Source organism: Oncorhynchus nerka, linkage group LG16, assembly GCF_034236695.1.
Source record: "Oncorhynchus nerka isolate Pitt River linkage group LG16, Oner_Uvic_2.0, whole genome shotgun sequence".
Lineage (NCBI taxonomy): Eukaryota > Metazoa > Chordata > Actinopteri > Salmoniformes > Salmonidae > Oncorhynchus > Oncorhynchus nerka.
Window position 1 is genome coordinate 14,182,285 of NC_088411.1, and position 281,037 is coordinate 14,463,321.

At 44.1% G+C, this 281,037-nt stretch overlaps 10 protein-coding genes and 6 long non-coding RNA genes across 28 annotated transcripts; 9 read left to right on the forward strand and 7 right to left on the reverse strand.

Moving 5' to 3' along the window:
* Positions 1 to 11,953: 11,953 nt before the first annotated feature.
* Positions 11,954 to 27,058, reverse strand: LOC115121800 (uncharacterized). Of its 2 annotated transcripts, none has more exons than XM_065002451.1 (6): positions 26,870 to 27,058; positions 26,668 to 26,730; positions 26,283 to 26,396; positions 12,519 to 12,569; positions 12,355 to 12,417; positions 11,954 to 12,234 (listed from the first exon to the last, which is right to left on the reverse strand). In XM_065002451.1, exons 1-6 carry the CDS (start codon positions 27,056 to 27,058, stop codon positions 12,043 to 12,045), a joined length of 672 nt encoding a protein of 223 aa, XP_064858523.1. In that variant the 3' UTR covers positions 11,954 to 12,042. The 2 variants fall into 2 exon arrangements, with proteins under 2 accessions (XP_064858523.1, XP_064858524.1); XM_065002452.1 differs by having other exon boundaries at positions 12,519 to 12,586.
* A 264-nt stretch (positions 27,059 to 27,322) lies between these two features.
* Positions 27,323 to 28,525, forward strand: LOC135561213 (uncharacterized). The gene is made up of 2 exons (XR_010459302.1): positions 27,323 to 27,410; positions 27,557 to 28,525. It is a non-coding gene; the product is annotated as an uncharacterized LOC135561213 (long non-coding RNA).
* A 4,971-nt stretch (positions 28,526 to 33,496) lies between these two features.
* On the reverse strand, positions 33,497 to 38,142 carry LOC135561210 (glutamate dehydrogenase, mitochondrial-like). Its single transcript, XM_065002453.1, has 4 exons — positions 37,954 to 38,142; positions 37,748 to 37,810; positions 37,363 to 37,476; positions 33,497 to 33,809 (listed from the first exon to the last, which is right to left on the reverse strand). Exons 1-4 carry the CDS (start codon positions 38,140 to 38,142, stop codon positions 33,768 to 33,770), a joined length of 408 nt encoding a protein of 135 aa, XP_064858525.1. The 3' UTR covers positions 33,497 to 33,767.
* A 264-nt stretch (positions 38,143 to 38,406) lies between these two features.
* On the forward strand, positions 38,407 to 39,611 carry LOC115116626 (uncharacterized). Its single transcript, XR_003861562.2, has 2 exons — positions 38,407 to 38,494; positions 38,641 to 39,611. It is a non-coding gene; the product is annotated as an uncharacterized LOC115116626 (long non-coding RNA).
* A 5,123-nt stretch (positions 39,612 to 44,734) lies between these two features.
* On the reverse strand, positions 44,735 to 49,220 carry LOC135561211 (glutamate dehydrogenase, mitochondrial-like). Its single transcript, XM_065002454.1, has 4 exons — positions 49,032 to 49,220; positions 48,831 to 48,893; positions 48,446 to 48,559; positions 44,735 to 44,892 (listed from the first exon to the last, which is right to left on the reverse strand). Exons 1-4 carry the CDS (start codon positions 49,218 to 49,220, stop codon positions 44,851 to 44,853), a joined length of 408 nt encoding a protein of 135 aa, XP_064858526.1. The 3' UTR covers positions 44,735 to 44,850.
* A 264-nt stretch (positions 49,221 to 49,484) lies between these two features.
* Positions 49,485 to 50,685, forward strand: LOC135561215 (uncharacterized). The gene is made up of 2 exons (XR_010459304.1): positions 49,485 to 49,572; positions 49,719 to 50,685. It is a non-coding gene; the product is annotated as an uncharacterized LOC135561215 (long non-coding RNA).
* A 4,980-nt stretch (positions 50,686 to 55,665) lies between these two features.
* LOC135561212 (glutamate dehydrogenase, mitochondrial-like) lies at positions 55,666 to 60,303 on the reverse strand. Its single transcript, XM_065002455.1, has 4 exons — positions 60,115 to 60,303; positions 59,916 to 59,978; positions 59,531 to 59,644; positions 55,666 to 55,978 (listed from the first exon to the last, which is right to left on the reverse strand). Exons 1-4 carry the CDS (start codon positions 60,301 to 60,303, stop codon positions 55,937 to 55,939), a joined length of 408 nt encoding a protein of 135 aa, XP_064858527.1. The 3' UTR covers positions 55,666 to 55,936.
* Positions 60,304 to 60,567: 264 nt separating this feature from the next.
* Positions 60,568 to 61,769, forward strand: LOC135561214 (uncharacterized). The gene is made up of 2 exons (XR_010459303.1): positions 60,568 to 60,655; positions 60,802 to 61,769. It is a non-coding gene; the product is annotated as an uncharacterized LOC135561214 (long non-coding RNA).
* A 12,499-nt stretch (positions 61,770 to 74,268) lies between these two features.
* On the reverse strand, positions 74,269 to 100,746 carry LOC135561216 (glutamate dehydrogenase, mitochondrial-like). Of its 6 annotated transcripts, none has more exons than XM_065002457.1 (9): positions 100,658 to 100,746; positions 100,351 to 100,428; positions 100,199 to 100,261; positions 98,390 to 99,279; positions 97,853 to 97,898; positions 97,205 to 97,392; positions 74,993 to 75,071; positions 74,821 to 74,883; positions 74,269 to 74,549 (listed from the first exon to the last, which is right to left on the reverse strand). In XM_065002457.1, exons 6-9 carry the CDS (start codon positions 97,207 to 97,209, stop codon positions 74,358 to 74,360), a joined length of 339 nt encoding a protein of 112 aa, XP_064858529.1. In that variant the 5' UTR covers positions 97,210 to 97,392; positions 97,853 to 97,898; positions 98,390 to 99,279; positions 100,199 to 100,261; positions 100,351 to 100,428; positions 100,658 to 100,746; the 3' UTR covers positions 74,269 to 74,357. The 6 variants fall into 6 exon arrangements, 1 of the variants encoding a protein (XP_064858529.1); XR_010459310.1 differs by lacking the exon at positions 74,269 to 74,549 and having other exon boundaries at positions 74,865 to 74,883; positions 74,993 to 76,987; positions 98,390 to 99,083; positions 99,166 to 99,279; XR_010459308.1 differs by lacking the exon at positions 74,269 to 74,549 and having other exon boundaries at positions 74,865 to 74,883; positions 74,993 to 76,987; positions 98,390 to 99,083.
* A 47-nt stretch (positions 100,747 to 100,793) lies between these two features.
* Positions 100,794 to 101,984, forward strand: LOC115115829 (uncharacterized). The gene is made up of 2 exons (XR_003861455.2): positions 100,794 to 100,881; positions 101,024 to 101,984. It is a non-coding gene; the product is annotated as an uncharacterized LOC115115829 (long non-coding RNA).
* LOC115115830 (uncharacterized) lies at positions 101,978 to 110,306 on the reverse strand. 3 transcript variants are annotated; one of them, XR_010459311.1, is made up of 7 exons: positions 110,218 to 110,306; positions 109,909 to 109,986; positions 109,755 to 109,817; positions 107,944 to 108,833; positions 107,406 to 107,451; positions 106,756 to 106,943; positions 101,978 to 102,341 (listed from the first exon to the last, which is right to left on the reverse strand). It is a non-coding gene; the product is annotated as an uncharacterized LOC115115830 (long non-coding RNA). The 3 variants fall into 3 exon arrangements; XR_010459313.1 differs by lacking the exon at positions 110,218 to 110,306 and having other exon boundaries at positions 107,944 to 108,637; positions 108,720 to 108,833; XR_010459312.1 differs by lacking the exon at positions 110,218 to 110,306 and having other exon boundaries at positions 107,944 to 108,637.
* A 47-nt stretch (positions 110,307 to 110,353) lies between these two features.
* On the forward strand, positions 110,354 to 137,448 carry LOC115144080 (melanopsin-A-like). 2 transcript variants are annotated; one of them, XR_010459305.1, is made up of 7 exons: positions 110,354 to 110,441; positions 110,584 to 117,921; positions 126,880 to 127,013; positions 134,344 to 134,512; positions 134,918 to 135,098; positions 135,536 to 135,604; positions 135,823 to 137,448. XR_010459305.1 is itself a non-coding variant. In XM_065002456.1 (6 exons), exons 3-6 carry the CDS (start codon positions 134,372 to 134,374, stop codon positions 135,931 to 135,933), a joined length of 435 nt encoding a protein of 144 aa, XP_064858528.1. In that variant the 5' UTR covers positions 111,538 to 117,921; positions 126,880 to 127,013; positions 134,344 to 134,371; the 3' UTR covers positions 135,934 to 137,448. The 2 variants fall into 2 exon arrangements, 1 of the variants encoding a protein (XP_064858528.1); XM_065002456.1 differs by lacking the exon at positions 110,354 to 110,441 and having other exon boundaries at positions 111,538 to 117,921; positions 134,918 to 135,031.
* Positions 137,449 to 138,828: 1,380 nt separating this feature from the next.
* Positions 138,829 to 162,664, forward strand: LOC115144081 (LIM domain-binding protein 3-like). 3 transcript variants are annotated; one of them, XM_029684780.2, is made up of 10 exons: positions 138,830 to 138,930; positions 139,120 to 139,394; positions 154,018 to 154,169; positions 154,356 to 154,431; positions 158,161 to 158,183; positions 160,105 to 160,302; positions 160,621 to 160,650; positions 161,742 to 161,911; positions 162,108 to 162,144; positions 162,235 to 162,664. In XM_029684780.2, the coding sequence occupies exons 2-10, from the start codon at positions 139,299 to 139,301 to the stop codon at positions 162,338 to 162,340; spliced, it is 888 nt and encodes a 295-aa protein (XP_029540640.1). In that variant the 5' UTR covers positions 138,830 to 138,930; positions 139,120 to 139,298; the 3' UTR covers positions 162,341 to 162,664. The 3 variants fall into 3 exon arrangements, with proteins under 3 accessions (XP_029540638.1, XP_029540640.1, XP_064858530.1); XM_029684778.2 differs by lacking the exons at positions 158,161 to 158,183; positions 160,105 to 160,302; positions 160,621 to 160,650 and adding an exon at positions 156,074 to 156,384 and having other exon boundaries at positions 138,829 to 138,930; XM_065002458.1 differs by lacking the exons at positions 158,161 to 158,183; positions 160,105 to 160,302; positions 160,621 to 160,650 and adding an exon at positions 156,074 to 156,384 and having other exon boundaries at positions 138,876 to 138,930; positions 139,055 to 139,394.
* A 3,215-nt stretch (positions 162,665 to 165,879) lies between these two features.
* LOC115144082 (alpha-synuclein-like) lies at positions 165,880 to 174,680 on the forward strand. Of its 2 annotated transcripts, none has more exons than XM_029684782.2 (5): positions 165,880 to 166,369; positions 170,486 to 170,527; positions 170,599 to 170,690; positions 172,314 to 172,352; positions 172,464 to 174,680. In XM_029684782.2, exons 1-5 carry the CDS (start codon positions 166,249 to 166,251, stop codon positions 172,482 to 172,484), a joined length of 315 nt encoding a protein of 104 aa, XP_029540642.1. In that variant the 5' UTR covers positions 165,880 to 166,248; the 3' UTR covers positions 172,485 to 174,680. The 2 variants fall into 2 exon arrangements, with proteins under 2 accessions (XP_029540642.1, XP_064858531.1); XM_065002459.1 differs by lacking the exon at positions 165,880 to 166,369 and adding an exon at positions 168,414 to 168,518.
* A 13,016-nt stretch (positions 174,681 to 187,696) lies between these two features.
* LOC115144084 (glutamate dehydrogenase, mitochondrial) lies at positions 187,697 to 228,605 on the reverse strand. The gene is made up of 13 exons (XM_029684783.2): positions 227,982 to 228,605; positions 222,649 to 222,729; positions 222,417 to 222,472; positions 212,232 to 212,295; positions 208,660 to 208,754; positions 206,216 to 206,395; positions 193,487 to 193,624; positions 193,188 to 193,325; positions 192,982 to 193,062; positions 192,682 to 192,805; positions 190,745 to 190,836; positions 190,583 to 190,645; positions 187,697 to 190,311 (listed from the first exon to the last, which is right to left on the reverse strand). Exons 1-13 carry the CDS (start codon positions 228,367 to 228,369, stop codon positions 190,192 to 190,194), a joined length of 1,620 nt encoding a protein of 539 aa, XP_029540643.1. The 5' UTR covers positions 228,370 to 228,605; the 3' UTR covers positions 187,697 to 190,191.
* A 20,828-nt stretch (positions 228,606 to 249,433) lies between these two features.
* Positions 249,434 to 255,488, forward strand: ptcd1 (pentatricopeptide repeat domain 1). The gene is made up of 8 exons (XM_029684784.2): positions 249,434 to 250,235; positions 251,365 to 251,505; positions 251,870 to 252,088; positions 252,279 to 252,380; positions 252,455 to 253,210; positions 254,106 to 254,222; positions 254,610 to 254,792; positions 254,938 to 255,488. The coding sequence occupies exons 1-8, from the start codon at positions 249,744 to 249,746 to the stop codon at positions 255,121 to 255,123; spliced, it is 2,196 nt and encodes a 731-aa protein (XP_029540644.1). The 5' UTR covers positions 249,434 to 249,743; the 3' UTR covers positions 255,124 to 255,488.
* The last annotated feature ends 25,549 nt before the right edge of the window (positions 255,489 to 281,037 follow it).

Here is a 281,037-nt window from a genome sequence, read left to right on the forward strand (position 1 = left end):
GAACACGGTTCTATAAAAACCCCTTTAAGTTTGTCAAAGATCTCTTCGCAAAGGAAAAGTGCGGAATCCTAAAAACTCCAAAGCCTGAATTGGAAGAACATCTGGAAAAGGTCCACCAGGACATGAAAAGGCATGAGCAGATAGTCATCCCACATGACATCCCACCTATTCAACCACCAGAATTCAATCTGGACACTGACCCTCCAAAATGGAGGGAAGTAGAGAACGTTGTCCGAAGAGCAAGAGCGGCCTCTGCTCCTGGGCCTAATGGAGTACCATACAAGCTCTACAAGAACGCCCCGGATGTTCTACGCTTTCTTTGGAGGCTCACGAGGATAGTGTGGCAGAAGGAAATAATACCAAAGGCATGGCGAAGGGCTGGTGGTGTGCTAATCCCGAAAGAGAAGGATGCGACAGACATCAGTCAATTCCGACCAATCTCCCTTCTCAACGTCGAAGGGAAGATCTTTTTCAGTATAATAGCACAGAGGCTGTCCACTTATCTGGAAAGGAACAAGTACATTGATACATCTGTACAGAAAGCAGGCATTCCTGGTTTCTCTGGTTGCCTGGAACATACTAGTATGATTTGGCACCAGATCCAAACAGCTAAGAAGGACAAGAGAGACCTCTATGTCATCTTCCTCGACCTGGCCAATGCCTTTGGCTCAGTTCCCCATGAACTCCTCTGGGAATCCTTCAACATTTTCCACGTACCAGAACCCATCACTACACTGGTAAAGGCCTATTTCCAAGACCTGCAATTGTGTTTCACAACACCTGACTTCACAACAACATGGCAGCGCTTGGAAGTAGGCATAATGGCAGGCTGTACAATTTCTCCTCTGGCCTTCACTATGGCCATGGAAGTCATCATCAGGGCATCGAGATGGGTGGTCGGCGGTGAGAGAACTAAGGAAGGGCTCCGTCTCCCACCTATCCGAGCATACATGGATGACATGACTATACTGACCACCACTGCAGCATGCACCAGGCGGCTACTTGCAAAACTGCAGGATAACATCAAGTGGGCCCGGATGAAAATCAAGCCAAGCAAATCTCAAAGCATCTCCATAGTCAAGGGACAGCTTAAAGATGTGAGGTTCTGCATTGGAGATGACCCGATACCAACGGTGTCTGAGCAACCCATCAAGAGCCTGGGTAGATGGTACAACGAAAGCCTCCGGGATAAAGATCAAGTGCAGCAAGTAAGGCAGGACATCGCCGACGGTCTTGAGAACATCAACAAGACCCTACTGCCTGGGAGGCTCAAGCTTTGGTGCCTACAGTTTGGACTTCTCCCCCGGGTAATGTGGCCACTCACCGTCTATGAGGTCCCAATAACAACAGTGGAGAAGATGGAGCGAACCATTACCTCATACGTGAAGAAATGGCTGGGTGTCCCACGATGCCTGAGTAACATCGGCCTGTATGGCAAAGGGGTCCTTGAACTACCTCTTACAAGTCTAACGGAGGAGTACAAGTGCTCTAAAGTAAGACTTCAGATGACATTGAAGGACTCCAAAGACCAGACCATTAGCAAGGCTGCACCTCTCCTACAAACTGGACGGAAATGTACATCATCCAAGGCTGTGCAGCAAGCAACATCAGCCCTGAGACACCAAGACATTGTGGGGAATATCCAGCATGGAAGAGGAGGCTTTGGCCTGGCAGCAAGCAAACCGTTCCATAAGGCAACAACATCTGAACGCAGGAAGCTGGTGGTCGAGGAGGTGCGCAGACAGGAGGAGACTGCAAGAAGTGCAAAGGCTGTCTCTCTTGCTAAACAAGAGCAATGGACGCGGTGGGAAGGCCTGGAGAGGAGAAAGATCAACTGGAGTGAGCTTTGGCAAATGGAGGCAAGCAACATAAGCTTCATCATAAGAGCTGTTTATGATGTGCTTCCATCACCAAAAAATCTACATCAATGGTATGGCGAGGACTCGACCTGCCCCCTCTGCCCAGCTCCAGCGACTCTCAGGCATATAATGACAGGTTGCAAGACCAGCCTCTCACAAGGCCGCTACACCTGGAGGCACAATCAGGTCCTCAAGAGCCTGGCTGCAGCACTTGAGACCAAGAGGAGTGCAACCAATTCATTACCTCCAAAAACAAGCAATCCCGTCAAAACAACAACATTCATCCGGGAGGGACAGAAAAGGCCCAAGTATCCTCCTACAAAGCCAGAAACTGGACACCTAGCCATGGCCCGGGACTGGAAGATGCTTGTCGATATTGGCCAGCAACTCATTTTTCCACCAGAGATTGCTTCTACCAACCTTAGGCCAGACATGGTACTCTGGTCCCCTTCACGAAAGGCTGTGTACATCATAGAGCTCACAGTCCCGTGGGAAAACTCTGTTGAAGAGGCCTACGAGCGTAAGAAACTGCGTTACACAGAGTTGGCAGCAGACGCAACTCAGCGTGGCTGGAATGCAAAGGTCTGGCCAGTTGAAGTGGGATGCAGAGGATTCGTGGCTTCTTCCATCATCAGGTTGCTGAAAGAACTTGGAATCCATGGACAGGCTCTGCGGCAGACCGTCAGAGCAGTTTCTCAAGCAGCTGAAAGAGGCAGCCAGTGGATCTGGATCAAACGGAAGGACCCTTGCTGGGCTATAACTTCATGACCACCCACCCCCACCTGAGAACCCAATTCAGATCCCTCCAACTTGAGGAGGGCATATGAGGTATGCGGTCAGCTGTATGGCTGGCTCAGGGAAGAGGACGCCCCTGCCTTGCATAGTCCCGTGGGACATCTTAATTGGGCATGGGACACAAGCTAAGGCTTGATTACCCTTTAGCTGGCCACCTTTGATGAGGGTGTTTAGTGATTAAAGGCCGAAACACCCACTGATTCGAAGGCACACTACTGAGGATGTGTCCCAAAATTGACATCTTACCCCAGTCTAAGAAATAAACCTCCCATGCCACTCTGTCAACATCACAGCAAATCTCATGTGAGTGCATTCCATCTATTGGCACAATGGACAGTTTTTAACATCTCGTCCCGTGTTTTATGATTCTGTCTATGGGGTCATATTGCACTTCCTAAGGCTTCCACTAGATGTCAACAGTCTTTAGAATCTTGTTTGAGGTTTCTACTGTGAAGGAGGGAGGAATGATAGCTGATTGAGTCAGGGTTCTGCCAGAGTGGCATGAGCTGATCACGTGCGCTCACGTGAGAGTGACCTGCGTTCCATTGCATTTCTGAAGAGAAAGGAATTCTCCGGTTGGAACATTATTAAAGATGTATGTTAAAAACATCCTAAAGATTGATTCTATACATCGTTTGACATGTTTCTACGGACTGTAACGGAACTTTTTGACTTTTCGTCTGGACCTAGTGATCGCGCCTCAGGAATTTGGATTACTGGGCTAAACATGTGAACAAAAAGGAGGTATTTGGACATAAATGATAGACTTTATCGGACAAAACAAACATTTATTGTGGAACTGGGATTCCTGGGAGTGCATTCTGAGGAAGATCATCAAAGGTAAGTGAATATTTATAATGCTATTTCTGACTTCTGTTGACTCCACAACATTGCGGATATCTGCATGGCTTGTTTTTGTGTCTGAGCGCTGTACTCAGATTATTGCATGGTGTGCTTTTTCCCGTAAAGGTTTTTTGAAATCGGACACAGCGGTTGCATTAAGGAGAAGTGGATCTAAAATTCCATGCATAACACTTGCATCTTTTAGCAATGTTTATTTTGAGTGTTTCTGTAAATTGATGTGGCTCTCTGCAAAATCACCAGATGTTTAGGAACTACTGAACATAACGCGCCAATGTAAACTGAGATTATTGGATATAAATATGAACTTTTTCGAACAAAACATACATGTATTGTGTAACATGAAGTCCTATGTGTGTCATCTGATGAAGATCATCATAGGTTAGTGATTAATTTTATTGTCACGCCCTTACCTTAGTTATCTCTGTTTTCTTTATTATTTTGGGTAGGTCAGGGTGTGACTAGGCTGGGTATGTTAGTTTTGTTGAGGGGTTTTGTACGTCTAGGTTTATTGCATGTCTATTGTGGCCTGAATTGGTTCCCAATCAGAGGCAGCTGTTTATCGTTGTCTCTGATTGGGGACCATATTTAGGTAGCCATTTTGCCTAGGGTATTTGTGGGTTCATGTTCTATGTTTAGTTGCACTGTACATATTAGCTTCACGGTTTGTTTTGTTAGTTTGTTCAGTGTTCTTTCTTTATTAAAGAAGTATGGACGCATATCACGCTGCACCTTGGTCTCCTCCTTACGACGGACGTGACATTTATGTGTTTTTCTGTGACTAGGTGCTTACCTAACATAATCGTTTGGTGTGCTTTTGTCGTAAAGCCTGTTTGAAATCGGACACTGTGGCTGGATTTACAACAAGTTTATCTTTAAAATGATGTAAAATACTTGTATGATTTTTAATTTTGTGCCAATAATGTTTTCTTTTGTAAGTGTATACTGCTCAACTCAACTCAATCTAAAACACTGAGAAATATTTACATTTCATCAATTACAAATTATATGACTCTACTCTGGCCTGGATTTAAAAAGAACTAAACCCTACCCTTGACTGAAATTGAAAAAGCATGACCCTCCCCCATTTTCCTCCTGGTAACCATTCAGTAAATTTCGATCCTGCAAAAGCAGCCTGCCAAGGGCTTATAGTGGTCCTATGAGTGGGGGCTACCCGCCAGAGATGCAAAGCATGTCTTGAATGGAAAACTCCACTCGCCCGCTGGCGGTAGGAATCTATAGCTTTGGATGTAGGGAAAGTAGAAAATAGAAAGCGGGAGCATTTTCTGCTTTGGGGTAGTCATGAGACTAACTAACAGCACATGTGGAAGAGGGTGAACATCACAACAGAGAGAAAAAAAACATATCCCCTGATGTTACTGTCCACCACTTGCCCTTTGTTTTTCATCTTCCAGTCCTCTCCATCCATTATCTTCCAGTCCTCTCCATCCATTATCTTCCAGTCATCTCCATCCATTATCTTCCAGTCCTCTCCATCCATTATCTTCCAGTCCTCTCCATCCATTATCTTCCAGTCCTCTCCATCCATTATCTTCCAGTCCTCTTCATCCATTATCTTCCAGTCCTCTCCATCCATTATCTTCCAGTCATCTCCATCCATTATCTTCCAGTCCTCTCCATCCATTATCTTCATCCCTCTCACACTTTGTTCTCTCATATAAGCACGTGCCACATGCACAGGCACGCCCGTACACACATACACACAGTCTACACTCACAAAAAAGGCTATAATTTAGTATAATGGTACATTTCTGTTGATTGGGTTCAACTCCAGGTTCTGGCTGGGCCACTCAAGGACATTCAGAGACTTGTCCCGAAGCTACTACTGCGTTGTCATGGCTGTGGGCTTAGGGTTATTGTCCTGTTGGAAGGTGAAACTTCGCCCCAGTCAGGTCCCGAGTGCTCTGGAGAAGGTTTTCATTAAAGGATCTCTCTGTACTTGGCGTTGTTCATATTTGCCTCGATCCTGACTAGTCTCCTAGTTCATGCTGCTGAAAAATATCCCCGCAGCGTGAGGTGTCCTCCAGACTGTAACGCTTGGCATTCAGGCCAAAGAGTTCAATCTTGGTATCATCAGACCAGAGAATCTTGTTTCTCATGGTGAGAGTCTGTAGTTGCCTTTTGGCAAACTCCAAGCAGCTGTCATGTGCTTTTTACTGATGAGTGGCTTCTGTCTGGCCACTTTACCATAAAAGCCTGATTGGTGGAGTGCTGCAGAGATGGTTGTCCTTCTGGAAGGTTCAAACATCTCCACAGAGGAACTTTGGAGCTCTGTCAGAGTGAGTGACAATCTCCCTGACCAAGGCCCTCAGTTTGGCTGGCCGGCCAGCTCTAGAAAAAGTATTGGTGTTTCCAAACTTCTTCCATTTAGGAATGATGGAGGCCACTGTGTTCTTGGGGACCTTCAATGCAGCAGAAATGTTTTGGAACCCTTCCCCAGATCTGTGCCTTGACACAATCCTGTCTCGGAGGTCTGCAGACAATTCCTTCGACCTCATGTTTTGGTTTGTGCTCTGACATGCACTGTCAACTGTGGGACCTTCATATAGACAGGTGTGTGCCTTTCCAAATCATGTCCAATCAATGGAATTTACCACAGGTGGACTCCAATCAAGTTGTAGAACCATCTCAAGGATGACCAATGGAAACAGGATGCACCCGAGCTACATTTTGAGTCTCAAAGCAAATGGGTCTAAATGCTTATGTAAATAAGATATGTTTTTTTATATTTGTAATTCTAAAAACCTGTTTTCACTCTGTCATTATAGGGTATTGTGTGAAGATTGCTGAGTATTGTTTATATTTAATCCATTTTAGAATAAGCCTGTAACATAAAAAAAATTGGAAAAAGTCAAGGGGTCTGAATACTTTTCGAAGGCACTGTATTATTTTGCAAGCCAGCATAATGTGACTTGCCTGATATGGCCTGCAAACCAGGAGTTTCAGACCACTGTGTTAGTTTAAAACTAGGCTGTTAAAGTATGGCTCTTAACCACTAGGCTACCTGCCACCCACACTTGCTGAAGGCTACAGGATTGGAAGCCATTGAATGTAACTACCATGTCTCTGTCACTAGCAAACACGGGTGGTACTGGTAACTCTAAAATTCACTTGACAGGCTCTCTGGGAAATATCTAAATAAGGCTTTTACACCTTAGTGTTAAAACAACACCCCCAAAACTTTTCAAGGAACATTTCTGCCACTTAAAAAGAGCAGACTAAAGGTACTCTTTTGTACCTGTACTATCTTGTCCCCCAGGGTACACTTGCCTCTTTTTTTTAAGACGTCATGACCTACTTGGATAACCTGTTGAGGTGTGCCATTTGATAGGTAAATCAGGTGTTAAATGAGGTGAAAAGGAGACTTAAGGTACGAACTGCAAGGGTACAATAATGTACCTATAATTTAAAGTACAAAGAACGTACCTTACATGGTACCACTACAGTGACAAGCATTAAGCATGTGACAAGCATGTAAGAACACATCTAAACCTTTATTTCCGAGAGTGTAGCACATTTTATGAACAGAGACACAGAGCTATCTCTTTTCCCCAATGTATCTCCCTGAACCAGCCACTCTTCTCTTATGTCCAGGGTGATTTATGGTGAATGGATGGAGGAAAAGGTTAGTGTCTGAATTATTTCTGTGGCTTTCAATGTGTAACACACACACACTAGTAGAACAGCTCAGAGGGTCAGACAAGCAACAGAACATCTAGCAGAAATCCCTCTGAGCCTATAGAGTGGTGAAGAGACAGGTCCCCTCAATTCTCCACGGCTCTCCTCCCTTCCCCCTTTCTCCTCCTTACATCTCCAATCACCTTTCTCCCTTCTTCATCCCTTCCTCCTCCCTCTACTCCCGGTTAGAATCCAGCCGGTCCAACTCACTTCATGCTCAAACACGTTCTGTTACGTTGAAATAGAGTGAAATCAATCTCATACAGCATATTACATATAATCCAAATGGCAAGTCTACTGGCTCAAATTCATGCATGACTGTGTCTCAATCACTTGTACACACACACACACACACACACACACACACACACACACACACACACACACACACAGGTTATCTCCCTGCCTGATATATCATGGAGGGTGGCCCTCATTCTCTTAAGATTCATGTTCACACACCATGCCAACCTCTGTACAGAGCCAACCCTTGTACACCTGTGTACACCAGCTGGGCAACTCATCTACAGAGTTTGGATCCAGCAGGAAGGACAGGCACTAACAGCCATCTTGGCTGACTGTTGGTAGCAGTCCTTCTCTGTACCAACCCACAGCATGTGATCCAGACATACAGGTAACTGCCAAAATGAAGGAAACTCCAACATGAAGTGTCTTAATAGGTCATTGGGCCACCACGAGCCAAAACAATACAGTGAATACTACAGTAATGTCTGCAAAAACACTACAGTGAATACTATTACACTGTCGTATTTGTTCATGCGTGGTGTTGGCACTATGGAACATTCTGAAGGTAGAAATGTTGTCCAGTTGGTCTGTTCAGTGACGGTAAATTATAAACTGATTTGATGTTTGGGTAGCTAACAGTCAGACCCTTTGGGTGATGTTTGGGTAGCTAACAGTCAGACCCTTTGGGTGATGTTTGGGAAGCTAACAGTCAGACCCTTTGGGTGATGTTTGGGTAGCTAACAGTCAGACCCTTTGGGTGATGTTTGGGTAGCTAACAGTCAGACCCTTTGGGTGATGTTTGGGTAGCTAACAGTCAGACCCTTTGGGTGATGTTTGGGTAGCTAACAGTCAGACCCTTTGGGTGATGTTTGGGTAGCTAACAGTCAGACCCTTTGGGTGGTGTGTGGGTAGCTAACAGTCAGACCCTTTGGGTGATGTTTGGGTAGCTAACAGTCAGACCCTTTGGGTGATGTTTGGGTAGCTAACAGTCAGACCCTTTGGGTGATGTTTGGGCAGCTAACAGTCAGACCTTTTGGGTGATGTTTGGGCAGCTAACAGTCAGACCCTTTGGGTGATGTTTGTGTAGCTAACAGTCAGACCCTTTGGGTGATGTTTGGGTAGCTAACAGTCAGGCCCTTTGGGATGTGACAGAACTTGGTTGGTCCTCACATTCACACTCCCTCTGTGCCCAGCTTAATCAGAATGAAACTGGTCTGACAGGATTTCAACTGCATGACGTCCCCTATGACTGGCGAACCCATCTCTCAGGTACTGTACACCATTTGATTGTGAGCCAAATGACAAGGTAGCAGCCAGACGACTGGTTATTCTACACAAAGCCCCATTCTGCACTAACTGTTCTTTTAATTCAGTTATTTGGAACAACACAAATAAATATTAACATTTAAAACTATAGAAATATATATATACAAAGACTCATCAATATAAAAAAAGTAACAAAGCCAAATATAAATAAATTGTAGTATATAAATGCAAATAAAGAGTATCAAATTATTACACTATTGCCCTATTGCTGACAAACACACAAATACAACTAAATTGCACAAATCCTATATCACACAAATAGAATAACACACTTATAAAGAAGAAACTATTGCACTTCAAACAAAAAACACACAAACTAAATTGCACAACTAATTGCATTACTAATTGCATTAGCACTGTGCAAAGTTAGAGCTGCTCTATTTAATAGATTCCCCCGCTCCCCCTACCTCGGGCTTCCAGTGGGGAGACCTGAGGTCAACCTACCCCCTCCCCATATTGTAGTTCTGAGTGGGAGACCTTCCCAGGCAGTAGCCTGTCTAGCTCACAAACTAGAATCAGGGCATCCACTCCGAAAAACGATCACGCAAATGTCACCATTCGGAATACCATTCACACTACTTCTCAAAAGCGCATCGCCTGTTTTTCCAAACAGTGAGTGTAGAAGGGGCACTGGCACTCTGGATCAGATCAAATCAAATTATAGTTGTCACATGTGCCGACAAAAAAACAGTTGTAGACTTTAGAGTGAAACGTTTACTTACAAGCTGGGAAACCATTTGATTAAAGAGTGACTGTCCCTGTAAAGCAAGTAACTCTTTGAAAATGGCTTATGTGGCATCGATATGAGCCAAACATTATTCTAATGTCAAAATTGATCCCGGGAGACCAACTACATCCCATAGCTACTTATTTGCACAATTGGCCCAGCATCGTCTGGGTTAGGGGAGGATTTGGCCGGCCGTAATGTTCTTCTCCCATCACACTCTAGCGACTCCTTGTGGCAGGCTCCTTGCACACTGACTTGTGTTGCCAGTTGTACGGTGTTTCCTCAGACACATTGGTGCGGCTGGCTTCCGGGTTAAGTGAGCAGTGTGTCAAGAAGTAGTGTGGCTTGGCAGGGTCGTGTTTCAGAGGATGCATGGCTCTCGACATTCGCCTCTCCCGAGTCCGTACGGGAGTTGCGGCGATGGGACAAGACTAACTAACAATTGGGGGTAAAAAGTACTAATAATAAAAAATACAAATGTAAATGGAAACGTTTTGGTCATGAAGTCAGTCTCGTCTAAAACTGAGTTTAGAACCTCAGCGTGTCACAAAGAGTAAATTAAAGTGGGGTTTGGATTACAATTATGTCAACAAATCATGCCCCCTTTTGCCAAGCTCCACGTGCAAATCACCCCTTCGCCCACTTCGCTTCCCTTCATTGAATGGGGCTCCATTGTTTCATAGCCCCCAAAGCATTCAAAGGATCACGGGCCCTATACAGATTGATCATGCATCCACAGCCAAAGTTCTATGGTTGACATGCTCTGCTGAAGGACCCCAGCTAGTATGCAGAATAGGTGCTTGGAGTTCGTCGTCTCCCAATTATGCAGCAGTAACGCCTGCTTGGTCTGCAACGACCGGTAGTGGTCAGTATAACCAGAGATACTGAAATATAATGACTTCTGGTATAACTTAGCTAACGCCGTTAAATAACGTTATTGCTGGTTATGGAGGTAACCATATTATTTTATAAAACGAGGCAGGCTAGCTAATGTTAGCCTACAAGGCAGATTTGCATGTTAGTTCGTTGAGCATACAAGTGTTTTCTTTATCTTTTAGTGCAAAACTAAATAATGGATGCAGCTATGGTGGTAGCTAACTTATGTCTGAGTCTGACTGATACAGTGAACTAGGAGCAACAACCCGTAATGGTGTCACCAGCCTGAATCTGATCTAATCTGGATCTACATTCAGTCTACATCTGTAAAGCATAGACTTCTTTTTTCCATTAGTTACTACACTTATGAAGTTTTGTCAATCTTAAAAATGTATGAAAACAAAAATGTGCTTTTTGGTCTTAAATGAAGGTCAGGCATTAGGTTAGCAGTGTGTTTTAAGATTAGGGTTAGGTTTAAAATCACATTTTATGAAGTGAAATTGTAGGAATAGACAGGCTTTATGACTTTGTGGCTGTGGTTACTAGTGACGTCCTAGAATTAGCTTGACCCTAGTTACTGCCCTGATTACACAGATGGCTTCATCAACAACGGTAATGTATGTTATGCCCGGTATGATAAACGAGTAGGTTAATTACACAGCCTAACAGATACAAGCAGTAGTCATTTTGGTTGTGAAGTGCATTATCAAAAAGCTTTGTCCTTTCTTTATAACAGAATGCAGTTCATCACTTGGCTGTCTAGTATATCACCCTGTCACAGTCAACCCCAGCTCATGAGATGAGGAAGTACATTGTTTACAAGGATTGCCTGCTGTAATTGTTTCGGAGATGTCCAGTTTGCAGCCTTACATGCAACATAGAGAAGACCAGCAAGAGGACCCTCAGCATCACAGACATGCCCTCTCTGTGAGCATTCCTAGAAATGGACAGGGAGGACACATGAATCAGGTTGGTGACATTTGACATGGTAAAAGGTCAAAACAGTTTCGAGTTTTGTCCCAATTTACCTTCATAATCGAGCCTGGTGGAACCAGCCTGATTGCTACGTTTCCCATTTTATTTTATTCCACTTCACATATCATGATATCTGAAGTGAAATAGAAAGGTGAACGCATAGATCAGGTTGGTTCCACCATGAAGTTGGTCCCTCTCTGTTCGGACGGCGTTCGGCAGTCGAAATCACCGACCTTCTAGCCATCGCAGATCCACTTTTCATTTTCTATTGGGCTTGTCTTGTTTTCCATCACACCTGGTTCCAATTCCATCAATTCCATGTTGTGTATTTAACCCTCTGTTCCCCCCCATGTCCTTGTCCGTAATTGTTTCTTGTAGTGCTTGTGCAACGGTATGCTGGTATTACCGGGTTTTGTTTTGTTTTGTTTTGTATTTACCATTTATTGTATTGTTCTGTTGACGGTGGTTCATGGATATTAAACGACACCGTTGTAAATCAGTTTTTGCTCTCCTGCGCCTAACTTCTCTACCTCCAGTACGCACCTCACTACATATCTAGCTGTTCTGGTGAAAAAAAACTGCACTCCAGTAGTAAAGTTAGCAGGGCAAATTTAAATAAATGGCCCTAATGCTGTAAGAGAAAATGTAGTTCTGAAACCAAGAAAACAATATATAATCTGCCTACTCTGTCTCCTGTACATTGAAGAAACTCATTTGAATTGAATAATATCGTAAAGAGGCTAAAAAATAACTATTCACTATCTCAATGCCGGCCTCGTTGTAGACCTTGAACACCTTCTCGATGGCGTTGACGTACGCAGCCGTCCGCAGGTCCAGACCCAGGATGAACTTAGTGGCCGTATGCATGATTTGCTGCAGGGGGACAAAAACACACAAACACTAGTTAGATACCAGTTACACTGGCAAAACCAGTCACACACGCAGACACACACGCACACAGACACACACGTGTACGCACGCTCACACTCTTACCCTGGCAGATCTCTCCATGGTGTAGGCCAGCCCAGAGTGAACAATGTCCTTCTCAGAAGCACTCTGGAGTGGAGAGAGGAAGGAAAGATGTGTTATCAAACTGCCAACACATTACATCATTTCCATACCACATAGGTTGTGTGTGTGTGTGTGTGTGTGCTCACAGCGACTCTGGTCTGGAGGTCAGCGGTGGGAACAACAGGGATCGGTCCTCCCTGCTTTCCAAACTCTCCTGAATGGACACAGAGACAGCGAGGGATCGAGAGATAAATAGTTAGATGGCAATGTAGCAATGTAACCTGATCATTGGCAACCATCGTATTTTCAAGTATATCTAGTCGATCAACATTCATCCCTGAAGTTTCATCTGGGTTCACTCACACATTTCAGATTAGCATTGTTTTCTTTTATTCAAAACCTGAACGTCAGAAAGGCGTATCTGTCTATCTGGCACGTCACCTTAACCTCCGTTATATACGAGAGTGGCCAGCGGAAATATCACCAGTGTAAAGAAATGCTATTTCTTATGCAGGTGACCAGCATACTGCTATTACATTGCTATTGCATTGTTATAACTGAGACAACACATAGCAACGTATTTTCACAGTAAAGCCTGTTGGGTCCCCTACAGGATAGCTCCCACATTACACACTTCCTCCAAACCGGCGCAAACGCATAATCTCCTTTCTAGCCGAACATTGTGTGACCAAGAACAGACAGGCCCGAAGAGGATTCTACGATGACGGACAGACAACTGAGCCAATGGCGGAAGACTACAGACTACACCCCAGCCTGAACCAATCCAAAGATCCGATCTTCTAGAATCAACCTACTTTCTGTTCCACATATAAGGACTGTGTAAATTGTAAACTCTCTCTTTTCCTGCTGTTCTGTGCGAGCTAACGGAAGAGCCGTAATTACGCTGTACCAGATATCTTCACTCTGAATAAACTGTCGCTTGTCATACAATTTACCACTTTGTCTGAATCGTTCCTTGACCGGCTCACCCTTCTACATATCTAATTACTGACAGAACTTGGTAAGCAGAGGATAGTTAACTAACGGTCCAGTCGAAGTGAGCTGATTGGGTGTGAGAGAGGGGGTGAGTTGGTGGAAGGACGATTCACGAAGGACGAGTGAAGACTTTTTGGGGGTGGACAACAATTCTGCTCAACTCGGGAAACTGATCTAAAGGTGCACCATAAATAAGGTAAGCAAAACCTGTTAAATCAAACTTAGCATATTGTCGTATAGTCTGTCTAAATTTTTATCAGTATTTCCGAGTAAGTATGAATTCTTGTGTAAATTTATCATTTGCTGACGAGTCGAAAGAACAGTGAAGTGAACATATGTAGTAACAATCCGGCGACGGCCGGAGTGATATAAATCATTGATGAGATATCAGTAAGGGGATAGTTAATTACTATTCATTGAATCTGGCGCCGAGGCGATAAATTGTAATTTTGTCCCGCGACCCGGTCAGCACAGTCTGATAGCTTTCAATTGATGAGAGATCACTTTAAGGCCTGGATAGTTCCGATAGGGGTCAGGAATAGAGATCAGTGAGGGGATAGCTAATTACTATTCATTAAACCTGGCGCCGAGGGGATAAATTGTAATTTTGTCCCGCGACCCGGTCGAGGCCAGTCTGATAGAGGTTCACTGATAGGGGTCGGACATGTGTAATAATTCTGATAGGGGTCAGCTCGATAAGGGTCAGGAATAGAGATCAGTAAGGGGATAGTTAACTACTATTCATTAAACCTGGCGCCGAGGGGAGAAATTGTAATTTTGTCCCGTGACCCGGTCGAGGCCAGTCTGATAGAGGTTCCCTGATAGGGGTCGGCTTTCAGGGGTCAGAGATATAACGTGTTGTTTTGTCTTGTTTTGTCTATTTGTAACTGTTTATATTAAAATGCAATGTGGTTGTAATTGTTTCCATTAAGATTGTTGGTGGTTAGATAGAGAGAGAGAGATAGAATTATAATAAGGGTTATTGGATAAATCCGAAACTTCTATGTTGTATGTACCTATGACTTCTGTGTTAAATGTATAATCAGGAACAAAATGACTGATGTATAATTGAAATAATATCTGAATATAATATTTAAATATTGAGACTAAATAGTCGAATAGATCCCTTGGTTGTGCGCTCCACAAATGCTATACCAACCCATTCGTTTTTCTCGAACTAAAACATACTAAGGAGAAGCTCAGAGATAAGACAGAGCACGAGCAGCAGTGTCTCCTCGAATACATCGTGGGTATTAATCAACGTCGGGCGAAGTATATGCTAACTATATTCAGATAGCCTGAGAGAATTCCGATTAAAACTACGATTAAATTCCGATTGAATTAAATTGAATGACGATTAAAGCAAATTCACAATGGCGACCCCCAATACTCCAAAGCTGAAGTTTAATGAGTTCCTAGACAAAAAAAATTGAATATAGATCAGGGGGAAAGGAACAAAGGAAGTCTATAAAGAAGGTTTGAGAGGGGTTAAGGTTAAAATGGGCACAGGCAGGTTATCTAGGAGGGGGAAAAGAACAGTGGAAGTACCCCCACGTGATCTGGTAAAAGTACATCGCTGGACATTGGTGTGCCAGCCGATTGGCCAGTACTGTCGTCGGACGGTGTGTCTCACAAATCCTGACCGGTCAACTAAAAAGGGTAAGCAGACACCTGTTGTGAAAAACTAAAGTTCTGCACATTGGAGTTATCCAAATTTAGTTTTGTGAGACACCTGTTTGATGTAAGTTACTAAATTTAAACTACAATGATGTGTGAGATTGGAAAATAGTTGAGAAAGTAATATCTCCATTGGCAACTGCAATTTTATTATTGATCAACCATACTTAATGGTGCATTGTGTATGGGATGTACTAGTATGCCTGGCTGGTAGGTGGTAACAGAGAACACTTACTACATGTATGAATGATGGGTAACGGGTGGCCACCAAAGCTTGAATGGATAGTCTGGGACTACATGTATGAGTGGTGGGTAACGAGTGATCACCAAAGTGCGAATAGAGAGCCATATGATGCGAACGTGATGTATTAGGCAGGGCCAAGTGTGAATGACGGATATTTAAATTGATTACTCGGACTTGAGACCGATTTAGCCTTCGGGAAAGGGTCTCTCTTAAGGTCCTAACAAAGCATAGGTGTGTGTGAAGTACATGGGGTAGTGAAGTAAAGGGGATAATCCGGGGGACACTAGACTTCTTAATACCCTAGGGGACCCACAGTGCATAATTGAGTTCTTACTTTAGACATAATTGGGGGCCGATTTGGCCGTAGGGTAAGGGTACCACTTGGGTTTTAGTAAAGGCGTGGGTTGTTGGCAGTATTGTACTGTACATGGAATGTCGTTGGAAATGGAAAAGGTGTTGAGAACGCTGAAGTCCACTCTAGAATTGAATGAAGGCAGAGAGGGAAAGGAGTGGAAGGGACGGGGTGAGAAGCTGTACAGAGAATGGACAGAAGGTGGGGCCATTGCATCTCCTACTGGTCTGCTTGCTGGGGAGAATGAAGATTTGTGTGTGTAATGTAAATTGAAGTTTACTGGCGTAAATGAAGATTTGTGAGACTCAAATCGTGTGCATGAAATACGCTTGATATTCAGTCGGGGACTAATATCGGTATGAATGAGGTCGGGGACCAAGCGAGTGTATACACTAGGTACAGGGCGACGGGTGTGGTCGATGTAAGACGGGAGTGGTGTTCTAACCAAGTGCTGAGAAATAAGGTAGATTTATTTTGTTCTTTTAATTAATTTACACAAGTTCTTCCCGGTTATTGATTTTGACTTGATTGTTCAGATAACACCACTGAAATTAAACAGGAGGTTAAGGTATACTAACATTAGAATCTGTTTTCATAATGGGGAACAATGAAAGGCCCGCAGAGGGGATTGCAGGCTGAGGTTTTTATGTTAAAGGGACAGTGCACGTTTATCACAGTTGTGTGTGTGTCTAATGGCTGGGTATTTAAGAAGTATTTTTGGGGAGACAATTTGGAGAAACACGAATAAAACATGAAACATCGAGACAAATTATTTGAGTTTGAGGGGATTATCATAATTATTAGGTTTTGTTTTTGTAGTAAACGTTTGGGTTAAGGGGATTTCCACGTTCCCAGAGACATGGTATTTTACAGATAGGGGAAAAGGCAGACGGAGAGGCCCTCCCCCGCACTGCAGAGACCTTGAAAGTTGGAGAGAAGAGAGGAGAGTTTTGAAAGGGGGGCCAGGATAGGCAAAGATAGCAGTTGCTGAGTGGAGACAGGGGAGAGAGTTGGACATGTGGAAAATGAAGGGGGCGCTCCTTCATGATGATGTCAGACAGAAGGATAATATACTAATCTTACCTAAGTCATTATTTAGAGTAGGTAAGGTTGATACCTGGGCAGAGCCAGGTATCAAAAGGGGGATTGGGTAAATTGTGGTCTAGGATAGGATGGGGCCTATTGGATAAGAAACTAATAATAAAAAAAATGTAGCTAACAAATGGGCATAGAAGTTAAAGATATAATCAGATAAAACATATGAGAAATTGTTTGTTAACCAAGCCTGTATGTCCAGGATTTTATGCATTACAGGTGAACTACAGGTGAAGTCACTCAATCCAGTCCCAGAGGCTTGGGGACCATAGAAGACCCCTGGTGACAGCTAGCTGAAAGAGCTACCCAGATTCATATCGCACGGCGGGAGGGTAAGACACTTTTTCACTGTCAGACAATAAACAGTGTTCGGGAGAAGAACTGGAATTAACAGAATTCCGGGGGCCATCTCTCGAATGAAGTAACCCTCCCTGTCCTGTCACCCCTGTTTTTGTTCATAGAAGTGAAGATGTGTCTGGCTCTGGCTAAGTGATGTGTATTTTGTTCCAAAATAAGCATAAGAGATCCCTAGATCTGGGTAGACAGGAAGTTAGAGTAGAGATTACATGATAACCGACTTCGGACAGTTCTAGGATTGGAGAAGAGGGTATCCTTATAGCATGGGGGATCCCACAAAGGTGGATAGGTTTTCCATGATATGGGGAAACCTGGGAGCAATGTTGAACTTTGTAAAGGTGATGAAATCCTACTAACCATCAAAACTATTAAGCTCTCTGATGCAGGCACTCACACCCTCGGACTACAAAGGACGAGGACAGACATGATGGGTGTGTTTTCTATTAAGGTACTGCCAAGACCAGAGGTAACCGGACACACTCCTCTACCACCACTGTGTTAAAAATACCATTAAGGTAATTAATTAATTAATGTACTAGACTATTCGGCTATGGATCAATTAGGCACTGAGACTGGTTTTGATGGTAGGGACAATTTGTGGCTGTCTTATATGAGATACACAGCTAAAACCCTGAGAAGAAAGGACTGCATTATTTGTAGTCATGCTAGACCTGTTCTGGCTACACACCCATTTGCTGTAGGAGAAGGAGAGGGTGGTTGTGTATTCTGAGAAGTTTTTACCAGGTTAAGCCCAATTCAACCCTCTGTTCCTCTTTGAGCCTTGTGTTTCCTGCAGTACCTCCTCATCGGGCCTCTTGGGGTGTTGAGGCATATGGGGGCATTTACGAGTGCATCACGGGTACAGGTAATGGCATTGATTATGGGAGATTGCCTGAAGCTGATTGCAGTAGTAACATAACCATTAATTCCACTTGGCCAGTTACAGGCCTAAACCAAACTAGTGGTCTGGCTGATGTGTGGTGGATGTGTGGAGCCAAAAGAGTGCTGAGACCCATTCTTAGAGGAGAATGGCAAGGTACGTGTGGTCTGACCAGTTTGATAATTCCACTGACCATTGTTGATGTTGCTGCTGAACAGCTGTTGGGTTCTGTATCCAGGGGACCTGAAAACATTCCATCCCATGGGAGACATAGATGTAGTGCTCCATGGACAGAGGATGTAGTCGACATACACACTAACCTGTTGGGAGTGCCAGTGGGGATTCCTCATGAGTTTCAGGCCTTGGGTAGGAATGATGGACTCTGGCACTTACTACCTACTATGGGTCCAGCCATAGGGGATGCTAGACAGACTGCATGGATTAATTATATCTACTATAATCAACAGCGTTTTGTGAATTACTCCCGTGATGCACTCACTGGTATGTCTGAACAGCTTGAGGCCACATTTGGGGTTTCCAGACAGAATAGACTTGCCTTGGATATGCTTCTTGCCAGTCAGGGGGACGTCTGCAAGATGTTCGGTAAACAATGTTGCACGTATATTCCTAATAATACCAGTCCAGATGGTAGTATATCTAAGGCGGGCTTGATGCACTATCTGCTAAGATGAGGTCCACGGGGGGGGTGGAGGAGTCTGTTCTCTTGGCCTGGTTTGGTAAGTACACTGGTATGATGGTTACTGGATTTCTGACCCTAATTCTTGTATTATTTGTTATTGATGTGATGTGCTGCTTGCATCATACCGTGTTTTAAGAAATCTGTTACAGATGTGGTGAAGGCTTCAGGCATGATGCCTTTGCTTGATGCTCCAGTTGGAGATGCCGATACTGAAGCATGCTTTCAGGGGAGGATGGGACTGACTAAGGATGACACATGGTATGCTGGGGGTGAGGTAGTAGAATAATTTTACACCACCACAGTTCCTTGTTATACATTTTTATGATAGGTTTTCTTTCCAGTATGTTTGTTCTCCCTGTTGTGAAGGTTTATAGTCCCTGGGTGGCAAGGAGCCCACCTGGTACAGGATAGGAGTAGCTGAGAGGACCAGATGGTTTCTAATAATTCTTTACTCTGTTTTCCATGACCAAAGTTTTATCCTACATCTTACATGTCAATAACAATAAAGTTTTATCCTGTTTTTGATAAGTGACACCCTTGTGGGTGACAAAAGGGGGAAACAAAAGCATATAACAAAAGCATATATCACTTGTTATTAATAATAAACGTTTTATTATTTTCATGAAATGCTATGACTGCTGAAATAAAGGATAATGAGTGACACCCTAGCGGGTGTCAAAAGGGGGACTTAAATTTCACACCATTTTCTTTTGTTCTGTTTTTGAATGAGCTGTTGTCCTCTTTTGACATAAGGGTTGTAAGTTCCTAGGTGGCTGGTAGCCAATCTAGTACATAGTGGGATCAAATGGAGGACATGAAGGTATTCTAAACTTTGTAACTGTTATATGATTCATTGCTGAATTTTTGTTCACACCCTTGGGGTTATTTACATTATAGCCATTACCATATATATGATTGAATATTATCTGCTGTCACCTTGTGTGGATGTATGTATGTGTTATGCTACCTAGCTGATTTGAAACATTATTAAAAGTATCAGGGCCATGGAACTTTCTCATGCTGAAAAAATACAGAAGGGAGGGCACATTCAGAGCGTGGGGTTGCGAGAACAAGCGGTCTTTTGTTAGATAACAGGAGCCAGGTGCGAGATAACGGTATGGAGCATGAGACCCATCTTTCAGTTTTTGCAGCCATTTTGGGAGGGGGATCCAGTTGCTTTTTTTGATTAAGCTTCTCCATTGTATGTCGTGTCCCATCTGGGATGGGAGGAGGGGGCAATTATTTTTCTTTGTGGGCCATTTCCGTATAGACTTACCTAGTTTAGGCTATTTTTCCTTTTTGGATTATGTTTTCGTTTTTGCTTGGAGTAATGTATCTGGACTATATCACATCTCTTAGGAGATGTGAAGAGAGGGAATCACAAAACTTTTCCCTTTGGGAGAAGTTTCTCTTTGTGTCTGGATCTAGTTAGGTTGTGTCACGTCTCTGGTGAGATGTGAAGAGAGGGTTTTGTAAAGAAATGCTATTTCTTATGCAGGTGACCAGCATACTGCTATTACATTGCTATTGCATTGTTATAACTGAGACAACACATAGCAACGTATTTTCACAGTAAAGCCTGTTGGGTCCCCTACAGGATAGCTCCCACATTACACACTAACTGCCAAACCGGCGCACACACATAATCTCCTTTCTAGCCGAACATTGTGTGACCAAGAACAGACAGGCCCGAAGAGGATTCTACGATGACGGACAGACAACTGAGCCAATGGCGGAAGACTACAGACTACACCCCAGCCTGAACCAATCCAAAGATCCGATCTTCTAGAATCAACCTACTTTCTGTTCCACATATAAGGACTGTGTAAATTGTAAACTCTCTCTTTTCCTGCTGTTCTGTGCGAGCTAACGGAAGAGCCGTAATTACGCTGTACCAGATATCTTCACTCTGAATAAACTGTCGCTTGTCGTACAATTTACCACTTTGTCTGAATCGTTCCTTGACCGGCTCACCCTTCTACATATCTAATTACTAACACCAGTTACACTTCTTTCACGGTCATCTTTTCAGTTGTCCTTACAACTCTGAAAACACGGCGACAATTTCCAAGAGGGGACACAGGCCTTGTATCTCCTGCTACACCGAGGTTGTTAAAGAAGAGGAAAAGGCGTTTCAGAACTCGAACACAGATCTTCTACAGACTTGACATCACTTTGTCAGAAACGGACACACAGCTCCAGAGTGAGTACAGATTAAAGACTTCCAATATTAGTCAAGGAAAACAGGGCCCTGCTCCTAATATTTAATCTATTTTTGAAAGAGAATATGTTGTTAATGAGTGACCTAGATTAAATACATTAACATTCATCTTAATAGCCCCTTGTGTAGTATTGAAAAGGAAAAGAAAAATAAAAAAAACATTTTGAAGAAAGAAACTTTATATATCTTGATGGTCAAACAGTCTGACTCCGGATCCAGCTTCAGTTGCACATCTAGAAATGGCAGAGGAAAAACAACTGAAAACCTTCCCATCCCCATCCTGAGTGGGATCTTCAGTTTGAAAAGGAAAAGTAAAAAATTTAAAAAACATTTTGAAGTCACCGCACATTCTGAGACTTTATTTCTTTGATGAAACAAAAATGCTCGTGCGGCTTCATTTTCTACACAACAAATGTTATTCTTCATGGGAAGAGGAAATACTGAAACTTCTTCCTGAGGGAAAACAGTGGAGAAAAAATTCAAGATGGCAAACAACTGAAAACGAAGGCAGGTTCCTTAAATGCACTCTGATTTTACTGGGAAGTCTTGTATTTCAGTAGCCATCTTTAAAAAGTTATTTGTGCTTCTCCAGCATGTTAGTGAGTGTAGCCTGACTCACTGGTTTGTCATTTCTCAGACTGAAGATTTCTCCCCAGTTCAACTGGCAGAGCTATTGATCTTTGTATCCAGTTTCTGCCTAGAAAGGCTGATTTTTCTCCTTTAACAATGAGAGAGAGCGTCCACTCCTTCCCCTAAAACCGGACTGGTACCTGGATCTGCCCTAACACAGGAATAGTGTCACCAGTGTATGAAGAAAGAGCGGATGGACGGAGGCTGAAGAGGAAGCACTCTTTCAGTTTTCTTTGTAGAGTCTCTCTGGAACCAGGGATACAGACGCTCCGGTGTCCAGCTGCATTTTTACTGGTTTTCCCCTAACTCCATGTTGAGATAGATTCCATTTTAGTTGTTGAGCTGTGTACACTTGAACAGTTCCACTACTTTTTCAGTTGTACCTGAAAAATCTTCTTGTGCTCACCTGACATTATCTTGCTCTTGCTGTATAGTTTCACTTTACACACTCTCTGTAAATGTCCAACCTTTCCACAATTGTGGCACTTTTCCTTTTGGAATCCACATTCACTGTGCTGATGATTATCTCCCCCACATCTGTAGCAACTTGGCTTAGACCTTTGAGATGTGGGCTGCTTTGTTACATTTTACATTTACATTTAAGTCATTTAGCAGAACGCTCTTATCCAAGCGACTTACAAATTGGTGCATTCACCTTATGACATCCAGTGGAACAAAGTAGTGCATCTAAATCTTTTAAAGCAACTAGAGGAAAATTACAATTTATCCTAATCCTAGGTATTCCTTAAAGAGGTGGGGTTTCAGGTGTCTCCGGAAGGTGTGATTGACTCCGCTGTCCTGGCGTCGTGAGGGAGGGAGTTTGTTCCACCATTGGGGGCCAGAAACACGAACAGTTTTGACTGGGCTGATGGCGGGAAGTCTTCCTCAGTGGTGGGAGGCGAGCAGGCCAGAGGTGGATGACACCAGTGCCCTTGTTTGGGTGTAGGGCCTGATCAGAGCCTGGAGGTACTGAGGTGCGTTCCTTGTTCTTGTGTAACCTTGAGGACGGGACTGAAAAAAGTGTGACTTTTGTGAGCTTTTTTCACCACGTGCATCACTGACCTTGTGAACACCTTTCTGACGTTCTGCATGTCCCGATAGCTCAATAGTATCCCTGTGGGCAAGCTCATGACAAGTGCTATATCACAGGCTTTCTTAAAGGTCAGGTCCTTCTCTGACAGGAGCCTTCTGTGATATGCTTCACCTGTGAGAACACATACAAACTTGTCTATGGAGAGCATCATCAAGAAATCGTGCAAACTCACATGTACTTGCCAGCCTTTTCAAAGCAAGGATGTAGTCAGCCACGGTTTCCCTTGACTCTGGTGACGTTGGTAAAATCAACAAAAACGTTCTGCAATGGGAATTGGCTTAGGCTTGAAATACCTTGAAAGAGTTTCAGTCAGTTCTGCATAGTTCAACTCCACTGCTTTCATTGGTTCAATGAGACTTTCAGCAATCCATACTCAGTTGGACCCAAAACACTGAGAAATATGTCTGCTTTCTTTCCATCTTTGATTTAATTTGCAGCCAGCCAACGCTCAAAACGCTCCAAATAGGAATCAAAATCCTCTTTGTAGCCTCAAACTCTGGTACTCGACAAATGGTTGCCATTTTCACAGTTAATTGTTCAGTTTCCTTATATTCCTTAATTTTCTGAATATTCATCTACTTCTTCACTTCAGAAGTTTCTGCAATTACTTCATTCACTGCACTCATTTGTATTAATGTACACACCGTGTTACGTCCCTTCTTCCTTTTTTTTTTCTTTGACAATATTTCTCCACTGAGATCGCCTAATTTCAATGGGTTCAATGACAGTTTCTTTTATTTAACCACCAGAGGGCAGTGTCGCTATTCTGGACTCCAATAGTCTTGCTACTTGGCAGCTCCTGAATACAACTAGCAGTGCTAGCAGTGGTTAGCCTACTCTACTGGCGAAAGAAAATAAAAAATAACTGACGAATTACATATTGTTTTTAGTTTTTTTGTTTGTTTCATTACTCACGCAACATTCTTCCCTTCAAGCAATGTCCGTTTATGTAGTTTAATCCCATCCTCGTCGCCACTGTAATATTTGTGTTGTGGAGAAATGACCAGGCAGGAGACGGGAGTACAGTTAGTTGTCGTTTAGTCAAAAACCCCTCGTGCTCTACAATTCCCGGCATTCCAGTGCGCATGTGCATTTCCTACTAGGTGTAGTAACGTAACACTGCCGTAATGCATTACTGCTTAGTAACAGCACAGTAACTAATATAAACAGATGTAGATCCCAGATACTACAGTATTACTTAGCTAACAAAAAATACATAGTAAACAATCGGTGACTCATTGTTATATTTATCCTGATACCAGATTCGAATTTACGCAACTCTAACAGTATTCACTGTAGTGTTTCTGCAGACTCCAGTCCGCAAAAAACACTACGGTGAAATGGAGAACAGACAAAAATGAGTGTCCCTTTGCTGGAGAGGTGAGTCCCTGGATGACTCTTTTCCAGTCGCTAGTGAAAGTCTACACACACCTTGCACTGTCTGCACTGTCCTGCCTGAAGGAATTATCTGTGTAGGTCACACCTCTTCTCAAAAGCGCATCGCCTGTTTTTCCAAACAGTGAGTGTCTAAGGGGCACTGGCACTCTGGATCAGATCAAATGGTGGTTGTCACGTGCCGAAAAAACAGACTTTAGAGTGAAACGTTTACTTACAAGCTGGGAAACCATTTGATTAAAAAAGCAAGTAACTCTTTGAAAACAGCTTATGTGGCATCGATATGAGTCAGAAACCTTTTGACTACAAAGGGCCCTCCTGAGTGGCGCAATGGTGTAAGGCAGTGCATTACAGTGCTATAGGTGTCACTACAGACCCGGGTTCGATCCCGATCCAGCAGGAAGGACAGGCACTAACAACCATCTTGGCTAACTGTGGGTGACAGTCCTTCTCTGTACCACCCACATTATTTAGGTATGATTAGGTGCCTGTTACTGCTGTAAACCCAGGTTTACCCTGTTAGTGCTGTTAGCTCTGAGATTACCCCTCAGCCTCTGCTGGGTACAGGACCATTGTTTCCCCTCCCAGAGCTCCGGCTGGTTATGGCCTGAGAGAGACCAACCAAGGACATCAATTTCAATCCCCAGAAACACCCACAGAGCAGATACAACACTCTGGAAAAACAACTGGGTCTGTTGGATGAAACACTCATCACTGATGATGAATAATCCCTACTGCGGTTTTACAACCCCTTATCATCTCCGTTTCTCACCGATGAGTTAAACAACCCTGGCTTTTGGCAGTAGGAGTCTGAAACAACTAAGTAGCTATGGGAACTGGAAGTAGTCTAACTCAAACAGTCAGTACACAGTAAACAAACACAGACCCCCTACAGAGGCTTACCCAATGATTTTTAGGGCAAGAGTGAATGACGCCTAAAGGAGAGAGAGGGGTATTGTCTCTCTAGACATATGACTCTTTCTCTGTCAGGTCAGTGCTACCCTGCAGCAGAACTATTTCCATCATAGGACCAACATGTGATCCAGACATACAGGTAACTGCCAAAATGAAGGAAACTCCAACATGAAGTGTCTTAATAGGTCATTGGGCCACCACGAGCCAGAACACTACAGTGAATACTACAGTAATGTCTGCAAAAACACCACAGTGAATACTATTACACTATCGTATTTTTTCATGTGTGGAGTTGGCACTCTGGAACATTCTGAGGGTAGAAATGTTGTCCAGTTGGTCTGTTCAGTGACGGTAAATGATAAACTGATTTGATGTTTGGGTAGCTAACAGTCAGACCCTTTGGGTGATGTTTGGGCAGCTAACAGTCAGACCCTTTGGGTGATGTTTGGGTACCTAACAGTCAGACCCTTTGGGTGATGTTTGGGTAGCTAACAGTCAGACCCTTTGGGGGATGTGACAGAACTTGGTTGGTCCTCAAAGTCACACTCCCTCTGTGCCCAGCTTAATCAGAATGAGACTGGTCTGACAGGATTTGAACTGCATGACGTCCCCTATGACTGGCGAACCCATCTCTCAGGTACTGTACATCATTTGATTGTGAGCCAAATGACAAGTTAGCAGCCAGACTGGTTATTCTACACAAAGCCCCATTCTGCACTAACTGTTCTTTTAATTCAGTTATTTGGAACAACACAAATACATATTATTGTTTAAAACTATAGAAATATATATACAAAGACTCATAAATATTTTAAAAAGTAACAAAGCCAAATATAAATAAATTGTAGTATATAAATGCAAATAAAGAGTATCAAATTATTACACTATTGCCCTATTGCTGACAAACACACAAATACAACTAAATTGCACAAATCCTATATCACACAAATAGAATAACACACTTATAAAGAAGAAACTATTGCACTTCAAACAAAAAACACACAAACTAAATTGCACAACTAATTGCATTACTAATTGTATTAGCACTGTACAAAGTTAGAGGTGCTCTCTTTAATAGATTCCCCCGCTCCCCCTAGTTTCCGCTCTCCTGCGCCTGACTTCTCTGCCTCCAGTACGCACCTCACAACATATCTAGCTGTTCTGGTGAAAAAAAACTGCACTCCAGTAGTAAAGTTAGCAGGGCAAATTTAAATAAATGGCCCTAATGCTGCAAAAGAAAATGTAGTTCTGAAACCAAGAAAACAATATATAATCTGCCTGCTCCGTCTCCTGTAGATTGAAGAAACTCATTTGAATTGAATAATATCGTAAAGAGGCTAAAAATAACTATTCACTTTCTCAATGCCGGCCTCGTTGTAGACCTTGAACACCTTCTCGATGGCGTTGACGTACGCAGCCGTCCGCAGGTCCAGACCCAGGTTGTACTTACTGGCCGTACGCATGATTTGCTGCAGGGGGACAAAAACACACAAACACTAGTTAGATACCAGTTACACTGGCAAAACCAGTCACACACACTGACACAAACATACACAGACACATGGTGGTGTGATTGAGATGTGCCCCAGGCCAGGGCGGGGGCATTGTCATTATCACAGTCTGTCTCATAGAGAACATATGATTAAATTCTAGGATCTGACTCATCGGCACGAACCTCACCAACACACGCAGACACACACGCACACAGACACACACGTGTACGCACGCTCACACTCTTACCCTGGCAGATCTCTCCATGGTATAGGCCAGCCCAGAGTGAACAATGTCCTTCTCAGAAGCACTCTGGAGTGGAGAGAGGAAGGAAAGATGTGTTATCAAACTGCCAACACATTACATCATTTCCATACCACATAGGTTGTGTGTGTGTGTGTGTGTGTGTGTGTGTGTGTGTGTGTGTGTGTGTGTGTGTGTGTGTGCTCACAGCGACTCTGGTCTGGAGGTCAGCGGTGGGAACAACAGGGATCGGTCCTCCCTGCTTTACAAACTCTCCAGAATGGACACAGAGACATCGAGGGATCGAGAGATAAATAGTTAAATGGCAATGTAGCAATGTAACCTGATCATTGGCAACCATCGTATTTTCAAGTATATCTAGTCGATCAACATTCATCCCTGAAGTTTCATCTGGGTTCACTCACACATTTCAGATTAGCATTGTTTTCTTTTATTCAAAACCTGAACGTCAGAAAGGCGTATCTGTCTATCTGGCACGTCACCTTAACCTCCTTTATATACGGGAGTGGCCAGCGGAAATATCACCAGTTACACTTCTTTCACGGTCATCTTTTCAGTTGTCCTTACAACTCTGAAAACACGGCGACAATTTCCAAGAGGGGACACAGTACTGTATCTCCTGCTACACCGAGGTTGTTAAAGGAAGAGGAAAAGGCTTCAGAACTGAACGAACACAGATCTTCTACAGACTGAGAGACGAGATCAGAAAGCGGACACACAGCTCCAGAGTGAGTACAGATTAAAGACTTCCAATATTAGTCAAGGAAATACAGGGCCCTGCTCCTAATATTTAACCTGGCTATTTTGTGAAAGAGAATATGTTGTTAATGAGTGACCTAGATAATAAATACATTAACATTCATCTTTATTACAGGTGGTAGTAAACAAACAGTCAAAGGAAATCTAGTTGCCACATCTAGAAATGGCAGAGGAAAAACAACCGAACATATTGCCCCCCCTCATCCCCTATCCTGAGGGGATGACAGATGAAAAGGAAAAGAAAAATTTAAAAAAAACATTTTGAAGGGAAATCCTGAGACTTTATATCGTGATGAAAGAAAAAATGCTCCGTGCGACTTCATTTTCTACACAACAAATGTTTCTACATGGGAAGAGGAAATACTGAAACACTATCCTGAGGGAAAACAGTGGAGAAAAATTCAAGATGGCAAACAACTGAAAACGAAGGCAGGCACTATAAATGTGTATGATACTGGGACAATCATGGTGCAGGGTAATAGTGAGACGTTAATGATATTCTCAAATGATTTCCCAGCCTTGAGAGAGAGAGTGAGACAGAGCGTCGGGACGACAGATGATGTCTTGAAGAAAATGGCAGAGCTAGACATTGAGGAAAGAGGAGAGCAGAGGAAAAGAGAGAGCGAGGACATAAAAGAGAAGACATAAAAGAGGAAGACATAAAAGAGGAAGAAATAAAAGAGGAAGACATAAAAGAGGAAGAGGTGGAAGGAGGTAACGGGAAGCACTGAACATTCCAGGGCAGATCAGAAGAGAAACATTATTTTACGGGATGTATAATTTGACGAACAGTTATAATAAAGCCTGCTGTTCCTCTCACCTTATTATTTGAATGTTGTATCTTTTACCTTTTAATGTTTGTTTTTTGAGCTTGTATGAAAAATGCATTCATAAGTGCTCACCATCATCATTATCTTGCTTTGGTTATAGTTTCACTTTCCCAATGATAAAGGTGCTTAAAGCAAAAAGGTGGTGGTCCCTGTGAATTTCCCCAGCAATATGTGTTTCATATTGTTTCAAAATGTGTGTTCTAAAATGTATCAAGATTTTAAACGCAATTCTAATAAAGTTTGATTTAACAAGTGTCAGGAGTCAGTGTCACGAACCGGCTCAAAGCCCGTAACAAAGGGAGACAACGTGGAGATAAGGATTAACAAAATATATATTTATTAACTAAAGCAACTAAGGAAAATATACAATGGTGTGTGTAATCAGTAGTGTAAGTGAGTGTTTTGCATGCATGAATGTGATAATGCAGGGTGTTGAAAGGTGCTGTCGCAAACAACCCAAAAACCACCAAGAAACACAACAAAATCCATAAAGGTGTCTGCATGGAGAGAGTCTCTTCCATGAATGTGGAAGAGGTCTATTTATCCTGGGAGACACCTGGCCCAGGTGTTTCCCATGAAGCTGACGACCCTCCCAACTCCGCCCCCCGGCATCCTAATAAGGAAACAAGAACAAAGACATAATACGGCAGACAGAATGGGAGGGTCGTCACATCAGGACGTACTATATGTACAGTACCCTGCCCCCATATCCCAATTTTTGCCACCTGTAAGTGAGAAACCTACATGACAAGTATTGACCATGTATTGTGTTCCCTATGGTTAAAGAACAGAGCAGAAGCGCTGAACTCTCTGTTCAGAACTCAGACCTACAGGTTATGGAACATTTGCTCTTTTAGTATTTCTGCAGTATGTTTCCTCAAGGAGAAGGCTTCCCACTTCTATGTCAAAGATAATGCAACAAAAACACTTTAGTGAATACTACAGTAATGTGCCCAAAAACACAACAGTAAACACTACAGGATACTAGTCTGCAATATATATATATATATATACACACACTACTCTTTTTTACACAGCATTTATACTATAGTATACTGCAGTAAATACTACCGTATTGTTGGATTCTGTGTTTTACATTATAGCCATTACCATATATATGATTGAATATTATCTGCTGTTGGCTTGTGTGTTTGTATGTGTTATGCAACATAGCTGACTTGAAACATTGTTAACAGTTTCAAGGCCATGGGCCTTTCACATGATGGAAAAATACAGAGTAGCATGAAGACAGGAACTGTGCAATGAGTTGGGGGGGGCACATTCAGAGCGGGTGTTGCGAGAACAAGCGGTCTTTTGTTAGATAACAGGAGCCAGGTACGAGATAACGGTATGGAACATGAGCGCATAGATATTCTTCACAGCAAGTTACATCTATCAACTGGAGCGCCCTGGGGCTGGTACCAGCTCGTACGACAACAATCAATAATAGGCTGGGTGAGTCTAAACCACGCACATTCTCTACGAACACTGCTTACATACATCTTGTCAGTTCTCTGTTCTGCCCTGCGTGTTATTACAGTGAGCCCGTATATATACCAAAGTTGCATTTCCCATGTATTTGTAATATTTGTGTTGTGGAGAAATGACCAGGCAGGAGACGGGAGTACAGTTAGTTGTCGTTTAGTCAAAAACCCCTCGTGCTCTACAATTCCCGGCATTCCAGTGCGCATGTGCATTTCCTATTAGGTGTAGTAACGTAACACTGCCGTAATGCATTACTGCTTAGTAACAGCACAGTAACTAATATAAACAGATGTAGATCCCAGATACTACACTCCTCCCCCATAGTGTTTAACTCCCAGAGAACAAGGTAAATATGTTAGGTAACTACTAATGCAATATCTGAACAATGCATTCTTAAACATTTTTCAACTACTGGGTTGAAGCAGACTTTTCAGAGCCCAGCACAAATCCAGGGGATTATTCTGCCCCGAAGATGGAGTTTGTGTCCTAATAACTAACCCAGGTAATGTCCTTTTTCTTTCCTTTTATCTAGGACATATTAAAGTGTTTGTTTTACTGTCCGTTACCTCCTTAACCAGCTCAACTCACAGGTCAAGCTTTTGAGGTGCCCTTCGCTGTCGAATAGGATATCTCCGCTCCTCCTGGGCTTCCTGTGGTGGGCCAGGTTCGGGTGGAAGGTCAGGCTCTGTCTCTCCCGTACATCCACAGTCAGGAGAATAGTCCTGGGGGTCGTTATAGTTCTTGTTCTCTCGGCATGTCTCTGCTGGGGCGTTGGACCGTAGCAGATGATCCACATGAACGTTGACCTGGCGATGACCAATTTGGACTTGGTAAGTCAAAGGTCCTCTGCGTTGCAAGATCACACCTGAGTTCCACAGGCGCTTGGGGTGTCTGAAATCATGTACCATCACCCTCTCTTCCTCTTTGAATTCTCTGACAGTCTTTGAGTGTCTGTCATGAGCTTTCTTCTGCTGTAGCTGGTGCTTTGCCACAGTGCTTGACAAGTCTGGTTTCAACAATGTCAGGCGGGTACGTGGTTGGCGTTTCAGAAACAGTTCAGCTGGTATACATTCCGTTACTGTGTGTGGGGTGTTACGGTAAGTAAACAGGAACCGGGAAGCCTTTGGTGGATGGGCACAGACTGAACCTCGAGTCTAGTCCAGGCCTTCTTAAAAGGTTTGCACGGCTCTCTCCGCTGCTCCGTTTGATGCCGGATGGTAAGGTGGTGACAGGATGTGCCTTACCCCATTGTTCTTGAGAAACATTTAAAAATCGTTTGACGTGAACGGAGGGCCATTGTCCGATACGAGCTCCTTGACTAGTCCAAAGGATGCAAACAGGTGTCTGAGAAGATTGATGGTCTTCTCAGCTGTGGTCAGTTGAGTAGGGAACACTTCCATCCACTTGGAATGGACATCGAAGACTGCTCTATCATCTTCACTGTCGGAGTCACTATTGCACGGTAGTCTCGATAGTGCATCGGCATTTGCGTGATCACTGGATCGTCTGTACTCAATCTCGTAGTCGTAGGCTAACAATATCAGAGCCCAACGTTGCATTCGAAGTGCCGCAAGGGTTGGTATAGCTGATTTTGGTCCAAGGATGGCCAACAGAGGCTTGTGATCTGTCAGCAGTTGGAACTTCCTTCCGTAGAGGTATTTGTGAAACTTCTTCACTCCGAATATTATGCTCAGGGCTTCCTTCTCAATTTGAGCATCATTTTTCTCACTTGGTGACAGAGTCCGTGATGCAAATGCAATAGGGTGTTCTTCACCTGACGGTAGAACATGTGAGATGACGGCTCCTACTCCGTATGGAGATGCATCACACGCGAGTATCAGCTTCATCTCTGTGTTATAGTGGGCAAGCCACTTGCTCTTTAGCAGACGCTGTTTGCAAGTCTTGAATGCTTCTTCGCATTGTGGGGACCAATTCCACTTTGTATCGGCCTGCAGCAGTTGGTGAAGCGGATGCAACAATGTGGACAAGTATGCCACAAACTTTCCGTAATAGTTCAGGAGCCCCAAAAATGACCTCAGCTCTGAGATATTTGTGGGTGCTGGAGCGTTTACGATTGCTTCCACCTTGCTGTTGGTTGGGTGCAGGCCTTGTGCATCAATCTTGTATCCGAGATACTCCACTGAGTCCTGGAGGAACTCACACTTGCTGCGTTTCATTCTCACTCCGTATTTCTCCAGTCTTGACATCACTTTGTCCAGCACTACAAGGTGCTCTCCAATGGTTGGTGCTGACACGAGGATGTCGTCCATGAAGCACACAACATGGTCTATACCGTCCAAGATCTGATCCATTGTTTGTTGGAATATCGCTGGAGCTGTCGAGATTCCATAGGCCAAGCGATTGAATCTGAATAGCCCCTTGTGTGTATTGATGGTCAGATACTGTTCTGACTCCGGATCCAGCTTCAGTTGCTGATAAGCGAATGCCAGGTCCAGCTTACTGAAAACCTTCCCACCAGCAAGAGTGGCAAACAGATCTTCAGCGTTTGGTAGTGGATATTCCTCTGGTAGTATGCAGCGATTTACTGTGACCTTGTAGTCACCGCACATTCTGACGGTCTTGTCTTTCTTTGGGACTACAACAATCGGAGCGGCCCAGTCGCTCCTCGCTACTTTCGTTATTATGTTATTCTTCTGTAGGCGGTCCAGTTCCTTCTCTACTTCTTCCTTAAGAGCATAGGGAACTGGACGTGGTTTGTGAAAGATAGGCTTGGTTCCTTCTTGCACTCTGACTTTTGCTGGGAAGTCTTGTATTTCACCGTAGCCATCTTTAAAAAGTTATTTGTGCTTCTCCAGCATGTTAGAGTGTAGCCTGACTCACTGGTTTGTCATTTCTCAGACTGAAGATTTCTCCCCAGTTCAACTTGATCTTTTGTATCCAGTTTCTGCCTAGCAAGGCTGATTTTTCTCCTTTAACAATGACAAGCGGTAGCGTCCACTCCTTCCCCTCATACCGGACTGGTACCTGGATCTGCCCTAACACAGGAATAGTGTCACCAGTGTATGAAGAAAGGCGGATGGACGCAGGCTGAAGAGGGCACTCTTTCAGTTTTTCTTTGTAGAGTCTCTCTGGAACCAGGGATACAGACGCTCCGGTGTCCAGCTGCATTTTTACTGGTTTTCCGCTAACTCCATGTTGAGATAGATTCCATCTTTTAGTTGTTGAGCTGTGTACACTGTGAACAGTTCCACTACTGTTTCAGTTGTACCTTCCTCTTCTTGTGCTGCGTCTGACACTTTGTGCGCTCTTGCTGTGCGTTTCGAGGCTTTACACACTCTCTGTAAATGTCCAACCTTTCCACAATTGTGGCACTTTTCCTTTTGGAATCGACATTCACTGTGCTGATGATTATCTCCCCCACATCTGTAGCAACTTGGCTTAGACCTTTGAGATGTGGGCTGCTTTGTTACATTTTACATTTACATTTAAGTCATTTAGCAGACGCTCTTATCCAGAGCGACTTACAAATTGGTGCATTCACCTTATGACATCCAGTGGAACAGTAGTGCATCTAAATCTTTTAAGGGGGGTGAGAGGGATTACTTTATCCTATCCTAGGTATTCCTTAAAGAGGTGGGGTTTCAGGTGTCTCCGGAAGGTGGTGATTGACTCCGCTGTCCTGGCGTCGTGAGGGAGGGAGTTTGTTCCACCATTGGGGGGCCAGAGCAGCGAACAGTTTTGACTGGGCTGAGCGGGAACTGTACTTCCTCAGTGGTAGGGAGGCGAGCAGGCCAGAGGTGGATGAACGCAGTGCCCTTGTTTGGGTGTAGGGCCTGATCAGAGCCTGGAGGTACTGAGGTGCCGTTCCCCTTGTTCTTGTGTAACCTTGAGGACGGGACTGAAAAAAGTGTGACTTTTGTGAGCTTTTTTCACCACGTGCATCACTGACCTTGTGAACACCTTTCTGACGTTCTGCATGTCCCGATAGCTCAATAGTATCCCTGTGGGCAAGCTCGAGTCCAAGTGCTATATCACAGGCTTTCTTAAAGGTCAGGTCCTTCTCTGACAGGAGCCTTCTGTGATATGCTTCACCTGTGAGAACACATACAAACTTGTCTCGGAGAGCATCATCAAGAAATCGTGCAAACTCACATGTACTTGCCAGCCTTTTCAAAGCAAGGATGTAGTCAGCCACGGTTTCCCCTTGACTCTGGTGACATTGGTAAAATCTGAAACGTTCTGCAATGGGAATTGGCTTAGGCTTGAAATACCTTGAAAGAGTTTCAGTCAGTTCTGCATAGTTCAACTCCACTGCTTTCATTGGTTCAATGAGACTTTCAGCAATCCATACTCAGTTGGACCCAAAACACTGAGAAATATGTCTGCTTTCTTTCCATCTTTGATTTAATTTGCAGCCAGCCAACGCTCAAAACGCTCCAAATAGGAATCAAAATCCTCTTTTGTAGCCTCAAACTCTGGTACTCGACAAATGGTTGCCATTTTCACAGTTAATTGTTCAGTTTCCTTATATTCCTTAATTTTCTGAATATTCATCTACTTCTTCACTTCAGAAGTTTCTGCAATTACTTCATTCACTGCACTCATTTGTATTAATGTACACACCGTGTTACGTCCCTTCTTCCTTTTTTTTTTCTTTGACAATATTTCTCCACTGAGATCGCCTAATTTCAATGGGTTCAATGACAGTTTCTTTTATTTAACCACCAGAGGGCAGTGTCGCTATTCTGGACTCCAATAGTCTTGCTACTTGGCAGCTCCTGAATACTGTACTAGCAGTGCTAGCAGTGGTTAGCCTACTCTACTGGCGAAAGAAAATAAAAAATAACTGACGAATTACATATTGTTTTTAGTTTTTTTGTTTGTTTCATTACTCACGCAACATTCTTCCCTTCAAGCAATGTCCGTTTATGTAGTTTAATCCCATCCTCGTCGCCACTGTAATATTTGTGTTGTGGAGAAATGACCAGGCAGGAGACGGGAGTACAGTTAGTTGTCGTTTAGTCAAAAACCCCTCGTGCTCTACAATTCCCGGCATTCCAGTGCGCATGTGCATTTCCTACTAGGTGTAGTAACGTAACACTGCCGTAATGCATTACTGCTTAGTAACAGCACAGTAACTAATATAAACAGATGTAGATCCCAGATACTACAGTATTACTTAGCTAACAAAAATACATAGTAAACAATCGGTGACTCATTGTTATATTTATCCTGATACCAGATTCGAATTTACGCAACTCTAACAGTATTCACTGTAGTGTTTCTGCAGACTCCAGTCCGCAAAAAACACTACGGTGAAATGGAGAACAGACAAAAATGAGTGTCCCTTTGCTGGAGAGGTGAGTCCCTGGATGACTCTTTTCCAGTCGCTAGTGAAAGTCTACACACACCTTGCACTGTCTGCACTGTCCTGCCTGAAGGAATTATCTGTGTAGGTCACACCTCTTCTCAAAAGCGCATCGCCTGTTTTTCCAAACAGTGAGTGTCTAAGGGGCACTGGCACTCTGGATCAGATCAAATGGTGGTTGTCACGTGCCGAAAAAACAGACTTTAGAGTGAAACGTTTACTTACAAGCTGGGAAACCATTTGATTAAAAAAGCAAGTAACTCTTTGAAAACAGCTTATGTGGCATCGATATGAGTCAGAAACCTTTTGACTACAAAGGGCCCTCCTGAGTGGCGCAATGGTGTAAGGCAGTGCATTACAGTGCTATAGGTGTCACTACAGACCCGGGTTCGATCCCGATCCAGCAGGAAGGACAGGCACTAACAACCATCTTGGCTAACTGTGGGTGACAGTCCTTCTCTGTACCACCCCACATTATTTAGGTATGATTAGGTGCCTGTTACTGCTGTAAACCCAGGTTTACCCTGTTAGTGCTGTTAGCTCTGAGATTACCCCTCAGCCTCTGCTGGGTAGGACCATTGTTTCCCCTCCCAGAGCTCCGGCTGGTTATGGCCTGAGAGAGACCAACCAAGGACATCAATTTCAATCCCCAGAAACACCCACAGAGCAGATACAACACTCTGGAAAAACAACTGGGTCTGTTGGATGAAACACTCATCACTGATGATGAATAATCCCTACTGCGGTTTTACAACCCCTTATCATCTCCGTTTCTCACCGATGAGTTAAACAACCCTGGCTTTTGGCAGTAGGAGTCTGAAACAACTAAGTAGCTATGGGAACTGGAAGTAGTCTAACTCAAACAGTCAGTACACAGTAAACAAACACAGACCCCCTACAGAGGCTTACCCAATGATTTTTAGGGCAAGAGTGAATGACGCCTAAAGGAGAGAGAGGGGTATTGTCTCTCTAGACATATGACTCTTTCTCTGTCAGGTCAGTGCTACCCTGCAGCAGAACTATTTCCATCATAGGACCAACATGTGATCCAGACATACAGGTAACTGCCAAAATGAAGGAAACTCCAACATGAAGTGTCTTAATAGGTCATTGGGCCACCACGAGCCAGAACACTACAGTGAATACTACAGTAATGTCTGCAAAAACACCACAGTGAATACTATTACACTATCGTATTTTTTCATGTGTGGAGTTGGCACTCTGGAACATTCTGAGGGTAGAAATGTTGTCCAGTTGGTCTGTTCAGTGACGGTAAATGATAAACTGATTTGATGTTTGGGTAGCTAACAGTCAGACCCTTTGGGTGATGTTTGGGCAGCTAACAGTCAGACCCTTTGGGTGATGTTTGGGTACCTAACAGTCAGACCCTTTGGGTGATGTTTGGGTAGCTAACAGTCAGACCCTTTGGGGGATGTGACAGAACTTGGTTGGTCCTCAAAGTCACACTCCCTCTGTGCCCAGCTTAATCAGAATGAGACTGGTCTGACAGGATTTGAACTGCATGACGTCCCCTATGACTGGCGAACCCATCTCTCAGGTACTGTACATCATTTGATTGTGAGCCAAATGACAAGTTAGCAGCCAGACTGGTTATTCTACACAAAGCCCCATTCTGCACTAACTGTTCTTTTAATTCAGTTATTTGGAACAACACAAATACATATTATTGTTTAAAACTATAGAAATATATATACAAAGACTCATAAATATTTTAAAAAGTAACAAAGCCAAATATAAATAAATTGTAGTATATAAATGCAAATAAAGAGTATCAAATTATTACACTATTGCCCTATTGCTGACAAACACACAAATACAACTAAATTGCACAAATCCTATATCACACAAATAGAATAACACACTTATAAAGAAGAAACTATTGCACTTCAAACAAAAAACACACAAACTAAATTGCACAACTAATTGCATTACTAATTGTATTAGCACTGTACAAAGTTAGAGGTGCTCTCTTTAATAGATTCCCCCGCTCCCCCTAGTTTCCGCTCTCCTGCGCCTGACTTCTCTGCCTCCAGTACGCACCTCACAACATATCTAGCTGTTCTGGTGAAAAAAAACTGCACTCCAGTAGTAAAGTTAGCAGGGCAAATTTAAATAAATGGCCCTAATGCTGCAAAAGAAAATGTAGTTCTGAAACCAAGAAAACAATATATAATCTGCCTGCTCCGTCTCCTGTAGATTGAAGAAACTCATTTGAATTGAATAATATCGTAAAGAGGCTAAAAAATAACTATTCACTTTCTCAATGCCGGCCTCGTTGTAGACCTTGAACACCTTCTCGATGGCGTTGACGTACGCAGCCGTCCGCAGGTCCAGACCCAGGTTGTACTTACTGGCCGTACGCATGATTTGCTGCAGGGGGACAAAAACACACAAACACTAGTTAGATACCAGTTACACTGGCAAAACCAGTCACACACACTGACACAAACATACACAGACACATGGTGGTGTGATTGAGATGTGCCCCAGGCCAGGGCGGGGGCATTGTCATTATCACAGTCTGTCTCATAGAGAACATATGATTAAATTCTAGGATCTGACTCATCGGCACGAACCTCACCAACACACGCAGACACACACGCACACAGACACACACGTGTACGCACGCTCACACTCTTACCCTGGCAGATCTCTCCATGGTATAGGCCAGCCCAGAGTGAACAATGTCCTTCTCAGAAGCACTCTGGAGTGGAGAGAGGAAGGAAAGATGTGTTATCAAACTGCCAACACATTACATCATTTCCATACCACATAGGTTGTGTGTGTGTGTGTGTGTGTGTGTGTGTGTGTGTGTGTGTGTGTGTGTGTGTGTGTGTGTGTGCTCACAGCGACTCTGGTCTGGAGGTCAGCGGTGGGAACAACAGGGATCGGTCCTCCCTGCTTTACAAACTCTCCAGAATGGACACAGAGACATCGAGGGATCGAGAGATAAATAGTTAAATGGCAATGTAGCAATGTAACCTGATCATTGGCAACCATCGTATTTTCAAGTATATCTAGTCGATCAACATTCATCCCTGAAGTTTCATCTGGGTTCACTCACACATTTCAGATTAGCATTGTTTTCTTTTATTCAAAACCTGAACGTCAGAAAGGCGTATCTGTCTATCTGGCACGTCACCTTAACCTCCTTTATATACGGGAGTGGCCAGCGGAAATATCACCAGTTACACTTCTTTCACGGTCATCTTTTCAGTTGTCCTTACAACTCTGAAAACACGGCGACAATTTCCAAGAGGGGACACAGTACTGTATCTCCTGCTACACCGAGGTTGTTAAAGGAAGAGGAAAAGGCTTCAGAACTGAACGAACACAGATCTTCTACAGACTGAGAGACGAGATCAGAAAGCGGACACACAGCTCCAGAGTGAGTACAGATTAAAGACTTCCAATATTAGTCAAGGAAATACAGGGCCCTGCTCCTAATATTTAACCTGGCTATTTTGTGAAAGAGAATATGTTGTTAATGAGTGACCTAGATAATAAATACATTAACATTCATCTTTATTACAGGTGGTAGTAAACAAACAGTCAAAGGAAATCTAGTTGCCACATCTAGAAATGGCAGAGGAAAAACAACCGAACATATTGCCCCCCCTCATCCCCTATCCTGAGGGGATGACAGATGAAAAGGAAAAGAAAAAATTTAAAAAAAACATTTTGAAGGGAAATCCTGAGACTTTATATCGTGATGAAAGAAAAAATGCTCCGTGCGACTTCATTTTCTACACAACAAATGTTTCTACATGGGAAGAGGAAATACTGAAACACTATCCTGAGGGAAAACAGTGGAGAAAAATTCAAGATGGCAAACAACTGAAAACGAAGGCAGGCACTATAAATGTGTATGATACTGGGACAATCATGGTGCAGGGTAATAGTGAGACGTTAATGATATTCTCAAATGATTTCCCAGCCTTGAGAGAGAGAGTGAGACAGAGCGTCGGGACGACAGATGATGTCTTGAAGAAAATGGCAGAGCTAGACATTGAGGAAAGAGGAGAGCAGAGGAAAAGAGAGAGCGAGGACATAAAAGAGGAAGACATAAAAGAGGAAGACATAAAAGAGGAAGAAATAAAAGAGGAAGACATAAAAGAGGAAGAGGTGGAAGGAGGTAACGGGAAGCACTGAACATTCCAGGGCAGATCAGAAGAGAAACATTATTTTACGGGATGTATAATTTGACGAACAGTTATAATAAAGCCTGCTGTTCCTCTCACCTTATTATTTGAATGTTGTATCTTTTACCTTTTAATGTTTGTTTTTTGAGCTTGTATGAAAAATGCATTCATAAGTGCTCACCATCATCATTATCTTGCTTTGGTTATAGTTTCACTTTCCCAATGATAAAGGTGCTTAAAGCAAAAAGGTGGTGGTCCCTGTGAATTTCCCCAGCAATATGTGTTTCATATTGTTTCAAAATGTGTGTTCTAAAATGTATCAAGATTTTAAACGCAATTCTAATAAAGTTTGATTTAACAAGTGTCAGGAGTCAGTGTCACGAACCGGCTCAAAGCCCGTAACAAAGGGAGACAACGTGGAGATAAGGATTAACAAAATATATATTTATTAACTAAAGCAACTAAGGAAAATATACAATGGTGTGTGTAATCAGTAGTGTAAGTGAGTGTTTTGCATGCATGAATGTGATAATGCAGGGTGTTGAAAGGTGCTGTCGCAAACAACCCAAAAACCACCAAGAAACACAACAAAATCCATAAAGGTGTCTGCATGGAGAGAGTCTCTTCCATGAATGTGGAAGAGGTCTATTTATCCTGGGAGACACCTGGCCCAGGTGTTTCCCATGAAGCTGACGACCCTCCCAACTCCGCCCCCCGGCATCCTAATAAGGAAACAAGAACAAAGACATAATACGGCAGACAGAATGGGAGGGTCGTCACATCAGGACGTACTATATGTACAGTACCCTGCCCCCATATCCCAATTTTTGCCACCTGTAAGTAGAAACCTACATGACAAGTATTGACCATGTATTGTGTTCCCTATGGTTAAAGAACAGAGCAGAAGCGCTGAACTCTCTGTTCAGAACTCAGACCTACAGGTTATGGAACATTTGCTCTTTTAGTATTTCTGCAGTATGTTTCCTCAAGGAGAAGGCTTCCCACTTCTATGTCAAAGATAATGCAACAAAAACACTTTAGTGAATACTACAGTAATGTGCCCAAAAACACAACAGTAAACACTACAGGATACTAGTCTGCAATATATATATATATATATACACACACTACTCTTTTACACAGCATTTATACTATAGTATACTGCAGTAAATACTACCGTATTGTTGGATTCTGTGTTTTACATTATAGCCATTACCATATATATGATTGAATATTATCTGCTGTTGGCTTGTGTGTTTGTATGTGTTATGCAACATAGCTGACTTGAAACATTGTTAACAGTTTCAAGGCCATGGGCCTTTCACATGATGGAAAAATACAGAGTAGCATGAAGACAGGAACTGTGCAATGAGTTGGGGGCACATTCAGAGCGGGTGTTGCGAGAACAAGCGGTCTTTTGTTAGATAACAGGAGCCAGGTACGAGATAACGGTATGGAACATGAGCGCATAGATATTCTTCACAGCAAGTTACATCTATCAACTGGAGCGCCCTGGGGCTGGTACCAGCTCGTACGACAACAATCAATAATAGGCTGGGTGAGTCTAAACCACGCACATTCTCTACGAACACTGCTTACATACATCTTGTCAGTTCTCTGTTCTGCCCTGCGTGTTATTACAGTGAGCCCGTATATATACCAAAGTTGCATTTCCCATGTATTTGTAATATTTGTGTTGTGGAGAAATGACCAGGCAGGAGACGGGAGTACAGTTAGTTGTCGTTTAGTCAAAAACCCCTCGTGCTCTACAATTCCCGGCATTCCAGTGCGCATGTGCATTTCCTATTAGGTGTAGTAACGTAACACTGCCGTAATGCATTACTGCTTAGTAACAGCACAGTAACTAATATAAACAGATGTAGATCCCAGATACTACACTCCTCCCCCATAGTGTTTAACTCCCAGAGAACAAGGTAAATATGTTAGGTAACTACTAATGCAATATCTGAACAATGCATTCTTAAACATTTTTCAACTACTGGGTTGAAGCAGACTTTTCAGAGCCCAGCACAAATCCAGGGGATTATTCTGCCCCGAAGATGGAGTTTGTGTCCTAATAACTAACCCAGGTAATGTCCTTTTTCTTTCCTTTTATCTAGGACATATTAAAGTGTTTGTTTTACTGTCCGTTACCTCCTTAACCAGCTCAACTCACAGGTCAAGCTTTTGAGGTGCCCTTCGCTGTCGAATAGGATATCTCCGCTCCTCCTGGGCTTCCTGTGGTGGGCCAGGTTCGGGTGGAAGGTCAGGCTCTGTCTCTCCCGTACATCCACAGTCAGGAGAATAGTCCTGGGGGTCGTTATAGTTCTTGTTCTCTCGGCATGTCTCTGCTGGGGCGTTGGACCGTAGCAGATGATCCACATGAACGTTGACCTGGCGATGACCAATTTGGACTTGGTAAGTCAAAGGTCCTCTGCGTTGCAAGATCACACCTGAGTTCCACAGGCGCTTGGGGTGTCTGAAATCATGTACCATCACCCTCTCTTCCTCTTTGAATTCTCTGACAGTCTTTGAGTGTCTGTCATGAGCTTTCTTCTGCTGTAGCTGGTGCTTTGCCACAGTGCTTGACAAGTCTGGTTTCAACAATGTCAGGCGGGTACGTGGTTGGCGTTTCAGAAACAGTTCAGCTGGTATACATTCCGTTACTGTGTGTGGGGTGTTACGGTAAGTAAACAGGAACCGGGGAAGCCTTTGGTGGATGGGCACAGACTGAACCTCGAGTCTAGTCCAGGCCTTCTTAAAAAGGTTTGCACGGCTCTCTCCGCTGCTCCGTTTGATGCCGGATGGTAAGGTGGTGACAGGATGTGCCTTACCCCATTGTTCTTGAGAAACATTTAAAAATCGTTTGACGTGAACGGAGGGCCATTGTCCGATACGAGCTCCTTGACTAGTCCAAAGGATGCAAACAGGTGTCTGAGAAGATTGATGGTCTTCTCAGCTGTGGTCAGTTGAGTAGGGAACACTTCCATCCACTTGGAATGGACATCGAAGACTGCTCTATCATCTTCACTGTCGGAGTCACTATTGCACGGTAGTCTCGATAGTGCATCGGCATTTGCGTGATCACTGGATCGTCTGTACTCAATCTCGTAGTCGTAGGCTAACAATATCAGAGCCCAACGTTGCATTCGAAGTGCCGCAAGGGTTGGTATAGCTGATTTTGGTCCAAGGATGGCCAACAGAGGCTTGTGATCTGTCAGCAGTTGGAACTTCCTTCCGTAGAGGTATTTGTGAAACTTCTTCACTCCGAATATTATGCTCAGGGCTTCCTTCTCAATTTGAGCATCATTTTTCTCACTTGGTGACAGAGTCCGTGATGCAAATGCAATAGGGTGTTCTTCACCTGACGGTAGAACATGTGAGATGACGGCTCCTACTCCGTATGGAGATGCATCACACGCGAGTCTCAGCTTCATCTCTGTGTTATAGTGGGCAAGCCACTTGCTCTTTAGCAGACGCTGTTTGCAAGTCTTGAATGCTTCTTCGCATTGTGGGGACCAATTCCACTTTGTATCGGCCTGCAGCAGTTGGTGAAGCGGATGCAACAATGTGGACAAGTTTGCCACAAACTTTCCGTAATAGTTCAGGAGCCCCAAAAATGACCTCAGCTCTGAGATATTTGTGGGTGCTGGAGCGTTTACGATTGCTTCCACCTTGCTGTTGGTTGGGTGCAGGCCTTGTGCATCAATCTTGTATCCGAGATACTCCACTGAGTCCTGGAGGAACTCACACTTGCTGCGTTTCATTCTCACTCCGTATTTCTCCAGTCTTGACATCACTTTGTCCAGCACTACAAGGTGCTCTCCAATGGTTGGTGCTGACACGAGGATGTCGTCCATGAAGCACACAACATGGTCTATACCGTCCAAGATCTGATCCATTGTTTGTTGGAATATCGCTGGAGCTGTCGAGATTCCATAGGCCAAGCGATTGAATCTGAATAGCCCCTTGTGTGTATTGATGGTCAGATACTGTTCTGACTCCGGATCCAGCTTCAGTTGCTGATAAGCGAATGCCAGGTCCAGCTTACTGAAAACCTTCCCACCAGCAAGAGTGGCAAACAGATCTTCAGCGTTTGGTAGTGGATATTCCTCTGGTAGTATGCAGCGATTTACTGTGACCTTGTAGTCACCGCACATTCTGACGGTCTTGTCTTTCTTTGGGACTACAACAATCGGAGCGGCCCAGTCGCTCCTCGCTACTTTCGTTATTATGTTATTCTTCTGTAGGCGGTCCAGTTCCTTCTCTACTTCTTCCTTAAGAGCATAGGGAACTGGACGTGGTTTGTGAAAGATAGGCTTGGTTCCTTCTTGCACTCTGACTTTTGCTGGGAAGTCTTGTATTTCACCGTAGCCATCTTTAAAAAGTTATTTGTGCTTCTCCAGCATGTTAGTGAGTGTAGCCTGACTCACTGGTTTGTCATTTCTCAGACTGAAGATTTCTCCCCAGTTCAACTTGATCTTTTGTATCCAGTTTCTGCCTAGCAAGGCTGATTTTTCTCCTTTAACAATGACAAGCGGTAGCGTCCACTCCTTCCCCTCATACCGGACTGGTACCTGGATCTGCCCTAACACAGGAATAGTGTCACCAGTGTATGAAGAAAGGCGGATGGACGCAGGCTGAAGAGGGCACTCTTTCAGTTTTTCTTTGTAGAGTCTCTCTGGAACCAGGGATACAGACGCTCCGGTGTCCAGCTGCATTTTTACTGGTTTTCCCGCTAACTCCATGTTGAGATAGATTCCATCTTTTAGTTGTTGAGCTGTGTACACTGTGAACAGTTCCACTACTGTTTCAGTTGTACCTTCCTCTTCTTGTGCTGCGTCTGACACTTTGTGCGCTCTTGCTGTGCGTTTCGAGGCTTTACACACTCTCTGTAAATGTCCAACCTTTCCACAATTGTGGCACTTTTCCTTTTGGAATCGACATTCACTGTGCTGATGATTATCTCCCCCACATCTGTAGCAACTTGGCTTAGACCTTTGAGATGTGGGCTGCTTTGTTACATTTTACATTTACATTTAAGTCATTTAGCAGACGCTCTTATCCAGAGCGACTTACAAATTGGTGCATTCACCTTATGACATCCAGTGGAACAGTAGTGCATCTAAATCTTTTAAGGGGGGTGAGAGGGATTACTTTATCCTATCCTAGGTATTCCTTAAAGAGGTGGGGTTTCAGGTGTCTCCGGAAGGTGGTGATTGACTCCGCTGTCCTGGCGTCGTGAGGGAGGGAGTTTGTTCCACCATTGGGGGGCCAGAGCAGCGAACAGTTTTGACTGGGCTGAGCGGGAACTGTACTTCCTCAGTGGTAGGGAGGCGAGCAGGCCAGAGGTGGATGAACGCAGTGCCCTTGTTTGGGTGTAGGGCCTGATCAGAGCCTGGAGGTACTGAGGTGCCGTTCCCCTTGTTCTTGTGTAACCTTGAGGACGGGACTGAAAAAGTGTGACTTTTGTGAGCTTTTTCACCACGTGCATCACTGACCTTGTGAACACCTTTCTGACGTTCTGCATGTCCCGATAGCTCAATAGTATCCCTGTGGGCAAGCTCGAGTCCAAGTGCTATATCACAGGCTTTCTTAAAGGTCAGGTCCTTCTCTGACAGGAGCCTTCTGTGATATGCTTCACCTGTGAGAACACATACAAACTTGTCTCGGAGAGCATCATCAAGAAATCGTGCAAACTCACATGTACTTGCCAGCCTTTTCAAAGCAAGGATGTAGTCAGCCACGGTTTCCCTTGACTCTGGTGACGTTGGTAAAATCTGAAACGTTCTGCAATGGGAATTGGCTTAGGCTTGAAATACCTTGAAAGAGTTTCAGTCAGTTCTGCATAGTTCAACTCCACTGCTTTCATTGGTTCAATGAGACTTTCAGCAATCCATACTCAGTTGGACCCAAAACACTGAGAAATATGTCTGCTTTCTTTCCATCTTTGATTTAATTTGCAGCCAGCCAACGCTCAAAACGCTCCAAATAGGAATCAAAATCCTCTTTTGTAGCCTCAAACTCTGGTACTCGACAAATGGTTGCCATTTTCACAGTTAATTGTTCAGTTTCCTTATATTCCTTAATTTTCTGAATATTCATCTACTTCTTCACTTCAGAAGTTTCTGCAATTACTTCATTCACTGCACTCATTTGTATTAATGTACACACCGTGTTACGTCCCTTCTTCCTTTTTTTTTTCTTTGACAATATTTCTCCACTGAGATCGCCTAATTTCAATGGGTTCAATGACAGTTTCTTTTATTTAACCACCAGAGGGCAGTGTCGCTATTCTGGACTCCAATAGTCTTGCTACTTGGCAGCTCCTGAATACTGTACTAGCAGTGCTAGCAGTGGTTAGCCTACTCTACTGGCGAAAGAAAATAAAAAATAACTGACGAATTACATATTGTTTTTAGTTTTTTTGTTTGTTTCATTACTCACGCAACATTCTTCCCTTCAAGCAATGTCCGTTTATGTAGTTTAATCCCATCCTCGTCGCCACTGTAATATTTGTGTTGTGGAGAAATGACCAGGCAGGAGACGGGAGTACAGTTAGTTGTCGTTTAGTCAAAAACCCCTCGTGCTCTACAATTCCCGGCATTCCAGTGCGCATGTGCATTTCCTACTAGGTGTAGTAACGTAACACTGCCGTAATGCATTACTGCTTAGTAACAGCACAGTAACTAATATAAACAGATGTAGATCCCAGATACTACAGTATTACTTAGCTAACAAAAAATACATAGTAAACAATCGGTGACTCATTGTTATATTTATCCTGATACCAGATTCGAATTTACGCAACTCTAACAGTATTCACTGTAGTGTTTCTGCAGACTCCAGTCTGCAAAAAACACTACGGTGAAATGGAGAACAGACAAAAATGAGTGTCCCTTTGCTGGAGAGGTGAGTCCCTGGATGACTCTTTTCCAGTCGCTAGTGAAAGTCTACACACACCTTGCACTGTCTGCACTGTCCTGCCTGAAGGAATTATCTGTGTAGGTCACACCTCTTCTCAAAAGCGCATCGCCTGTTTTTCCAAACAGTGAGTGTCTAAGGGGCACTGGCACTCTGGATCAGATCAAATGGTGGTTGTCACGTGCCGAAAAAACAGACTTTAGAGTGAAACGTTTACTTACAAGCTGGGAAACCATTTGATTAAAAAAGCAAGTAACTCTTTGAAAACAGCTTATGTGGCATCGATATGAGTCAGAAACCTTTTGACTACAAAGGGCCCTCCTGAGTGGCGCAATGGTGTAAGGCAGTGCATTACAGTGCTATAGGTGTCACTACAGACCCGGGTTCGATCCCGATCCAGCAGGAAGGACAGGCACTAACAACCATCTTGGCTAACTGTGGGTGACAGTCCTTCTCTGTACCACCCCACATTATTTAGGTATGATTAGGTGCCTGTTACTGCTGTAAACCCAGGTTTACCCTGTTAGTGCTGTTAGCTCTGAGATTACCCCTCAGCCTCTGCTGGGTAGGACCATTGTTTCCCCTCCCAGAGCTCCGGCTGGTTATGGCCTGAGAGAGACCAACCAAGGACATCAATTTCAATCCCCAGAAACACCCACAGAGCAGATACAACACTCTGGAAAAACAACTGGGTCTGTTGGATGAAACACTCATCACTGATGATGAATAATCCCTACTGCGGTTTTACAACCCCTTATCATCTCCGTTTCTCACCGATGAGTTAAACAACCCTGGCTTTTGGCAGTAGGAGTCTGAAACAACTAAGTAGCTATGGGAACTGGAAGTAGTCTAACTCAAACAGTCAGTACACAGTAAACAAACACAGACCCCCTACAGAGGCTTACCCAATGATTTTTAGGGCAAGAGTGAATGACGCCTAAAGGAGAGAGAGGGGTATTGTCTCTCTAGACATATGACTCTTTCTCTGTCAGGTCAGTGCTACCCTGCAGCAGAACTATTTCCATCATAGGACCAACATGTGATCCAGACATACAGGTAACTGCCAAAATGAAGGAAACTCCAACATGAAGTGTCTTAATAGGTCATTGGGCCACCACGAGCCAGAACACTACAGTGAATACTACAGTAATGTCTGCAAAAACACCACAGTGAATACTATTACACTATCGTATTTTTTCATGTGTGGAGTTGGCACTCTGGAACATTCTGAGGGTAGAAATGTTGTCCAGTTGGTCTGTTCAGTGACGGTAAATGATAAACTGATTTGATGTTTGGGTAGCTAACAGTCAGACCCTTTGGGTGATGTTTGGGCAGCTAACAGTCAGACCCTTTGGGTGATGTTTGGGTACCTAACAGTCAGACCCTTTGGGTGATGTTTGGGTAGCTAACAGTCAGACCCTTTGGGGGATGTGACAGAACTTGGTTGGTCCTCAAAGTCACACTCCCTCTGTGCCCAGCTTAATCAGAATGAGACTGGTCTGACAGGATTTGAACTGCATGACGTCCCCTATGACTGGCGAACCCATCTCTCAGGTACTGTACATCATTTGATTGTGAGCCAAATGACAAGTTAGCAGCCAGACTGGTTATTCTACACAAAGCCCCATTCTGCACTAACTGTTCTTTTAATTCAGTTATTTGGAACAACACAAATACATATTATTGTTTAAAACTATAGAAATATATATACAAAGACTCATAAATATTTTAAAAAGTAACAAAGCCAAATATAAATAAATTGTAGTATATAAATGCAAATAAAGAGTATCAAATTATTACACTATTGCCCTATTGCTGACAAACACACAAATACAACTAAATTGCACAAATCCTATATCACACAAATAGAATAACACACTTATAAAGAAGAAACTATTGCACTTCAAACAAAAAACACACAAACTAAATTGCACAACTAATTGCATTACTAATTGTATTAGCACTGTACAAAGTTAGAGGTGCTCTCTTTAATAGATTCCCCCGCTCCCCCTAGTTTCCGCTCTCCTGCGCCTGACTTCTCTGCCTCCAGTACGCACCTCACAACATATCTAGCTGTTCTGGTGAAAAAAAACTGCACTCCAGTAGTAAAGTTAGCAGGGCAAATTTAAATAAATGGCCCTAATGCTGCAAAAGAAAATGTAGTTCTGAAACCAAGAAAACAATATATAATCTGCCTGCTCCGTCTCCTGTAGATTGAAGAAACTCATTTGAATTGAATAATATCGTAAAGAGGCTAAAAAATAACTATTCACTTTCTCAATGCCGGCCTCGTTGTAGACCTTGAACACCTTCTCGATGGCGTTGACGTACGCAGCCGTCCGCAGGTCCAGACCCAGGTTGTACTTACTGGCCGTACGCATGATTTGCTGCAGGGGGACAAAAACACACAAACACTAGTTAGATACCAGTTACACTGGCAAAACCAGTCACACACACTGACACAAACATACACAGACACATGGTGGTGTGATTGAGATGTGCCCCAGGCCAGGGCGGGGGCATTGTCATTATCACAGTCTGTCTCATAGAGAACATATGATTAAATTCTAGGATCTGACTCATCGGCACGAACCTCACCAACACACGCAGACACACACGCACACAGACACACACGTGTACGCACGCTCACACTCTTACCCTGGCAGATCTCTCCATGGTATAGGCCAGCCCAGAGTGAACAATGTCCTTCTCAGAAGCACTCTGGAGTGGAGAGAGGAAGGAAAGATGTGTTATCAAACTGCCAACACATTACATCATTTCCATACCACATAGGTGTGTGTGTGTGTGTGTGTGTGTGTGTGTGTGTGTGTGTGTGTGTGTGTGTGTGTGTGTGCTCACAGCGACTCTGGTCTGGAGGTCAGCGGTGGGAACAACAGGGATCGGTCCTCCCTGCTTTACAAACTCTCCAGAATGGACACAGAGACATCGAGGGATCGAGAGATAAATAGTTAAATGGCAATGTAGCAATGTAACCTGATCATTGGCAACCATCGTATTTTCAAGTATATCTAGTCGATCAACATTCATCCCTGAAGTTTCATCTGGGTTCACTCACACATTTCAGATTAGCATTGTTTTCTTTTATTCAAAACCTGAACGTCAGAAAGGCGTATCTGTCTATCTGGCACGTCACCTTAACCTCCTTTATATACGGGAGTGGCCAGCGGAAATATCACCAGTTACACTTCTTTCACGGTCATCTTTTCAGTTGTCCTTACAACTCTGAAAACACGGCGACAATTTCCAAGAGGGGACACAGTACTGTATCTCCTGCTACACCGAGGTTGTTAAAGGAAGAGGAAAAGGCTTCAGAACTGAACGAACACAGATCTTCTACAGACTGAGAGACGAGATCAGAAAGCGGACACACAGCTCCAGAGTGAGTACAGATTAAAGACTTCCAATATTAGTCAAGGAAATACAGGGCCCTGCTCCTAATATTTAACCTGGCTATTTTGTGAAAGAGAATATGTTGTTAATGAGTGACCTAGATAATAAATACATTAACATTCATCTTTATTACAGGTGGTAGTAAACAAACAGTCAAAGGAAATCTAGTTGCCACATCTAGAAATGGCAGAGGAAAAACAACCGAACATATTGCCCCCTCATCCCCTATCCTGAGGGGATGACAGATGAAAAGGAAAAGAAAAAATTTAAAAAAACATTTTGAAGGGAAATCCTGAGACTTTATATCGTGATGAAAGAAAAATGCTCCGTGCGACTTCATTTTCTACACAACAAATGTTTCTACATGGGAAGAGGAAATACTGAAACACTATCCTGAGGGAAAACAGTGGAGAAAAATTCAAGATGGCAAACAACTGAAAACGAAGGCAGGCACTATAAATGTGTATGATACTGGGACAATCATGGTGCAGGGTAATAGTGAGACGTTAATGATATTCTCAAATGATTTCCCAGCCTTGAGAGAGAGAGTGAGACAGAGCGTCGGGACGACAGATGATGTCTTGAAGAAAATGGCAGAGCTAGACATTGAGGAAAGAGGAGAGCAGAGGAAAAGAGAGAGCGAGGACATAAAAGAGGAAGACATAAAAGAGGAAGACATAAAAGAGGAAGAAATAAAAGAGGAAGACATAAAAGAGGAAGAGGTGGAAGGAGGTAACGGGAAGCACTGAACATTCCAGGGCAGATCAGAAGAGAAACATTATTTTACGGGATGTATAATTTGACGAACAGTTATAATAAAGCCTGCTGTTCCTCTCACCTTATTATTTGAATGTTGTATCTTTTACCTTTTAATGTTTGTTTTTTGAGCTTGTATGAAAAATGCATTCATAAGTGCTCACCATCATCATTATCTTGCTTTGGTTATAGTTTCACTTTCCCAATGATAAAGGTGCTTAAAGCAAAAAGGTGGTGGTCCCTGTGAATTTCCCCAGCAATATGTGTTTCATATTGTTTCAAAATGTGTGTTCTAAAATGTATCAAGATTTTAAACGCAATTCTAATAAAGTTTGATTTAACAAGTGTCAGGAGTCAGTGTCACGAACCGGCTCAAAGCCCGTAACAAAGGGAGACAACGTGGAGATAAGGATTAACAAAATATATATTTATTAACTAAAGCAACTAAGGAAAATATACAATGGTGTGTGTAATCAGTAGTGTAAGTGAGTGTTTTGCATGCATGAATGTGATAATGCAGGGTGTTGAAAGGTGCTGTCGCAAACAACCCAAAAACCACCAAGAAACACAACAAAATCCATAAAGGTGTCTGCATGGAGAGAGTCTCTTCCATGAATGTGGAAGAGGTCTATTTATCCTGGGAGACACCTGGCCCAGGTGTTTCCCATGAAGCTGACGACCCTCCCAACTCCGCCCCCCCCGGCATCCTAATAAGGAAACAAGAACAAAGACATAATACGGCAGACAGAATGGGAGGGTCGTCACATCAGGACGTACTATATGTACAGTACCCTGCCCCCATATCCCAATTTTTGCCACCTGTAAGTGAGAAACCTACATGACAAGTATTGACCATGTATTGTGTTCCCTATGGTTAAAGAACAGAGCAGAAGCGCTGAACTCTCTGTTCAGAACTCAGACCTACAGGTTATGGAACATTTGCTCTTTTAGTATTTCTGCAGTATGTTTCCTCAAGGAGAAGGCTTCCCACTTCTATGTCAAAGATAATGCAACAAAAACACTTTAGTGAATACTACAGTAATGTGCCCAAAAACACAACAGTAAACACTACAGGATACTAGTCTGCAATATATATATATATATATACACACACTACTCTTTTTTACACAGCATTTATACTATAGTATACTGCAGTAAATACTACCGTATTGTTGGATTCTGTGTTTTACATTATAGCCATTACCATATATATGATTGAATATTATCTGCTGTTGGCTTGTGTGTTTGTATGTGTTATGCAACATAGCTGACTTGAAACATTGTTAACAGTTTCAAGGCCATGGGCCTTTCACATGATGGAAAAATACAGAGTAGCATGAAGACAGGAACTGTGCAATGAGTTGGGGGGGGGGGCACATTCAGAGCGGGTGTTGCGAGAACAAGCGGTCTTTTGTTAGATAACAGGAGCCAGGTACGAGATAACGGTATGGAACATGAGCGCATAGATATTCTTCACAGCAAGTTACATCTATCAACTGGAGCGCCCTGGGGCTGGTACCAGCTCGTACGACAACAATCAATAATAGGCTGGGTGAGTCTAAACCACGCACATTCTCTACGAACACTGCTTACATACATCTTGTCAGTTCTCTGTTCTGCCCTGCGTGTTATTACAGTGAGCCCGTATATATACCAAAGTTGCATTTCCCATGTATTTGTAATATTTGTGTTGTGGAGAAATGACCAGGCAGGAGACGGGAGTACAGTTAGTTGTCGTTTAGTCAAAAACCCCTCGTGCTCTACAATTCCCGGCATTCCAGTGCGCATGTGCATTTCCTATTAGGTGTAGTAACGTAACACTGCCGTAATGCATTACTGCTTAGTAACAGCACAGTAACTAATATAAACAGATGTAGATCCCAGATACTACACTCCTCCCCCATAGTGTTTAACTCCCAGAGAACAAGGTAAATATGTTAGGTAACTACTAATGCAATATCTGAACAATGCATTCTTAAACATTTTTCAACTACTGGGTTGAAGCAGACTTTTCAGAGCCCAGCACAAATCCAGGGATTATTCTGCCCCGAAGATGGAGTTTGTGTCCTAATAACTAACCCAGGTAATGTCCTTTTTCTTTCCTTTTATCTAGGACATATTAAAGTGTTTGTTTTACTGTCCGTTACCTCCTTAACCAGCTCAACTCACAGGTCAAGCTTTTGAGGTGCCCTTCGCTGTCGAATAGGATATCTCCGCTCCTCCTGGGCTTCCTGTGGTGGGCCAGGTTCGGGTGGAAGGTCAGGCTCTGTCTCTCCCGTACATCCACAGTCAGGAGAATAGTCCTGGGGGTCGTTATAGTTCTTGTTCTCTCGGCATGTCTCTGCTGGGGCGTTGGACCGTAGCAGATGATCCACATGAACGTTGACCTGGCGATGACCAATTTGGACTTGGTAAGTCAAAGGTCCTCTGCGTTGCAAGATCACACCTGAGTTCCACAGGCGCTTGGGGTGTCTGAAATCATGTACCATCACCCTCTCTTCCTCTTTGAATTCTCTGACAGTCTTTGAGTGTCTGTCATGAGCTTTCTTCTGCTGTAGCTGGTGCTTTGCCACAGTGCTTGACAAGTCTGGTTTCAACAATGTCAGGCGGGTACGTGGTTGGCGTTTCAGAAACAGTTCAGCTGGTATACATTCCGTTACTGTGTGTGGGGTGTTACGGTAAGTAAACAGGAACCGGGGAAGCCTTTGGTGGATGGGCACAGACTGAACCTCGAGTCTAGTCCAGGCCTTCTTAAAAAGGTTTGCACGGCTCTCTCCGCTGCTCCGTTTGATGCCGGATGGTAAGGTGGTGACAGGATGTGCCTTACCCCATTGTTCTTGAGAAACATTTAAAAATCGTTTGACGTGAACGGAGGGCCATTGTCCGATACGAGCTCCTTGACTAGTCCAAAGGATGCAAACAGGTGTCTGAGAAGATTGATGGTCTTCTCAGCTGTGGTCAGTTGAGTAGGGAACACTTCCATCCACTTGGAATGGACATCGAAGACTGCTCTATCATCTTCACTGTCGGAGTCACTATTGCACGGTAGTCTCGATAGTGCATCGGCATTTGCGTGATCACTGGATCGTCTGTACTCAATCTCGTAGTCGTAGGCTAACAATATCAGAGCCCAACGTTGCATTCGAAGTGCCGCAAGGGTTGGTATAGCTGATTTTGGTCCAAGGATGGCCAACAGAGGCTTGTGATCTGTCAGCAGTTGGAACTTCCTTCCGTAGAGGTATTTGTGAAACTTCTTCACTCCGAATATTATGCTCAGGGCTTCCTTCTCAATTTGAGCATCATTTTTCTCACTTGGTGACAGAGTCCGTGATGCAAATGCAATAGGGTGTTCTTCACCTGACGGTAGAACATGTGAGATGACGGCTCCTACTCCGTATGGAGATGCATCACACGCGAGTCTCAGCTTCATCTCTGTGTTATAGTGGGCAAGCCACTTGCTCTTTAGCAGACGCTGTTTGCAAGTCTTGAATGCTTCTTCGCATTGTGGGGACCAATTCCACTTTGTATCGGCCTGCAGCAGTTGGTGAAGCGGATGCAACAATGTGGACAAGTTTGCCACAAACTTTCCGTAATAGTTCAGGAGCCCCAAAAATGACCTCAGCTCTGAGATATTTGTGGGTGCTGGAGCGTTTACGATTGCTTCCACCTTGCTGTTGGTTGGGTGCAGGCCTTGTGCATCAATCTTGTATCCGAGATACTCCACTGAGTCCTGGAGGAACTCACACTTGCTGCGTTTCATTCTCACTCCGTATTTCTCCAGTCTTGACATCACTTTGTCCAGCACTACAAGGTGCTCTCCAATGGTTGGTGCTGACACGAGGATGTCGTCCATGAAGCACACAACATGGTCTATACCGTCCAAGATCTGATCCATTGTTTGTTGGAATATCGCTGGAGCTGTCGAGATTCCATAGGCCAAGCGATTGAATCTGAATAGCCCCTTGTGTGTATTGATGGTCAGATACTGTTCTGACTCCGGATCCAGCTTCAGTTGCTGATAAGCGAATGCCAGGTCCAGCTTACTGAAAACCTTCCCACCAGCAAGAGTGGCAAACAGATCTTCAGCGTTTGGTAGTGGATATTCCTCTGGTAGTATGCAGCGATTTACTGTGACCTTGTAGTCACCGCACATTCTGACGGTCTTGTCTTTCTTTGGGACTACAACAATCGGAGCGGCCCAGTCGCTCCTCGCTACTTTCGTTATTATGTTATTCTTCTGTAGGCGGTCCAGTTCCTTCTCTACTTCTTCCTTAAGAGCATAGGGAACTGGACGTGGTTTGTGAAAGATAGGCTTGGTTCCTTCTTGCACTCTGACTTTTGCTGGGAAGTCTTGTATTTCACCGTAGCCATCTTTAAAAAGTTATTTGTGCTTCTCCAGCATGTTAGTGAGTGTAGCCTGACTCACTGGTTTGTCATTTCTCAGACTGAAGATTTCTCCCCAGTTCAACTTGATCTTTTGTATCCAGTTTCTGCCTAGCAAGGCTGATTTTTCTCCTTTAACAATGACAAGCGGTAGCGTCCACTCCTTCCCCTCATACCGGACTGGTACCTGGATCTGCCCTAACACAGGAATAGTGTCACCAGTGTATGAAGAAAGGCGGATGGACGCAGGCTGAAGAGGGCACTCTTTCAGTTTTTCTTTGTAGAGTCTCTCTGGAACCAGGGATACAGACGCTCCGGTGTCCAGCTGCATTTTTACTGGTTTTCCCGCTAACTCCATGTTGAGATAGATTCCATCTTTTAGTTGTTGAGCTGTGTACACTGTGAACAGTTCCACTACTGTTTCAGTTGTACCTTCCTCTTCTTGTGCTGCGTCTGACACTTTGTGCGCTCTTGCTGTGCGTTTCGAGGCTTTACACACTCTCTGTAAATGTCCAACCTTTCCACAATTGTGGCACTTTTCCTTTTGGAATCGACATTCACTGTGCTGATGATTATCTCCCCCACATCTGTAGCAACTTGGCTTAGACCTTTGAGATGTGGGCTGCTTTGTTACATTTTACATTTACATTTAAGTCATTTAGCAGACGCTCTTATCCAGAGCGACTTACAAATTGGTGCATTCACCTTATGACATCCAGTGGAACAGTAGTGCATCTAAATCTTTTAAGGGGGGTGAGAGGGATTACTTTATCCTATCCTAGGTATTCCTTAAAGAGGTGGGGTTTCAGGTGTCTCCGGAAGGTGGTGATTGACTCCGCTGTCCTGGCGTCGTGAGGGAGGGAGTTTGTTCCACCATTGGGGGGCCAGAGCAGCGAACAGTTTTGACTGGGCTGAGCGGGAACTGTACTTCCTCAGTGGTAGGGAGGCGAGCAGGCCAGAGGTGGATGAACGCAGTGCCCTTGTTTGGGTGTAGGGCCTGATCAGAGCCTGGAGGTACTGAGGTGCCGTTCCCCTTGTTCTTGTGTAACCTTGAGGACGGGACTGAAAAAAGTGTGACTTTTGTGAGCTTTTTTCACCACGTGCATCACTGACCTTGTGAACACCTTTCTGACGTTCTGCATGTCCCGATAGCTCAATAGTATCCCTGTGGGCAAGCTCGAGTCCAAGTGCTATATCACAGGCTTTCTTAAAGGTCAGGTCCTTCTCTGACAGGAGCCTTCTGTGATATGCTTCACCTGTGAGAACACATACAAACTTGTCTCGGAGAGCATCATCAAGAAATCGTGCAAACTCACATGTACTTGCCAGCCTTTTCAAAGCAAGGATGTAGTCAGCCACGGTTTCCCCTTGACTCTGGTGACGTTGGTAAAATCTGAAACGTTCTGCAATGGGAATTGGCTTAGGCTTGAAATACCTTGAAAGAGTTTCAGTCAGTTCTGCATAGTTCAACTCCACTGCTTTCATTGGTTCAATGAGACTTTCAGCAATCCATACTCAGTTGGACCCAAAACACTGAGAAATATGTCTGCTTTCTTTCCATCTTTGATTTAATTTGCAGCCAGCCAACGCTCAAAACGCTCCAAATAGGAATCAAAATCCTCTTTTGTAGCCTCAAACTCTGGTACTCGACAAATGGTTGCCATTTTCACAGTTAATTGTTCAGTTTCCTTATATTCCTTAATTTTCTGAATATTCATCTACTTCTTCACTTCAGAAGTTTCTGCAATTACTTCATTCACTGCACTCATTTGTATTAATGTACACACCGTGTTACGTCCCTTCTTCCTTTTTTTTTTCTTTGACAATATTTCTCCACTGAGATCGCCTAATTTCAATGGGTTCAATGACAGTTTCTTTTATTTAACCACCAGAGGGCAGTGTCGCTATTCTGGACTCCAATAGTCTTGCTACTTGGCAGCTCCTGAATACTGTACTAGCAGTGCTAGCAGTGGTTAGCCTACTCTACTGGCGAAAGAAAATAAAAAATAACTGACGAATTACATATTGTTTTTAGTTTTTTTGTTTGTTTCATTACTCACGCAACATTCTTCCCTTCAAGCAATGTCCGTTTATGTAGTTTAATCCCATCCTCGTCGCCACTGTAATATTTGTGTTGTGGAGAAATGACCAGGCAGGAGACGGGAGTACAGTTAGTTGTCGTTTAGTCAAAAACCCCTCGTGCTCTACAATTCCCGGCATTCCAGTGCGCATGTGCATTTCCTACTAGGTGTAGTAACGTAACACTGCCGTAATGCATTACTGCTTAGTAACAGCACAGTAACTAATATAAACAGATGTAGATCCCAGATACTACAGTATTACTTAGCTAACAAAAAATACATAGTAAACAATCGGTGACTCATTGTTATATTTATCCTGATACCAGATTCGAATTTACGCAACTCTAACAGTATTCACTGTAGTGTTTCTGCAGACTCCAGTCCAAAAAACACTACGGTGAAATGGAGAACAGACAAAAATGAGTGTCCCTTTGCTGGAGAGGTGAGTCCCTGGATGACTCTTTTCCAGTCGCTAGTGAAAGTCTACACACACCTTGCACTGTCTGCACTGTCCTGCCTGAAGGAATTATCTGTGTAGGTCACACCTCTTCTCAAAAGCGCATCGCCTGTTTTTCCAAACAGTGAGTGTCTAAGGGGCACTGGCACTCTGGATCAGATCAAATGGTGGTTGTCACGTGCCGAAAAAACAGACTTTAGAGTGAAACGTTTACTTACAAGCTGGGAAACCATTTGATTAAAAAAGCAAGTAACTCTTTGAAAACAGCTTATGTGGCATCGATATGAGTCAGAAACCTTTTGACTACAAAGGGCCCTCCTGAGTGGCGCAATGGTGTAAGGCAGTGCATTACAGTGCTATAGGTGTCACTACAGACCCGGGTTCGATCCCGATCCAGCAGGAAGGACAGGCACTAACAACCATCTTGGCTAACTGTGGGTGACAGTCCTTCTCTGTACCACCCCACATTATTTAGGTATGATTAGGTGCCTGTTACTGCTGTAAACCCAGGTTTACCCTGTTAGTGCTGTTAGCTCTGAGATTACCCCTCAGCCTCTGCTGGGTAGGACCATTGTTTCCCCTCCCAGAGCTCCGGCTGGTTATGGCCTGAGAGAGACCAACCAAGGACATCAATTTCAATCCCCAGAAACACCCACAGAGCAGATACAACACTCTGGAAAAACAACTGGGTCTGTTGGATGAAACACTCATCACTGATGATGAATAATCCCTACTGCGGTTTTACAACCCCTTATCATCTCCGTTTCTCACCGATGAGTTAAACAACCCTGGCTTTTGGCAGTAGGAGTCTGAAACAACTAAGTAGCTATGGGAACTGGAAGTAGTCTAACTCAAACAGTCAGTACACAGTAAACAAACACAGACCCCCTACAGAGGCTTACCCAATGATTTTTAGGGCAAGAGTGAATGACGCCTAAAGGAGAGAGAGGGGTATTGTCTCTCTAGACATATGACTCTTTCTCTGTCAGGTCAGTGCTACCCTGCAGCAGAACTATTTCCATCATAGGACCAACATGTGATCCAGACATACAGGTAACTGCCAAAATGAAGGAAACTCCAACATGAAGTGTCTTAATAGGTCATTGGGCCACCACGAGCCAGAACACTACAGTGAATACTACAGTAATGTCTGCAAAAACACCACAGTGAATACTATTACACTATCGTATTTTTTCATGTGTGGAGTTGGCACTCTGGAACATTCTGAGGGTAGAAATGTTGTCCAGTTGGTCTGTTCAGTGACGGTAAATGATAAACTGATTTGATGTTTGGGTAGCTAACAGTCAGACCCTTTGGGTGATGTTTGGGCAGCTAACAGTCAGACCCTTTGGGTGATGTTTGGGTACCTAACAGTCAGACCCTTTGGGTGATGTTTGGGTAGCTAACAGTCAGACCCTTTGGGGGATGTGACAGAACTTGGTTGGTCCTCAAAGTCACACTCCCTCTGTGCCCAGCTTAATCAGAATGAGACTGGTCTGACAGGATTTGAACTGCATGACGTCCCCTATGACTGGCGAACCCATCTCTCAGGTACTGTACATCATTTGATTGTGAGCCAAATGACAAGTTAGCAGCCAGACTGGTTATTCTACACAAAGCCCCATTCTGCACTAACTGTTCTTTTAATTCAGTTATTTGGAACAACACAAATACATATTATTGTTTAAAACTATAGAAATATATATACAAAGACTCATAAATATTTTAAAAAGTAACAAAGCCAAATATAAATAAATTGTAGTATATAAATGCAAATAAAGAGTATCAAATTATTACACTATTGCCCTATTGCTGACAAACACACAAATACAACTAAATTGCACAAATCCTATATCACACAAATAGAATAACACACTTATAAAGAAGAAACTATTGCACTTCAAACAAAAAACACACAAACTAAATTGCACAACTAATTGCATTACTAATTGTATTAGCACTGTACAAAGTTAGAGGTGCTCTCTTTAATAGATTCCCCCGCTCCCCCTAGTTTCCGCTCTCCTGCGCCTGACTTCTCTGCCTCCAGTACGCACCTCACAACATATCTAGCTGTTCTGGTGAAAAAAAACTGCACTCCAGTAGTAAAGTTAGCAGGGCAAATTTAAATAAATGGCCCTAATGCTGCAAAAGAAAATGTAGTTCTGAAACCAAGAAAACAATATATAATCTGCCTGCTCCGTCTCCTGTAGATTGAAGAAACTCATTTGAATTGAATAATATCGTAAAGAGGCTAAAAAATAACTATTCACTTTCTCAATGCCGGCCTCGTTGTAGACCTTGAACACCTTCTCGATGGCGTTGACGTACGCAGCCGTCCGCAGGTCCAGACCCAGGTTGTACTTACTGGCCGTACGCATGATTTGCTGCAGGGGGACAAAAACACACAAACACTAGTTAGATACCAGTTACACTGGCAAAACCAGTCACACACACTGACACAAACATACACAGACACATGGTGGTGTGATTGAGAGGTGCCCCAGGCCAGGGCGGGGGCATTGTCATTATCACAGTCTGTCTCATAGAGAACATATGATTAAATTCTAGGATCTGACTCATCGGCACGAACCTCACCAACACACGCAGACACACACGCACACAGACACACACGTGTACGCACGCTCACACTCTTACCCTGGCAGATCTCTCCATGGTATAGGCCAGCCCAGAGTGAACAATGTCCTTCTCAGAAGCACTCTGGAGTGGAGAGAGGAAGGAAAGATGTGTTATCAAACTGCCAACACATTACATCATTTCCATACCACATAGGTTGGTTGTGTGTGTGTGTGTGTGTGTGTGTGTGTGTGTGTGTGTGTGTGTGTGTGTGTGTCACAGCGACTCTGGTCTGGAGGTCAGCGGTGGGAACAACAGGGATCGGTCCTCCCTGCTTTACAAACTCTCCAGAATGGACACAGAGACATCGAGGGATCGAGAGATAAATAGTTAAATGGCAATGTAGCAATGTAACCTGATCATTGGCAACCATCGTATTTTCAAGTATATCTAGTCGATCAACATTCATCCCTGAAGTTTCATCTGGGTTCACTCACACATTTCAGATTAGCATTGTTTTCTTTTATTCAAAACCTGAACGTCAGAAAGGCGTATCTGTCTATCTGGCACGTCACCTTAACCTCCTTTATATACGGGAGTGGCCAGCGGAAATATCACCAGTTACACTTCTTTCACGGTCATCTTTTCAGTTGTCCTTACAACTCTGAAAACACGGCGACAATTTCCAAGAGGGGACACAGTACTGTATCTCCTGCTACACCGAGGTTGTTAAAGGAAGAGGAAAAGGCTTCAGAACTGAACGAACACAGATCTTCTACAGACTGAGAGACGAGATCAGAAAGCGGACACACAGCTCCAGAGTGAGTACAGATTAAAGACTTCCAATATTAGTCAAGGAAATACAGGGCCCTGCTCCTAATATTTAACCTGGCTATTTTGTGAAAGAGAATATGTTGTTAATGAGTGACCTAGATAATAAATACATTAACATTCATCTTTATTACAGGTGGTAGTAAACAAACAGTCAAAGGAAATCTAGTTGCCACATCTAGAAATGGCAGAGGAAAAACAACCGAACATATTGCCCCCCCTCATCCCCTATCCTGAGGGGATGACAGATGAAAAGGAAAAGAAAAAATTTAAAAAAACATTTTGAAGGGAAATCCTGAGACTTTATATCGTGATGAAAGAAAAAATGCTCCGTGCGACTTCATTTTCTACACAACAAATGTTTCTACATGGGAAGAGGAAATACTGAAACACTATCCTGAGGGAAAACAGTGGAGAAAAATTCAAGATGGCAAACAACTGAAAACGAAGGCAGGCACTATAAATGTGTATGATACTGGGACAATCATGGTGCAGGGTAATAGTGAGACGTTAATGATATTCTCAAATGATTTCCCAGCCTTGAGAGAGAGTGAGACAGAGCGTCGGGACGACAGATGATGTCTTGAAGAAAATGGCAGAGCTAGACATTGAGGAAAGAGGAGAGCAGAGGAAAAGAGAGAGCGAGGACATAAAAGAGGAAGACATAAAAGAGGAAGACATAAAAGAGGAAGAAATAAAAGAGGAAGACATAAAAGAGGAAGAGGTGGAAGGAGGTAACGGGAAGCACTGAACATTCCAGGGCAGATCAGAAGAGAAACATTATTTTACGGGATGTATAATTTGACGAACAGTTATAATAAAGCCTGCTGTTCCTCTCACCTTATTATTTGAATGTTGTATCTTTTACCTTTTAATGTTTGTTTTTTGAGCTTGTATGAAAAATGCATTCATAAGTGCTCACCATCATCATTATCTTGCTTTGGTTATAGTTTCACTTTCCCAATGATAAAGGTGCTTAAAGCAAAAAGGTGGTGGTCCCTGTGAATTTCCCCAGCAATATGTGTTTCATATTGTTTCAAAATGTGTGTTCTAAAATGTATCAAGATTTTAAACGCAATTCTAATAAAGTTTGATTTAACAAGTGTCAGGAGTCAGTGTCACGAACCGGCTCAAAGCCCGTAACAAAGGGAGACAACGTGGAGATAAGGATTAACAAAATATATATTTATTAACTAAAGCAACTAAGGAAAATATACAATGGTGTGTGTAATCAGTAGTGTAAGTGAGTGTTTTGCATGCATGAATGTGATAATGCAGGGTGTTGAAAGGTGCTGTCGCAAACAACCCAAAAACCACCAAGAAACACAACAAAATCCATAAAGGTGTCTGCATGGAGAGAGTCTCTTCCATGAATGTGGAAGAGGTCTATTTATCCTGGGAGACACCTGGCCCAGGTGTTTCCCATGAAGCTGACGACCCTCCCAACTCCGCCCCCCGGCATCCTAATAAGGAAACAAGAACAAAGACATAATACGGCAGACAGAATGGGAGGGTCGTCACATCAGGACGTACTATATGTACAGTACCCTGCCCCCATATCCCAATTTTTGCCACCTGTAAGTGAGAAACCTACATGACAAGTATTGACCATGTATTGTGTTCCCTATGGTTAAAGAACAGAGCAGAAGCGCTGAACTCTCTGTTCAGAACTCAGACCTACAGGTTATGGAACATTTGCTCTTTTAGTATTTCTGCAGTATGTTTCCTCAAGGAGAAGGCTTCCCACTTCTATGTCAAAGATAATGCAACAAAAACACTTTAGTGAATACTACAGTAATGTGCCCAAAAACACAACAGTAAACACTACAGGATACTAGTCTGCAATATATATATATATATATACACACACTACTCTTTTTTACACAGCATTTATACTATAGTATACTGCAGTAAATACTACCGTATTGTTGGATTCTGTGTTTTACATTATAGCCATTACCATATATATGATTGAATATTATCTGCTGTTGGCTTGTGTGTTTGTATGTGTTATGCAACATAGCTGACTTGAAACATTGTTAACAGTTTCAAGGCCATGGGCCTTTCACATGATGGAAAAATACAGAGTAGCATGAAGACAGGAACTGTGCAATGAGTTGGGGGGGGCACATTCAGAGCGGGTGTTGCGAGAACAAGCGGTCTTTTGTTAGATAACAGGAGCCAGGTACGAGATAACGGTATGGAACATGAGCGCATAGATATTCTTCACAGCAAGTTACATCTATCAACTGGAGCGCCCTGGGGCTGGTACCAGCTCGTACGACAACAATCAATAATAGGCTGGGTGAGTCTAAACCACGCACATTCTCTACGAACACTGCTTACATACATCTTGTCAGTTCTCTGTTCTGCCCTGCGTGTTATTACAGTGAGCCCGTATATATACCAAAGTTGCATTTCCCATGTATTTGTAATATTTGTGTTGTGGAGAAATGACCAGGCAGGAGACGGGAGTACAGTTAGTTGTCGTTTAGTCAAAAACCCTCGTGCTCTACAATTCCCGGCATTCCAGTGCGCATGTGCATTTCCTATTAGGTGTAGTAACGTAACACTGCCGTAATGCATTACTGCTTAGTAACAGCACAGTAACTAATATAAACAGATGTAGATCCCAGATACTACACTCCTCCCCCATAGTGTTTAACTCCCAGAGAACAAGGTAAATATGTTAGGTAACTACTAATGCAATATCTGAACAATGCATTCTTAAACATTTTTCAACTACTGGGTTGAAGCAGACTTTTCAGAGCCCAGCACAAATCCAGGGGATTATTCTGCCCCGAAGATGGAGTTTGTGTCCTAATAACTAACCCAGGTAATGTCCTTTTTCTTTCCTTTTATCTAGGACATATTAAAGTGTTTGTTTTACTGTCCGTTACCTCCTTAACCAGCTCAACTCACAGGTCAAGCTTTTGAGGTGCCCTTCGCTGTCGAATAGGATATCTCCGCTCCTCCTGGGCTTCCTGTGGTGGGCCAGGTTCGGGTGGAAGGTCAGGCTCTGTCTCTCCCGTACATCCACAGTCAGGAGAATAGTCCTGGGGTCGTTATAGTTCTTGTTCTCTCGGCATGTCTCTGCTGGGGCGTTGGACCGTAGCAGATGATCCACATGAACGTTGACCTGGCGATGACCAATTTGGACTTGGTAAGTCAAAGGTCCTCTGCGTTGCAAGATCACACCTGAGTTCCACAGGCGCTTGGGGTGTCTGAAATCATGTACCATCACCCTCTCTTCCTCTTTGAATTCTCTGACAGTCTTTGAGTGTCTGTCATGAGCTTTCTTCTGCTGTAGCTGGTGCTTTGCCACAGTGCTTGACAAGTCTGGTTTCAACAATGTCAGGCGGGTACGTGGTTGGCGTTTCAGAAACAGTTCAGCTGGTATACATTCCGTTACTGTGTGTGGGGTGTTACGGTAAGTAAACAGGAACCGGGAAGCCTTTGGTGGATGGGCACAGACTGAACCTCGAGTCTAGTCCAGGCCTTCTTAAAAGGTTTGCACGGCTCTCTCCGCTGCTCCGTTTGATGCCGGATGGTAAGGTGGTGACAGGATGTGCCTTACCCCATTGTTCTTGAGAAACATTTAAAAATCGTTTGACGTGAACGGAGGGCCATTGTCCGATACGAGCTCCTTGACTAGTCCAAAGGATGCAAACAGGTGTCTGAGAAGATTGATGGTCTTCTCAGCTGTGGTCAGTTGAGTAGGGAACACTTCCATCCACTTGGAATGGACATCGAAGACTGCTCTATCATCTTCACTGTCGGAGTCACTATTGCACGGTAGTCTCGATAGTGCATCGGCATTTGCGTGATCACTGGATCGTCTGTACTCAATCTCGTAGTCGTAGGCTAACAATATCAGAGCCCAACGTTGCATTCGAAGTGCCGCAAGGGTTGGTATAGCTGATTTTGGTCCAAGGATGGCCAACAGAGGCTTGTGATCTGTCAGCAGTTGGAACTTCCTTCCGTAGAGGTATTTGTGAAACTTCTTCACTCCGAATATTATGCTCAGGGCTTCCTTCTCAATTTGAGCATCATTTTTCTCACTTGGTGACAGAGTCCGTGATGCAAATGCAATAGGGTGTTCTTCACCTGACGGTAGAACATGTGAGATGACGGCTCCTACTCCGTATGGAGATGCATCACACGCGAGTCTCAGCTTCATCTCTGTGTTATAGTGGGCAAGCCACTTGCTCTTTAGCAGACGCTGTTTGCAAGTCTTGAATGCTTCTTCGCATTGTGGGGACCAATTCCACTTTGTATCGGCCTGCAGCAGTTGGTGAAGCGGATGCAACAATGTGGACAAGTTTGCCACAAACTTTCCGTAATAGTTCAGGAGCCCCAAAAATGACCTCAGCTCTGAGATATTTGTGGGTGCTGGAGCGTTTACGATTGCTTCCACCTTGCTGTTGGTTGGGTGCAGGCCTTGTGCATCAATCTTGTATCCGAGATACTCCACTGAGTCCTGGAGGAACTCACACTTGCTGCGTTTCATTCTCACTCCGTATTTCTCCAGTCTTGACATCACTTTGTCCAGCACTACAAGGTGCTCTCCAATGGTTGGTGCTGACACGAGGATGTCGTCCATGAAGCACACAACATGGTCTATACCGTCCAAGATCTGATCCATTGTTTGTTGGAATATCGCTGGAGCTGTCGAGATTCCATAGGCCAAGCGATTGAATCTGAATAGCCCCTTGTGTGTATTGATGGTCAGATACTGTTCTGACTCCGGATCCAGCTTCAGTTGCTGATAAGCGAATGCCAGGTCCAGCTTACTGAAAACCTTCCCACCAGCAAGAGTGGCAAACAGATCTTCAGCGTTTGGTAGTGGATATTCCTCTGGTAGTATGCAGCGATTTACTGTGACCTTGTAGTCACCGCACATTCTGACGGTCTTGTCTTTCTTTGGGACTACAACAATCGGAGCGGCCCAGTCGCTCCTCGCTACTTTCGTTATTATGTTATTCTTCTGTAGGCGGTCCAGTTCCTTCTCTACTTCTTCCTTAAGAGCATAGGGAACTGGACGTGGTTTGTGAAAGATAGGCTTGGTTCCTTCTTGCACTCTGACTTTTGCTGGGAAGTCTTGTATTTCACCGTAGCCATCTTTAAAAAGTTATTTGTGCTTCTCCAGCATGTTAGTGAGTGTAGCCTGACTCACTGGTTTGTCATTTCTCAGACTGAAGATTTCTCCCCAGTTCAACTTGATCTTTTGTATCCAGTTTCTGCCTAGCAAGGCTGATTTTTCTCCTTTAACAATGACAAGCGGTAGCGTCCACTCCTTCCCCTCATACCGGACTGGTACCTGGATCTGCCCTAACACAGGAATAGTGTCACCAGTGTATGAAGAAAGGCGGATGGACGCAGGCTGAAGAGGGCACTCTTTCAGTTTTTCTTTGTAGAGTCTCTCTGGAACCAGGGATACAGACGCTCCGGTGTCCAGCTGCATTTTTACTGGTTTTCCCGCTAACTCCATGTTGAGATAGATTCCATCTTTTAGTTGTTGAGCTGTGTACACTGTGAACAGTTCCACTACTGTTTCAGTTGTACCTTCCTCTTCTTGTGCTGCGTCTGACACTTTGTGCGCTCTTGCTGTGCGTTTCGAGGCTTTACACACTCTCTGTAAATGTCCAACCTTTCCACAATTGTGGCACTTTTCCTTTTGGAATCGACATTCACTGTGCTGATGATTATCTCCCCCACATCTGTAGCAACTTGGCTTAGACCTTTGAGATGTGGGCTGCTTTGTTACATTTTACATTTACATTTAAGTCATTTAGCAGACGCTCTTATCCAGAGCGACTTACAAATTGGTGCATTCACCTTATGACATCCAGTGGAACAGTAGTGCATCTAAATCTTTTAAGGGGGGGGGGGGGGGTGAGAGGGATTACTTTATCCTATCCTAGGTATTCCTTAAAGAGGTGGGGTTTCAGGTGTCTCCGGAAGGTGGTGATTGACTCCGCTGTCCTGGCGTCGTGAGGGAGGGAGTTTGTTCCACCATTGGGGGGCCAGAGCAGCGAACAGTTTTGACTGGGCTGAGCGGGAACTGTACTTCCTCAGTGGTAGGGAGGCGAGCAGGCCAGAGGTGGATGAACGCAGTGCCCTTGTTTGGGTGTAGGGCCTGATCAGAGCCTGGAGGTACTGAGGTGCCGTTCCCCTTGTTCTTGTGTAACCTTGAGGACGGGACTGAAAAAAGTGTGACTTTTGTGAGCTTTTTTCACCACGTGCATCACTGACCTTGTGAACACCTTTCTGACGTTCTGCATGTCCCGATAGCTCAATAGTATCCCTGTGGGCAAGCTCGAGTCCAAGTGCTATATCACAGGCTTTCTTAAAGGTCAGGTCCTTCTCTGACAGGAGCCTTCTGTGATATGCTTCACCTGTGAGAACACATACAAACTTGTCTCGGAGAGCATCATCAAGAAATCGTGCAAACTCACATGTACTTGCCAGCCTTTTCAAAGCAAGGATGTAGTCAGCCACGGTTTCCCCTTGACTCTGGTGACGTTGGTAAAATCTGAAACGTTCTGCAATGGGAATTGGCTTAGGCTTGAAATACCTTGAAAGAGTTTCAGTCAGTTCTGCATAGTTCAACTCCACTGCTTTCATTGGTTCAATGAGACTTTCAGCAATCCATACTCAGTTGGACCCAAAACACTGAGAAATATGTCTGCTTTCTTTCCATCTTTGATTTAATTTGCAGCCAGCCAACGCTCAAAACGCTCCAAATAGGAATCAAAATCCTCTTTTGTAGCCTCAAACTCTGGTACTCGACAAATGGTTGCCATTTTCACAGTTAATTGTTCAGTTTCCTTATATTCCTTAATTTTCTGAATATTCATCTACTTCTTCACTTCAGAAGTTTCTGCAATTACTTCATTCACTGCACTCATTTGTATTAATGTACACACCGTGTTACGTCCCTTCTTCCTTTTTTTTTCTTTGACAATATTTCTCCACTGAGATCGCCTAATTTCAATGGGTTCAATGACAGTTTCTTTTATTTAACCACCAGAGGGCAGTGTCGCTATTCTGGACTCCAATAGTCTTGCTACTTGGCAGCTCCTGAATACTGTACTAGCAGTGCTAGCAGTGGTTAGCCTACTCTACTGGCGAAAGAAAATAAAAAATAACTGACGAATTACATATTGTTTTTAGTTTTTTTGTTTGTTTCATTACTCACGCAACATTCTTCCCTTCAAGCAATGTCCGTTTATGTAGTTTAATCCCATCCTCGTCGCCACTGTAATATTTGTGTTGTGGAGAAATGACCAGGCAGGAGACGGGAGTACAGTTAGTTGTCGTTTAGTCAAAACCCCTCGTGCTCTACAATTCCCGGCATTCCAGTGCGCATGTGCATTTCCTACTAGGTGTAGTAACGTAACACTGCCGTAATGCATTACTGCTTAGTAACAGCACAGTAACTAATATAAACAGATGTAGATCCCAGATACTACAGTATTACTTAGCTAACAAAAAATACATAGTAAACAATCGGTGACTCATTGTTATATTTATCCTGATACCAGATTCGAATTTACGCAACTCTAACAGTATTCACTGTAGTGTTTCTGCAGACTCCAGTCCGCAAAAAACACTACGGTGAAATGGAGAACAGACAAAAATGAGTGTCCCTTTGCTGGAGAGGTGAGTCCCTGGATGACTCTTTTCCAGTCGCTAGTGAAAGTCTACACACACCTTGCACTGTCTGCACTGTCCTGCCTGAAGGAATTATCTGTGTAGGTCACACCTCTTCTCAAAAGCGCATCGCCTGTTTTTCCAAACAGTGAGTGTCTAAGGGGCACTGGCACTCTGGATCAGATCAAATGGTGGTTGTCACGTGCCGAAAAAACAGACTTTAGAGTGAAACGTTTACTTACAAGCTGGGAAACCATTTGATTAAAAAAGCAAGTAACTCTTTGAAAACAGCTTATGTGGCATCGATATGAGTCAGAAACCTTTTGACTACAAAGGGCCCTCCTGAGTGGCGCAATGGTGTAAGGCAGTGCATTACAGTGCTATAGGTGTCACTACAGACCCGGGTTCGATCCCGATCCAGCAGGAAGGACAGGCACTAACAACCATCTTGGCTAACTGTGGGTGACAGTCCTTCTCTGTACCACCCCACATTATTTAGGTATGATTAGGTGCCTGTTACTGCTGTAAACCCAGGTTTACCCTGTTAGTGCTGTTAGCTCTGAGATTACCCCTCAGCCTCTGCTGGGTAGGACCATTGTTTCCCCTCCCAGAGCTCCGGCTGGTTATGGCCTGAGAGAGACCAACCAAGGACATCAATTTCAATCCCCAGAAACACCCACAGAGCAGATACAACACTCTGGAAAAACAACTGGGTCTGTTGGATGAAACACTCATCACTGATGATGAATAATCCCTACTGCGGTTTTACAACCCCTTATCATCTCCGTTTCTCACCGATGAGTTAAACAACCCTGGCTTTTGGCAGTAGGAGTCTGAAACAACTAAGTAGCTATGGGAACTGGAAGTAGTCTAACTCAAACAGTCAGTACACAGTAAACAAACACAGACCCCCTACAGAGGCTTACCCAATGATTTTTAGGGCAAGAGTGAATGACGCCTAAAGGAGAGAGAGGGGTATTGTCTCTCTAGACATATGACTCTTTCTCTGTCAGGTCAGTGCTACCCTGCAGCAGAACTATTTCCATCATAGGACCAACATGTGATCCAGACATACAGGTAACTGCCAAAATGAAGGAAACTCCAACATGAAGTGTCTTAATAGGTCATTGGGCCACCACGAGCCAGAACACTACAGTGAATACTACAGTAATGTCTGCAAAAACACCACAGTGAATACTATTACACTATCGTATTTTTTCATGTGTGGAGTTGGCACTCTGGAACATTCTGAGGGTAGAAATGTTGTCCAGTTGGTCTGTTCAGTGACGGTAAATGATAAACTGATTTGATGTTTGGGTAGCTAACAGTCAGACCCTTTGGGTGATGTTTGGGCAGCTAACAGTCAGACCCTTTGGGTGATGTTTGGGTACCTAACAGTCAGACCCTTTGGGTGATGTTTGGGTAGCTAACAGTCAGACCCTTTGGGGGATGTGACAGAACTTGGTTGGTCCTCAAACTCACTCCCTCTGTGCCCAGCTTAATCAGAATGAGACTGGTCTGACAGGATTTGAACTGCATGACGTCCCCTATGACTGGCGAACCCATCTCTCAGGTACTGTACATCATTTGATTGTGAGCCAAATGACAAGTTAGCAGCCAGACTGGTTATTCTACACAAAGCCCCATTCTGCACTAACTGTTCTTTTAATTCAGTTATTTGGAACAACACAAATACATATTATTGTTTAAAACTATAGAAATATATATACAAAGACTCATAAATATTTTAAAAAGTAACAAAGCCAAATATAAATAAATTGTAGTATATAAATGCAAATAAAGAGTATCAAATTATTACACTATTGCCCTATTGCTGACAAACACACAAATACAACTAAATTGCACAAATCCTATATCACACAAATAGAATAACACACTTATAAAGAAGAAACTATTGCACTTCAAACAAAAAACACACAAACTAAATTGCACAACTAATTGCATTACTAATTGTATTAGCACTGTACAAAGTTAGAGGTGCTCTCTTTAATAGATTCCCCCGCTCCCCCTACCTCGGGCTTCCAGTGGGGAGACCTGAGGTCAACCTACCCCCTCCCCATCTTGTAGTTCTGAGTGGGAGACCTTCCCAGGCAGTAGCCTGTCTAGCTCACAAACTAGAATCAGGGCATGGCAAATGTCACCATTCGGAATACCATTCACACTACTTCTCAAAAGCGCATCGCCTGTTTTTCCAAACAGTGAGTGTAGAAGGGGCACTGGCACTCTGGATCAGATCAAATCAAATTATAGTTGTCACGTGCCGAAAAAAACCCAGGTGTAGACTTTAGAGTGAAACGTTTACTTACAAGCTGGGAAACCATTTGATGAAAGAGTGATTGTCCCTGTAAAGCAAGTAACTCTTTGAAAACGGCTTATGTGGCATCGATATGAGTCAAATATTATTCTAATGTCAAAATTGACTACAAAGGGGCCTTCCGAGTGACGCAGAGGTCTAAGGCACTGCATCGCAGTGCTATAGGGGTCACTACAGACCCAGGTTTGATCCCGGGAGACCAACTACATCCCATAGCTACTTATTTGCACAATTGGCCCAGCATCGTCTGGGTTAGGGGAGGATCCCATCGCACTCTAGCGACTCCTTGTGGCAGGCTCCTTGCACACTGACTTGTGTTGCCAGTTGTACGGTGTTTCCTCGGACACATTGGTGCGGCTGGCTTCCGGGTTAAGTGAGCAGTGTGTCAAGAAGTAGTGTGGCTTGGCAGGGTCGTGTTTCAGAGGACGCATGGCTCTCGACATTCGCCTCTCCCGAGTCCGTACGGGAGTTGCGGCGATGGGACAAGACTAACTAACAATTGGGGTTAAAAATACTAATAATAAAAAATACAAATGTAAATGGAAACATTTTGGTCATGAAGTCAGTCTCGTCTAAAACTGAGTTTAGAACCTCAGCGTGTCACAAAGAGTAAATTAAAGTGGGGTTTGGATTACAATTATGTCAACAAATCATGCCCCCTTTTGCCAAGCTCCATGTGCAAATCACCCCTTTGTCCACTTTGCTTCCCTTCATTGAATGGGGCTCCATTGTTTCATAGCCCCCAAAGCATTCAAAGGATCACGGGCCCTATACAGATTGATCATGCATCCACAGCCAAAGTTCTATGGTTGACATGCTCTGCTGAAGGACCCCAGCTAGTATGCAGAATAGGTGCTTGGAGTTCGTCGTTTCCCAATTATGCAGCAGTAACGCCTGCTTGGTCTGCAATGACCGGTAGTGGTCAGTATAACCAGAGACACTGAAATATAATGACTTCTGGTATAACTTAGCTAACACCGTTAAATAACGTTATTGCTGGTTATGGAGGTAACCATATTATCTTATAAAGTGTAGCAGGCTAGCTAATGTTAGCCTACAATGCAGATTTGCATGTTAGTTCATTGCGCATACAAGTGTTTTCTTTATCTTTTAGTGCAAAACAAAATAATGGATGCAGCTATGGTGGTAGTTAACCTCTTGAACCTCTGGGGGCAGTATTTCATTTTTGGATGAAAAACGTTCCCGTTTTAAACAAGATATTTTGTCATGAAAAGATGCTCGACTATGCATATAATTGACAGCTTTGGAAAGAAAACACTCTGACGTTTCCAAAACTGCAAAGATATTGTCTGTGAGTGCCCCAGAACTAATGCTACAGGCGAAACCAAGATGAAACTTCAAACAGGAAGTGAGCAAGATTTTTGAGGCGCTGTGTTCCAATGTCTCCTTATATGGCTGTGAATGCGCCAGGAATGAGCCTGCCCTTTCTATCGTTTCCCCAAGGTGTCTGCAGCATTGTGACGTATTTGTAGGCATATCATTGGAAGATTGACCATAAGAGACTACATTTACCAGGTGTCCGCCCGGTGTCCTGCGTCGAAATTGGTGCGTAATCTCCAGCTGCAACCATTCTTCCATGTGATTGAGAGGAGAGGGGAGACTTCCACGAACGATATATCATCGAATTGATATGTGAAAAACACATTGAGGATTGATTCTAAACAACGTTTACCATGTTTCAGTCGATATTATGGAGTTATTTTGGAAAAAAGTTTGGCGTTTTGATGACTGAATTTTCGTTTTTTTTGGTAACCAAACGTGACGCACAAAATGGAGCGATTTCTCCTAAACAAATAATCTTGCAGGAAAAACTGAACATTTGCTATCTAACTGAGAGTCTCCTCATTGAAAACATCCGAAGTTCTTCAAAGGTAAATGATTTTATTTGAATGCTTTTCTGGTTTTTGTGAAAATGTTGCCTGCTGAATGCTAATGCTAAATGCTATGCTAACTATCAATGCTGTTACACAAATGCTTGTTTTGCTATGGTTGAGAAGCATATTTTTGAAAATCTGAGATGACAGTGTTGTTAACAAAAGGCTAAGCTTGAGAGCTAGCATATTGATTTCATTTCATTTGCGATTTTCATGAATAGTTAACGTTGTGTTATGCTAATGAGCTTGCGGATAGATTTACACAATCCTGGATACAGGTTTTTTTCGTAGCTAAACGTGACGCAGAAAACGGAGCGATTTGTCCTAAACAAATAATCTTTCAGGAAAAACTAAACATTTGCTATCTAACTGAGAGTCTCCTCATTGAAAACGTCCGAAGTTCTTCAAAGGTAAATGATTTTATTTGAATGCTTTTCTGGTTTTTGTGAAAATGTTGCCTGCTGAATGCTAACGCTAAATGCTACGCTAGCTATCAATAGCTATCAATACTGTTACACAAATGCTTGTTTTGCTATGGTTGAGAAGCATATTTTTGAAAATCTGAGATGACAGTGTTGTTAACAAAAGGCCCACCCAGTCAACACCACCTCATAAGATGAGGAAGTACATTGTTTACAAGGATTGCCTGCTGTAATTGTTTCGGAGATGTCCAGTTTGCAGCCTAACATGCAACATAGAGAAGACCAGCAAGAGGACCCTCAGCATCACGCAGATATGCCCTCTCTGTGAGCATTCCTATAAATGGACAGGGAGGACACTTGAATCAGGTTGGTGACATTTGACATGGTAAAAGGTCAAAACAGTTTCGAGTTTTGTCCCAATTTACCTTCATAATCGAGCCTGGTGGAACCAGCCTGATTGCTACGTTTCCCATTTTATTTTATTCCACTTCACATATCATGATATCTGAAGTGAAATAGAAAGGTGAACGCATAGATCAGGTTGGTTCCACCATGAAGTTGGTCCCTCTCTGTTCGGACGGCATTTGGCAGTCGAAGTCACCGACCTTCTAGCCATCGCAGATCCACTTTTCATTTTCTATTGGGTTTGTCTTGTCTTCCATCACACCTGGTTCCAATTCAATCAATGACATGATGTGTATTTAACCCTCTGTTCCCCCCCATGTCCTTGTGGGTAATTGTTTCTTGTAGTGCTTATGCAACGGTATGCTGGTATTTACCGGGTTTTGTATTGTATTGTATTGTATTTACCATTTATTGTATTGTATTGTAGTGTTTTGTATTGTATTATATTGTAGTGTATTGTATTGTAGTGTATTGTATTGTATTGTATTGTAGTGTAGTGTATTGTATTGTATTGTATTTACCATTTATTGTATTGTATTGTATTGTAGTGTTTTGTATTGTATTAATATTGTAGTGTATTGTATTGTATTGTATTGTATTGTATTTACCATTTATTGTATTGTATTGTATTGTAGTGTAGTGTATTGTATTTACCATTTATTGTATTATATTGTAGTGTATTGTATTATATTGCATTGTATTGTATTGTATTGTATTGTATTGTATTGTATTTACCATTTATTGAATTGTTCTGTTGACAGTGGTTTATGGATATTAAACGACACCGTTGTAAATCAGTTTCCGCTCTCCTGCGCCTGACTTCTCTGCCTCCAGTACGCACCTCACAACATATCTAGCTGTTCTGGTGAAAAAAAACTGCACTCCAGTAGTAAAGTTAGCAGGGCAAATTTAAATAAATGGCCCTAATGCTGCAAAAGAAAATGTAGTTCTGAAACCAAGAAAACAATATATAATCTGCCTACTCCATCTCCTGTAGATTGAAGAAACTCATTTGAATTGAATAATATCGTAAAGAGGCTAAAAAATAACTATTCACTATCTCAATGCCGGCCTCGTTGTAGACCTTGAACACCTTCTCGATGGCGTTGACGTACGCAGCCGTCTGCAGGTCAAGACCCAGGTTGTACTTACTGGCCGTACGCATGATTTGCTGCAGGGGGACAAAAACACACAAACCCTAGTTAGATACCAGTTACACTGGCAAAACCAGTCACACACACTGAAACAAACATACACAGACACATGGTGGTGTGATTGAGAGGTGCCCCGGGCCAGGGCGGGGGCATTGTCATTATCACAGTCTGTCTCATAGAGAACATATGATTAAATTCTAGGATCTGACTCATCGGCACTAACCTCACCAACACACGCAGACACACACGCACACAGACACACACGTGTACGCACGCTCACACTCTTACCCTGGCAGATCTCTCCATGGTGTAGGCCAGCCCAGAGTGAACAATGTCCTTCTCAGAAGCACCCTGGAGTGGAGAGAGGAAGGAAAGATGTGTTATCAAACTGCCAACACATTACATCATTTCCATACCACATAGGTTGTGTGTGTGTGTGTGTGTGTGTGTGTGTGCTCACAGCGACTCTGGTCTGGAGGTCAGCGGTGGGAACAACAGGGATCGGTCCTCCCTGCTTTCCAAACTCTCCTGAATGGACACTGAGAGACAGCGAGGGATCGAGAGATAAATAGATAGATGGCAATGTAGCAATGTAACCTGATCATTGGCAACCATCGTATTTTCAAGTATATCCAGTCGATCAACATTCATCCCTGAAGTTTCATCTGGGTTCACTCACACATTTCAGATTAGCATTGTTTTCTTTTATTCAAAACCTGAACGTCAGAAAGGCGTATCTGTCTATCTGGAAAGTCACCTTAATGTAACCTCCGTTATATACGGGAGTGGCCAGCGGAAATATAACCAGTTACACTTCTTTCACGGTCATCTTTTCAGTTGTCCTTACAACTCTGAAAACACGGTGACAATTTCCAAGAGAGGACACAGTACTGTATCTCCTGCTACACCGAGGTTGTTAAAGGAAGAGGAAGAGGCTTCAGAACTGAACGAACACAGATCTTCTACAGACAGAGAGACGAGATCAGAAAGCGGACACACAGCTCCAGAGTGAGTACAGATTAAAGACTTCCAATATTAGTCAAGGAAATACAGGGCCCTGCTCCTAATATTTAACCTGGCTTTTTTGTGAAAGAGAATATGTTGTTAATGAGTGACCTAGATAATAAATACATTAACATCTTTATTACAGGTGGTAGTAAACAAACAGTCAAAGGAAATCTAGTTGCCACATCTAGAAATGGCAGAGGTAAAACAACCGAACATATTGCCCCCCCTCATCCCCTATCCTGAGGGAATGACAGATGAAAAGGAAAAGAAAAACATTTTTTGAAGGGAAAGCCAGAGACTTTATATCGTGATGAAAGAAAAAATGCTCCGTGCGACCTCATTTTCTACACAACAAATGTTTCTACATGGGAAGAGGAAATACTGAAACACTATCCTGAGGGAAAACAGTGGAGAAAAATTCAAGATGGCAAACAACTGAAAACGAAGGCAGGCACTATAAATGTGTATGATACTGGGACAATCATGGTGCAGGGTAATAGTGAGACGTTAATGATATTCTCAAATGATTTCCCAGCCTTGAGAGAGAGAGTGAGACAGAGCGTCGGGACGACAGATGATGTCTTGAAGAAAATGGCAGAGCTAGACATTGAGGAAAGAGGAGAGCAGAGGAAAAGAGAGAGCGAGGACATAAAAGAGGAAGACATAAAAGAGGAAGACATAAAAGAGGAAGACATAAAAGAGGAAGAGGTGGAAGGAGGTAACGGGAAGCACTGAACATTCCAGGGCAGATCAGAAGAGAAACATTATTTTACGGGATGTATAATTTGACGAACAGTTATAATAAAGCCTGCTGTTCCTCTCACCTTATTATTTGAATGTTGTATCTTTTACCTTTTAATGTTTGTTTTTTGAGCTTGTATGAAAAATGCATTCATAAGTGCTCACCATCATCATTATCTTGCTTTGGTTATAGTTTCACTTTCCCAATGATAAAGGTGCTTAAAGCAAAAAGGTGGTGGTCCCTGTGAATTTCCCCAGCAATATGTGTTTCATATTGTTTCAAAATGTGTGTTCTAAAATGTATCAAGATTTTAAACGCAATTCTAATAAAGTTTGATTTAACAAGTGTCAGGAGTCAGTGTCACGAACCGGCTCAAAGCCCGTAACAAAGGGAGACAACGTGGAGATAAGGATTAACAAAATATATATTTATTAACTAAAGCAACTAAGGAAAATATACAATGGTGTGTGTAATCAGTAGTGTAAGTGAGTGTTTTGCATGCATGAATGTGATAATGCAGGGTGTTGAAAGGTGCTGTCGCAAACAACCCAAAAACCACCAAGAAACACAACAAAATCCATAAAGGTGTCTGCATGGAGAGAGTCTCTTCCATGAATGTGGAAGAGGTCTATTTATCCTGGGAGACACCTGGCCCAGGTGTTTCCCATGAAGCTGACGACCCTCCCAACTCCGCTCCCCGGCATCCTAATAAGGAAACAAGAACAAAGACATAATACGGCAGACAGAGTGGGAGGGTCGTCACATCAGGACGTACTATATGTACAGTACCCTGCCCCCATATCCCAATTTTTGCCACCTGTAAGTGAGAAACCTACATGACAAGTACTGACCATGTATTGTGTTCCCTATGGTTAAAGAACAGAGCAGAAGCGCTGAACTCTCTGTTCAGAACTCAGACCTACAGGTTATGGAACATTTGCTCTTTTAGTATTTCTGCAGTATGTTTCCTCAAGGAGAAGGCTTCCCACTTCTATGTCAAAGATAATGCAACAAAAACACTTTAGTGAATACTACAGTAATGTGCCCAAAAACACAACAGTAAACACTACAGGATACTACAGTCCGCAATATATATATATATATATACACACACTACTCTTTTTTACACAGCATTTATACTATAGTATACTGCAGTAAATACTACCGTATTGTTGGATTCTGTGTTTTACATTATAGCCATTACCATATATATGATTGAATATTATCTGCTGTTGGCTTGTGTGTTTGTATGTGTTATGCAACATAGCTGACTTGAAACATTGTTAACAGTTTCAAGGCCATGGGCCTTTCACATGATGGAAAAATACAGAGTAGCATGAAGACAGGAACTGTGCAATGAGTTGGGGGGGGCACATTCAGAGCGGGGTGTTGCGAGAACATGCGGTCTTTTGTTAGATAACAGGAGCCAGGTACGAGATAACGGTATGGAACATGAGCGCATAGATATTCTTCACAGCAAGTTACATCTATCAACTGGAGCGCCCTGGGGCTGGTACCAGCTCGTACGACAACAATCAATAATAGGCTGGGTGAGTCTAAACCACGCCCATTCTCTACGAACACTGTTTACATACATCTTGTCAGTTCTCTGTTTTTTTATTTATTTTTTATTTCACCTTTATTTAACCAGGTAAGCAAGTTGAGAACAAGTTCTCATTTACAATTGCGACCTGGCCAAGATAAAGCAAAGCAGTTCGACACATACAACGACACAGAGTTACACATGGAGTAAAACAAACATACAGTCAATAATACAGTAAAAAAAAAAAAAAAAAAAAAAAGTCTATATACAATGTGAGCAAATTAGGTGAGAAGGGAGGTAAAGGCAAAAAAGGCCATGGTGGCAAAGTAAATACAATATAGCAAGTAAAACACTGGAATGGTAGTATTGCAATGGAAGAATGTGCAAAGTAGAAATAAAAATAATGGGGTGCAAAGGAGCAAAATAAATAAATAAATTAAATACAGTTGGGAAAGAGGTAGTTGTTTGGGCTAAATTATAGGTGGGCTATGTAAAGGTGCAGTAATCTGTAAGATGCTCTGACAGTTGGTGCTTAAAGCTAGTGAGGGAGATAAGTGTTTCCAATTTAAGAGATTTTTGTAGTTCGTTCCAGTCATTGGCAGCAGAGAACTGGAAGGAGAGGCGGCCAAAGAAAGAATTGGTTTTGGGGGTGACTAGAGAGATATACCTGCTGGAGCGTGTGCTACAGGTGGGAGATGCTATGGTGACCAGCGAGCTGAGATAAGGGGGGACTTTACCTAGCAGGGTCTTGTAGATGACATGGAGTCAGTGGGTTTGGCGACGAGTATGAAGCGAGGGCCAGCCAACGAGAGCGTACAGGTCGCAATGGTGGGTAGTATATGGGGCTTTGGTGACAAAACGGATAGCACTGTGATAGACTGCATCCAATTTGTTGAGTAGGGTATTGGAGGCTATTTTGTAAATGACATCGCCAAAGTCGAGGATTGGTAGGATGGTCAATTTTACAAGGGTATGTTTGGCAGCATGAGTGAAGGATGCTTTGTTGCGAAATAGGAAGCCAATTCTAGATTTAACTTTGGATTGGAGATGTTTGATATGGGTCTGGAAGGAGAGTTTACAGTCTAACCAGACACCTAAGTATTTGTAGTTGTCCACGTATTCTAAGTCAGAGCCGTCCAGAGTAGTGATGTTGGACAGGCGGGTAGGTGCAGGTAGCGATCGGTTGAAGAGCATGCATTTAGTTTTACTTGTATTTAAGAGCAATTGAGGCCACGGAAGGAGAGTTGTATGGCATTGAAGCTTGCCTGGAGGGTTGTTAACACAGTGTCCAAAGAAGGGCCGGAGTAAGTATACAGAATGGTGTCGTCTGCGTAGAGGTGGATCAGAGACTCACCAGCAGCAAGAGCGACCTCATTGATGTATACAGAGAAGAGAGTCGGTCCAAGAATTGAACCCTGTGGCACCCCCATAGAGACTGCCAGAGGTCCGGACAGCAGACCCTCCGATTTGACACACTGAACTCTATCAGAGAAGTAGTTGGTGAACCAGGCGAGGCAATCATTTGAGAAACCAAGGCTGTCGAGTCTGCCGATGAGGATGTGGTGGTTGACAGAGTCGAAAGCCTTGGCCAGATCAATGAATACGGCTGCACAGTAATGTTTCTTATCGATGGCGGTTAAGATATCGTTTAGGACCTTGAGCGTGGCTGAGGTGCACCCATGACCAGCTCTGAAACCAGATTGCATAGCAGAGAAGGTATGGTGAGATTCGAAATGGTCGGTAATCTGTTTGTTGACTTGGCTTTCGAAGACCTTAGAAAGGCATGGTAGGATAGATATAGGTCTGTAGCAGTTTGGGTCAAGAGTGTCCCCCCTTTGAAGAGGGGGATGACCGCAGCTGCTTTCCAATCTTTGGGAATCTCAGATGACACGAAAGAGAGGTTGAACAGGCTAGTAATAGGGGTGGCAACAATTTCGGCAGATAATTTTAGAAAGAAAGGGTCCAGATTGTCTAGCCCGGCTGATTTGTAGGGGTCCAGATTTTTCAGCTCTTTCAGAACTTCAGCTGAATGGATTTGGGAGAAGGAGAAATGGGGAAGGCTTGGGCGAGTTGCTGTTGGGGGTGCAGTGCTGTTGACCGGGGTAGGAGTTGCCAGGTGGAAAGCATGGCCAGCCGTAGAAAAATGCTTATTGAAATTCTCAATTATGGTGGATTTATCAGTGGTGACAGTGTTTCCTATCTTCAGTGCAGTGGGCAGCTGGGAGGAGGTGTTCTTATTCTCCATGGACTTTACAGTGTCCCAGAACTTTTTAGAGTTAGTGTTGCAGGAAGCAAATTTCTGCTTGAAAAAGCTAGCCTTGGCTTTTCTAACTGCCTGTGTATAACGGTTTCTAGCTTCCTTGAACAGCTGCATATCACGGGGCTGTTCGATGCTAATGCAGAACGCCATAGGATGTTTTTGTGTTGGTTAAGGGCAGTCAGGTCTGGGGAGAACCAAGGGCTATATCTGTTCCTGGTTCTAATTTTCTTGAATGGGGCATGTTTATTTAAGATTGTTAGGAAGGCATTTTTAAAAAATATCCAGGCATCCTCTACTGACGGGATGAGATCAATATCCTTCCAGGACACCCCGGCCAGGTCGATTAGAAAGGCCTGCTCGCTGAAGTGTTTCAGGGAGCGTTTTACAGTGATGAGTGGAGGTCGTTTGACCGCTGACCCATTACGGATGCAGGCAATGAGGCAGTGATCGCTGAGATCTTGGTTGAAGACAGCAGAGGTGTATTTAGAGGGGAAGTTGGTTAGGATGATATCTATGAGGGTGCCCGTGTTTAAGGCTTTGGGGGTACCTGGTAGGTTCATTGATAATTTGTGTGAGATTGAGGGCATCAAGTTTAGATTGTAGGATGGCTGGGGTGTTAAGCATGTTCCAGTTTAGGTCGCCTAGCAGCACGAGCTCTGAAGATAGATGGGGGCAATCAGTTCACATATGGTGTCCAGAGCACAGCTGGGAGCAGAGGGTGGTCTATAGCAGGCGGCAACGGTGAGAGACTTGTTTTTAGAGAGGTGGATTTTTAAAAGTAGAAGTTCAAATTGTTTGGGTACAGACCTGGATAGTAGGACAGAACTCTGCAGGCTATCTTTGCAGTAGATTGCAACACCGCCCCCTTTGGCAGTTCCATCTTGTCTGAAAATGTTGTAGTTTGGAATTAAAATTTCTGAATTTTTGGTGGTCTTCCTAAGCCAGAATTCAGACACAGCTAGAACATCCGGGTTGGCAGAGTGTGCTAAAGCAGTGAAAAGAACAAACTTAGGGAGGAGGCTTCTAATGTTAACATGCATGAAACCAAGGCTATTACGGTTACAGAAGTCATCAAAAGAGAGCGCCTGGGGAATAGGAGTGGAGCTAGGCACTGCAGGGCCTGGATTCACCTCTACATCGCCAGAGGAACATAGGAGGAGAAGAATAAGGGTACGGCTAAAAGCAATAAGAATTGGTCGTCTAGAACGTCTGGAACAGAGAGTAAAAGGAAGTTTCTGGGGGCGATAAAATAGCATCAAGGTATAATGTACAGACAAAGGTATGGTAGGATGTGAGTACAGTGGAGGTAAACCTAGGTATTGAGTGATGAAGAGAGAGATATTGTCTCTAGAAACATCATTGAAACCAGGAGATGTCATTGCATGTGTGGGTGGTGGAACTAATAAGTTGGATAAGGTATAGTGAGCAGGACTAGAGGCTCTACAGTGAAATAAGCCAATAAACACTAACCAGAACAACAATGGACAAGACATATTGACATTAAGGAGAGGCATCCTTAGTCGAGTGATCAAAAGGGTCCAGGGAGTGGAGAGGTTGGTTTGGGGGTCACGGCGATTTAGACAGCTAGCCAGGACATCGGTAGCAAGCTAGCATAGGATGGAGGTCTGTTGTTAGCCACCTCTTGCGTTCCGTCAGTAGATTAGTGGAGTTCCGTGTTGTAGAGGGATTAGTCCAAATCACACAACAACAAAAAAATAAAAACAATAGATATAGTTATAGAGGCCCAAGAAGAAACATGTTAATAATAAAAATAAATAAATTGTCCGATTGTCTATTCTGAGAGCATCCGGTAAGACAGCTAACGGTTAGCAGGCCGCAGATGGGCATTCAGGTAACGTCGCGACGGAGGAGCCAGCCGGATCTCCTTCGGGTAGATAACGCCGGCAGTCCAGTTGTGAAGGCCCGGAGGGGCTCCGTGTAGGCAGTAAAACGGGTCCGGATAGGTGACTGCAGCCCAGGAGTGATTGACGGAGCTCAGGAGTGGTTGACGGAGCTCGCTAGCTCCGGAGTAATTGATGTTTGCTCCGGAATCGACGAAAGCAGATAGACACACGGATAGCAGCCAGCTAGCTGTGAGATCCGGGAGTGAATGTCCAGAGAGCAGTTGAAATCCAGGGACATGGAGAGAAAAATCGGTCCGGTATGTTCCGTTCCGAGCCGCGCTGCGCCGTACAAAACTGGCGATAGATTTTCGAGTTAAAGGATAGCTGATGACCACAAACCGTGGTTAGCTGAATACGAACGAGTTGCCAGTAAAGAAGCTAACTAGCTTCTGATTAGCTTCTGGCTAGCTCCTGGCTAGCTTCTGGCTAGCTTCTTGGAGTTTCTGGCTAGCTTCTGGCTAGCTTCTTGGAGGATTGCAGATTTGATTGCAGATTTGAGGTAAATAATACGTATTTATACATATCAATTGGTGAGGCAGGTTGCAGGAGAGTGTATTGAAGATGAGTTGATGGAAAATAAAAATAAAATGTATGTGAAAAAAAAGTTGTAAATATATATATATACACGACACGACAAGACGAGGACAAAAGACGTCTGAACTGCATTACAGTGAGCCCGTATATATACCAAAGTTGCATTTCCCATGTATTTGTAATATTTGTGTTGTGGAGAAATGACCAGGCAGGAGACGGGAGTACAGTTAGTTGTCGTTTCCCCTCGTGCTCTACAATTCCCGGCATTCCAGTGCGCATGTGCATTTCCTACTAGGTGTAGTAACGTAACACTGCCGTAATGCATTACTGCTTAGTAACAGCACAGTAACTAATATAAACAGATGTAGATCCCAGATACTACAGTATTACTTAGCTAATAAAAAATACATAGTATACAATCGGTGACTCATTGTTATATTTATCCTGATACCAGATTCGAATTTACGCAACACTACACACACCTTGCACTGTCTGCACTGTCCTGCCTGAAGGAATTATCTGTGTAGGTCGCACTACTTCTCAAAAGCGCATCGCCTGTTTTTCAAACAGTGAGTGTCTAAGGGGCACTGGCACTCTGGATCAGATCAAATCAAATTATAGTTGTCACGTGCCGAAAAAAACCCAGGTGTAGACTGTCGTGGAATTATCAGAATATGTTGGTAACATTTGTAAGATGTTTAATATTCATCAAATGTGTGTAAGTTACTTCTCATAAGAATGTATTTTGTTGTACTATAGTGGTGGCCATTGGCAGTTATCTGTTCTATGTCAGGACTAAGTTGCATGGGCCACATGAGAGGGGAGAGGTCAAAGTGTCATCATGTGTAAACATATCTTATACTCCCTAACTTTCCCAGTGGGGAAAGGAGGGGTTGCAGTGTCTGGAATCATTCTATGCTCCCTCTTTGTTGACCTGTAGGGTCACTCTCCTATCCGTGAGTTTGTGTTTAGAGTGGGTTGTATATCAATGACAATTTGATATATGCCTGTTGATATGGAGGATTTGGTTTTGGGAAAGGAGACAAAGCTGAACGATGAATTATGTCTATGCTGTCTGACTATGGGTGTCTTTGCTATTAAAGGAACTCAGTTGTATTGTAAGGGGGCTCTCAGAGAATTCACTGGGAGACACTGAATTTATCTGAGAGTCACGGGATTGTGATAAGAGCTCATTTAATAAAGATGGACTTTTATAACTAACTCTGACGTGTGTGTGTGGTTTGCTCCCATGATTTGGTAAATAGAGGAAATTTCCACGACAAGACTTTAGAGTGAAACGTTTACTTACAAGCTGGGAAACCATTTGATTAAAAAAGCAAGTAACTCTTTGAAAACAGCTTATGTGGCATCGATATGAGTCAGAAACCTTTTGACTACAAAGGGCCCTCCTGAGTGGCGCAATGGTGTAAGGCAGTGCATTACAGTGGTGTCACTACAGACCCGGGTTCGATCCCGATCCAGCAGGACGGACAGGCACTAACAGCCATCTTGGCTAACTGTGGGTGACAGTCGTTCTCTGTACCACCCCACATTATTTAGGTATGATTAGGTGCCTGTTACTGCTGTAAACCCAGGTTTACCCTGTTAGTGCTGTTAGCTCTGAGATTACCCCTCAGCCTCTGCTGGGTAGGACCATTGTTTCCCCTCCCAGAGCTCCGGCTGGTTATGGCCTGAGAGAGACCAACCAAGGACATCAATTTCAATCCCCAGAAACACCCACAGAGCAGATACAACACTCTGGAAAAACAACTGGGTCTGTTGGATGAAACACTCATCACTGATGATGAATAATCCCTACTGCGGTTTTACAACCCCTTATCATCTCCGTTTCTCACCGATGAGTTAAACAACCCTGGCTTTTGGCAGTAGGAGTCTGAAACAACTAAGTAGCTATGGGAACTGGAAGTAGTCTAACTCAAACAGTCAGTACACAGTAAACAAACACAGACCCCCTACAGAGGCTTACCCAATGATTTTTAGGGCAAGAGTGAATGACGCCTAAAGGAGAGAGAGGGGTATTGTCTCTCTAGACATATGACTCTTTCTCTGTCAGGTCAGTGCTACCCTGCAGCAGAACTATTTCCATCATAGGACCAACATGTGATCCAGACATACAGGTAACTGCCAAAATGAAGGAAACTCCAACATGAAGTGTCTTAATAGGTCATTGGGCCACCACGAGCCAGAACACTACAGTGAATACTACAGTAATGTCTGCAAAAACACCACAGTGAATACTATTACACTATCGTATTTTTTCATGTGTGGAGTTGGCACTCTGGAACATTCTGAGGGTAGAAATGTTGTCCAGTTGGTCTGTTCAGTGATGGTAAATGATAAACTGATTTGATGTTTGGGGAGCTAACAGTCAGACCCTTTGGGTGATGTTTGGGCAGCTAACAGTCAGACCCTTTGGGTGATGTTTGGGTAGCTAACAGTCAGACCCTTTGGGTGATGTTTGGGTAGCTAACAGTCAGACCCTTTGGGTGATGTTTGGGTACCTAACAGTCAGACCCTTTGGGTGATGTTTGGGTAGCTAACAGTCAGACCCTTTGGGGGATGTGACAGAACTTGGTTGGTCCCTAAAGTCACACTCCCTCTGTGCCCAGCTTAATCAGAATGAGACTGGTCTGACAGGATTTGAACTGCATGACGTCCCCTATGACTGGCGAACCCATCTCTCAGGTACTGTACATCATTTGATTGTGAGCCAAATGACAAGTTAGCAGCCAGACTGGTTATTCTACACAAAGCCCCATTCTGCACTAACTGTTCTTTTAATTCAGTTATTTGGAACAACACAAATACATATTATTGTTTAAAACTATAGAAATATATATACAAAGACTCATAAATATTTTAAAAAGTAACAAAGCCAAATATAAATAAATTGTAGTATATAAATGCAAATAAAGAGTATCAAATTATTACACTATTGCCCTATTGCTGACAAACACACAAATACAACTAAATTGCACAAATCCTATATCACACAAATAGAATAACACACTTATAAAGAAGAAACTATTGCACTTCAAACAAAAAACACACAAACTAAATTGCACAACTAATTGCATTACTAATTGTATTAGCACTGTACAAAGTTAGAGGTGCTCTCTTTAATAGATTCCCCCGCTCCCCCTACCTCGGGCTTCCAGTGGGGAGACCTGAGGTCAACCTACCCCCTCCCCATCTTGTAGTTCTGAGTGGGAGACCTTCCCAGGCAGTAGCCTGTCTAGCTCACAAACTAGAATCAGGGCATGGCAAATGTCACCATTCGGAATACCATTCACACTACTTCTCAAAAGCGCATCGCCTGTTTTTCCAAACAGTGAGTGTAGAAGGGGCACTGGCACTCTGGATCAGATCAAATCAAATTATAGTTGTCACGTGCCGAAAAAAACCCAGGTGTAGACTTTAGAGTGAAACGTTTACTTACAAGCTGGGAAACCATTTGATGAAAGAGTGATTGTCCCTGTAAAGCAAGTAACTCTTTGAAAACGGCTTATGTGGCATCGATATGAGTCAAATATTATTCTAATGTCAAAATTGACTACAAAGGGGCCTTCCGAGTGACGCAGAGGTCTAAGGCACTGCATCGCAGTGCTATAGGGGTCACTACAGACCCGGGAGACCAACTACATCCCATAGCTACTTATTTGCACAATTGGCCCAGCATCGTCTGGGTTAGGGGAGGATTTGGCCGGCCGTAATGTTCTTCTCCCATCACACTCTAGCGACTCCTTGTGGCAGGCTCCTTGCACACTGACTTGTGTTGCCAGTTGTACGGTGTTTCCTCGGACACATTGGTGCGGCTGGCTTCCGGGTTAAGTGAGCAGTGTGTCAAGAAGTAGTGTGGCTTGGCAGGGTCGTGTTTCAGAGGATGCATGGCTCTCGACATTCGCCTCTCCCGAGTCCGTAAGGGAGTTGCAGCGATGGGACAAGACTAACTAACAATTGGGGGTAAAAAGTACTAATAATAAAAAATACAAATGTAAATGGAAACATTTTGGTCATGAAGTCAGTCTCGTCTAAAACTGAGTTTAAAACCTCAGCGTGTCACAAAGAGTAAATTAAAGTGGGGTTTGGATTACAATTATGTCAACAAATCATGCCCCCTTTTGCCAAGCTCCACGTGCAAATCACCCCTTCGCCCACTTCGCTTCCCTTCATTGAATGGGGCTCCATTGTTTCATAGCCCCCAAAGCATTCAAAGGATCACGGGCCCTATACAGATTGATCATGCATCCACAACCAAAGTTCTATGGTTGACATGCTATGCTGAGGGAACCCAGCTAGTATGCAGAATAGGTGCTTGGAGTTCGTTGTTTCCCAATTATGCAGCAGTAACGCCTGCTTGGTCTGCAACGACCGGTAGTGGTCAGTATAACCAGAGATACTGAAATATAATGACTTCTGGTATATCTTAGCTAATGCCGTTAAATAACGTTATTGCTGGTTATGGAGGTAACCATATTATTTTATAAAGTGAGGCAGGCTAGCTAATGTTAGCCTACAAGGCAGATTTGCATGTTAGTTCGTTGCGCATACAAGTGTTTTCTTTATCTTTTAGTGCAAAACAAAATAATGGATGCCGCTATGGTGGTATTTAACTTATGTCTGAGTCTGACTGATACAGTGAACTAGGAGCAACAACCCTTAGTAGTGTCACCAGCCTGAATCTGATCTAATCTGGAGCTACAGTAAAGCATAGACTTAGGGTGTAATTTGTTACCACACCTATAAAGTCAGAATTGTCTATAGCTTAAAAATGTATGAAAACAACATTTTCTTTTTGGTCCTAAATTAAGGTTAGGCATTAGGTTAGCAGTGTGTTTTAAGATTAGGGTTAGGTTTAAAATCACATTTTAATCTGGGATAGGCATCCCGCGAGTGGGACACCTGTCAACAACTTCCTGTGAAATTGGAGGGTGCGCAATTCAAATAAATAATCATAACAATTATGGATATTAAACATTTGGTACATACAAGTATCTTATATCTGTTAAAAGCTTAAATTCTTGTTAATCTAACTGCATCATCTGATTTACAATAGGATTTACAGTGAAAGCATACAAAATCAAATCAAATCAATCAAATCAAATTTTATTTGTCACATACACATGGTTAGCAGATGTTAATGCGAGTGTAGCGAAATGCTTGTGCTTCTAGTTCCGACAATGCAGTAATAACCAACAAGTAATCTAACTAACAATTCCAAAACTACTGAAGTCGCTCTGGATAAGAGCGTCTGCTAAATGACTTAAATGTAAATGTAATGTAAATGTCTTATACACAGTGTAAGGGGATAAAGAATATGTACATAAGGATATATGAATGAGTGATGGTACAGGGCAGCATAGGCAAGATACAGTAGATGGTATCGAGTACAGTATATACATATGAGATGAGTATGTAAACAAAGTGGCATAGTTAAAGTGGCTAGTGATACATGTATTACATAAGGATGCAGTCGATGATATAGAGTACAGTATATACGTATGCATATGAGATGAATAATGTAGGGTAAGTAACATTATATAAGGTAGCATTGTTTAACGTGGCTAGTGATATATTTACATAATTTCCCATCAATTCCCATTATTAAAGTGGCTGGAGTTGAGTCAGTGTCAATGTCAGTGTGTTGGCAGCAGCCACTCAATGTTAGTGGTGGCTGTTTAACAGTCTGATGGCCTTGAGATAGAAGCTGTTTTTCAGTCTCTCGGTCCCAGCTTTGATGCACCTGTACTGACCTCGCCTTCTGGATGATAGCGGGGTGAACAGGCAGTGGCTCGGGTGGTTGATGTCCTTGATGATCTTTATGGCCTTCCTGTAACATCGGGTGGTGTAGGTGTCCTGGAGGGCAGGTAGTTTGCCCCGGTGATGCGTTGTGCAGACCTCACTACCCTCTGGAGAGCCTTACGGTTGAGGGCGGAGCAGTTGCCGTACCAGGCGGTGATACAGCCCGCCAGGATGCTCTCGATTGTGCATCTGTAGAAGTTTGTGAGTGCTTTTGGTGACAAGCCGAATTTCTTCAGCCTCCTGAGGTTGAAGAGGCGCTGCTGCGCCTTCTTCGCGATGCTGTCTGTGTGAGTGGACCAATTCAGTTTGTCTGTGATGTGTATGCCGAGGAACTTAAAACTTGCTACCCTCTCCACTACTGTTCCATCGATGTGGATAGGGGGGTGTTCCCTCTGCTGTTTCCTGAAGTCCACAATCATCTCCTTAGTTTTGTTGACGTTGAGTGTGAGGTTATTTTCCTGACACCACACTCCGAGGGCCCTCACCTCCTCCCTGTAGGCCGTCTCGTCGTTGTTGGTAATCAAGCCTACCACTGTTGTGTCGTCCGCAAACTTGATGATTGAGTTGGAGGCGTGCGTGGCCACGCAGTCGTGGGTGAACAGGGAGTACAGGAGAGGGCTCTGAACGCACCCTTGTGGGGCCCCCGTGTTGAGGATCAGCGGGGAGGAGATGTTGTTGTTGCCTACCCTCACCACCTGGGGGCGGCCCGTCAGGAAGTCCAGTACCCAGTTGCACAGGGCGGGGTCGAGGATGGTGCCCCACATCAACATATTTTTTCAACCAGCACAGGCTTCATAAAATCACAAATAGCGATTAAATAATCATTTACTTCTTGAAAATCTTCCTTTGTTTGCAATCCAAAAGGGTCCCAGCTACAACATGCATGGTCGTTTTGTTATATCCTTCTTTATATCCCTAAAAAGTCAGTTTAGTTGGGGCCATTGATTTGAGTAATCAACTCGTTCAACATGCAGACAAAAGAATCCAAAAAGCTACCGCTAAACTTCGTTAAAACAAGTAAAACAAAGTTTCTATTTAAGCCTCAGGTACTGTACAATGTAACTAAACCATCATATTTCATACAGAAAGAAGTATGTTCAATAGAAAAGTATCAAGTGCGCGCCCACAGACTGATTTCCTACTGTGATTCCCGGTTCCAAAACTCAACATTCTTCCTCGTTTGGGAAGAAACAAGCCTGAAACCTTGATCAAAGACTGTTGACATCTAGTGGAAGCCATAAAAATTCCAATCTGGGAGCCGGGTTTAACATTGTCCCTATACGTTGTAATGGAAGAGCATGGGATCTCAAAACCACAAAAAAATCTGGTTGGTTTTTCTTTGGATTTCCTCCTACCATATGAATTGTGTTGTAGTCTCATGCATTATTTTAACATTTCTACAAACTTCAAAGTGTTTTCTATTCAATTATCAATTATATGCATATCCTGGCTTCTGGGCCTGAGTAACAGGCAGTTTATTTTGGGCACGTCAGTCAGACAGGCTGTGGTAACTAGTGACGACCTAGAATTAGCTTGACCCTAGTTACTGCCCTGATTACACAGATGGCTTCAACAACAACGGTAATGTATGTTATGTGTCGTGGAAATTTCCTTAATTACCAAATGATGAGAGAGCAAATCACACGAGTCAGAGTTATGCTTAATCTTCACCTTTAATAATAATTAAGCTTTTGCAATAGCATTTTGACTTTCAACAGTTCAGTATCTCTAATGAAAAGATTTAGAGTGCCTTACACAATGGCAAATGGGATCCTTTATAGCAAAGATCCACCCCCTCCTAGACGACATGACAAAACACAGGTCTTAGGAATTTACACAGAGAGAAAAAACCTTACTTCAGAGAGCATATCCCCTAGTCAGACAGAGTGGGCTATAAATTATTGTTCAGTTTGGTCTCCTAAACAAAGCTCTTATCTCGTCCTTGGTACCAAGACATTACCCCCACCCTATGATATATATCAAATTGTCATTTATTTAGAACCAATTCTAAATACAACCAATCAGAGGACAATCTCACGGAGAGGAGAGTGACCCTATAGGTCAACAAAGAGGGAGCATAGAATGATTCCAGACACTGTCACCCTTCTTTCCCCGATGAGAAAAGTAGGGAGTCACTGCCACACCGAAAAGATATGTTTACACATGATGACCCCTTGACCTCTCCCCTCTCTGTGGCCCATGCAACTTAGTCCTGACATAGAACAGATAACTGCCAATGGCCACCACGATAGTACAACAAAATACATTCTTATGAGAAATAACTCATAAGCATATCATGAAAATAACACATCTTATCTATGTTACCCAACTAATTCTGATAATTCCCCAACATATGCCCGGTATGATAAACTAGTAGGTTAATTACACAGCCTAACAGATACAAGCAGTAGTCATTTTGGTTGTGAAGTGCATTATCAAAAAGCTTTGTCCTTTCTTTATAACAGAATGCAGTTCATCACTTGGCTGTCTAGTATATCACCCTGTCACAGTCAAGCCCAGCTCATAAGATGAGGAAGTACATTGTTTATGAGTATTGCCTGCTGCAGTTGTTTGAGATGTCCAGTTTTCAGCCAAACATGCAACATAGAGAAGACCAGCAAGTGAACCCTCAGCATCACGCAGACATGCCTTCGCTGTGAGCATTCCTATAAATGTTCCGGGAGGACACTTGAATCAGGTTGGTGACATTTGACCTGGTCATAGTCAAAACAGTTTTGAGTTTTGTTACAATTTACCTTCATAATTGTTACGAGAATTTTGTTCTCAATGTTCTTAAACTGAACTTCAATTAAACTACTCAGTCTGCAACCCAGAGTTTGTAAGATTCTGGTTGAATGAAACAGACAGAATCCCAGCTTACAATAGTCAACATTTTTATACACGAGAGCTCTAACATCATACAATGGTTATATACCTCATATTTGGTCATAACTGCCCCCCCCCTCTTCTCCTAACACTGTCAATACAATTGACCAGTCTTCTCCTACACATACATTGCTTATCATATCCTGCAACATGTTACATCATCTCCTGCAAGCATAATGGGTTTTCCCCTCCCTGGGTGGGGAGGCCTCTTTTCCTGTTATCAGTTTCACAGTGGTCACAAGTTGTCTGTTGACAGTTCCTCTTTTCCTGTGCACACACACACTGTCTCGCCTACATTGCTAAATAGTAAAGTCTTAACTTGTCCAAAGCACAAACATTAAAGAATTCTAGTCGTATGATTACAAATACATTTCCCTCCACTATACAGTGACAGGGTGGAATACATTTAGTCATTATCTTAACATCCCCTTAAACATATAAATCATATACATTTCTACATCAATAATCTAGCCTGGTCAAACCAGCCTGATTGTGACGTTTCCCCATTTCATTTCACTTCAGATATCGGGATATCTGAAGTGAAATCGAAAGGTGAACGCATAGATCAGATTAGTTCCACCAGGCTAATCATAAACACCATTGATAGTGTAATCAGTGCTCTGTGTGTGTGTTTGTTTGTGCGTGAACGACCAGTATCTTTGATCAGGGGCCAGAAGCTTATCTACACTGCCATGCCCATCAATAGGGCGTTGGCAAAGACCTGACCTCCAGTCTCTAAATGGAGAGAGACCTGGCTCAGGACACCAGGGCACCAGGGTCAGGGAACTCCTGTTGTATACGGGACACCAGGGTCAGGGAACTCCTGTTGTATACTGGACACCAGGGTCAGGGAACTCCTGTTGTATACGGGACACCAGGGTCAGAGAACTCCTGTTGTATACAGGACACCAGGGTCGGGGAACTCCTGTTCTATACAGGACACCAGGGTCAGGGAACTCCTGTTGTATACGGGACACCAGGGTCAGGGAACTCCTGTTGTATACAGGACACCAGGGTCAGGGAACTCCTGTTGTATACGGGACACCAGGGTCAGGGAACTCCTGTTGTATACGGGACACCAGGGTCAGGGAACTCCTGTTGTATACGGGACACCAGGGTCAGGGATCTCCTGTTGTATACGAGACACCAGGGTCAGGGAACTCCTGTTGTATACGGGACACCAGGGTCAGGGAACTCCTGTTGTATACGGGACACCAGGGTCAGGGAACTCCTGTTGTATACGGGACACCAGGGTCAGGGAACTCTTGTTGTATACGGGACACCAGGGTCAGGGAACTCCTGTTGTATACGGGACACCAGGGTCAGGGAACTCCTGTTGTATACGGGACACCAGGGTCGGGGAACTCCTGTTGTATACAGGACACCAGGGTCAGGGAACTCCTGTTGTATACAGGACACCAGGGTCGGGGAACTCCTGTTGTATACAGGACACCAGGGTCAGGGAACTCCTGTTGTATACAGGACACCAGGGTCAGGGAACTCCTGTTGTATACAGGACACCAGGGTCAGGGAACTCCTGTTGTATACAGGACACCAGGGTCGGGGAACTCCTGTTGTATACAGGACACCAGGGTCAGGGAACTCCTGTTGTATACAGGACACCAGGGTCAGGGAACTCCTGTTGTATACAGGACACCAGGGTCAGGGAACTCCTGTTGTATACAGGACACCAGGGTCAGGGAACTCCTGTTGTATACAGGACACCAGGGTCAGGGAACTCCTGTTGTATACAGGACACCAGGGTCAGGGAACTCCTGTTGTATACAGGACACCAGGGTCAGGGAACTCCTGTTGTATACGGGACACCAGGGTCAGGGACCTCCTGTTGTAGCAGTGTGAAGCGCAATTGAGTTTGCATCATCTGTGGATCTGTTGGGGCGGTATGTGAATTAGGGTGGGTACATGGTGTCAAGGATGATGGTGTTAATTTGTGCCATGACCAGCCTTGTAAAACACTTCATGATTACAGATGTGACTGCTACGGGATGATAGTCATTCAGGCAGATCGTCAATGATCTTGAGTGGCAGGCTTGTCGCATTCAGATTCATCCTCCCACGGGCCCTTCCCAGAGGGCCATGGCTACTGGGTGAGGATGGCAAATCTCTGCGTACGCTTGGGTCAGAAGATCCCTGCGTAACGGTGGTTACCAGGACTGGTTGTAAAGCAGGAATGTGATCTCTGCTAAACAGGGCACCCCTGGTCATCGAGGGGCTCGAAGATGAGGGATAAGCCTGTTACATCACTCTGCTAAGAGTGAGGGGTACCAGGCAGAGGGGAGAGAAAAAGCATAGGGCATCACCCTTAACTCTACCTACTGTACATGTACATACTACCTCAACTAACCGGTGCCCCCACACATTGACTCTGTACCGGCACCCCCCTGTATATATATATATTTTTTTTTTTACTGCTGCTCTTTAATTACTTGTTACTTTTTTAAAAAACAGATAAGAATCAAATATAAAACTACACTGTTGGTTAGGGGCACGTAAGTAGACAGTACAACAGTACCTGTTGTACTCGGCACATGATTAATAAAATGTTATTTTATTTGACAGGGTGTGCCAGCGCTTCCATCCCTAGTGGTGCGTTTATCACCGTGTAGGGATGGAGTCTCCAAAAACACTCATAGAGTTGTCGCTTCAAACAATTTGTCTCTTGATTCAGTCTGGATAGATGCAGAAAGCAGACTCTCAGCGGTTGGTAATGTGCCAGCGCACGCGAGTCATGTCCACTGCTAGGGGAGCAGAGAGGGTGTCCCAGTTAACTGCCTGAGGCCTATGAGCATAGTGTTTCTTGCAAAGCATGCTTGATTCTCTTGGACTTCGCCCCTAGAAAGTGGCCACTGGCATTGGCTATTCTGTGTCACCGAACAGGGCTTTGCAGGAGAGCGCAGCCAACGGAATGGTGTAATCCATCAACCGGTGTTGGTAGAAGTAAGAAGGAAACATGCTGGTTACATAGATGGGTAACACTTCATTTGGATAGTCCATCTGTAGATGTTCTACAGACTCTCCGTAACATTTCAACTAACTATCCTCTAACCCTAGCTCTAAATCCTAACATTAACCATTATCCTAACCCTAAATGTAATCCTTGCCCTTACCCTAACCTTAAGGGGAGAGAGTTTTAACTTGGAGGGCACAAAAACTACTGAATGTTAGGTGAACTGGGCCAGAGAGCCAAACTAGCAGTGTGGCAGGCCACTAGAGCGTTATGCCTAGGTTAGCAGCAGTGTTGACTGGAGACTTGAACTTGTGGCGAAATCCTGCACGGAGCCTTCACCGTGCGCTGCCACTTTAAGAGCGCATCAGCAGTAAGGAAGGAGGAAATAAAGACAGCTTTTTCAGCTCTCTGGGGAGGAGCTCTTGGTTGGCGCGACAGTTTGATTGTGTGTGCTATGCTGCAGAAGTTTGGTTTATTTTCAGCATGTGTAGTTTATAACGTATTTAACTCAATCATCGGTCGTGGTTGTTATCGTTTGGGACCGCGCCGGTTATGGATCGCATGGATTAGTAGCAACATTGTTGCGAAGTTTTGACATACAAACCAACAAACCATCGGACGGTCAGACAGTACACCAGCAAGCCTGAAGAGCACAGCTAAGATCTCTCTTGTTCTCTTTCCCTCTTTCACTTACCGCTATCTTCCAGTGCTTTACCCTGCAACAGACTTTCTATTTTTCAAATGCACTTCCCATTGAAGTTCATTAGAGCTGGACTATTATTGCTCTGCCAGAAGTATTTGGGTGGACATTTTAGTTAAAAAGGAGGTTGTTTGCAAGTTGTTTATTGTTATTTGAACTGTATTGAGATGGGGTGTACTAATGACATGTGGCCGAGAAGATTGTGGACATTTTTCCTCGTGGAGTGCAATGTAATCATGTGGTTAGAGCATTGGACTAGTTAACTGTACGGTTGCAAGATTTGATCCCCCGAGCTGACAAGGTGAAAATCTGTCGTTCTGCCCCTGAACAAGGCAGTTAACCCACAGTTCCTAGGCCGTCATTGAAAATAAGAATGTGTTCTTAACTGACTTGCCTAGCTAAATAAAAGGTATAAAAAATAAATTTTTAAAAAATCAGCAAAATCAGGGCCCAAAAATACCGATTAACAATTGTTATAAAAACTTGAAATCGGCCCTAATTAATCGGCCATTCCGATTAATCAGTCGACCTCTAGTTCATAGACACAACAAAGGCTTTTACGAGGAGCCTGCCTGTTACTCGAATGCAGTAGAAGCCAAGGTAAGTTGCTAGTTAACATTAAACTTCTTATAACAAAACAATCAATCATAATCATGAGTTATAACTACTAATCCAGGTTAGCAGGCAATATTAACCAGGTGAAATTGTGTCATTTCTCTTGCGTTCATTGCACGCAGAGTCAGGGTATATGCAACAGTTTGGTCAGCCTGGCTCATTGCGAACTAATTAGCCAGAATTTTACATAATTATGACATAACATTGAAGGTTGTGCAATGTAACAACAATATTTAGACTTGGGGATGCCACCCGTTAGATAAAATAGCGAACGGTTCCGTATTTCACTGAAATAATAAACGTTTTGTTTTTTCAAAATGATAGTTTCCGGATTTGACCATATTAATGACCAAAGGCTCGTATTTCTGTGTGTTGTGTTATAATTAAGTCTGATTTGATAGAGCAGTCTGACTGAGCAGCAGCAGGCTCATAATCATTCATTCAAACAGAACTTTAGTGCGTTTTGCCAGCAGCTCTTCGCAAGCACAGCGCTGTTTATGACTTCAAGCTTATCAGCCTAATGGCTGGTGTAACCGATATGAAATGGCTAGCTAGTTCGCTGGGTGTGCGCTAATAGCATTTCAAACGTAACTCGCTCTGAGACTTGGAGTAGTTATTCCCCTTGCTCTGCAAGGGCAGCGGCTTTTGTGGAGTGATGGGTAACACTGCTTCGAGTGTGGCTGTTGTCGATGTGTTCCTGATTCGAGCCCAGGTAGGGGCGAGAAGAGGGACGGAAGCTTTACTGTTACACTGGCAATACTATAGTGCCTATAAGAACATCCAATAGTCAAAGGTATATGAAATACAAATGGTATAGAGATAAATAGTCCTAACTATATAAACTACAACCTAAAACCTCTTACCTTGGAATATTGAAGTCTCATGTTAAAAGGAACCACCAATTTTCATATGTTCTCAGCAAGGAACTTAAACTTAACCTTTTTTACATGGCACATATTGCACTTTTACTTTCTTCTCCAACACTTTGTTTTTGCATTATCTAAACCAAATTGAACATGTTTCATTATTTAAGGCTAAATTGATTTTATTGATGTATCATATTAAGTTAAAATAAGTGTTCATTCAGTATTGTTGTAATTGTCATTATTACAACAAAAAAATTGCCGATTTTAATCGGTATCGGCTTTTTTTGGTCCTCCAAGTATCGGTATCGGCGTTGAAAAACCATTATCGGTCGACCTCTTCTATGAACACCCCCCCACATTCATACCCTCTGCACTCCTCCACTGGATGATAATACATATGACTGCAAATCCTCTGTTGATGACTGGGTTCTTTCTTGTATGAAGTTGCTGTTCAATTGCTCTGCCATTTATTATTATTATTATTATTATTGTATGAGGTATTCTTGGTGGGGTTACCCCTGTGCTGTGGGTTTTATAGGGTGTGTATTCTCTTTTCTCTCCACTGGCTATCTGGTAAACAGGCTACACTCTAGGCAGTCTCTTCTTCTGTGTGTAGGTTTGGTAGTGGTACTCTCTCTATTCTTCTCTTTTCCTTTCGGCATGGTTAATACCTGCCTGGCGCCTGAACAAAGCTTTATCTTTACCCCTGTCTAATAAATACTGCTACCAACTATTTAGGAGGATGGGAGACCCACTGTAAACATTTTAATAAAGGCATTTATAGTAAAATATAATTAGTAATGGGAATGAGAGGGCTACTTACGCCATGTTGGGAAGGGATCACAGCAGTGATTTGAATGAGGGTATGAAGCATGAGTTAAGGTGTTTAGAGGCTTGACTTCAGTGCAGGACCTGGGTTGATATGTTCAGAGGATTCAGTGCAGGACAAGCTCATCATGGATGGATGGTGTTGGAGAAGAACTCAACTCTTCCAATGAGGACAGGATTTGACTGGGAAGACCAAAAAAAACAACTTAAAACACAATTAGACCAAAGAGCTAAGAATGGGTTAGTCAAAGCAAGAATTACAATCACATTTTATGTGGAATAATGTGATTGTTATTAAAACTACATGCAGTAATGAGAGAATTGACAGGGCTACTCAGTGTGTCACGCCTGACCTTAGAGACTTTTAGGTCTCTATTTGGTTTGGTGAGGGTGTGATTTGGGTGGGCATTCTATCTATGTTTTTGTATTTCTATGTTTTGGCCGGGTAGGGTTCTCAATCAGGGACAGCTGCCTATCGTTGTCTCTGATTGGGAATCATACTTAGGCAGCATTTTCCCCTTTTGTCATTGTGGGAAGTTGTCTTTGTTAGGGGCACTGTAGCCCTTGTATGCTTCACGGTCGTTTTTGTTATTTCTTGTTTTGTTGGCGACATTTGACTAAATAAAAGAAAATGTACGCTCACCACGCTGCACCTTGGTCTTCCTTGAACGACGGCCGTGACACAGTGCCTGTAGAGGAAATATTCAGTGAGCCAGTGAATGAGAGGGCACATGAGACATGGCTTCAGTTCAGTACAGAGTTGACACTGGAAGTGGAGTAGTCATCTCCACTTAAATCAGGGAACAGGAGGGCATTTCGCTGTAAATTTGCAGATACTGTACGTTCCATTACAACAGTGCCATCATAGGTTTGGGCAACAAGTTTCTCCATTAAGTTCAACTCCGACAAAGTCAAACACAGACTGCGCATCTCGCCCACTTGACACATCAAAGTAACCCAAGAAAAGTTCATGAATAAAGCCGGATCATCCGCATACCTGACAACAACTGCAAGTGACAGCTGATGTCTGTGGTTTCCTCCATTTGCCAATGTGAAAAAAGAATTGACTGTGTCAACCTCTCTTTTAATCTCACTTTTAATGGATTTATTTCGACATCACAGAGAAAACAGAAGAAATGTCCATGTGCTCAGCAAATAAAGCGTAATAATGTGAAATTACCTCTGCAAGCTCCTAGTAGTTGCCCTTGTTAGCGGAACTTTCCCTCATCTTGTCCCCTTGCTTCGTCCCACAAAATACATCTCTGGTTTGAGGTCTCTGTAAACTATGCCAAGATGGTGCAGGTGGTCGAGGGCCAGAGCCAGCTCTGCTAGGTAGAATTTGACATCTTCCTCTATAAACATAACCTAGTGAGAACTGGACACATTTTACTGTCTGTTCTGGCCTCTGAAGGAAGAGTCACAGTCAACACAACTCCTAATACAACATTATATCATATTATTACTAAATACAGTTAACAGAGCTACAGTACACATAAAATAATATTATATACATTATATTAAGTTAATAACACTATTTACACATTTAAATACTGCCATATTGTTTATCATTGTACACTGTGGCCAGTTTATTAGGTACACCACTCCGTTCATAATAATGGTTCGCTCCAACAGACAGTGAGTCACGTGACCGTGGCTTGCTATATAAAGCAGGTATCGAGGAATTCAGTTACTGTTTGATTGAACGTTAGAATGGGGAAAATGAATGACTTAAGCCACTACGTGTGGTATGGTTGTTGGCGCCAGGCGCGTCGTATCTCAGAAACGTCTGGCCTCTTTGGGTTTTCATGCACGACAGTGTCTAGGGTTTCCCCGAGAATGGTGCGACAAACAAAAACATCCAGTCAGCGGCAGTCCTGTGGGCGAAAACAGCTTGTAGATGACAGAGGTCAAAGGAGAATGGCAAGAATTGTGCAAGCTAATAGGCGGACCACAAACCGGCAAATAATGGCGCTGTACAACAGTGGTGTGTAGAACGACATCTCGGAATGCACAACTCATCATAGATGGGCTATTGCAGCAGACGACAACACCAGGTTCCACTCTTATCAGCTAAAAACAAGAAGCGGCTCCAGTGGGAACACGATCACCAACATTGTACAATTGAGGAGTGAAAAACATTGCCTGGCCCGACGAATCCCGGGTTCTTGAGGCATTACGCCGAGAGTCAGGATTTGGCGTAAGCAGTCCATGGCCCCACCCTTCCTGGTGTCAATGGCTGGTGGCCTGTACCAATGCCAACTCTTACATGCACAAAAATGTAGTACCCCTGTTTCTCCAACCTTCTAGTTGTGTTGCACAGGTTGAATATGCAGAATCTGATGTGGGCAATGAAAGGGCTTCTTCAACAAAAAAATTCACTACATTGTCGTTATCTAGCCGTTCTGGTGGAAAAACTGCACTCTAGTAGTAAAGTTAGCAGGGCAAATTTAAATAAATGGCCCTAATGCTACAAAAAATGTAGTTCTAAAACCAAGAAAACAATATATAATCTGCCTGCTCAGTCTCCTGTAGATTGAAGAAACTAATTTGAATGGAATAATATCGTAAAAATGCTAAATAACTATTCAATATCTCAATATATCCTACAATGTCACCAACTCAGCAAGCTTCTAAATCACACATGTGTAGTACCTGGTACATTTTCTAGGTACATTTTCTGATCCTTTGCTTGGATGGACATGTCAGTTCATTCAGCAATAGCTTTGATTGGTTGAAGGACGTCCTCCGGAATTCATCATTATTACCATGTACTGTAGGTCTATGAAGGGGGGTTGAGGAGCACTAGCCACATAGGTTTTGTATTGAATTCAATGTACGCAGAAAAGGAAGGAAAATAGCTGTCCTCCGGCTATACCGTGGTGCTACCCTAGAAGGTGCTATTGAGACTACTGTTTTAATCAGGTATTTGGTGTTGTGAATATATTTATAGTTTTATCAAAAAGGATCGCTTTTTCGCTCACACTCTTACCCTGGCAGATCTCTCCATGGTGTAGGCCAGGCCAGAGTGAACAATGTCCTTCTCAGAAGCACCCTGGAGTGGAGAGGAAGGAAATATGTGTTGTAAAACTGCCAACATATTACATAATTTGTGTGTGTGTGTGTGTGTGTGTGTGTGCTCACAGCGACTCTGGTCTGGAAGTCAGCGGTGGGAACAGGGATCGGTCCTCCCTGTTTTCAAAACTTCCTCTCCAAACTCTCCTGAACAGACACAGAGACCGCGAGGGATAGAGGGAAATAGTTAGATGGCAATGTAGCAATGTAACCTGATCATTGGCAACCATCGTATTTTCAAGTATATCCAATCGATCAACATTCATCCCTGAAGTGTCATCTGGGTTCACTCCCACATTTCAGATTAGTATCGTTTTCATTCAGTCAAAACCGGAACATCAGAAAGGCTCTGGCACGTCACCTTAAATGAACCTACGTTATATACGGGAGTGGCCAGCGGAAATATCACCAGTTACACTTCTTTCGCGGTCATCTTTTCAGTTGTCCTTACAACTCTGAAAACACAGAGAACATTTCCTAGAGAGGACACAGTACTGTATCTCCTGCTACACCGAGGTTGTTAAAGGAAGAGGAAAAGGCTTCAGAACTGAACTAACACAGATCCTCTACAGACCGAGAAAGCGGACACACAGCTCCAGAGTGAGTACAGATGAAAGACTTCCAATATTAGTCAAGGAAATACAGGGCCCTGCTCCTAATATTTAACCTGGCTTTTTTGTGAAAGAGAATATGTTGTTAATGAGTGACCTAGATAATAAATACATGAACATCTTTATTACAGGTGGTAGTAAACAAACAGTCAAAGGAAATCTAGTTGCCACATCTAGAAATGGCAGAGGTAAAACAACAGAACATATTGCCCCCCCTCATCCCCTATCCTGAGGGGATGACAGATGAAAAGGAAAAGAAAATATATAAAAAAAAGATTTTGCAGGGAAAGCCAGAGACTTTATATCGTGATGAAAGAAAAAAGGCTCCATGCGACCTCATTTTCTACACAACAAATGTTTCTATATGGGAAGAGGAAATACTGAAACACTATCCTGAGGGAAAACAGTGGGATGAAAGATCTAAGGAATATTTCAAACAACTGAAAACGAAGGCAGGCACTATAAATGTGTATTATACTACTGGGATAATCATGGTGCAGGATAATAGTGAGACGTTAATGATATTCCCAAATGATTTCCCAGCCTTGAGAGAGCGAGTGAGACAGAGCGTCGGGACGACAGAGGATGTCTTGAAGAAAATGGCAGAGCTAGGCATTGAGGAAAGAGGAGAGCAGAGGAAAAGAGAGAGCGAGGACATAAAGAGGAAGACATAAAACAGGAAGCCATAAAGGTGGAAATAAAGGAAGAGGTGGAAGGAGGTAACGCAGGAAGCACTAAACATTCCAGGGCAGATCAGAAGAGAAACATTATTTTACGGGATGTATAATTTGACGAACAGTTATAATAAAGCCTGCTGTTCCTCTCACCTTATTATTTGAATGTTGTATCTTTTACCTTTTAATGTTTGTTTTTGAGCTTGTATGAAAAATGCATTCATAAGTGCTCACCATCATCATTATCTTGCTTTGGTTATAGTTTATCACTTTCCCAATAATAAAGGTGCTTAAAGCAAAAAGGTGGTGGTCCCTGTGAATTTCCCCAGCAATATGTGTTTCATTTTGTTTCAAAATGTGTGTTCTAAAATGTATCAAGATTTTAAACGCAATTCTAATAAAGTTTGATTTAACAAGTGTCAGGAGTCAGTGTCACGAACCGGCTCAAAGCCCGTAACAAAGGGAGACAACGTGGAGATAAGGATTAACAAAATATATATTTATTAACTAAAGCAACTAAGGAAAATATACAATGGTGTGTAATCAGTAGTGTAAGTGAGTGTTTTGCATGCATGAATGTGATAATGCAGGGTGTTGAAAGGTGCTGTCGCAAACAACCCAAAAACCACCAAGAAACACAACAAAATCCATAAAGGTGTCTGCATGGAGAGAGTCTCTTCCATGAATGTGGAAGAGGTCTATTTATCCTGGGAGACACCTGGCCCAGGTGTTTCCCATGAAGCTGACGACCCTCCCAACTCCGCCCCCCGGCACCCTAATAAGGAAACAAGAACAAAGACATAATACGGCAGACAGAGTGGGAGGGTCGTCACATCAGGACGTACTATATGTACAGTACCCTGCCCCCATATCCCAATTTTTGCCACCTGTAAGTGAGAAACCTACATGACAAGTACTGACCATGTATTGTGTTCCCTATGGTTAAAGAACAGAGCAGAAGCGCTGAACTCTCTGTTCAGAACTCAGACCTACAGGTTATGGAACATTTGCTCTTTTAGTATTTCTGCAGTATGTTTCCTCAAGGAGAAGGCTTCCCACTTCTATGTCAAAGATAATGCAACAAAAACACTTTAGTGAATACTACAGTAATGTGCCCAAAAACACAACCGTAAACACTACAGGATACTACAGTCCGCAAAAACACTACAGTACACTACAAGCGGTCTTTTGTTAGATAACAGGAGCCAGGTACGAGATAACGTATCGAGCATGAGCGCATAGATATTCTTCACAGCAAGTTACATCTATCAACTGGAGCGCCCTGGGGCTGGTACCAGCTCGTACGACAACAATCAATAATAGGCTGGGTGAGTCTAAACCACGCCCATTCTCTACGAACACTGTTTACATACATCTTGTCAGTTCTCTGTTCTGCCCTGCGTGGTATTACAGTGAGCCCGTATATACGAAAGTTGCATAGTATACAATCGGTGACTCATTGTTATATTTATCCTGATACCAGATTCGAATTTACGCAACTCTAACAGTATTCACTGTAGTGTTTCTGCAGACTCCAGTCCGCAAAAAACTCTATGGTGAAATGGAGAGGTGAGTCCCTGGATGACTCTTTTCCAGTCGCTAGTGAAAGTCTACACACACCTTGCACTGTCTGCACTGTCCTGCCTGAAGGAATTATCTGTGTAGGTCACACTACTTCTCGAAGGGGCACTGGCACTCTGGATCAGATCAAATGGTGTTTTGTCACGTGCCGAAAAAACAGACTTTAGAGTGAAACGTTTACTTACAAGCTGGGAAACCATTTGATTAAAGAGTGACTGTCCCTAAAAAGCAAGTAACACTTTGAAAACAGCTTATGTGGCATCGATATGAGTCAGAAACCTTTTGACTACAAAGGGGCCTCCTGCGTGGCGCAGTGGTGTAAGGCACTGCTACAGTGCTATAGGTGTCACTACAGACCCGGGTTCGATCCCGATCCAGCAGGAAGGACAGGCACTAACAGCCATCTTGGCTGACTGTTGGTAGCAGTCCTTCTCTGTACCAACCCACAGCATGTAGGTATGATTAGGTGCCTGTTACTGCTGTAAACCCAGGTTTACCCTGTTAGTGCTGTTAGCTCGGAGATTACCCCTCAGCCTCTGCTGGGTAGGACCATTGTCCTCTGGTCTGATGGAACAATAATATAACTTTTTGGCCATAATGACCATTTGTTACAGTGGGGCAAAAAGTATTTAGTCAGCCACCAATTGTGCAAGTTCTCCCACTTAAAAGATGAGGCATGTATTTTTCCTCATATGTACACTTCAACTATGACAGACAACATGAGGGAAAAAAATCCAGAAAATCAAATTGTAGGATTTTAATGAATTTATTTGCAAATTATGGTGGAAAATACGTATTTGGTCACCTACAAACAAGCAAGATTTCTGGCTCTCACAGACCTGTAACTTCTTCTTTAAGAGGCTCCTCTATCCTCCACTCGTTACCTATATTAATGGCACCTGTTTGAACTTGTTATCAGTATAAAAGACACCTGTCCACAACCTCAAACAGTCACACTCCAAACTCCACTATGGTCAAGACCAAAGATCTGTCAAAGGACACCAGAAACAAAATTGTAGACCTGCACCAGGCTGGGAAGACTGAATCTGCAATAGGTAAGCAGCTTGGTTTGAAGAAATCAACTGTGGGAGCAATTATTAGGAAATGGAAGACATACAAGACCACTGATAATCTCCCTTGATCTGGGGCTCCATGCAAGATCTCACCGCATGGGGTCAAAATGATCCCAGAACCACACGGGGGGACCTAGTGAATGACCTGCAGAGAGCTGGGACCAAAGTAACAAAGCCTACCATCAGCAAGGGCATTGAAGATTAAACGTGGCTGGGTCTTTCAGCATGACAATGATCCCAAACACACCGCCCGGGCAACGAAGGAGTGGCTTCGTAAGAAGCATTTCAAGGCCTAGCCAGTCTCCAGATCTCAACCCCATAGAAAATCTTTGGAGGGAGTTGAAAGTCTGTGTTGCCCAGCAACAGCCCCAAAACATCACTGCTCTAGAGGAGATCTGCATGGAGGAATGGGCCAAAATACCAGCAACAGTGTGTGAAAACCTTGTGAAGACTTACAGAAAACGTTTGACCTCTGTCATTGCCAACAAAGGGTATATAACAAAGTATTGAGAAACTTTTGTTATTGACCAAATACTTATTTTCCACCATAATTTGCAGTAAATTCATTACAAATCCTACAATGTGATTTTCTGGATTTTTTTTCTTCTAATTTTGTCTGTCATAGTTGAAGTGTACCTATGATGAAAATTACAGGCCTCTCATCTTTTTAAATGGGAGAACTTGCACAATTGGTGGCTGACTAAATACTTTTTTGCCCCACTGTATGTTTGGAGGAAAAAGAGGGATGCTTGCAAGCCGAGGAACACCATCCCAACCGTGAAGCTGGGGGTGGCAGAATCATGTTGTGGGGGTGCTTTGCTGCAGGAGGAGCTGGTGCACTTCACAAAATAGATGGCGTCATGAGGACGGAAAATTATGTGGATATATTAAAGCAACATCAAGACATCAATCAGGTAGTTAAAGCTTGGTCGCAAATGGGTCTTCCAAATGGACAATAACCCCAAGCATACTTCCAAAGCTGTGGCAAAATGGCTTAAGGCCAACAAAGTCAAGGTATTGGAGTAGACAACACAAAGCTCTGACCTCAATCCTATAGACAATTTGTGGGCTGAACTGAAAAAGCGTGTGTGAGCAAGGAGGTCTACAAACCTGACTCAGTTACACCAGCTCTGTCAGGAGGAATGGGCCAACATTCACCCAACTTATTGTAGGAAGCTTGTGGAAGCCTACCCGAAATGTTTGACCCAAGTTAATTTAAAGGCAATGCTACCAAATACTAATTGAGTGTATGTAAACTTTTGACCCACTAGGAATGTGATGAAAGAAATAAAATCTGAAATAAATCATTCTGACAAATTATTCTGACATTCTTAAAATAAAGTGGTGATCCTCACTGGCGTAAAACAGGGAATGTTTACTAGGATTAAATATCAGGAATTGTGAAAAACTGAGTTTAAATGTATTTGGCTCAGGTGTATGTTAACTTCCGACTGTATAATATCAATTGTGAATGATGCCCAGCTTGTGTGCAGTAAGGCAAGAAACGCATGCCTTTTTTGTGACTTTTTCGACTCATAGTCCCACACCTCATGTAGCCTTGCCCATAGGCCTATGTTTTGATAAGGTTTGTATCACAACTAAAGTGGCCAAATAACTTCTTAAAATTAAGCACATTAGGCTCTACACCCATTGTAAAGCGGATTAACTGGCATACTGTACATACGCAGCACGTGAGTTTCAAGTTTGGGGAAGATCATTTTCACCATAAAAATACACTTTTAATCACTTTACCCCTACCTACATGTACAAATTACCTCGACTAACCTGTACCCCCGCACATTGACTCTGTACCAGTACCCCCTGCATGTAGCCTCATTATTGTTATTTTATTGTGCTACTCAAGAAAATATTAACTAAATAAACTAAACTCTATTTATTGAACTGCATTGTTGGTTAGGGGCTTGTAAGAAAGCATTTTATGGTAAGGTTGTATTCGGCGCATGTGGCTAATTTGATTTCTAATAAAAGCATGACATGGTCCTCCAAGTATCGGTATCGGCGTTGAAAAACCATTATCGGTCGACCTCTTCTATGAACACCCCCCCACATTCATACCCTCTGCACTCCTCCACTGGATGATAATACATATGACTGCAAATCCTCTGTTGATGACTGGGTTCTTTCTTGTATGAAGTTGCTGTTCAATTGCTCTGCCATTTATTATTATTATTATTATTATTGTATGAGGTATTCTTGGTGGGGTTACCCCTGTGCTGTGGGTTTTATAGGGTGTGTATTCTCTTTTCTCTCCACTGGCTATCTGGTAAACAGGCTACACTCTAGGCAGTCTCTTCTTCTGTGTGTAGGTTTGGTAGTGGTACTCTCTCTATTCTTCTCTTTTCCTTTCGGCATGGTTAATACCTGCCTGGCGCCTGAACAAAAGCTTTATCTTTACCCCTGTCTAATAAATACTGCTACCAACTATTTAGGAGGATGGGAGACCCACTGTAAACATTTTAATAAAGGCATTTATAGTAAAATATAATTAGTAATGGGAATGAGAGGGCTACTTACGCCATGTTGGGAAGGGATCACAGCAGTGATTTGAATGAGGGTATGAAGCATGAGTTAAGGTGTTTAGAGGCTTGACTTCAGTGCAGGACCTGGGTTGATATGTTCAGAGGATTCAGTGCAGGACAAGCTCATCATGGATGGATGGTGTTGGAGAAGAACTCAACTCTTCCAATGAGGACAGGATTTGACTGGGAAGACCAAAAAAAACAACTTAAAACACAATTAGACCAAAGAGCTAAGAATGGGTTAGTCAAAGCAAGAATTACAATCACATTTTATGTGGAATAATGTGATTGTTATTAAAACTACATGCAGTAATGAGAGAATTGACAGGGCTACTCAGTGTGTCACGCCCTGACCTTAGAGACTTTTTAGGTCTCTATTTGGTTTGGTGAGGGTGTGATTTGGGTGGGCATTCTATCTATGTTTTTGTATTTCTATGTTTTGGCCGGGTAGGGTTCTCAATCAGGGACAGCTGCCTATCGTTGTCTCTGATTGGGAATCATACTTAGGCAGCATTTTCCCCTTTTGTCATTGTGGGAAGTTGTCTTTGTTAGGGGCACTGTAGCCCTTGTATGCTTCACGGTCGTTTTTGTTATTTCTTGTTTTGTTGGCGACATTTGACTAAATAAAAGAAAATGTACGCTCACCACGCTGCACCTTGGTCTTCCTTGAACGACGGCCGTGACACAGTGCCTGTAGAGGAAATATTCAGTGAGCCAGTGAATGAGAGGGCACATGAGACATGGCTTCAGTTCAGTACAGAGTTGACACTGGAAGTGGAGTAGTCATCTCCACTTAAATCAGGGAACAGGAGGGCATTTCGCTGTAAATTTGCAGATACTGTACGTTCCATTACAACAGTGCCATCATAGGTTTGGGCAACAAGTTTCTCCATTAAGTTCAACTCCGACAAAGTCAAACACAGACTGCGCATCTCGCCCACTTGACACATCAAAGTAACCCAAGAAAAGTTCATGAATAAAGCCCGGATCATCCGCATACCTGACAACAACTGCAAGTGACAGCTGATGTCTGTGGTTTCCTCCATTTGCCAATGTGAAAAAAGAATTGACTGTGTCAACCTCTCTTTTAATCTCACTTTTAATGGATTTATTTCGACATCACAGAGAAAACAGAAGAAATGTCCATGTGCTCAGCAAATAAAGCGTAATAATGTGAAATTACCTCTGCAAGCTCCTAGTAGTTGCCCTTGTTAGCGGAACTTTCCCTCATCTTGTCCCCTTGCTTCGTCCCACAAAATACATCTCTGGTTTGAGGTCTCTGTAAACTATGCCAAGATGGTGCAGGTGGTCGAGGGCCAGAGCCAGCTCTGCTAGGTAGAATTTGACATCTTCCTCTATAAACATAACCTAGTGAGAACTGGACACATTTTACTGTCTGTTCTGGCCTCTGAAGGAAGAGTCACAGTCAACACAACTCCTAATACAACATTATATCATATTATTACTAAATACAGTTAACAGAGCTACAGTACACATAAAATAATATTATATACATTATATTAAGTTAATAACACTATTTACACATTTAAATACTGCCATATTGTTTATCATTGTACACTGTGGCCAGTTTATTAGGTACACCACTCCGTTCATAATAATGGTTCGCTCCAACAGACAGTGAGTCACGTGACCGTGGCTTGCTATATAAAGCAGGTATCGAGGAATTCAGTTACTGTTTGATTGAACGTTAGAATGGGGAAAATGAATGACTTAAGCCACTACGTGTGGTATGGTTGTTGGCGCCAGGCGCGTCGTATCTCAGAAACGTCTGGCCTCTTTGGGTTTTCATGCACGACAGTGTCTAGGGTTTCCCCGAGAATGGTGCGACAAACAAAAACATCCAGTCAGCGGCAGTCCTGTGGGCGAAAACAGCTTGTAGATGACAGAGGTCAAAGGAGAATGGCAAGAATTGTGCAAGCTAATAGGCGGACCACAAACCGGCAAATAATGGCGCTGTACAACAGTGGTGTGTAGAACGACATCTCGGAATGCACAACTCATCATAGATGGGCTATTGCAGCAGACGACAACACCAGGTTCCACTCTTATCAGCTAAAAACAAGAAGCGGCTCCAGTGGGAACACGATCACCAACATTGTACAATTGAGGAGTGAAAAAACATTGCCTGGCCCGACGAATCCCGGGTTCTTGAGGCATTACGCCGAGAGTCAGGATTTGGCGTAAGCAGTCCATGGCCCCACCCTTCCTGGTGTCAATGGCTGGTGGCCTGTACCAATGCCAACTCTTACATGCACAAAAATGTAGTACCCCTGTTTCTCCAACCTTCTAGTTGTGTTGCACAGGTTGAATATGCAGAATCTGATGTGGGCAATGAAAGGGCTTCTTCAACAAAAAATTCACTACATTGTCGTTATCTAGCCGTTCTGGTGGAAAAAACTGCACTCTAGTAGTAAAGTTAGCAGGGCAAATTTAAATAAATGGCCCTAATGCTACAAAAAAATGTAGTTCTAAAACCAAGAAAACAATATATAATCTGCCTGCTCAGTCTCCTGTAGATTGAAGAAACTAATTTGAATGGAATAATATCGTAAAAATGCTAAATAACTATTCAATATCTCAATATATCCTACAATGTCACCAACTCAGCAAGCTTCTAAATCACACATGTGTAGTACCTGGTACATTTTCTAGGTACATTTTCTGATCCTTTGCTTGGATGGACATGTCAGTTCATTCAGCAATAGCTTTGATTGGTTGAAGGACGTCCTCCGGAATTCATCATTATTACCATGTACTGTAGGTCTATGAAGGGGGGTTGAGGAGCACTAGCCACATAGGTTTTGTATTGAATTCAATGTACGCAGAAAAGGAAGGAAAATAGCTGTCCTCCGGCTATACCGTGGTGCTACCCTAGAAGGTGCTATTGAGACTACTGTTTTAATCAGGTATTTGGTGTTGTGAATATATTTATAGTTTTATCAAAAAGGATCGCTTTTTCGCTCACACTCTTACCCTGGCAGATCTCTCCATGGTGTAGGCCAGGCCAGAGTGAACAATGTCCTTCTCAGAAGCACCCTGGAGTGGAGAGGAAGGAAATATGTGTTGTAAAACTGCCAACATATTACATAATTTGTGTGTGTGTGTGTGTGTGTGTGTGTGTGCTCACAGCGACTCTGGTCTGGAAGTCAGCGGTGGGAACAGGGATCGGTCCTCCCTGTTTTCAAAACTTCCTCTCCAAACTCTCCTGAACAGACACAGAGACCGCGAGGGATAGAGAGGGAAATAGTTAGATGGCAATGTAGCAATGTAACCTGATCATTGGCAACCATCGTATTTTCAAGTATATCCAATCGATCAACATTCATCCCTGAAGTGTCATCTGGGTTCACTCCCACATTTCAGATTAGTATCGTTTTCATTCAGTCAAAACCGGAACATCAGAAAGGCTCTGGCACGTCACCTTAAATGAACCTACGTTATATACGGGAGTGGCCAGCGGAAATATCACCAGTTACACTTCTTTCGCGGTCATCTTTTCAGTTGTCCTTACAACTCTGAAAACACAGAGAACATTTCCTAGAGAGGACACAGTACTGTATCTCCTGCTACACCGAGGTTGTTAAAGGAAGAGGAAAAGGCTTCAGAACTGAACTAACACAGATCCTCTACAGACCGAGAAAGCGGACACACAGCTCCAGAGTGAGTACAGATGAAAGACTTCCAATATTAGTCAAGGAAATACAGGGCCCTGCTCCTAATATTTAACCTGGCTTTTTTGTGAAAGAGAATATGTTGTTAATGAGTGACCTAGATAATAAATACATGAACATCTTTATTACAGGTGGTAGTAAACAAACAGTCAAAGGAAATCTAGTTGCCACATCTAGAAATGGCAGAGGTAAAACAACAGAACATATTGCCCCCCCTCATCCCCTATCCTGAGGGGATGACAGATGAAAAGGAAAAGAAAATATATAAAAAAAAGATTTTGCAGGGAAAGCCAGAGACTTTATATCGTGATGAAAGAAAAAAGGCTCCATGCGACCTCATTTTCTACACAACAAATGTTTCTATATGGGAAGAGGAAATACTGAAACACTATCCTGAGGGAAAACAGTGGGATGAAAGATCTAAGGAATATTTCAAACAACTGAAAACGAAGGCAGGCACTATAAATGTGTATTATACTACTGGGATAATCATGGTGCAGGATAATAGTGAGACGTTAATGATATTCCCAAATGATTTCCCAGCCTTGAGAGAGCGAGTGAGACAGAGCGTCGGGACGACAGAGGATGTCTTGAAGAAAATGGCAGAGCTAGGCATTGAGGAAAGAGGAGAGCAGAGGAAAAGAGAGAGCGAGGACATAAAAGAGGAAGACATAAAACAGGAAGCTATAAAGGTGGAAATAAAGGAAGAGGTGGAAGGAGGTAACGGGAAGCACTAAACATTCCAGGGCAGATCAGAAGAGAAACATTATTTTACGGGATGTATAATTTGACGAACAGTTATAATAAAGCCTGCTGTTCCTCTCACCTTATTATTTGAATGTTGTATCTTTTACCTTTTAATGTTTGTTTTTTGAGCTTGTATGAAAAATGCATTCATAAGTGCTCACCATCATCATTATCTTGCTTTGGTTATAGTTTATCACTTTCCCAATAATAAAGGTGCTTAAAGCAAAAAGGTGGTGGTCCCTGTGAATTTCCCCAGCAATATGTGTTTCATTTTGTTTCAAAATGTGTGTTCTAAAATGTATCAAGATTTTAAACGCAATTCTAATAAAGTTTGATTTAACAAGTGTCAGGAGTCAGTGTCACGAACCGGCTCAAAGCCCGTAACAAAGGGAGACAACGTGGAGATAAGGATTAACAAAATATATATTTATTAACTAAAGCAACTAAGGAAAATATACAATGGTGTGTGTAATCAGTAGTGTAAGTGAGTGTTTTGCATGCATGAATGTGATAATGCAGGGTGTTGAAAGGTGCTGTCGCAAACAACCCAAAAACCACCAAGAAACACAACAAAATCCATAAAGGTGTCTGCATGGAGAGAGTCTCTTCCATGAATGTGGAAGAGGTCTATTTATCCTGGGAGACACCTGGCCCAGGTGTTTCCCATGAAGCTGACGACCCTCCCAACTCCGCCCCCCGGCATCCTAATAAGGAAACAAGAACAAAGACATAATACGGCAGACAGAGTGGGAGGGTCGTCACATCAGGACGTACTATATGTACAGTACCCTGCCCCCATATCCCAATTTTTGCCACCTGTAAGTGAGAAACCTACATGACAAGTACTGACCATGTATTGTGTTCCCTATGGTTAAAGAACAGAGCAGAAGCGCTGAACTCTCTGTTCAGAACTCAGACCTACAGGTTATGGAACATTTGCTCTTTTAGTATTTCTGCAGTATGTTTCCTCAAGGAGAAGGCTTCCCACTTCTATGTCAAAGATAATGCAACAAAAACACTTTAGTGAATACTACAGTAATGTGCCCAAAAACACAACCGTAAACACTACAGGATACTACAGTCCGCAAAAACACTACAGTACACTACAAGCGGTCTTTTGTTAGATAACAGGAGCCAGGTACGAGATAACGTATCGAGCATGAGCGCATAGATATTCTTCACAGCAAGTTACATCTATCAACTGGAGCGCCCTGGGGCTGGTACCAGCTCGTACGACAACAATCAATAATAGGCTGGGTGAGTCTAAACCACGCCCATTCTCTACGAACACTGTTTACATACATCTTGTCAGTTCTCTGTTCTGCCCTGCGTGGTATTACAGTGAGCCCGTATATACGAAAGTTGCATAGTATATAATCGGTGACTCATTGTTATATTTATCCTGATACCAGATTCGAATTTACGCAACTCTAACAGTATTCACTGTAGTGTTTCTGCAGACTCCAGTCCGCAAAAAACTCTATGGTGAAATGGAGAGGTGAGTCCCTGGATGACTCTTTTCCAGTCGCTAGTGAAAGTCTACACACACCTTGCACTGTCTGCACTGTCCTGCCTGAAGGAATTATCTGTGTAGGTCACACTACTTCTAGAAGGGGCACTGGCACTCTGGATCAGATCAAATGGTGTTTTGTCACGTGCCGAAAAAACAGACTTTAGAGTGAAACGTTTACTTACAAGCTGGGAAACCATTTGATTAAAGAGTGACTGTCCCTAAAAAGCAAGTAACGCTTTGAAAACAGCTTATGTGGCATCGATATGAGTCAGAAACCTTTTGACTACAAAGGGGCCTCCTGCGTGGCGCAGTGGTGTAAGGCACTGCTACAGTGCTATAGGTGTCACTACAGACCCGGGTTCGATCCCGATCCAGCAGGAAGGACAGGCACTAACAGCCATCTTGGCTGACTGTTGGTAGCAGTCCTTCTCTGTACCAACCCACAGCATGTAGGTATGATTAGGTGCCTGTTACTGCTGTAAACCCAGGTTTACCCTGTTAGTGCTGTTAGCTCGGAGATTACCCCTCAGCCTCTGCTGGGTAGGACCATTGTCCTCTGGTCTGATGGAACAATAATATAACTTTTTGGCCATAATGACCATTTGTTACAGTGGGGCAAAAAAGTATTTAGTCAGCCACCAATTGTGCAAGTTCTCCCACTTAAAAAGATGAGGCATGTATTTTTCCTCATATGTACACTTCAACTATGACAGACAACATGAGGGAAAAAAATCCAGAAAATCAAATTGTAGGATTTTAATGAATTTATTTGCAAATTATGGTGGAAAATACGTATTTGGTCACCTACAAACAAGCAAGATTTCTGGCTCTCACAGACCTGTAACTTCTTCTTTAAGAGGCTCCTCTATCCTCCACTCGTTACCTATATTAATGGCACCTGTTTGAACTTGTTATCAGTATAAAAGACACCTGTCCACAACCTCAAACAGTCACACTCCAAACTCCACTATGGTCAAGACCAAAGATCTGTCAAAGGACACCAGAAACAAAATTGTAGACCTGCACCAGGCTGGGAAGACTGAATCTGCAATAGGTAAGCAGCTTGGTTTGAAGAAATCAACTGTGGGAGCAATTATTAGGAAATGGAAGACATACAAGACCACTGATAATCTCCCTTGATCTGGGGCTCCATGCAAGATCTCACCGCATGGGGTCAAAATGATCCCAGAACCACACGGGGGGACCTAGTGAATGACCTGCAGAGAGCTGGGACCAAAGTAACAAAGCCTACCATCAGCAAGGGCATTGAAGATTAAACGTGGCTGGGTCTTTCAGCATGACAATGATCCCAAACACACCGCCCGGGCAACGAAGGAGTGGCTTCGTAAGAAGCATTTCAAGGCCTAGCCAGTCTCCAGATCTCAACCCCATAGAAAATCTTTGGAGGGAGTTGAAAGTCTGTGTTGCCCAGCAACAGCCCCAAAACATCACTGCTCTAGAGGAGATCTGCATGGAGGAATGGGCCAAAATACCAGCAACAGTGTGTGAAAACCTTGTGAAGACTTACAGAAAACGTTTGACCTCTGTCATTGCCAACAAAGGGTATATAACAAAGTATTGAGAAACTTTTGTTATTGACCAAATACTTATTTTCCACCATAATTTGCAGTAAATTCATTACAAATCCTACAATGTGATTTTCTGGATTTTTTTTCTTCTAATTTTGTCTGTCATAGTTGAAGTGTACCTATGATGAAAATTACAGGCCTCTCATCTTGTTAAATGGGAGAACTTGCACAATTGGTGGCTGACTAAATACTTTTTTGCCCCACTGTATGTTTGGAGGAAAAAGAGGGATGCTTGCAAGCCGAGGAACACCATCCCAACCGTGAAGCTGGGGGTGGCAGAATCATGTTGTGGGGGTGCTTTGCTGCAGGAGGAGCTGGTGCACTTCACAAAATAGATGGCGTCATGAGGACGGAAAATTATGTGGATATATTAAAGCAACATCAAGACATCAATCAGGTAGTTAAAGCTTGGTCGCAAATGGGTCTTCCAAATGGACAATAACCCCAAGCATACTTCCAAAGCTGTGGCAAAATGGCTTAAGGCCAACAAAGTCAAGGTATTTGAGTAGACAACACAAAGCTCTGACCTCAATCCTATAGACAATTTGTGGGCTGAACTGAAAAAGCGTGTGTGAGCAAGGAGGTCTACAAACCTGACTCAGTTACACCAGCTCTGTCAGGAGGAATGGGCCAACATTCACCCAACTTATTGTAGGAAGCTTGTGGAAGCCTACCCGAAATGTTTGACCCAAGTTAATTTAAAGGCAATGCTACCAAATACTAATTGAGTGTATGTAAACTTTTGACCCACTAGGAATGTGATGAAAGAAATAAAATCTGAAATAAATCATTCTGACAAATTATTCTGACATTCTTAAAATAAAGTGGTGATCCTCACTGGCGTAAAACAGGGAATGTTTACTAGGATTAAATATCAGGAATTGTGAAAAACTGAGTTTAAATGTATTTGGCTCAGGTGTATGTTAACTTCCGACTGTATAATATCAATTGTGAATGATGCCCAGCTTGTGTGCAGTAAGGCAAGAAACGCATGCCTTTTTTTGTGACTTTTTCGACTCATAGTCCCACACCTCATGTAGCCTTGCCCATAGGCCTATGTTTTGATAAGGTTTGTATCACAACTAAAGTGGCCAAATAACTTCTTACAATTAAGCACATTAGGCTCTACACCCATTGTAAAGCGGATTAACTGGCATACTGTACATACGCAGCACGTGAGTTTCAAGTTTGGGGAAGATCATTTTCACCATAAAAATACACTTTTAATCACTTTACCCCTACCTACATGTACAAATTACCTCGACTAACCTGTACCCCCGCACATTGACTCTGTACCAGTACCCCCTGCATGTAGCCTCATTATTGTTATTTTATTGTGCTACTCAAGAAAATATTAACTAAATAAACTAAACTCTATTTATTGAACTGCATTGTTGGTTAGGGGCTTGTAAGAAAGCATTTTATGGTAAGGTTGTATTCGGCGCATGTGGCTAATTTGATTTCTAATAAAAGCATGACATGGATAATCGGATTTGCGGTCACTTTTGAGATTGGTGTTTTCCTGCTAATGGAAAGTTTGCGCTTATAGCCTACTGCAATGTGAGCATTGCTGCACTTATAATGTCACGAAATAGAGCAATAGTTTATCAACATTTTAAGCTAAACGTTCTAAATCTGTTGTGTCAGCCACATTGCTTAAAACATATATTTTGAAGCTAGTGGTTGTATTAATTTGGGATCTATCCCATCCCACAACTGCCCCAGACTTGTTTGGAATATTTATTTCTTGCACAGAATAGAATAGGTAAACTTTTGTACTATGGGGTATAGTAGATTGATATAGGCTAGTGTTTTTGCTGTTTGTTAGGCCGACCCATCTTGTTGGCTGATGAAAAGTAAATATGGACAGTTCTTCTAATATCTCCAATATGCTCCAATATGTGTATGTCTTCACTTGTAGCCTGTGAGAAAAAGCCAATCATGTGAAGGAGAGCCACTTGAGTGAGAGGTGCTTTGGATCATGCAGCCGGGAGAAGGGAATTATAATGATTATATTCACCCCAAGGGCACAACAGCCACTGCCCGCAAAAGGCATGGCTTTTTTTTTAGGGGGCATTATGGTCACACAAAGGGGATACCGCAGGACATTTGAGGAATTATTAAGTGCTTGTCAAAATGTGAATGAGAGCCTGATGAAGTGTGTACAGCCTGCGCAAACAAATAAAAGCAGAGTTGAACAGTTTTGAACAAATTTAATTTCTTCCAAAATGAAGGAGAAGCAAGACCGAAATAGAGACAGAGATTGTCATTTCTTTTTCAGTTTCACTTACTTAGCTAGCAAATGCAGCTAGCTAGTTTAGCCTACGGAAACACCCTGCTTAAACAGAGGGATGCTATGACTTTCCACCACAACACGAACTCTTCCATGTCAAGGTAAGCTTTTGGTATTACTAATTTATTGCCACAGACTCGCCGGTGTCACTGCTTACTGACTGTACACTAATATTACTGCAGGCTTACTAATGCCTTAATTCTATTAGCTATGCTGACTATGATGTTACTTTAGATAATATGGTGACAACGATGTACGCTTTGTTTAGCGGTTTGGCTTGGAAAGGTTTTTTCGCCAGGTCACATACAGCTGATGTGTTGGCATTGAAGTCCACAAGCGAAGGGAAGAGGTGAGAGGAGGAGAGCGCATGGATGCGAGAAGGAATACAACGTGGCTGCTATGAAAGTGACCTGTGTTTACGCGTGATTAGGGGTGTATTCATTCTGCCGATTCTGTTGAAAAACGTTTCTTAAACGGAAGAAAACCGGGTAAGCACACATTAATTTGTTCAATATCAACTCTCGTTTGCAGCTGTTGGACTAATGATTACACCCTATATCAGCTAGATGCAGGTAAGAGAGTGCAAGGCGGTATTGAATGGCACTGTCTGTCACCTCAAACCTGTGTGCACCTACATTGTAGACTTTCATTCGTAGGCTAGGTTGTAGCAACCTCATGATGGGTATAGGGAAAATTTGAGTATCATGTAGTAGCCTAAACCTATCGCTGTTACATTGAACTGGGTGAATGGAATATGTCATCCAGTCATCCAATATGCTGTAATAGAAATAAGGTAATGCTCATAAATCATCTTCCTTTCTCTTAAATGGCACTGACCATAAACGGTTGCATTCATGAGTTTTATTGGCAAATGTCAAAACCTGATAAAAATGAATTTATATGAATGCTGTAAGTACAGAAATGGTTTGCTCAGTAGGATATGAATATGCAACTAGTCAGTGACAACTGTGGAGTACTAATGAATGCAGAAGAAATAGACTAATTCAATGGCACAACCAATAAGTCTGTAGGTCAAACGTGATGTTGAATACAATGTTTAAAAGGGGGTAGAGGTCAAAATCGTGATGGTGTCTCATTGAGTTAATTACCGTGAAACACACTTAAAGAGGAGCAAACACTTTTGTAGTTTCTATTAGTTTCATAAATACAATCCCGTCTCTTACACTCTAGGTCGCAATGCTGGGTCGGGGCCCTTCCCAATGGTGGACGTCCCAGACCACCACCATCACACCCTTGGCTCCGTCATCTTTGCTGTAGGCAACACAGGCATGGTGGGAAACTTCCTCATCATGTACACCTTCTGCAGGTAATAACCATCAACCAATCAACCAATATGGGTGCTATATCACTTTGTCGATACCACCTTTAATAGGCTTGTTATGAAACAGGTATGCACCTTCATTAGAATGCTGTCGTGTTTCTTTAACCCATCAGTCTAAGCTGTGGGGGGGGGGGGGGGTGTTCGACTAAGCTACATGGAAGTATTGAACAAATATATAAAATACAAAAAATTGATGAAAAAGTATTTCTGGCCCTACTGCTATAAGCCCACACAAATGCCTTAAATAACAGATTCACTACATGGAACAACAGATAATCCCCCAAATATATCAAAAGGAAGTTTGTTCTGAAGTGTGTCTCCTATGGCTGAGAGATACACTACATGACCAAAAGCTCGTCGAAAATCTCATTCCAAAATCATGGATATTAATATGGAGTTGACCCCCTTTTACTGCAATAACAGCCTCCGCTTTTCTGGGAAGGCTTTGCACTAGATGTTGGAACATTGCTGCGAGCACTTGCTTCCATTCAGCCACAAGAGCATTAGTGAGGTCGGGCACTGATGTTGGGCGATTAGGCCTGGCTCGCAGTCGGCGTCAGGGCTCTGTGCAGGCCAGTCAAATTCTTCCACAACAATCTCGAATCTCGCAAGGGGGCATTGTCATGCTGAAACAGGAAAGTGCCTTCCCCAAACTGTTGCCACAAAGTTGGAAGCACAGAATCATCTCAAATATCATTGTCCACTGTAGCGTTAAGATTTCCCTTCACTGAAACTAAGCGGCCTATGCATTCGGACAGATAGCGTTCAACTGGCATCCGCCAAACCATCCGTCGGATTGCCAGATGGTGAAGTGTGAATCATCACTCCATCATCATTTGCCAGCATCTTACCACCCTCCATCCCACTGCTGGCTTGCTTCTGAAGCTAAGCAGGGTTGGTCCTGGTCAGTCTCTGGATGGGAGACCAGATGCTGCTGGAAGTGGTGTTGGAGGGCCAGTAGGAGGCACTCTTTCCTCAGGTCTAAAAAAATATCACAATGCCCCAGGGCAGTGATTGGGGACGCTAGGGTGCCATCTTTCGGATGGGACGTTAAACGGGTGTCCCGACTCTCTGAGGTCATTAAAGATCCCATGGCACTTATCATAAGAGTAGGGGTGTTAACCCTGGTATCCTGGCTAAATTCCCAGGCTGTCCCTCATACCATCATGGTCACCTAATCATCCCCAGCTTACAATTGGTTCATTCATCCCCCTCCTCTCCCCTGTAACTATTCCCCAGGTTGTTGCTGTAAATGAGAATATGTTCTCAGTCAACTTGCCTGATTAAATAACGGATGAAAGAAAATAACTCCTGAGAACATGATTCCAGGGTCCAACGGTGGCGAGATTTACACCACTCCTGCTGATGCTAGGCATTACACATTGTGATCTTAGGCTTGTGTTATGGTTGCTCGGCCATGAAAACCCATTTCATGAAGCTCCCGACGAACAGTTATTGTGCTGACGTTGCTTCAAGAGGCAGTTTGGAACTTGGTAGTAAGGTTTACATCCGAGAACAGACTATTTTGACATGCTACATTCTTTAGCACTCGGAGAGTCCCGTTCTGTGAGCTTGGGCGGCCTACCACTTAGCGGTTGAGCAATTGTTGCTACTAGATGTTTCCACTTCTCAATAACAGCACTTACAGTTGACCGGGGCAACTCTAGCAGGGCATACATTTGACAAACTAACTTGTTGGAAATGTGGCATCCTATGACAGTGCCATGGTGAAAGTCACTGTGCTCTTCAGTAAGGCCATTCTACTACCATTCACTTAGGTAGTCTTTTTGTGAAGTATTCAGTAATAGAAGTTGAACGCTACAACCATGTCTCTGTCACTAACAAACAGTCATTGGTGGGTATCTCTCATCTTAATTTGAAAGGCATGCTGGGAAATATATAGCTTATCCACCCTACAGTGTTAAAACAACACCTCCAGTGTTTTTTATTTATTATTTAAAAATATATATTTTATTTTTGGGGGGTAGATCAGCTTTAAAATGTGCAATATGCAGGTCACTGGTTGCAAAAATTCTAATAGTTTGCCTAATTTCAGTTATACCATCTAAACTCCTGTTAAATATCCTTTAAATAACCAAAAGTATTATATTTTCAGCTGTTTGAAGCTGGTATACAAAACCGAAAGTAAAAACTTAAACAGGAAGCATAGAAATAGCTCACATAGAACAGGTCTACCGCTTCTTAGATTTTCTTTCAATGAGTGACAGATTTATAATTCAAATTTCTATGTGAATTTGGTCAGGTCATCGAAAAGTGACATATTGCAGACAGATTGTAGGATCTATCAATTGAATTGTTTGCATAATTTCTAATCCCTCTAATTTAAAAAATATTTGTATATATACTTTTCCCCCCTTCCCTACCATAATTGGAGTAAACTAACGGCGAACAATACTTCTACTGCTACCTCCAATGTCCACAGATTAACCCATCTTTCCCAGTATAATTCCATTTTGCTATTTCCTTTTGCAATAAATCCATTTTACTATGATAATTTACAAAGGTCCTGAACCTCTCTATTTGTATTTTCTTTCCGATATTGCCCTAAAAATAAATACCCAAAAGTATCATGATATTTACCATTAACTGATTGTGGTTTTTCAGATCCCCTAACAATACTGTTTGACATAACAACCATTCCTGGACCTGACTCTGAAAACGAGCCACCGATGGACAGTACCAGAAATGATGTTCTATTGATTCTGTTTCCTTATGGCAGTCTGAACAAGGCTGACTGTTCAATGCTGTTGAGCATCCTTTTTGTAGCAAGTATTTGATACAATATCTTAAATTTAAACGAACAGATTGATGGGTCAATTGTTCTTTTATTACACTGCTTAAAAAAATAAAGGGAACACTTAAACAACACAATGTAACTCCAAGTCAATCACACTTCTGTGAAATCAAACTGTCCACTTAGGAAGCAACACTGATTGACAATACATTTCACATGCTGTTGTGCAAATGGAATAGACAACAGGTGGAAATTATAGGCAATTAGCAAGACACCCCAAATAAAGGAGTGGTTCTGCAGGCGGTGACCACAGACCACTTCTCAGTTCCTATGCTTCCTGGCTGATGTTTTGGTCACTTTTGAATGCTGGCGGTGCTTTCACTCTAGTGGTAGCATGAGACGGAGTCTACAACCCACACAAGTGGCTCAAATAGTGCAGCTCATCCAGGATGGGACATCAATGCGAGCTGTGGCAAGAAGGTTTGCTGTGTCTGTCGGCGTAGTGTCCAGAACATTGAGGCGCTACCAGGAGACAGGCCAGTACATCAGGAGACGTGGAGGAGGCCGTAGGAGGGCAACAACCCAGCAGCAGGGCCGCTACCTCCGCCTTTGTGCAAGGAGGAGCACTGCCAGAGCCCTGCAAAATGACCTCCAGCAGACCACAAACGTGCATGTGTCTGCTCAAATGGTCAGAAACAGACTCCATGAGGGTGGTATGAGGGCCCGACGTCCACAGGTGGGGGTTGTGCTTACAGCCCAACACCGTGCAGGACGTTTGGCATTTGCCAGAGAACACCAAGATTGGCAAATTCGCCACTGGCGCCCTGTGCTCTTCACAGATGAAAGCAGGTTCACACTGAGCACATGTGACAGACGTGACAGTCTGGAGATGCTGTGGAGAACATTCTGCTGCCAGACCTGAATCCAATTGAGCACAATTGAGCACATTTGGGACATCATGTCTCGCTCCATCCACCACAGACTGTCCAGGAGTTGGCGGATGCTTTAGTCCAGGTCTGGGAGGAGATCCCTCAGGAGACCATCCGCCACCTCATCAGGAGCATGCCCAGGCGTTGTAGGGAGGTCATACAGGCACGTGGAGGCCACACACACTACTGAGCCTCATTTTGACTTGTTTTAAGGACATTACATCAAAGTTGGATCAGCCTGTAGTGTGGTTTTCCACTTTTATTTTGAGTGTGACTCCAAATCCAGACCTCCATGGGTTGATAAATTTGATTTCCATTGATAGTTTGTGTGATTTTGTTGTCAGCACATTCAACTACGTAAAGAAAAAAGTATTTATTAAGTATATTTCATTCATTCAGATCTAGGATGTATTATTTTAGTGTTCCCTTTATTTTTTTGAGCAGTGTATGTCAGTTCATAGACCCAATGCCAAGGTATTGGGACAACAAAAACATGTTACCATCTGACTTGAATTTTATAACGTGTTGCTGTCAAACCTTTTGACTTTAATTGAAGCTGATGTTTTGATTTATACTAATCATTTTATGATTTTCAATGGGTGGCAGACAGACTAACTAGCTAATCAACTAGCCCACATGGCGAACACTATATATACAGTTTTTCCATTGTTGAGAGGTTAGCTTTTCCAGGCTAGCACTGTGTTAACCATCCATGGGCAGCAAGTAACCTAGCATTTAGAGAGGCAAGCTGGCGGATTGCCAGTTCGAATCTCGGGTCTGACATGAAAAATCTGTCTGAAAATGAGCTGGCAACCATAGGGTTTCTGGTATCAAATCATATATGCAATTGCCTGCCGTTGTGCCCTTGAGCAAGGCAATTAACCCCCCACGACAACAGCTCCCTGGGTGCCCAGTGTGGCAGCATCCGCACCTCTCCAAAAACGTCATGTACACAGTGCCGTGAAAAAGTCTTTGCCCCCTTTCTAACGTTTGCATATTTTTGATCAGATCAAACACACAATCAAGTCTACATGAAAATGGATAGTTTTGGATTGGCCTGGTCATGTTGTGGCAGGACTTGAAACGAGCAGTTCATGCTGGAAAACCCACAAATGTCGCAGATTTGAAAGCAGTTCTGCATGAAAGAGTGAGCCAAAATTCCCCCACAGCGATGTCAGAGACTGATCAACAACTACAGGAAGCATGTGGTTGCAGTCATTGCAGCTAAAGATATTTAGTATGTCCGTAAACACTTGCACATGATCTGAGGACGCGGCTAGGGATGCCGTCTGGGCCGGCAACCTTGCGAGGGTTAACACTCTTAAAATGTCTTACTCATGTCGGCCATGGAGAAGGAGAGCCAAAAGTCCTTGTTAGCAGGCTGTGTCCGTGGCACTGTGTGTGTTTAGCTTGAACGTGTTTAGCTTGCCGGAAGCAAGATGTCCACGACGTGGCTGGTTTTCCCTTTGTAGACCGTGATTGTCTGTAAGACCCTGCCACGTATGTCTCAAGTCTGAGCCGTTAAATTGCGACTCCACTTTGTCTCTGTACAGACTTTTAGCCTGTTTGATTGCCTTATGGAGGGAATAACTACACTGTTTGTATTCGGCCATATTCACAGTCACCTTGCCATGGTTAAATGCGGTGGTTAGCACTTTCAGTTTTGCGCGAATGCTGCATTCTAGCCACGGTTTCTGTTTTTTCTAGTTTAATAGTCACAGTGGGAACGACTATACACTTCATGATGAACTCAGTCACCGTATCCGTGTATTCCTCAATGTTATTCTCAGAGGCTACCCGGAACGTATCCCAGTCCACATGATCAAAACAATCTTGAAGCATGGATTGCAATTGGTCAGACCAGCTTTGAAAATACTTTAACAGGGGTACTTCCTGTTTGAGTTTCTACCTAAATGGAGTACTGATCAGATTTGCCGAAGGGAGGGCGGGGGAGGGTATTGTAGGCATTCTGTAGCAGTAGTCCAATGTTTTACCAGCGCGAGTACTACAGTCAATGTGTTGGTAGAACTTCAGTAGTGTTTTCCTCAAACCTACTGTGTTAAAATCCCCAGCTACTATAAATGCAGCCTCAGGATATGTGGTTTCCAGCTTGCATGAAGTCCAGTGTAATACTTTGAGGGCCGTCGTGGTATCGGCTTGAGGGGGAAAATACACGGCTGTTACTATAACCGACGAGGTAATACAGTCAGCATTTGAGTGTGAGGTATTCTAGGTCAGGTGAACAAAAGGACTTGAGTTTCTGTATGTTATCACAGTCACACCATGAGTAGTTAATCATGAAACATACACCCCCGCCTTTCTTCTTCCCAGAGGGTTGTTTATTCCTGTCTGTGCAATGCACTGAGAACCCAGATGGCTGTATGGATGGGGACAGTATATCTCAAGAGAGCCATGTTTCTGTGAAAAAGAGTGTTACCATCTCTGATGTCTCTCTGGAAGGAGATCCTTGCCCTGAGCTTGTCTACATTATTATCCTGTGACTGAACATTAGCGATGAATATACTATGAAGCAGTGGATGGTGTGTATGCCTCCTGAGTCAGATTAAAAGTCCACTCTGAATACCTCTTGTCCGCTGGCTGTGTTTTGGAGCAGCCTCCGCAATAAGCTCAATTGCCCTGGGGGGTACGAACAAATGATCCAATTCGGGAAAGTAGTATTTCTGGTCGTAATGCTTGGGGAGTAACCGACTGTATGTAGTAGAGGTTGACCGATTATGATTTTTCAACACCGATACCAATTATTGGAAGACCAAAAAAAAGCAGATACCGATTAATCAGCCGATTTGATAAAAAATGTGTATATACAGTGCCTTGCGAAAGTATTCGGCCCCCTTGAACTTTGCGACATTTTGCCACATTTCAGGCTTCAAACATAAAGATATAAAACTGTATTTTTTTGTGAAGAATCAACACCAAGTGGGACACAATCATGAAGTGGAACGACATTTATTGGATATTTCAAACTTTTTTAACAAATCAAAAACTGAAATATTGGGCGTGCAAAATTATTCAGCCCCCTTAAGTTAATGTTCTTAAGGTGATTCCACAGATTGGTGGTATTTCTTGATTTAGCCGTTGCTGACCCCATGCTTATCTTTATCACAAATAAGACACCTTGCTATCCCTGGTGCCAATTCCATGTAATAGTCCCACACTGGTGCTCTGCTTTTCTCTGCCATCTGTAAAACACACACACAGCTCTGAAGTGACAATGTTACTGGAGAGTCTGCTTAGGAGACAAATACTCTCAACTGTTTGAGTACAAATATAGTTTAAGTTGCCTGTGATGAATGTTGAAAACAAAAACTGTAATTTCTATATGCAGGAAATCCTATTTTAATAATGGACATGGTAAGAATTGACTACCAAAGTGCGAGTCATAATTCCCATGACACCTAGCAAAATCTGGAAAGCGGTTCCTTCATTAATTTATTCCATAGGATATTTTTAGATTCACTTAAAATAAGGTCTGTGTTTCGTGTAGGCTTACACCACTGTGCCAATGTTATAACTGTGTAGATATCCATAGGACAAGGTAACTCTGATCAATATTGGCTAAATATCTAGAGTTTTTTTCCCTCTGGTTGCATATGTGACATGCTGGTAGAAATGAGGTAAAACAGATGTAAGTTTGCCTGCATTAAAGTCCCCGGCCACTAGGAGCTCTGCTTCTAGATGAGCATTTTCTTGTTTGCTTATGGCCTTATAGAGTTGGTTGAGTGCGGTCTTAGTGCCAGCATCGGTTTGTGGTGGTAAATAGACGGCTACGAATAATATAGAGGAGTACTCTCTTGGTAGATAGTTTGGTCTACAGCTTATCATAAGGTTCTCTACCTCAGACTTCTTTAAAATGAGACATTGCGCACCAGCTGTTATTGATAAATAGACACACATCCCCACCCCTCGTCTTACCAGACGTAGCTTCTCTGTCCTGCTGGTACATGGAAAAGCCCGCCAGCTCTATATTGTCCATGTCGTCTTTCAGCCACGACTCAGTGGAACATCAGATATTACAGTTTTTAATGTCCTGTTGGTAGAATAATCTTGATCGTAGGTCATCGATTTTATTTTCCAATGATTGCACGTTGGCCAATAGAACGGATGGAAGTGGGAGATTACTCGCCCCCCTACAAACTCCCATTTTCTTCACGTAAATGATGGGGTTCCCGAGAAATCAGTATATCCTTCACGCAGTGGTGTAAAGTACTTAAGTAAAAATACTTTGAAGTACTACTTAAGTCGTTTTTGTTTTGTATCTGTACTTTACGTTACTATTTTTATTTTAGACAATTTTTACTTTACTACATTCCTAATGAAAAGTATGTACTTTTTACTCCATACATTTTCCCTGACATCCAAAAGTACTCGTTACATTTTGAATGGTTAGCAGGACAGGAAAATGGTCCAATTCATGCACTTATCAAGAGAACATCCCTGGTAATCTACTGCCTCTGATCTGGCGGACTCACTAAACACAAATGCTTTGTTTGTAAATGATGTCCGAATGTTGGAGTGTGCCCCTGGCTATCCGTAAATAAATTTAAAAAACAAGAAAATGGTTACTTATATTGCTTAAATATAAGGAATGTGAAATTATTTATACTTTTACGTTTGTCATGTAATATTTTAAATTTGATATAACTGCCTTAATGTTGCTGATCCAAGGAAGAGTGGCAGCAGCTAATGGGGATCCTTAATAAATACAAATATGCATTCGCTCTCAAGGAAGTCTGAGGGAGTCCATCTCTGTAGCAACCAGGCGTCTTGCCAATGGCACAGAGCAAAAATACTATTGAAGAGCAACTCACACTGCCACCACTAGTGGGAGCCATACTCCACTGGTGAGCAAGAGTCAGCCTCACCCGTGGGCTGCTCGCTAAGAGAGTAGACAACTGGTGCACAATCTTGCCTGGGGTCCTATCCACAGTTACCAAGGGCTACAGACTCAGGTCTATTGGAGGAAGTTAACTTTTGCGTGCTCAAGCCGAACGTACTGTCCCATTCTATTCGTCCAGGCGACTGGTTCAAGTCATTTATCAGAAATTGACAAAGAGGGGAAAAAAAGAGAATAATGAAAATGTGCATGTAGGATTACTAATCCCCTTCCTCCCTCTCCTTCCCCCTCTCTCCCCATCCCTGTCTCCTCTACCTTCACTCTCTCTTTCCCCTCCTCTCTCTCTCTCCCCCCGTACCTCCCTCTCTCTCTCTCTCTCTCTCTCTCTCTCTCTCTCTCTCTAGGAGTAAGAGTTTGCGTACTCCGGCCAACATGTTCATTATTAACCTGGCGTTAACAGACTTCCTCATGTGTGTGACTCAGACCCCCATCTTCTTCATCAACAGCATGCATAACAGGTGGATCTTTGGAGAAAAAGGTAACCATAGTTATGAAGGTAACACCTTAGGAGAGAAGGGCAAATTACTTATTGGAGGTTTAATGTCAACTAATGAAGTCTACAAAGGGAAACCCAGCAATGAGCTGTCCAGCGAAGCAGAACTCCCAAATTACTATTTTTCACTGACTACCCACACTTACTAGACTTTATATACACACCATATACACAGTCACTCACACACACACTACACTGTTACTCCCACACATTCAAACACTACGTACGCGCACACACTTAACACACACACACACATACAGACACAACACAACACAAACATACATGCACACACACTTCTGTTGCAGTTAGGTGAATTATGGCCCATTCCTCCTGACAGAGCTGCAACTGAGTCGGTTTTGTAGGCCTCCTTGCTCGCACACACTTTTTCAGTTCTACCCACACATTTTCTTTAGGATTGAGGTTAGGGCTTTGTGATGGCCACTCCAAAATCTTGACTTTGTTGTCCTTAAGCCATTTTGCCACAACTTTTGAAGTATGCTTGTGGTCATTGTCCATTTGGAATAACCATTTGTGACCAAGCTTTAACTTCCTGACTGATGTCTTGAGATGTTGCTTCAATATATCCACATACTTTCCCTCCTCATGGTGGCATCTATTTTGTGAAGTGCACCAGTCCCTCCTGCAGCAAAACACCCCCACAACATGATTCTGCCACCCCCGTGCTTCAGGGTTAGGATGGTGTTCTTCAGCTGCAAGCCTCCCCCTTTTTCCTCCAAACATAACGATGGTCATTATGGTAAACTGTTCTATTTTTGTTTCATCAGACCAGAGGACATTTCTCCAAAAAGTGTGTTCTTTGTCCCCACGTGCAGTTGCAAACCGTAGTCTGGCTTTTTTATGGCGGTTTTGGAGCAGTGGCTTCTTCCTTGCTGAGCGGCCTTTCAGGCTATGTTGATATAGGACTCGTTTAACTGTGGATATAGATACTTTTGTACCTGTTTCCTCCAGCATCTTCACAAGGTCCTTTGCTGTTGTTCTGTGATTGATCTGCACTTTTCGCACCAAAGTACGTTCATCTCTAGGAGACAGAAAGCGTCTCCTTCCTGAGCGGTATGACAGCTGCATTGTCCCATGGTGTTTATACTTGCGTACTATTGTTTGTACAGATGAATGGGGTACCTTCAGGCATTTGTAAATTGCTCCCAAGGATGAACCAGACTTCTGGAAGTCTACCATTTTTTTCTGAGGTCTTGGCTGATTTCTTTTGATTTTCCCATGATGTCAAGTGAAGAGGCACTGATTTTGAAGGTAGACCTTGAAATACATCCACAGGTACACCTCCAATTGACTCAAATGATGTCAATTAGCCTATCAGAAGCTTCTAAAGGCATGACATAATTTTCTGGAATTTTCCAAGCTGTTTAAAGGCACAGTCAACTTAGTGTATGTAAACTTCTGACCCACTGGAATTGTGATCCAGTGAAATATAAGTTGGAATTGTTGGAAAAATGACTTGTGTCATGCACAAAGTAGATGTCCTAACCGACTTGCCAAAACTATAGTTTGTTAACAGCAAATTTGTGGAATGGTTGAAAAACGAGTTTTAATGACTCCAACTTAAGTGTACGTTAACTTCCGACTTTAACTGTAGGTGCACCGGTCGAGAGAATTTTGAGTAATCAAGGTGACAGTGACACTTTCAATACCGTCTTGCACACTCTTGCCTGCATCCAATTGATCTAGATTGTAATCTTTAGTGCAACAATTGCAAATGAGAGTTTCTATTGGAGAAATTCAGGTATGTTTATCCCCGTTTGGTTCTGTTTGCTTCCATTTAAGAAATGTTTTTCAACGGAATCGGCGGAATGAATACACCCCCAGTCACACGCAAACAACTATGAAATAACACATATGGAATCAGTTAAGAACTAATTCTCATTTACAAGGACAGCCTACTCACCCCTCCCCAACAGGAATGTGAACCCCAGTCTCCTACTTTCCCCGCAAACACATCTGGTTAATAAAATAATGATAAAAAACACTCTTTCAAAATGCAATGTTGATTTAGTTATGGATCCATAACGAATTACTATGGGAATAAATATCACTGATTTACCGAAATATTGGAACAAAGTTGTCTAATGAAGGCAAACCATTTAGAATCCTCCAATCCTGTAGCCTACTCCCAACTGTCACGTTGTACAGCGCCATATTTTCCATTCCATTCTAACGGAACCCTGAGGGTTTTGTCTTGTCATGGAATAGAAGCACCATAATAATATTCAAATTAATTAAGCAAGTACCAGTCAAATGTTTGGACACACCTACTCATTCCAGGATTTTCTATATATTTACTATTTTCTACATTGTAGAATAATAGTGAAGACATCACAACTATGAAATAACACATGTGGAATCAGTTAAGAACAAAGACAGCCTCCTCCTTCCTCCCTGTTGGGGGATTGAACCCTGGTCTCCCGTCCGCACGATACAGGGACTTTTTTTAGCTAAATAGCCCAGTACTGTACTGCCGACCGACATGTTGTTCAGCGCCATATTTTCAGTTCCATTCTAACGGAAACCGTAAGGGTTTCGTTTTTTTTCTTCTTTTTTTCTGAATAGAAACACCATAATATTAAAACTAGTTAGGGATAGGCGGAACGCAAATGTCTCAACTGGCCAATTGCCAGGGAAAATGCAGAGCGCCAGATTCAAATAAAATACTATAAAATTCAAACTTTTCATTAACCTCTTAAGTCGACCCTCTACTTTTTTGAACATTCTGTTAAAAATCGCGCAACATTTCAGCGCCCTGCTACTCATGCCAGGAATATAGTATATGCATTTGCTTAGTCTGTGTGGATAGAAAACACTCAGACGTTTAAAAAACTGGTTAAATCACTGCTGTGGCTTTACCAGAACGGCATTTACATCGAAAAGCACAGGAAAAACTGATCACTGAAAATGGGAAAATATATCCATGCGCTACTTGATCCCATTGATAAAGGTGAACCACAATTAATTGACTGAGGTTGCAGTACCTACAGCTTCCACACGGTGTCTAGAGTCTTGTCATTTCCCTTCTAGTTTTTTCTTGGTCAAACACATGCAGGACACCGTATCTCCTCCGGTCTAGGACCGGATATTTTCGTTGAGTTTCTAGCCGGACATTTTTCCAGACGGACAGCTAATGATCTTTACATCGCCTCCTGATGAATTTTATCGCTTATTAACGTTTACTAATACCTAAAGTTGCATTACAAACGTATTTCGAAGTGTTTTGTGAAAGTTTATCGTCGACTTTTTGAATTTTAAAAAATGACGTTACGTTTTGAAACAATGTTTTTTTCGTTTATCACACAGTCTACATATAACGATATCTAGGCTTTATATGGCCCGATTTAATCGAAATAAAGACCCAAATAGTGTTTATGGGACATCTAGGAGTGCCAACAAAGAAGATGGTGAAAGGTAATGAATGTTTTCTATTTTATTGTGCGGTTTGTGTAACGCCGAAATGCTAATTATTTTGTTTACGTCCCCTGTGGGTCTTTTGGGGTGTTGCATGCTATCAGATAATAGCTTCTCATGCTTTCGCCGAAAAGCATTTTAAAAATCTGACTTGTTGCCTGGATTCACAACGAGTGTAGCTTTAATTCGATACCCTGCATGTGTATTTTAATGAACTTTTGAGTTTTAACTAATACTATTAGCATTTAGCGTAGCGCATTTGCATTTCCAGAGCTCTAGTTGGGACGCAAGCGTCCCGAGTAGAAGCAACAGGTTAAATCACACATGTAAGATACTCAATTAAAGCTACACTCGTTGTGAATCCAGCCAACATGTCATATTTAAAAAATGCTTTTCGGCAAACGCATAAGAAGCTATTATCTGATAGCCTGCACCATCTGCACCAGCAGTAAACAAAGGAGTTAGCATATTTCAACCCTGCAGGCGCTACACAAAATGCTGAAATAAAATGTAAAACATGCATTACCTTTGAGCTTCTTTTGTTGGCACTCCAATATGTCCCATAAACATCACAATTGGTCCTTTTGTTCGATTAATTCCATCCATATATATCCAAAATATCCATTTATAAAGCTCGTTTGATCTAGAAAAGAACAGCTTACAAAAAACGCAACGTCACTACAAAATATTTCATAAGTTGCCTATAAACTTTGCCAAAATATTTCAAACTACTTTTGTAATGCAACTTTAGGTATTTTTAAATGTTAATAATCGAGCAAATTGTAGACTGGGCAGTCTGTGTTCAATACAGGAATGAAAACAAACAAGCCCACTTTTCACGTCTTGCGCAACTCACAAAAGTGTACCCAGTTCCTAGTTAGCCTACTTCTTCATTGCACAAAGGAATAACCTCAACCAAATTCCAAAGACTGGTGACATCCAGTGGAAGCGGTAGGAACTGAAAACAGGTTCCTAAGAAATATCCCTTGGCAATAACAAGTTGGAACAGAGAGAGGCAAAAAAAATTGATTCTGAACAGTTAGTCCTCGGGGTTTTGCCTGCTACATAAGTTCTGCTATACTCACAGACATGATTCAAACAGTTTTAGAAACTTCAGAGTGTTTTCTATCCAAATATATGAATAATATGCATATCTTATATTCTTGGCATGAGTAGCAGGAAGTTGAAATTGGGCATGCTATTTATCCAAAAGTGAAAATTCTGCCCCCTAGGCCCAAGAGGTTAATCTAATGAATTAAGCCAAATTTCTTAAACTCAATCCCATATACTATGTTATTACAAAAAAGTTTTAAAAAATTCTCTGGCAATGCCAATACGCAATACTATCAAATGCTTCTCAAAGATGCCCTCTGAGGGTCAAACTAGCAATAACTTGCAGTAACAGAAAAAAAATGTTTGAGAATTAAATGACGTGCCACAGAATGCTGCGGCAGCATGCAAGGTGTGCCGCAGTATGACGCAACTTTTAATGGAGGAACCACTATAGTTCACTTTCATAGCAGCCACATAAAAACAGTAGGATCACTTTCATCATTGTATATATAATTCCTTCTCACAACTATATACGCACTCTCCTCTCACCTTTTCACTTCGCTTGTGGACATCAGTGCACAACACATCACTCGGTGGCAATAAATTAATAAAACCAAAAGCTTACCTTGACTTGAAAGTGTTCCAGTGTTAGATAGCCATAGCCAGTTAGCTAACATCCCTCTCCGTTTGAGCCGGGTGTTTTCTTTTAAGCTAAACTAGCTAGCTACATTTGTTAGCTAAGTGAAAGTGAAAGTAAAAAAAATACAACCAAATATAGCTAGCTCTCTCTCTTATCTATCTTGCTTCTCCTTAATTTTTTAAGACATTAATTTGTTCAAAACTGTTCAACTATTGTGTTTCTCTACCTTTGAGTCAAATACACATGTTATGCACTGCAGCGCTAGCTAGCTGTAGCTTATGCTTTCAGTACTAGATTCATTCTCTGATCCTTTTATTTGGTGGACAACATGTCAGTTTATGCTGCAAGAGCTCTGTTAGGCTGGAGGACATCCTCCGGAAGTTGTCATAATTACTGTGTAAGTCTATGGAAAGGAGTGAACCATGAGCCTTCTAGGTTTTGAATTGAAGTCAATGTACCAGGAGGAGGACGGAAACTAGCTCTGGATTGATTGGATTGAAATGCAGCCCCTGCAAATAAACAGATCTCTTGCCGAAACTGACAGATTTTGATAGGGATTTTTTTATTTATTATATTACTTATATTGAGGTTAGGGTTAGGAGTTAGGTTAAGGTTTAGGAGAAGGGTTAGCTAACATGCTAAGAAGTTGCAAAGTAGCTAAAAAGTAATATGTCGTTTCAAAGCTGCTAAATTGTTGTCCATGATGCGATTTCAACCCTCAACCTTTGGGTTGCTAGACGTTCACATTATATGCTTACCCAGTTTTTCCTGATCTGGTAGTAGGCTAACCAACTCCGGACCCTAGTTGTAGCGTATGACATCAGCTGTAAAATAAACATATTTTTCTATGGGCTATTATGGGAGCAGATTATGCTTCTATTCAGTAATGGTACTGTTATTTTAGTATTTTATTAGGATCCCCATTAGCTGTTGCGAAAGCAGCAGCTACTCTTCCAGGGGGCCCACACAATATAAAACATGACACAATACAGAACATAAATGAACAAGAACGGCTCAAGGACAGAACTACATACATTTGGTCATATGGTTTAAAACAAACAACAGCAAAAAAAACACCTGGACAAACATTGCCCAAGGGAGGATGAAAACATTAGAACTCTTTACACAGACCGAGACAGCAACTGCAGTTGGACAAAAAAAAGAACAGGTCTGAGCTCCGCTGTATGCAGGATTGCATCGTGTAGGCCTATATATCTGTAATTAAAAAGGTTCTCATACAGTATGTCATCACTACTGTAATGACTGATTCATTCCAGTCAATCATTTTGGATGAAAAAGGCCTATCCACCATAAGTGTGACTATAAACCACATTTGATCACTTTCACATTTTCTCAGAACACAAATAAATTGGCCTATTTTAGGCTATAGATACATATAGATACATGCTAGTTTCCCCTGGCCAGGCCTGGATGGGATCAGAGTGCATAGGCTACCTGCAGCTGTGGTTGTTGTCAACAGTTGAGCAGACTGAAGCACAGATTATTGTGCACATTGACAAAGCAATTTATATATTTTTTGGGGTGGTGGGTATGGGCTCATAATAATGGCCAGTATGGTGGGAATGGAATGGCATCAAACATATGGAATCCATGTGTTTGATGTATTTGATACCATTCCACATATTCTGCTCCAGCCATTACCATGAGCCCGTCCTCCCCAATTAAAGAACCACCAACCTCCTGTGCTATAGATAGCATTTGATTACTGCTACAGTGTTATTAGGAATGTTAATCAGATTGGTCCCGCGGTTCTTAATTTTTAGTATTTTTTTCCCCCCTTTTTAATCATTGACATTTTATTTAATTGTTATGCGCTAGTAACATAAGCATTTCACTGCACACGCTATGACACCATGATGCCTAATTGCGTACACAACTAATACATTTGGATTTGATTTAAATCGTTGTGCAACATCATGGGTAAGCTCTGGCCTTCATTTTTCCGCTCGAAAAAGTGGATTTCTACTGGTGTGGCAGTTTAATATGCGTATCTACTCTGTTCCTAGTGACCTCTAATCTCTAACCCTTTAATAGTCTTTACGATGATTAGAAATAGATGTCAGATGGAGTTTTTATACTGTAGATTATACAACCTTAAACCTACCATCAGCTCTCTGGCTCAATGCAATGAATCTTCTCTCTCTCTCTCTCTCTCTCTCTCTCATCCAGGCTGGCAATCAGTAAGTACATCCCATGTATGGGTGTGTTGCTGTGTGTTCCTACCAGAGATCGTTATAGCAGCTTCATGTGCTCCACCCGTCGTTCATCCCTCACCAGTACATCTGACCCTTGCAAGACTGGCAAGTGCCGCTTCTCCTCCCTGTACAACAGTGAATCAGTGAGTCTTCCTGCCTCTCTCTCTTTAAACTTTAGGAACGTTGAGTCCTCTTGGCTCTCCCACCCCTATGATGGGCCAGCTCCCGCTCATCCCAGTCAAAGCTATTCTCTTTCCTGGCACCCCTATGGTGGAATGAGCTTCCCCCTAAATCAGGACAGCTGAGTCCCTGCCCATCTTCTGAAAACTTCTGAAAACATTTCTTATTAACATTGACTTTGTTGGTAGTGGCTTTATCGAGGACACATTTTATGACTGTGATATGTTGTAGTCTTACCTAGCTTTAAGAGGAATGCATTAACTGTCTGCTAACTGACTAAAATGTACATGTAAATGAGTGCAACATCGAACGTATATCTTTGAATTATTTGTTTGTGTGTGTGTGTGTGTGGGGGGGGGGGGTCTCAGGGCCTTACGGAGGCGGAACTCTCCTCTCGTCCGGCCAGTCGTCAGGTGTCTAGTGATGTCACCCAGCTCCACCCTACCTTCTCTCAGAGGTCAAAAGTTCATTGTTCCCTGAAGGTGAAAAGTCCAAACCGCCTCTCAGTCCCCCTCTGACCCTGCTTTCTTCTGCCTGCAACACATCACTGTGAGTGGCAGAATGTGTGTGTGTATCTAGGTATTGAACATAAATATACTGTGTGTTTCACAATCACAATAGTCCACTTAGCTAAAGCTCCCCACTACTTTCTCTCGCCATATAGGAGATGGGACATGTCAGTTTCTTTATTATAGATGTCTATATTTAATCCACACACACACACATACACACACACACACACAATACTCCATTAGTTGTTCTGTAATCTGGTGCTTGTAATCCCCATGTGATGCTTAACATTTACATACATCTATCACATGACCCACATTGCACTGTTAGGGTTTTTGTTCTGTGTGTGTGTGTGTGTGTGTGTGTGTGTGTGTGTGTGTGTGTGTGTGTGTGTGTGTGTGTGTGTGTGTGTGTGTGTGTGTGTGTGTGTGTGTGTGTGTGTGTGTGTGCATGCTGACCATGTCTTTCCTTTCCAGACTCTGACAGAGCCAGAGGACATCTCCATATCTGAAGTCATTGGTTTTACCATTGTCCTTCCTGCTACTGTAAGTATACTGGCCAATAAAACAAGTTTTCTCAATGCCCTGTGCAAATCCTGTAATGATAGTTCTGTCCAGTGGCCTATCCCATTAGTGAGTGCAGACGTATATACATGTACTGTATAGTTTAAACACTTTAGCAATCAACCAGTCAATCAATCAATGAATCAGTTTGACAGTATTATGCCGTGAGAATGACACCACACTGTCTTTCTCTGTTGCAGCTGGAAGATGTCAGAAAGGAAAAGTCTAAAGACATAAGTGGGCGTGTCCCTTCCACATGCCTAAACGACGCGATCCCTGCCATCATCGTCACCTCTATGGAAATCCCCTAAATGGGTGGGGTCTGTTGTGAGAGAACTGCTGGATGTTGTGCAATTGGACAATGTATGACACAGCTCTGTGTGTCTTTCTCTCCTCCTCTACAGGGCTCTACACTACCAGCATGGTATCTAGTGTCTGTGTGTCGTTTCTCTCCTCCTCTAAAGGGCTCTACACTGCCAGCATGGTATCTAGTGTCTGTGTGTGTGTAACAGTATTGCTTCCATCCCGCTCCTCGCCCCAACTTGGGCTTAAACCAGGGACCCTCTGAACACATCATCAACAGTCACCCAAGAAGCATGGTTACCTATCGCTCCACAAAAGCTGCTGCTCCTTGCAGAGCAAGGGAAACAACTACTTCAACGTCTCAGAGCGAGTGACGTCACCGATTTAAACACTAGTAGCACGCACTGCTAACTAGCTAGCCATTTCACACCGTGTGTGTTTTGTATTTGTGGATTTAGAGACGTTTTCCATTGAGCTGTAGAAAACACAATCTGAAAACAGTTTCAGTCGGTGACTTTCCTTTTTATGTTTTTAAACATGGAGGATTGTCAATGTTTTCCTCTCCACATTTTCTCCCTCCTCCTTTTCCCTCCCTCCTCCCCCACTTTCTCTCCTCCCTCCTGAATTTATTTACACAAAGTGTCTGTAGGCTATTTCTCGCCTTCTCCCTGAAGAATACACCGTTTTTCTACCCCTCATGGAATTAAAGGCATTGTGTTGGTATTATTATGGGATCGAGGGAGTTTCTTTTTACAATATTCATTCTTATTTTTTACCGTTCTACATTTCAAGGGAAATGGCAGAATGGGTCACTGTCTATTGCTTATCACCATTTAGACCTGTCACCTAAGTGTGTGTGTGTGTGTGTGTGGGGGGGGGTTAGGGGAGAAGTTTCTACTGTATATGGTCCTAACCCAGTGCCCCAGACAGCACCATATTGATAAGATAATAAAGATATTGTAAGTGTATGTGATAAGGTGAGTGTGTACTCAATTGTTTTAATCGTCATTTCGGCACCATACACGGCCCTGCCCCAATTTAAATGGCACCCTATTCCCTAGTGTACTACTTTTAACAACAGCCCTATGTAGGGAACAGGGTATTATTTGGGACAGTGTATTTCTCTGCTGCGCGTCGACTCTATGGTTGTAAATGATCTCTCTGGTGTGCAAATACAGATTTAGTTGTGGTTCTGAATGTTGATGAGCTGATTGATTTGTAAAGTCTTATATCGATGAACTGATTGATTTATGTCTTGTATTGAGGAAAATAACAACTTTTCAGCTGTTATATATCATTGAAATATTTCCCAAAACCTTTGTTCTAAATTAGGTGAGGGTTTATTGTAGATTTGTGATGGATGTGTAAAACGGTTTATTTTAGTTTTTTAAATGTAATTTTCTAAACAAATGCATTACTGGCAGCTGTGTTTTGTTATCTGGTTGGTTATGGACTATGTACCATCAGCAGTGTATGTGAGTGTTGTGAGAAGTTGGATAGAAAATAAAAGTTTGCTGATGTGGGATCAGGACTTTGAAAATACATCTTGTCATCGGCACAGTGAACAGTACACGTCAGCACTGTCTCTATGAGGATTAGCATGTGTCCCTCCTCTCCTTATTAACCTGAGTGCAAGTTATTACACATTATAAACTATCTCTGTGTGTGTGTGTGTGTGTGTGTGTGTGTGTGTGTGTGTGTGTGTGTGTGTGTGTGTGATGTATTCTGCCACAGCATGACATGGGCAGAGAGATATGCACTTTCCATTGTGTATGTGTACACAATATCACAGCCAAATTGGCTTGTCCCACTAGTGGTGAGCAGAGTTGTCGTGACATATTTAGAGATATCTATCTATTATTTTGAATGCTATAAAGTAAAGTAGGTCATATTTTGTATACAGATGTCTTTTTTAAAATTGCAAATATGTGTCGCTAAGATTTATGTAATTGCTGCTACCGACTTAAAATAATTCATTACAATGGTATAGAAGGACCTTGAGCATTCGCACCAGTGGAAACTGTAATTGGGGGAGGGTCTATATTAAAGAATACTATTAGCTAATCACACCCTTTTAGCATGTCATCAAGTTGAGGATCCTATTGTTCATAATACGTGTCCCTGGAGTTAATCTGTTTAAATTAAGGTAACGGTCATTGTGAGCAAAATGATTAATCATAGCACTTTATGAGCAATCATTTTTAAAGGGTTAACGACCTTAGAGTTGAGCATCTGTGGCCTCAATTTACGAAAATCCTCAATAACCCACAATGTGTCATCGGTGTTACGATCATTAGTGTTACTTACTAATCCTACTGGTGGCACAACGCTATCATAATGGTAAAACACATTTAAAATCATTAAACTGCCATTGTAGTGGATTAAGAATGGGAAGATATACCCGCATTTCAAGACCTACCCTTTTTTCACCTTTCTAAGTACACAAAAAAAAGCATATACAGTAATCCAACATGTACAAATGTAATAGTTGAATGTCCTAACATACAGAGCTGTCAAAAGGTGGTAAAAAAAAAAGCTTATCCTTTATCATCTTGTTGATCATGGTGACTGTCTCCTGGTAGAGGTGCTTCTCGGACATCAGACTTCGGTAATGTGTTGCTTCCCCTGGGAGAGATAACACAGAGAGAAAGGGAGAATGAGTGAGAAATAGAAAGAGAGAGTGATAGAAAGAGAGTCAAGGAGTGAAAAAGTGATGCAAAGGGATATTGTGACACATTGAGAAGGTGAGATCACAGCAAAATAGACATTAAAAACAGAGAGAGAGAGTGGAATTGATTGATGCGAGGGACAGATAGAGGTAGAGCTAGGGGAGAATGTGTGAGGCTAAGAGGAGTCTATATCTGTATGTGTGAGTAATGCAGGGTGATCAGAGTGAGGCATGCTGGGGGTAGGATTACAGGCCTTATAAGGCCCCTGTGCCATCCATCCCCGTCTCTGCTCCACTCAGCTATTCTTGTCCCGTCTGTCCCTTACCCTCAACTAAGGCAAGACCTCTCTAACAACACTTTTATACACATTTTAATGCGTTGTTCAGGTTTTCACTTTTAGGTGAATACTAGACTAGCTGTTGTGTGGTTTAAGTTTGAATTAATTTTGAGTGTGTGGTAGGTGTGTGAGTGTGTGTCTGTGTGTATCAGAAGCTTTTCAGCGCCTGCCCTCACTCCCCCTATCAGGTGTTTGTCCCAACCGTCTGGAAATAACAGGGGGGGAGAACTCCGGAACGAGACTGAAGGAGGGGAATCAGAAAGCGAGTGCAAGAGGAAACGAGTACAAAGAGGACAGCGAGTGAAGGAGGAAAGCGCTTTCAGGAGGAAGCAGGGTGTGTGTGTGTAGGTTTTATCCAAAGCTGAAGATGGCTACATACACAGTATCTCTCAATGGCTCCGCGCCATGGGGTTTCAGACTACATGGAGGAAAAGACTTCAATATGCCACTTACCATCTCCAGGGTAAGACACTACACACTTTAAGCTTTTCCTGTGTTAGAGAAACAGACTTTGAGTGTGATAAATAGTGGTTACGGTTCGTTGCTGTGTGTGCGCGCACATGCTAAACGTGGGTCTTATTTAATGACGTAATGATTGATGACAGATGACGAGGGGTGAGGAATGACCTGCCAACTAGAGAGTTCTAAAATACACTCCTCTCCCTCTCTGTCACACCCCTCCTCTTTCCATCTAGACCTGTTGCTGTAGTTGTGTGTTATTGCTCCTGCCACACTGACAGATTTCCAGTGGATCTGGAAATGGCAAATAGCAGTAGGGGGAGGAGGCATCAGAGAGGGAGAGAGAGGAGGAGAGGTGCGGTCACATGGAAAGCTGTGTGTTACCTAAAGCGTCCTGCTGGGCCTCTCGGATGCCAAGTGTGTCTCTAAAGACATCCTCTTTGTCCATCTCTGGTCCATAATGGTTGGTCCATTTCGCAGACCTGCCGGCTGCTTTGGAGCTGTGAACTCCCAGTCATCTCAACTCTGTCCTGTAGTCTGCATCAGCTACCTGATGCTGTGTGAGGAAAGAGTGTGATCTCTGGAGAGTCTGATCTCTCCTCATTACTGTCATGATTTGGCAGATGTGAGGTACAGAGCTAGCTAAATAGCCAGCTAGTGAGTGCTAGCTCACTTTGAGACTTTACCTTCCCTGAAACCTGAAGTGGAGTTGTTCTAGTGTTGATTTTGATGAACATGATGGCTTCTGGAGCATAACGTTTTGTTGTGAATAGAGGATCACACACAGTTTCCCAGTTTCTACTTGACTGTGTGTGTTTAGTCACGAGGGGGGAAAAGCAACAGGTTTTGAGAATCTGGGTTGAGCAGGCAACGTGAAATAGAGGCAGACAACAAAGGAACCGGTTTTTAAAGCATTTATTTTCGAGCATGATTCTTTCCATAACTTTGTTATTTTAAGTTGTACCAATAAAATATTAAAACACACAAAACATAAGGGAGGAGAGAAACAAAAAGCACAGGAAGGGATACGGACCAGGAGGCAGGCATCCATTTTCTATATCCTTCCGTTGTCCTCCAAACCAGAGATATGGATATAACGACGTGATACTTATGTCTCCACCCTAACAATGGGATTCGCTGTCCACGGAATGGAACCCATCAAGTTCCCGCCTATTCCTCTCTTTGGATTGGTGGATGCATCTCGTTATTTGAATACTTTTTTGAAAATTCGATGAGGGGTGTTGACCTCTTCCGCCTACATTCAATGGAGAGTGAATATGCATAGACCTAAGCATCACAAAAGCTATATTGGATCAAATAGGCCTCATGAAGCCAATTAGCAATTACATTTTATTTTGACACTATTATTAACCTTCTTATAAAAAATACCCAGTTCCACTGCATCACTCTTTATTTTTCACACAGGCCGATTTTGGAGTGGAGTCAGTTCCCTCACTTCATCTCCACCTGTTTTTCACAATCCACTTTGTTAACTCTCCCTCCTATAGAGCAGTGGGATTGGGTAATGGAAACACTATAGTGTGATGCTATTGCATGATAGCTACAGTATTAGAATGTGTGATTAGGCAATAGCTACAGTATAGAGTAATGTGATTGGTTTAGAGTAGCAATGTAGTGTCATGATTGGCAGCAGTTACTCTTCCTGGGGTCCAGCAAAATTAAGGCAGTTATACCATTTAAAAAACATTACGATACACTTCACAACAATCTTTTGGGGGCAGCAGGTAGCCTAGTGGTTAGAGTGTTGGACTTGTAACCGCAAGATCAAATCCCCGAGCTAACAAGGTAAAAATCTGTAATTCTGCCCCTGAACAAGGCAGTTAACCCACTGTTCCTACGCCTTCGTTGAAAATAAGAATTTGTTCTTAACTGACTTGCCTAGTAAAGTAAAAAATATATAAATAAAAACAACACATTTCCAAACACATTAAGTGTGCACGCTCAGGCCCCTAATCTACTACCACATATCTACAACACAAAATCAGCGTAGGCATGTGTGTATAGTGTGTATGTAAATGTGTGTTTGTATGCATGTGTCAGTGACTGTTTGTGTTGCTTTATACAGTCCCCGCTGTTCCATAAGGTGTATTTTTTATATATTTAAAAAAAATCAAATGTTATTGCTTGCATGAGTTACTTGATTTGGAATAGAGTTCCATGTAGTACTGGGCACCTCCCATAGTCTGTTCTGGACTTGGGGACTGTGAAGAGACCTCTGGTGGCATGTCTTGTGGGGTATGCATGGGTGTCTGAGCTGTGTGCCAGTAGTTCAAACATGTCATTGTGCATTCAACATGTCAGTACCTCTCACAAATACAAGTAGTGATGAAGTCAATCTCTCCTTCACATTGAGCCACCAGAGATTGACATGCATATTATTAATAGCTCTCTGTGTACATCTAAGGGCCAGCTGTGCTGCCTTGTTCTGAGAAAATTGCATTTTTCTTAAATCCCCCTTTGTGACACCTGACCACACGACTGAACAGTAGTCCAAGTGCGACAAAACTATGGCCTGTAGGACCTGCCTTGTTGATAGTGCTGTTAAGAGGTCAGAACAGTGCTTTATTATGTACAGACTTCTCCCTATTTTAGCTACTTTTGTATCAATATATTTTGACCATGAAAACTTGCTCAATTGCTGACAACTTGCTCAATTTCCACATTATTCATTACAAGATTTAGTTGAGGTTTAGTGAATGATTTGTCCCAAATACAATGATTTTAATTTTGAAATATTTAGGACTAACTTATTCCTTGCCACCCATTCTGAAACTAACTGCAGTTCTTTGTTAAGTGTTGCAGTCATTTCAGACGCTGTAGTAGCTGACGTGTATTGTGTTGAGTCATCCGTATACATAGACACTTTACTCAAAGCCAGTAGCATGTCATTAGTAAGATTGAAAAATGTAAGGGGCCTAGACAGCTGCCCAGGGGAATTCCTGATTCTACCTGGATTATATTGGATAGGCTTCCATTAAAGAACACCCACTGTGTTCTGTTAGACAGGTAACTATTTATACACAATATAGCAGGGGGTGTAAAGCCATAACACATAGGTTTTTCCAGCAGCATACTATGATCGATTATGCCTAAAGCCTCACTGAAGTCTAACAAAACAGCCCGCACAATCTTTTTATCATCAATTTCTCTCAGCCAAACATCAGTCATTTGTATAAGTGCTGTGCTTGTTGAATGTCCTTCCCTATAAACGTGCTGAAAGTCTGTTGTCAATTTGTTGATTGTAAAATAACGTTGTATCTGGTCAAACACATTTTTTTCCAAAACATTACTAAGGGTTGGTAGCAGGCTGATTGGTCGGCTATTTGAGCCAGTAAAGGTGGCTTTACTATTTTTAGGTAGTGGAATGACTTTTGCCTCCCTCCAGGCCTGAGGGCACATACTTTCTGGTAGGCTTAAATTGAAGATATGTTAAATATGAGTGGCAATATTGTCCGCAATTATCCTCAGTCATTTTCCATCCAAGTTTTCAGACACCGGTGTCTTGTCATTGCTGATAGACAACAATACTTTTTTCGCCTCTTCCACACTCACTTTACGGAATTCTAAATTACAATGCTTTTCTTTCATAATTTGGTCAGATATACTTGGATGTGTAGTGTCAGTGTTTGTTGCTGGCATGTCATGCCTAAGTTTGCTAATCTTGCTAATTTGCTAGTCAGACTTATTTGCCATTTATTTTGCCTCATCCCTCTCAACCATACCATTTTTCAATTTCTCATCAATCCACAGGAATTTAACAGTTTTTACAGTCATTTTATTGATGGGTGCATGCTTATTAGTAACTGGGAATCATTAGTCATTTCATAAATGTGTCAAGTGCAGCGTCTGGTTGCTTCTCCTTAAACACCACGGACCAACACATATTCTTTACATCAACAACATAGGAATCCCTACAAAACTTATTGTATGACCTCGTATACACTATATTAGGCCCAGGCTTTGGTTTTCCTAGATATGGCTACTATTGTTATGCAGGTGAGTGAGGACCCAAAAGCGATTTAACAGAAACAGAGTCTTTTAATGTCCAAACAGGGAAAACATAAATCCTCAATCTTTACAGGAGATGTCCAAACAGGGAAAACATAAATCCTCTATCTTTACAGGAGAGTCCCCCTTCTAGTAGTAGAGGAGAATAGCAGGGCTAGCGGCAACAGACTGCTGGTCCCTCCGGGTAGGCGTGGGCCGTAGAGGACAGAGACACCTGCTCACATGCAGCATCTGATGAAGAGGCAGATTACGACAGGACGGGACAAGGGCAAAGCAAACAAGAATCCGACAAAGACAGAAGCAGAAACAGAGAGAGAAATAGAGACTTAATCAGAGGGCAAAAGAGGGAACAGGTGTGAGAGAGTAAACGAGGTCGTTAGGAGAATGAGGAACAGCTGGGAGCAGGAACGGAACGATAGAGAGGGAGAGAGATAGAGAGAGAAAGTAACCTAATACGACCAGCAGGGGGAAACGAAGAGAAGAGAAAGCACAGGGACAAGACATAACATGACAATACATGACAGTACCCCCCCACTCACCGAGCGCCTCCTGGCGCACTCGAGGAGGAAACCTGGCAGCAACGGAGGAAATCATCGATCAGCGAACGGTCCAGCACGTCCCGAGATGGAACCCAACTCCTTTCCTCAGGACCGTACCCCTCCCAATCCACTAGGTACTGATGACCACGGCCCCGAGGACGCATGTCCATAATCTTCCGGACCCTGTAGATAGGTGCGCCCTCGACAAGGACCGGGGGAGACGAATGGGGCGCGAAGAAAAGGCTTGACACAGGAGACATGGAAGACCGGGTGGACGCGACGAAGATGTCGCGGAAGAAGAAGTCGCACTGCAACAGGATTAACGACCTGAGAAATACGGAACGGACCAATGAACCGCGGGGTCAATTTGCGAGAAGCTGTCATAAGGGGAAGGTTACGAGTGGAGAGCCATACTCTCTGACCGCGACAATACCTAGGACTCTTAGTCCTACGCTTATTAGCGGCTCTCACAGTCTGCGCCCTATAACGGCAAAGTGCAGACCTGACCCTCTTCCAGGTGCGCTCACAACGCTGGACAAAAGCCTGAGCGGAGGGGACGCTGGACTCGGCGAGCTGGGACGAGAACAGAGGAGGCTGGTACCCGAGGCTACTCTGAAAAGGAGATAGCCCGGTCGCAGACGAAGGAAGCGAGTTGTGAGCGTATTCTGCCCAGGGGAGCTGTTCTGCCCAAGAAAGGAAAGACTGCGTAAGATGCGACCAATAGTCTGATTGGCCCGTTCTGCTTGACCGTTAGACTGGGGTGAAAACCGGAAGAGAGACTGACGGAAGCCCCAATCAAACGGCAAAACTCCCTCCAAAATTGAGACGTGAATTGCGGACCCCTGTCCGAAACGGCGTCTGACGGAAGGCCATGAATTCTGAAAACATTCTCAAAGATGATTTGTGCCGTCTCTTTAGCAGAAGGAAGCTTAGCGAGGGGAATAAAATGAGTCGCCTTAGAGAACCTATCGACAACCGTTAGAATAACAGTCTTCCCCGCTGACGAAGGCAGACCGGTAATAAAGTCTAAGGCGATGTGAGACCACGGTCGAGAGGGAATGGAAAGCGGTCTGAGACGGCCGGCAGGAGGAGAGTTACCGGACTTAGTCTGCGCGCAGTCCGAACAAGCAGCCACGAAACGACGCGTGTCACGCTCCTGAGTGGGCCACCAAAAACGCTGGCGAATAGAAGCAAGCGTACCCCGAACGCCGGGGTGGCCGGCTAACTTGGCAGAGTGAGCCCACTGAAGAACGGCCAGACGAGTAGGAACGGGAACGAAAAGAAGGTTCCTAGGACAAGCGCGCGGCGACGGAGTGTGAGTGAGTGCTTGCTTTACCTGCCTCTCAATTCCCCAGACAGTCAACCCGACAACACGCCCCTCAGGGAGAATCCCCTCGGGGTCGGTGGAGGCTACTGAAGAACTGAAGAGACGGGATAAAGCATCAGGCTTGGTGTTCTTTGAGCCCGGACGATAAGAAATAACGAACTCGAAACGAGCGAAAAACAGCGCCCAACGAGACTGACGCGCATTAAGTCGTTTGGCAGAACGGATGTACTCAAGGTTCTTATGGTCAGTCCAAACGACAAAGGAACGGTCGCCCCCTCCAACCACTGTCGCCATTCGCCTAGGGCTAAGCGGATGGCGAGCAGTTCGCGGTTTCCCACATCATAGTTACGTTCTGACGGCGACAGGCGATGAGAAAAATACGCGCAAGGGTGGACCTTATCGTCAGAATGGGAGCGCTGGGACAGAATGGCTCCCACGCCCACCTCTGACGCGTCAACCTCGACAATGAACTGTCTAGAGACGTCAGGTGTAACAAGGATAGGAGCGGATGTAAAACGCTTCTTGAGGAGATCAAAAGCTCCCTGGGCGGAAACGGACCACTTAACCTCTTACCTCTACCTGGGACAGTTGCGTCCCAACTAGAGCTCTGGAAATGCAAATGTGCTACGCTAAATGCTAATAGTATTAGTTAAAACTCAAAAGTTCATTAAAATACACATGCAGGGTATCAAATTAAAGCTACACTCGTTGTGAATCCAGGCAACAAGTCAGATTTTTAAAATGCTTTTCGGCGACAGCATGAGAAGCTATTATCTGATAGCATGCACCAATACACTACAACAGAAAAGCACAGCAGGGGACATAAACAAAATAATTAGCATTTCGGCGTTACACAAACCGCACAATAAAATAGAAAACAGTCATTACCTTTCACCATCTTCTTTGTTGGCACTCCTAGATCTTTATTTCGATTAAATCGGGCCATATAAAGCCAAGATATCGTTATATGTAGACTGTGTGATAAACGAAAAAAACAGCGATTTCACAACGTAACGTCATTTTTTAAAATTCAAAAAGTAGACAATAAACTTTCACAAAACACTTCGAAATACGTTTGTAATGCTACTTTAGGTATTAGTAAACGTTAATAAGCGATAAAATTCATCCGTAGGCGATGTACATATCATTAGCTGTCGTCTTGGAAAAAATTTCAGGAGAGAGCTCTTCCGGAATGATCTGGGCGGAGACCGGAGGTACGTCGTGCCCCTCTTTCGGTTCAACCAAGAATCAAAGAGGATTAAATTCACAAGATACTCGACTACATGGGGATGCTGTGGGAGTTGAATGCTCGGTCTTATCTAATTCGGCTCACTGTTAACAATTGCTGGAAGTGGCGCAAGGATATTTATTTCCATTTTCTGTGATCAGGTTTTCCTGCGCTTTCCGATGTAACGCACGTTATGTAATAGCCACAGTCGTGATTTAACCAGTTTTAAAAACGTCCGAGGGTTTCCTATACACACATTCTAACCATATGAACGTACTATATTCCTGGCATGAGTAGCAGGGCGCTGAAATGTTGCGCGATTTTTAACAAAATGTTCAAAAAAGTAGAGGGTAGGAGCAACTAGTTAAAGCACGTCTTGACAGAAGTAAGGGCTGTGAGAGGAGCTGCCACCTGACCGAAATTACGAATGAAACGACGATAGAAATTCGCGAAACCGAGAAAGCGCTGCAGCTCGACACGTGACTTAGGGACGGGCCAATCGCTGACAGCTTGGACCTTAGCGGGATCCATCTGAATGCCTTCAGCGGAAATAACAGACCCGAAAAATGTGACGGAGGAGACATGAAAAGCGCACTTCTCAGCCTTCACATAAAGACAATTCTCTGGAGGACACGTCGAACGTGCTGAACATGAATCTGGAGTGACGGTGAAAAAATCAGGATATCGTCAAGGTAAACGAAAACAAAGATGTTCAGCATGTCTCTCAGTACATCATTCACTAATGCCTGAAAGACAGCTGGAGCGTTAGCGAGACCGAACGGCAGAACACGGTATTCAAAGTGCCCTAACGGAGTGTTAAACGCCGTTTTCCACTCGTCCCCCTCCCTGATGCGCATGAGATGGTAAGCGTTACGAAGGTCCAACTTAGTGAAAAACCTGGCTCCCTGCAGGATCTCGAAGGCTGAAGACATAAGGGGAAGCGGATAACGATTCTTAACCGTTATGTCATTCAGCCCTCGATAATCCACGCAGGGGCGCAGGGTCCCGTCCTTTTTCTTAACAAAAAAAACCCCGCTCCGGCGGGAGAGGAGGAAGGGACTACGGTACCGGCGTCGAGAGCTACAGACAAATAATCTTCGAGAGCCTTACGTTCGGGAGCCGACAGAGAGTATAGTCTACCCCGGGGGGGAGTGGTACCCGGAAGGAGATCAATACTACAATCATACGACCGGTGAGGAGGAAGGGAGGTGGCCCTGGACCGACTGAAGACCGTGCGCAGATCATGATATTCCTCCGGCACCCCTGTCAAATCACCAGGCTCCTCCTGTGAAGAGGGGGCAGAAGAAACAGGTGGAATAGCAGACATTAAACACTTCACATGACAAGAGACGTTCCAGGAGAGGATAGAGTTACTAGACCAATTAATAGAAGGATTATGACACACTAGCCAGGGATGGCCCAAAACAACAGGTGTAAAAGGTGAACGAAAAATCAAAAAATAAATGGTTTCGCTATGATTACCAGAGACAGTGAGGGTTAAAGGTAGCGTTTCACGCTGAATCCTGGGGAGAGGACTACCATCCAAGGCGAACATGGCCGTGGGCTCCCCCTAACTGTCTGAGAGGAATGTCATGTTCCCGAGCCCAGGCTTCGTCCATAAAACAGCCCTCCGCCCCAGAGTCTATCAAGGCACTGCAGGAAGCTGCCGAACCGGTCCAGCGTAGATGGACCGACAAGGTAGTACAGGATCTTGAAGGAGAGACCTGAGTAGTAGCGCTCACCAGTAGCCCTCCGCTTACTGATGAGCTCTGGCCTTTTACTGGACATGAAATGACAAAATGACCAGCGGAACCGCAATAGAGACAGAGGCGGTTGGTGATTCTCCGTTCCCTCTCCTTAGTCGAGATGCGAATACCCCCCAGCTGCATGGGCTCAGCACCTGAGCCAGTAGAGGAAGATGGTAGTGATGCGGAGAGGGGGGAAAGGGATAACGCGAGCTCTCTTCCACGAGCTCGGTGACGAAGATCTACCCGTCGTCCTATGCGAATAGTGAGTTCAATCAAAGAATCCACGCTGGAAGGAACCTCCCGGGAGAGAATCTCATCCTTTACCTCCGCGTGGAGACCCTCCAGAAAACGAGCGAGCAACGCCGGCTCGTTCCAGTCACTGGAGGCAGCAAGAGTGCGAAACTCTATAGAGTAGTCCGTTATGGATCGATTACCTTGACATAGGGAAGACAGGGCCCTGGAAGCTTCTTTCCCAAAAACTGAACGATCAAAAACCCGTATCATCTCCTCCTTAAAGTTCTGATACTGGTTAGTACACTCAGCCCTTGCCTCCCAGATTGCCGTGCCCCACTCACGAGCCCGTCCAGTAAGGAGAGATATGACGTAGGCGATACGAGCTGTACCCCTGGAGTACGTGTTGGGCTGAGAGAGAACACAATATCACACTGGGTGAGGAACGAGCGGCATTCAGTGGGCTCCCAGAGTAACACGGTGGGTTATTAATTCTGGGCTCCGGAGACTCGGAAGCCCTGGAAGTAGCCGGTGGATCGAGGCGGAGATTGTGAATATGTTTCGAGAGGTCGGAGACTTGGTCGGCCAGGGTCTCAACGGCATGTTGAGCAGCAGACAATTCCTGCTCGTGTCTGCCTAGCATCGCTCCCTGGATCTCGACGGCTGAGTAGAGAGGATCCGAAGTCGCTGGGTCCATTCTTGGTCGGATTCTTCTGTTATGCAGGTGAGTGAGGACCCAAAAGCGATTTAACAGAAACAGAGTCTTTTAATGTCCAAACAGGGAAAACATAAATCCTCAATCTTTACAGGAGATGTCCAAACAGGGAAAACATAAATCCTCTATCTTTACAGGAGAGTCCCCCTTCTAGTAGTAGAGGAGAATAGCAGGGCTAGCGGCAACAGACTGCTGGTCCCTCCGGGTAGGCGCGGGCCGTAGAGGACAGAGACACCTGCTCACACGCAGCATCTGATGAAGAGGCAGATTACGACAGGACGGGACAAGGGCAAAGCAAACAAGAATCCGACAAAGACAGAAGCAGAAACAGAGAGAGAAATAGAGACTTAATCAGAGGGCAAAAGAGGGAACAGGTGTGAGAGAGTAAACGAGGTCGTTAGGAGAATGAGGAACAGCTGGGAGCAGGAACGGAACGATAGAGAGGGAGAGAGATAGAGAGAGAAAGTAACCTAATACGACCAGCAGGGGGAAACGAAGAGAAGAGAAAGCACAGGGACAAGACATAACATGACAATACATGACAACTATATTGTGATCACTACATCCGATGGATTTGGATACTGCTTTCAAGCTCATTTCTGCAGCATTCGTAAAGATGTGATCAATACATGTTGATGATTTCATTCCTGTGCTGTTTGTAACTACCCTGGTCGGTTGACTGACAACCTGAACCAGGTTGCAGGCATTAGTTACAGTTTGAAGCATTCTCTTGAGTGGGCAGTATGATAAAAGCCAGTCAATATTTAAAATCACCCAGAAAATATACTTCTCTGTTGATATCACATTCATTATCAAGCATTTCACACATGTTATCTAGATACTGACTGTTAGCACTTGGTGGTCTATAGCAGCTTCCCACCAGAATGGGTTTTTAGGTGAGGCAGATGAACCTGTAGCCATATTACTTCATCAGTATTTAACATGAGTTCCTCTCTAAGCTTTACAGGAATGCGGTTCTGAATATAAACGGCCACACCTCCACCTTTGTCTTTTCTGTAGATCTTATAAATGTATTGCTACCACTGTGTCATCAAATGTATTAACTAAGTGAGTTTCAGAGATTGTCAAAATACGAATGTCATCTGTTACCAGCAAATGATTGATTTCTTGAATCCTGATATGTTAACGTGGGCTATTTCTTAGCACTTTCCTGGGATGCTTGATTGTTTTTATTGCTTTACTGGGAAGTTTAGCAGAAGTAGACATGCTCAGGTTATTTATGTTTGTGCAGGGTGAGCTGCTCACAGTGGATTTCCTCAGTGCTAACAGTATAACTCTGGTTCATAGACACATGATTACTGCTGTGGGATCAGCAGAGGCATTCAGGGCAGTAAGAGGGACATGAATTAGGTTACTCCCGTTGTCTTCCAGCGCCCCTGTGATAATGTACATTTTCTGAAGCATTACGACAACTCAGCGGCACAATGGTAGGGATTAAATGAGCTGGTCGTGGGTCATTGATAAGTCATTGTCTCAACGCAGATAGTGTCTAGCAGATAGTGTCGTGTGATTTTTGACTGGAGGATAGATGTAGGCCTGTTCATCATTATTTCCATGTTCTCAAGAGAGACGGAATACATTGTTGTGTCCCATGGCAGAGTAATGAATATTTAGGGATGGATAACAAGACCGTGATTTGTCCAAAAGTTGGTTCTGATGGATGCAGTGCATGCGTGTGTGTGTGTGTGTGTGTGTGTGTGTGTGTGTGTGTGTGTGTGTGTGTGTGTGTGTGTGTGTGTGTGTGTGTGTGTGTGTGTGTGTGTGTGTGTGTAGCTGATTCAGCATAAGCAAAGCAGGGTGGTGAAATGTTAAGAGAGCAGATGCAGTTAAGGACAGAAAAATGGTGCTGCTGTGAAGCCACCCTGAAACAACCGAACAATTTCACACACACACACACACACACTCACACACACACACGAATGCGGACCCACACTGAATAAATGAAGGAACAAAGGCAGAAGGTGTCACTGAGGAGAAAGAGGAAAAGAGAGCGGGAGTGGCGAAAAAAGATAGATAGAGAAGGCGGGTTTGAGTGGCACTAGCAGGTAGTTGGGGGCAGTTAGGTTAAACAGACTGATGCAGGAGGCGTCACTGAGGAGAAAGAGGAAAAGAGAGCACGAGCGGTGAAAAGAGATAGATAGAGAAGGCGGGTTTGAGTGGCACTAGCAGGTAGTTGGGGGCAGTTAGGTTAAACAGACTGATGCAGGAGGCGTCAACAGCACTCTTTATTTTTATCTCTTTAACGAGCTGCTTGTAAGCCTATCCTCTATTCCAGTCCTCAGCCCCGTCTCTCTGTCCATGCCCAGTCCTCAGCCCCGTCTCTCTGTCCATGCCCAGTCCTCAGCCCCGTCTCTCTGTCCATGCCCAGTCCTCAGCCCCGTCTCTCTGTCCATGCCCAGTCCTCAGCCCCGTCTCTCTGTCCATGCCCAGTCCTCAGCCCCGTCTCTCTGTCCATGCCCAGTCCTCTGCCCCGTCTCTCTGTCCATGCCCAGTCCTCAGCCCCGTCTCTCTGTCCATGCCCAGTCCTCAGCCCCGTCTCTCTGTCCATGCCCAGTCCTCAGCCCTGTCTCTCTGTCCATGCCCAGTCCTCAGCCCCGTCTCTCTGTCCATGCCCAGTCCTCAGCCCCGTCTCTCTGTCCATGCCCAGTCCTCAGCCCCGTCTCTCTGTCCATGCCCAGTCCTCAGCCCCGTCTCTCTGTCCATGCCCAGTCCTCAGCCCCGTCTCTCTGTCCATGCCCAGTCCTCAGCCCCGTCTCTCTGTCCATGCCCAGTCCTCAGCCCCGTCTCTCTGTCCATGCCCAGTCCTCAGCGCCGTCTCTCTGTCCATGCCCAGTCCTCAGCCCCGTCTCTCTGTCCATGCCCAGTCCTCAGCCCCGTCTCTCTGTCCATGCCCAGTCCTCAGCCCCGTCTCTCTGTCCATGCCCAGTCCTCAGCCCCTTCTCTCTGTCCATGCCCAGTCCTCAGTCTACCCCATACATTTACATTTACATTTAAGTCATTTAGCAGACGCTCTTATCCAGAGCGACTTACAAATTGGTGCGTTCACCTTAAGACATCCAGTGGAACTGCCACTTTACAATAGTGCATCTAAATCTTTTAAGGGGGGGGGTGAGAAGGATTACTTTATCCTATCCTAGGTATTCCTGAAAGAGGTGGGGTTTCAGGTGTCTCCGGAAGGTGGTGATTGACTCCGCTGTCCTGGCGTCGTGAGGGAGTTTGTTCCACCATTGGGGGGCCAGAGCAGCGAACAGTTTTGACTGGGCTGCGCGGGAACTGTACTTCCTCAGTGGTAGGGAGGCGAGCAGGCCAGAGGTGGATGAACGCAGTGCCCTTGTTTGGGTGTAGGGCCTGATCAGAGCCTGGAGGTACTGAGGTGCCGTTCCCCTCACAGCTCCGTAGGCAAGCACCATGGTCTTGTAGCGGATGCGAGCTTCAACTGGAAGCCAGTGGAGAGAGCGGAGGAGCGGGGTGACGTGAGAGAACTTGACCTTACCATACCATACCTCAGCCTTGTACCCCAGCCCCTACTCTACCTCTACCTCTGACTCCCTAGTCCCCTCTAGTACTCCCTAGTCCCACAGACCTACTTACTCTGCCCTAAGAGTTGTACAGAGACTGCTGTGCATCCATCTAACTCTGCAAATGTAGCAGACGGTGGTTCGTGAAATTCACTCTTCAGCCTCAAGTGTCGCGCCTTGGGCAATTGAAGAAGGCCTTTTCCAATAGCGCAATGGGTTGGAACGCTTTAGGAAGGCAGTCGCGTGTGTCCTGAATTCAAGCCTCTGTATGAGTTGAATCAGGAGGAAGTGGTACTTGCTAAGCAAGCAGCTTGACATCTTTTACAACAACTGTCTGAGCAGTCTGTACTGCTCATTCGGTGTTTCTATCAATGCCTTTCTCTGTGGTGTTTTTTTAATGAGGAAGTTAGTTCAGATCAGCGTTTTCTGCTAGTTTTCTCTAGTTGCTGTTCTATCACGGCCCAGTCATGCCACTTGAAAGTTGCGTTTGAAAATGGTGCCCATTTCAATAAAATTATTTTGGATAACTGTTTTTAGTTTTTGTCGTTTCTAGAGGAGTATAGTATACTCAAGCAGGAGAGAACGAGACGCCAGTCCACTTTTGACAACGGATCTGACTCCTGCTGTTGTGATTGGTGCGTTAGAAAGCTGTGTTTCTTTTGTGGCGCATCTCATTGAGGTGTCTCCTGTGGAACATGACAGATAGACAGTTGAGTTCTGTTAAGATGTTGACCTGATACTATTCTGTAGGTGTTAATACATGCTGATCCATCCTGGTGTGTCCTAGTGTGATAACTACAGCTGGGTCAATTAGACACAGCTTTATCTGATTGGTTTGAGCGAAGGCAGATAACCTGACCGACACTAGGAATAACAACCTTATATACTGAACTAAAATATAAACACAACATGTAAAGTGTTGGTCCCATGTTTCATGAGCTGAAATAAAAGATCCCTGAAATGTTCCATACACTATAATGCTTATTTCTCTCAAATTGTGTGTGTGTTTGAGCAGAGGTATCCATGTCAGTTTTTCTTACATAACCCTGCTTCTGTTACCCTCTCTCTCTCCCCACTGGGCACACACTGGTTGAATCAACGTTGTTTCCACGTCATTTGAAGGAAATTATGTTGAACTAACGTGGAATAGACCTGGCCCAGGGCTCGCTCTCTCTCTCTCTCTCTCTCTCTCTCTCTCTCTCGTTCTCCCTCTCTCGTTCGCTCCCTTCCTGCCTTTCTCCTAACTCTTCTGCTTTCTCTCTCCCCTCTAGATAACTCCAGGCAGTAAGGCTGCAGGGGGCAGTCTAGTCCAGGGTGACATCATCACATCGATAGACGGCCTTAGTACAGAAGGCATGACACACCTGGAGGCACAGAACAAGATTAAGATGGCCTCCAATAAACTGGCCCTCACCATGCAAAAGTAAACATACGCACACACAGGCACGCACACATACAAATGGGCGCACAAGCATGCATGTATAGAAACACACACATACACACACACACACTAGATCTTAAAATACTTACAAGATAACATGCAAAACTACATAACACATGTAATATTACTTACAAATGTAAAAGTCTGTTGTTGTGGCTCTGCACCCAGGTCGAAACGTCCTACCCCTGTTCCCATGGCAACACCCAGAATGGACTCCCCCATGTCAGTTATTCCTCACCAGAAGGTAAACACACACATGCACGCACACACAAAAAAAAGTTTCTGCATTTGAGTGTCTATGCGATTGCCCTTGAACAAAAGAAGATGGGATCAATTGAAGACTGGAAGGCTGTGTGTTGGCGCCCACTAGTGTTTCTATTGCAGCTGTAGCTTCCATATTAAAGAGCAGAGGATCAAGCTCTGGACAAGGCAATGACTGTTTTATGAATGGATAAAGCCATCGATCATGTGACACCATTCATTCCTATGTGAAGACTCAATAGCGCGTTGAAGCCAAATTGAATCGGTTAAGATGCCATCTCTTGGAGACATAACATGCGCCGTTTTAGTTAATCCAGGAAGTGTCGGTGCACGCCAGCTCAGTGCTGCTTCCTCTCATTGAGTTACTCAAGTTGAAGGCCAACTGGGGTACTGGAGGCTTCCATTAGCTACTCCATTATCCTAATAACTTCTTCTTTGTGCTATTTTTAAACCCACTAGAGGCGATATCTGTGCCCCTGCAGAAATCGAACTATAATAATCAAAAACGACCCATTAAATCCATCTGTTTAAGCTAGAGAAATATGTTTTTTTGCATGGGCTGTGTCTCAATCCACCGCATCCTCTGATGTCGGGCTTCCACATCTGCGGTGGAAAGTGTTAAAGCTACAGGATCAGGAGACATCCCGAAAATCGATCTTCTCGCAAGCCTGTAGTGTCCGACAGCTGCAAGCTTCCTCTTGGACTCGTCTGAAGTCAGTGCCGCCGATGTGTCAACTTCTGTTTGTATAGTCCCAATGGTTTGGGCTACAAACTATTATGAACCCCACCATCGAAAGGTGAGACTCTCACAAACACGTACATGTTTTGCTCTACGATGCCCACCAGCCTCACAAGACTCGTCTGAAGGTAACCCGGTGTCAGTTTTTAAAAAATTATTAGAAGTACATATGGAAGTACTTTGGTGCAAAGAAATGCTTAAGTATGGGTAGAACATTTATTTGATCATTTTCTGAGCTCTCTTATATCTCTCAGATATAGGACAGACACTCCAAAACGTACTTCCTTTTTATAAATGATTTTGACTGGTTTGCCGCCCATTAGTATGTTATTCAAAGTGTTTCTATGGGCTAATAGCAGTAAAGCCAAATTCTATGTTTTATCAAATATCTGTTCAAATTCCAAATCAAATAGCTAAATGACCCTTGTTATTACCATCGTAAAATAATTCCATATGTTAGCTTAGTAAAAACCCAGCCCGGACCCTTAGACCTTAGGGAATTGGTTCAAGGACATACATGAAGACTGGAAGGCTGTGTGTTGGCGCCCACTAGTGTTTCTAAAAAATTAAATACATCTGGTGTATTAGCAGCAATTATTAGTACCATGATTGGATTTACACAAAGACTGTCATTTTTTCCGTTCACCATAATGGGGAGGGGGACGCTAATGCGGTCAGTCTTGAACTTCCGTGGCTTCAATGAAAGGGGGCAGTTGTTCTCCCCTGGGCCAAATAGTGAAGAGGATACACCACCTCCTATCTATCTATCTATCTATCTATCTATCTATCTATCTATCTATCTATCTATCTATCTATCTATCTATCTATTTTTCTCCCCATTTCTCAGTTTTTCTGAGTCCCTCACTCTATCTCTCTTGTCATTAAGGAGGGTGAGCATGTTAAAAAAGAAGTAGAAGAAGAAGAAGAGGTGGAGGCGAAGAAGTTTGGGAGACTATTGTCTAAAAAGCCTGTAGAGCCGACCCCTGCCCTCCGTACCCCCCCTCCGCTCCTCCCCCCCTCCCCTGCCGCTGCAGTGTCTCTCTCGAGCCAGAAGGGACAGTATAACTCCCCCATCAGCCTGTACTCTGCACACACTCTCAGAGAGATGGCCCTGCTGCAAGGCAAGGTTGCAGGAGATGGGGCAGGGGACGCCAAGCTGGGAGGAGAGGGGGCAGACAGCGGAGTGCCATTTCTAGGGTAGGTAGCCTGGGGCCATAATGAAATGGTACCCAGTTCCCTGTATAGTACACTTCTTTTGGCCACGTGTTCCCTTTATATTGCACTTCTGTTGACCAGAGTCTCACTGAGTTCCCGATCACCTCCTCCGGCAACAAAACATCCAAACTAACTAGGAGACAAAACACTCCCTCCTCTCCCAACCACGGGACCTACTGGAACAACGTCCTTGTTGTACTGTCCCAATTTTTTATTTCCCTCCTCACTTTGTTCCTGTCCCCACCCCCTCCCCTGGCTATCTCCACTCTAGGACAACTTAGGGTATGAGCCGGGGGGGGGGATCACACATCCCTGCCCACCTGTGTGCACATTAAACAGAACAGTGATCAAGAATACTCAGAACATTCCGTGATTTTCCTGGAACACATTCTCCTGGCTCACATGCACACTCGCCACCCGAAGTGGTAACGTGCACACTCTGACACACACCTGGACTGTCTCCAGGTAACACTGCACCACACTCTGACACACACCTGGACTGTCTCCAGGTAACACTGCACCACACTCTGTGGATGACGACTACAGTCATTCCGCTGACGACAGGTGATTTAGCTGTTAGGAGTTGATGGCCTTTGAGGGAGCATCACTTTTACTTCTTTGCTAAACTCAGCTGAGCTGGGGGGTGAAGTTCGGTGGCTGTGCTGACCAGCATATGGTAAACGTGTCCGGTAAAGTGTCGGTAAGCACGACCGTATACTCGCACAGATCCCTGGTTCAGTACAGGCGACCCTCTTTTTGTAAGCTCACACGTACACAAACTCGGGAACAGCTGCTTCTCGGCACGCTGGAATGTTCCACTCGGGTTGCAATGCATGCCAAGCATCTCATACAGTATCACACACACACACACACACACACACACACACACACACACACACACACACACACACACACACACACACACACACACACACACACACACACACACACGGGCGCACACACACACACACACACACACACACACACACACACACACACACACACACACACACACACACACACACACACACACACACACACACACACAGTGTCCCGGGATAGATCCATCTCTATATACAGCCCATGACACATAAGCTTCAACAATTTGTGTAGTGTGTGTGTCTTGGGGGTTTGGGCTGAAAGTAAAAAGACATTTCCGTTCTCTCCATGAAAATGAACAATAAAGTGCTCTTCTTCTTCTGTCTGAGTGTTTGTGCGTACGCTTGTGCATGTCTATGAGTGTCTGTGTACGTGTGTGTGTGTGTGTGTGTCATGTGATTTTGGAGCCCCTGCTCCTGTCAGTTAGTCTGCTGAGTCACAGGCAATCCTGGGAAATATCACAGTTGATGACACACAACTGCCTTTATAAACTGGGTGATTCGAGCCCTGAATGCTGATTGGCTGAAAGCCGTGGGTTTGACAAAAGATTTCTTGTTGCTGTTCTAATTACGTTGGTAACCAGTTTATAATAGTAATAAGGCACCTCGGGGGTTGGTGGTATATGACCAATATACCATGGCTAAGGGCTGTATCCAGGCACTCCACGTTGCATCGTGCCCAAGAACAGCCCTTAGCCATGGTATATTTGCCATATACAGGGTATATTGGCCGTATACCACACCCCCTCATGCCTTATTGCTTAATTATAACACACAGAATGACTCCTATACCTTACTATCTGGTAATATCTGCTCTCTCTTTCCCTCTCTCTCTCTCTCTCTCTCTCTCTCTCTCTCTCTCTCTCTCATATTGTTACAGATTATTGCAAACACGGCTGGAAAGTCAGTACCGTCTGAATGTGCAGAATTTGCATGAACAAAGTTTAAGAGGTTGTATTTGTGCATGCTTAGCTGTGTGTACTTCGTGAATGGCATCTTGCTCATAGTGTGAGCATTGATCAATTCTCTCGTGATGATGGTGTGTCTATTCTGAGCATTTTTGTCAGAATCATCCTGCCAGTTTGCTGTGTGTATGTGGCAGACTCCGCTTGCAGTACGAGGTAACACTTAATCACTCAATGTACATGCACAAACATGGATATTGAAACAAACAATTTCAAAACATCCACCTGCAATTGAACATGCTTGGAAATATGATAATGATGGGTGTGGTCTTGGTTCAAATGGATGTGTATGAGTTCAGGCCCCTGTACTACGGAAAAAAATAGGGCCTCAAAATAAGGTCTTATGAAATACGGATGGTAGATAAAGAAGATATGATGACATAATCGCTTAGGATCTCACTTGGTGAAGTCCATAGGACAAAAAACAGATGACTGCAATGTCTCTGTTATTAACAAATAGAGTTAAGGGTGGAAACTCTACAATTGACTTGAAAGGCACTCTGGGAAATATTTGAATAATGCTTTTTTTTTGTATTTTCTTTTTAAACTTTTATTTAGCTAGGAAAGTCCGATAAGATTATTATTTTCAATGACAGCCTACCACGGCCAAACCCGGACGACCCTGGGCCAATTTTTCGCCGCCCTATGGGACTCCCAATCACGAGCCGGATGTGATACAGCCTGGATTCAAACCAGGGATTGTGGTGACACCTTTTGCACTGGAATGCAGTGCCTTAGACCGCTGCACCACTTGGGAGCCCTAAGCAATGTGTTAATGTATCACTGTTCCGGTGTGTATGTGAGTCCACGGACTCCACACTTTCAGTGTTCATTTAACATTCTCTGTGTAAATAGTTTTTATTTGACACTGGAGAATTTGCTGTGTAGACATGCGTTCACAATATATTCCGTATGGTACTACACGCGTGTGTGTGTGTGTGTGTGTGTGTGTGTGTGTGTGTGTGTGTGTGTGTGTGTGTGTGTGTGTGTGTGTGTGTGTGTGTGTTGATGTGTGCATGTACACATTGGTATTATATGTGTATTAGTAAAGCATCATAACTAACTAGGAATTTACAGTGTGTAAAGTGCAGAGTGTGTTTGCGTCTTACAGCCTGTTTAGTAGTGGCTTGGGTTGATTTGGTTTTCCTTGCTAGTCCGTAAAACGTGTCAGAGACATTGTATTTCTTGACCACTTTGTGATCAGGTGAATTTTCTTGAAGTCATGGCTTATGCTCAATTTACTAGTCCTGAGGTGACACTATAGACAATGTATTTCACATCAAATAAATAATAAAGTAAGTAGAAAAAGCGAAGTCACCTCAGTCTGCTTACATTGTAGATAGAGACTAGGTACAAAGTAAGCAGTGAGAGTGACGAGAGAGACAAACAGGTACTATACAATCAGATATCGCATACAGGAGAGACAGACAGGTAGTGCTAGTGTACTGGAGAGACAGGCAGGTACAATGTAATCAGTGGTACTGTAAATGTACAAGAGTGAGACAGACCGGGAGTAAGCGAAGTCATTAGTAGTGTTTATCATGTGTGTGTATACCTTGTAGTGCTGTGCAGTGTGTGAGCCCGCAGATAGAGGAAGGTAAGTGATGACTCTGAACCCTACTCCTCTTGCACCTCTCACCATCCCTGCACCTTTTTTTTCTCTCTTTCTTTTCTCCCTCTCTCCCCTTTTTATATCATCTCCGCCCGGTCGTCTGATTCCCTTACAACCTGTGAACCCAAATATGGATCCCCATCGCCGCCTGCCCCCTTCATCGCACAAAACCCGACCAACCCTCCCAAAAATGAACCTTTATCCCTGACCCTTGACCCTGTATCCCCGCGACCATATCCCTCTCCAGTCAGGAGTATGTGCCCAGCTTTAACCCCATAGCTCTGAAGGACTCGGCTCTGTCTACCCATAAGCCCATCGAGGTGCGCGGCCCGGGAGGCAAGGCCACCATCGTTCACGCTCAGTACAACACCCCCATCTCCATGTACTCACAGGATGCCATCATGGACGCTATTGCCGGACAGTCACAGTCCAAGGGCCATGAGGGGTAGGAGAGCACACACACAATGCAGAGAACACATGTTGTGTTAAGAGGCGGGAACTGTCTGGGTCCTGCTGTACTTCTCCACTCCCAGTTATCGTCTGTGTCAATCACGTCTTTCTTTCTTTTTTTCTATCCTTCCTTCCTTCCTTCCTTCCTTCCTTCCTTCCTTCCTTCCTTCCTTCCTTCCTTCCTTCCTTCCTTCCTTCCTTCCTTCCTTCCTTCCTTCCTTCCTTCACTTAATCTACAACCCACCAACCAATCAACCACCCCTGTGTTGTCATCCAAACCCCCACCTCGCCCCCTCTGGTCATGTGACCTCAGTGAGGATGTACCTGCTGGCTCCCCCCTGGCGTAAGTATCACCCCCGACTCCTCCTTTACTCACCGCCTACTCACTCGCCTCTCATATCTGATATGTAAATAACATGTAATAAACTAATATTGGGCTCATGTTCGGCTTATATGCTGTAAGTCTAATAAACCCTATCAAACTCACATCTGTCTCATATGATATCATCTCATGATACATTTGCATATATCATATGGCTCTTGTATTTTTCACATGGCTCTATCCATGTGTCTAGCTCTTTTTCTGTCTGTGCGTCTGTCTCACGGTCCGTGTGTCCAGTTTCTTGCATCCAGAGGTGAACTGCGGTGTTTCAGGGGTTAACTAAGCTGTCTCAGAATGTTTTCAGGGGTCAACTCTGTTCTGATGACATAAAAGGGAATTTTCTGAGTATCACTGGTCTCCCCCTCCTGTTCTAACCCTCCAAAAACTACACGATGCTCCTAACCCTACACACTAAAAACAAATGGTTCTATATAGTGACATATAAGGGTTCTTTGGCTTGTAACCATAGCAGAACCCTTTTTGGTGCTCTATGAAACCTTTTTTTGAAGGTTCTATAAAGAACCATGCTCATGAGGTTCTAAATGTAATACATGACACAATAATAAAAAACTATCGAATTTTAACAATATTATATGGCTATTAAACCAGAATTTAAAAAAAAAATGTTTGGTTCCACAAAGAACCTTTAAGATTGAGAAAGGTTCTTTATAGAACCATTCCACATAAAGGTTCTGTAAATAACTATTAAAAAATTATTCTATATAGCACCAAAAAAGGGTTCCGTTGTGGTTACAACCCTTTTCGGGGCTATATAGAACCCTTTTTTAATGGTTCTTTATGAAACCTTTATGGAGAATGGTCCTATAAAGAAAAATACCATCGTTTTTATTTTTGTGCAAAGGAACAAGTTGAATCCGGTGGGTGTGATAGCTCTGAGCCAGCTGGGGGACGATGTGTAGAGAATTGAGAACTACTAACTTACTCCAGGGTTTAAACAAACTTGGTCCTGTGCAATGTGCATCCATCCTTCTTCTATCCCCTACGGTCTGCATTCCGTTACTAGTTACTGACATCATGTCCCCTGCCTGCAGTGGTTCCCTGCCTATGAAGGACCCAGTGGTTGACAGTGCGTCTCCAGTCTACCAGGCTGTGATCCAGACACATGATAGAGACGAGGAGATTGCCGAGTGGGCCAGACGGGCTGCCAACTTGCAGTCCAAGAGCTTCAAGATGCTGGCCCACCTCACCGGCACCGAATACAGTCAGTACACTTCTACTCAACGACCTCTTTCCCGCGCTCTTGTTCTGTCTAGCTCTTATTCTCTCTCTACGCTCTCCTTCCCTCTTCATCTCATGTCTTCTCGGTCTCTGTACTTCAGAAATTTCTCCTCTTCATATTTTATGTATCCTCACCTCTCTTCTCCCTCTCTTCTCTTCCCTCCCTTCGCTGTCCTCAGTGCAAGACCCAGATGAGGAGGCCCTGCAGAGGTCGAGGTGAGGCGCGCGCACACACACACACACACACATACACACACGCGCGCGCACACTTTACCCTCTGTCTTTCTCTCTCTGTCTTTCTCCCAGGGATAAGTTTGAATCGGAGGTGAAAGGACCTCGCTTCCGCAAGCTGAAGAACTGGCACAACGGGCTCTCAGCTCAGATCCTCAATGTCCCTGAGACTCCCTTCTGATTTATCTGCCAGATCTATCCTTTATCTTAGGAATGATTATGTTTGGAATGGTTTTTGCTTTTCTTTCTTGTTGGTTGTTTTGCCTCTCCTAACTGATAGGGAATTGTACAAAAAAAGTATTTAAGAGAAATTGTAAAAGTGATCATGTAAACACACACTCGTGAACACAGACATGCACACACACACACACATGCACACACACACCTATGTACGCATGCTAACAATGAACAAAGATGCACACACAAATACATATGAATGCACATATACCCACACAATTTAAATGTACTATTATCAATGTGAATAAATATTTTCTTTAAATCAAAATGCCTATGTGAGTGTTGGTCATGTGTCTCGTGTGTCTCTCTCTGGTAGGTTTCTTTAAACATACTGACATAATCTCAGACACCCGGTGATCAACAGTTGAAATGAGATAGGTAGGGAGATACAGTGCATTCGGAAAGTATTCAGACCCCTTGACTTTTTCCACATTTTATTACGTTACAGCCTTATTCTAAAATGGTTTGAATAAAACAATTTCCTCATCAATCTATACACAATACCCCATAATGACATTGCAAAAAACACTTTTTGGAATTTTGGGGGGAAAATGGATTAAAAATAAAAAACAGAAATACCTTTATTTATAGATACTACCATACAAAAGTTTGGTCACACCTACTCATTCCAGGGGTTTTCTTTATTTTACTATTTTCTACATTGTAGAATAATAGTGAAGACATCAAAACTATGAAATAACACATATGGAATCATGAAGTAACCAAAAAAGTGTTAAACAAATCAAAATAGATTTTATATTTGAGATTCTTCAAAGTAGCCACCCTTTGCCTTGATGGCAGCTTTGCACACTCTTGGCATTCTCTCAACCAGCTTCATGAGTTAGTCACCTGGAATGCATTTCAATTAACAAATCAGTTGTAAGGGTGATATACAGAATATAGCCCTATTTGGTAAAAGACCAAGTCTATATTATGTCAAAAACAGCTCAAATAAGAAAAAACATGGTCAGTCAATCCAGAACATTTCAAGAACTTTGAAAGTTTTTCAAGTGCAGTCACATAAACCATCAAGCTCTGATGAAACTGGCTCTCGTAAAGACCGCCACAGGGAAGGAAGACACAGTTACCTCTGCTGCAGAGGATAAGTTCTTTAGAGTTTACTGCACCTCAGATTGCTGCCCAAAGAAATGCTTCACAGAGTTCAAGTAACAGACACATCTCAACATCTGTTGAGGGGACTGTGTGAATCAGGCCTTCATGGTTGAACTGCTCCAAAGAAACCACTATTAAAGGACATCAAAAAGAAGAAGATGCTTGCTTGGTTAAGAAACATGAATAATGGACATTAGACCTGTGGAAATCTGTCCTTTTGTCTGATGAGTCCAAAATTGAGATTCTTGGTTCTAACCGTCTTTTTGAGATGCAGAGTGAGTGAACTGTGGTAAATCATATTGTTTGGACATGTTTTGGAAAGGCACACACCTGTCTGTCTATAGAAGGTGAGAGATGACAGTACATGTCAGAGCAAAAAAAAACAAGCCATGAAGTTGAAGGAATTGTCCATAGTGCCGAGACAGGATTCTGTTAAGGCACAGATCTGGGGAAGGGTACCAAAAAATGTCTGCATTATTGAAGGTCCCCAAGAACACAGTGGCCGCCATCATTCTTAAATGGAAGACTTTTGGAACGACCAAGACTCTTCCTATAGCTGGCCGCCCGGCCAAACTGAGCAATCAGGGGAGAAGGGCCTTGGTCAGGGAGGTGACCAAGAATCCAATAGTCACTCTGACAATGCTCCAGAGTTCCTCTGTGGAGATGGGAGAACCTTCCAGAAGGACAACCATCTCTGCAGCACTCCACCAATCAGGCCTTTATGGTAGAGTGGCCAGACGGAAGCCACTCCCCAGTGAAAGGCACATGACAGACAACTTGAAGTTTGCCGAAAAGCACCTAAAGGACTCTCAGACCATGAGAAACAAGATTATCTGGTCTGATGAAAGCAAGATTGAACTCTTTGACCTGAATGCCAAGTGTCACGTCTGGAGGAAACCCTCCTCCATCCCTACGGTGAAGCATGGTGGTGGCAGCTTTGGAGATGTTTTCAGCAGCAGGGACTGGGAGACTAGTCAGGATTGAAGGAAAGATAAAAGTAGCAAAGTACAGAGAGATCCTTGATGAAAACCTGATCCAGAGCGCTCAAGACCTCAGACTGGGGTAAAGGTTCACCTTCCAACAGGACAACAACCCTAAACACAGCTAAGACAACGCAGGAGTGGCTTTGGCACTAGTCTCTGAATGTCCTTGAGTGGCCCAGCCAGAGACCGGACTTGAACCTGATCAAACATATCTGGAGGGACCTGAAAATAGCTGTGCAACGACGCTCCCAATCCAACCTGACAGAGCTTGAGATGGAAGAAACTCCCAAAATACAGGTGTACCAAGCTTGTAGAGTCATACCCAAGAAGGGTCGAGGCTGTAACCACTGCCAAAGGTGCTTCAACAAAGTGCTGAGTAAAGGGTCTGAATACTTATGTAAATGTAATTTCATTGTTTTTATATATTATATATTTGCAAACAATCCTAAAAAACCTGTTCTTGCTTTGTCATTATGGGGTATTGTGTGTTGATTGATGAGGGGGGAAAAATATTTAATCAATTTTAGAATATAGCTGTAACAAAAAGTCAAGGGGTCTGAATACTTTCCGAATGCATTGTATGTTAGGGCGGAGAAGGGGAGAAAGAGTTGTAGGAGATGAAAGCGGGAGACAGGACAAGTGATGATGTTGCATCTTCAAACTTGGCTGGGAAAGTCCTTAGTGTCCTTTTTTGGGGGAGGGGGGGGGGATCGATTCCATGGATCTGCTGTGTCATGATGCAGTGTGTATTATGGTCACTGGAGGGAGTGTCTCAACCACGGACACGTTCTGCGGGTTGAATCTAGATAGATTTAAGAGAACAGCTCATAAGGGGGGGTGGGTTAAAGAGGGGGTGTAGGGGTGAGTCAGCATTCTTCACACAACCCAGAGAAAGAAACGGACCAAGCTAATGACTATGGTCCATTTGTCACTTCTTCAAAGTGTGCACTCATTCACCCCCCATGCATGGATTTAAAAGGATTGAACTGGACCCTCTTTGATTGAAGTGGTGTAAGGCAGCTTCCACCATGTCTTTAACCCCCCCCCCCGCTGAGTGAGGTCAGAGGTGATGTTACAGCACACTGTAGATTCAGCTAATAATTTGACAATATAACTGATCAATAAAACTGAAGAATCTTTTTCATTAATATTTTATTCTCTGTTCAGAACCCCAGCAATCTCAACAATCTCTCCAATCTATTTGTTTTTTCATCTAATGCATTTCTTATCAGTTTCTTCACATAAAACGTATCTCAGACAGATCAACCTGCGCATTAAATATGGAGTCAGCCAGCTTGAGGTCGCACTTCGAGTGTGAGTGAGAGGGGAGAGAGAGAGAGGGGGGGGGGGGGGCGGGGTTGGCTGCAGCGTGACTTAAATATGCTGCAGCATCCAGCAGGTTGTGTCTTTCTGTCTCTCGTTCTCTTCATCGCACGCACGCCTGCTCTCTCTTTATTTCTCTCTTCCTCTCTCCTCTCTCTGCTCGGTCGCTCGCTCCTCTTCTCTCTCAGTCTGCATCCTGTAGCCCTGCTGTGCAGTCCTCTCTCCTTCTTTCGCTCTCTACATCGCTCTCTCTGCAGCGCTATTGGAGAAGAAGTCACTGACACACACACACAATCTCTTCCTCACACACAGTCTCTTCCTCACACACACACACACACACACACACTTCGTCTCTCTCACACACTCTGTGCGACAAGCCCAGCCAGCAGGCCCGTTTCGGAGCAGGGGAGCCCAGTAGAGACCTAATCCCAGGATGGATGTACTGATGAGAGGGTTCAGCATGGCTAAGGAGGGGGTGGTGGCCGCAGCAGAGAAGACTAAGGCTGGGGTGGAGGGGGCAGCCGCCAAGACCAAGGAGGGGGTCATGTATGTAGGTAAGTGTTTGTGTGTGTGTCTGTGTGTGTGCTTAAAAGGGCTCCCGTGGGTGCACCAGTCTGGGACAGTTACAGTGAGAAGTGAGAAGAAGGGGAGGTGGTTGCCAAGGAGCAGAGGCAGAATACTGCAGAACTGGTGCAAAGAGAGAGAGGGAGAGAGAGTGAGGAGGAGGAGAGGGGGAAGAAAGAGAGAGCTGGGGTGTGGTGGAGACAAGAATGGAGGAAAGAGTAGATGGAGAGATAGGAAGACATTGAGTGAGGGAATCAGAGAAAGAGAGGAGGATCGAGAAAAATAAATTAGCAGAGAGTGATGAGCAAAACGAAGAGGAAAAATTAGTGGATGAGAAAGGACGAGAGGAAGAGAGAAAATGGGAGGGAACTAGACAAGAGGAGCGGAGAGAGGGAAAGATGTAGTGTGACATTGGGGGATAGTGTGGCGGCATTGCAGCAGTTCATAAGAGCGCTATAACATGTTATAATCAAGATAAGACCATGCCAAGGCTGCTACCACCAGGTCATTAGATTAGGGTCCAGGACTGTGAGAGGGGATTCTGTGAGGGGATTCACCAGTGTGTGTGAGTGTATTTGTGCGTCAGAGCTCAAGGTTAGCCTGTGTGAGGGCCAAAGGGTTTGGGGTAGGAACAGGGTATGCATGCTGGCACGCGCACACACATGCGCACACGTGCATGCACACACACACGCACGCACACACGCACACACGCACACACACACACACACACACACACACACACACACACACACACACACACACACACACCATTCTGACAGTTACAGCTAACACTGCAGACTATCAAGACAGACAGAAAAACGTGATGGACCTGATGAAACGTGTGTGTGTGTTTTTGTATTATTTGTGGCTGGGGGGCGGGGCATCAGGGACATGGAGCACTGCAGCAATCCTCTCTCTTCGCCCCCGTGTGTGTTGTGTGGTCTGTATGCGCATGCGTGTGTGTCCTCACGTGCTGCTGGCTAGTGTGTGACCGTTGATGACTAACTACCTTCCTCCCCCTTCAGAGTATATGCCCTTTACAACTAGGGAACAGAGAGAGGGAGTGATGGGGAGAGACAAAGAGAGGGGGGGGGGGGCAATCTTTAATGGCTCAATTCAACATTCATTCATAGCCAAATCAATGCAAATTTACAATTAAATGGGCGAGAGAGATACAGAGAGAGGGGGGGGGGTTGTTATGTCATAGAGCTAGCAGCTTAAAGATCAACAGATGGAGAAAGAGAGGGAGCGAGATGGATAAAGCCAGAGTAGGGGATAGAGAGGGGAATGGCGAGTGGTGGATAGAGGTAGAGGATAGAGAGGTGGACAAAGAGGAGCTGTAGTTAGAGAAAGAGAGAGAAATGTATTCAGTGGATTGTAGAGGCTCAATGTCCCTGATCACCTACTGCATCTAATCTATCAACTGAGACTTCATGACCTCCGCAGAGTGTGTGTGTGTTAGCCCATTAAAAGGAGCAGAGCCGGTCCAATCGGAGCGAATCACGTGTGGATTATTACTTCTATCACAAAATGCAAAAGCAGAATGCACCTCCTCGCTAACAAGGTCGTCCACTCAGAGCTTACTGGAGCAGAAGTGTGCGTGTGTCGGTGTGTGTGTTCTGTCCTATGGAGCGTACGGCCGTTTCACAGGTCATTGGCTGAAGAGGAGCGCTCTCTCTCTCAGGGGTAAACCCTGCTGCTAAACCTTACAGCTAAAACACTGCATTTGGTCCTTGGCCTGGATAGTGTAGACAGACAGACAGGTCCTACGCACATACAGACAGACACACACGCAGTCGGATATGCTAGATAGAGGCCGTACCCAGGAGGGGTGCTACTCTGACTCAGAGAAGGAAGCTGTGTCATAGCCACGCTGCAAATGGGTGTGTGTATTGGTGTATGTCTGCTGCAGTACTGCGCAGCTCGGCACGTGGCTCACAGACTACGGGGAGCGTGCAGAGAGAAATAGACCGAGGTGGAACGAGAGGGGAGAGAAAAAAAGAGGTAGTGAAATGGAGGAGGAAGCGAGGCATCTGCAGTTCTGAGACTGTGGAGGAGAGAGAAAGGGGGGACGAGAGATAGAGATAAAGCGAGAGTGTGCATCTCCAATGAACTGTGTGCTATGGAAACGTGTGTCATGTATGTGAAAGAGATATATCATTATTCTGGTTTTGTGCTGGATTTGCTCATGCATCATCCCTATAGGCTCCCTTTCTCTCTATACCCCTCCCACTCTCTCTATACCCCCTCCCTCTCTCTTTTTCCCTCTATCCAGCTGGTTACATAACTACTATTTAATCAGCCTAGGAACCTTTCATACTGTAGCATCAGAGAAACACTGTCTATGGAGGAGCGTACTTAGAAGATAATATCATCCATTTGGATTTTACAGAGTGTGACATACAGTATGCTGCTGAATTCTACACTGCCACCTGCAGTGCTCTCCCTGCTACTACAACCTCACCCAATAAATGAGCAAAAAAAAAAGAAACGTCCTCTCACTGTCAACTGCGTTTATTTTCAGCAAACGTATTATTATATTTTGTATGAACATAACAAGATTAAAAAACTGAGACATAAACTGAACAAGTTCCACAGATATGTGACTAAAAGAAATAGAATAATGTGTCCCTGAACAAAGGGGGGGTCAAAATCAAAAGTAATAGTCAGTATCTGGTGTGGCCACCAGCTGCATTAAGTACTGCAGTGCATCTCCTCCTCATGGACTGCATCCAATTTGCCAGTTCTTGCTGTTACCCAACTCTTCCACCAAGGCACATGCAAGATCCCGGACATTTCTGGGGGGAATGGCCCTAGCCCTTACCCTCCGATCCAACAGGTCCCAGACGTGAGATCCGGGCTCTTCGCTGGCCATGGAAGAACACTGACATTCCTGTATTGCAGGAAATCACGCACAGAATGAGCAGTATGGCTGGTGGCATTGTCATGCTGGAGGGTCATTTCAGGATGAGCCTGCAGGAAGGGCAAAAGATGAGGGAGGAGGATGTCTTCCCTGTAATGCACAGCATTGAGATTGCCTGCAATGACAACAAGCTCAGTCAGATGATGCTGTGACACACCGCTCCAGACCATGACGAACCCTCCACTTCCAAATCCATCCCGCTCCAGAGTACAGGCCTCGGTGTAACGCTCATTCCTTCAACGATAAACGCGAATCTGACCATCACTCCTGGTGAGACAAAACCGCGACTCGTCAGTGAAGAGCACTTTTTGCCAGTCCTGTCTGGTCCAGCGACGGTGGGTTTGTGCCCATAGGGGACGTTGTTGCTGGTGATGTCTGGAGAGGACCTGCCTTACAACAGGCCTACAAGCCCTCAGTCCAGCCTCTCTCAGCCTGTTGCGGACAGTCTGAGCACTGATGGAGGGATTGTGCGTTCCTGGTGTAACTCAGGCAGTTGTTGTTGTCATCCTGTACCTGTCCCGCAGGTGTGATGTTTGGATGTACCGATCCTGTGCAGGTGTTTTTACACGTGGTCAGCCACTACGAGAACAGCTTTCCTGTCTCCCTGTAGCGCTGTCTTAGGCGTCTCACAGTACGGACATTGCAATTTATTGCCCTGGCCACATCTGCAGTCCTCATGCCTCCTTGCACATTCACCCTGATGAGCAGGGACCCTGGGCATCTTTCTTTTGGTGTTTTTCAGAGTCAGTAGAAAGGCCTCTTTAGTGTCCTAAGTTTTCATAACTGTGACCTTAATTGCCTACCGTCTATAAGATGTTAGTGTCTTAACGAGCGTTCCACAGGTGCATGTCCATTAATTGTTTATGGTTCATTGAACAAGCATGGGAAACAGTGTTTAAACCCTTTACAATGAAGATCTGTGAAGTCTTTTGGATTTTTACGATTTATCTTTGAAAGACAAGGTCCTGAAAAAGGGGAAGTTCCTTTTTTGCTGAGTTTACATTACTAAACGGTCACAACAGATTTCTGTTTGCTGCACTCCTTCATTAACACAGTACTTCTTAGGCTGCGTTTATATAGTTAATCACAAAACTGATCCCTGATCATGTTTCATGGCATCCATTGCAATGTGATTGCAATATATTGATCTGTTGACATGTTGTGATGTCTCGCCTGTCCTCAGGTTCAAAGACAAAGGAGGGAATGGACGCAGGAGTAAACAAAGGTGAGACACACACACATTCTTGTGGGATCGGATTGATTTTTTTAACTGACTGATCGATCTCTTTGTGTCAGTTGCTAACCGCGACCAGGCAAACATCGTCGGGGACCCCACTGCTGCCGGAGCTGACCTCTCGCAGGGTGGCATGGAGAACACCGGACAGGCGGTGAGTTACCGTGACAACAGATGAAAGAATGATTGATCAATTAGTGACTGACAGGTCAATGTGAACAAGAATATTCAAGTGATCAACATACTAATAACTAGACACCAAACTTGACATTGTCATTCAGGTAGCCTATGAAAGCCCAGGCTTCTGGCATCGTGAGACCTTCAATCAGGTGGCACAGCACCCTTTTTAAATGATTACAATAGAATGAGAAATACAACTAGGTTGAGCAACAACATGACTGCAGCATCAACAATCATAACAGTGTCTAAATCCTTCAGTTGGGCTCAGACAGTAGTGCTTTTGCCTGCGAACAGTCTGCTGCTTGACCACATGGTGGCGCTATTTAATACAGTACAGCAGCACAGAGACAGACGGGAATGACAGCTCCTCTAATAGCCAGTGGTTCAGAGGTCCAGGCAGATTAGGTTTGACGGTAGGCCTATAACTCACTCCACATTCCCAATATGAAGAGGTCTGTATTTTTCTGCTGTGAATCGTGTGTGTGTGTGTGTGTGTGTGTGTGTGTGCGAAGGTGTGTTTTACTTTGCTGGTTGGCACCTTTCTGTGTGTGGCAGCCAGTTTCGATGTCCTACTGTTGTGATCCTGCTATGCTGTTGTGTTGCGATGCTATTGTGTGTGCTGAGAGTGTTGATATTGTGTGTTGATATAGCTTCTATTTTGTGCGTTTACGTTACAATTGTAGCAGTGCTGTGTTGGCGTTGTGCTGCTAACCCTTTGTTGTTATTGTTGTGTTTGTTTCCTCTACGTTCCATTGGTAGGAGGAGCCTCAGCCTGTATACGAGGTGCCTATTGGGCAGGAGAGAGAAGGGGGGGGGGATTCAGAGGTTATAGGTTATGGCGGGGTGGCTGGCTAAGGAATGCTGCATGATTCCGCCTAACATAGATCATCCCTAAGTGCACATATCATTCCTAAGGGGGCTTTGAAACACTGACTGCCTAGTGTGCTGTTAGGACCTGGGGTTACATTCTAAACCTGTTTTAACCCTCTCCTAACCCTCTCCATAACCATGTCTAACTGTGTTCTACTTCAGCTAGGTGTAATATAGATAATGACGCTGCATCTCTGGTGTAGCATATGGACATGCACTTACTCTGAATGGATCCCTCTGGTTAGGGTGCACAGAAAAAGTGTAACAGAGTTTGTTCCTGTGCCATGCTAACGACTGCCGACAAAAAGAATGGCTTTGGTTGGTTGGGGCAACATTACTTCAGGTCTCAAGGAGGGCGCCATCACATCTACTCTGCTAGCTATGGAATGCTAACCTCCGCCTCATTAGACACTTCAGCTCAGAGACTGGGACTGAGTGGCCCTGTATCCTACTTAACCCTGTCATCAGCATGACATAAGGGATAATGTGCTTGATGTAGCTGTAACCTACTGGGTTTGAAGCCACGGCGTCTGCACGCCGCACGATTGCGCTAGCCCAAAGCACCAAAGCCTAGGTACCAGGTCTAGGAGCCAACACAAGTCTTCAGGTCTCAGGCAAGGTTACTCATCACATGAACATGGTTCACTGCTTGAGACCCTAGACCTCTCATGTCATCCCACCTTCCTTTTCTTCCTTCCCTACTCTTACGTAAACTCTCTCTCTGTAGGCGGAATATGGAGGAATGGAGCAGGGAGGAGAAGGAGAGGTAAGTGATAACGAACCACAGGTTTTCTGTTACTTTCTTTATGCATAAGATGGTGATATCATGACATGATTGTTGATACTCCCTCTCTCGCTCACTCTCACTCACTCGCAGGGCTCTCAGGGCGGCTACTAGTCATTCCAGGGATCTCCTCTCCCCAGCCTTCCGTTTGGTCGCTCGCTACCCTCACCCTGCTGTTCCAGACTTCCAGATGTTCTACTTCTTTTTTTGTGACTTTATGGAACCAAAACCGATACAGACTCTTCCAGATACCCCCTTTGCCCTCCCTGATACCCTCTGTTGCTCCTAGCAGCCCCCTTCTGGCCCCCCTCTCCTGTATAGCTCCCTGCCTTTGTGTCGTTGTCGTCATGTTGTTCGCCCTAGTGTTATGTTCTCCCTATCGCCACCCAGTACTCTATCAAGAGGCCTGCGCACACACACACACACACACACACACACACACACACACACACACGTACACACACACACACGTACACACACACACACACGTACACACACACACACACACACACACACGTGCACACAAACACACACACACACACACACACACACACACGTGCACACAAACACACACACGTACACACACACACACACACACACACACACACACACACACACACACACACACACACACACACACACACACACACACACACACACACACACACACACAAGAGCTGTGATGATTATTCAGGACTACAGAACCACAGAGAGATGTATCGTAGTTTGGATGCTTGTGTGTGTGTCTCTGTTAGACGTGTCAGGTAGTAGGCCAGTTCAGGGGTGTTCTGTCCATGAGATGCTGCTGTAGGGACATGTGCAATGAATTAGAGAGTGTGTGTGTGTGTGTGTTTTGAAGTGTGTTTGGTCACACATGTAACAGGGTCATATTAAAACCAATTAACTAGCCGCCTTATATTGTTGCACTTGTTAAGTCAAGGGGTCTTAGGCATAGTTTACTGGTCTGTAACCTGATTTGATGTGTGCATCGATATGAGAAGGAAGCGTATGTGACCAGGTGTTGAATGTACGTGCGAACAGGAGACAGACACCTTACCTTAAGTCCAGGGCCAGCTCCTTCTTGACCTCTTGACCAGCCAGTCCAAGTGAATTATTACTTGTTCATATGGTGAAACATAAATATGTACAAAAACGAAACAAGAAAAAGGCATCCCCAAATAAAGAAGTTAACTAACACAAAGAAACAAACAAAAGGCCGGCAGAGAGGCTTCTGGCCTCCTCTCTTTCTCCCAGACAGCCAATCACCCCAATTGGCTGCACCTGATGTTCTTTTCGAGGCTTAGCTCAGCACCTAGACCTGCCAGCTGCCACCTGGGGGTGTAGTGTGGGTGTATCCTAGATAGTGTGTTGCCTAACTGTGTGTTAACACCACACTACCCGGCATATCAAAACAATATGTCTTGAGACACGCCAGAAAGCAATACACATGTACTGTTAGTGTGTGTGAGAGGAAGGACGCCCCTGACACCATTGGGAATCACATAACAGCAGAAGATATCAGTATACACAATACACTACAGTGGTTTTGGTCTAGCCTGGGTTTAGTCTGGCTCTAGATATGGCCTGGGTCGACTGGCAGAGTCGGAAGGGAGAAAAGCAGAAAGTGATTCAGAATGATGATTACTTGTCTAAATATGTTGTTGCCATAGTAATACCAAGCAATAGTCAGACAGATAGGTAGAATAGACGAGCATTACGCACAGGGAATGCTGGGAAATGTATATTCCAAATCGATTTTTGATTCCCACAAAAAATAGCAAATTTTCTACTGTCATTGGTCAACTGCTCCTGTTGTCAACCATCTCAGCCACTCAGAGGCTTCCTCTGCCCTGTCACTCAGTGTGTCCCGCCCTTCCCTGTGTCAGCAAGTAACGTAAGAGACTAAAACAGATCTGCCAGGTGCAGGTACAAAGTGTGTGTCTGTGTCTGTGTGTGTGTGTGTCTGTTACATATACAGCAGGTCAGTCCAGCATCAGTGTCTGTATTATAGAGCAGGTATGTGTGTATTATTACTTTGAGGTCAATGGAAACTGATTACTGCATGTTGCCTTATCCAGCACTCTTATATTCACACACACACACACACACACACACACACACACACACACACACACACACACACACACACACACACACACACACACACAATCCATACACACAGTACACTCATCAAACACACAGAAATAATACACAAACACACTCACACCTTGTTTAAGTTGGCATCGAAGCAGACTTGCTGATTTTATAAACAGTACCAGTGAATTAAAGACAGTTTTGTTGAAATCCAAACTTGTGCCAATCTTCATTTTCCCTTTTGAGTTATTACTTATTATGCAGTTTATAACAGTATGTATGGCCTACAGTATGTTACCATGGAGATAATGTGATGCCATCCTGGATATTTTCTATGCTCTCTGCAAGTCTTAGCAATGTTTGTTGTGTGTGTGTGTGTGTGTGTGTGTGTGTGTGTGTGTGTGTGTGTGTGTGTGTGTGTGTGTGTGTGTGTGTGTGTGTGTGTGTGTGTGTGCCTGTGTTTGTGTTTGTGTGTGTGTTTCTTTAACTATCCTTGTGGGTACCAGAATTCCTCACAAGGATAGTATAACAAGGAAAATTAGGTGGTGGGGACCTTTTGTTCGGAACCGAGGAAACAAGGCTGTGCCCGGGGTCTTCAACGGATAGCGACAGTGAGTCGACGGTGAGTCATCCACTATTGAAGGTCGGGGCCCTACCCGGAAGCGAGTTGAAAAATATGAGATATTGACCATATATGAACACTTCATTCTGGGTAAAAACCCTTCTGTCAAACGAAATGACAATAGTCGCTCCAGTCTATCTCGAGTACGGGAATTCCTCCACATTATGTCAGAGGGCAAGGCCGATGAAGGACTGTGTTCCCTGGCTAATTATAGACGTGTGTCTGAGTGGTATAGCCAACGTTGAAGACCGTGGTTTGGCACCCTCCACGTTAAAAATATTTCGGGCCGATGTCCGAAGTTTTCTGAAGTATCTTCTGCAGTTCCGACCGATGAGTTTGCGGGCTACAGCCAGTGGGATTATAAAGGTGTTACTCTGCTTGGCAAAGATGGAGCGGCAGACCCAGACAGCGCACAGGGCAAAATTTCACAAACGCTGTAGAGACGTTTCGGCATTGGAAGTAAAGTGACCTTCGGTACACTTCGACGAAGCGTTGCTACAATGAACTTTAATCAAGGGTCGGTTACAGACCGCAGAGCCGTGGCCGACCATATGTGTCACTCCCTGGAAACGCAGGCACGGCACTACCGGTACCACAATTGAACTCATAACGTCACAAATTGAGGGACAAATCAATCCATGATTCACTGATGAATAAAGTACATTTCTTTGAAATTCACCCTTGTCTTCGTCTGTCATTTGGTCACGGTTGAGAATGTATGGAGGCCTGGGGGTCTGAATAATCAGGGTGTTATAGGGTACCAGATGCACCGATCTGAAGTGACAGGCCGAGAGAGAGGGCAGGCAGGCAGGCAGGCAGGCAGGCAGGGCAGGGCAGGGCAGGGCAGGGAAGGGAAGGGAAGGGCAGGGCAGGGCAGGGCAGGGCAGGGCAGGGCAGGGCAGGGCAGGGCAGGGCAGGGCAGGGCAGGGAGAGTACGCCCAGGGTCATGGAGATCTGGAGACACCTGGTAATTTGTTCAATCACCACAGCTGGACATAGTCTCTGGAGTGAAAGCTGGACTTTGTCATTTTTCAGCATAGCTCTGTCATTGAATTCCATTGTGTTCCCAGGTGCCCTTGGTGGGGGGGGGGCATGGGGTCTCCCCCAACTTGTGTATAGAGCCCCATTCCAGCCCTGGTGGCTCCAGGAGCCATCCCCCCATCGACACCTGGTAACCCACAACCCACACCTGGTAACCCACAAAAAGCACAAATAGAGATAAAATGAATCACTAACCTTTGATGATCTTCATCAGATGACACTCATAGGACTTCATGTTACACAATACATGTAGGTTTTGTTTGATAAAGTTCATATTTATATAAAAAAATCAGAGTTTACATTGGCGCTCCAAAAAACATCCAGTGATTTTGCATAGCCACATCGATTCAACAGAAATACTCATCATAAATGTAGATGATAATACAAGTTATACACATGGAATTATAGATATGCCTCTCCTTAATGCAACCGCTGTGTCAGATTTTTTTTTTACTTTACGGAAAAAGCAAACCATGCAATAATCTGAGACGGCGCTCAGAAGATTAATCAAATTAGCTGCCATGTTGGAGTCAACAGAAACCAGAAATTACATGATAAATATTCCCTTACCTTTGATGATCTTCATCAGAATGCACTCACAGGAATCGCAGTTCCACAATAAATGCTTGAGTTGTTCGATAATGTCCATTATTTATGTCCAAGTAGCTACTTTTGTTAGTGTTAGGTACACATATCCAAACGCTCATGCGTTTGGACAAAAACTTTGGACAAAAACTTCAAAAAGTTATATTACAGGTCGAAGAAACATTTCAAACTAAGTATAGAATCAATCATTAGGATGTTTTTATCATAAATCTTCAATAAAGTTCCAACCGGAGAATTCCTTTGTGTCTACAGAAGCAACGGAACGCAAGTCGATATCATGTGGAATGCGAGTGACCAGGAAATGGCTCTCTGCCAGTAAGCTGACTCATTCAGCTCTTATTCAGTCCCACAACACAGTAGAAGCCTCATTCAAGTTTCTAAAGACAGTTGACATCGAGTGGAAGCCATAGGAAGTGCAACTTCATTCATATCCCAATGTGAATTCAATAGGGCCTGGGTTGAAAATATACCAACCTCAGATTTCTCACTTCCGGTTTGGATTTCTTCTCAGGTTTTTGCCTGCCATATAAGTTCTGTTATACTCACAGACATCATTCAAACATTTTTAGAAACTTCAAGTGCGTTCTATCCAATATTAATAATAATATGCATATATTAGCAACTGAGACTGAGGAGCAGGCCGTTTACTCTGGGCACCTTTCATCCAAGCTACTCAATAGTGCCCCTGCAGCCATAAGAAGTTAATGGCCAGTGGCACCCCCTTGTGGACAATAATGATTGGGAGTGGCTCCCTACCCAGGCATGGAGCCCTGGAACCCCCATAAAGGCATTAAAACATTTTTTAAAATTAGCACCTGGTAACCCGTTCAATCACCAGGTGCACAGCTAGACTTAGTCTCTGGAGCAAAAGAGAGAAACGTGTACTTAGAATTTTTGAGACCATTTTTCAGATTTTTCAGAAAATTATAAAAAATACTTCCCAATTGGCAAGAGGTCACAAATTTGGACTGGTGCCCTCACTCGTGATGGGCTACAGTTACACTCGCAAAGGACCCAGCCCACCCTGAAGCCATCAAACCCTATTGTTGGCTCGGTTGTGCGGTTCCTACTAAACCCTCCAGCTAGACAAAGACCTCTCGAGCAGCGCCCCGGCTTCTGTGGCTTCGGCCAGGGTCAGTTCAGGGCCTCCCACTGGGTGCACGGTGGATTGCACCAGGGCCTCCTCCCATCACGGGGTAGGACCGTGACCTGGCTGTTCTCTACTTAGTGCGCCCAGGTAGAACCTCTATGTTGCGAGGTGCTACCTGGTTGATCCTGCCAGTAGCATATGCTTGTATCATAGATTAAGCCATGCAAGTCTAAATTAACACGGCCAGTACAGTGAAACTGATTGGATGGTTTAGTGAGGTCACGGCCCTGGCGGAGCGCCGAGACTATCTGGAGGAAGGCCGAAGTGGAGAAGGGTTCCATGTGAACAGCAGTTGAACATGGCTCAGTCGGTCCCCGAATCTGGAGTGGTGGAGACGGGCGCCGTGAGGCGTCCTGTGCGGTAACGCAACCGATCCCAGAAAAACTGGCGGGAGCCCCGGGGAGAGTTATCTTTTCTTTGTGAATGGCGGGGCTCCCTGGAGTGGGTTCGCTCCGAGAGAAGGGCTCAAGCCCTGGAAAGTGTTGTGGTTCTGGCGGCGTCCGTTGAGCTTTCGCTTCCCCTTGAAAATCCGGGGGAGAGGGTGTAAATCTCGCACCAGGCCGTACCCAAATCTGCAGCAGGTCTCCATTACCTGATTTTGGGTCAGGGTTTTGTAAGTAGCAGAGCAGCTCATTTGCTGTGATCTATTCCAAGTCAGATCTAAGCTTTTGTCGGGGATGGAAGGCGTCTTCCTCCACCTTCCTCCTTCTTTACTAATGGGTTACCAGGTGCACAGAGAAGGGCCAGGAGCCAGAGTACGAGAGGCCAGAGGCCCAGAGAGAGAGAGAGAGAGAGGGCAAGCAGGCTAGTGAAGGTGGAGACCCGGCTGGAAAGTTCCACCAGCACCTGGTAACCCATATGTGTGGACATATGTGTGGAGTCTCTGAGAGGAAAGCGGGTGGGTCACCCGGTTACCAGGTGCATGTGGTTCGTGACAGGGTGGCTGTATACTTTAGTGTCCGAGGAGGGGTGCTTAAGTGTGGGTGCCCCAGTTCTCCTGGTGGGTGAGGTTATGGATGGGAGGTGGCCCCGGCTGGGACTTATGTCGAGAGAGAGTGGTGTTGACCTAGGGAGTGTAGGCCTAGAGGCCTGGAGGTCCATAGTTCCAGGGAGTATGCTGTACTCTCAGGCCCAGAGAGAGGGGTGTTGACCCAGGCAGGGAGTGTAGGCCTAGAGGCCTGGAGGTCCGTAGTTCCACTGTTCTTCAAGGGGGCAGAGCAGGCAGCCTCTGTGGAGGTTGGCTGCTCTGTCCCCTTTTTTTTGGCCTACTGGCAAGGGCTGGCCCCTGGAGCCATTTCCCCCATCAACACCTGATAACCCGTACAATCTGTTGATGTTTGGACTTTTTCTGAAGATTTTTTAAAAACCTAACCCGAGGGGTTAGAGGTTCCAATTTGGACGGGTACCTTCTCTCGTGATGGGCTACAGTTACCCTTGGTCGAATAGGACCAGTCTACCCGGAAGCTATTCCTCCCACCCCCTGTACTTATTTTTATCACCTTCTAACACAAAATTATATTATAAAATGTTATTGAAATACGGTTTTGATTACATGGAAATGTGCGTCTAGGTGTGTCCTTTCATGCAAAAAAACCCCCATCCAGATTGGACATTTACTTTTCGAGTTATTAATGGTTAAAGACCAAAACGGGGGTTGGGGGATTTGACCCCATCTGGTGGAGCAACACGGTAGCCATGCGGGTGACAGGGCTTATGTCGACAATTGGCCTGCGCCATAGTAACCCCATTCAGTTCCAGATGGACTAGACATGTACCGGGGAAATTTGAGAAACCTGAGAACCATTTGAGAACCATGTCCTAGAGATCCGGGAACGGTGGCAAACTACTAGACCCGTGCGGATATTTAGAAATGGGCTGTTTCGAGGGTTCTGGGTCCTTCAGAACCACGGTTCTAACGCTCCTAAGGTGGCCATCCCTTCGGCGACTGATTGGTGGTTGTTTAGCCCCAGGAAGGGCCTGGCTTTTGAGCCAAGTCCCCAGCTTGGACCCCAGTCAGAGTGGACTCTTGTCAGGCTGAATGTCAAACGTGTATAGGCCTGGATGGCCATAAAAGGCCATGGGCAGAGCTGGGCCTTTTGTCCCATTTGGGCCTTGGCCTTTTTAGGTCCCCAGGCACAGGATAAAAATTGAGTGGCTCGTCCTAGGTGGGAATCTTGCATCTGGGTCGTCAGATGATGAGGCTCGTGTGCTACACGTTGAACCATCGCCCATTGATGGAAAAAGTGGCACCGAGGTGAGCTACGGGATGAAATTTCCCTCCAGCCCAATTTGTCCCATCTTGGCCCACAGCTGGGGCACATCAGGCCCTTGTTAGGGTTAGATTTAAAGTTAGGGGTTAGGCTTAGGTTTAAGGTTAAGGATAGGATAGGATTATGGTTAGGCTAAGGTTTAAGTTTAGGGTTAGATGTATTGTTAGGGGTTAGGGAAAATGTGATTTTGGATCGGAATCAATTCTTTGGTACCCACAAGGACAGCAATACAAAACTGTGTGTGTATGTGTGTGTGTGTGTGTGTGTGTGTGTGTGTGTGTGTGTGTGTGTGTGTGTGTGTGTGTGTGTGTGTGTGTGTGTGTGTGTGTGTGTGTGTGTGTGCGCATGCGTAATGCACCAGGGGTTTAGTCAGGCTCTTTGTCCTCCCCTACAGGTACTGTATGAAGCAACTCCCTCCCTCGGCATGCTGGGAGCTGACAGAGTCACAGAGAGGTCCAGAGCAGTGGTGTGTATTCATGGAGGCCAAGGGAAGCCAGGCTTCCCCAAAGAATTGACCAAGAAAAAAATAAAAAAAACATTCTAAATAATAGAGGCTGAATGTATCTCACCGGAGAAATCATCCGAGTGAACGAAACAGCGTCCCTCTGTCTCAGTATGTGTAGCCATCTATCAAATTCTGTCTGGTCATAAAGAGTATGACATTGTTGTCGCCTGTAGCATTGAATGCAAGGGAAGCAAGCGAGCATTTGGCCTCCCATGATAAATACAATTAAAATAATAATAAACAGCAAATCAGCATTAAGCTAAACTGAGTGAGCTCAGATGTGAATGGTCCTGGCCCACCAAAAAAAGGTTTCAAGGGAAGCAAGCTTGGATTTGGCTTCACACCAATCACATTTCATGAGAAGAAAAAATTTAATTGACCAATTTTTTTGCATCTCGTTGTGTCATTGTCCTCTGGTGGTTAGCTAGCTAAAATCAGCCCTTTTCTAAATTATCCATGGCTGGAGATAGGGATTTGAACTTTTGTTTTTTCTTAATTCTCCGTACTGGCCAATAATTCTAACTCTGATTCTAATCCAACCATAAATTCATACATTGTGCTCCTGGCCTGTGCGGATGGAAGTTCAACATGTAGCTACAGTAGATGCAGTAGGCTAATGTTAACTAACTGGCATGGTGCATAGTATTCATACTTTAAAAAAATATATATATATTTAGCAGACACTCTTATCCAGAGCGACTTACAGGAGCAATTAGGTTGCTCTCCGGTTTTATGATGAAACAAAGGTGTGGTTGAATTTATTCATCCGTAGCACACGCTCCAGCAGGTGTATCTCACTGATCATCCCTAAAGCCAACACCTCATTTGGCCGCCTTTCGTTCCAGTACTCTGCTGCCTGTGACTGGAACGAACTGCAAAAATCGCTGAAGTTGGAGACTTTTATCTCCCTCACCAACTTCAAACATCAGCTATCCGAGCAGCTAACCGATCGCTGCAGCTGTACATAGTCTATTGGTAAATAGCCCACCCATTTTCACCTACCTCATTCCCATACTGTTTTTATACTGTTTTTTTATTTTTTATTTATTTATTTACTTTTCTGCTCTTTTGCACACCAATATCTCTACCTGTACATGACCATCTGATCATTTATCACCCCAGTGTTAATCTGCAAAATTGTATTATTCGCCTACCTCCTCATGCCTTTTGCACACATTGTATATAGACTGCCCATTTTTTTTCTACTGTGTTATTGACTTGTTAATTGTTTACTCCATGTGTAACTCTGTGTTGTCTGTTCACACTGCTATGCTTTATCTTGGCCAGGTCGCAGTTGCAAATGAGAACTTGTTCTCAACTAGCCTACCTGGTTAAATAAAGGTGAAATAAAAAAATTAAAAATTAAAAATTCTGGACACTGTGTCTTCTTATTGTCTCAGCCTTAGGCCTCAAGGAATATGAACTAACAGGTTTTAGAGCAAATAATGCAATTATCACAACATATACAGTACCAGTCAATTATTATTGACACATTCACCAACTCCCCTCTCCGGAGGGCAAAAGTACATTTGTTTTACATTTGAGTTTTTTACAGGTATTTTGTTACTTATACAGTACCAGTCAAAAGTTTGGACACAACAACTCATTCAAGGGTTTTTCTTTATTTTTAATATTTTCTACATTGTAGAACAATAGTGAAGACATCAAAACTCTGAAATAACACATATGGAATCATGCAGTAACCAAAGAAGTGTTTAACAAATATTTAAACACTTTGTTTAACAAATATAGCGTTTAACAAATATTTTATATTTGAGATTCTTCAGAGTAGCCTCCCTTTGCCTTGATGACAGCTTTGCACACTCTTAGCATTCTCTCAACCAGCTTCACCTGGAATGCTTTTCCAACAGTCTTGAAGGAGTTCCCACATATGCTGAGCACTTGTTGGCTGCTTTCCTTTACTCTGCGGTCCTACTCATCGAAAACCATCTCAATCGGGTTGAGGTCGGGTGATTGTGGAGGCCAGGTCATCTGATGCAGCACTCCATCACTCTCCTTCTTGGTCAAATAGCCCTTAAACAGCCTGGAGGTGTGTTGGGTCATTGTCCTGTTAAAAAAACAAATGATAGTCCCACTAAGCTCCAACCAGATGGGATGGGAACCACAGATGCAGAGATCATCCGTTCACTTAATCTGCATCGGTTGGAACCAAAAATCCCACATTTGGACTCATCAGACCAAAGGACAGATTTCCACCGGTCTAATGTCCATTGCTCGTGTTTCTTGGCCCAAGAAAGTCTCTTCTTCTTATTGGTGTCCTTTAAAAGTGGTTTATTTGCAGCAATTGGACCATGAAGGCCTGATTCACTGAAACTGGAAACACTTATCTCCCTCACCAGCTTTAAGCACCAGCTGTCAGAGCAGCTCACAGATCACTGCACCTGTACATAGCCCATCTATAAATAGCCCAAACAATTACCTCATCCCCTACTGTATTTATTTATTTTGCTCCCTTGCACCCCAGTATTTATACTTTGCACATTCACCTACTGCCAGGTCGCAGTTGTAAATGAGAACTTGTTCTCAACTTGCCTACCTGGTTAAACAAAGGTAAAATAAAATAAATAAAATATATTCACGAAGTCTCCTCTGAACAGTTGATGTTGAGATGTGTCTGTTACTTGTACTCTGTGAAGCATTTATTTGGGCTACAATTTCTGTGGCTGTTAACTATAATGAATTTATCCTCTGCAGCAGAGGTAACTCTGGGTCTGCCTTTCCTGTGGCGGTCCTCATGAGCACTTGATGGTTTTTGCGACTGCACTTGAAGAAACTTTCAAAGTTCTTGAAATGTTTCGCATTGACTGACCTTCATGTCTTAAAGTAATGATGGACTGTCATTTCTCTTTGCTTATTTGAGCTGTTCTTGCCATAATATGGACTTGGTCTTTTACCAAATAGGGCTATCTTCTGTATACCAACCCTACCTTGTGACAATGCAACTAATTGGCTCAAACGCATTAAGGCGGAAAGAAATTCCACAAATTAACATTTAACAAATGCATTCCAGGTGACTACCTCATGAAGCTGGTTGAGAGAATGCCAAGAGTGTGGCTACTTTGAAGAATCTCAAATATAAAATATATTTTGATTAACACTTTTTTGGTTACTACACGATTCCATTTGTGTTATTTCATAGTTTTGATGTCTTCACTATTATTCTACAATGCAGAAAATAGTTCTAATAAAGAAAAACCCTTGAATGACTAGGTGTGTCCAAACTTTTGACTGGTGCTGTAGGTTGTAATATGGCTTTTTACTGTCGGCCTGGCCTCCCCGATGATTTTACCCACGCAGCGCAACTGGTTAAGAGGTCAGGAAGAAAACAAAGCCAACGTAGAACCTCTAGTGTCATTGAGCCCAGTCCTAGGGCTCTATTCAGTCTGTATCGCTGAAGCGTTATAGATTGCGCAATATAAATGTAAAGGTCATTTCAGATTGAGCCGACCTACGCAGCGTTTACAGTGATGCAGTCTCCCCCAACGAGGCAACATTGCCTTTACATTTCTATCACGCTGTAACGGTTCAGTGGTCTAAAGTACTTTAAGTAAAAATTCTTTAAAGTACTTAAGTAGTTTTTTGGGGTATGTGTAATTTACTATTTATTATATATATAATACAATTCAAGGAAACGTACCGTATTATATAGAGGCATGATTGCATGGAACGCCCTTCCATCTCGTATAGAGAAAGTGAACAGCAAACCTGGTTTCAAAAAACAAATAAAGCAACAGCTCGCGGCACAATGCCTCTCCCCCATGTGACCTACTTGTTGTGTGTATGTACTGACAGGTATGTGTAACTGATAGATGCACAGACACTACACGTGAATGTTTTTAAATGTATGTAAATTGTAAAGTTTTTTGTTTGTAACGTCTTTTCCGTTATTTGGCGGACCCCAGCAACATAAGCTGTCGCCATTGGCGTAGGCTAATGGGGATCCTACTAAATCACATCAAAATCAAATAATTCAAAAAAAAAAAACGATGTACTTTTTACTCCATACATTTTCCCTTACACCCAAAAGCACTTGTTACATTTCAAATGCTTAGCAAAACAGGAAAAGGGTCCTCAAATTCATGCACTTATCAAGAGAACATCCCTAGTCATCCCTACTGCCTCTGATCTGATTAGTTTGTCATTTATATCTGAGTGCTGGAGCGTGCCACTGGCTTTCTGTAAATGTTCAAAACAAGAAAATCATGTCGTAGGGTTTGCTTAATATAAAGAATGTAAAATGATTTATACTTTTACTTTTGATACTTAAGTATATTTCATGAATTACATTTACTTTTGATACTTAAGTATATTTAAAAGCAAATTATTTTAGACTTTTAACCAAGTAGGATTTTGCTGGGTGACTTTCCCTTTAACTTGAATCATTTTCTATTAAGGTATCCTTCCTTTTACTCAAGTATGACAAGTGGGCACTTTTTCCACCACTGGTAACGCTGAACTTTAGCGATACGGTTTGAATAGAGCCATTAGTGTTTTAATGATCTTTCAGGATGACATGTAACCAGCCCAATGTTCCATTCACAGACAAGTCCTTAACTGCTCCACACACACTTAGATCCTGCGCCAGAAGACATTAAAACAGAGGAGTGTCTTGCCAGAGGTGGAATGGAGAGGAGCCACACCTAGGCGTGGTAGGTGTCACTTTCTCACACTCTCACACACATACATACATACATATGTACAGCCAACACCCCTAAGGAATCCACACAAACACAGAGAAACAATCTATGAGAGAACTGTCCTGGTACGGAGTGTGTTCTATACTGTTTTTTGCTTGGCCCATGTATCGTTGTGTTTGTTTTTATAGCTGAGCTGTTTTGACGGTCAGTCAAAAGGTCTGGTAACCTCCCAGGACATCACATCCAGTATTTCCTGTTTCCCATGCATCTTTATATCAAATAAATGAATTATTAATGTATTAATTGCATCTAATAATGTGTCATTTGCATCTTCACATTATGGATATCTATGAAGTGAATAGGGATTGTGTGTGTATGTGCGTGCATATGTGACTCCCAAGTCCAAGTATCTGCATATCCTTTATCATTTTTGGGTCCTCAGTTCAAACAATGTTTGAGGATCCTAATAAAGTTAGGAGGCCTCTCCCGCCTACGGTATTTACAGTTCCGCTGCTGGGCATTTCCACTGACAAGTTTTCATATGGACACCAACAACAAAAGCATTGCGCACCCTGAGGGTGTGTGTGTGTGACTTGAGGGGTGTGTGATGGAGGGGTGGCCTCTAAGCAGCTCTCCCAACCTCATATAAACCAATGCACACACACACACACCCACCCACATCCAAAAGTTCTCACACACTCTACCGCCGAGTACAGAACACGCAGAGATGGATCTTCTGAAAGGATCAGGGAAACAGGTGGATGCGGTCATCGACAAAGCAGGTGAGAAAAAGGCATCTATAAGATAAATTGATAATGGTGTTTGTTTACATGGTTGAATGATGGGGGACATTCATGTGGAGAATTAATCGTTTAAAACCAAACACACAGCAAAAATGATGTTTAAATGCAGTAATATACAGTTTTGCTTTGGTTTGAGTGTTCATTGTTGTGTTATCAGCCTTCAAAATGTTCAATCTGGACTTTGGTATTTTAAGCGCATCTGCAGTTGATGAGCCAACAACATTCTTAAACCAAATCTGTACTTTATGGCACTGCTCATGTTTCAAAATGTTCAGTTGGATTTGTCTAGATTTAAAAGTGTGGGAGCTCATTTCGATCAAAATAAACAAAGATTCTGTGGCATCACATCATGAGTTCCAGCTGATACATTCTCCCTAACGAGACATACGATTTAATTCCATCAAATGTCTCGTCATGTCGAGACAGAAGGTGCATGTTTGACAGCCCCCCCTCTTCTCTCTCTCCCTCTGTCTAGCTGGTGTGGTGAAGGGGAAGGTGGGAGATATGATCGGAGGAGGAACGAAGGAACCGAAGAAAGATCAAGGTGATCTGTCTATTCTGAGTTACAATGCTAACACGGTCATGTAGCCTCACCTGTATGGGTCTCGATCAGGGATGTCAAACGAAAGTAACTCAGTATACTTTCAAATAACTAAAACCAAATCCCAACTGTGTGGAAATTATAATAGACCCACATAGTTTCTTGACTGTGTCCAGCTCACTAATAATCACAGAAATGAAAGCTAGACAGTAAGGGACCATCGAAAATTCCAAAAACAATGGATAGAGGGACAATTTTTTGCTAATTTTGATGGCGAGGAAATATAACTAATGTTCAGTATGACCCTCCGGACCTCGTTGAAGACAGAATGCGGCCCCCGGGGAAAAATGAGTTTGACACCGCTGATCTAGACACACACCCACAATGTCAACTCTATTCATTGAATTCCTATCTACAACATTCAGTATGTTGCAGCCTCCTAAATGCGACCCAGGTGTAAGATGTATAATGATTCTGTTGGGAGTCCGATGTCTTTGTATGCATTGGTGAAATGGTGACTGATGATGTGGTTGTTTCTCCAGGTATTGGTGAAATGGTGACTGATGATGTGGTTGTTTCTCCAGGTATTGGTGAAATGGTGACTGATGATGTGGTTGTTTCTCCAGGTATTGGTGAAATGGTGACTGATGATGTGGTTGTTTCTCCAGGTATTGGTGAAATGGTGACTGATGCGGTGAAAGGGGTAGCAGCCAATGCAGCCAAGGACAGTGCTGCAGACAAGGCCAAGTCTTTCGGAAAGAGCCTTTTGAAATAATCCCCCGACCTGGACTATACCATGTCCCCACTCCATCCCTACATTGACTCTACCATCTCTCCACTCACCCCTGAAGAGTTCTCTGGATACCTCAACCACAAACCTTCCTTCCCCTCAACCAACCCCACACTGTACTGTAACTGAGATCTGTATAAAGTTAATAGGACATGAATAAACATGAATAAAACACCTATCTTTCAGACAGTCTCTTGTCTGTCTGTACCTCACATACTGCGCGTATACATCACAGTCAAGCCACACTTGTGTTTTTGTCATAATTTTATTGGTTTTCAACAACAAAAAAGGAAATACACATTTCCCAAAGCAATTTCCATTTGCGGGCATGAACGGGTTATTGGAGAAGTAAAAGGAGAACGTTTGTTCCATTGAGTATCTCTACTCTCGCTCAGGGTGGGGTGGGGTGGGGGGTTTGGAGGAGGGTCAGATTGGACAAGACAGGAGCAGTAGGCAGGGAAGGTTGGGGGGCTCGTGGGGGGACTGATGTAGTGGAGAAGGGTGTAGAACTTTACTAACAACCAAACACAGTAGAACCCAGTGTTCCTCAGCACAGAACGCTAACCATAACCCCTGACCTCTAACCCTGAGCCCGGGGCCCGTATCAACAAAGCGTCTCAGAGTTGAAAATTGGTCATAAGTGCTGAGAATAGAGATATTTCACTCCTACTATTATGTGTGAAAATAAAAGCTATGCATGAAGCCTCTTTCGTCATAAGAGTCACACCTAGTTGACAGATAATTAGGACACCTCATGAGCTGTCCTAACCACTTAAGAGTTACCAGCAGGTGTCTTGATAACAGACAAATGCAGCCAGTCAGTGGTTCCTGTGTCATTTGCAATAGCTTTTGAGTTTTTAAAAGAACATTTTGATATTTCATCAATTCCTAAATAATCTAGACCTACAATCAACAGTATCTCTTGCCCTTTTGACAATGATTTCACATCATATGCCTAAATATATATAACCACTACGCTAATGAATAAACACATTTTCCTTTTGATTATTTAATGACCTACATCAAGTTATCCATTTGGAACGCACCCTCACATAGTTAAAAAATATGTCTAAATTGGGCAACCCTATAAATTGTGCAACTGTAGGCATCTAGTGCTTATGCAACCTTTGATTGTGTTCAATGAAAATGACAGACCTTTCAAACATTATGGGCAAGTGACTTGATGCCTACTGTGCCAAAGCGATTTAGAGTTGTTAAACAGGAGTGACAATGTGTGTGTTGCTATAACGGTAATATTGTCAAAATAAAGCTTTTGACAACCATAAAAATTTGATTACAGTATTTATTTTATGCATGCCAACATATTGGGCAATTATTAAAAATAAGCAAAGTGATCGTGTCAGGATGAAAATGATATCAAACGTTTTACCATTACAACATTTGATGTACGTGTGTGCTCTATAGAGTTCACAGCTGCCAATGCCTCATCGTGATTGGTTATTCCCCCATCATTTACAACAATGGCAATGAGCGTCATCACTATCTTTCCTTTGCAGAACCTCAAAACGTCGTGATAAAAGTTTTAGGAGGTGATTTTACTCCTGGCTCAGAGTTTGTCTGAGCAGTGCCTTTTTGTTAGTTTGTATTGTACCCCCTTTTTCTCCCCAATTTCGATCTTGTCTCCTCGCTGAAACTCCCCAATGGACTCAGGAGAGGTGAAGGTCGAGTCGGAAACATGAAGGCCGAAACATAAACCTGCCAAACCGCACTCTTAACACCCACCCGCTTAACCCAGAAGCCAGCTGCACCACTGTGTTGGCAGAAACACTGTTCAAACACTGTTCAAACACTGTTCACTGCAAGCACCCAGCCCGCAATAAGGAGTCGCTAGAGCGCGAGCGCAATCAAAGCCCCCCCGGCCAAGCCCTCCCCTAACCCGGATGACGCTGGTCCAATTGTGCGCCGCCCTATGGGACTCCCGGTCATGGCCGGTTGTGACACAGCCTGGGATCGAACCCAGCTTTGTAGTGACGCCTCAAGCTGTGCCTTAGACCTCTGCACCACTCGGGAGGCCCATCTGAGCAGTGTCTTAAACTTATTCTGATTTTTTTTGTGTCTTAAAACAGGTTATAACAGGATTCCTAGGACCTTTTCTGAGATGCTTTGTGGATACGGGCCCTGACCTCTAACCTCTGGGAGGAAAACTGAGGAACACATATGATGTCATCTTTTAAACTATTTCCCTTAAAAAAAAAGTATAAGTCTAAAGTTAACATTAAATCGATTTCCTTTTCTAAAGAACAGTATAGGGGTGTATGTGCATCTCTTCAGGTCAGAGCTCCGTCAGAGCTAAGGCATCTCCAGTGCTGTGGTCTGAAACCATGGCAACACCAGGGTCAAACAAGACAAAAAGACAGACATTGAACTCAGATAGTAACGGGGGGGGGGGTGTCTTGAATCTCTCTCAGCATAGCTTGCTTCCTGCTACAACCTGCTCCTTTCACAATACACAAATAACTGAACGACAATACTGAAACAAAACGATACAGAAATACTGAGTTACCGTCATGATAATGAGATACGGCGAGGTCATGGGACACAGAACACAGTAGTTTCAGTGTGTGTGTATGCATGTATGTCTGTGTGCGTGCGTACGTACGAAGGGGAGGCGGGGATCTCTAATGTAAATGTTCAAATGTTCTAAAGGCTGATTGGGCGATGGGGAAGCGGTAGAACCAATAGCAGGGCAGTATGGGTGGGGTCTGACTTTGATAGGGTGATTATGTGACGGTGATGCCGGCCTCGTTGTAGACCTTGAACACCTTCTCGATGGCGTTGACGTACGCAGCCGTCCGCAGGTCCAGACCCAGGTTGTACTTACTGGCCGTACGCATGATTTGCTGCAGGGGGACAAAAACACACAAACACTAGTTAGATACCAGTTACACTGGCAAAACCAGTCACACACACTGACACAAACATACACAGACACATGGTGGTGTGATTGAGAGGTGCCCCGGGCCAGGGCGGGGGCATTGTCATTATCACAGTCTGTCTCATAGAGAACATATGATTAAATTCTAGGATCTGACTCATCGGCACTAACCTCACCAACACACGCAAACACACACGCACACAGACACACACGTGTATGCACGCTCACACTCTTACCCTGGCAGATCTCTCCATGGTGTAGGCCAGGCCAGAGTGAACAATGTCCTTCTCAGAAGCACCCTGGAGTGGAGAGAGGAAGGAAATATGTGTTATCAAACTGCCAACACATTACATAATTTCCATACCACATAGGTTGTGTGTGTGTGTGTGTGTGCTCACAGCGACTCTGGCCTGGAAGTCAGCGGTGGGGACAATGGGGATTGGTCCTCCCTGCTTTCCAAACTTCCTCTCCAAACTCTCCTGAACGGACACTGACAGAGAGAGAAAGCGAGGGATAGAGAGGGAAATAGTTAGACGGCAATGTAGCAATGTAACCTGATCATTGGCAACCATCGTATTTTCAAGTATATCCAATCGATCAACATTCATCCCTGAAGTTTCCTCTGGGTTCACTCACACATTTCAGATATCGTTTTCATTCAGTTGAGACCTCAACGTCAGAAAGGCGTATCTGTCTATCTGGCACGTCACCTTAACCTCCGTTATATACGGGAGTGACCAACGGAAAGATCGCCAGTTACACTTGTTTTGAGGTCATCTTTTCAGTTGTCCTTAGAACTCGTAAAAAACGGAAACAATTTCCAAGAGAGGACACAGTACTGTATCTCCTGCTACACCGAGGTTGTTAAAGGAAGAGGAAAAGGCTTCAGAACTGAACGAACACAGATCTTCTACAGACAGGGAGACGAGATCAGAAAGTGAATGAGTACAGATTAAATACTTCCAATATTAGTCAAGGAAATACAGGGCCCTGCTCCTAATATTTAACCTGGCTATTTTGTGAAAGAGAATATGTTGTTAATGAGTGACCTAGATAATACATACATTAACATTCATCTTTATTACAGGTGGTAGTAAACAAACAGTCAAAGGAAATCTAGTTGCCACATCTAGAAATGGCAGAGGTAAAACAACCGAACATATTGCCCCCCCTCATCCCCTATCCTGAGGGGATGACAGATAAAAAATACATTTTGCAGGGAAATCCTGAGACTTTATATCGTGATGAAAGAAAACAGGCTCCATGCAACCTCATTTTCTACACAACAAATGGTTCTACATGGGAAGAGGAAATACTGAAACACTATCCTGAGGGAAAACAGTGGGGAAAAATTCAAGATGGCAAACAACTGAAAACGAAGGCAGGCACTATAAATGTGTATGATACGGGGACAATCATGGTGCAGGGTAAAAGTGAGACGCTAATGATATTCCCAAATTATTTCCCAGCCTTGAGAGAGAGAGTGAGAAAGAGTGTCGAGAGCAAGCGTGTCGAGGCGAGTGAGCGTGTCGAGGAGAAAATGGCAGAGCTAGACATTGAGGAAAGAGGAGAGCAGAGGAAAAGAGAGAGCGAGGACATAAAAGAGGAAGACATAAAACAGGAAGCCATAAAGGTGGAAATAAAGGAAGAGGTGGAAGGAGGTAACGGGAAGCACTAAACATTCCAGGGCAGATCAGAAGAGAAACATTATTTTACGGGATGTATAATTTGATGAACAGTTATGCTATAGCCTGCTGTTCCTCTCACCGTATTTCATGTATTTCTTATCTGTTGTATCTTTTACCTTTTAATGTTTGTGTTTTTTATTGAGCTTGTATGAAAAATGCATTCAAAAGTGCTCACCATCATCATTATCTTGCTTTGGTTATAGTTTATCACTTTCCCAATGATAAAGGTGCTTAAAGCAAAAAGGTGGTGGTCCCTGTGAATTTCCCCAGCAATATGTGTTTCATTTTGTTTCAAAATGTGTGTTCTAAAATGTATCATGATTTTTTAAATGCACTTCTAATAAAGTCAGGATGTACTATATATTGGGGCGGCAGGTAGCCTAGTGGTTAGAGTGTTGGGCAGGTAACCGAAAGGTTGCTAGATTAAATCCCTGGTAAACAAGGTAAATATCTGTCATTCTGCCCATGAACAAAGCAGTTAACCCATTGTTCCTAGACCGTCATTGTAAATAAGAATTTGTTTTTAACTGACTTGCCTATTTAATAAATAAATAAATACAAAATATATAGGTGGTAGTGGGAATCTCTCTTGTATTGGAAGGTGAGAAGGTGGCTGTGTGGGTCAGAGGTAAGAGGTCAGGACTTACTGAGGAGATGGTAGTTGGAGTCTCTCTCGTATTTGAAGGTGAGACGTCCATAGCTGACATGGTTCAGGTTCTTGAGCCACTCAAAGTAGGACACTGTCACACCACCGGCATTCAGGTACATGTCCTGGGGGAGGGAGAAACACACACAGGAGGGTAAACAGATAAATGTCTCTGTCTGGGATTGTTGAGTGAGTCTTCAGCTTCTTGATTGGTTAATAAGAGAACTGCAGACACTGTGAATGTGTGCATGACGGCCTTAACATGCAAATGTGTGTTTTATTCGTGTGTGTGTGTTCTTACAGGGATGACCATGACTTTGTTCTCTAGGAAGATCTTGTCAGCGTCGGGTGTGGTTGGGCCGTTGGCTCCCTCAGCAATGATCTAGAACAAACAACAACACTGGCTAGAGCAGAGGACTGTGGGTAGTGTAGTTTAAACTTGAGAGGAAAATATAGGGTATTGTGCATAGTGTAGTTTAGATAGGGGTGTTGTCTGTAATGTAGTACCTTGGCCTTGATTCTGTGGGCGTTGTTGCGTGTGAGCTGCTTCTCGCTGGCGGCAGGGATCAGGATGTGACACTGCGCTTCCAGGAGGCTGCCCTCGTATGGCTGAGCCCCGGGGAAACCTACGATCGTACCATGTTGCTGCGCACAGACATGCAAAGACACAGGTAAGTATGAGAGAGAGAGGAAGTCTTTGGCCAGCTCAAATTCAGAGCAAGAGAGGGAGGAAGAGAGAGGAGGGGGGGGTAAACAGAAAGAAGAAGAGAGAGAGAGAATGCAGGAGAGTAAGAGAGTATTTTTACCAGTTTGTAGTCCTCCAGCTGCTTGGGGTCAATGCCCTCTGGGTTGTAGATGCTGCCGTCATACTCAGCGATGCCCACACACTTAGCACCGTACCTGTGGAGGTACCGCATGGAGTGGAGACCCACATTACCAAAGCCCTAATGGTGACAGAAAGGGAGAGAAATCATTATGTAGTCATCACTACCACCACCTGCGCAGAAACACCCGACCAGGCCTGATCTCAGCTCCACTACATACACATGACACAAGTGCCCCCATGTGGCCCCCCTCTGTCACTGCAGAAGCCACAGCCACAGATTACTAGCTAATGAACTGAAACAGCAAATAAGCAGAGCGAGAGGACGGAAACCAGGTAATATCAAATATTATCCAAACCTGGTACAACTGGGAAATGTGGCTTTAACTATGACGAGTATATAACGCTGCTATAAGCCCTGCACAATAGATACTGTAGTTGAGAGGCGTGTGTGTCCACAGCAGCAGTGGCCGACGTCTATAAATACTCAGAGATCAGCTCCTTTCCTCCGTTTATCCCTCCATTATCCTCACTTCCGTTTTTCTCAGTTATCCTCTCCTTTGTTGCAGTATAAATCTGACCACTCCTTTCCTCAACTCTCTCTGTCATCTGCTAGATACATGATGACATTACAGATCTGCGTACTCACTAAATCTCCAAGAAAATCTAATCACACACACACACAAGATAGGCAGGGCACAGGGTGAGCTCTCTCCACCTCACCCCTCTCCCTGCAACCACTACACACAAACAGACATTCCTCACCTCCAACCTCTCTCTGTTTAGTCAGTCAGTCTGTACATCAGGCACCAAGGTGAGATGCGAGTATATCAACAGATCTCTACTGCTGTTGCCATTAACCTTCATCCTAACTTAATCGGTAGTACATTCACCCTTACACTGAGTGACCTACACACAAACACATACCTTGTCGTACACTCTCCGCAGCTCATTACAGGGAAAGGGTGATAATTATAGACAGGCTTCCAGGAAAGAGGACAAGGCCATGGGGCCTGCAAGTGTGTGTGTGTGCGTCTGCGTGTGTACAGTCAGGGCTTCTTCATGTGTCGCTCCGAAAGATATAAACACCTCTCTGGGAAGAAGAAGGGCGGGGGTGTATGCTTCATGATTAACCACTCATGGTGTAATCATAACAACACACCGGAACTCAAGTCCTTCTGCACACCCGACCTAGAATTCCTTAAAATCAAATGCCAGAATTCTTAAGGAACTTCACTGGAACCATATATTCTGAGGCTGCATTTATTGTAGCTGGGATTTTAACGAAGCTAATTTGAGAACAAGGCTACCTAAATTCTATCAGCATATTGATTGCAGCACTCAATGCGGGCAATACACTCGATCACTGCTACTCTAACATCCGCGATGCATACAAGGCCCTCCCCTGCCCTCCCTTTTGGCAAATCCGACCATGACTCCATCTTGCTCCTACCGTCTTTATAGGCAGAAACTCAAACAGAATGTACCCATGACGAGAACCATTCAACGCTGGTCTGACCAATCATAATCCACGCTTCAATTGTTTTGATCACGCGGGCTGGGATATGTTCCGGGCAGCCTCAGAGAATAACATTGATCTATAAGCTGACACGGTGAGTGAGTTTATAAGGAAGTGCATTGGAGATGTTGTACCCATTGTGACTATTAAAACCTACCCTAACCAGAAACCATGGATGGATGGCGGCATTTGCACAAAACTGAAAGCGTGAACCACCACATTTAACCATGGAAAGAGGTATTGGAATATGGCTGATTATAAACAGTGTAGTTATTCCCTCCGCAAGGCAATCAAACAAGCGAAATGTCGGTATAGGGACGAAGTGGAGTCACAATTCAACGGCTCAGACACAAGACGTTTGTGGCAGGGTCTACAGGAAATGACGGACAACAAAAAGAAAACCAGTCATGTCACGGACACCATCATCTCGCTTCCAGATAAACTAAACACCCTCTTCGCCCGCTTTGAGGATAATACAGTGCCATCGTCACGGCCCGCTAACAAGGAATGCCCCCCCCCCCTCTCTCCGTGGCCGACGTGAGTAAGACATTTAAATGTGTTAACCCTCGCAAGGCTGCTGGCCCAGACGACATCCCTAGCCGCGTCCTCAGAGCATGTGCCGACCAGCTGCCTGCTGTGGTTACGGACATATTCAATATTCTCCCTATCCCAGTCTGCTTTCCCCACATGCTTCAAGATGGCCTCAATGGTTCCTGTCCCCAAGAAGGCAAAGATAACTGAACTAAATGCCTAAATCCCCGTAGCACTCATTTCTGTCATTATGAAGTGCTATGAGAGACTAGTCAAGGATCATATCACCTCCACCGTACCTGCCACCCTAGACCCACTTCAGTTTGCAAACCGCCCCAACAGGTACACAGACGATGCAATCACCATCACACTGCCCTATCACATCTGGACAAGAGGAATACCTACAGTTGAAGTCGGAAGATTACATACACCTTAGCTAAATACATTTAAACTCAGTTTTTTAAATTCCTGACATTTAATCCTAGTAAAAATTCTTAGTTCAGTTAGGATCACCACTTTATTTTAAGAATGCGAAATGTCAGAATAATAATAGAGAGAATGATTTATTTCAGCTTGTATTTCTTTCATCACATCCCCAGTGGGTCAGACGTTTACATACACTCAATTAGTATTTGGTAGCATTGTCTTTAAAATGTTTAACTTGGAAGACCCATTTGTGACCAAGCTTTAACTTCCTGAATGATGTCTTGAGATGTTGCTTCAATATATCCACATACTTTATCTCCCTCATGATGCCATCTATTTTGTGAAGTGCACCAGTCTCTCCTGCAGCAAAGCAACCCCACAACATGATGCTGCCATCCCTGTGCTTCACAGTTGGGATAGTGTTCTTCGGCTTGCAAGCCTCCCCCTTTTTCCTCCAAACATAATGATGGTCATTATGGCCAAACTGTTCTATTTTTGTTTCACCAGACCAGAGGACATTCCTCCAAAAAGTGCAATCTTTGTCCCCATGTGCAGTTGCAAACCGTAGTCTGGCTTTTAATGGCAGTTTTGGAGCAGTGGCTTCTTCCTTGCTGAGGGGCCTTTCAGGTTATGTCGATAAAGGACTCGTTTTACTGTGGATATAGATACTTTTGTCCCGGTTTCCTCCAGCATCTTCACAAGGTCCTTTGCTGTTGTTCTGTGATTGATCTGCACTTTTTGCACCAAAGTACTGTCACGGCCTGGCCATAGAGGCTTTTATTCACTATTTTGGTTAGGCCAGGGTGTGACTAGAGTGGGCATTCTAGTTTCTTTATTTATATGTTTTCTATTTCTTTGTGTTTGGCCGGGTGTGGTACTCAATCAGAGGCAGCTGTCTATCGTTGTCTCTGATTGGGAATTATACTTAGGCAGCCTTTTTCCCTTTTGCATTTGTGGGTAGTTATCTTTGTTAGTGGCACTATTGCCCAAGTTAAGCTTCACGGTCGTTTCCCTGTTTTGTTGGCGACATTCATTTAAAATAAAGAGAAATGTACGCTCATCACGCTGCGCTTTGGTCCATTCCTTTCGACGAACGTGACAGAACTACCCACCACAAAGGGACCAAGCAGCGTGGAGAAAGGGACTCACGGACTTCGGAGGAAATCCTGGACAGTAAAGGACCCTGGAGGCAGGCTGGGGAATATCGCAGTCCAAAGTAGGAATTAAAGGCAGCGAAGGAGGAGCGACGACGGTATGAGGAGGCAAGTCATCGAAGCAGGCATGAGAGGCAGCCCCAAAAATGTCGGGGGGCACAAGGGGAGATTGGCGGAGTCAGGTTATAGACCTGAGTCAACTCCCCGTGCTTACCGCGGAGAGCGAGTGACCGGGCAGGCACCGTGTTATGTGGTAAAGTGCGCAGTGTCTCCGGTGCACATGCAAAGCCCGGTGCGCTCGGAGCCAGCTCTCCGCAAGTGCCACGCTAGAGTGGGCATCCAGCCAGGCCGGATTGTGCCAGCTCAGCGCTATTGGTCTCTGTTGCGCTGTTTTGGCCCAGGGTATCCTGCACCGGCTCTGCGCACTGTGTCTCCGGTGCGCAGTGACTGCTCAGTGCGTCCTACACCTGCTCTACGCCCATGCCGGGCTAAAGTGGGCATTTAGCCAAGAGGAGAGGTGCAAGTGTTAAGCACCAGAACTCCAGTGCTCCCCCACAGCCCGGTTTGACCTGTGCCTGCGCTTTGGAGGTGCCGGGCTAAAGTGGACATTCAGCCTGGTTCATCCTGTGCCTCCTCCAAGGACCAGGCCTCCAGTAGGTCTCTTCAGCCTGGTGAGTCCTGTGCCTGCTCAACGGGCCAGTCCGGAGCCTCCAGCGAGGGTCCCCAGTCCGGGGCCTCCAACGACGGTCCCCAGTCCGGAGTCGGCAGAGAGGGCCTCCAGTCCGGGGCCCGCAACAAGGGTCCCCAGTCCGGGGTCGGCGGCGAGGTTCCCCACACCAGAGGCGCCACCAAAGTGGGGGGAGCCAGAGGCGGAGAGGGGTCTACATCCCGCACCAGAGCCGCCGCCGTAAGGGATATCCACTCGGACCCTCCCCTTTAGATCCGGTTTTGCGGCCGGGGGGAGGGTGGTATCGTCACGCCCTAGACATAGAGAGGCTTTTTTTTCTATTTCTTTGTGTTTGGCCGGGTGTGGTTCTCAATCGTTGTCTCTGATTGGGAATCATACTTAGGCAGCCTTTTTTCCTTTCGCAATGTGGGTAGTTATCTTTGCTAGTGGCCCAAGTTAAGCTTCACGGTCATTTCCCTGTTTTGCTGGCGACATTCATTTAAAATAAAGAGAAATGTACGCTCATCACGCTGCGCTTTGGTCCAATCCTTTCGGCGAACGTGACAAGTACGTTCATCTCTAGCAGACAGAACGCGTCTCCTTCCTGAGCGCTATCACGGCTGCGTGGTCCCATGGTGTTTATACTTGCGTACTATTGTTTGTACAGATTAACGTGGTACCTTCAGGCGTTTGGAAATTCCTCCCAAGGATGAACCAGAATTGTGGAGGTCTACAATTTCTTTTTTGAGGTCTTGGCTGATTTCTTTTGATTTTCCCATGATGTCAAACAAAGAGGCACTGAGTTTGAAGGTAGGCCTTGAAATACATCCACAGGTACACCTCCAATTGACTCAAATGATGTCAATTAGCTCATCAGAAGCTTCTAAAGCCATGACATAATTTTCTGGAATTTTCCAAGGCATACGCCCCCGCCCCTCTTCTTTCCAGAAAGATGTTTGTTTCTGCCGGCGCGATGCGTGAAGAAAACAGCTGGCTGCACCGATTCCGTTAGCGTCTCTCGAGTGAGCCATGTTTCCGTGAAGCAAAGAACATTACAGTCTCTGATGTCCCTCTGGAATGCTACCCTTGCTCGGATTTCCTCAACCTTGTTGTCAAGAGACTGGACAATGGCGAGTAGTATGCTAGGGAGTGGTGCGCGATGTGCCCGTCTCCGGAGCCTGACCAGAAGACCGCTACGTTTCTCTCTTTTACGACGTCTTTGTTTTGGGTCGCAGGCTGGGATCCATTCTGTTGTCCTGGGTGGAAGGCAGAACACAGGATCTGCTTCGGGAAAGTCATATTCCTGGTCATGCTGATGGTGAGTTGACGTTGCTCTTATATTCAGTAGTTCTTCCCGACGGTATGTAATGAAACCTAAGATTACCTGGGGTACCAATGTAAGAAATAACACATTAAAAAAAAAAAAAAACTGCATAGTTTCCTAGGAACGCGAAGCAAGGCGGCCATCTCTTTTGGCGCCGGAAATAATAACTAAGGTAACTGAGCTAAACGACTACCGCTCCGTAGCACTCACTTACGTCATCATGAAGCGCTTTGACAGACTAGTCAAGGACCATATCACCTCCACCCTACCTGACACCCTAGACCCACTCCAATTTGCTTACCGCCCAAATAGGTCCACAGACGATGCAATCTCAACCACACTGCACAAACACATCTGGACAACAGGAATACCTATGTGAGAATGCTGTTCATCGACTACAGCTCAGCATTTAACACCATAATACCCTCCAAACTCGTCATCAAGCTCGAGAACCTGGGTCTCGACCCCGCCCTGTGCAACTGGGTACTGGACTTCGACAGGCCGCCCACCAGGTGGTGAGGGTAGGTAACAACATCTCCACCCCGCTGATCCTCAACACTGGGGCCCCACAAGGGTGCGTTCTGAGCCCTCTCCTGTACTCCCTGTTCACCCATGACTGCGTGGCCATGCATGCCTCCAAATCAATCATCAAGTTTGCGGACGACGCTACAGTGGTAGGCTTGATTACAAACAACGACGAGACGGCCTACAGGGAGGAGGTGAGGGCCCTCGGAGTGTGGTGTCAGGAAAATAACCTCACACTCAACGTCAACAAAACAAAGGAGATGATTGTGGACTTCAGGAAACAGCAGAGGGAGCACCCCCTATCCACATCGACGGGACAGTAGTGGAGAGGGTAGTAAGTTTTAAGTTTCTCGGCGTACACATCACGGACAAACTGAATTGGTCCACCCACACAGACAGAGTTGTGAAGAAGGCGCAGCAGCGCCTCTTCAACCTCAGGAGGCTGAAGAAATTCGGCTTGTCACCAAAAGCACTCAAAAACTTATACAGATGCACAATCGAGAGCATCCTGTCGGGCTGTATCACCGCCTGGTACGGCAACTGCTCCGCCCACAACCGCAAGGCCCTCCAGAGGGTAATGAGGTCTGCACAACGCATCACCGGGGGTAAACTACCTGCCCTCCAGGACCTACACCACCCGATGTCACAGGAAGACCATAAAGATCATCAAGGAAAACAACCACCCGGGCCACTGCCTGTTCACCCCGCTATCATCCAGAAGGCGAGGTCAGTACAGGTGCATCAAAGCAGGGACCGAGAGACTGAAAAACAGCTTCTATCTCAAGGCCATCAGACTGTTAAACAGCCACCACTAACATTGAGTGGCTGCTGCCAACACACTGGCTCAACTCCAGCCACTTTAATAATGGGAATTGATGGAAATTTATGGAAAATATATCACTAGCCACTTTAAACAATGCTACTTAATATAATGTCTACATACCCTACATTACTCATCTCATATGTATATGTACTGTATATACTGTACTCTATATCATCTACTGCATCTTTATGTAACACATGTATCACTAGCCACTTTAAACTATGCCACTTTGTTTACATACCCTACATTACTCATCTCATATGTATATACTGTACTTGATACCATTTACTGCATCTTGCCTATGCCGTTCTGTACCATCACTCATTCATATATCTTTATGTACATATTCTTTATCCCTTTACACTTGTGTGTATAAGGTAGTAGTTTTGGAATTGTTAGGTTAGATTACTCGTTGGTTATTACTGCATTGTCGGAACTAGAAGCACAAGCATTTCGCTACTCTCGCATTAACATCTGCTAACCATGTGTATGTGACAAATAAATTTGATTTGATTAGATTTTTACTACCGTTCAAAAGCTTGGGGACACTTAAAAATGTCCTTGTTTTCCATGAAAACATACATGAAATGAGTTGCAAAATAAATAGTGAATATAGTCAAGACGTTGACAAGGTTATAAATAATTATTTTTTATTGAAATAATAATTGTGTCCTTCAAACTTTGCTTTCATCGAAGAGTCCTCCATTTGCAGCAATTACAGCCTTGCAGACCTTTGGCATTCTAGGTAATTTGTTGAGGTAATCTGAAGAGATTCCACCACATGCTTCCTGAAGCACCTCGCAAAAATTGGATTGGCTTGATGGGCACTTATTACGTACCATACGGTCAAGCAGCTCCCAGAACTGCTCAATAGGGTTGAGATCTGTGCTGGCCACTCAATTATAGACAGAATACCAGCTGACAGCTTCTTCCCTAAATAGTAATTGCATAGTTTGGAGCTGTGCTTTGGGTCATTGTCTTGTTTTAGGGGGAAATTGGCTCCAATTAAGGGCCATCCACAGGGTATGGAATGGCGTTGCAAAATGGAGTGATAGCCTTCCTTCTTCAAGATCCCTTTTACCTTGTACAAATCTCCCACTTTACCACCACCAAAGCACCTCCAGACCATCACATTGTCTCCACCATCCTTGACAGATGGCGTCAAGCACTCCTCCAGCATCTTTTCATTTGTTCTACGTCTCACAAATGTCCTTTTTTGTGATCCGAACACCTCAAACTTAGATTTGTCTATCCAAAACACTTTTTTCCAATCTTCCTCTGTCCAGTGTCTGTGTTCTTTATCCCATCTTAATATTTTCTTTTTATTGGCCAGTCTGAGATATGGCTTTTTCTTTGCAACTCTGCCTAGATTGCCAGCATCCCGGAGTCGCCTCTTCACTGTTGATGGTGAGACTGGTGTTTTGCGGGTACTATTTAATGAAACTGCCAGTTGAGGATATGTGAGGCGTCTGTTTCTCAAACTATACACTAATGTACCTGTCCTCTTGCTCAGGGCTTCCCACTCCTCCTTCTATTCTGGTTAGGGCCAGTTTGCGCTGTTCTGTGAAGGGAGTAGTACACAACCTTGTACGAGATCATCAGTTTCTTGGCAATAACTCGCATGGAATTGCCTTCATTTCTCAGAACAAGAATAGACTGATGAATTTCAGAATTAAGTTCTTTGTTTCTGGTCATTTTGAGTCTGTAATCGAACCATGCTCCAGATGCTCCAGATGCTCAACTAGTCTAAAGAAGGCCAGTTAAATCTTTAATCAGCACAACCGTTTTCAGCTGTGCTAACATAATTGCAAAAGGGTATACTGACGATCAATTAGCCTTTTAAATAAAGAATAATTTAAAAAAATGTAAATTATAAACTTGGATTAGCTAACACAACGTGCCATTGGAACACTGGAGTGATGGTTGCTAATAATTGGCCTCTGTTCGCCTATGTAGGTATTCCATAAAAAATCTGCCGTTTCTAGCTACAATAGTCATTTACAACATTAACAATGTCTACACTGTATTTCTGATCAATTTGATGTTATTTTAATGGGGAGAAAATGTGCTTTTCTTTCAAAAACAAGGACATTTCTAACTGACCCCAAACTTTTGAACGGTAGTGTATATTCAAGAGTCTTTTAACGAATGTATGTTAAAATAAATAATGAAATAAAACAGTAAAAAGTAAAACAGATAAACAGTTCTACAACTAAACATCAAGAATCAGCAAAGTGCCTGCCCTGCCAAAAAAATGCTGAGTGCTACAGTTTACATCCTGTGTTTACATCCTGTGGCGTACTGTATTAGCATTGAATAGTCCCCGCCATTTACTTTTCAGGGAAGCCAGGAACCAATACACAGTCAGTTAGGAAAGCAAAGGCTACCTTTTTCAAACAGAAATTTGCATCCTATAGCTCTAACTCCAAAAAGGACTGGGACACTGTAAAGTCCATGGAGAATAAGAGCACCTCCTCCCAGCTGCCCACTGCACTGAGGCTAGGAAACACCACTGATAAATCCACGATAATCAAGAATTTCAATAAGCCTTTCTCTACAGCTGGCCATGCTTTCCTCCTGGCTACCCCAACCCAGGACAACAGCTCCGCATCCCCTGCAGCTACTTGCCCAAGCCTTCCCAGCTTCTTCTTCACCCAAATCCAGATAGCAGATGTTCTGAAAGAGCTGCAAAACCTGGACCGTACAAATCAGCTGGGCTAGACAATCTGGACCCTCTCTTTCTAAAATTATCTGTCGCCATTGTTGCAACCCATATTACTAGTCTGTTCAACCTCTCTTTCGTATCGTCTGAGATTCCCAAAGATTGGAAAGCTGCCGCGGTCATCCCCCTCTTCAAAAGGGGGTGACACTCTAGACCCAAACTGTTACAGACCTATATCCATCCTGCCCTGCCTTTCTAAAGTCTTCAAAAGCCAAGTTAACAAACAGATCAGATCCGGTTTCCGAGCTGGTCACTGGTGCACCTCAGCCACGCTCAAAGTACTAAACGATATCATAACCGCCATCGATAAAAGACAGTACTGTGCAGACATCTTCATAGACTTGGCCAAGGCTTTCGACTCTGTCAATCACCGTATTCTTATCGGCAGACTCAACAGCCTTGGTTTCTCTAATGACTGCCTCGCCTGGTTCACCAACTACTTCTCAGATAGAGTTCAGTGTGTCAAATCGGAGGGCCTGTTGTTCGGACCTCTGGCAGTCTCTATGGGGTTACCACAGGGTTCAATTCTCGGGCCGACTCTTTTCTATGTATATAACAATGATGTCGCTCTTACTGCGGGTGAGTCCTTGATCCACCTTTACACAGACGACACCATTTTGTATACATCTGGCCCTTCTTTGGACACTGTTAACAAACCTCCAAACGAGCTTCAATGCCACACAACACTCCTTCCGTGGCCTCCAACTGCTCTTAAACGTTAGTAAAACTAAATGCATGCTCTTCAACCGATCGCTGCCTGCACCTGCCCGCCCGACTATCATCACTACTCTGGACGGTTCTGACTTATTTAGAATATGTGGTGTCTGGCTAGACTGTAAACTCTCCTTCCAGACTCATATCAAGCATCTCTAATCCAAAATTAAATCTATAATCAGCTTCCTATTTCGCAACAAAGCCTCCTTCACTCATGCTGCCAAACATACCCTCGTAAAACTGACTATCCTTCTGATCCTCGACTTCGGGCGATGTCATTTACAAAATAGCCTCCAACACTCTACTCAGCAAACTGGATGCAGTCTATCACAGTGCCATCCGTTTGGTCACCAAAGCCCAATATCCCACCCACCACTGCGACCTGTATGCTCTCGTCGGCTGGCCCTCGCTACATTTTCGTCGCCAGACCCACTGGCTCCAGGTCATCTATAAGTCTTTTCTAGGTAAAGCTCCGCCTTATCTCCCCCACACCTCACCATAACAACACCCACCCGTAGCACGTGCTCCAGCAGGTATATCTCACTGGTCATCCCCAAATTCAACACCTCCTTTGGGTGCCTGTCCTTCCAGTTCTCTGCTGCCAATGACTGGAACAAATTGCAAAAATTGCTGAAGTTGGAGACTTATCTCCCTCACTAACTTTAAGAATCAGCTATCTGAGCAGCTTACCGATCGCTGCAGCTGTACACAGCCCATCTGTAAATAGCCCATTCAACTACCTACCTCATCCCCATATTGTTTTTATTGACTTTTTTTGCTCTTTTGCACTCCAGTATCTCTACTTGCACGTCATCATCTGCACATCTATCACTCCAATGTTAATTTTCTAAATTGTAATTACTTCGCTACTATTGGCATATTTATTGCCTTACCTCCTTACTTCATTTGCACATACTGTATATAGATTTTTACATTGTGTTATTGACTGTACGTTGTGTAACTGTGTTGTTTTTTGTCGCACTGCTTTGCTTTATCTTGGCCAGGTCACAGTTGTAAATGAGAACTTGTTCTCAACTGGCCTACCTGGTTAAACAAAGGTGAAATAAATCAATAAAAAAAATGTAAATTATTATTAGTTCACGGCTCTAACGCTGATATTTTTATACAAGGAGTACATATGATGATCTTCAGAGCACACAAATACATTCAGGAGCACGATTGAATTATTTCACTAGTTTACTGATAAGAAATTTCTAAAAGTTAATGATTCCGTTGAAAGGGCCCCCGGACCGTTGGAATTTGGAAGCAAAATAGCCTCATAACATCAAAGATTCACCACTATATTTTAGTGTAAAGGTGCCTGGAAGAACCTTTTTGGGTTGCCACACTGGCAGAACCTTTCCAGTTGAAAAAGGTTCCTCAAGGAACCCCTCTGAAATGGTCTTCAAGGCATCCCTACGCAAAAGGTTCAAACTGGAATCTTTTTTGGATGGAAGGGCTTACATTTTGAACCTTTTTAATAATATAGGAGGTGGCAGCCTATGAGATTGGAGGTGTGGCTTTCAAATAGCTATTTCTGGACACCTGTTAGCGTAAATGTAATTCCTGTTCATCATGTTAAATTTGTACACTGCTACCTAAAACATTACTTGAATATTTATACATATTACATATTCTACTACAATATTAATAATATTGCTGATTACATAGTAATAAAGTGGCAACTATTCCAAATTTGGGATTTGAGGAGCTCATACACCTGTTAGCTCATTGAAGCTACTAAAATGTCAGTGTTCAACCTTAACATCTAGATGACAAGACAGCAGAACAGATTCCTGGAATTACATTTACTCTAGTGGGTGGCCCAAAAAAATCCAAGCCCCTACTAGGCCATGCCTTCACTCCAGGGTCCCTTCTAGAACCCATTGCTACATCAAACTATTCAAGGTTCCTCCAAGATCCCCTCAACAAACCCAAGGTGAAAATATGAACCACTGACTAGCAATGGTTCCTTGAGGATCTCCAGGGTTCCTCGAGTCACCCCCACTAATTCTAAGAGTGTCGGTATGGGGTTGTTTTCTGCATAGGCATCCTTATTTAGACACCAAACCCACTACTGGCGTGCGTGGCCAAAGACCTCAATTTTCATGTAATCCAGCAAATGTAAATGCCTGGAGTTTGCTAAACGGCATTGGCACTTGGATCGGAGCCCGTCCTATGGTCAGATGACATGAAAATAGAGCTCTTTGGCCATGCACACCAGTGGTGGGTTTGTCATCAAAATAAAGTATATGCGTGTAGTGTGCATATGCATGCACGTATGTGTGTATGTGTCGATGTGTGTACCTGGATTATGAATGTCTTGTCCTGGAAGCCGGGGGTCAGGCCCAGCATGCTCATGTAGGAAGCCTCGTTGATGAAGTTCTCAATGCCGTGGAACACTCCGCGACCGGTGGCTGAGATACGACCGTGGATACCGCCCTGGCTGATGGGTTTCCCTGTCACACATGCGTGGGCGTTGATGTCCTGCACACACATAGACATTCCCAGAGGCACACACAGAGACACACACATTAGAGCATATGTTTAATTGGATTACATCTGTTGGCTGTTTGTCAAACTGTCAGATAGAACCTTAGCATAATTATGAGAGTACCCATACTACCCTTGGTCCCGACTACTGAACCACAATACCCATACTGCTCTGTGGACCAGACTACAGAACTTCGGGACCCACACTGCTCTGGGGGTAAAACAACAGAACTATAAGTACAGTGCCTTCGGAAAGTATTCAGACCCATTGATTTTTCCCCACATTATGTTACATTACAGGCTTATTGTAAAACAGGTATTTTGACATTATTGAAAATGTATTAAAAATTAAAAAATAAATACCTCATTCAAATAAGTATTTAGACCCTTTGCTATGAGACTCAAAATTGAGCTCAGGTGAATCCTGTTTTCATTGGTTATCCATGCGATAAATACTACAACATAATTCCACCTGTGGTAAATTCAATTGATTGGACATGATTTGGGCTCCCGAGTGGCGCAGCGGTCAAAGGCACTGCATCTCTGTGATAGAGGCATCACTACAGACCCTGGTTCAATCCAGGCTGTATCACAACCGGCCGTGGGTAGGAGTCCCATAGGGCGGCGCACGTCCGGGTTAGGGTTTAGCCTTCATCGTAAATAAGAATTTGTTCTTAACTGACATGCCTAATTAAATCAAAAATGAATTGGAAAGGCACACACCTGGCTATATAAAGGTTAACAGTGCATGTCAGAGCAAAAACTAAACCATGAGGTCAAAGGAATTGTCCGTAGAGCTCCGAGACAGCATTGCGTCAAGGCACAGATCTGGGGAAGGGTACCAAAATAATTCTGCAATATTGGAGATCCCCAAGAACACAGTGGCCATCCATCATTCCTAAATGGAAGAAGTTTGGAACCACCAAGACTCTTCCTAGCTCTGGCCGCCCGGCCAAACTGAGCAATCGGGGGAGAAGGGCCTTAGTCAGGGAGCTAACCAAGATCCCGAGTGGCCAGACGAAAGCCACTCCTCAATAAAAGTCACATGACAGCCCGCTTGGAGTTTGCCAAAAGGCACCTAGACTCTCAGACCATGAGAAACAATATTCTCTGGTCTAATGAAACCAAGATTGAACTCACATCTGGAGGAAACCTGGCACCATCCCTATGGTGAAGCATGGTGGTGGTAGCATCATGCTGAGGGGATGTTTTTCAGGGGCTGGGAGACTAGTCAGGTTTGAGGGAAAGTTGAACGGAGCAAAGTACAGAGAGTTCCTTGATGAAAACCTGATCCAGAGCGCTCAAAACCTGACAGGGGCAAAGGTTCACCTTCCAACGGGACAACGACCCTAAGCACACAGCCAAGACAAGGCAAGAGTGTCCTTGAGTGGGCCAGCCAGATCCCGGACTTGAACCCGATCGAACATCTCTGGAGAGACCTGAAAATAGCTGTGCAGCAACGCTTCACATCCAACCTGAAAGAGCTTGAGAGGATCTGCAGAGAAGAATGGGAGAAACTCCCCAAATACAGGTGTGCCACCCAAGAAAACTTGAGGCTGTAATCGCTGCCAAAGTACTGCGTAAAGGGTTTATTTATATATTTATGTAAATGTGATATATATTTTTTTATATATACATTAGCAAAAATGTATAAAAACCTGTTTTTGTTTTGTCATTATGGGGTATAGTGTGTAGATTGATGAGGGGATAAAAACAATTTAATCAATTTTAGAATAAGGCTGTAACGTAACAAAACATGGAAAAAGTCAAAGGGTCTGAATACTTTCCGTATATGGAGTATTCGAGGGGATCGGCCTGAGCAAGGCTCTGTGAGGATTCGCTAATCACATAATGAGTCGTTCTTTTTTTTAAAAGCTATTATAATTTGTAGATGGAACGCACAGAGGGCCTGAGAGTTGTAATCTGTCTCCCTCTACACACCCTGCAAACTACAACTATGGGTCTTTACTACTGTAGTGGAAGGAGAACTGGAGAGATAAAAACAGAGAGAGGGGGAGGGATTTAGACAGAGAAAGAGTGACCACATATGCCCTGTACCTATTTTCACCTCTCAGTGGGGAATATGTAACCCTCTGTCAGTATCCAGCCTGGCATTAGGGCTGTACACGCACCACAGTGTGAGGCACTGACTGGCCATAGGTTACTCTGAGCTCAGTATGGGAATGAATGGCCAAACACTACACAATAATGACGTTGGTCGTGTTGGGATCAGTGTGTGTGTGTGTGCGGTAACTCACAGTGTGTGCAATGGTGTTGGCGTATGTGTCAGCGATCCAGGACATCTCTCTCTCTCCGGTGCTCATGTCAGGAGCAGGCACATCAATACCTGGCCCTAAGGGAAGGAGGGGGAAGGGGAGTAAAGGTATATGTGAGGAAGGGGAGCATGTACACACCCTACATATTTCTCTCCCGTACGTACACACACACAGCTTTTTTTGCTCTCAAACATACACAATCAAACACTAGACATGTTTGAGATAAACGTATTAATATATCTCTATACTTGTACATCGGGTTGAATAAGGCTGGGTTTCCACTGGATGTCATAAGGTGAATGCACCAATTTGTAAGTCGCTCTGGATAAGAGCGTCTGCTAAATGACTTAAATGTAAATGTAAATGCAAAGGGTTGGAAATCTTCTGTTAAGTTTCCGGAATTTGGGGAATTTTGCTTAAATTCATCAAAAAAGTTAGCTTATAACAGTGAACATTTTTTGTGGGATACACATAGGCAACTCTTGGTCTTCTGACATATTTTGGTTAAACTATCCAGAATTCAATGGAATTGCAACCCTCTGCATGCACAGTGCACTCTTCCATCACATGTACAGCTGATTCTCAAGATCTTGCACATGATGGAGACGCTATTGAGCCCCCACTACTATACTGTCTGAGCCTAGGACTACATGCTTTCTGGTAAGTTTTGATTACAATACTGGATGGGGTGAATATATTTTATATGACATACATTATATTTTGTAAACTAGTAAATAGTAGCCTACATCAAAGTGTGTTTAAATCATTTAGAACTTGTTAACAATTTCTGCTAGTAAGTTTTTACTGCCATGAAGGTTTTAGCTTGCTGGAGCCTGCTAACTGAGGAGTGTTAATTCACCTGTTTCCATACATGTTCCACTTTAAAACATGTATCATCTTACAAAGGAATTGTTTAATCTAACTGCTTAACTAATTATCTGTACATTGTTTTTTTACAACAAAAAAATCGAATCTTTACAGGAAAATGCCACAGGCACTATCTGATGTGTGGAGACATTTCACTGCAGCTAATGTAGAAGGAAAAGCTGTGTACATTTGCAAATACTGTGCCAAATCATATGTGAAGAATGCAACAAAGATGCAGAATCATCTGGCCAAGTGCATAAAGTTCCCTCACCGCTGACAACAAGCAACCTCTGACAAATGTCCCTCTACTTCTATTCAAGGTAAAAATAATGAATCAGACACCTTATCGATACCAACAGCTCATGGTCCTACTGGAATCAGAAGTTTTTTTTGACTCAATGGAGGAACGTAGTCAGAGAAATGCTGACGAATGCCTTGCTCGAGCTGTGTATGCAACTGGTTCACTTCTGATGCTCACAGGCAATGTGTATTGGAAGAGATTTCTGAATGTTCTTCGCCCAGCATACACCCCTCCAACCAGACATGCTTTATCTACTAATTTGCTGGATGCAGAGTTCAAGTGAAGGTGAAGCAAATCATAGAGAAAGCAGACTGTATTACAATCATCTCTGATGGGTGGTTGAATGTTCGTGGGCAAGGAATATTTATCATCATCATCTCCACCCTATAACCAGTATTCTACAAGAGCACAGACACAAGTGACAACAGACACACCGGTCTCTACATTGCAGATGAGCTGAAGACAGTCATCAATGACCTTGGACCACAGAAGGTATTTTCACTGGTAACAGGCAATGCTGTGAACATGAAGGATGCTTGGTCTAAAGTGGAGGAGTCCTATCCTCACATCACACCCATTGGCTGTGCTGCTCATGCATTGAATCTGCTCCTCGATGACATCATGGTACTGAAAACAATGGATACACTCTACAAGAGAGCCAAGGAAATTGTTAGGTATGTGAAGGGTCATCAAGATATAGCAGCAATTTACTTCACCAAGAAAAGTTAGAAGAATAAGAGCACCACATTGAAGCTGTCCAGTCACACCCGTTGGGGTGGTGTTGTCATCATGTTTGACAGTCTCCTGGAGGGGAAGGAGTCTCTCAAAGAAATTGCCATATCACAGTCTGCTGAAATTGACAGCCCCATCAAGAGGACCCTCCTGGATGATGTATTTTGGGAGAGTGGTAAGCAGCCTGAAACCTATAGCAGGAGCCATTGCACCGATTGAGGGAGACAATGCCATCCTGTCTGATGTTCAGACTTTGCTTGCAGATGTAAGAGAAGAAATCCGTAATGCCCTGCCCACTTCACTGTTGCTCCAAGCAGAGGAAACTACAATTCTGAAATACATCAAAAAGCGTGAAGAATTCTGTCTGACGCCCATACACGCCGCAGCGTTCATGTTGGACCCCAAGTACGCTGGCAAGAGCATCCTGTTTGGTGCAGAGATCAACAAGGCCTATGGTGTCATCACTACCGTGTCTCGCCACCTTGGCCTGGATGAGGGCCAGGTTCTTGGCAGTCTGATGAAGTACACTTCTGAGCAAGTGCTTTGGGATGGAGATGCAATATGGCAGTCCTGCCAACATATCTCATCAGCCACCTGGTGGAAGGGACTTTGAGGATCTGAGACTCTTTCCCCTGTTGCCTCCATCATCCTCCAAATCCCACCAACATCAGCGGCCTTAGAGCGCAACTGGTCCTTGTTTGGGTTGCAAAATTGGTGGCCATCCATGTAAATTTTGGGCTTTTTGAGCCTGAAAACGAGCCATCCTCAACAAGGTTAGAAAGTGACAGTGAAGATGAGGCCTCAGAGTCTGATGTTCAAGAGGTGGACATTGAGGAGGTCCAGAGAAAAGACATGGAAGCCTGAGAAGAAGACAACCAAAGATTTAGTTTCTAGACTATAATTTTACAGATGTATGTTGAAAACGTTTTTGGGCGATGCGATGGATCATTGGTGATCATCCCATGTGAAGAGTCAAATAATTTAATTAAAGTTCAATTAAACTAAATTGTTTAATAATTTGCAATTATGTCTACTTATAATAAGGTAAAAGGTTTATGTTTCTGTCTCAATATGATACTGTAAATATATCCAATGCAAAAAACATCTACATTTAAATAGTATTAATAATAATTTGCATATATTTTGGTTAATTCCCATATAATTCAGTTAATTCCCATATATTCCCTTTAATTCCCAAGGAAAGTTTCCACCTTTGAATATTCCCCAAAATTTGCAACCCTACTTGTACATATTCTAAATATACACCAACTAGTTAGTTTCTACAGTATATGCTTACTATATGTTTAATACTGTACAGTGGCTGACTGGAGGTTTCTGAATGCCCACTATACCCTGATGGCAGAGAGAGAGACATGTCTAAATACCAGACTCTCTGTGGTATAAACAGGGTGTGGTATGTAGCGAGGGACATTCTCATGTGTTCCCGGGGCCCCAACACCTGGAGGACAGAGGGGGGAGGAAGGGGGAGGAGCTGACTGACTGGAAGAGGGGTCTACTACCCCATCACTATTATTACATGTAAGGGAGGGACATCTCTATGTGTTTTGAGTTAACACGTCACAGTCATTAGCATACAGGATCATAGGGGACAACTGGCTACGTAAGACTGTGTGAGGCACACAGTCACGCTTACCGATGAAGCCTTTCTTGGCCAGCTCAATGGTAAACCTCCTAGTGATCTTCTCCAGCTCATTGTCCTAGAGAAAGAGAGAGAGCAATGTTAACTTTTCATTTCTAATAGTTTTTTGTTAATATTGTTTGGTGTTCTCACGTTTGTTTATTTCACTTGATATGGCACTGCAAACACGTTTCTCATGGAAATAAAGAGGGCGAGAGAGAGCGCAATGGAGAGAGAGGGGAAATAAAGAGGGCGAGAGAGAGCGCAATGGAGAGAGAGGGGAAATAAAGAGGGCGAGAGAGAGAGAGAGAAATAGAAAGGGGAGAGCGATAAAGATAATTGATTGATCACAGTGTGTACAAGGAGAGAGGGGGAGGGGTGGGTTGAGAGAAAGGTTTCCTTTGTCTCTGCCAGCTGAAGGACATACTAGTGGAGACACTGTGGCTGTCCCCGACAAAAAATATTGGTCGTAAGTTCTTAACGTGTATTTATTTGTTGTTATACAGACACACCTTGTGTTTTAACAAAATCAACTATAGTGAGCTTGTCTGATGCTTTAAGCGAGCTGTTTGATGAAATAATTGAGATGGAGTCGCCTCTTCACTGTTGATGTTGAGACTAGTGTTTTGTGGGTACTATTTAATGAAACTGCCAGTTGAGGACTTGTGAGGCGTCTGTTTCTCAAACTAGACACTAATGTACTTGTCCTCTTGCTCAGTTGTGTACCGGGGCCTCCCACTCCCCTTTCTATTTTGGTTAGAGCCAGTTTGCGCTGTTCTGTGAAGGGAGTAGTATACAGCGTTGTACGAGATCTTCAGCTTCTTGGCAATTTCTCACATGGAAAAGCCTTGATTTCTCAGAACAAGAATAGACTGATGAGTTTCAGAAGAATGTTATTTGTTTCCGGCCATTTTGGGACTTTAAATCTAACCCACAAACTAGTCTAAAGAAGGCCAGTTGTATTGCTTCTTTAAACCTGCACAACAGTTTTCAGCTGTGCTAACATAAGGGTTTTCTAATGATCAATTAGCTAATCCAAGTTTATCATTTTAAAAGGCTAACACAACATGCCATTGGAACGCAGGAGTGATGGTTGCTGATAATGGGCCTCTTTACGCCTATGTAGAAATATTTTATTTTAAAAAAATCTACCGTTTACAGCTACAATAGTCATTTACAACATTAACAATGTCTACACTGTATTTCTGATTAATTTGATGTTATTTTAAATGAACAATTTTTTTTTGCTTTTCTTTCAAAAACAAGGACATTTCTAAGTGACCCCAAACTTTTGAACGGTAGTGTACGTTGGCAGTAGAATGGCCATACTAATGAGCTCGGTGACTTTCAACATGGCACCGACATAGGATGCCACCTTCCCAACAAGTCAGTTCGTCAAATTTCAGCCCTGCTAGAGTTGCCCCGGTCAACTGTAAGTGCTGTTATTGTGAAGTGGAAACGTCTAGGAGCAACAATGGCTCGCCGCGAAGTGGTAAGCCACACAAGCTAACAGGACAGGACCGCCGGGTACTGAAGCGCGTAGCAAGGTAAAAATTGTCTGTCCTTTGTTGCAACACTCACTACCGAGGTCCAAACTGCGTCTGGAAGCAATGTCAGCACAAGAACTGTTCGTCGGGAGAATCATAAAATCTGTATGCATGGCCAAGCAGCCGCAAACAAGCCGAAGATCACCATGCACAATGCCAAGTTGTCGGCTGGAGTGCCGCCATTGGATTCTTGAGCAGTGGAAATACGTTCTTTGGAGTGATCTGGCAGTCCAACGGACAAATCTGGGTTTGGTGGATGCCAGGAGAATGCAACCTGCCCCAATGCATAGTGCAAACTGTAAAGTTTGGTGGAGGAAGAATGATGGTCTGGGGCTGTTTTTCATAGTTTGGGCTAGGCCGCTTAGTTCCAGTGAAGGGAAATCTTAATGTTACAGCATACAATGACAATCTAGACAATTCTTCCAACTTTGTGGCAACAGTTTGGGGAAGGCCTTTTCCTGTTTCAGCATGACAATGCCCTGTGCACAAAGCGAGGTCCATACAGAAATGGTTTGTCGAAATCGGTGATGAAGAACTTCATTGGCCTGCACAGAGCCCTGAACTCAACCCCATCGAACACCTTTGGGATGAATTGGAACGTCGACTGTGAGCCAGGCCTACTCGCCGAACATCAGCACCAGACCTCACAAATGGTCTTGAGGCTGAATGGAAGCAAGTCACCGCAGCAATGTTCCAACATCTAGTAGAAATCATTCCCAGAAGAGTGGAGTCTGTTATAGTAGCATTAGGGGGGGGGGGACCAACTCCATATTAATGCCCATGCTTTTGGAATGAGATGTTCGATGAGCAGTCCACATACTTTTGGTCATGTAGTCTATCTATGACATAATGTTATAACAGAAAGCCATAGCAAACAGCCCTAACGCCAAAGGATATAAATAAACAGTATATCTTGCTCTGTGGTGAGTGTCTATGTGTAGAGAGCAGGAGAAATGAGGAGATGCTAAAAGGATAAGACTAAACCTCTGATTTTATTCTATGCTGGAGGGGAAAAGACAGAAAGTGTGTGTGTGTAAAGGGGTCACTGGAATATATCACTGATGTGACGGGGTGTAAGATATGCTTCCTGTGCATCAGAGCGTTCCCACCATAATCGCCTGCTATGGTGTGTGTGTGTGCGTGTCAGGGTTTCCATGGCCCTGGATATTTGACCGGCAGCATTTTAATTTAATGGACATTTCAGAAATGTACTGGACCCATATGCATTGGGTGCGTAACCTGATTAGGGCACCCACCCACAGTGCTCAGGGTGACAGAAATCACATGTAGATTATGGTAAATCGTATTAACAGAACATGCAACTCGAGGATGCAACGATGTGTGGTCCTTCTTATCGAATTCTGATGCGCACTTTGAAGACCTTAGAATAACTGCCACATTTACTTTTCCTGTGACAACAACATCAATAACGAACAGCAACATCACTAGCCTATGTCAAGCTACTGTCCCCAAAGTAGAACATTTGAACAATTCTATTGGTCAGATTGCCGAGAAAGAAATAGCCTACTCTGAACAGACTCTGGGACAGTTGGGGGACGATAGAGCCCAAATTCAAACAACCAGTAGGCCTAGGCTACATTAAAAATTAAAAACATTTAAAGCAATGAGTTTAAAGCAGCAGATCAAAATGTTTAGCTTAAAATGTTGATCAACTATTATTTCTTCACATTATAAGCGCAACAATGTGCACAAGGAAGTAGGCTACGTACGAATGTTCGTTCCTTAATGCAATTAGTGGGAAAACACTGTTGTCAAAAGCTCACTGCACATGCGAGCGGTTTCATGCGGCAGATGAAAATATCCGTTTGAAATTTAGAAAAAAGGGGAAATCTAATCTGCAATAACTTGCATGGGTTGCTAATATGACTAGGATTGTGCCTTTGGCTCCTGGACAATGAAAGAAAGTATATATAAAATGATTGCCTCCATGGATATGGTCTGATTTTGGCTAGGCTACTTTGAGGCAAGGTAAGACATGCTCATGATATGTAGTACGGCATTCGGTTTCAAACAATTAAATACAGTACCTGTCAAAAGTTTGGACACACTTCCTCTTTCAAGGGTGTTCTTTATTTTTACTATTTTCTACATTGTAGAATAATAGTGAAGACATCAAAACTATGAAATAACACATACGGAATCAAGTAGCCTGCCTTCCGTTGCCTACAGCGGCTTGCGAAAGTATTCACCCCCTTGGCATTTTTCCTATTTTGTTTCCTTAAACGTGGAGGGGGGGGGGGGGGGGGGGGTTGTATCATCAATACCACAGATTCTCAATGGGATTGAGGTCTGGGCTTTGACTAGGCCATTCCAAGACATTTAAATGTTTTCCCTTAAACCACTCGAATGTTGCTTTAGCAGTATGCATAAGGTCATTGTCCTGCTGAAAGGTGAACCTTCGTCCCAGTCTCAAATTTCTGGAAGACAAACAGGTTTCCCTCAAGAATTTCCCTGTATTTAACGCCATCCATCATTCCTTAAATTCTGACCAGTTTCCCAGTCGATGAAAAACATCTTCACAGCATGATGCTGCCACCATCATGCTTCACTGTGGGGATGGTGTTCTCGGGGTGATGAGAGCTGTTGGGTTTGCGCCAGATATAGAATTTTCCTTGATGGCCAAAAAGATACATTTTAGTCTCATCTGACCAGAGTACCTTCTTCCATATGTTTGGGGAGTCTCCCACATGCCTTTTGGTGAACCCCAAACTTGTTTGCTTATTATTTTCCTTAAGTAATTACTTTTTTTTCTGGCCACTCTTCCGTAAAACCCAGCTCTGTGGAGTGTACGGCTTAAAGTGGTCCTATGGACAGATACTCCAATTTCTACTGTGAAGCTTTGCAGCTCCTTCAGGGTTATCTTTGGTCTCTTTGTTGCCTCCACGATTAATGCCCTCCTTGCCTGGTCCGTGAGTTTTGTTGGGCGGCCCTCTCTTGGCAGGTTTGTTGTGGTGCCATATTCTTTGAATCTTTTAATAATGGATTTAAATGGTGCTCTGTGGGACGTTCAAAGATTCAGATATTTTTTTATAACCCAACCCTGATCTGTACTTCTCCACAACTTTGTCCCTGACCTGTTTGGAGAGCTCCCTGGTCTTCATGGTGCCGCTTGCTTGGTGGTGCCCCTTCCTTAGTGGTGTTGCAGACACTGGGGCCTTTCAGAACAGGTGTATATATACGGAGATCATGTGACACTTAAATAAAGCCCACCTGTGTGTGATCTAACTAATTGTGTGACTTCTGAAGGTAATTGGTCGCACCAGATCTTATTTAGAGGCTTCATAGCAAAGGGGGTGAATACATATGCACGAACCAGTTTTCCTTTTTTATTTTTTGATACAAATATTTTTTTTCATTTCACTACACCAATTTGGATTATTTTGTGTATGTCCATTACATGAAATCCAAATAAAAATCCATTTCAATTACAGAAAAATAGAAAAAAGGCCAAGGGATGAATACTTTTGCAAGGCACTGTATGTATTTGCTGTTTGAGATGCTGTAGCAGCAGCTCTCACGCTGTCTGACAGATTTTCCACTCAAAGGCTCTGTATGCCGTACACGTGTGATGAAAAAGATAGGACTACATAACGAATATACTGTACACACGCGGCAATTTAATTCCACCAGAGACCGATAAGCATGCCCAGTCTAAAGTATTTTCATCGACTGGTATTTCCATCAATTAATAGGCTAACAATGGGATTTGTTCTTCTTCTCCCGGTTTGTCCGGCTGCAATTTTATTTATCTACTTTAAAAAAAATGTTTTTAAAAAACAGTCTATTAACAGCTAACGGAAACCCAGGGTGTGTGTGTGTTTGTGGTGGAGAAGAGCCAGTAAGCAGGCCAATCTTTCACTACCAGTTTTCATTCTCATGTCAGAATTAGTCCTTGTTTCTCAAAGGTCAAATTTCAAAGTTGTTCCAAACATTTCTAAGCGTTTAAGGTTAAGTTTAACTCTGAATTTCTAAGGATAGGGTTAAGTTCAGGCATTAAGGTAAGGGTTGTTTGGAATAGGCTTAAATGTTTTTAATATCAAATTTTTTCTCTCTGGATTCAAACTTGCAACCTTTGGAATCAGAGGCAGATGCTATCGCAGGATTCGAACTTCCAACCTTTAAAATCAGAGAGAGATGCTTATGCCCATCCACCATCCCCGTCCACAACACCTTAGCTAAACCGAAGCTAAACCGAAACCTACTTGAAGGTAACAGCACTCACTGTTGCCCCTAGTAGCAGGTTTCCACGTCATCTCCCTCAGCCATAGATGGATGTCGAATACCGAATACTTGTATCACGGGTGACCTCATGCTTTCCCCTACATGACACAACTACACACACACACACACACACACACACACTTGTGTGTGTATGTGTATGTACAGTGCATTTGGAAAGTATTCAGACCCCATGACTTTTTCAACATTTTGTTAAGTTACTCTAAAATGTATTAAATAGTTTCCCCCCCTCAATCTACACACAATACCCCATAGCGACAAAGCAAAAACAGTTTCTTAGAAATGCATTAAAAATAACTGAAATATCACATTTACATAAGTATTCAGACCCTTTACTCAATACTTTGTTGAAGCACCTTTGGCAGCGATTACAACCTCGAGTCTTCTCGGATATGACGCTACAAGCTTTACACACCTCGATTTGCGCAGTTTCTCCCATTCTTTTATGCATATCCTCTCAAGCTCTGGCCTCTCAAGGACATTCAGAGACTTGTCCTGAAGCCACTCCTGCATTGTCTTGGCTGTGTGCTTAAGGTCATTGTCTTGTTGGAAAGTGAACCTTCACCCCAGTCTGCGGTCCTGAGCACTCGGATCTTTCTGTACTTTGCTCCATTCATCCTTCCCTTGATCCTGACAAGTCTCCCAGTCCCTGCTGCTGAAAGATATCCCCAAGCATGATGCTGCCACCACCATACCTTATGGTAGAGGGATGGTGCCAGGTTTCCTCCAGACATAACGCTTGGCCTTCAGGCCAAAGAGTTCAATCTTGGTTTCATCAGACCAGAGAATTTTGTTTCTCATGGTCTGAGTCTTTATGTGCCTTTTGGCAAACTCCAAGCGGGCTGTCGTGTGCCTTTTACTGAGGAGTGGCTTCCGTCTGGCCACTCTACCATAAAGGCCTGATTGATGGAGTGCTGCAGAGATGGCAGTCCTTCTGGAAGGTTCTCCCATCACCACAGATGAACTTTGGAGCTTTGACCATTGGGTTCTTGGTCACCTCCCTGACCAAGCCCCCCTCCCCCTCCAAACTTTCCCATTTACAGTTTTTCTTGATCGCTTAAACACAAAAACTGGTTCCTGTAGCACAAAAACCCATACTCTTACATCATTCCCAAAAACACACACACACACGTTTCCCATAACCGTAAACACTATTCACCTGTTTCCACACGTTTCAATTAGAGGTCGACCGATTATGATTTTTCAATGCTGATACCGATTATTGGAGGATCAAAAAAAAAGCTGATACCGATTAATTGGCCGATATATGAATGAACACTTATTTTAACTTAGTATAAAACATCAATAAAATCAATTTAGTCTCAAATAAATAATTAAACATGTTCAATTTGGTTTAAATAATGCAAAACAAAGTGTTGGAGAAGAAAGTAAAAATGCAATATGTGCCATGTAAAAAAGCTAACCTTTAAGTTCCTTGCTCAGAACATGAGGAAAAATGAAAGCTGGTGGTTCCTTTTAACATGAGTCTTCAATATTCCCAGGTAAGAAGTTTTAGGTTGTAGTTATTATAGAAATTATAGGACTATTTCTCTCTATAGCATTTGTATTTCATATACCTTTGACTATTGGATGTTCTTATAGGCACTATAGTATTGCCAGCCTAATCTCGGGAGTTGATAGGCTTGAACTCATAAACAGCGCAATGCTTGATGCACAGCAAAGAGCTCCTGGCAAATGCAGGAAAGTGCTGTTTGAATGAATGCTTACGAGCCTGCTGCTGCCTACCACCGCTCAGTCAGACTGCTCTATCAAATCATAGACTTAATTATAATATAATAACACACAGAAATATGAGCCGTAGGTCATTAATATGGTCAAAACCTGGAAACTATCATTTCAAAAACAAAACATTTATTCTTTCAGTGAAATACGGAAACGTTCCATATTTTATCTAACGGGTCATGCCTAAGTCTAAATATTGCTGTTACATTGCACAACCTTCAATGTTATGTCATAATTATGTACAATTCTGGGGGAATTAATTATGGTCTTTGTTAGGAAGAAATGGTCTTCACACAGTTCGCAACGAGCCAGGCAGCCCAAACTGCTGCATATAGCCTGACTCTGTTGCACAGAACGCAAGAGAAGTGACACAATTTCCCTAGTTAAAATAAATTAATGTTAGCAGGCAATATTAACTAAATATGCAGGTTTAAAAATATATACTTGTCTATTGATTTTAAGAAAGGCATTGATGTTTATGGTTAGGTACACATTGGTGCAACGACAGTGCTTTTTTCACGAATGCGCTTGTTAAATCATCACCCGTTTGGCAAAGAAGGCTGTGATTCGATGATAAACTAACAGGCACCGCATCGATTATATGCAACGCAGGACAAGCTAGATAAACTAGTAATAACATCAACCATGTGTAGTTAACTAGTGATTATGTTAAGATTGATTGTTTTTTATAAGATACGTTTAATGCTAGTTAGCAACTTACCTTGGCTCCTTGCTGAACTCGCGTAACATGTAGTCAGCCTGCCACGCAGTCTCCTCGTGGAGTGCAATGTAATCGGCCATAATCGGTGTCCAAAAATGCTGATTACCGATTGTTATGAAAACTTGTGTCACGACCGCCGAAGTTGGTGCCTCTCCTTGTTTGGGCGGCGTCACCGGCTTTCTAGCTGCCACCGATCTACTTTTCTTTGTCCATTTGTTTTGTCTTGATTGTACACACCTGGTTTCCATTACGTTATCATTTATTCCCTATTTAACCCTCTGGTTCCCACAAGGTTTTGTGAGTGTTTGTTCTTTGTTAAGTGTTCGCTCGTTTGTGTAGAGCTGGATTTTGTATTCCCTGTATGGAATTCGTTTTTGGTCTTATTTTCGAGTAAAGTATGTTTTTACTCAGTTCTGTGTCCTGCGCCTGACTCCATCCTACCCGCTGCACACAGACACTTGACAACTTGAAATCGGCCATTCCGATGAATCGGTCGACCTCTAGTTTCAATATTCAACACTCTTTCTGCAAAACCTTACACAAAAATGGCCAAATAAATCCTTCATTGTACTATATATTCATTCAGAAAACACATGCTCTCAATATAATTTACTCAAGTCATCACAACCTAAACTCAAAGAGCATATCTTTCTCCAGGTGCAAACATTAAGCCTCAATCAGAATTGCAGAATCAATAAATAGGGCCTAGAGGCATGTCCATGTGCTTTGGAACAATGGATCCTAACAATGCCCAAGTTGCAAGACAACAGAGAGGAATAGGACAACAACAAAGACATGTAATCTCTGATGATATCCATGCCACCCTAGTTCATCATGTGCTCATACATGGGAGGACTATGAGAGAAGCTGGACAGCTAGTGCAAGCCAACCTAAGCCGTTACATGGTTTCATCCATTGTCCGTACTTTCAGAAGGGAAAACAGGTCATTTGCCATGTTGTTACTGTGATACATGTAATGTTGTAGTGCATATAGACTGAATCTCCACTTTGTTCTCAGTGTAGTTTTTACCACAGTAATGGATGACCATAGGTCAGTAATGGTCCCATTTTATTTTTGCAGAACTGAGAGGCAATCATCTATTGGAGGTAGGCGGAGACTTCTCACAGCTGAGTAGGAGACTGCCCTGGTGAATATAGTGATTGCCATCTACAATCTACTACAGTACTGTATTTGTAGTACAGTAAAATGTGTGTTTTTTTTTTTTACTTCTGAAGAGAATGTTTGAGCTAGATGTCATGGCTGACCCACAGTAGTACATCTTCATCAATGAGCCTGGGTTCAACCTAACAAAAATGCACAAAAGGGGGCGTAACATCATTGGTCACCATGCCTTCATACAAGTTCCTGGCCAGAGTGGAGGCAACGTCACCCTATGTGCAGCAATCAGCAATCGTGGCGTGGCGTCCTCCACCTCCATGTCAAAGTGGGTCCATACAACAAGGCACAACTCCTTCAATTTCTAGATCAGCTGCACAATACCATTATTCAACAGGAAGGGGAGCCAGGGAAACCAGAGATAGCCCCATATGTTGTCATTCGGGATAACGTGAGTTTCCATCGGATTGCTCTGGTTCGCGCCTTGTTCAATGACCACCCCCAGGTTCGCTGTTCTTTTTTTGCCAGCATATTCCCCATTTCTGAATCCGAATGAGGAATTTTTCTCAGTATGGCGGTGGAGAATGTATGACCGCAACCCCTACGCACAGCAAAACCTCCTGAAGGCAATGGTGGTCTGTGGTGATGTGTCTGTGGAGTCTATCCAGGGTTTTTCTTTTTTTGCAAAAAAAAATGCACAATCTTTTTTCGCTTTTTCATTATGGGGTATATTGTTTTAAAAACATTTTAGAATAAGGCTGTAACAAAATGCACTGTATGAGGGTATCTTTGTGCGTGTCTGAAGGACTTACAGAGTAATTTTTGACGTTGATCTTGACACCAGCTTTAGCCCCTCCGAAGGGTACATCTGGAGAGAGAGAATAAAGCTTAAAAATTGGGGCTTAAGAACACACACAGACACGCACTTCATTGCTTTGAAAACAGCTCACTGAAAATGCTAAGAAAAAGTGTGTATATTTGCATGAATTCAGGAGCATCAAGGCATGAATGAGATGTGAACATAGAGGAAGGAGAGGGACTTACCGACCACGGCACACTTGTATGTCATCAGAGAGGCCAGAGCCTTCACCTCATCAACAGACACCTCTTCACTGTAGCGGATACCTGCACACAGACACACAAACATAGGAAGTTAACGCCCAACAATAACATAACAAAACTAGTTAAGACTTTTACTTCCTCTACATAGTCAAGTTTGATCGTCTTCTAACATAACACAACACACAGTAAAGTTGACAGGAAGCCAGTAGGGAAAAGCATCAGTCCGTGGACCACAAACCCATCCAAATGTAGCACGCATTGGTCTGAAAATCGATTCGAACATTACAAATAGCAAGTTCCCCATTTTTTGGGGCTCATATTACATTGTCTCTACCTTCCGAAAATAACTAATGTGACCTCTCCTTTAGTGTCAATCTGCATGTAAAATGTGAACAGTCATTGATCTACATGTCATTTTGCATGCAGAACATCCCCAGGCAATATCAGTGGCCTAGTCAAACTGCGCACTGTGCCCAGCTTCACACGCTGGCCAACGCGCGGTAGGAGGCCTGTTCCTGATCTTGCACATATGCGCGACACCTTCAGCATTCAAATGCTAAAATGGCTTACTGATAGGAAAATTATGATTAAATGACTGTAACTAAGTAAACTTATGCTCTGTTTTATTATATCTGATTAACAATATGAGTTCATAAGAAGGGATTGTGTGACACAGACAATGAGTAATTAAAGTTAATGAACACCATTCCAACTAGGAAGAAATAAATGGTTTGTGGATTAAGTAAGCAGATAAGGTAGTTAACCTATGGTTGAACCGACGAAACTGAGCTCTGGGGTGTTTTAGATAAGGAAGTGAGTGCATTCCTAGGTTTTCTGTTAATTAGAACTGTCAGCTAAGTGGCGATCGATAATGTTGAGGGGGTCAAAAGTTAATTAAATTATGTTGTGTGACCTGGGAGTGTGTTAGTAAGTTAGAATGAACTTTTAATCTCAATTTGTCCCGGTCGAGAGGAGGGGATTCTGTTAAGCAATGAAATGACGTCATGTTATTGTATATAAACTGTTGCTCGTGGTAACGTGGCAGCGCGCTCCGAGAATAAATTATGTTACCTATTATTGAAATGGCTGGTCTCCGTCTATTTTATGCAAACAAGAATCTTACAAATTCTCATGAAAAACACATTGGCATAATTAAATTACAGTAACACTTACGTAATATTAGGCTTTATTAGCGGAGTGACAACCTTTGTAATTTGCTAGGTTATTATCTATAAACTGTTACAAATGGTGTTTTAGCGGAATAAAAGTAAGCTACCGGAGACACTGCTCATACATGTTGAACATGTTCAGGTTCTTCATCAGCAATAGTGTTTGCCCTCAGAGCAATCTCAGTTGGTCGGGCATGGACTACAAGGTGTCGAGAGCATTCCACAGGAATGCTGGCCCATGTTGACTCCAATGCTTCCCACAGTTGTCACGTTGGCGGGATGTCCATTCTTGATACACACAGGAAACTGTTGAGTATGAAAAATCCAGCAGCGTTGCAGTTCTTGACACAAAACAGTGCGCCGGTTACCTACTACCATATCCCGTTCAAAGGCACTTAAAATATTTTGTCTTGCCCATTCAACCACTGAACGGAACACATAATCCACGTGTCAATTGTCTCAAGGTTTAAAAATCCTTACTTAACCTGTCTCCTCGCCTTTATCTACACTGATTGAAGTGGATTTAACAACCGACATCAATAAGGGATCATAACTTTCACCTGGATTCACCTGGTCAGTCTATGCTATGGAAAGAGCAGGTGTTCATAATGTTTTGTACACTCAGTGTATATGTGCTATATATTCATTGGCATTGTTGTGCTATACATTCATAGATCATTTATAAAATATACATATTTATACATTACTAGCTTAAGTTAATCTGCTAAAATGACAAGTTAATTAGTGGTTGATGGTGGTTTCAGAACCAAACGACAAAACATAGGAGTTACACTGTGGCCCGTGTGGGTGGGCGTAAAGCCTACTCTGGAGCAGGTGGATCCTCTATACCAGCGGCAAGGGGAAACAGAGTGTGTACGCATGGGTGTTTGAATGTGTGTGCTAACTTTGGTTGTGCTATATTGGGCTGTGACGCTGTGACAGAGACCTACAGAGAGCCAAGGGCACCGAGCACTGACAGGAAACTGCAGCTAGCAGTTTCCTGTCAGAGGACAGGGAGGATGTGTGCATGTATGACATCATCTCTAAGCGCCATACCGTGTACTGAAGCCCAGTCCAGAAACCACCCCTAGCTAGCCAGTAGCCCCTGCTGTGTTAGAAGGGTGGTGTTCAGCAGAGTAGAGCACACCATAGCAATTACATTTTTCCTGTTTCAAGCCACCTAAACATGACCTTCAGAGACTAGATAACCTAAGACTACTGTAGGAGTAGTCTAAGATGCTCAAAGGCCTTGACCATTTTGCTGAGACTCTCCTTTGAACTACAGACACAGCACTGACTGAGCTAGGCTGATTCAATTCACTGAACATACAATAGATATATTTGTATCCCCCTTTCTCCCATAACCACTCCTCCTTTGATTTTCTTCCTCCTCAACTCCTCTCCCATCCCCCACTACTGCAGCAAAGGGAAAAAATATGTTGATAAACAATCCAATGAAATGAGTCTCTGGGTTGGCTAGCTCTCACCCACACACATACAAAAAAAAACTGCTGTGTATGTTGTGTATACACACACAAAAATGAATGCAAACACATGATACACAGGAACAAACATACACCCACACAGACAAACCCAATTGCCCAAGAGCACAAATTCACTACGAAGGGAGCCCATAGTGGGCTGTCAGTCACACAGTGGAAATGAGACCTACTCTAACAATAAAAACGTAATTAGGCCTAGACTGACTCAGACTCTGCACCACAAGCTCCCTCTTCCACTTCTGCTTGGAAATGAGGAGATGTTAGAGATTTAGCAGACAAAACGTCCTTGGAGAGTGACATACTTCCTGAAACTCCCTAACACAGAATCACGCTTGCTCATGCAGGCACACAGTTCTGCAGTGTTCCAGCTAGAAAATGTGAGGTTCTGCAACTATTGTAGTTGTACCAGGTACACTGTAGAGAGTCTTGTGGGTTTGTTTGTTTGTCTGTTGTATCTGCAGCAGCAGCATTACAGCAACAGCCTTTGCACTTTGTCATTCACCTTGACCATCATATATAAGTCAGCAGGACCAAGGGTCTCTCAGCTTGATTATCAATCATTAAACCTGACAACGAATAACAGCCATCAGCCCTTTACCCTCTCTAGTCTCTGCCCCATTGTTAGATAGGCCTACACAGAAAGCATCAGCCCATAACCTTCTACCCCCCACACACGGACTGTAACAGGCCTTTACCCCATCTTACGCCCATTTGGGGCAGCAGGTAGCCTAGTGGTTAGAACGTTGGGCCACTAACCGAAAGGTTGCTGGATCGAATCCCCGAGCTGACAAGGTAAAAATCTGCCATCCTGAACAAGGCCGTTAATCTACTGTTCCCCGGTAGGCCGTCATTGTAAAATAAGAATTTGTTCTTAACTGACTTGCCTAGTTAAATAAAAAGGTTAAACAAATAAAAAATAAAAAAATTATCATCTAGCCTCACCATCAGTTATCTGTGTGCTAAATAACTGTGCTAACCCTCAGTAGGTAGGGAAGTTAAAGTCTGCAGGTCCTAGTCAAGGTTATACAAGAGTGGTTAATTGAACCATCTCTGTTAAAACGCGTACACTGACAGGACAACAATGTTGCTGGATCACACAAAAAGGGAACACAGAAGCCATGAGAAGTGCAGTGGCAGCCGAAGTCAGAGCAAGGGGGAGAATGGAAAGTGTGACTAAGCTGCAGAAAGAGAAAAGAGTTTGAGGGAAGCATCTGTTCTGGTGGCATGTGACCGCGTGAGTTAAGCATGCGTGACGCACAGTGGTGATGTGTTGTGAAAGTGATTTCCATCATTAATCATCTATACACCAGTGTTCAAATATTCTGTCAATCAGTAGGTGCACTTGATTCAGCTTACCTAGCACCCTGGGTAGGTGGTGAGCTGAATCAAGTAAGTAACGCTTAGTGAACACTCTTCCCTCCTCCTAGCACAATGCTGACGAATAGGAGCACCTGGGTACATCACCACCCCTTCCCCTCCTTCACTCCACTCCTCTTCAAACAACTGTTTATCCCCCTCTCCCTCACTGTAACCCATCCTGGTCCTCACCACACAAAGCACCCACAATGCAGGGCTGCACCAGCCTACAATTATCTGCCTTGAACCTTGAACCACATAGCCCCCCTCCTAATACCACACATTCACACCCTGCAGCCTCGCCCCAGCCCCTCCTCACACCTGACCTCTGCCTGAGCAGAGAGCACCATGCTGCTTCACTCACACACACCTATAGGCTGGGAGGGAATACCCACATCACTTGCCCTTCACTGTTGTGTGTGTGTGTGTGTGTGTGTGTACTATGTCCTATTTCTGTTCCTGTTCCTAGATGGTTTATGTATGGGGCAGCTGGCAGCATGTGTTGAAAGTGGTACAGGGGTGCCAGTGCAGGGCTTGCCCAGTGAAATGCCACATGCCAAATCACATGATCAGCTTCTCTAGCCACCACATCTCAGCTAACACTAATTGCACACACACACACTCAATACAGTGTAACACCTGTGTTATAGCCAAAGATATTAACCCATCATTGGTTATTATTGCTAACTCTTTCTATTAGTGCCTACACAAGGACTATGCCAGAGCTGGCTAGTCAACAATAGTCAGTATAAATGTTTGAATCTTGGTTCTAGTTACTGAGAGAATGCATTGATCAGAGCTCTGTTACAGTATAGAGCTATTTTGGAAACCAGTAGTATGATTCGCTGATTAGCCCTGATAGCCCAGTGTCCTAGAGCTGATCAAGGGGCTATACTAGCTAGCCATGTCAGCTGGCTCCAGGCTGCCTCACTAGGTGTGTGGGAAGGTCATTGATCCAGTGTTGCAGAGCTACACTCCCCGCATGGCATAGCCATGACAGGCAGAAAGCTAACGTTACACGCTGTCGAAATAACCATATTCCACATCCAGACGAGTGTTGCTGTGAAATGAAACCCATGTAAGAGACGTATCTTGCATTATCTGCTTCACTTATGGCAACTATTAGCGAAAGAGAGAATCAGTGCAGTTGTTCTCACAGCTGGGTAATGGGATAGCTAAAGTAGCTAGCTACCTAGCTAGCTAGCTAGCCTAGCAACAAGCTCGCTGTCAAACCGCACAACCACTTGAAGAGTTGAGAACCAGGAAGCGGTGCTTGGCAGTATCTTACCCCCCTTGCAGGGCGTCCTATGCTGGCTGTGCTGTGCGCGGTAGCCCTCCACTACCTCCCACTCTCCGTTGTCCCTCTTGATGGGGAAAGAGACGCTGAGGACGTGGTTGCAGGGCTTGATGATGCGGAGAATCCCCTTCACACGTTTCGTCTTCTGTTCCGGGGTCTCTCTGCTCTTTAGGTCCTCCACAAGCTTGTCCTCAACGATGGCGGCTCCGCGGTCGAAGAAACCCTCCACCATGCGAAAGAAGTTGGGGTCGTCGGGCTGCTCGCTATACTGTCGGACTCGCATTAGAGAGGCCGATGCTGGGAGAGCAGAGTCCACGCACCCCGAGGCCAGCGCACTGCCCGCCCCGCGGGATAACAACTCCCCGAAGTACCGATACATGATTGAGCTAGTTGACTAACCGTTTAACGTTAAAATTAAAATAATAACAGATAAAGGGGGTAGCTAGTTTGGTATCTATTAATAACAGGGAAAGAAAGAGGGGGATGGTTGGACGACACAGCAGTACTCCTTCGCTGTGTCTAGTATTCAGACTGAATGACGGTTGGAAGTGCGCGCCCGTTTGCTTTAAAAGGCAGCGCTAACCAACAAGGCGAGGACGACTCGGAGACCGGGATGCACGCGGAAGAGGAGAGCGCAGCTCTGTGAAGGAGGTTCATTTAGCGGTGAGCGTGCACGCGTAAACAAAGCGCGCTCCCGTGTATGTGTCCCTTTGATACCGTATGCTGCCTGATGTCAAATGTTTATTGTGTAAGTGTGACATATATGATATATAGCCTACATACTGTAAGATAGATGCAGCTACTGAATCTCCCAATGAGAAAATTGTGGAGTCATTCTGATGGGATCCTGAGAATTTCATTTTGTGGTATTCTAGATCGCTGTTCAAATCAAATGTATTTATTTATATAGCCCTTCGTACATCAGCTGATATCTCAAAGTGCTGTATAGAAACCCAGCCTAAAACCCCAAACAGCAAGCAATGCAGGTGTAGAAGCACTGGTGGCTAGGAAAAACTCCCTAGAAAGGCCAAAACCTAGGAAGAAACCTAGAGAGGAACCAGGCTATGTGGGGTGGCCAGTCCTCTTCTGGCTGTGCCGGGTGGAGATTATAACAGAACATGGCCAAGATGTTCAAATGTTCATAAATGACCAGCATGGTCGAATAATAATAAGGCAGAACAGTTGAAACTGGAGCAGCAGCACGGTCAGGTGGACTGGGGACAGCAAGGAGTCATCATGTCAGGTAGTCCTGGGGCACGGTCCTAGGGCTCAGGTCCTCCGAGAGAGAGAAAGAAAGAGAGAAGGAGAGAATTAGAGAACGCACACTTAGATTCACACAGGACACCGAATAGGACAGGAGAAGTACTCCAGATATAACAAACTGACCCTAGCTCCCCGACACAAACTACTGCAGCATAAATTCTGGAGGCTGAGACAGGAGGGGTCAGGAGACACTGTGGCCACATCCGAAGACACCCCCGGACATGGCCAAACAGGAAGGATATAACCCCACCCACTTTGCCAAAGCACAGCCCCCACACCACTAGAGGGATATCTTCAACCACCAACTTAACATCCTGAGACAAGGCTGAGTATAGCCCACAAAGATCTCCGCCACGGCACAACCCAAGGGGGGGGGCGCCAACCCAGACAGGATGACCACATCAGTGAATCAACCCACTCAGGTGACGCACCCCTTCCAGGGACGGCATGAGAGAGCCCCAGTAAGCCAGTGACTCAGCCCCTGTAATAGGGTTAGAGGCAGAGAATCCCAGTGGAAAGAGGGGAACCGGCCAGGCAGAGACAGCAAGGGCGGTTCGTTGCTCCAGAGCCTTTCCGTTCACCTTCCCGCTCCTGGGCCAGACTACACTCAATCATATGACCCACTGAAGAGATGAGTCTTCAGTAAAGACTTAAAGGTTGAGACCGAGTCTGCGTCTCTCACATGGGTAGGCAGACCGTTCCATAAAAATGGAGCTCTATAGGAGAAAGCCCTGCCTCCAGCTGTTTGCTTAGAAATTCTAGGGACAATTAGGAGGCCTGCGTCTTGTGACCGTAGCGTACGTGTAGGTATGTACGGCAGGACCAAATCAGAGAGATAGGTAGGAGCACGCCCATGTAATGCTTTGTAGGTTAGCAGTAAAACCTTGAAATCAGCCCTTGCTTTGACAGGAAGCCAGTGTAGAGAGGCTAACACTGGAGTAATATGATCAAATATTTTGGTTCTAGTCAGGATTCTAGCAGCCGTATTTAGCACTAACTGAAGTTTATTTAGTGCTTTATCCGGGTAGCCGGAAAGTAGAGCATTGCAGTAGTCTAACCTAGAAGTGACAAAAGCATGGATTAATTTTTCTGCATCATTTTTGGACAGAACGTTTCTGATTTTTGCAATGTTACGTAGATGGAAAAAAGCTGTCCTTGAAATGGTCTTGATATGTTCTTCAAAAGAGAGATCAGGATCCAGAGTAACGCCAAGGTCCTTCACAGTTTTATTTGAGATGACTGTACAACCATTAAGATTAATTGTCAGATTCAACAGAAGATCTCTTAGTTTCTTGGGACCTAGAACAAGCATCTCTGTTTTGTCCGAGTTTAAAAGTAGAAAGTTCTGTTCTGCTCCCGAGTGGCACAGCGGTCTAAGTCACTGCATCTCTGTGCTTGAGGTGTCACTACAGACACCCTGGTTCGATTCCAGGCTGTATCACAACCGGCCGTGATTGGGAGTCCAATAGGGCGGCAGACAATTGGCCCAGCATCATCCGGGTTTGCCCAGTGTTGGCTGTCATTGTAAATAAGAATTTGTTCTTAACTGACTTGCCTAGTTAAATCAATATTTATTTTTTAAAATGTAAATGCCACCTCTGAAAGTCTGACTGGAAAACAAATCTCTGAATATGTTTTAAGAAGCAGTTATTTTGATAAGAAAGACAAAAGAATGTAGGACTGGTTGAAAATGTTATTCCATCAAAGTTTCCCCTATATTATGAAAGATAAGATCATCTCTTTACTGGTCTGTTACAGATTCTTTCTCTTTCTCTGTCAAATCACATAGTGAGAACATCCGTTATAACAGATCTGATGTACAACTGATAGTAGCCCAAACACGGCACCCAGGACCGAGTTTGGGAAACCCTGCTATAAAGAACCCTTTCCTAAGATAATCTAAAGAACTGTTAAAAATGGTTCTATATAGCACCCAAAAAGGGTTCCGCTATGGTTACAACCTTTTTTGGGGCAATATAGAACCATTTTTTATGTTTCTTTATAGAACCTTTATGGAGAAAGATTCTTTATAGAACTATTCTTAATCTGAAAAGGTTATTTGTAGAACCATACGGTGCTTTTTATTTAATAGACATATATGATTAAAATTCCATAGGTTGTATTATTGTGTTAATTAACAAGTTGATCTCGTGTTTGCTAGCTCTGGAATGGCTGGGGTCCCTGGGGAGAGAATTACTGACTAAATCATCCCTTCTCAATTGACACAAGGCCATTCATAAGTGTTTCACAAGACACCTTCACTGACCAAAGTCATATCTAACATGTAATAGCATAACACAAACAGATCAGATCAACTGGAATGACACACTCCCTCACTCACCTTTGCACGAAAAGAGCTGTGAACAAACCACACCCCAAAATATTTCAATGAGACGCCTCCCCTACATTTTAATTATCACTAATTAAGGAAAATTATTGATTGAACCGCTAAGAACCATTAAAGGGCTGGAAGGGTCCTTTGGGTCAGTATGACTCCACATAGAATGTCTGTGTGTGTGCGCGTGCATGCGTATGCCTTTTATGAATTCCTAAAAGTATGTCATGGTGTTCATATTTCCATGGTATGTGTAGTTGTGTGTAGGGTATCCACAGATAGTTAACCAAACTCCCCATTCGGTTGTCTCTAGTTGTGCGTAGGATATCTACAAATAGCCTATTCAACCAAATCGTGTTTTGTCTGTCTGAACAGAGAACCTGACCCCAGCCTGCATCTGTGGAGTGAACACAAGATAAAATTTGATTTGATCCTCCTGGGTCCTGGTACAAACACACACGTTGCGCAAACACAGCTACAAACAAACACACACACGAACACAGTGTGTGGTTAGCTTCTGTGTAAAGCCCAAGTCTGTCTCAGAGTGATATTTAATCAGGGATGGGCAATTTTTACCGAAAAAACTAAACATAATTACAAATAACCATAAAGATAAAGGTATCAAAATCATCTACAAAATACAAATATTTTGTCATGTATTTTATAAAAATTAATGTACAAAAACATATTTGAAATGTCACGAACCGGCTCAAAGCCCGTAACAAAGGGAGACAAGGTGGAGATAAGGAGTAGCAAAATATATATTTATTAACTAAAGCAACTAAGTATAATATACAATGGTGTGTGTAATCAGTAGTGTAAGTGAGTGTTTTGCATGCATGAATGTGATAATGCAGGGTGTTGAAAGGTGCCAAAGCAAACAAACAAAAGGCCACCAAGAACCACAACACAATCTACAAAAGGTGTCTGCATGGAGAGAGTCTCTTCCATGAATGTGGAAGAGGTCTATTTATCCTGGGAGACACCTGGCCCAGGTGTTTCCCATGTAGCTGACGACCCTCTCAACTCCGCCCACCGGCATCCTAATAAGGAAACAAGAACAAAGACAGAATACGGCAGACAGAGTGGGAGGGTCGTCACATTCCCCCCCATAAAACCGGGGACCAACAAGGACCCCGGAACAACATACCAGCCTCCCGCGTCCCAAATTGACACAGGCCTCCCGCGTCCCAAATTCAAATTGACACAGGCCTCTCGCGTCCCAAATTCAAATTGACACAGGCCTCCCGCGTCCCAAATTCAAATTGACACAGGCCTCCCGCGTCCCAAATTCAAATTGACACAGGCCTCCCGCGTCCCAAATTCAAATTGACACAGGCCTCTGCGTCCCAAATTCAAATTGACACAGGCCTCTGCGTCCCAAATTGGTGAGGGGTTATGTGTTCACACCTCCACCTGCCCCAACCAAGCTCCTCCCCCTCAGACCTCAGCAACCTTTGCGCATAGGAAGCAATATTTAATCGGAAAGAAGAACACAAGACCAGGAGGGCACAGACAGGAAAGATAGAACATGACAACCCGAAACAATGGTCAGTCATGTAAACATTCAGGAACATGGCACAAAAGACCAACAGCTACAAACTCCAACGAAAGGAACATCAGGGTCCTTCATTTTTACAACTCCCAACGATTCATAGTCACTTCCAACGATTCAAAGTCACTTCCAACGAAACAGAATCACTAATTTCAATCATTTAAGCTTGTAGTGTTCAGCGATCTTCAACAGCGGTTCTTAAGTACATAATTCTAACAGGTCCTCTGATGGAAAGCGAATGAACTTGTATACATGAGACACCATAGTCATAAGTAAGTAATCTTGCTCAACCCCTCTGCTGAGCACATCAGACCACAACCAGAGAAATGACAATCACCCTGAGCACCACAGAAGAGAGATGAGATACGGAGCTTCCCCAAAACCTACAATAACTCAACCCTAGTCTTCGTGCAGATTTGCGGTGGGTATTTACGCACTGTAGACCGCTGGCAAGGAAATAGAACCACCCAGCATGCTGGCAAGTTCCACCAAGCCACGGATGTGCCCCCGAGACAACTGGTCAGTCCACAGACACCACACAAAAATAACAAACATTTAACCATGCCCAACATGTCCAAAATTGAAACACGTCGCTAAGCCTATCAGGGGAAAAAGGCTATGGCTCCTGGTAGCAAGTTACTACCCTACACAATCTCCTACCGAGGTACACAGTCGATTTACTCACCTCCTCAGACTGACTTCCCAACAGAAAGTAGAACAAGAGTTTCCAGGCTAGGCAAGGCCTGGAAACGAACCATTATACTCTCTCCAACGCAGCACACAAACCAAACAACAAAGGCAACCAATACTGGGCCGATCACACTCAAACACCATATTCAAACCAAACACGTACCTCCACGGTCTCCCAAACCAATAGTTCAAAGATCCCGGATGAGCCCCCACTTGTCACGAAGCGGCTCAAAGCCCGTAACAAAGGGAGACAACGTGGAGATAAGGAATAGCAAAATATATATTTATTAACTAAAGCAACTAAGTATAATATACTGTAATGACCTGACTAGATCATAAATGAACAATTGTCCAGACAGAGGCCTGAGCTTGCGAATGGACGGTTTATTGAACCAACTTTACACAGGCTACTGTTTGGGCCGTAGCACACGCCAAATAGATAACCCACAATCCAACCGTGACCTTCTCTTGTGAAGCCCAGATGTAAGAGAGAGAGAACAAAGGCTGAACCTGGTCTTAACTTCCAATGCCCAACCCCCCCTCCACGCCACTCCGCCAACCACCAGGATGCCCGGCATCAGAACATTCCAGGCATTCCCGTGATTGGCAGATAGCAGGTTGATTGACATGTCGGACCCCGCGAACACCGGGTACTGGTCAGTACAACACAACCACCTCCTAGCCTAGCACATAACACACAGCTGTCTGTGCGGGTCGCTACACAGCCCCCCCACCACAAAGTCCCTCGTCCCCGAGGGAACAAACAAAGTCTCTGAAGCGACCCGGAGGTCTCCTTTGCCTGCGTGGCCGTGATGGTCGCAGAGTGCCCCTCTGGGAACCAGGGGATGAAGGCAGGGATATGGGGGACAAGGAAGCGGGAACGGGTAATACAGTCCGTGGTTCTGGGGAACCACGCGGTGACACAGGGGGGGAGACAGGGGGAGTGGGCTGTCTGGAGCCTTGTCTGCGGCACCTGAGAGTGGGTGCCTGGAGAATGTCATTGCCAGAGAGGGGAATTGTGGGGGTTCCTGGGGTTTGGGGAGAAGAGGCCCCTCTGTATGGGGCTAACCTGTCCCGGTGCAGTGCCAACTTTCTCCCCCTGGGAGGAAGCTGCACCAGTACACAACCTCCCCTACCCTCTCCAGGACACTGCAGGGTCCCACCCAGTGACTGTCCAACTTGGGGCATCTGCCTTTTTTTTTCCTTAGGGGCTGTAGACCCAGACCAGCTCCCCAGCCACAAAGTGCCTTCCCCGGGTGTGCACGTCATAGTTCCTTTTCTGCCTCACACCTGCATTCACCAGCTGCTCTCTGGCGAAGGTGTGGGCTGTCTCCAGGCGGTCCTGGAGTCTCCGGGCATACTCCGGCCCCGGAGGAACATGAGGGCTATCCAGGGGCCGACCAAACGCCATCTCCGCAGGGGTGCGGATCTCTCTCCCCAGCATGAGGAGGGCAGGCGTGCAGGAGGTGGAGTCTTGGACAGCGGAGCGGCATGCCATGAGGACCATAGGCAGGTGCTTGTCCCAGTCACGCTGGTGTTTGGAAGAGACGATGGCCAGCTGCTGTCCAAGCGTTTTGTTGAAGCGCTCCACAAGGCCATCACTTTGAGGATGGAGAGGAGTAGTGCGGGTCTTGTGCATACCCAGCCTCTCACACATGGTGGCGAACACACGGGACTCAAAGTTTCTGCCTTGGTCGCTGTGGATGGACTCTGCAGCTCCAAACCTGCTGAACATCCCCGCTGTCAGGGCGTCGACGATGGTCTCTGCCTCCTGGTCAGGCAGAGCATAGGCCTCGGGCCATTTTGTGAAATAGTCCATGGCCGTGAGCACCCAGCGATTTCCACTGTCTGTGGTGGGGAACGGCCCAACTACATCCACTCCCACCCTCTCCATGGGAGCCCCCACTGGGAACTGTTGGAGCTGAGCATGAGAGCGGCCTGGGGGCCCTTTCTCGCTGTGCAGTTGTCACAGCGGCGACAAAAGTCCTCCACATCCCTCTTGTGCTGCCCCCAGTAGAAGCCCTGACGGAGACGGCGCAGTGTTTTTGTGACCCCAAAGTGTCCAGTCCCCACCCCCATGAGTACTCTGGAGCACAGCCTCCCGCAATGCTTTTGGGACCACCACCTGCCACCTCTCCTCTCCCGTAGCTGACTCCTTCCATGCCCGCTGTAGCACGCCATCAGCCAGCCGCAGTCTCTCAAACTTCGACCACAACCCTTTGGTCGCGAGTGAGAGCGCTGTCACCTCTTCCCATGGTGGCCTCACCTGCGCCTCTACCCACTGTAGCACTGGCTGTAGGTCTGTGTCCCGTCCCTGCTGCTGCCGCCATTCAGCCACGTCGACAGTCTGCAGCTCACAGCAGACAGGCCCGCTCGCCCGACACACTGTGGCACAGACACCCTCCTCTGCCCGCAGCTCTCTCTCCCGTCCCTCTCTCCGTTCACAGTGGCGGCAGCCGTCTGCAGTACAGGGCCGACGGGACATGGCGTCGGCGTTGGAGTGGCGTGCCCCTGCCCTGTGCACCACCGTGAAGTCATACGGCTGAAGCTCCTCCAACCAGCGTGCCACCTGCCCCTCTGGCTCTCTGAAAGACATGAGCCACTGGAGAGCAGAGTGGTCAGTCCTTACAGTAAAGGGCAGACCACCCAGGTAGTACTTGAAGTGTTTGACGGAAGCCACAACAGCCAAGAGCTCCCGCCGGGTGACACAGTAGCGGCGCTCATGTTTGTCAAATGTTTTGCTGAAGTACGCCACCACTCTCTCCCCCTCTGGCCCCACCTGGGCCAGCACCCCACCCATGCCCACATTGCTCGCGTCTGTGTCCAGGATAAAGGGCAAGGTGAGGTCAGGGGGCGAGCACGGGGCCTCGATCAGTGCACGTTTGAGGGTGTTGAACGCCTCCTCACACTCCACTGTCCAAGTGAAAGCCTTGTCCTTCGGCAGCAGGCGGTTCAGTGGAGCAGCAACGCTTGAGAAGCCCCGTACAAACCTCCTGTAGTACGAGGCCAGGCCCAGGAAGCTCTTCAGCTGACGCTGGTCGGTGGGGGTGGGCCAGTCTCTGACAGCCCCTACCTTGTCCTCCATGGTGCTGATCCCCTCCTTCCCCACTCGGTGGCCCAAGAAGGACACCTCTCTCCTCATGAAGTGGCACTTCTCGGGGTGGAGCTTCAGACCTGCGGCAGCCACCCTCTCCAGCACACGCCGTAGCGCCCCCAGGGCTGACTGGAAGGAGCTGCCATGGGCCAGGATGTCATCGAGGTATACCAGACACTGCTGTCGGGGGATGCCATCCAGCACCCTGTCCATCAAACGCTCAAAAGTAGCTGGAGCGTTGCACAGGCCAAAGCACAGGACCTTGAACTGCCAGTGTCCTCTGTTAGTGGAGAACGCAGTTTTGGCTCTGGCCTCTGGGGAGAGGGGCACCTGCCAGTAGCCACTGCGGAGGTCTAGTGAGGAGAACCAGGAGGACCCCTAACCAGGTCCAGCGACTCATCAATACGTGGTATGGGGTATGAGTCCTTCCTGGTAACCTCATTCAGCCGCCTGTAGTCCGCACAGAACCTCAGCTTGCCCCCCTTCTTCGGAACCATGACGACTGGCGCCGCCCAGGGGCTGTCTGAGGGCTCAATGAAGTCTGCCCGCTGCATCTCCAACACAGCCTTGTCTGCCGCCTCCTGGCGTGCCAGCGGGATACGGCGGGGACGCATCTTGATGGGTCGAGCATCACCTGTGTCGATCTCATGCTGCACCAGAAGAGTCTGACCCACCTCTTCCTCACTCAACGCAAAGCTGTCTCTGAATTCAAACAGCAACTGCCACAACCGTTCCTGCTGCTCAGGGTCAAGACCAACACAGTTCCTCCCCCATATCTCCCTCACTGCAGACAGTGTCCTCTCCTCTCCCATCTGGGGTAGCTGGGCTGGGGGTGCGGCCCGGGCTCACAGAGGGCTGTGTCATGGAGGTAGCTGGGGAATGTAACACACCGCCGTAGGTGACAGGGGGACTGGGGAAAAGTCACACACAGCTGTGGGGGAGGGCGCAGCCATGAGTCTCTGCTGCTTTAACTGTTGGAGTAAAGGGTTTGTTGGGTTGAGTGAATGTGACATTAGGGGGGGCCATGGTGACTTCCGTCCCTCCCTGGAAGCTCAGTGTGCCCCTATTTAGGTCTAACTGGCAGCCTGTGCTCCTAAGAAAGTCCAACCCCAGGATACAAGGGTCCTGCACAGCCGCCACCCACACAGGATGACGCACAGTCCTGCCCCTACTGTCAGAGTCATTATTCCCTTCCCTTTCATGGGTGCCAGCTCACCTGTGACTGTGCGGAGCTGCACAGTTGTAGGCTCACACTGAGTCCAACCTGGCACAATATCTGGCCTCACCAGGGTTACTGTGGACCCAGTGTCCACCAGGGCGGAGCAGGGCACCCCCTCCACAGTGACAGGGACATGACAAAAGTCCCCAACACAGGTCCGGCCCACCACAACAACAGGCTCCCTCCGCTTGCCCTCGTCTGCTTCTGGGGGAAGTGGAGCCTTGCTTCCCCGTCTGTGCCGGTGGGCTCCTCCTGAAGATGATGGTGGTTGGGATAGAAAGCCAGGGGTCCGCACTACCCGGTCTATGCGGACCCCGAGCCGTTTCCCTGAGCTCTGGGGACATGGGGCAATCTCGGCGCAGATGGCCTGGCTGGCCACAACCCCAGCAGACCCTGGGACCAGGGCTTGTGTTTCGTGCCGCCTGTAGCGACACAGCCCGAATGAGTTCTGTCATTTCGGCCACCCAAGCAGGCTTTTCCGGCTCCGGGCTGCTCTGCCCCCCAGCTCGCACAGAGGGTGTGTCTCCCTGCACCCCCACCAAAGCCCCAGCCCACACCAGCTCCCTCTCCAAAGCCATCTCCAAGGCTGTCTGCAATGACTCAGGATGAGCCAGCTGGGTCTGTATGCGCAGCTCCGTAGGGGAGAGCGCCTGTATGAACTGGTCCCGTGCTAGCTCGCTCTGCACGGAGGGGGGCATGTGAGCATATGCCCGCCGAGAGAGGCTCTCAATGTCATTAGCTAGCACCCGTAGAGGCTCTCCAGGCTGCCTGCGTCTATTCCTCAGTTCGGAGCGCAGTAGCCCGGGCTGTACACACTGTCCATAGCGCCTCCTCAGTGCTCCCACTAGAGCACCATAATCATGCCTGTCCTCGGGCTAATCAATATCAAACAGGACAGAGCTTCATCCGTGAGGCATAAAGCCAACTGCAGTGCCCTTTCTTCATCCGACCACCCCTAAAATGAGCTAACAGTTCAAACTGAGCATGAAAAGCTTCCCAATCCGCCTTACCGGAATACTTCGGGGTCTTAACAGATACGGACGCAGCCGGGAACTGGGCGCCGCCATGTTTGTTTACATCCTGAGCCCCAGATTCCTCGTCACGCCGCGTCGACGTCGCCACTTCGGTCCGCCCACCAGAATCCGCGCGAAATACACTCGACGAAGCACTCATGCCCGCTTCAGCCACCATCACTCTAACGTCCTCCCTCAAGCGGCCTCTGCGCTCCGACGCCCTGGCGATCTCCTCAGACAGAACCCCCGACGTCCATTCACACGCACCTCCTTGGCCATAATCGTCCCCTACCTCCACCTTCACTTTCGGATTCCCTCGAAGCATTTTCAATCCCCGTTCTCACCTACGGTAGCTAGCCACATAAGTCAGCTAGCTAGCTGGCTAACTTGTATCAACGTTTTTACTTCTGACACCAATGTAATGACCTGACTAGATCATAAATGAACAATTGTCCAGACAGAGGCCTGAGCTTGCGAATGGACGGTTTATTGAACCAACTTTACACAGGCTACTGTTTGGGCCGTAGCACACGCCAAATAGATAACCCACAATCCAACCGTGACCTTCTCTTGTGAAGCCCAGATGTAAGAGAGAGAGAACAAAGGCTGAACCTGGTCTTAACTTCCAATGCCCAACCCCCCCTCCACGCCACTCCGCCAACCACCAGGATGCCCGGCATCAGAACATTCCAGGCATTCCCGTGATTGGCAGATAGCAGGTTGATTGACATGTCGGACCCCGCGAACACCGGGTACTGGTCAGTACAACACAACCACCTCCTAGCCTAGCACATAACACACAGCTGTCTGTGCGGGTCGCTACAATACAATGGTGTGTGTAATCAGTAGTGTAAGTGAGTGTTTTGCATGCATGAATGTGATAATGCAGGGTGTTGAAAGGTGCCAAAGCAAACAAACAAACAAACGACCACCAAGAACCACAACACAATCTACAAAAGGTCTATTTATCCTGGGAGACACCTGGCCCAGGTGTTTCCCATGTAGCTGACGACCCTCTCAACTCCGCCCACCGGCATCCTAATAAGGAAACAAGAACAAAGACAGAATACGGCAGACAGAGTGGGAGGGTCGTCACAGAAACTAGATGGGCGAACAGCAACAACATTCTCAAAAACGGTTAAAAGAAAATGTTGACTTGCTATGATATGATGATACGATATGTTGTTGTTTATCTACATTACTTGAGTAAGTCAGTCTGGATAAGAGTTAAGCTGCTATATGACCAAAATGTCATGTTTATGTAAAAATGAACAGACCAAAATGAGCTGCAAAGCACACTGGGTATTATTATTGGCCTTGATTTGGGTTCGTTAGAATATTACTCAGCATGCTTTGCAATTATTTACTTTTAGATATACATTTATTATAGTTCATTTAGCAGACGCTCTTATCACACCATAGTGCCATCAGATTTCTGCAGCATGAAAGGATGGCCACAAATGTGAACCGCTTTGGGGAAAAAAGTATAACAAAGTATTTTGGGCTCCCGAGTGGGGCAGCGGTCTAATGCACTGCATTTCAGTGCTAGAGGCATCACTACAGACCCTGGTTTGATTCCAGGCTGTATCACAACCAGCTGTGATTGGAAGCCCCATAGGGTGGCACACAATTGGCCCAGCATCCTCCGGGTTAGGGTTTGGCTGAGGTAGGCTGTCATTGTAAATAAGAATTTGTTATTAACTGACTTGCCTAGTTAAATAAAAGGTTAAAAAAATAAATAAACTACAGCTCTCGAAAGTATCTTGTTATAAAATACATTGTAGTGTAGTTCAGCCCAGTGTAATACAAAATACATATTTCAAATACATGTAGGCCTACCAGAAATACTGCCCATCTCTGTATGTAATCAATATTAACTGTATTTTATATTTAGTCTGATATTATAGTGTCCCATCAATGTATCTATGTGTTGATAATGTAATAATTCTTTATCTACTATATCCTTTCTGTCAAGCCATAGACATTCATGAACTTGCTGACTGATAAAGACTGACATAGTACAGTATCTCACAACCATCTCATCCTTTCCCTTTTATATTTTCCACCAAAACAGATGTGGGACTTCACGTTTAAAATATATTACATGATGGGCATTCCACTGTCCCTTGTACTGAACACACACTGTCACGAGAATTATGTTCTCAATGTTCATAAACCCAATTCAATTAACTAGTCAGCCTGAAACCCAGAATTTGTAAGAAACTGATTGAAATGAATCAGACGGAGGCCCAGCTACGATAGTCAGAAAGTTAATTTACGAGAGTGCTCCCCTGTTGTACAAAACAATTCATTTTATACTGGCTTCTCACGCACACACATTAACACCAACATACTCACACCCATTCACACTAACATACTCACACACATTCACACTAACATACTCACACACATTCACACTAACATACTCACACCCATTCACACTAACATACGCACACACATTCACACTAACATTAGCACACAATGTCCTGCTACCCAGCCGACAAAGATTAGGGGAATCCGTGAGACTTACTCCCCATCCCCATCCTCCCTCAAGATAGGGAGACGAGACCCTGGGAAGTACTCTCAGTGGCCCCAGCCAAGGTCGGCAACGAATCTTGCTCAGACAGTCTGTCTTTAAGATACTATTATAGACATGTTGTACAGACTATGGTTATACATAATTTGAATCAATTTCATACGATTATACTGCTTCATGGTGGAATATTCTAGTCATTCATATAAAATTCCATCAACACACACACAATGGACTGGGTTTGACCCAGGTCCTCCACATACCACAAGACCATGTTAGCCTAAACCAAGGCAAGTGTTCAAGATTCAGTCAAGGTTACTCATCAGCACATGAGCATGGTTCTGTGTGGGAAAAATGATATGTTTGAAGGATCTATTAGATGTACCTATATAATTAATGTCGCTTTATAATAGGAGCTACTGATAGTAAGAGCTCTCTGCTTAAAGGAGTTAAGAAGGCATATTGCTGTGCAAATACAAGATAGTTTCACCACTTCCCCTGCCTCAGGGTTGGTTCCTCTCTTCCACGTTCACTCCCGCAGCTGGTCTAGACGTGTAGTCAAGGACATGGGGCAACTGCAGGATAGAGAGAACTTGAGGGACAGAACAACCTGTTATTGTTTCCTAACATCTTTGCTTCTGAGTAACTTGGTCACACGGCATAAGACAAAGAGCCTCAGAGTGACCACAGTTCCTCAGTCCATCCGGTTATTTTACTATCTTCCAAGGGCACAGCTGTGTGGAGATATGAAGAGAACAGAGGGTAGCTTGGTAGAGAAAGGAGTAACGGAACTGGCGTTATCACTTGTTTGTGCGCTATGACCTCACGCACCCGATACACATAGCCACAAGAAGAAAACAAGGTTGCTTTTGATGCCCCGATCTGCTAGGGAGGAGTGGAACCAAACATGATTAAGTAGTTTTGGGGTTTCTATATAAACCTTTTGCATTCTCCATATTGTCGGGCTCTCAACGATCACCTACAGGTGGCCGTTGCCCAGCTCCATTTTTGCAATAATTAAATCGATATTAAAAGGTTGATTGTTTGAAGAAATTGAAAGTCTCTTCTCCCTTTCTTGATTATAATTTCCACAACAGTTCACTGAAACACCTCGGAACACAGACAACCCAGGTTCAAACCTAGTCAGTCATACATCACTACATGATGATGCATCAGTCCTAGAGCTGTGTGTGTCTCCTAAGTACAATCCATGTCCCACTATAACACAGGTGTTCTATTGGTTAAAGTTTGGGTTAGGTTTCTCTCAGCAGATCATTTACACTACTATGCCGCTTCCATCCAGCCACCATGCCCTTTAAAAAACAACAACACAGTAACAATTGATGTGAGGATAATTTACAACTATTAGACTCTAGATGGCGCCAGCAGCCAACCAACACCTGCTGATGCTCTGGGTACAGCGCAACCATCTACAGGGGCTTCCTCTCTATTATTTTCCTCACCCTCATTACAATAGTCTACAATGACTTCCTCTCACCCCCTCCTCTCCTCATATATCCCTTTCATCGGGCCATGACAACAACACATCAGAACAGTACTGAGGACAGTGGTATGGAGGATGACTACGATGTTTGCTTTCACTTGTCCAGGTATTTCACATCAGTTCGGGTGCAGGGAAGGAGGAAAATAAACTTCATTCGATTATTGAGACCAGGGGTGTCTCTGTAGATAGAGGGGCGGGTCTGAAATACAGTGCATTTGGAAAGTATTCAGACCCCTTAACTTTTTCCACATTTTATGTTACAGACTTATCCTAAAATGTATTAAATACATTTTTCCCTCATCAATCTACCCACACACACTACCCCATAATGACAAAGCGACAACAGGTTTTCAGAAATGTTTGCAGATTAAAAAATAAATGAATACAGAATAACCTTATTTCCAAAAGTATTCAGACACTTTGCTATGAGTGTCACGTTCTGACCATAGTTCTTTTGTGTTTTCTTTGTTTTAGTGTTGGTCAGGACGTGAGCTGAGTGGGCATTCTATGTTGTGTGTCTAGTTTTCCCGTTTCTATTTTTGGCCTGATATGGTTCTCAATCAGAGGCAGGTGTTAGTCATTGTCTCTGATTGAGAACCATATTTAGGTAGCCTGTTTTGTGTTGGGTTTTGTGGGTGGTTGTCTTCTGTCTTCGTGTGTCTGCACCAGACAGAACTGTTTCGTTTTTTTCACATTTGTTGTTTTGTATTTTGTAGTGTTCACGGTTCTCGTCTTTATTAAACATGTTGAACACTAACCACGCTGCGCTTTGGTCCTCTCCTTCGTCCACAGAAGAAAGGCGTTACAATGAGACAAAAATTGAGCTCAGGTGCATTCTGTTTCCATTGATCATCTTTGAGATGTTTCTTCAACTTGTATTTTACCTCTGGTAAAATCAATTGATTGGACATCATATGGAAAGGCACACACCTGTTGACAGGTCATGTCAGAGCAAAAACCAAGCCATGAGGTTGAAGGAATTGAACTTCGACCTCACGGGGAAGGGTACCAAAATAATTATGCAGCATTGAAGGTCACCAAGAACACAGTGGCCTCCATTCTTAAAATGGAATAAGTTTGGAACCACCAAGACTCTTCCTAGAGCTGTTCGCCTGGCCAAACTGAGCAATCGGGGGAGAAGGGCCTTGGTCAGGGAGGTGACCAAGAACCCAATGGTCTCTCTGACAGAGCTCCAGATTTCCTCTGTGGAGATGGGAGAACCTTCTAGAAAGACAATGCAATGGGAATTTTAATGTTGGTGCTTTTCTTATAACTAATTTCTGTGTTCTATTCATGTGCTTTTCTATATAACAAATTTCTGTGTTCATGCAAGTGGTTGATTGATCAAATCCACCTCTTATTAGTAGCTGCAATTTGGCAGTACGACCAGACCTTGTTTTGAGAACCAACAAAAGATCTCAGTTTCAAGGTCTCAACTTAGAGAGGGGAAGCCTCGTAAAGTGTTGGTCGGTCACATGAATGAAACAAAATGGTAATTATTAATTAATTATGCAAAAATAACTTGTCTGTGTGTAGCTGTATATAAGACAACTAGGGGGGGCTGAGAGGCAATTCACCTTAAATGTATAAATAATTTTCATACACCTAACCAACTATCATTATTACACTAGCAGTGACTTGTTAGATGAAATACAACAGATATTGAGATTAATATTAAATAGAAATGTATTTATTGAGGCCTACTATAGTAACATGCTCCCCTGCTGTGGAGGGAGGCGCTCATTTTGGAAGTGTGCTGCTCTTTGCAGTGGTGGAAAGTACTTAAGTAGTACTTTAAAGTATTTTTACTTGAGTAGATTTTTGGGGTATCTGTACTTTACTACTTATATTGTTGACAACATTTACTTTCCTACATTCTTGAAGAAAATAATGTACTTTTTACTCCTTACATTTTCCCTGGCACCCAAAAGTACAAGTTACATTTTGAATGCTTAGCAGGACAGGAAAATTGTCTAATTCACACACTTATCAAGAGAACATCCCTGGTCATCCCTAATGCCTCTGATTTGGCAGACTCACTCAACACAAATGCTTAGTTTGTAAATAATGTCTGAGTGTTGAAGTCTGCCCCTGGCTGTCTGTAAATCAAATATTAAATAATGCTATCTGGTTTGCTTAATATACTTCTACTTTTGATACTTAAGTATATTTTAGCGATTACATTTACTTTTAACACAAGTCAATTTCAAACCAAATAGTTTTAGACTTTTACTCAAGTAGTATTTTACTGGGTTACTTTCTATGAAGGTATCTTTAGTTTTACTCAAGTATAACAATTGGGTACTTTTTCCACCACTACTCTTTTGACGGCTACATGGAGCAGGCCTTTGCTGAGTACGCTTGGACAGCCTCGAGTGTTGATGCAAGCTGCTGGCGCTCATATTTGTCAGTCTCGTCCACATACAAAGGCTTGCAGTGTGTGGCCTCCAGATTGCGGGCCTGACAAAAACTAGGGCAAAGCAATTGGTTAGGTACTGCTCTTTTTCAGTTGTCGTGGGCAGCCTAGCTGTTTGGAGAAGATGGTGCTTTCTGTACCCTTGAGTGCCATGAATACAGGGATATTTAAAATGTTTGGATCCTTTTTTTGTAAATGTAATTGGTGGATTCAAATAAAGTTTTAAAAATGTGTGTGTGTTGGAAGGTTGAGAGGTGAAGAGTTGAAAAGGCTCCAACAAGAACATTCCATTCGTATGTCTCTCTACAGGAAGCTGTGGTTGCTGTGGTTTTGTCACGCCTTGATCTGTTTCACCTGTCTTTGTGATGTCTCCACCCACCTCCAGGTGTCACCTGTTTTCCTCATTAGTCCCTGGGTACTTATTCCTGTGTTCCCTGTTAGTCTGTTGCCAGTTTGTCTTGTCAACCAGTGAGTTCGTTCCTTGCTCCTGGTTTTTGCTTTTCTCTGTTTTTGCTAGTCCTCCCAGTTTTGACCCTTGCCTGCTTTGACTCTGAACCACCTGCCTGACCATACTGCCTGCCCTGACCTCAAGCCTGCCTGCCACTCTGTTCCTCCTGGACTCTGACCTTGTTATGATCATTTACCTGTCCACCAACATTCTCTTGCCTGCCCCTTGGATTATAGTAGTAAAACTCTAACCATCTGGGTCTCGCCCGGTGCCCTTATCCCCCCCCCCCCCTCTTCGGGGGACAAATATCTTAGTTTTTTTACAGTCACATAACAATACTTTACCAAACCCTCAGCCACTCTCAGCCCATCCCACCTATCACCATAGACCACTCTCGTTTGGTTTCCATGTGCCATACATTTTTCAATTATGCTGTGATGTTTGACAGAACTTTTGACCCTTTCTAGTCATATATTATCCACAGATTGTGAGCTAAAGATAATAAATAACTCCTATAGGTTGACTAACTATGGCATTCCAAATCGCCCAACACTGTTATTTGTAAGGTTAATTTTAACTGCATCTTGTGATTTTTTTTTTTAACCATCCCTGAACCTGTGACCTGAAACAAGCTTAATAGAATACATGATCTATTGATTCTGTCTCTTTACAGCACAATCTACAGAGCTGAGACTGTCGGATGCCCCATATCAACTCAGCAAAAAAAGAAACAACCCTTTTTCAGGATCCTGTCTTTCAAAGACAATTCGTAAAAATCCAAATAACCTCACAGATCTTCATTGTACATGGTTTAAACACTGTTTCCCATGCTTGTTCAATGAACCATAAACAATTAATGAACATGCACCTGTGGAACGGTTGTTAAGACACTAACAGATTACAGACGGTGGGCAATTAAGGTCACAGTTAGGACACTAAAAACTTAGGACACTAAAGAGGCCTTTCTACTGACTCTGATAAATACAGAAAGAAAGATGCACAGGGTCCCTGCTCATTTGCGTGAACATGTCTTAGGCATGCTGCAAGGAGGCATGAGGACCGCAGATATGGCCAGGGCAATACATTTTAATGTCTGTACCGTTAGACGCCTAAGACAGCGCTACAGGGAGACAGGATAGACAGCTGATCGTCCTCGCAATGGCAGAACACGTGCAACAACACCTGCACAAGATCGATACATCCGAACATCACACCTGCGGGACAGGTACAGGATGGCAACAACAACTTCCCGAGTTACAACAGGAACGCACAATCCCTCCATCAGTGCTGTCCACAATAGGCGGAGAGAGGCTGGACTGAGGGCTTGTAGACCTGTTGTAAGGCAGGTCCTCACCAGACATCACCTGCAACAACTGGGCACAAACCCACCGTAGCTGGACCAGACAGGACTGGCAAAAAGTGCTCTTCACTGACGAGTTGCGGTTTTGTTTCACCAGGGGTGATGGCCAGATTCGTGTTTATCATGGAAGGAATGAGCATTACACCGAGGCCTGTACTCTGGAGCGGGATAGATTTGGAAGTGGAGGGTCCGTCATGGTCTGGGGCGATGTGTCACAGCATCATCGGACTGAGCATGTTGTCATAGCAGGCAATCTCAATGCTGTGCGTTACAGGGAAGACATTCTCCTCCCTCATGTGGTACCCTTCCTGCAGGCTCATCCTGACATGACCCTCCAGCACAATGCCACCAGCCATACTGCTCGTCCTGTGCATGATTTCCTGCAAGACAGGAATGTCAGTGTTCTGCCATGGCCAGCGAAGAGCCCGGATCTCAATCCCATTGAGCACATCTGGGACCTGTTGGATTGGAGGGTGAGGGCTATGGCCATTCCCCCCAGAAATGTCTGGGAACATGCAGGTGGCTTGGTGGATGAGTGGGGTAACATCTCACAGCAAGAACGGGCAAATCTGATGCAGTCCATGAGGAGGAGAAGCACTTCAGTACTTTATACAGCTGGTGGCCACACCAGATAATTTTCCTTCCTCATGATGACATTATGGACTTTACAGTTTCAGAATTAGTGCTACAGGAAGCAAATTTCTGTTTGAAAAAGCTATCCTTAGCTTTCCTAACTGACTGTGTATATTGGTTCCTGACTTCCCTGAAAAGTTGCATATCGCACGGGCTATTCGATGCTAATGCAGAACGCCACAGGATGTTTTTGTGCTGGTCAAGGGCAATCAAGTCTGGGGTGGTACCAAGGGCTATATCTGTTCTTAGTTTTACATTTTTTTGAGTGGGGCATGCTTATTTAAGATGGCGAGGAAAGCACTTTTAAAGAGCAACCAGGCATCCTCTACTGACGGGATGAGGTCAATATCCTTCCAGAATACCCAGGTCAGGTTGATTAGAAAAGCCTGCTGAAGTGTTTTAGGGAGCGTTTGACAGTGATGAGGGGTGGTCGTTTGACCGCGGACCAATTACGGACGCAGACAATCAGGCAGTGATCGCTGATATTCTGGTTGAAGACAGCAGAGGTGCATTTAGAGGGCAAGTTGGTCAGGATGATATCGAAGAGGGTGCCCGTGGTTACGGATTTAGGCTTGTACATGGTAGGTTCCTTGATCATTTGTGTGAGATTGAGGACATCTATCTTAGATTGTAGGACGGCCGGGGTATTAAGCACATCCCAGTTTAGGTCACCTAACAGTACGAACTCTGAAGATAGATGGGGGGCAATCAATTCACATATGGCTCTCTCTCAATTAAATTAAATTCAAGGGCCGTTATTGGCACGGGAAACATATGTTAACATTGCCAAAGCAAGTGAAGTAGATCATATACAAAAGTGAAATAAACAACACAAATGAACAGTAGACATTACACTCACAGAAGTTCCAAAAGAATAAAGACATTTCAAATGTCATATTATGTATATGTAGTCTCTCTCTCTCAATCTCTCTCACACACTCTCTCTCCCTCTCTCTCACTCCCTCCATCTCTCTCCCAGAAGTAGCAGAACTGATAGAGAGAATAAAAAAGAAAAGGAACATTTTTGTTATGGATTAATGAGAAATTAAATGTCCATGTCATTTTATTTACAGATGAAGTTTGAATCTCTGTTCATTCTATGGGTGGACACATTTGCAGTTCAATTTTTTTCCTGTAGATGACAGTTGTTCTCTGTTCTGTCCCGCTGGAGACCTAACAAGACACGAAGAAGTCTGACCTCCAAAAATGTGACAGCCTTGCTAATCTATCCCCGATATATCGGTCTGATTTATCAGAAACAACGTCAATATGAAGACATTTAATAATCACGGAACCTGTACACTATGTATGGTCGTCTCAACAACACGTTTCAAATACATACATTGTTAGACGTTTTACCAGTACAAGACTTTACTCGATTATTGACCTGTTTTGTCTGGTAGATATTGGGAAAAACATGCTTGCGTTTTCCTTGCAGGTCTTCATGAGTTGACGACGGTTGTGTGTACTCTGACATAAATAAACATGGTTGAAACCAAAACATTAGACTTCTACACGGTAGAACTGTCGGATACGGTAGGATTTTGAAGAAGAATTGTCATACTGCATTTATTCGTGTAATATGAACGGTTGATAGCTAACGAGTTGCAAGCTTGTTAACGTTAGCTACCAACAGTAACCCCGAGATTAGCTAACTCTAGCTAGCTACTGTACACCCAGGACTGTAAAGATGTTGCAGTGTGTGTCTCGATCGTGTTTGAGGAACGGGAGAAGCATCGTAGACTACGTCGTCAGATACGGCTCTACTCAGACAGCACGAGGTCTGTCGAGCTTGGGCTCCGGTAGCACTGTGAGAGCTCCACGTTCCTGGTCGGTTCACCCGGTAACGGACATCAACCGAAGAGCCTTCACAGGGTCTGTGTCGGTGAGTTCTAGAAGAACCAGGGATGTCCAGGAATCACCGACCGCTCCCGCCCGCATGGGCCGGGCTGGGAGCGACCTGGGCGTTGAGGACTTCGGATCTCTTTCCGCTGATTTTTCCTCCAGACGGGCCTTCCGGAAGACCACCCCAGAGCTGCAGGATATGTTGTACCGGGAGGAGAGGCAGGCGGCCGGGCAGGAGGAGGAGAGGGAGCCGGAGGCCTTCAGATCTAGGACTGGTCGGAGGAACACACAGTACTGGTACTTCCTCCAGTGTAAAAGACTCATCAAGGAGAACAAGGTACAGCGATCTCTTTCTTTATCAATCACCCCCTCTGGTTCTCATCTTTCTTTCTCTGTCCCCTCATCCTATGTCACTGTATCAGACACCTGAGAAAGAGAATGAGGTAGGGAGGGAGGAATGGTTGCGTGAAACGTCATCGACAGCCACCAGATTGCTATAACATGATGTGGTTAGCTGATACTTAAAATACCTATTCAGGCGTTGTAAGGTCTGGCATGCATCATTAAGGTAACTCTAGGTCTTCCTTTCCTGTGGCGGTCCTCAGGAGAGCCAGTTTCATCACAGCGCCTGATGGTTTTTGCAACTGCACTTGAAGAAACTTTCAAAGTTCTTGAAATTTCCGTATTGACTGACCTTCATGTCTTAAAGTAATGATGGACTGTCGTTCTCTTTGCTTATTTGAGCTGTTCTTGCCATAATATGGACTTGGTCGTTTACCAAATAGGGGCCATCTTCTGTATACCACCCCTACCTTGTCACAACAAATGTAACAAGGCACACCTGTTAATTGAAATGCATTCCAGATGACTACCTCATGAAACTGGTTGAGAGAATGCCAAGAGTGTGCAAAGCTGTCATCAAGGCAAAGGGTGGCTACTTTGAAGAATCAAATATAAAATATATTTTGATTAGGTTAACACTTGTTTGGTTACTACATGATTCCATATGTGTTATTTCATAGTTTGATGTCTTCACTATTATTGTACAATGTGGAAAAGGTAAAAATATAGAAAAACCCTTGAATGAGTAGGTGTGTCCAAAATTTTGACTGGTACTGTATATACATTTGTCGTCGCAGAGGACGGCAGGTTACAAGGAGGCTCAGGTTGAGTCTCAGGCAGGATGAAAACCACTACATTGACCATGATCCATTGCTAGTTACGGCCACTTTCACCATTATCCCCAGCGTTTTATGGTTGCAATTCAGCAATATGGTGCACTTCAAATACTTCTTGTGCCATCTGGTTTTCCATAGTAATACGTGGATGACGTCACTATCTACTAGTTTTAATGTCTGCGGTTCACGTTCCTGTGTGAGATGTTGGAGGTAAAGAGGCTCCAACCTGAAAAGTGTAACTATACTGTTCTGACCTGTAACCCCTGACCCCTGAACTCTAACCCTCAGCTGTCTGAGGCCCTGTCCATGTTCCAGAGGGAGATGTTGGAGGGAGAAAGACTCCCACCTGAGGAATATAACTACACTGTCCTGATAGGAGGCTGTGGGCGAGCAGGACATCTCAAACACGCCTTCAAACTCTACAACGACGTACGTATAGAGACCAGACACACCCGTGCACACATTAACATGTTAGATTATCCCTGATGGTCCAGTTCTCAGAGATGATCTTGTTTAAAAAATATATAGATCCATTATTTTTTCTATACACTTTATATCTAGTTTTAGTCATTTAACTTAACACTGAAAATGTTACACCATCCCAATTTTTTAAATAAATTGTATTTATTTTTGCGGTGGCGGCCACGATTTAGCAGCGGTGCACTATAGGGAAACGCTGTACATGGACAGTGACTCAAACGCACACAGACACACACATATGTTTCTCCCTCACCCCCAGATGATGATCATTATGGTGTATGTGTTTAATGTGATGTGTTTGTGTGGGTGACAGATGAAGAAGAGAGGTCTGGTTCCTAGCGACGCCACCTACACCGCTCTGTTCAACGCCTGTGCCGAGTCACCACGGAAACAAGCCGGGCTGCAGCAAGCCATCCACTTGGAGCAGGAGCTGCGGCGGAAGAACCATCCCCTCAGTGACATCACATACCATGCCCTGCTGAAGACACACGCCCTCACCAACCACCTTCGAGCCTGTTTACACACACTACGGGTAACTTTAGCCCCTGACCTCTAACACTTTCCCTCACCAAACACCTCAGAGCCTATCTACACACACTTATCCCTTGACCTCTATAGACAATAAAAACATAAGACCATATTAGATTTAAAATATTTCTCTTTATGAGATATTCAGGGCCTTTGTACATCCAAACAAAGTGTGTGCGTTTGTTTGTTTGTAGGACATGCTACAGGCTGGTCATGCAGTAACTCAGGAGACCTTCCACTTCCTGCTGATGGGCTGTGTGAGAGACCGAGACACTGGCTTCAGACAGGCCCTGCAGGTAACACACGCACACACATGTATTCAAACTTCTAAAACTGTTGTGTGTGTGTGTATAATGTGTGTGTGTGTTAGGTGTATCGTCAGATGTTGAGGATGGGGATTCGTCCCGACGTCCAGAACTACAACCTGCTGCTCCGCGCTGCTAGAGATTGTGGGATAGGTAACCCCGCCGTGGCCTCTGCCCTGCTGCTGACCTCTGATTGTGGCCAGGAAGGTCAAGCGGTAAAGGTCAGGGGTCAGGGGTCGGCTCCGCTGGACGTCGACGCTCTGGAGAGTCAACTGTTCACACAACACCCCGACAACGACCTTAGTCACCATAACAATGACGCCACTCGCCGTAGCAATGACCCCAGTAACCATAGCATTGACCCTAGCAACATCCTCAGTCACCATAGCGACCTGGACAGTAGTGTGGTCGCCCCGATAACAACCCAACTGGTGATGGTGAGGAAGGGAGGAGAGCAAGAGGCTCCCATTGGCTCTCTCCCCTGTCTGTCAGGAACCAGTTCCCACCCCCCCAACCTGCTGGACCTATCAGTGGGCAGGGCTGAAGAGGGGGGTGTGGTCTCGCTTGGTGTGGTGAGCGGAATGTTCGATAGGCTGGCGCTGATGGGCGGGGCCCAGGGCTTCCTGGATAAGATGGCCACTGCGGGACTCTGCCCAGACATCAGAACTCTCACACTATTAGCTGACACCATGGAGCCCGGCATCCAATCACTGCACAGCCTGCTGGCGGTCGCTAAGCAACACGGTGTGAAGCTGGACGCAGCGTTCTACAACAGTGTGATCCGCAGGGCAGCACGTGCTGGAGATCTACAAGAGGCTAAGGTACACACACACCATCACTATGTACACACACACACACCTGAGAGGTATACTACATTTTAAACCAGATCTACTCAGGGTTTTACTAAAGCTAGCCGGCTTCAGTTAGCTTCACTTTCCAGCTCAGGCTTCAACCGTACTACGACGCTGGATATTGCTTTCCGCCTGCCGCTAACTTTAGCAGGCTTGTGACTGCGTGTGCATGTTGCACGCCAAACTCCATCGAGACGATGCTGAAACGTCAATCTATGGGCGAGTCGGTGCACCATTTTTATTTGTGCAGAAAGCAAGCAAATTCAGCAGGTTATGGTGTGAAATAGGTTTGTTGAAGTGCTGTCTTTATTTGATCACATCTCGTTAATGCCATCTTTGGTGTGCTTTCGGATGCTTATCATTGCACAAGCACCTTTTTTCCCCCACTCCTATCGATAAAATAACAAGTTATAAACAACTTTTACTATGCGTGAACTTTCAAATGCATTCTGTCATTACTAAATGTGCAATGTGATAAGAATTTTAACATGACTATTTAAAAAAAACTTGATTAATAAAATATTTCATCAGTCTTCCTCAAATGAAAGGGGTGATGATGCAGTCTTTGCGAGAGGGAGGGAATCTTATATTTCATTCACCCTCAACTAGTGGCTCAGCCATTACATTCATGGTAAGTGGAGTTAGCCTGTTAGCCTGCCACGGAGCAGGTTAGTTCTGAAGGATTCGTTGCCATAGAAATGTTCCTGGCTAAAAGGTGAGCCCCCTTCGTGGTATCGAGTTGAACTCAGAGTTGACCAAAGTTACCTCACTTAACTCCTCAAACCACTTACGTAGTATAGGGCTCTGAAGTTATACCAATGTTGTTGCAAGGTGTGCATGTTTTCTAACTGTGTGTGTGTGTCAGGCGGTGATGTGTGTGATGCAGGAAAGACGTGTGCGTGCGGATGTACGGACGTACGGCAGTCTGGCTCTGGGCTGCAACAGACAGACAGATGCCCTACAGCTGCTGGGGGACATGCAGGTAACACACACACACACACATGATTACGTTGCCCCGGGTTGAGCTATGGTCTGTCACGTGACCGGGGTGAAGCTAGGTGGGAGAGGCCCGCCCTACTGCTCGATCATATTGTCAACAATGCAGCATAGTTCACAATAAATCATCAACTCCTTTCCATAAAATGTCTGAATTTTCTAAGTAGTTTTCATTGAGAAGGCAGATAAATAAATAAAAGTGTTTTTATCAGAGCAATCATTTTTGCATGTGAAAACACAATCCTACTCCTTACACCACGTGCATAACCTAAGCCGACGGGACGTCCGTCTCTCACCTGGGAGGCAACCCGGTTCCAAAACAAATGCAATCATCTGGGCCAGTTTATTAGAATCCCCTCTGTGTTTCCTGCAGGCGGCGGGGGTGCAGCCCAGTGTGCAGGTGTTCTCTGCTCTTATTGGCTGTGCCAGCAGGAGGCTGGACTATGTGTATCTGAGGCTGGTGCTTAGAGCCATGAGGGAACACAACGTCCCACCTAATGACATCATCATCACTCAGCTAGAACACGCCTCCCAGTACCCGCCCAACTATAACCAGGTAGGGAGGAGAGGGCATGTGCAGGTGGTATCTAATCATGTCCATCAGCTTGTCATTACAAGTGCAGAAACAACAGATCATGTGTTTGAGTCTCACATCTTTCTCTCTTTCCCTACCCCTCTTTCGCTCTCCCTCTCTCTGTCAGTATAAGTTTAGGAACACCTACCTGTCTCAGATTGATGGTTTCCGTGGCTACTACCACCAGTGGCTGACCACCATGCCCGCCCAGGAGACAGGAGGACCTGAGAGAGACCACCCGGCAGAGACGAGACAAGATGGACATCAGCAGGCAGCAGCAGCAGCAAGACGACACCGCAAGCAACACAGCTGAACACACACACTTTTGTACTCGCGCTCGCACACACACACTGCAAGCATTGTAAATGTGAGCGTCTACAACCCCAGAGCCATGAAGCTGTTACTCTTAAGTGTCGTCACGTGTACTGTAAATATCAGAGGAGGCTGGTGGGAGGACCTATAGGAGGATGGGCTCATTTGTAATGGCTGGAATGGAGTAAACGGAACAGAGTCAATCGTGTGGTTTCCATATGTTTGATGTCTTTGACACCGTTTCATTTTTCCATTCCAGCCTCTGCAATGAGTCTGTCATCCTATAGCTCCTCCCAACAGCCTCCAATGAAATATATGTAAACTGTTATGTTTCTTTTATGTAATAAACTTCCAGTAATAAAACTTGGTCTGTGTATTAGGCTTGGGCAGTATCAAGATTGTCATACCTTCATACCTACAAGGGGCGCTGTTTTCAAACCCCTCTAATCCAAAGGTTAGCAATGATAACAATTACATATACATTCTCATAGAGAAGGCTAACTAAATGCTAAAAAGCACATTGCGAACATTATGTACAGTCTCTGAACTAAACAAGTATACAAGTAACTCAATGCTACTCACTGTTTGCTGCATGCACAAAACAAATATTAAACAGCAAGGCTCTTGATCCAGGAGGGAATTGTCTTCTGTTACCAAGCGAAGCAAGCCAAATGCACAACTTCAGAGCATTTCACACATTTTAGACAGCTAACTTAATAGTTATAAGATATCTAGCAGGCAAACATTTAGTTGTGAATTCAATACTGTAACTAGATCACCTGGCGTGTGCTGCACAACAGTGAGGCTCCGGTCTCTCGTCCTTGTGTGCTTGTAAATTAAACACCACGACTGGGGACTACAGGTAAGCTTCGTAATAAAAGATTGCGACAGGTGAAATGAAGAACGCAATCTTTATTTCCTAATGTTTTGCACATGTTGACTGCAGGTATTTACTTTGCAACAAATATTCAAATTTATAAAAAATAAAAGGAAGTTTCATCAGTTGAAAAAATATCCCGTGGGGTTTTTCCAAATAGCCCATTATACGTTATACCACTCAAGTCTACTGTGTATGCTTGAACAAAGACCGTGGGTTTTATGACTTTTAAGTGTTTGGACTGCATAAACCAGAAGTATCTGCTATGGTACCTGCGCATGTCACTACCATGACAGTTTACAATCCAGGGTTAATCCAAGCAGTTTAGTTACCTCAACTTGCTAAATTTCGACATGATTCATTACCAGATATAGTTGATGTTTAGGTTTTAGTGAATGCTTTTAGTTTTGGAAATATTTAACTAACTTATTCCTTGCCACCCATTCTGAAACGAACTGCCGCTCATTGTTAAGTGTTGCCGTCATTTCAGTTGCTGTAGTAGCTGACGTGTATGGTGTTCAATCAAATGTATTTATAAAGCCCTTCTTACATGGTAATGGTGGAACAAACTCCCTCACGACGCCAGGACAGCGGAGTCAATCACCACCTTCCGGAGACACCTGAAACCCCACCTCTTTCAGGAATACCTAGGATAGGATAAAGTAATCCTTCTCACCCCCCTTAAAAGATTTAGATGCACTATTGTAAAGTGGCTGTTCCACTGGATGTCTTAAGGTGAACGCACCAATTTGTAAGTCGCTCTGGATAAGAGCGTCTGCTAAATGACTTAAATGTACATCAGCTGATGTCACAAAGTGCTGTACAGAAACCCAGCCTAAAACCCCAAACAGCAAGCAATGCAGGTGTAGAATCACAGTGGCGGGGTGGTCAGTCCTCTTCTGGCTGTGCCGGGTGGAGATTATAACAGAACATGGCCAAGATGTTCAAATGTTCATAGATGACCAGCAGGGTCAAATTATAATAATCACAGTAGTTGTCGAGGGTGCAACAGGTCAGCACCTCAGGAGTAAATGTCAGTTGACTTTTCATAGCCGATCATTCAGAGTATCTCTACCGCTCCTGATGTCTCTAAGGAGTTAAAAACAGTAGTTCTGGGACAGGTAGCACGTCCGGTGAACAGGTCAGGGTTCCATAGCCACAGGCAGAACAGTTGAAACTGGAGCAGCAGCACAGCCAGGTGGACTGGGGACAGCAAGGAGTCATCAGGTCAGGTAGTCCTGAGGCATGGTCCTAGGGCTCAGGTCCTCCGAGAGAGAGAAAGAAAGAAAGAAATAAAGAGAGAGATTTAGAGAGCGCATACTTAAATTCACACAGGACACCGGATGGGACAGGAGAAATACTCCAGATATAACAGACTGACCCTAGCCTCCTGACACATAAACTACTGCAGCATAAATACTGAAGGCTGAGACAGGAGGGGTCAGGAGACACTGTGGCCCCATCCGACGATACCCCTGGACAGGGCCAAACAGGCAGGATATAACCCCACCCACTTTGCCAAAGCACAGCCCCCACACCACTAGAAGGATATCTTCAACCACCAACTTACCATCCTGAGACAAGGCCGAGTATAGCCCACAAAGATCTCCACCCCAGCACAACCCAAGGGGGGGCCAAGTGTTGAGTCATCCTCATAGATATACATACTGGCTTTACTCAAAGCCACTGGCATGTCATTAGTAAAGATTGAAAAAAGTAAGGGGCCTAAACAACTTCCCTGGGGAATTCCTGATCCTACCTGGATTATGTTGGAGAGGCTTACATTAAAGAACACCCTCTGTGTTCTGTTAGACAAGTAACTCTTTATCCACAATATAGCAGGGGGTGTAAAGCCATAACACATAAGTTCTTCAAGCAGCAGACTATGATCGATAATGTCAAAAGCTGCAAGTTTCTTTTTATTCACATGATTTCTGAATTTGCAGTACGTTTGCCAATTGATTGGGCTGCCAGACTTATTTTCCATACCTTTTGCCTCACCCCTCTCATCATCAATCCAAGGGGTTTTAACAGTTTTTTCAGTCATTTTCTTAATGGGCGCATGCTTATTAATAACTGGAATAAGCAATTTCATAAATGTGTCAAGTGCAGCATCTGGTTGCTCCTCATTACACACCACCAGGTTGTAGGTACTGGTTACAGTTTGAATCTTTTTCTTAAGTGGGCAGCTTGATAAAAGCCAGTCAATATTTAAATCACCCAGAAAATATACCTCTCTGATATCACATACATTATCAAGCATTTTACACATGTTATCCAGATACTGAATGTTAGCACTTGATGGTCTATAGCAACTTCCCACAAAAATGGGCTGTGGGAAGCATTGTAGTCGACAAGCATCCCTGTGAAACGCTTCCGAGACCTCGTAGAGTCCATGCCCCGACAAATTGAGTCTGTCTGAGGGTAAGTTGCTGATGAAAGTTGCTGCTTGGTGAAAGTTGCCAATTCTCTCCTTGTATTACTTTAAATTCCAATATCTATATATAGACAATCCTAGGGTTGTGTTATGTATCAATTGAAGTCTGTAGAGCTGAAAAGTTGAAATTCTGAACTGCACTTTACCTCAACAGCAGGGATGAGGTTTACAGGAAGTCAGTTATGGAGTCGTTGGGATTCATTCTGTCCTTGAAAAAGAGTGTTAAATTCAGTTTGTCTGGCAGCAGGTGGCAGCAGAGTCCCTGTCTTCAGGCACATCAAACTAAGAGGTTTAGGAATGTTTTTGGATTGAACCAATTATACAGGCTCTCTGGTCATGCATACCAGTGCTGGGTTTGACGTCAAAATGAGAATGCATGAGCAGAAAAGAACCCCATATCTACTGTCAAATATGGTGGTGGATCTTTGATGTTATGGGGCTATTTTTCTTCCACTGGTCCTGCGGTATCAAGGATCTTGAAGGATTCTGTATTGAGGAATGGTCTAAGATCCTTCCCAATGTGTTCTCCAACTCTTAAAAATTATTTGAAAAAGTCTCAGTGCCATTATCATTGCAAGGTGAGGTATTGAAAGGTATTAAAAACAGAGGTGTCAATCATTTTTACCCCTGCCTTTTTAAGAAAAAATATTTCTTGCTATACAAAATCTCTTTCTCTGAGCAAATGTGTTATTATAAAATAATATAATTTCCAGATTTGAATTATTCATTTTTGCTGATCTTTATTAAGGGTGTCAATAATTTAAGACCACAGTGTATATTCCTATTCTCCTCTGTGTGTGTGTGTGTGTGTGTGTGTGTGTGTGTGTGTGTGTGTGTGTGTGTGTGTGTGTGTGTGTGTGTGTGTGTGTGTGTGTGTGTGCGTGTGTGCGTGTGTGCGTGTGTGTGTGTGTGTGTGTTGGGAGGGGGATACTGCACTCCGTGAGCCCCTAGGACAGGGTTCCCCAAACTCGGCCGAGTTTGGGAAACGCTGCTCTTGGTTCATTGATCACCATGTCCTAGGACAAAGGAAGAGCGGTAAGTTAGGGGGAAAGTGACAGAAAGAGCACGAAACATTGTGTGCCTGGTTATTAAAATGGTAAGGATGTGCAGCTCTAGATATGCAGCCCTAGCACCAGCAACAGTCCTGAGGCTCACTTCAACCTAGCTCAGGCCCAGCCCCAGAACCAGTCAAGCAGCCCCAGCCCGTAGCCCTTCTCTAATGCTGTGAAAGAGAAGTCACGGTTTCACAGAATACACTAAAGCAAGACAACTCAATATGACACAGCAACACAAACACACACACACAAACAAACACGCACTGTGAGAGGCACATCTGATGCATTATTGATGTGATGTAGAAATTGAGGTGGCATTAGGTCTAACAGTAAAATGCTATTACATACTCTCTCTCTCTCTCTCTCTCCCTCTCTCTCTCTCTCCCTGATCAACCCAACTGAAATGATACAAATCTCTTTCCTATGCCCTTTTTTTTACCACCCTCTCTTCTTTTTGTTTTTTTTCTCAGAGTATGTGAGGAGGGTGAGTTAAAGGAGTTACTATTACATAAACATCGTAGGAGGAGGAGGAGGAAGAGGACAAGGTCGGCAAGTAGTTGAAGGAGGGGGAGGAAACTACCATATTGCAGTGCTGTGTACACACACGCACACCTCCCAGTGTTGGCCGCATCACTACATGATAACTGCACAACTTGTATGGGCTTCTGAGGTGAACTGGGTCTGAGCTTCTTTTACTGCCCCTTTCCTTCTGTCTTTTTCTTCTCTCTGTAAGACAAACTTTCTTTCTCAGTTGAAGCTCTAATATTAACTGTACTGAGTCCTCTCTACTCCGTGCCTGGTTCTGTGGTGTTTATGGTCCCTCCACTGAGACTGCTGAGAGAGCAATGCTACTCAGGAAGCACTCAACACACACACACACACACACACACACACACACACACACACACACACACACACACACACACACACACACACACACACACACACACACACACACACACACACACACACACACACACACACACACACACTTCTGATGGTCTCCTGCAAATGGCACATTAAACATTTAGCAAAGCACTCTGGGTCTCTGTGACATCATCTCTTAGCAGCACTCAGCTTCAACAGTATGGAAACCTAATAATGTACCTTTCTCTCTCTCTCTCTATCTCTTTCTGATTCGCTGGGCCAGAAGGGTCTCCTGTCTGAGAGCAGACCCATTGATCTATATTGATCTCTGGTTAATGTGTGTGAGCGCGTGTGTGTGTGCACGCACGCATGTGTTTATGTGAATGAGGAGAGGACACAGCCATTGGGTTCTCATTCGATCCATTGACCACCGCAAGGCCAATGAGTACAACAGTCCTCCGCCTAACTGTTAAGAAATACAGTTTTGGAAACCTCAGAAACTACTTTCATATCACCCCAAAATAATTTTCTTCCTGTGCAATGTTTTAACACAGATTACCATGGAGGTGTTTTGCGCACATATACCTGAACTACGACACTTCCTGAACTAATGGAAACTTGGGAGGGAACACAAAAAACATTGGCTTGAAGCTGTTACACTACAAAACAATGTGGTAAAACGCCTAACAGTAAGTGTATCTTTTGTATTTGTAAAGTTATTTTAGGATAATAATTCATTATTAATATTAACTCATTAAGTTGGGTGTTCAAGGTTTCCACAGCTGTATCCCAATCAAGGATCAATTGTTTCTAGATAGAGCATTTCAAACCAGATCGATCACCTAAAGTAATCAAAAATGGATGGAGATTGGAGTCACAAGGGCCGTTATATTTAGGCCTCTCAACAGAAGGCCCAAGAGGACCCAATAAGGAAGTTGTTTATAATAAGGGTTACATGGAGAAAATCAGACCTCTCTGAAATGAAAATGGATGGCCATCCCTGCAGCAAAATATATTTGACCTAAACCCTCCCTGAATGCTTAAACAAAATACAAGTGACCCACCCCTATAACCAAAATAATAATAAAAACAATGTGGATAGCAAAGAACATGTCTATTGTTTACCCTCACTTCTTGCACAGAGCTGAGCATTAAATATGTCATTTTAGAAACAATTATTTGCATTACATGGCAACGCAGGAATTTTGCTAGCGCACAGGGCGGCGGGCCAGAAGGTTGTGGGTTCGCAGACCCCTGTGGACAAGGGTAGAGGTGGAAAGATCTCCTTTATAGTAAAAGCATTGCATGAATCATCATACTTGCAGGTCTGAGAAAAAATGACATTTTTATAAAAATGTCATGCAATTCTACGTAATTTTGTATACAGTATTAGCGGAATCTGTTTTTAAGACCACACAAACTATCAAAATTACAGGCTAAGAATGTTTGAAAATAATACAAATCTGAAACGTCATTAGGAATCTGATCATGGTACTTTCAAACATTAGATATAGCTTTCCACCCCAGACAGAGTAGGCCTAGCGAAGTGCTGGCTACTCTTCTTCTGTGGTTTAGCTACTAGCTAGTTACATTTCTCTCACGATTATAAAGCATTTGAATAACATTTGAATAAAACCAGCATATTATTGACCTAAAATGTTTGCTGTACTGTCTATCCATGGGAACAACTGCAAACATTGCTAAAGTGAATTAAATAAAATCAAACCTCAAAAAATGTTACCTGTAATGCTCATCTCCTGTAGCCTAATTGTTATCTCCTTATTTTCATACTGTACCTAAATTACAAGGCACTTAAAAGGCATGTACAAAGCACTTAAAAGGCATGTACAAAATCTGGTATATGGTTTGCCTCATTCATTGCCTACTGGTATCATTTTAAACTGAGAACATACTGTATAGCTCAATATGTAAACAATGTGTGAGTTTAGCTATTATCTGCTTCAGATGACAGCTGCCCATAAGGCCATCATACTGTAGGCCGAAGGCTGCTTTGGCGATGCATGCCATATGATCATTTGCTAAATGGATTCACATAGCTGATATACTGAGAGAGAGTGACAATCAAATAAAACAGATTGGAGATCTTACAGTTAGACGAAAATGAAACGTTCACTTGAGAACACAACACAGAAACACAGACACAGAGCCCCTTCCCCTCTTTTTGCAAGATTGTGATTTAATCAACATTGGCACTAGTTCATTTTGAATAATAGTTGAACAATCACAACAAGTTTAAACAATTCACATCTAAGAATGAACACTTCAAAATGTATAAATAAGCAAACTCGTATGTAAAGATTAGACATCTTAGTCTAAACAACAACAGATAATCGAGTAGTGAAAAAGTAGGCTATTATTACTAAAGCGTCATATCAGGTGAACAAAAAAATTCCATACCGGCGGTGGCCAGGTGAATCAGGTGGGTTAAACAGAACCTACACACCCAGCAGACGTCGAGCAGGGTTGGCCTGTTTCAATTGTTATCAGGTATGAAGGTAAGACCCAGATGCAGACAATATCAAACTAACAATGGTTTAATAATCCAACAGGGGCAGGCAATAGACCGGTCAAGGTAGGCAGGGGTCAGTAAACCAGAGGTAGGGCAACGGTACCGGACAGCAGGCAGGCTCAGGGTCAGGGTAGGCAGAGGTCAATAATCCAGAGGTGGGGCAACGGTACAGGTAGGCAGGCAGGCTCAGGCAGAGTGGTCAGGTAGGCGGGCTCAGAGTCAGGACGGGCAAGGGTCAAAACCAGGAGGGCGAGAAAAAGAGAGACTGGGAAAAGCAGGAGCTGAGGGGGGAAAGCTGGTTGACATGACACACAAGACGAACTGGCAACCGACAAACAGAGAACACAGGTAGAAATACACAGGGGATAATTGGGAAGATAGGCGACACCTGGAGGGGGGTGCAGACAATCACAAAGACAGGTGAAACAGATCAGGGTGTGACATTTACATTACATTTACATTTAAGTCATTTAGCAGACGCTCTTATCCAGAGCGACTTACAAATTGGTGCATTCACCTTATGACATCCAGTGGAACAGTAGTGCATCTAAATCTTTTAAGGGGGGGGGGGGTGAGAGGGATTACTTTATCCTATCCTAGGTATTCCTTAAAGAGGTGGAGTTTCAGGTGTCTCCGGAAGGTGGTGATTGACTCCGCTGTCCTGGCGTCGTGAGGGAGTTTGTTCCACCATTGGGGGGCCAGAGTAGCGAACAGTTTTGACTGGGCTGAGCGGGAACTGTACTTCCTCAGTGGTAGGGTGTTGTCCAGGATCACGCCAAGGTTCTTAGCGCTCTGGGAGGAGGACACAATGGAGTTGTCAACCGTGATGGCGAGATCATGGAACGGGCAGTCCTTCCCCGGGAGGAAGAGCAGCTCCGTCTTGCCGAGGTTCAGCTTGAGGTGGTGATCCGTCATCCACACTGATATGTCTGCCAGACATGCAGAGATGCGATTCGCCACCTGGTCATCAGAAGGGGGAAAGGAGAAGATTAATTGTGTGTCGTCTGCATAGCAATGATCCTCCTCTCCACCCTCTCCGAGTTGGGCATCTCCGGCGCGGCCCACGCTTGGATTGCGTCCTACCTGACAGGTCGCTCCTACCAGGTGGCGTGGCGAGAATCCGTCTCGACACCACGTGCTCTCACCACTGGTGTCCCCCAGGGCTCTGTTCTAGGCCCTCTCCTATTCTCGCTATACACCAAGTCACTTGGCTCTGTCATAACCTCACATGGTCTCTCCTATCATTGCTATGCAGACGACACACAATTAATCTTCTCCTTTCCCCCTTCTGATGACCAGGTGGCGAATCGCATCTCTGCATGTCTGGCTGACATATCCGTGTGGATGACGGATCACCACCTCAAGCGGAACCTCGGCAAGACGGAGCTGCTCTTCCTCCCGGGGAAGGACTGCCCGTTCCATGATCTCGCCATCACGGTTGACAACTCCATTGTGTCCTCCTCCCAGAGCGCTAAGAACCTTGGCGTGATCCTGGACAACACCCTGTCGTTCTCAACTAACATCAAGGCGGTGGCCCGTTCCTGTAGGTTCATGCTCTACAACATCCGCAGAGTACGACCCTGCCTCACACAGGAAGCGGCGCAGGTCCTAATCCAGGCACTTGTCATCTCCCGTCTGGATTACTGCAACTCGCTGTTGGCTGGGCTCCCTGCCTGTGCCATTAAACCCCTACAACTCATCCAGAACGCCGCAGCCCGTCTGGTGTTCAACCTTCCCAAGTTCTCTCACGTCACCCCGCTCCTCCGCTCCCTCCACTGGCTTCCAGTTGAAGCTCGCATCCGCTACAAGACCATGGTGCTTGCCTACGGAGCTGTGAGGGGAACGGCACCTCAGTACCTCCAGGCTCTGATCAGGCCCTACACCCAAACAAGGGCACTGCGTTCATCCACCTCTGGCCTGCTCGCCTCCCTACAACTGAGGAAGTACAGTTCCCGCTCAGCCCAGTCAAAACTGTTCGCTGCTCTGGCCCCCAATGGTGGAACAAACTCCCTCACGACGCCAGGACAGCGGAGTCAATCACCACCTTCCGGAGACACCTGAAACCCCACCTCTTTAAGGAATACCTAGGATAGGATAAAGTAATCCCTCTCACCCCCCCTCCCCCTGAAAAGATTTAGATGCACTACTGTTCCACTGGAGGTCATAAGGTGAATGCACCAATTTGTAAGTCGCTCTGGATAAGAGCGTCTGCTAAATGACTTAAATGTAAATGTAAATGTAATGATAGGAGAGACCATGTGAGGTTATGACAGAGCCAAGTGACTTGGTGTATAGCGAGAATAGGAGAGGGCCTAGAACAGAGCCCTGGGGGACACCAGTGGTGAGAGCACGTGGTGTGGAGACGGATTCTCGCCACGCCACCTGGTAGGAGCGACCTGTCAGGTAGGACGCAATCCAAGCGTGGGCCGCGCCGGAGATGCCCAACTCGGAGAGGGTGGAGAGGAGGATCTGATGGTTCACAGTATCGAAGGCAGCCGATAGGTCTAGAAGGATGAGAGCAGAGGAGAGAGAGTTAGCTTTAGCAGTGCGGAGCGCCTCCGTGATACAGAGAAGAGCAGTCTCAGTTGAATGACTAGTCTTGAAACCTGACTGATTTGGATCAAGAAGGTCATTCTGAGAGAGATAGCGGGAGAGCTGGCCAAGGACGGCACGTTCAAGAGTTTTGGAGAGAAAAGAAAGAAGGGATACTGGTCTGTAGTTGTTGACATCGGAGGGATCGAGTGTAGTTTTTTTTAGAAGGGGTGCAACTCTCGCTCTCTTGAAGACGGAAGGGACGTAGCCAGCGGTCAGGGATGAGTTGATGAGCGAGGTGAGGTAAGGGAGAAGGTCTCCGGAAATGGTCTGGAGAAGAGAGGAGGGGATAGGGTCAAGCGGGCAGGTTGTTGGGCGGCCGGCCGTCACAAGACGCGAGATTTCATCTGGAGAGAGAGGGGAGAAAGAGGTCAGAGCACAGGGTAGGGCAGTGTGAGCAGAACCAGCGGTGTCGTTTGACTTAGCAAACGAGGATCGGATGTCGTCGACCTTCTTTTCAAAATGGTTGACGAAGTCATCTGCAGAGAGGGAGGAGGGGGAGGGGGAGGAGGATTCAGGAGGGAGGAGAAGGTGGCAAAGAGCTTCCTAGGGTTAGAGGCAGATGCTTGGAATTTAGAGTGGTAGAAAGTGGCTTTAGCAGCAGAGAGAGAAGAGGAAAATGTAGAGAGGAGGGAGTGAAAGGATGCCAGGTCCGCAGGGAGGCGAGTTTTCCTCCATTTCCGCTCGGCTGCCCGGAGCCCTGTTCTGTGAGCTCGCAATGAGTCGTCGAGCCACGGAGGCGGGAGGGGAGGACCGAGCCGGCCTGGAGGATAGGGGACATAGGGAGTCAAAGGATGCAGAAAGGGAGGAGAGGAGGGTTGAGGAGGCAGAATCAGGAGATAGGTTGGAGAAGGTTTGAGCAGAGGGAAGAGATGATAGGATGGAAGAGGAGAGAGTAGCGGGGGAGAGAGAGCGAAGGTTGGGACGGCGCGATACCATCTGAGTAGGGGCAGTGTGGGAAGTGTTGGATGAGAGCGAGAGGGAAAAGGATACAAGGTAGTGGTCGGAGACTTGGAGGGGAGTTGCAATGAGGTTAGTGGAAGAACAGCATCTAGTAAAGATGAGGTCGAGCGTATTTCCTGCCTTGTGAGTAGGGGGAAGGTGAGAGGGTGAGGTCAAAAGAGGAGAGGAGTGGAAAGAAGGAGGCAGAGAGGAATGAGTCAAAGGTAGACGTGGGGAGGTTAAAGTCGCCCAGAACTGTGAGAGGTGAGCCGTCCTCAGGAAAGGAGCTTATCAAGGCATCAAGCTCATTGATGAACTCTCCGAGGGAACCTGGAGGGCGATAAATGATAAGGATGTTAAGCTTGAAAGGGCTGGTAACTGTGACAGCATGGAATTCAAAGGAGGCGATAGACAGATGGGTAAGGGGAGAAAGAGAGAATGACCACTTGGGAGAGATGAGGATCCCGGTGCCACCACCCCGCTGACCAGAAGCTCTCGGGGTGTGCGAGAACACGTGGGCAGACGAAGAGAGAGCAGTAGGAGTAGCAGTGTTGTCTGTGGTGATCCATGTTTCCGTCAGTGCCAAGAAGTCGAGGGACTGGAGGGAGGCATAGGCTGAGATGAACTCTGCCTTGTTGGCCGCAGATCGGCAGTTCCAGAGGCTACCGGAGACCTGGAACTCCACGTGGGTCGTGCGCGCTGGGACCACCAGATTAGGGTGGCCACGGCCACGCGGTGTGGAGCGTTTGTATGGTCTGTGCAGAGAGGAGAGAACAGGGATAGACAGACACATAGTTGACAGGCTTCACAAGAGGCTACGCTAATGCAAAGGAGATTGGAATGACAAGTGGACACAATTGTAATAAGTTTATACATTGTTTGTGATGTTTAACTGTATTGTATACAACATTTGCTAACATAGGTAGGCCATGGCATATAGCCTTCAAACTCAACTCTGAACCTCAAAGCCAGTGCCACTGCATTTTTTCATTGTCTTCCTCTATTCAGGGACTGATTTAGACCTGGGACACTAGGTGTGTGCAATTAATTATCCGGTAGAACAAAAAACCAGGAGGACCTCATCGGATAAGAGTTGAACACCCCTGGCATATAGAATATACCCTAAGTTTCTTGGGGCATTCATATGGACCTCTCTCTTCATCTGCAAACAGGCTTTCACAGCTTTCCATATATGAGGACAGAAAACATCAAAGACACAGGCTTCATTATATTCAAATTAGACAGCACTGAATATTATGTTTCAGATTCAGAATGTTTCATATTTAATAGTCACGTGTACATGGTTGCAGGTGTGATTGCAGGGTACAGTGAACATCTTAGTCCTGCATGTTGGAGCTCGGAGCCTAAGTTGAATAAAATAGAACACCGTGAGGGCCCTTGGGGACAAGCCCAATTTCTTCAGCATCCTGAGGTTGAAGAGTCGCTGTCATGCCTTTCTCACCATGGTGTCCATGTGGCTAGACCATTTCAGTTTCTCTGAGATGTGGACACAGAGGAATTTGAAGTTAATGACCGTCTCCACAGTGGCCGCGTTGATGAGGATGGGGGCGTATCCAACCTGGTTCCTCCTGAAGTCCACAATCAGCTCATTTGGTTTGCTAACATTGAGGGAGAGGTTGTTTACCTGGCACCACCCCGTCAGAGTGCCTACCTCCTCCCTGTAGGCTGTCTCGTCATTGTTGGTAATCAGGCCTACTACTGTTGTGTCGTCAGCAAAATTGATTATGGAGTTGGAACTGTGTGAGGCCACACAGTCATGTGTATACAGGGAATACAGGAGGGCCTGAGGACACACCCTTGTGGGGCCCCCGTGTTGAGAATCAGTGTCGAGATGGTAATGTTGCCTACCTTCACCACCTGGGGGTGGCCCGTCAGAAAGTCCAGGTCCCAGTTGCTCAGGGAGGAGTTCAGACCCAGGGCTGTGAGCTTTGTAATGAGCTTAGCCTTCAATACCATATATCTCTGTCCTCAAGGTTGAACCCTTTTAGGGCAGGGCTCTTCAACCCTGTTTCTGCAGAGCTACCTTTCTGTAGGTTTTCACTCCAACCCCAGTTGTAACTAACCTGATTCAGCTTCAGTCAGCTAATTATTAGAATCAGGTGCGCTAGATTAGGGTTGGAGCTAAAACCTACAGGACGGTAGCTCTCCAGGAACATGGTTGGAGATCCCTGCTCTAGGGACTGGAACTTGAGAATATTTTCACAATGTCCTCCCACAAAATTACCTGCCCTATCCAGTAGCCTTTACTGACAGCTGGAGCTGCAATTTCACTGTTGTGTACAAATGCATTTTACATCATGATAATAGGAAGTTAGCTAGCTGATGACATTGAATTAATTTAAGTAAACAGTGTATGAAGTTAGAAACCTAGCTAGCTAAAAATACCCAGACAGAAAACAGTGTCATAACATGCCCTGAGGGAAGGATCATAGCCCCCTCCCCTCTCTCTCTCTCTCTCCACAGTTTTATGACAGGTCATGAATACCTGGTAGAAACTGCCATGCAGTATTGAGAGAGAGAGTCTACCAGAACAAAGAGCTTCTCTTAGTTCAAAACTCCTAATCCCCAAAATGGGAGAACTAAACAATATTTCTACTTTTGAGAATGTGGGAATGGTCCGTGGACACTTAAGGGACAGTCATGTTGAGTGTGTTTCATTTGGTGATCTCATGAAGGACAGGAAACACACATAACTGTATCTCTTAAAGTGTACATTTCCCAGCTGTCAGGTTTACATCTAAATATTGTGAAACGTATGTGATTAAACATGAAACTATTTGTGAAAAGATGTAATGTGATGTTAACCTTCTAAATGAGAGTATGGATTTTCATATATAGATTAACTTGTCAGTGGCCACGCCCACGTGAGCATAAACATTACGTTGGCATCATGGAACCACCCTTTTCTACTTCAGAGTAGAAAATCACCCGTGACAAAATGTACCTTTCGTGCCGGACGTCTCGAATGGTTAAGAAGTCAGAGAACGCCAGAACAGAGTCCCCACGTTGGAAAGGCTACAATTCTATAGGCCATAGAGACCATAGAGCTGTAGTTTTGGCTACATGGCTTGAAATGGTTCAACTCTGAGACTATCGATCACTACAGAATAAGAACCAATCTTAGATGTATAATTACTAGTCTGTAGCTAGAAATTATGTAAGTCTAGAACGAGAATACCGACAACCGCCGAAGCACCTATTCTATGAGAACATTTCCAAATGGTAATCTGAAGTATCTATCTAACCACCTACAACCACAAAATATATTGTGACTCCTGGGAAAGTTAACCAGAGACTCTGATGAACACAGGACAATCGAGGATTCCAACATGGAGAGACAACAACGACATACATAAATATGTACATTGCAATTTCTTTCAGAATGAGAGGCGGTTCATGTGCAAAGTATTAACATGAGTACAATTATCCACTGTGTGTAGTGAATCCATTTTGTCTTTCCCGCTCTTTCTCAGTCCCCACCCCTTTCCTTTGTCTACCAAGCCATCATATCGGCTTAGGAACTTTTCTATCATTGTTAGTAACCAATATCTACTGTTTGTTTGTTATGTATTTCTGTGATTAGTTAGTTAGTAAATAAATAATTAAGCCAATTTGTATATTGCGGATTCATTATGGAAACTAGGGTTCGTGCAGATAACCAAGAATTGTATGATGTTAGTAATGATGAGGCAATTAAAAATCATTAATGGAAGACTAATTGATAAGATATTAAAATATCTGAAGAGTTATATTCGGGAAATTATAACTCTAACGCTAAACATTTTCCCATGGTGCCCTGACTTCCTAGTTAATTAATGTTTACATGATTAGTTCAATCACGTAATAATTAAACCTAGAGAATTGATTTGATAAAATAAATAAGTCTTCACCTTTAATAATAGTCCAGACACGACAACAGTGACTCCCATAACACACAGCAACCCTTCTACAGGCATGTGGGGGAGGGTTCTTGAAATGAATGTGTGCCAACACATGCAGCCTATACACTGAGTGTACAAAACATTAAGAATATCGAGTTGTCCTTTGGGTAGTGGACCATTCTTGATAAACACAGGAAACTGTTGAGCGTGAAAAATCCAGCAGCATTGCAGATCTTGACACAAACCGGTGCACCTGGCACCTATTACCATACCCCATTCTAAAGCACATCAATCTTTTGTCTTGCTTATTCACCCTCTGAATGGCACACATACACAATCCATGTCTCAAAACAAGGTTTACAAATCCTAATCTAGTCATCTTTCATTGACTAGCTATAAGTGAATTATTGGTGACTAGAGCTGGAAACCACAGATGGCTTCCACAACATGTGAACAATATCAGACAAAACAAATGGGATTGATAGACCTAACAACTAGAAATGGGCAGATGTTTTAGTGGTGGTGTCAGGTGTGGTCATGGACGTTTCCAAGTTTCTGAGCCAGGTAGCAATAGCTCGCATTACGGAGGTTTAGGCCTTGCTTTGTCCCACCCAGTTCAACTGCATGTCCCTGGAAAGCTTATCTTGTTGACTATAAGACTGTCAAGGTGCCATAGTAGCCAATCCCCTCTGTAATGGATGCCTACAGCGTTTAAGCAGGCAACATCATATTTTTGATGTACAAAGATAGTCACTTAAGTCATACATCATCAGATAACATTGGCAATAGACCAATAGTGTCATGTTCTGACCTTTATTTCCTTTGTTTTGTCTTTATTTAGTATGGTCAGGGCGTGAGTTGGGGTGGGCAGTCTGTTTGTTTTTCTATGTTTGGTTTCTGTTTCGGCCTAGTATGGTTCTCAATCAGAGGCCGGTGTCGTTAGTTGTCTCTGATTGAGAATCATACTTAGGTAGCCTGGGTTTCACTGTTGGTTTGTGGGTGTATGTTTCCTGTATCAGTGTTGGTGCCACACGGGACTGTTTCGTTTCCATTTCACTTTGTCATGTTCAGTCTTTTCTATTAAAACATGGACACTTACCACGCTGTGTATTGGTCCGATCCTTGCTACACCTCTTCAGATGAAGAGGAGATCTTCCGTTACAAATAGACCAACCTAAGAATTCATTTTATACCCCCCATGTAGCTATAGCTCAAACACAGACCAAATCGAAGCTTACCTTTGCTGTTTGGTGAAAATGTTGTGTAAAAGAAACATTTTGACTCTAGGGGCTGGTGATCAATAATGGTAGGTCACAGGCAGACAAATAAGATATCCTCATGATCTGTGGAGGCCCGGATTTCGGTGTGTATCAGCGTCTTCTGTGTTTATTTAGTTTATACTTCACAGTTTAAATAAGTTCACGAGGCATTTAATTTATTCAGAAGTCCAAAAATGAATGAAGCAACTGCATATTGCTCCTTTAAACAGTATATTACTGTAACCCCACAGCATTGTGGGATTGGCAACTTGCAACTTTTTCAAAACAATTCTGAGTAATAGGATTGAGAGACATCAAGGTCTGGAGTGAACCACCCGAACAATGTGTATAGGTGTCATAAACGTGTGTAAAGGTGGCAGGGAAGTCAGGCGCAGGAGAATCAAACTTGGTAAAATTGAGCTCCAAAACCATGACAATAATCAAAACAAAGTGGGTACGAGGACCCGTCGCGCACCAACACAAACAACACGATAAATGAACAACAAACAATCTCTGACAAGGACATGAGGGGAAACAGAGCGTTAAATACACAACAGGTAATGAATGGGATTGGAACCAGGTGTGTAGGAAGACAAGACAAAACAAATGAAAAATGGATCAATGATGGCTAGAAGACCGGTGACGTTGACCGCCGAGCACCGCCCGAACAAGGAGAGACATCGACTTCGGCAGAAGCCATGACAGTCTCTCCCCTGACGTGCAGCTCCAGACACCGGCCGAGCGATCGAGGGGCAGAGCGATCCGGATGGAGATGGTGGAAGGCTCGCAGCAGGGAAGGATCTAACACGTCCTCCACCGGAACCCAGCATCTCTCCTCCGGACCGTACCCCTCCCAGTCCAAGAGGTACTGAAGGCCCCTCGCCCGATGTCTCGAATCCAGGATGGATCGAACGGAGTTTGCCGGGGCCCCCTCGATGTCCAGAGGGGGTGGAGGAACCTCCCGCACCTCAGCCTCCTGGAGCGGGCCAGCCACCACCGGCCTGAGAAGAAAGTGCTTGTGCACATGGGCCAGCCACCACCTGCCTTTGTTTGTAAGTGCTTGTGCACATGTGCGTGTCGGGTTTTGTAACCAAGTTGTTATTTTCTTGATGCCGTTGGTTTTGGAATTAAACTGCTCCGGCTATTACCTAGTTCTGCTCTCCTGACTTCCCTGCCACCAGTTACGCACCCCTTACAATAGTGTTGGCCAGTAGTGTAACTTGTTGCCATTTTTTTTGTCTTTTTCCTTTTGTGTCATATTGGAACATGCTAATCATGGGATTTATACAAAGCAAGGGCCAGAGTCCGTGGCTATCCATGATTATCCAAACTTTACTGCTGGGCCATATGTCACTAGGAGAGATCCCCCAGGGGAAATCACTTCCTTTCTTATTACCTTTAACACATCTGATGATGATAAAAATGAAGAGGATGATGATGAAAATGTTAAACAGGCCAAAGCAGCTGCTGCAGCGGATCTGGTTCTGTTACAAGCACAGGTAGCTTCTCTTACTGCCAGTGGCATCTCTGAAGAATGATTACAAAGATTCACTAGACAGTAACATTAACAGAGAAGAGAGCTACAGGGACTATGTAGATCAAAAGGCGATATCATTTGAAAACCATAGGATGGGTGTCCTCAATTATCTTATCAATGATGTAGTAAATTGTTTCTTATACAGAGATGAGTAAAGTAAAACAATCCAGCACCACTACCGTCCCACAGTCATTACTATACACCCCTGGTCTGAGTCGTATCCAAGTCATGACTCCCAGTAACCTGGCCGGTGCTGAGCGTCTATATACTTACCCTCCGATCAGTCTTGAATTCCCTACCTTTGGAGAGTCTAGTGAAGCAGGTGCTCAACTTCATAGAGCAGTATGATAACTTTCTCCATGTAAGACTGCTCGCTGATGTTGAACTAATGGAAGCACTTTCTGCTGTCTTAAAGGGGCCAACACGCAGCTGGTGGTTGGCTGAAAAGACTAAAGTCCACAACTGGGCCACTTTCAAAGAGGCTTTCCAGTCAGCCTTCTTGCCCACAGACTATGTGACAGAAGTGGAGGAGAAGTTGAAAAACACAGTCGAAGAGCCTAACCAGTGCCTCCATGTTTTCACCTATGATTATAGGGTTCTCTGTCTCAAATGGAAGCCAGACATCTCAGAAGATGACCTGGTGAGATACTGAATAACTGCAATACACAAGTGACTGGCTGTTTGAGAAGTGTAGTGAAGACTGTGGATCAGCTGGTGAAGGTAGGAACCATGGTGGAGAAAGACTGTTCATCTTCTAAAAAGTACTGGCAGAAAGTGGGCTACCAAAGGGACAAGGATAGAGGGGACAAAAAAGGGGAGAAAGAACCAAGCAAAGGGAGGACACTGTAGACCACCAGCAGATATCAATATGGTGCATCAGGGGAGAAGTACCCAAAGTAGGACCGTAACTTTTATTGGTGCCTATGGATATGGGTGGATTGAAGGGAGAGGCAGTCTTGGACACTGGTCCACTCATGCAAGAGTGGACCAGAGTGGTGTAGGTATCCTGGAGGGCAGGTAGTTTGCCCCCTGTGATGCGTTGTGCAGACCTCACTACCCTCTGGAGAGCCTTACGGTTGTGGGCGGAGCAGTTGCCGTACCAGGCGGTGATACAGCCTGACAGGATGCTCTCGATTGTGCATCTGTAAAAGTTTGTGAGTGCTTTTGGTGACAAGCCGAATTTCTTCAGCCTCCTGAAGTTGAAGAGGCGCTGCTGCGCCTTCTTCACAACTCTGTCTGTGTGGGTGGACCAATTCAGTTTGTCCGTGATGTGTACGCCGAGGAACTTAAAACTTACTACCCTCTCCACTACTGTCCCGTCGATGTGCTGTTTCCTGAAGTCCACGATCATCTCCTTTGTTTTGTTGTGGTTACTTTCCAGACACCACACTCCGAGGGCCCTAAACCTCCTCCCTGTAGGCAGTCTCGTCGTTGTTGGTAATCAAGCCTACCACTGTAGTGTCGTCCGCAAACTTGATGATTGAGTTGGAGGTGTGCATGGTCACGCAGTCGTGGGTGAACAGTGAGTACAGGAGAGGGCTCAGAACGCACCCTTGTGGGGCCCCAGTGTTGAGGATCAGCAGGGTGGAGATGTTGTTACCTACCCTCACCACTTGGGGGCGGCCCGTCAGGAAGTCCAGTACCCAGTTGCACAGGGCGGGGTCGAGACCCAGGGTCTCAAGCATGATGACGAGTTTGGAGGGTACTATGGTGTTAAATGCTGAGCTGTAGTTGATGAACAGCATTCTCACATAGGTATTCCTCTTGTCCAGATGGGTTAGAGCAATGTGCAGTGTGGTTGCAATTGCTTCATCTGTGGACCTATTGGGGCGGTAAGCAAATTGGAGTGGGTCTAGGGTGTCAGGTAGGGTGGAGGTGATATGGTCCTTGACTAGTCTCTCAAAGCACTTCATGATGACGGAAGTGAGTGCTACGGTGCGGTAGTCGTTTAGCTCAGTTACCTTAGCTTTCTTGGGAACAGGAACAATGGTGTCCCTCTTGAAGAATGTGGGAACAGCAGACTGAGATAAGGCTTGATTGAATATGTCCGTAAACACACCAGCCAGCTGGTCTGCACATGCTCTGAGGACGCGGCTGGGGATGAAGCCTGGGCCTGCAGCCTTGCGAGGGTTAACAAGTTTAAATGTTTTACTCACGTCGGCTGCAGTGAAGGAGAGTCCGCAGGTTTTGGTAGCAGGCCGTGTCAGTGGCACTGTATTGTCCTCAAAGCGAGCAAAGAAGTTATTTAGTCTGTCTGGGAGCAAGACATCCTGGTCCGCGACGGGGCTGGTTTTCTTTTTGCAATCCACGATTGACTGTAGACCCTGCCACATATCTCTTGTGTCTGAGCCGTTGAATTGCAACTCTACTTTGTCTATATACTGATGCTTAGCTTGTTTGATTGCCTTGCGGAGGGAATAGCTACACTGTTTGTATTCGGTCATGTTTCTGGTCACCTTGCCCTGGTTAAAAGCAGTGGTTCGCTCTTTCAGTTTCGCACGAATGCTGCCATCAATCCACGGTTTCTGGTTTGGGAATGTTTTAATAGTTGCTGTGGGTACGACATCGCCAATGCACTTTCTAATGAACTCGCTCACCAAATCAGCGTATTCGTCAATGTTGTTGTTGGATGCAATGCTGAACATATCCCAATCTACATGATCGAAGCAGTCTTGAAGCGTGGAATCAGATTGGTCAGACCAGCGTTGAACAGACCTGAGTGCAGGAGCTTCTTGATTTAGTTTCTGTCTGTAGGCTGGAAGAAACAAAATGGAGTCGTGGTCAGCTTTTCCGAAAGGAGGGCAGGGGAGGGCCTTATATGCGTTGCGGAAGTTAGAATAACAATGATCCAGGGTTTTACCAGCCCTGGTTGCACAATCGATATGCTGATAGAATTTAGGGAGTCTTGTTTTCAAATAAGTATTTTTAAAATCTCCAGCTACAATGAATGCAGCCTCAGGATATGTGGTTTCCAGTTTACACAGAGTCAAATAAAGTTTGTTCAGGGCCATCGATGTGTCTGCTTGGGGGGGAATATATACGGCTGTGATTATAATCGAAGATAATTCCCTTGGTAGATAATGCGTTCGACATTTGATTGTGATGAATTCTAATTCAGGTGAACAGAAGGACTTGAGTTCCTGTATGTTGTTATGATCACACCACGTCTCGTTAATCAAAAGGCATACCCCCCCTCTTCTTACCAGAAAGATGCTTGTTTCTGTCGGCGCGATGCGTGAAGAAATCAGATGGCTGCACCGACTCCGATAGCGTCTCTCGAGTGAGCCTTGTTTCCGTGAAGCAAAGAACGTTACAGTCTCTGATGTCTCTCTGGAATGCTATCCTTGCTCGGATTTCATCAAACTTGTTGTCAAGAGACTGGACATTGGCGAGTAGTATGCTACGGAGTGGTGTGCAATGTGCCCGTCTCCGGAGCCTGACCAGAAGACCGCTTCTTTTGCCCCTTTTACAGCGACGTTGTTTAGGTTCGCCGGCTGGGATCCTCCGATCCATTGTCCTGGGTGGTGGGCAAAACACAGGATCCGCTTCGGGAGAGTCATATTCCTGATCGTAATGATGGTGAGTTGACGTTGCTCTCATATTCAGTAGTTCCTCTCAACTGTATATAATGGAACCTAAGATTACCTGGGGTACCGATGTAAGAAATAACACGTAAAAAAAACGAAATACTGCATAGTTTCCTAGGAACGCAAAGCGAGGCGGCCATCTCAATTGGCGTCGGAAGTATTACGGATGTGTGGATGTTCTGAAGGGTGTCTTGCAAGTGTAAAAGATGTGAAATGGCTAGCTAGTTAGCGGTGGTGCGCACTAATAGCTAATATCGGTGACGTCACTCGCTCTGAGGACCTCAAAGTAGTTGTACCCCTTGCTCTGCAAGGGCTGCTTTTTTTGTGGCGCGATGGGTAACGATGCTTCGTGGGTGCCAGTTGTTGATGTGTGCAGAGGGTCCCTGGTTCGAGGCCGGGTCGGGCGAGGAGAGGGACGGAAGCAAAACTGTTACATTGATGCTATTGACCCGGATCACTGGTTGCTGCGGAAATGGAGGAGGTCAAAAGGGGGATGAGTGTAACCGATGTGAAATGGCTAGCTAGTTAGGGGTGGTGCACGCTAATAGTGTTTCAATTGGTGACGTCACTAGCTCTGAGGCCTTGAAGTAGTTGTTCACTCACAATGTTTCTTGGGTGTTAGCTGTTAATGTGTGCCGAGAGTCCCCGGTTTGAGCCCAGGTAGGGGCGAGGAGAGGGACGGAAGCTATACCGTTACGCAAGACTGTGTTGACTCAGTTGAACCTCAAGTACATACTGATGCAAGTGAAGTGGGGCTGGGGGCCATCTTAACCCAGACCACACTAGAAGGAGAGAAGGTGATCGCCTACGCCTCCAGAGGTATCCGTGGAGCGGAATGTAACTATTTTACCTCTGAAAAGGACTGTTTTGATGTTGTCTGTGATGTAGAGAAATGGAGGCACTACCTTGAAGGAGTAGAGTTTGAGGTGTATGCTGCCCTCTCCTGGGTGTTCAACTGCCCCAAAACTATCGTAGAGTTCCTTTCTATCGTAGAGTTCCTTTGAAGGATGATGGGGCAAAGTAACAGTTGGTTGTTCTCCAAGCACTGATCTCCAGTTCTCTACACTACTTCCACGAGAACCTTCTAGGGGTCATCTAGGACTACTGAAGACCTTAATACTTGTTCTGGAAGTTGCCTGGCGGCCCAGTGTGGGTAAAGTTGTATGGGAGCACATAAAGCGCTGCAACACCTGCTGACAGTGCAAAGCATACAACAACATCTTCAGACCACTGAGGTCAACGAACCAGGAAACACTCTTGGTTGATCTGATTCTAACCAGTAAGAGGAACAGAAATATATGCCTGCTGGTCATAGTTGGTAATTACACCAAGTGGATCGAGACGTTCCCTCTGAGAGACAGCAAAACACACCACATCACCAAGATGCTGAAGGAGGAAATTCTGGTGTCAAGACTAGGACCCCCCCTTTCCCTTTCTTATCTCACGGTGAGATCAATATTTTTTTCCTTGTTGATTTTATTGCCACACTGATATTCTTTACTTTTTAAGGTTGGTGGCGTTTTCCTTTGTGTTAGATTATAACGACTGAGTTTCGCGCTCTTGCAACCCTGTCACGGGGCGGATCGGGTTTCTATTGGACTGAGTTGTGTACAGGGCGGGATTTGGGATTATATAAAAGGACAATTATTGAGTGTTTTTAGCGTGCTCTCGTAAATTCAGACCGGCAAATCTACTCCGAATTCAGAGCAATCGATCTGAGTGTGGCAGAGCGCAGAATAACTGATGCATTTACGAACGCTCAAAACCGGTGGATATGGCCGGTGTCAGTAAACGTCCGCAGGAAAGCGTAATTAAATTCTTGCCAGCAGCACAGTTAGTCACCAATGCTCTGGATAACATGAAAGCAGTCTAAATAGCTCTGCTAGGGCGCGTAAACTGGTCAGAGTGAGGCGTTCTCTCATTTGTTTCTGGAAGTAAGCCAACGAAAGCCAGTTTGCTTGGGTGCTTGACTGACGTGAGGTCAGAACGCTCAGATCAGCCCCACTCCTCCGCCAGAGCATCCAGGGTGCGCTATGAACTCTCCCAGAGCGAAACGCTCTGAATTTACAAGCAATATTAACAATGCTTTGAATTTACGAACGCCCTGAGCGCACTCTTAACACGCACTCTGGCACTCCAGATTGAATTTACGGACACAACCGTAGTTATGGACTCACAGGTTTGGGTCATTGTGAAAATAGTGTTTTTTTGTTGTCTTTGCCTGAACGTTGATACAATATAATTTTGATTTTTGTTCTATACTGTTTGAATTTCTTAAGGTGTACAAATAAATAAAGGCTTCAGTTTCTCTAGTTATTTTCAGTTTTTAATAGTTTGAACCTGTTTTATCTAGCTTTTTATTGCTGTGAATCAGACAACATTACAGGCTTATTAACATTAACATATTAACATATTTTGAGGCTTAATTTGTGCAACTTGTTAGTGAGAGTGCTGTACCAATTTCACTGGTATGTGGTAGTAGTTCCCCAACAATTAAATGTGTATAGGGGCAGTAGCACGTAAATCTTGGTGGGGCAAACGAAAAAAACGAATGTTTAGATGCATGCCAACAAAGCCACAACATTAAATCAAATCAAATCAAATGTATTTATACAGCCTTTCTTACATCAGCTGATATATCAAAGTGCTGTGCAGAAACGCAGCCTAAAACCCCAAACAGCAAGCAATGCAGGTGTAGAAGCACGGTGGCTAGGATAAACAATTTGCACTACAACGGTGATAAAGCTGTCCCAACAGCAGAGTCCCAACAGCAGTCCCACCACCTTACCATTAGTACATCTGGCTACCAGCGGAGCCTTGTCTGGCAGTGAAACTGTTCATTCAGCCACATTTACTGCCTTTGAAAAAAACATAGCTGATATGCCTGACTTGCTTAAACAAATGTGTTTTCTACTGACAATTGAGATGTACAAACTATGGCATAAGGGGACTCCGAGCGGATAAGGGGCTATCCATAATTTTGATTAAGACATTTCTCTAAAACGTGTGCACCACCAAGTCAGAACAGTAGGCTAAGTTATGAGGGGAAAGGGACTAAATGATAAGGGTGAGGCACATGTGTAGTAAGCCGTTACTAGCCCAACACACACTTAGTGTTACTTTCTTAGCTACAGAATACATATCTCCCTGGCATATTACATCATTTATGCAGCAGCATACAAGACATTTTTGGTCTCACCTATGATCGGTCCAATCAAAGCTATGGTATATATAATTTGATTTGACATCATGTTATCTGTGGCCAATGACCTTGAGCCTTCTTGGATGGCCACTTCTAATGTAACTCTATGGCAGCACCCAAGGGGCTTGAATTTTCAAGCTCTCCCCATTGATTTTGCGGTGATGTAGTTTACCCTTGAGTGACAGAACACTGAGCCAGAACACTGAGACAACTAGAAAATATTACCAACCCCTACGCTCTGAATTTTCTGCTGGCTGCCCCACCACCACAGAAAGCACTGAGCTAGGCTGAAACACCTACATTTTGGAGCTGCCTTACTCAAGAAAGCAAAAAAGATCATGTTTGTATGCGGCTTTATTAACTAAATGTTTTAATATTTACTTATATTGTTTGCAAACTGATATGTGACATGTATTAATGACAAAATAACATGCAAAACAGGGAAAAATAAATACAAATGACGGGTTGCCACTAGAAGTGCACGTGATATAAAATACCAACATGTTGTATTTTATTTATATCACTTGCACTTGTAAAAGCCTTAACAAAGGCTTCCAAACTGGCCTTCATGCTGTAATGTGCGAACACATTACCTAGCAGCCAACCAGCTTGCACCAATCCCATGCAGTTATGGTAAGATTTTGTAAAATACAAACCCCATCCCCCCTCAATGAATTTCATTAATCCATCCATTCATTAATTTGTTACAATTACTGTAAAAATTTTACATAATGCACTGTACTGTTTCACAGTAACTTGCAGGCAGCCAGTTGCCTGCCTGTAAGTTACTGTAAAAACAACAATAAAAAATATTAGTGAGTATTGGACACCATCAAATACAGTACGTAACATACTGTACCTATTTCACAGTAATTTACAGGCAACTGGCTGTCTATAAGTTACTGTAACAAGAACAGGAAAGGATTTACAGTGCATGTAATTATTTTATGGGTAGACATTCACCTGGACATGGGAAAAATATTTGGTAAAGACATCCATCTGCAAGTTTATGATGTTCTTTTTATGTTTGATAATCCAAGATTCTTCACTAACGAACAGCATGTAATTCATTTGTTTAATTATTGCTAAATATTACATCTATAAAATGAAATTAAGAACACTATCAGT

Coding starts and splice junctions, on each gene's coding strand:
- LOC115121800 (XM_065002451.1), bottom strand. CDS start 27,058: ATGAATGTTGATCGACTAGATATACTTGAAAATACGATGGTTGCCAAT. Junction 26,731..26,869: donor ACCTCCAGACCAGAGTCGCT/GTGAGCACACAC, acceptor TCTCCACTCCAG/AGTGCTTCTGAGAAGGACAT. Junction 12,235..12,354: donor CCATGGAGAGATCTGCCAGG/GTAAGAGTGTGA, acceptor GTCCCCCTGCAG/CAAATCATGCATACGGCCAC.
- ptcd1 (XM_029684784.2), top strand. CDS start 249,744: ATGTTGCAGTGTGTGTCTCGATCGTGTTTGAGGAACGGGAGAAGCATC. Junction 250,236..251,364: donor GACTCATCAAGGAGAACAAG/GTACAGCGATCT, acceptor TCTAACCCTCAG/CTGTCTGAGGCCCTGTCCAT. Junction 253,211..254,105: donor GAGATCTACAAGAGGCTAAG/GTACACACACAC, acceptor TGTGTGTGTCAG/GCGGTGATGTGTGTGATGCA.
- LOC135561212 (XM_065002455.1), bottom strand. CDS start 60,303: ATGAATGTTGATCGACTAGATATACTTGAAAATACGATGGTTGCCAAT. Junction 59,979..60,114: donor ACCTCCAGACCAGAGTCGCT/GTGACACACACA, acceptor TCTCCACTCCAG/AGTGCTTCTGAGAAGGACAT. Junction 59,645..59,915: donor CCATGGAGAGATCTGCCAGG/GTAAGAGTGTGA, acceptor GTCCCCCTGCAG/CAAATCATGCGTACGGCCAG.
- LOC115144082 (XM_029684782.2), top strand. CDS start 166,249: ATGGATGTACTGATGAGAGGGTTCAGCATGGCTAAGGAGGGGGTGGTG. Junction 166,370..170,485: donor GGAGGGGGTCATGTATGTAG/GTAAGTGTTTGT, acceptor GCCTGTCCTCAG/GTTCAAAGACAAAGGAGGGA. Junction 170,528..170,598: donor GGACGCAGGAGTAAACAAAG/GTGAGACACACA, acceptor TCTTTGTGTCAG/TTGCTAACCGCGACCAGGCA.
- LOC115144084 (XM_029684783.2), bottom strand. CDS start 228,369: ATGTATCGGTACTTCGGGGAGTTGTTATCCCGCGGGGCGGGCAGTGCG. Junction 192,806..192,981: donor ACAAAGTCATGGTCATCCCT/GTAAGAACACAC, acceptor TCCCTCCCCCAG/GACATGTACCTGAATGCCGG. Junction 190,646..190,744: donor ACTTCCAGGCCAGAGTCGCT/GTGAGCACACAC, acceptor TCTCCACTCCAG/GGTGCTTCTGAGAAGGACAT.
- LOC135561211 (XM_065002454.1), bottom strand. CDS start 49,220: ATGAATGTTGATCGACTAGATATACTTGAAAATACGATGGTTGCCAAT. Junction 48,894..49,031: donor ACCTCCAGACCAGAGTCGCT/GTGAGCACACAC, acceptor TCTCCACTCCAG/AGTGCTTCTGAGAAGGACAT. Junction 48,560..48,830: donor CCATGGAGAGATCTGCCAGG/GTAAGAGTGTGA, acceptor GTCCCCCTGCAG/CAAATCATGCGTACGGCCAG.
- LOC135561216 (XM_065002457.1), bottom strand. Junction 74,884..74,992: donor ACCTCCAGACCAGAGTCGCT/GTGAGCACACAC, acceptor TCTCCACTCCAG/GGTGCTTCTGAGAAGGACAT. Junction 74,550..74,820: donor CCATGGAGAGATCTGCCAGG/GTAAGAGTGTGA, acceptor GTCCCCCTGCAG/CAAATCATGCGTACGGCCAG.
- LOC115144081 (XM_029684778.2), top strand. CDS start 139,299: ATGGCTACATACACAGTATCTCTCAATGGCTCCGCGCCATGGGGTTTC. Junction 154,170..154,355: donor CTGGCCCTCACCATGCAAAA/GTAAACATACGC, acceptor CTCTGCACCCAG/GTCGAAACGTCCTACCCCTG. Junction 154,432..156,073: donor CAGTTATTCCTCACCAGAAG/GTAAACACACAC, acceptor CTTGTCATTAAG/GAGGGTGAGCATGTTAAAAA.
- LOC135561210 (XM_065002453.1), bottom strand. CDS start 38,142: ATGAATGTTGATCGACTAGATATACTTGAAAATACGATGGTTGCCAAT. Junction 37,811..37,953: donor ACCTCCAGACCAGAGTCGCT/GTGAGCACACAC, acceptor TCTCCACTCCAG/AGTGCTTCTGAGAAGGACAT. Junction 37,477..37,747: donor CCATGGAGAGATCTGCCAGG/GTAAGAGTGTGA, acceptor GTCCCCCTGCAG/CAAATCATGCGTACGGCCAG.
- LOC115144080 (XM_065002456.1), top strand. CDS start 134,372: ATGGGTGTGTTGCTGTGTGTTCCTACCAGAGATCGTTATAGCAGCTTC. Junction 134,513..134,917: donor CCCTGTACAACAGTGAATCA/GTGAGTCTTCCT, acceptor GGGGGGTCTCAG/GGCCTTACGGAGGCGGAACT. Junction 135,032..135,535: donor AAGTTCATTGTTCCCTGAAG/GTGAAAAGTCCA, acceptor TTTCCTTTCCAG/ACTCTGACAGAGCCAGAGGA.